Source organism: Candoia aspera, chromosome 3 (genome assembly GCF_035149785.1).
Source record: "Candoia aspera isolate rCanAsp1 chromosome 3, rCanAsp1.hap2, whole genome shotgun sequence".
In the NCBI taxonomy this organism is placed as follows: Eukaryota; Metazoa; Chordata; class Lepidosauria; order Squamata; family Boidae; genus Candoia; species Candoia aspera.
The window spans coordinates 40,312,189-40,545,756 of record NC_086155.1 but is presented as its reverse complement, the minus strand read 5'-3'; the positions used below and the strand labels follow the sequence as shown (position 1 = coordinate 40,545,756).

General features: G+C 40.9%; 2 protein-coding genes across 2 annotated transcripts; both read left to right on the top strand.

Moving 5' to 3' along the window:
- The first annotated feature begins 1,493 nt into the window (after positions 1–1,493).
- Positions 1,494–15,955, top strand: ATP5PB (ATP synthase peripheral stalk-membrane subunit b). Its single transcript, XM_063297438.1, has 7 exons — positions 1,494–1,618; positions 1,712–1,760; positions 5,923–6,068; positions 7,320–7,483; positions 10,793–10,918; positions 13,620–13,799; positions 15,816–15,955. The coding sequence occupies exons 1-7, from the start codon at positions 1,585–1,587 to the stop codon at positions 15,885–15,887; spliced, it is 771 nt and encodes a 256-aa protein (XP_063153508.1). The 5' UTR covers positions 1,494–1,584; the 3' UTR covers positions 15,888–15,955.
- A 97,317-nt stretch (positions 15,956–113,272) lies between these two features.
- On the top strand, positions 113,273–219,225 carry RAP1A (RAP1A, member of RAS oncogene family). The gene is made up of 9 exons (XM_063297434.1): positions 113,273–113,424; positions 171,064–171,134; positions 185,313–185,396; positions 191,684–191,752; positions 193,418–193,474; positions 194,371–194,511; positions 210,010–210,153; positions 216,846–216,961; positions 218,499–219,225. The coding sequence occupies exons 3-8, from the start codon at positions 185,340–185,342 to the stop codon at positions 216,930–216,932; spliced, it is 555 nt and encodes a 184-aa protein (XP_063153504.1). The 5' UTR covers positions 113,273–113,424; positions 171,064–171,134; positions 185,313–185,339; the 3' UTR covers positions 216,933–216,961; positions 218,499–219,225.
- The last annotated feature ends 14,343 nt before the right edge of the window (positions 219,226–233,568 follow it).

Sequence of the window (233,568 nt, the reverse complement as noted above, 5' to 3'; positions counted from 1 at the left end):
ACTTTGGAATGATGGAGAACAGGACTATAGGTGGCCATTACCAATCCTAATGATGTCAAAATGATGAAAGGTGTGTCATGATATCACAGTGCAAACTTGCCCTTTTTGTAGTCACATTACACTGCTGACTCATACTAACCACAATCACCTACTAATCCAAGATACCTTTCACAAGTACTTTTGCCAGGCCAGGTATCCCCGGCTCCAAGTTGCAAGTGAAAGTGTTAAACTGTATTCTGTCTGCAGCATTCCTCTTCAACCAATCAATGTAATTGTCACTTATCAGGTGTGATTATTATAAGAATAAATGGGTAGGTGGATTAGCTGTCTGTAATCATGTTGAATTTTAGAAGTTGGCCACACTACAATACTGTTGTAAATAGCTGTACGTTGGGACCTCCTGGTACATTACTTTACCAAGTATTCGTAAATAAAATTTCACCTTCCTGCTATGCAATGAATGAATAATAGCAGGGGAATATATTTTAATTTTACATAGCTGCTCATTTATTTTGATTTTGATTTTGATGGCTTTGGAGGTTCAGTTTAGAGGTGAAAGGTGATATGGGGATGTTTTGTAAATAAAGGAATAAAATAATGGTATTTGTCTTGAGCTGCTCTTAGCTACAGCCTGGAAAATGGGAACAGTGGTACATTTAAGTTGTGGAGTGATATCAACCACTGCCTTTTATAGTGTCAGTTTGCAATTGTTTCAAATGTTCTTATCAAGTTATTTTTCACTCAAAATTAAACCTGAAAAAGAACATGAGCTTTCATGTTTGGGCTTCCTTTGTTGCAGGCATGAATAATATCCAGTCCCACCCTTGCTAAAATTTGAATTAAAGTCATAGCATCCAGTACAAGCCAATTGCATTGTGTGCATCATAATGCCATTGCACAAAGGATGCAAATTGCATAATTATGCAATTATGCAATTTGCATCCTTGGTATAACACCATCATGATACACAACACATTCTCTCTCTCTCTCCCAGCCTATGATTTCTGCTGTTTTCCACGGCAATAGAATTCACTATCTAGTTCAAAGTTGGTTGAAAGCCATAATGAATGATGTTCCCAGGTATCATCTTGTTGTTGTGTCTAGCCAGGACACTGTATAGCTTCTTTAAACAGCAACCAACGGGTAGAGGGAAAGTGCCTGCTACACTAGCCCCAAAACAGCAAGGATGAATTCAGCATATTGTTTAATAACCATGCATAAACCTGGCTGCTTATGCCAATTTAAACAGTCCATAGTTAAGCAAGCCACAGCTTAGCTCAATGTGTAATATCGGGGTTTGAATGGTAGTTGGCAAGAGTCCAGAGGTACACCTGCAGCATCGATGGAACAGAGTCCTGCGTCCACTAATAGATTTCTCCTGAGACTCTGTCGAACTTTTTTGCCTCTACGGTTGTCTTCTATCCGTTACGTTGGCGTAGTTCTGTGGTGAGTCCCTGGGTCGGAGGCGGTGCGATAGGAGGAGAAGGCGAAACGGGTTTTCTCGCGAGACTCTCGTGACGGAGGCGGCCATTTTAGTGCTGTTGTCGGGGGGTCATAGGGACGTCGGGTAGTGCTGGGGAAGGCATGATGCTTTCTCGGTTGGCGTTGCGCGCCCTGGGTGAGTGAGGGAGGAGTGTCCCGGGAGGCTCGGGGCGTGGGGGGCGTGGGGGGGTTGCACTGTGACCTGACCCGCTCTTTTTGCTCTCTGCAGCCCCGGCCGGCGTGAAGAGCTCGGTGGTTCTGCCCTCCCTGTCTCCGGGGTGAGTTGCCTGGGACCTTATGGGAAGGGGAGTAAGACCTGCTGATGGCCTTGGGGAAAAGCAGTCGGGCATCGGGGTCTTCTCTATTAAGAATACTAGTTTGCCACTGCCTCAGTGACCTCTTTCTGACCCACACACCAAATGCATATTATTACCATTTGGTGGCAAGCCCAGTTTGGTTGAAAGCGTTAGATGAAATAGGGAAATATCAATGAACCCTGAAATTGGTCAGTGGCTCTTGACTATATTTCCTATGGTATATACATTGATGCAAAGTAAGAAATGGTCTCCAGGGTATTATTGCAAAATATGGGAAACAAAAATACTGCTTTCATTAATTCAATGGAATTGAGAAGTGTAGGGAATTGCTCAGGCTACAAGTAACTCAGCAACAAATGTACTGTGGAGGATACATTTATTCAAGTCTGGTCTCCATTAACTATAGGAACGGTGTTCTTTGTAATGAATTACATTATCTTTGTGCAAACGTAATTTTGCATAATAGTAGTGAATATTGATTAAAATGTATTTCTCTTTAAGATGGTATGTGTATTCATAACATTCATTATCCAAGTTTTTATCTTTTATCTTTGCTTTTGTTTATGTCCCTGTTTTTTTAAAAAAAACCTATTGGCTGGTTATTTTTTGTTGTTGTTTATTCGTTTAGTCGCTTCCGACTCTTCGTGACTTCATGGACCAGCCCACGCCAGAGCTTCCTGTCGGTCGTCAACACCCCCAGCTCCCCCAGGGACGAGTCCGTCACCTCTAGAATATCATCCATCCATCTTGCCCTTGGTCGGCCCCTCTTCCTTTTGCCTTCCACTCTCCCTAGCATCAGCATCTTCTCCAGGGTGTCCTGTCTTCTCATTATGTGGCCAAAGTACTTCAGTTTTGCCTTTAATATCATTCCCTCAAGTGAGCAGTCTGGCTTTATTTCCTGGAGGATGGACTGGTTGGATCTTCTTGCAGTCCAAGGCACTCTCAGAATTTTCCTCCAACACCACAGTTCAAAAGCATCGATCTTCCTTCCCTCAGCCTTCCTTATTGTCCAGCTCTCGCAGCCATATGTTACTACAGGGAACACCATTGCTTTAACTATGTGGGCCTTTGTTGTCAGTGTGATGTCTCTGCTCTTAACTATTTTATCGAGATTTGTCATTGCTCTTCTCCCAAGGATTAAGCGTCTTCTGATTTCCTGACTGCAGTCAGCATCTGCAGTAATCTTTGCACCTAGGAATACAAAGTCTTTCACTGCTTCTACATTTTCTCCCTCTATTTGCCAGTTATCAATCAAGCTGGTTGCCATAACCTTGGTTTTTTTGAGGTTTAGCTGCAAACCAGCTTTTGCACTTTCTTCTTTCACCTTCATCATAAGGCTCCTCAGTTCCTCTTCACTTTCAGCCATCAAAGTGGTATCTGCATATCTGAGATTGTTAATGTTTCTTCCAGAGATTTTAACTCCAGCCTTGGATTCCTCAAGCCCAGCTTGTTGCATGATGTGTTCTGCATACAAGTTGAATAGGTAGGGTGAGAGTATACAGCCCTGCCGTACTCCTTTCCCAATCTTAAACCAGTCCGTTGTTCCGTGGTCTGTTCTTACTGTTGCTACTTGGTCGTTATACAGATTCTTCAGGAGGCAGACAAGATGACTTGGTATCCCCATACCACTAAGAACTTGCCACAATTTGTTCTGGTCCACACAGTCAAAGGCTTTAGAATAGTCAATAAAACAGAAATAGATGTTTTTCTGAAACTCCCTGGCTTTTTCCATTATCCAGCGGATATTGGCAATTTGGTCTCTAGTTCCTCTGCCTTTTCTAAACCCAGCTTGTACATCTGGCAATTCTCGCTCCATGAACTGCTGAAGTCTACCTTGCAGGATCTTGAGCATTACCTTACTGGCATGTGAAATGAGTGCCACTGTTCGATAGTTTGAACATTCTTTAGTGTTTCCCTTTTTTGGTATGGGGATATAAGTTGATTTTTTCCAGTCTGATGGCCATTCTTGTGTTTTCCAAATTTGCTGGCATATAGCATGCATTACCTTGACAGCATCATCTCGCAAGATTTTGAACAGTTCAGCTGGGATGCCGTCGTCTCCTGCTGCCTTGTTATTAGCAATGCTTCTTAAGGCCCACTCAACCTCACTCTTCAGGATGTCTGGCTCTAGCTCACTGACCACACCGTCAAAGCTATCCCCGATATTGTTATCCTTCCTATACAGGTCTTCTGTATATTCTTGCCACCTTTTCTTGATCTCTTCTTCTTCTGTTAGGTCCTTGCCATCTTTGTTTTTGATCATACCCATTTTTGCCTGGAATTTACCTCCATTGTTTCTAATTTTCTGGAAGAGGTCTCTTGTCCTTCCTATTCTATTGTCTTCTTCCACTTCCGCGCATTGCTTGTTTAAAAATGATTCCTTATCTCTTCTGGCTAACCTCTGGAATTTTGCATTTAATTGGGCATATCTCCCCCTATCACTGTTGCCTTTTGCTTTCCTTCTTTCTTGGGCTACTTCTAGTGTCTCAGCAGACAGCCATTTTGCCTTCTTAGTTTTCTCTTTCTTTGGGATGTATTTTGTTGCTGCCTCCTGAACAATGCTGCCAACTTCTGTCCAGAGTTCTTCCGGGACCCTATCTACTAAGTCCAGTCCCTTAAATCTATTCTTCACCTCCACTGCATATTCCTTAGGAATATTAGTGAGCTCATATCTAGCTGATCTGTGGGTCTTCCCTAATCTCTTTAGTCTGATCCTAAATTGTGCAAGAAGAAGTTCGTGATCTGAACTACAGTCAGCTCCAGGCCTTGTTTTTACTGACTGTACAGATGTCCGCCACCTTTGGCCGCAAAGGATGTAATCAATCTGATTTCGGTGTTGTCCATCTGGTGAAGTCCATGTATAAAGCCGTCTCTTAGGTTGTTGGAAGAGAGTGTTTCTTATGCAGAGTGAATTGTCTTGGCAAAATTCTATCAGCCTATGTCCTGCTTCATTTTGTTCTCCCAGGCCATACTTACCTGTAATTCCAGGTGTCATTTGACTGCCCACCTTAGTATTCCAGTCTCCTGTGATGAAAATAACATCTCTTTTAGGCGTGTTGTCCAGTAGGTGCTGCAGATCCTCATAGAACTGCTCTACTTCAGCTTCTTCAGCATTTGTGGTTGGGGCGTATATTTGGATCACTGTGATATTAGATGGCTTGCCCTGAATTCGAATTGAGATCATTCTGTTGTTTTTTGGGTTGTATCCAAGCACTGCTTTAGCCACTTTACTATTAATTATGAAGGCTACTCCATTTCTTCTGTGGTCCTCTTGTCCACAGTAGTAGATCTGGTGGTCATTTGATGTGAAGTGGCCCATTCCAGTCCATTTCAGTTCACTGACGCCCAGAATGTCTATCTTTAATCTTGACATCTCACCAATAACCACATCCAATTTGCCCTGGCTCATAGATCTTACATTCCAGGTTCCAATGGTGTGTTGATCCTTAGAACATCGGATTCGCCGTTCACCACCAGCACCGTCGGCCGCTAGCCGTCCTTTTGGCTTTGAGCTAGCTGCGTCATCACGTCTGGGTCTAGTTGAACTCATCCTCTGTTCCTCCCCAGTAGCATTTTGACCATCTTCCGACCTGGGGGTCTCATCTTCCGATGGTATACCGACATATCTCTGGTTGTACTGATCCATTTAGTTTTCACGGCAAGAATACTGGGGTGGGTTGCCATTACCTTCCCCAGGGATCGCATTTAGTCTGACCTCTCTGTCATGACCTTCCTGTCTTGGGTGACCCTTCACAGTTTAGCTCATGGCATCATTGAGGTGCTCAAGCTCCAGCACCACAACAAGGTAACGATCCTTTGCTGAAGGGTTATTTTTAGTACTGTAAAAAAAACCCACGAAGTATTGAACATGAGACCAATACTGTGTTTCCTGTGTAAAAGATCAGTTGGGGTGAAGAATTTGGGAGGTTATATTTATGTTTGCATAACATGGCAAGGTGTAATACATCTTACAGGTGCTCAAGAAATATGCTGGCTTCTCCATGACAAAACGTGGCTATCAAATAATGACATAGTATACTGTACAAACCAGGAACCCAGATTTTCTTTTAGGAACAGATATATTTTTGAATACTGCAAAGTTAAATGGCTTTTTAAATTACAGCATAATTCAGGTATCAAGACCACTTTGCACAAGTCAGCAGCACTTGGCTCCAGTGCCGTCTCTTCCAGAGACAGGAGGAAAAGTCCGCCATGGAATAATCCCCGAAGAATTTTTCCAGTTTTTATATCCTAAAACAGGAGTCACAGGTATACCTTTGTGAGACTATTCTAGCATTTATTTAGTGGACTTAATCCCTGATTTTTCAAAATACTTCATATGTGCATTTAAGGGATTATAGAGGTGGTGTCATTATCGATGGAGGGATATAATGCCAGAATGTTTTATTATACCAATCATTGACAGTGAAATAAGGATAAATACTATGAATATATGGATTTATTTTTGCATTATGCATTTCAACTTACTTGTGTGTGGCAAATACAGACTTGTGCAATTAATTTTTGAAGGCATGTAATTATTGTTAGCAAATAACCTGACACCCACAATAACTCCCAGCGACCTGGGGCAACACTCTCCCACACATCAGTGTTCCACCTTGTTGGTCTCTACCCTTGTATAATACTTGGGGAACCACCAGCTCTTCAAGGCCTTCCAGATTTCTGGGGGAATGGTGTTCCACAGGGCAGGGGCAGGTATGGAGAAGCCGTGCTCCCTAGGTCCCACTAGATGACAACAATTAAAGGATGGGACCTGGGGCACACCCACCCTTTCTGACTTGGTGGGATGGGCAGATACCTCAAGGGAGGCAAATTTTTTTTAATCTACAAATATCTTTGTAGTTAGGTCCATGCATCTACCTGCTCCTTTCAAGCATAACATACCAGAGCCCTCCCCCTTCCTTTTATCATGTGGAAGAGCCGTATTACAAGTTGACTATATTATGATTAAAGAGCTGGTTTGGTGCAGTGGTTAAGCACCAGCCTAGAAAGGGGGAGTCTGTGAGTTCTAGTCCCATTTTAGGCACAAAGCCAGCTGGTTGACCTTAAGCCAGTCACTCACTCTCAGTCCTAGGAAGCAGGCAATGGCAAGCCACTTCTGAAATCTTGCCAAGAAAACTGCAGGGACTTGTCTAGGTAGTCGCCAGGAGTCAACACTAACTTATATGATTAGCATTTTAGAGAAGTTGATAAAATGATAAAGCTGCTGAAACACTACTTTATTTTTCTGTTAATTGAAAGGAATGTTAGGCTTATTAAAATAGCTAAATTGCTATACCTTGATGAAATTTTGAAAGAAGAAATGACAACTTGGTTAAGGTTTATTACTACTTGTTTCAAGTTTATGTGGCTTGGCTAAAAGGCAACAGTTTTTATCTCTAGCAACTCACATATGGGGGAAAGATAATGTACAGTATTTCTGAGGGTTTTTTTTAGCTCTTTTCCATTATATCAAATATTTCTGCACTCTGTATAATATTAAATTTTGCTTATTGCTAGGTCCGTATATGCTTGCAACTGGGCTGACGCTCTACCTCCTATCTAAGGAAATTTATGTAATTAATCATGAAACAATAAGTGGTGCTGTGGTTCTGAGTTTAGTAATCTATGGAATTAAGAAGTATGGCCCTGCTGTAGCAGCTTTTGCTGACAGACGAATGGCGGTGAGTATAATGCCCCAGTTGTATTATACTCATTTTGTTGTATAGCTTATTTTTTTGCCGATGTATTCCTAGGAATATTATAACTTCATATGTTCTGTGTAATGTGTAACATTTTAAATGGGTTTTTAGGATACAAAATACTCTGGTTTTTGCAAGCATTATTATTCTAGTGAGTGAAAAAACAAGGTGAAAGGTCCCCTGTGCAAGCACCGAGTCATGTCTGACCCTTTGGGGGGACGCCGCTTTCACAACATTTTCTTGGCAAATTGTAGCGGGGTGGTCCCATTTACTGGCCTTGGAAGGATGGAAGGCTTAGTTGACCTGAGCCAGCTACCCAAGGATCCAGCTTCTGCTGGGATTGAACTTGGGTCGTGGGGACAGTTTCAGTTGCAATACTGCCACCTACCACTCTGCACCACATGAGGCTCTTTTTATTTTAGTGAGTAGCTCCCAATTTAACTTTGGCCTTTCTGGTTCCTATTTTTTTATTTATTTATTTCTAAGATTTCTAGCTGCTCCATTCTAGGCTACCTCTGAATCATTTACAGGAAAATGCAATGCATTAAAAGCAATAGGAAAAAAACCAAAAGACAAAAACAATAGATTAATGAAGGTGATATCCACCATGGGCAGATCCAAAGTAACATCCTCCCAAAGTCTTATTAAATATCCAGGTTTTTACAGCCCCACAAAACTCAGATGTGTAAGGGCAAGCAGTTTGACAAAACTATCATATGTGTGTTTACAGACTAATTACATGATTTTTACTGGGGTTGTGTCCCAGATAACTATATATAGAATTGTAACACAATTGTAATATTTCATGTTATTCAGAATCCTCTTACAGGTAGTCCTTGGGTTATGACCTTAATTGGGACTAGAATTTCCATTGCTAAACAAAGCAGTTGTTGAGCAAAACATCATGTGACTGCACGGCTTAGTGATGGCAGTACCAGCAGTCCAGATTGCAGTCATTAGGCCAGGACCATATGGTTGTTAGGAGAGGATGTGATGCTTCTCCTGCCCTGCATGAACTGCCTCTGTTTAACTCCTCCCCACCCATCTGTCTCCTCCCCTTCTCTGCCTTTTGGCCACCCTGCACTCCGCTGCCTACCCCTGTTGCCACTCCTGCTGCCCACAGCTGACCTTCGCTGCCATCTTCCTCCTGCTGCTGGCCCAGGATCCAGGCGCTGTGTGAGGGCACAGCCCTGGGAGGTGTGCCATGAGTGCAGCGCAGCCTCATCTGCTGAATGGAGCTTGCCAATCCTGGCTAGGGAGGCAACAGGACAGAGCCAGTGGAGGAGCAGGGCAGCGGTGCGAGCAGAGGAGCCCCATCTTCCAGCACAAGGAGTGATAGCCTGCAGACCATGGAGAGCTCAGTGGGACAGGCCAGCAAGGCACAGCATGCTCCATTGCCAGGCGAAGCAGGAGGTGGCAGCTCCCTAGGCAAAGGTGGCGTCTGCACAGGAGGTGCTGTTTGGGTGGTGGTGGAACTGGAGGAAGTCGGTAGGCTCTGTCGGCGCTGAGCTCGCCTCCGCCCCTCGCTGAAGCCCACAGGTCAGTTCTCTAGGAGTGCTTCCAACACGAGCTGCAGAGCACACGCTGTGCCTCTGGGAAGCCCTCATCCTTTTGCTTCCTCCAGTGCTGCTGCCACCCCAAACAGCACCTCCTGCACAGCCATCACCACCATCACCCGGGGAGCTGCCACCACCTCTCCTGCTTTACTCTGTGACAGAGCACACTGCACTTCACCAGCCTGTCCTCCTGCACTCGTTATGGTCTGCAGGCTATTACTCCTTGCACTGGTGGCAGAAGACGGGGCTCCTCTGCCTGCACTGCTGCTCTGCCTCCTCCCTGGCTGGGGCTGGCCAGCTCCCCTTGACTCACGAGGCTCTGCTGCCCTGCCACTCTTGCCATGCATGTCCCAGGGCTGCGCCCTTGCCCAGTGCCTGGATCCCCCCCAGGCCAGCAGCAGGAGGAAGAAGACAATGAAGGTCAGCTGGTGGCAGGGGCGGCAGAGGTAGGCAGCAGAGTGCAGGGCGGCCAAAAGGGCAGAGGTTGTGGGGAGAGATGGAAGTGGCTGGCCCTTTGGCAGACAAGGCTCTGCTGCCCTGCTGTGCACATCCTGGGGCTTCGCCCTCACCCAGCACCTGGATCCCGGGCCAGCAGTGGAAGGAAGAAGATGGCGAAGGCTGGTGGGGTGGCAGGGGTAGGCAGCGGAGTGCATGGTGACCAAAAGAGCAGAGGTTGGGGGGAGATAGGTGGGTGGTGGCACTTTGCGCAGGGCAGGAGAACATGACTGGGGGGGATGCTGTGACTGGTCATAAATGCGGGCTGGTCACCAAGTGTCCAAATTTTGATCACGTGTCCGCAGGGGCACTACAATGGCCGGAACTTCGAGGACTGGTCATAATTACCATTTGTTCAGCACCATCATAACTTCAAACAGTTGCTGAACAAATGGTTGTAACTTGAGGACTACCTGTACTTCCTTCTTAGCCTGTAGTCTGACCCATGTGTATTCTCATGTGCTATTATATGTGAAATTCCAAGACTTTCAGGGAGGGAATATGAATTATTATGGTGCCCAATAAAACTTCTTTCGAATCTTAACATAATCTGAATATTCCAGTTCCATTAATCAATTCAGTATCAATAGAATGGTTGTCCAGACTTAAGAGATGCCATATAATGTAACTGGAATTTTTATCAACTGAACCAGCATGATAGGCCCAGATATTATTTAACTATTTAGATAGAGAAAACTAAATGCAAACTGATATAATTAGGCATCTCATTAATACAGAATTATGAACAACCAGTGCTGTTGATTATTGCTTAATTAATGGGAGAGGCAGTACTGTCTCTAGTCTCTGGCTTATTCAACATTATGTGAACTGGGAAGTCTGCCATGTTTGTCTCAATATAAAATGAGATAAACAGGTCTTATGATTCTAGTTTCTTCTAAGGAACAAAGAGTTCACAGTTTTGCATATAATATAAAGAAAACACAGAAGTAACCATCTCTATGTGCTTGGCTATTCTTGCTGGCAGGAGGAACCAAATGGGAGCAGTAACCACCTGTATTCTGCTTGTTAATGGTTAAAGAATAATTCATTCTGAATGCAGTCTCTGTTATGGTGTTAAATTGCTTGTGCTTGTCATCTTGTATCTGCATAATTTCCATTTTTTCAAAACAATTATACTGTATTTGCCAATAATACTGTATCAATGGGCATGTGGTAAAGGACTTTGAACATTTTGATTTCTTTCAAGATATTAAACTGGCTTTTCTCTTTCTCATTTTAGGAAGAACTTGCTAGTTACGAAGACTTAAAAAAAGCTTACATAGCCCGATGCCAGGAGGGAATTGAGAATGAGAAGAAACAGCAGTGGAGAATTGAGGGTCACCACTATCTCTTTGATGCCAAGCGGGTACAGTAGGAAATGGGATGGTATTAACAATACCAATTGCCTCCAAACAGCTCTCACAAGCCAGCTAGGGCTGATGGGAGTTGAAATCCAAAGTTCTGAATATTATCAAGTTGTCTCCCCTCACTCTAGAACATAGTCCTCTGGTAACTATTATAATAATGAATACATGGTTTCATTTTTATGATAGTACTTGTGATTTACGATAGTAGTACTCAGCTTGTTCATACCTTAGTCACCTTGTAGTTTGAGTGTTGTGACATGCTTTACCCAGGGCTGTCCCTGAAGACCACTAGAAAATTATAACTGGTCCAGAATGCACCAGTACAAATAGCTACAGGTGCATCTTGGTTCATCCAGGTAACCTCTCCTCTGTGAATTGCACTGGTTGCCAGTCAGCTTCTGGGTGGAGTTGAAGGTGCCAATTGTCATCTGTAAAGCTCTTCAAGGCTCAGGGCTTGGTTATCTGCAGGACAACCTCTCTCCAATTATGTCTGCCTGTCCTGTTAGTTTAGTGGAGCAGGCATGCTCCAGATCCCATCTCTAAAATGTCATCTTATGGGACTTCAGAGATGGGACTTTTCTGTGGCCACCCCTCCCCTGTGGGATAGTATCTCTCTGAAATCAAAATAGCCCTGACTCTTTTGTCATTTAGGAAACCCTTATTCTGGAATAATATAAAATGTTTTTGTATTAATCTAAAAGGTAATTATGCAGAGATGCAAATTATGTGTACCAAACATAGCTAGCAGGAAAAAGATAAGAGCACAAATAAAATTAACTCTTTCCACTGATAGAGTTCCTTTACCATGTAGTACTGAGAGACGATGATTTCCTTCATTGTAATCTTACATTTGTATCTCATTACCTGCTTTTTAAAATTCTATTCACGCTGCCAGAGGCTCCCTTTTCATCCACTGTCATAACAATCTCGTATTTCCATCAAAATCACTTTGCCTTTTCTCTGATTCTATTAATCTTAACAGTTCTTTGCTGTCTTTGACTACATTCTTTGCAGCTATTTTTCTTTTTTTTATGCACATTATATAGTGTCTTTCATGCTCACATTTTGTTGCAATCATTTCACCAAGCATTTTTTCATTTTGTTAGCGTAACTCCATACTTTTCTGTGGCATTCTGAAATAATAATTTTTCACTCTTTTCCAGGCAGCTTCCCCATCCTCTTTCCTTGCACCCACTCTCTTTTCATTCTGATGGGAGATTAATCAGTTTGTTAATACTTTTTCATACAGGATTCACATGTCTTGCTCTCCTATTTTCACACTCATTTCTTTCATTCACTTCTTTCCTTCTGTGCTTTTCCGTGCCTGCTTTTCACCCAGGAATCACTTTTGACATCACCAAAACATGGACTGTCATCAGTTGTGTTTCCTTCACTAATTCTATCAATATTTCATCATAAATAATTAAATCAGTTCTGCTTTTTGACTTATTTTTTCCTTTGCCATGTGTATTTAAATATACGTATGGTTCAGCCACATACTCAAAACAAAGAGGTCTTTTGCTTAGCATATGCTCACAAAACAATCACCATCTCATTCACTCTTGGATCTCCAAATGGCTCGATCATTTTTTCTGTGCTCTCTTCCCATCCTTCCATTCATGTCACCTAGTAGAATAATCTTTACTTTTGTATCTTCTTCATTCAGAACTAATAGGTACAAGCAGAACAATTTTCCACAAAACATGGATCTAGTTCTTCCTTTATCACCATTCGTTGGAGCATAACATGCAACTGTCCCCAGCCTTGGATTCATACTTTTGTACCCATCACAACAACCTAGATGACAGCATTTCATACATTTTAATTATAATAATTAATAATATATTAATTTTATATTCTGCCCGACTCCCAGTGACTAATTTTTGCCCTTTCATTTATAATGAGACCTACATCTTCACTTCCCTGCATGTATTCATCAACCCCGCAAGGTCAGGCCACATTAATTCAAATGTATTATATCTTTGCCCGTTCTCTTAGTCTCACAGACGTACAACATACACATTTTTTCTCATTCTGCCTGTTAATTCATGCTGTTTTCCATTTATTCCTCTTACATTACAAGTTGCAATCTTCCATATGCTGTGATTTCTCACCAGATGAATCCGTGAATAGTGTATTGACCTGCAGTGCCCGTCATGGCTTTGGTCAGTCAAGGTTTTCACAGAGCACTAGATAAGGCATAGATAATTTTGCCAGTCTTAGTTGCATGTGTGCTGCATGCAGCATTTCTGACTAGTGAAAGGATATTTTTGGCGAGTTTGGGCACATTTGTCACAAATGCACAGAACCAAAGCCCAGTTTTACACCAAACATGTTCACGCTATTATATGCGCATTTTGGACCTTCAGTATTGAGACTACATTTGCAAGGCAATAGATGTTGCCTGCATTCCACCAAGTAGAAGGTACAAGCAGTAAATTGGCATTCTGAATTACATATTATGTATTACATACTATTCAAAGAAGGGAACATGTCAGAAACAAAAATCTGCAGAAGACAATAGCAAATGTCTAAACTTGCCATTTATATCTCTCTTTGGGAATGTGGATTATTTTCAGACTGGTTGAATATGTGGCTTTTTATGCATATCTACACTTTCTGCTTATTTATGAACAGTGAATATATCATAGAAATATTGTCATCAAAAGAATAAGGAATCATGTTTTCTTGCGGATCTAGAATAATATTGCTGTGATCTTGGAGACCAACTATAGAGAAAGGCTTCTCACTGCATCCAGGGAGGTGAAGAAGAAGCTAGACTATCAAGTCGCATTACAGCAGCTCAAGCGGCATATGGAACGAGATCATATGATCAACTGGGTAGAGCAAAGTGTTTGGCGGAGCATTACAGCCCAACAGGTACTTAGCACATACTACCTTACAGATGGCGTGTGGCCATTTTACTACTGGGAAAGCCATTGACTTTCCCTTCCTGTACCTCCATAGTGAAGAAGATTATATCTAATCTGTTCGGAGATAGATGCATCTTCTTGATCTTAGAACTAATGTTTTGTTGTATTGATTTTATTCTGTATTGTTTTACTGATGAACCATATTAATCATAAACTTATTTATGTGTATTGTATTGTATTGTTTTAAATCATTCCATATTCTGTGGTATATACATGTAATAAGTATATGCTACATATTTTTAATGTTGCATATGCTTTAAAAAGGATTTAGAAGAGGTTTTCAGCATATATGCAGGTACAGCATCTCTTTAAAGCAGGAGTCCCCAAACTCTTCAGCTCATCGACCCCTTCATAAAGTTTCAGATTGTTCATTGACCCGCAAACATTTATTATATGAAAATAATTTAATAAATACTAATTTAACTAACTAATAGTACTACAAATAATAACATCAGTCCTTTGGATGGTCCCATTTACCCATGGGGGTTGATATTGACCACTTTGGGGGACCCTGCTTTAAAGCAACCATCTTTTTTCAGGCTTCCATATAAACTGAAAACAGACACTGCTGCTTTCATGGTCACACAGAAGCCTAAAAAAAGATATGGCTGCTCTAAAGAGATGCTGCAACCCTGGGTTCCACTGTAGTACTTCTGAATTAATTTCAAAGCATGCAGAACCCTTTTGTCCATCAGTTTTTTGAAGTAAACAAGACATGCAAAAATGTTTGGCTTCCTGGCCAGAAAATAAAGACAAACATAAGCTGAGATAGTCAATAGCATTTTCTAAAAGTAAAGGAAGCATGGGAAATAGCTTCCTTTCTAATAATGTGTGTGTTGTGATGACCATGCCCACCATGGCAGCTATTTTCTGAGAGCTCTAAATAATAAACCCTCAGAATTCCATGTCCTGTAGAGATTGGGAACTTCACTGTCATTCATTGTTACAATAATAGCTATTATATTTTAACTTGTTATTTGTTAAATCACTCAGTTGGGGCTAACCCCCCTGTTGGTCTAAACCAAACTCTGCTTTGTTTTGTATTGTTTTGTTTTGTTAGTTTGAGAAAACATGGCTTATAGGCTCAGCCAAGTGTGAGTTACTCAACAAACCATGGTTAAGCATACATAAAAGAGTGTGGAGGTCCATTGGAACTTGATGTGGGAAGTTTTTCTAAAAATTTCTGAATAAAATTAATAGAATGGAACTATTTCACTAGAGGCCCAAATTTTATAGATTTTACTTCAAATACATAGTTAGCAGTCATATCTAACTTTCTTTTCCTAAATGCTGATAGCAAATGTGGAGAGATGCATTGATATAATGGTAGCATTTTTCATAAGGTTAATCACTGTGTTTGGAGATAATTTTCCTTTGCAATTGTGGCAGAAAGGAATGATTAATTGCCTTTTTTTCCTCAGCTCCAGCACGGAGAAAACTGTGAAAATGTAATATGGTGCCACTCTTGTCCATGACAAAACTGCCATACCTTGTTTCATTCCATTCCATGCTATAAGACTGCTTCACGTAGTGACAGTGTGCTCTAACGATATATTTTTATTCTAAATACACGGCAGTGGGTCTAGTGTGGTCTTCATAAGTGTTATATCTCTACATTTTAAGATGGCAGAATATTTGACGGAGAGAATTGGATGAAGAGCAACCATTCTTCACAGTTATCACCTAGATTCTCTAGGAATGGGTTTCCTTAGGTTACATTTTCCCCTCATTGACCCGATTACTTTATTTAAGAACCATCTATGTTTCATTCTTGATTTTAAATTCTTAATTTCAGTTAGGACTGAATGATTTAAAGTGTGTGTGCATTTAATAGCATGTAATGTGCATTTGCTGCGTAGAATCCTAAAGCTGCAGGAGACTCCAAAAATAATCTGCTCCGCAGTTCTTGAGTATTTTCTGTAAGTTCTTCCAACTAAAGTATTAATTTGTTTTTGTATTATAGGAGAAGGAGAGCATTGCCAAATGCATTTTGGACCTGAAAGCACTGTCAAAGACTGCCCAAGCATCTCTCTAAGCTGAACATTAAATTGTAACTTCCAAAATTGTACAATTTCTGTTCTTAATTAAAACAAATGTATCTTAGTTTGTGTACTTGCTGATAGCTCCTTGAATGTGTTCCACTCCTGATATTTTAAGTTTCACATCACAATATTCAGAAAATATATACCTTTGCAAATGAAACCACAAAATGATGTAAATGAAATTGAGTATTTGTCTTGTCTAAGTATGGCTAATAGTGTTGCACACACTTAAAATGATTCAGAAGAAGTGTTTTGGACTGTACATGTTTTACAATTCTTCCCTGCTATTCATTAAATCAGCCTGACTTTTCCGGGGCTTCTTCACAAACTTGGAGAAAGGTTTTCTTGTTTTAAGAAAACCACTCATTGAAGTTAATGCAACTCTTAAAACAGTGGTACACCTGTGGCATAGGATCTGAGTTTATCAGTTTGAGATTTTATGAAACTTCAACAGCAGTTTGAGATTCAATAGGTCAGGAAATAATACTTTTAAAATTGAACTTTGCCTACTAAGGGCTGTTAACTGCTATTCTTTAAATGCAGTAAATGTCCAGTAGCAACCTTAGTACTTGGCAGCTTATGTTCACAGTAATCTAGCAGCATGTATACCTTGTGGCTAAACAAGAAGTATTCACGTGTTTTTAATACAGAGGTGAAAATGTCAAATATAGAATTTATTTCTGCACATGTTTATTTCAGCAGATACTGGTAACCCAAACTGGAAAGGTAGCTGAAAGTAATTACAACTGTCTACTGCATATTCACCAGGCATTCCTACTTATTTCTAAATCCATCTCTTAACATAATTTTCAGTTGTGTGCATATATAAATGGAGTTTCTAATGGTCTGATTATGAATAAATAGCTACACTATTAAATGTGTAGGGTTTTCATCGGTGTACAGTTTCCTGGAATTTTTTTATTCTGAAAGTATAGATGATGGGATTCATGACTGAACTGGAATGTGAAGATACACATATTTACAACAGGGTGGAATGTTTCAGAGGAAAAAAACATGTTTCTTTTTACCATTAGCCATAGAGTGGATATAAAAAGTCTACACATCCCTGTTAAAATGCCAGGTTTTTTTGAGATGTAAAAAAATCAGACCAAGATAAATCACTTCAGAATTTTTGACCCATTTGTTTGTTTTCTTGGCTGTCCATGGTATTCTCCGGAGTCCTCTGCAACACCAAAGTTCAAAAGTGACAATACTCTTTCTATCCTGCTTCTTCAAAGTCCAGTTTTCATTTCCATACAGTGTGACAGGGAATACTTGTGTGATCCTCATCTTTGTAGCTATAGAGACATCACGGCCTCTGAATATCTTTTCCAAGGCCTTCATGGCTGCTCCACCAAGTGCTACTCTGTTGTGTATTTCTTGACTACTTGTTCCTTTTCTGTGGATGGTTGATTCTAAACGGCAGAAGCTATCTACCACTTCAATATCTTCATTTCCAATTCTAAGGCTCCTCAAAATGACACCATACCACAGTGAAAAAGACATAAATGACCACAGGATGGCAATAGTGTCTCATAGGAAACCATTCTCCTGTGTACTTGCTGTGTTAAAGAAATCCTATGTGCTGATTTCTCACAAGTGGTGACAAGGGTGCGCCCAACCTATATCCTCCCACACCCTTTTTCTCGTGGCGGAAAAAATTATATCCTCTTTTGAGCTGCTTCTACGTGCTCTAAAAATATATACCATGATTGCTTGATCGTTGAGCTACTCTAGATTGCTTCACTACTGGATATCCAATAATATAATGACTTTGTTTTTATTTGTACACATAGAATCATTGAGCTAAAGAATTGTGGAATTGGAAGGGACTACAAGGATAATTGAATCCAACCCCCTGCAATGTGCAGGAAAACCTATTAAACCATCCTTGAAAGGTGACAATTTAGCCTCTTAAAATTTCCCTAGGTGGAGAACCCATAGCCTCCATAGGTAGACTGTTCTAGTGTTGAACAGATCTTACCATCAGGAAATCTTTCCTTCTATCTAAGCAAAATCTAGGAAGCTGCAACTTCATCCATTATTTCTGGACTTAGTTTCTGTGGTGATGGAAAATAATTCCTGATCATTTTCTCAATGGCATCCTTTTGTGCACCTGTCTCAAGTCTTCTCACAATCTTTTCTTCTGAAGTTTCTTCAGCCTGATCTCATAGGACATATTCTCATGTCACTATATTATCTTCATCACCCTGTTCTGGAACCTGTTCTAACCTGTTAATATCCTTCTGAAAATGTAGTGTCCAGAATTGTACAAAGCACTCCAGGTATGGTGTCATCAGTGCAGAGTAGAGGGAAGTGAAGGACTTCAAACGTCTTTGATATAATCCTAACACAACCCAGAACTGCACTAGCCCTTCTAGCAGCTCTCTCACTCTACTGATTCATGTTCAACATATTGCCAATGACCACACCCAAGTCCTTATCTGATGTTTTGCTTCCAAGTCATGAATCCCCCATTTGTATGGATTTCTAATTTTCCTTCTGAAATGTAATACTGTACAATTCTCTCTGTTGAAGGACATCTTGATCTTCTCAAACCAGTCTTCCAAGCTCTCCAGATTTGATTGCAATCTTATTTCTTTATTCCAAATACTTGATAAGCAGTCCATCAACCTCATTTTCCAGGTCAATAATAAAAATGTTGAACAATACTGTCCTCAAGAGACATCACTGATACCCCAGTGTCTATTGCTCTCCAACTTAATGTAGAATCATCCATGCTGACTCTGAGTATGGGCATCTGCATCCATAGAAATGTAATAGACTGTTAGCCCTATGTGTTTTATAATATTCATGTCTGTAATGTTTACACCCTGATGTACCCATTTGTGGTACAGGTTGCCCTCGCTTAACAACCATTTGTTCAGTGACTGTTTGAAGTTACAACGGTGCTGAAAAAAGTGATTTATGACCAGTCCTCACATTTACGAAGTGTGGTGGATTTCAGTAATGCTGCTGGTTCTCAGGAAGAAGGGAACACATTCCAAGGAGGAGGGCAAGATAAAAGGAGACATAGTCCGGGAGGGAAAACTAAGAGGTTCAGAAAAGCCCTGCCCTAGAGCTTTCCCAGGTTATTTCCCCTTAGGTTAGGTAGAGTTGCTTCAATCTGGCAAGATTCTGTCTAAATGGTGTAAGCAAATAAAGAGTTGAAGTTTGGCTGAACTGATTCTCTGAAGTTTTGGGGCTGGGCTTGACACGATGGTCGCAGCATCCCACGGTCATGTGATTGCCATTTGTGACCTTCCCAGCGGGCTTCTGACAAGCAAAGTTAATAGGGAAGCAAGTAGGAGGTTGCAAGTTGCAGTCATGTGATGTCTTACTTAACGACCATGGGTGATTTGCTTAATGACCACAATCAGGACTGCTGGAACTGCTGTCCCTAAGCAGAGCAGTCGTGATGTTTCGCTTAATGACTACTTTGCTTAACAAGCACTTTGCTTAGTGATGGGGTTGCTGGTCCCAGTTAGGGTCATTAAGCAAGGACTACCTGTGCTATATCACAATCTCTTGCATGCTAACAGTCTGTTTGTACGTGTTTAATCTCCACCTTACATTAACCAAACAGACCCTGTGAATGAACTCAACTATATCAGTTGTCAGAGTATTAAGTATTTTAGCCGCATGAGTTGTTTAACTCTGAGTTATGGCTTTGTATATGCTTGATCTGTCATACCTAATTTAGTCCTTTAGTCCTAACAGCCATGCTTGGAATTATGGAAGCTGAAGTTCCATATCTGAAGGATACCAGATTGCGGAAGGTTGGATGATTCTTTCGATGGGGGATTTTGTGTGTGTGTGTGGCATGTGTTTGAACGCTACCTCATGAAAGATTCTAGTTCACCTGGCTACATCTTATTTTTTCCAGTGCTTTAGATTCAAGGGTCCATTAACATTCTAGTTATTTTAGGGCACCAAGAAGTGATTTCACTGCCTTACATTGATAATAATAATCAAGCAAAGACAAACCACCTAGGTTCTATATCTATTGGATATATTGGAACTTGTTCTATTCCAGCCTTCCCAACGTTTTTCTTCTACATACAGGGAATTCAGTTCCCTTAGTTCCTAGCTAGCATAGCCAAACTCTCTGGGATTTGTGGGAACTTAGGTAGAACATATCTAGAGACCACCAAGTTGGGAGAAGGTCTATCTAACCAGTATTAAACAGGTGCTACATTCTATTGGGTGAATTGTTTCTGCCTTTCAGAAAGGGATGTTTCATAATATTCCTTAGCTTAGTACAGAAATAAATCTTATTTCCATCTCTGTTGAAACCCTCTTTAGTCCTTCCCTTCTTTGTATTGCATAGCAAGAAATGTCATCTCAAGACAGTGTCTTAGGAGATTCTCCCTGAGATTTGAATGGCCCCCACCCTGCTGGTGTTTTGAAGGGCCTGGAAGATCTGGCTCCTTGCCCAGGCCTTTGGAGAGCATGACTCAAGCCTCCTATTCTTTCCACTCAGTTTGTCTTCCTGCCATCTTTACCCTTCTTATTGTTTCTTGTTGTTTTTAATGTTTTGTTTTAATGTTTTAAACAATTTTCAAACCGCCCACAGTTGCTGGGAGTCGGCATTTAAATTTAAATTTTAATAATAATAATAATAATAATAATAATAATAATAATAATAATGCTAAACTGTGCTATGTAAGCAAGGAATAGACATTATACTACAGTATGAGAGGTTTAAAAAGGAAGCAAATTCCTGTTAGTACAGTCTACCTGGTAATTCAAAGTATAAGAGAAAAATGTATCTATTGTACTTTCCAGGCAACATAAAGAGTTCCAGCCAGACAAGGATATAATTGGCATCTTGGTCCAGGTGAAACAAGTCCACTGGCTCCTTGCCATATGACCCAAGCTGTCTGGCACAGATGTTTCCCCTCAGGCAATATCTGTTGCTTGCTCAAAGCCAAGCAATCTATTAATTGGACATATTACTCTTAGGTTGTGCAGCAAAGGAGGAGACATTATTTTCTTAAACCTTCAAGTGGACATCCCTGTTACTAAAACTGCACATTACAGAATACCCAGAACACAATCTCTCTGTGTGAACATGTCAATACATCCCTTTCCACCCCACAAGCCACACACTTCCTGTTTCAATAGGCACCCTTCCTTCTGGTTTCTAAAACAGTCTGCTTGCAGAAAGCGATTATAAAATAACCCTTCTCGTATTGAAGTCAGAGAGCAGACTTAATCCTTCTTCAGTTTGGCTGTCTCCTATATCTCTGTTTTCTTTTTTATTTACTCAAGCAGTTTGGCTCTTTAAATCATTCAGACATCTAAGAGTGGACTCTTTCTTCATTACCAGCTTTCAGTTTAATTAATGCTGGAACTCTTTAAGATTTAATTTAGTGATTGCGATAGATACCTCTCATTACCATCACATAAGTGAGCTGGCACAGGACAGAGGCCAAGTGCAGTCCTTGTTACTGAAATTCATTACACTGTAGTTGAAAATCTTTAGTTCACACTCATTCCTTCAACAAGGGAAATTGCTTTATATTGGAAAATGCTTTATATTGGGGTGGGGGGCTGTTTCCAGAGAGACAGCTGCTACCACAAAGAAGAACCCTGTGCAGCTATTTTATTTTTCATTTTCTAACAGTTTATGTTGTTGTAAGGAACAAATGGCTGAAAAATGGGAAAGACTGTAATCTGGATTACTTGCAAAATTCTGTGTTGGAAGTGTGGTAAATGCACAACAAAAGTTTCATTTGGGAGTAGCCCACCTAATATTGACTGGAGTAACTTTTTAAAAACTACATTTGAGGTCATACTTGAATTTTGGAAAACAAAATATTGGTTAGGAAAAGATTGGAAAGAAAGAATGTATGAGATGTTATGAAAAATAGAAGTTGTTTAAGCAGCTTCAAACAATTTGATTCTTACATTATGTTTAATTGTAAATATGGGAGCACAATATTTTGTGGTGGGTTGCTTTTAATGGAACTCTATTCAGCTTCATTACTAAAAAAATTGCTTGTTTTGGATTTCAACAATTAATCTATTTTTCATATGCCTCTGACACAGATAAGTATTGCACTTACATTACTGATTAGTCACTATCTTATGGTAGTGATGCTGTAAGAAAAAGACAATGACAGACCAGTTCCTTACTGCTGCCTAGAAAATTACATGGACATGTCCATGTAGTCACCAGGAGTTGCACTTGACATTTAGGAGATTTTATTTTAGGGTAGGTATATATGCACATATGCACATATATATGTATGGTTGCTGCTGTTATTGCTGTCATGAGTTTCCCAGTAAAGTTTCAGGACAAATTCAGGTTCAACCAGGGAATGGTCATATTTCAGTGTTCCTATGGACTACTTGACTTTGATTTTGAAAGAGCCTGAAAAGTTACTTGAAGTCTACAAAGAATTTTAAGCACTCAAATATTGGGACTATTTTTTTTAAAAAAGGCTTTCTTATCAATCTCTTCAAATATATTCAGATGGTTCTGTGCTACTTGTCTGAATATTTACATATGTAAAGACCCCATTCATAGAAGCCATCATCACCTTAGTCATGACCTCAGCTGTTACTCTGAATCCTCATGAGGGTCAGACACTCTTGTTGAAATTATTGTCTTCCTAGTAGAGGACAGTTATGCTACTGAAATACAGTATGTTTGCCTTTCTTTGCTTTTTCTTGATCCCAACAGTATTCTGAAACTGAGGCTTGCAAGGCCAACCTTCCCATAAGGTAAATTAAGCTGTAGTCTGGCCATTGTTTTAAAATTATTTATTTTGCTATGATTGTATTTGTATTGCCAAGGATGGGAAGAGGAATAGGTGGGATTTTCTGCTTTATGTCCTATAGTAAGTTGGTTTATTTTGGGCAAAGTATCTTGAGCTAGTCCTAGAATCTGGCAACAGAACAAGAGTTGTAGCTCCTTACCATATTAATTAAGAACCTCCATGGATCTGTCTCCCATATTGCTGGAATTTTGCCTTCTTAAAAGAGACTATCACTGCATTCTTTAATTTCTGCCACTTCTTTTATCAGCTCCTTAGTGTCTCGGAATAAGATTGATAATTCCTCAATCTTTAAAAAAACACTTTTGTGTAGCTTACACAGTAGAGGTCTCTGGCCTCACACAAATTATTCCTGTCAGGGAATCCAATTGGACACTAGATCCAGCATTTCCTTCCTTCCTGTTACATAACATCTCATTTACACTTAATTGAGAAAAGTCTCTGTAGCTTTTAGTTATTCCAGGTAGCATTTATCACTGTTTGTACCCTCAGTTCATCTAATCAGCATCAACTAACTAACTCAATACATCCTTTGCATTATTATATTTCATTTGTTTCAGTGAAGCTAGTCATGTTAAAAAAAGGGTTACCCAGAATAAATTATTCTGAAGAGAAAGGGATACTCTACTCAGATCTGCTTCAGCAAAGGATCGTTACCTTGTCGAGGTGCTGGAGCTTGAGCACCTCAATGATGCCATGAGCTAAACCATGAAGGGCCACCCAAGACGGGAAGGTCATGACAGAGAGGTCAGACTAAATGCGATCCCTGGGGAAGGTAATGGCAACCCACCCAAGTATTCTTGCCGGGAAAACTAAATGGATCAGTACAACCAGAGATATGTCAATATACCATCGGAAGATGAGACCCCCAGGTCGGAAGATGGTCAAAATGCTACTGGGGAGGAACAGAGGATGAGTTCAACTAGACCCAGACGTGATGACGCAGCTAGCTCAAAGCCGAAAGGATGGCTAGCGGCCGACGGTGCTGGTGGTGAACGATGAATCCGATGTTCTAAGGATCAACACACCATTGGGACCAGGAATCTAAGATCTATGAGCCAGGGCAAATTGGATGTGGTTATTGGTGAGATGTCAAGATTCAAGATAGACATTTTGGGTGTCAGTGAACTGAAATGGACTGGAATGGGCCACTTCACATCAAATGACCACCAAATCTACTACTGTGGACAAGACGACCACAGAAGAAATGGAGTAGCCTTCATAATTAATAGTAAAGTGGCTAAAGCAGTGCAAAAAATGATAGAATGATCTCAATTCAAATTCAGGGCAAGCCATCTAACATCACAATGATCCAAATATACGCCCCAACCACAGATGCTGAAGAAGCTGAAGTAGAGCAGTTCTATGAGGATCTGCAGCACCTACTGGACAACACGCCTAAAAGAGATGTTATTTTCATCATGGGAGACTGGAATGCTAAGGTGGGCAGTCAAATGACACCTGGAATTACAGGTAAGCATGGCCTGGGAGAACAAAATGAAGCAGGACATAGGCTGATAGAATTTTGCCAAGACAACTCACTCTGCATAACAAACACTCTCTTCCAACAACCTAAGAGACGGCTTTATACATGGACTTCACCAGATGGACAACACTGAAATCAGATTGACTACATCCTTTGCAGCCAAAGGTGGCGGACATCTATACAGTCGGTAAAAACAAGACCTGGAGCTGACTGTAGTTCAGATCACGAACTTCTTCTTGCACAATTTAGGATCAGACTAAAGAGATTAGGGAAGACCCACAGATCAGCTAGATATGAGCTCACTAATATTCCTAAGGAATATGCAGTGGAGGTGAAGAATCGATTTAAGGGACTGGACTTAGTGGATAGGGTCCCGGAAGAACTCTGGACAGAAGTCCGCAACATTGTTCAGGAGACGGCAACAAAATACATCCCAAAGAAAGAGAAAACCAAGAAGGCAAAATGGCTGTCTGCTGAGACACTAGAAGTAGCCCAAGAAAGAAGGAAAGCAAAAGGCAACAGTGATAGGGGGAGATATGCCCAATTAAATGCAAAATTCCAGAGGTTAGCCAGAAGAGATAAGGAATTATTTTTAAACAAGCAATGTGCGGAAGTGGAAGAAGACAATAGAATAGTTAGGACAAGAGACCTCTTCCAGAAAATTAGAAACATCAGAGGTAAATTCCAGGCCAAAATGGGTATGATCAAAAACAAAGATGGCAAGGACCTAACAGAAGAAGAAGAGATCAAGAAAAGGTGGCAAGAATATACAGAAGACCTGTATAGGAAGGATAACAATATCAGGGATGGCTTTGACGGTGTGGTCAGTGAGCTAGAGCCAGACATCCTGAAGAGTGAGGTTGAATGGGCCTTAAGAAGCATTGCTAATAACAAGGCAGCAGGAGACGATGGCATCCCAGCTGAACTGTTCAAAATCATGCAAGATGATGCTGTCAAGGTAATGCATGCTATATGCCAGCAAATTTGGAAAACACAAGAATGGCCATCAGACTGGAAAAAATCAACTTATATCCCCATACCAAAAAAGGGAAACACTACAGAATGTTCAAACTATCGAACAGTAGCACTCATTTCACATGCCAGTAAGGCAATGCTCAAGATCCTGCAAGGTAGACTTCAGCAATTCATGGAGCGAGAATTGCCAGATGTACAAGCTGGGTTTAGAAAAGGCAGAGGAACTAGGGACCAAATTGCCAATATCCGCTGGATAATGGAAAAAGCCAGGGAGTTTCAGAAAAACATCTGTTTCTGTTTTATTGACTATTCTAAAGCCTTTGACTGTGTGGACCATAACAAATTCTGGCAAGTTCTTAGTGGTATGGGGATACCAAGTCACCTTGTATGCCTCCTGAAGAATCTGTATAACGACCAAGTAGCAACAGTAAGAACAGACCACGGAACAACAGACTGGTTCAAGATTGGGAAAGGAGTACAGCAGGGCTGTATACTCTCACCCTACCTATTCAACTTGTACGCAGAACACATCATGCAACATGCTGGGCTTGAGGAATCCAAGGCTGAAGTTCAAATTGCTGGAAGAAACATTAACAATCTCAAATATGCAGATGATACCACTTTGATGGCTGAAAGTGAAGAGGAACTGAGGAGCCTTATGATGAAGGTAAAAGAAGAAAGTGCAAAAGCTGGCTTAGAGCTAAACCACAAAAAAACCAAGATTATGGCAACCAGCTTGATTGATAACTGGCAAATAGAAGGAGAAAACATAGAGGCAGTGAAAGACTTTGTATTTCTAGGTGCAAAGATTACTGCAGATGCTGACTCCAGTCAGGAAATATGAAGACGCTTAATCCTTGGGAGAAGAGCAATGACAAATCTCGATAAAATAGTTAAGAGCAGAGACATCACACTGACAACAAAGGTCCACATAGTTAAGCAATGGTGTTCCCCGTAGTAACATATGGCTGCGAGAGCTGGACCATAAGGAAGGCTGAGAGAAGGAAGATCGATGCTTTTGAACTGTGGTGTTGGAGGAAAATTCTGAGAGTTCCTTGGACTGCAAGAAGATCAAACCAGTCCATCCTCCAGGAAATAAAGCCAGACTGCTCACTTGAGGGAATGATATTAAAGGCAAAACTGAAATACGTTGGCCACATAATGAGAAGACAGGACACCCTGGAGAAGATGCTAGGGAGAGTGGAGGGCAAAAGGAAGAGGGGCCGACCAAGGGCAGGATGGATAGATGATATTCTAGAGGTGACGGACTCGTCCCTGGGGGAGCTGGGGGTGTTGACGACCGACAGGAAGCTCTGGCGTGGGCTGGTCCATGAAGTCACGAAGAGTTGGAAGCGACTAAACAAATAAACAACAACAACTCTGATCTGATTCTTTGGAAAGACTGACATGCTAATTCAGCAACAATTAGTCATGACATATATTGGAACTGACTACAGCTTTTTTTCACTGGGATTTAAACATGACTAATTCTGGCCTGGAGCCAGTTTATTTTCCAGAAATGTTTACATAGGTCCTCCCAAGGCTGGTAAATGCATTGGGACTGAAAGTTTGTAGTTATTGTGGAATCCTCAAGTGTTGATTAACAAGTATTCTCCACTCCTTGATAGGCAGCCTGGATTTTAACTAGGATTGGGTGATAGAAGAAACCAGTCAACTCCCAATCTTTGCCTGTAAAATGGCTGAACTCAGCATTAGAAACTAGCAGACATAGATTCAGTCATATGAAACACTCACCCTTTTCAGTCTAATTTTAACTGGTTGGCTAGCTGACTTGTCATTACATTCAACTATGCTTTTTCTTCCCCCTGCAAAGTCACTAAAACATACATATGATTCAAATCTTAGCTAGAAGAAAACAGACCCATTGATATACTTTACACTGTTGCCATCAGAGGAAGTTTTAAATATGCAAATAGTCAAAGGGACAGCCAGGTTCAAGTCCACCAAAGCTCAGGTACCAAAACTCACTGGGCACTCTCAGGCAGTTGTTTTATCTCAATCTACTTCACAGGGTTGCTGTGGGTAAAAATGGGAGGAGGGAGGATTATACTATAGGGCAAGAAGTACTGTAGAAAACTATGACAATTGATGAAGGGGCAAGTCCTCTTGTAAAAGGTTAGGATTAGGGTGTTTGGTTTAGCAATGCAGCTCTGATCTTAGCATCAGTCAGTCCGTGTTTGTAGTACCTCTAGACCAGCCCACAATTACAGAAGTTCTTCCTTAGTTCCACTCTACAACAATTCACTTATTATAATAGGCACAAAAGATTATCAGATGGGGAGACTTGCCACTTTAACCACTTGGCCATTAGTATTAGTGATCCATTCAGACTTTGGACTTTGACCACCATGATTTGTAGCCAGTACATTTAGAAGGCACCATCCTGGGAAAGGCTGCTTCATCAAGGAGGTTTAAAAAAAAATTAAAATGTTGGCCGCAATTGTGAGAATGGAGCTCCGTACATGTAATCAAAGCAATACATCTAAAAAAGAAGTGGGGCTTTGATTGTCATACTGGCATCTTGATTTGTTTGACGCTAAACTGCAGATGCTGACAGCATCAGCTAAAGCCTTTATAAGATTCTAAGAAGCCTGGGGAACAAACAATGTTTGAGCTTCCTCCTCCTTTCTTCTCACAGCAATTTTTCCATCCCAATTTTTTTCCCTCTGTTAAAGTCAAAGGTCAAGTAAACAGGAGTGTGTGTAACCTGATTCATTTTACTGCTGTGAAACGAAAGTATTGACCAACTGATCATTTCAAAAACTGAGCCATAGCCTGATGGAACCCCTTGAGTGTGTAGGGCCAGAACAATTGCTCCTGTTGTCTCAATCTAAAAAAAAAAAGTTGACTTCAACTCATGGTAGAACAATTGAAAGTCAACACTGATTATGTACCATCAAGTCATTTTTGACTCCTAGTGATCACATAGATACATTTTCTCCATGACAATCTATCCCTAACCTGTTCTTTCAGGATTCCCAGTGGTTCACTCATCACCACTGTAACTAAGTCCATCCACCTTGCTGCTGGTTGTCCTCTTCTTCTCTTTCCTTCTACCTTACCCAGCATTAGAACCTTCTCCAGAGAGGTAGGTCTTCACATAATCTGTCTGAAGCATGATAATCTGAGCTTGGTCATTTGTGCCTTGAGTGAAAATTCTTGGTTGATTTGTTTGATGTTTTCTTGGCTGTCCATGGTATTCTCAGGAGTCTTCTCCAGCACCAAAGTTCAAAGGTGTCAATATTTTTCCCATCTTGCTTCTTCAGATTCCAACTTTCAGTTCCATAGAATATATCACAGGGAATACCATGGCTTGCATGATTCTGCTATTTGAAGGTATAGACATAACATGGCATTTGATTACTTTTTCTAAGGCCTTCATGGCTGCTCTACTAAGTGCTAGTCTGCCGCTTAATTCCTGAATGCTTGTTCCTTTACTGTTGATGGTTGATCCTAAAAGGCAGAAGGTATCCACCACTTTGATATATTCATTGCCAATTCTAAGGCTGGTTGTTCTTCCTGTTATCATTAGTTTGGTCTTCTTTATATTTAATTTTACTCCCATTTTTTCACTGTGCTCTTTGACTTTTAGTACTAAGGCTTGCAGATCTTTTGCATTTTCTTGTATAGGGTGGTGTCATTAGCATAGTGCAGGTTCTTCCTTCAGTTTTAAAACCACACTCACCTTCTTCCAGTCCAGCTTCCTTTAATATATATATTGGGCATATAGGTTGAATAAATAAGAGAGGAGTACACAGCCTTGTTGCATTCCTTTGCCAACCTGAAGCCAGTCTGTTTAGCCATGTTCTGTCTGTACTGTGGCTTCCTGACCTATATATAAGTTTCTCATGAGGACAATGAGATGTTCTGGGATTCCCATCTTTTCTGAGCACTTTCCATAGCTTGACATGATCAATACAACTGAAGGCCTTTCCATAATTGTTGAAGCACATACTGGCTTCTTTTTGGTATTCTTTGGCTTTCTCAATTATTCAGCATGCATCAGCAATAATGTCTCATGTTCCTCAGCCTTTTCTAAAGCCATCTTGAACATCTGGCATCTCTTTTTCCATGTTGGGCTCTAATCTGCGTTGGATGATCCTAAGCACTATTTTGCTAGCATGTGAAATTAAGGCTATTGTACAATAGTTTGCACACTCTGTTAAGTCTCCTTTTTTGGTATTGGAAGGGGTCTTTTGGTAAGACCCCTTCCAATTGGTTGGTCACTATGTCCTTCTCCAGATTTGCCAGCATAGCTTGGTTATAACCTTGACTAATTCTTCTTCTGTTGCTTGCCATATTTCAGTGGGCATTCCATCAGTTCCTGTAGTCTTCTGACTTGGTAATGACTGGAATGCTGATCTAACTTAATCTTCTAGTACTAGAGGTCCTTGTAAATAGGGAATATCTTCTAAGGTATCTTGGATGTTGACATCTCTACTATACAATGTTTCAGTATACTCCTTCCATCTTCCTTTGATCTCCTTTGAATCGGTTACTAACTCTATTGGCATCCTTTAGCATACTAATTTGAGGTTGGAACCTCCTTTTGAATTCAGAGATCTTTTGAAATACTTTACTTGTTTTTCCATGTCTGTTTCCATCTTCAGTGTCTTTACAGATGTTGTAGTACTGCTTCGTGTCTCTTCTAACAACTCTCTGAAACTCTTTCTTAAATTCCTGAGATTTTTGTCTTTTTTGTCTTTGGCTTCTTTTCTCTTCTCTTCTTGGCAATTTCCATGGTTTGTTCTGACACCCAGTTTGTTTTCTTCTCTTATTTTTTTTGGCAGTCTCTTTTCACAATCATCCTTAATGACTTCTTAAAGTTCATTCCAAAATTCCTCTGGTTTACTATCGATGAGGTTCATGACTTCAAAGTGATTCCTGATGTTCTCCTTGAAAATGATGGGTATATGTTTCATACTGTGAAAGAAAGTCAGGAAGTTATATATATATATATATATATATATATATATAACTGAAATGCTGGTGGTTTTACCAGAAGATTGGCGAGGAGGATTTGGATACCTCCTTCCCTTACATGCATGGAAACTTTATATTCTCCTCTAATAGTTGAGTATGTAATACAAAATTAAGCAAGCATTTATTTTAGCCCCTAAAGGGTTATATTTCAGTCAGACTTGGTTTTGCATTGTCCTTGGGGGAGACACTTATTTAGAGTAGGATGATCTTTCTCATTGTTAATCCAAAAGATTTGAGAAAACAAATGCTCCTTACCTTTGAGGTGGTCTCATTACCTACTGCTATAAACTAATACACCTTAACCTAGATGGTCTCATCTTTGGCAGATATCCATAACCTTGAAACTCTTGGGTCTCATTCCTGGCAGGAGTAGGCAATGCATTCCAAGATAAAAACAAAACAAAACTCATCCTCCTTGTCCTTAATAAAATCCAGTGAAATTACACCATCAAAAGACAGTAATGCTGGTTCAGAGCTATATAAGCTGTTCAGAAACCCACCATGGGATGGAACTTCAGTGTAGGTCTAACTGGGAGAATGCTGCATATTTCCTGGCTTTAAAGAGGTCCACCTGCCATCACCTCTTTGGGATTCCATAATTGGTAGAAAGGGCATAACATCTTTTTCTTTCTTTCTTTCTTTCTTTCTTTTTTTCTTTCCTTCTTTCCTTCCTTCCTTTCTTTCTTTCTTTTTCTTGTGTTATTGTATTCTTGAATATTCTCTGATTGCTGTTTCATGTTGTCATTTTCTTATTTTCTCAACCTGCCTTGGAATAAAGCCTTAAGTACTCATACTGTGTGGTCATTGCTTCTGAATTCAAAAGAACCCATGATGTCACCCTGCTGGGCTGGGGACAAAGCAATACGCGACCTGACTAAAACAAGCTATAGCCAGGAGGTGCAGTAACTATATAAATAAGCTCCAGGGATCAACAGTAAAAGGTATGTCATCCAAACTGAGTTAACAGAAAATGTTGTCATTGCTTTTCCCTACCCTGAATTGGCATTTGGCCAAAATGCTTGAGCAGCAGGAAAGACTAAAACTCTACCTTTGAGTAAAAATCTGTTCTCTTGATAAACTAAGTCTTGGTGTGTACATAGGCACATGTGTGTAATGACAGCTTCTTCCTGGCATAACTCCAGTCTTAGTATATGTCAAGATAAACCATTTTGATGCAATAAGAGAGCATACCCTTCCCTTTTTGGAAAGTACAAGTTTACAGACTTGTCAAATATCATCCCACCCTGGAAAGATCTGACATTATAAACAATAGCAGTGCCTTTTGCAATGCATTGCTCTTTAGGAATTTTGCAGACCCAGGAAAGATGACTAGCATGAACACTTGACAGTTTTGAAAAAACATAGTCCTCACCTTTCGCATTGTCAGTGGGACAGAAAGGGAGTGAGAGAAACTAAAGTTTTATGGGAATTAATTTAGGCAGACAGCCTCCAGGAGAACTGCTGCCAGGCAAAAGCATTGCCTCCACTGTTAAGTGACTTAGCTCCATGTAAGTCCAGGGTAACTGCACATTCATTGCTGCTTCCATTTAGGGATATGCTATTCTTTCAAGGGGAGGAATTATCTCACTCCTAACCAAGGAGTGGCTGCTAGAAATCTTTCTCAGAAAGCATGAATAGATTACAGATAGCCCTTTTTCTCACTGACAGATGCAAAGGTCAGCACTGCTAAAGCCTGTTGCATTATCAGCAACAATAATACACTGAAGCACAGTGAATAATTCCACCTACGGTTGGTTTGTTTTTTAATGTCATTTTATGGTACGAACCAAGCTGCTTGCAGATTTACTCATGCAGCCACCACCAAACCTAAAATCCTGGTGGGAATAATAAATTAACACCCATGCACATGTAAAAGTATATGGGCCAGCATCTATTGTACTCATGTAGACCTATTTACAGACACAGTTACCCATCTTAGTAGTGACTGCAACTGCTTTTGCCTATTCAAAGCTGGTCTGAATAACTCTGAAGCTGGAATATTGATCACACTGGCCTAATAATCACAACTGGAGAGAGAAAGCAGATTAAACATTTATTCACTGTCTTTCAGGGATGCTACCCAGAAATACAACTCTATTGGCACATAACCATAACTCAAGTTTTTCTAATTTAATTTTGAACATAGCCAAGAATAGGCACTGCTGAAAGTTGATATACTTCATGGATTTTTCTCCCTTCTTGAAATTAGAATGGTTGCTCCAGAAATATCAAAATTGGTTGGACAGTTAAATGGGAAAGAAAGATTAAAGGAAGCTCAGCTATGAGACCTTTTACATTTACATGTTTTATATTTTCTATTTGGGGTTGGCATTACTATCTATTTTGTTTTGAGAAAAGCAGCAGCATGAATTTAGCCAGAAATGAAAAGCTTGAAAATGAATGACTGAATGACTGAATGAATGAATGAATGAATGAATGGCCTGGAATTGCCCCCATGAAATGCCTATCTGATATTCTCAATTCATCAACCCAACAACATTATCTAGAAGGCTGTCTTTAGATATGCTAATCCAAAACTTTGGTAAAAATTATGGTTGAATCCTAAAGTGCCCTTACCCCAAGACAGAGCAGGTGACTGAGACATCACCTGGGGATGTTTCATCATACCTCCCATTTTATATTTCTCTACTTGTCTCCCAGATAACCTTCTGATGTTTAATAAGTAGTTTTAACTCAGTCAGTTTGCTGTTCTCTTCTTGAGGCTTGCCTTTATTTTCAAAATCACATTGTTCTGCCCTATCCCCATCCTTTCAGCAGACTTTTTGCCTCTTGTTTCTTATTTTCCTTGACCAGGCACCAAAGGGGGGGATATAAGAAAGAGATCTATGGCTTAGGTCTCCATGTAACCCTCAAAGCTATGAGAGGGATCTTAAAGCTCCTTCAAGACTTGCTGATATTTTTTTTTGTATAATAGAAGAAGGAACCTATTCAATAAAAGGGAGAAAATCATATTCACTACATTTTATTAATTAAATCAAATTTATATTTAAATTCAATTTAGCTTTTCACTTAATCTCATTCTCAGGTGTGTAGCCCCCAGCCTAACTCTTAAAGGTCCTATCCCTGAACACAAATTGCATAATTGAAGTCTAAGGACAGTTTTTTGTTACAGGTGTTCTACTCTAAATTCTGCAGCTAATCAGTGCTTGTAGACCGCAAGGTTATCTGGAAGTTTCTAATTATCAGAGACCAGTTAGCAAATCAAATCCTTTGTGTTACTCTAGAACAAGATAAATATACTCCCTTTAATAGTATTTTGTTTGTTTTTTCTTCTGAAATACAGAGCAGTATTTTCTTGGAGAAGCAGCTCCAGAACTAGCTGATCTAATGAAAGTGACTGATTACAGGAGCTGAGCTGGTGGATTTCAGAGCAAAGCTAGCCCCCCCCTCCCCCCCAAATTGGAGCTCTGCAGAGCTTGTGAAAATCCATTTTCCTCCTGGTGGACCTCACCTCGGACCACTCCTCCCTCCCTCCCATGCCAAAGTTCCAGTGTCACATCCTTGGTGCCTGTTCATATTCTCTTCTTGGTCAGTGAAATTTGCATTTCAAGGTAGACAGAAATGAAGATGATCACAGGTTAGCTTCAAATTAATTGTGAGGAAATGGAAACAGCAATTTAAAAACAAACAAACTCAAAGTGTCCTGTATCTTGCTATTTCGATTTTCCTATTGCTTACCCTGCACCAACTATTCAAGCTCTTTATGTATGCCTTCTGAAATTTTGCCTCATTCTTAGCATCCTCTGGCAAATTTTAACACATGCACCTCCAGCTTTCTCTGTGTCCTGGTCCATGAGCTAGAGGATTAGCATGCTATGTAAATATCTTCCTCTTTTTCTCTTGAGAATTGACTTCAGGCTAGTTCCCCTCATTTTGAAGTAGCTCTTTGCCTGCTTGATTGCATTACAGTGCAAAATCTGCTCCATATCTCCCTTCATTCCCATAATCATGATTATAGGCAAACAAATGCAAATTGAAGTGCATGTGTGAGAGAGAATATACATAAAGAGAATGCTGTTTAACATAAACATTTTAAAACACACATATGCTTCTCACAGCAAAAAGCAAGATGGTTTGAATTAAAAGCTTTCAAATTAAATTCTTAATATTTAATCATTACTTGCAAATCATTAAGAAACAGAATTGGGGACCTGTTTCTCTTTTAACAGCCATATTCTTAACTTTATAGCTTAATAAAATGGCTAATTTGCTCTGTACATCTATCCATTCTTCTGTAATGTTATGAGTGCTGCAGTTTCACTACAGTGCCTCCACTGTGAATAAGATTTTTGGTAGGAAAGCCAATCTGGGCAGGGCTCCAATTTGTGACTTGTCTTGTCCAGCTTTTTTGAGGAACAGAGATCCTGCAAATTGGACACCTTGAACTTGATTCAAACTAGGGACTTTGTGGTGGAGAGGAGAGGCTATCCTCCCACTTCCACAATGTTGGTGAAATATATTTCTGTCTATAAATGCGTAAACTGGGATTATTCCTACATCTTCAAAATGGGAATAACATTTCCATTATTAGCAGAGTAACGACCAAGTAGCAACGGTCAGAACAACAGACTGGTTTAAGATTGGGGAAGGAGTGCGGCAGGGTTGTATACTCTCACCCTACCTATTCAACTTGTATGCAGAACACATCACGCGATGTGCTGGGCTTGAAGAATCCAAGTCTGGGGTTAAGATCGCTGGAAGAAACATTAACTATCTCAGATATGCAGATGACACCACTTTGATGGCTGAAAGTGAAGAGGAACTGAGGAGCCTCATGACGAAGGTGAAAGAAGAAAGTGCAAAAGCTGGCTTGCAGCTAAACCTCAAAAAAACCAAGATTATGGCAACCAGCTTGACTGATAATCGGCAAATAGAGGAAGAAAACGTAGAGGCAGTGACAGACTTTGTATTACTAGGTGCAAAGGTTACTGCAGACGCTGACTGCAGCGAGCAAATCAGAAGACGTTTAATCCTTGGAAGAAGAGCAATGACAAATCTCGATAAAATAGTTAAGAGCAGAGACATCAAACTGATAACAAAGGTCTGCATAGTTAAAGCAATGGTGTTCCCTGTAGTAACATATGGCTGCGAGAGCTGGACCATAAGGAAGGCTGAGCGAAGGAAGATCGATGCTTTTGAACTGTGGTGTTGGAGGAAAATTCTGAGAGTGCCTTGGACTGCAAGAAGATCCAACCAGTCCATCCTCCAGGAAATAAAGCCAGACTGCTCACTTGAGGGAATGATATTCAAGGCAAAACTGAAGTACTTTGGCCACATAATGAAAAGACAGGACACCCTGGAGAAGATGCTAGGGAGAGTGGAGGGCAAAAGGAAGAGGGGCCGACCAAGGGCAGGATGGATAGATTATATTCTAGAGGTGACGGACTCGTCCCTGGGGGAGCTGGGGGTGTTGACGACCGACAGGAAGCTCTGGCGTGGGCTGGTCCATGAAGTCACGAAGAGTTGGAAGTGACTGAATGAATAAACAACAAAATTTGCTTTGATATCAGAAAGGGTAAATTACCAGAGAAAACTGATAGGAAGAAAATGATGGTCCAATCTTTAAAGGATATCAGGTATCTCATCATGAGTTGTAGCTTAATCATCCAGTATTCAAAAAGAGGCAGGCATTTGAAAGGTATCCTGCCTAAAGAAAATAAATCTGTAAGATTCTTTTCTCCTTCTTACATTAACAAAATGATCTGCTACTAATGAGCTATCTGCAGTTTTTCAGAGAGTGTGATACTTTGCTATCAGAGAGACCTCATTAATCAACTTTGATTCTGTTTCAGCTAAGGTTGGGAGTTGAACTGGCAGATCAATGACTTATTTTGTTGTTGTTGTTGATGGGTTGTGAATTATGAGTACAGTTATTCAGTTTTTCTCAGGTTTCTTTTATTTGGTATTATTAAAATATGGTATGACCTTTCTTTTTAACAATAAGTGTTACCTGCTGTTTGTTAAACTCAAAGCTACTGTATTTCACACCTCTGTATGATTTGGGCAATATGCAAATGTAATTGAGCTATTAGATATCTGTTGAGGACAATTAATAAAAATACTTTTTAAATCTACCAACAGTCCAACTGATAATCTTTTAAGAATTCAGATGATCTCTCTAGTATAAGGTCTTTAAAAAAAGATCCAGAGCAATTAACTCATAAATCCTTGAGTCTAAGCATATTTTCTCCTAAAGATTCCACATCTTATTCATCTGTGGCCTGACCAATTGCAACATCCAACAAGCAAGAATTATCACATCACTAGCACATTTCCCTTCTCCCAGAGGGCTTGCTCTGACCTGAAGAGCAGAGCAGAATTGGTTCAGGAAGGCTGTATGCACTGATTCTGTGATGTTCCTCCCCACAACCCTTTCCTGCAGCTGTAGTAGATTAACTGAAGGGCATGCCAGTGATCAAGGATGCTGGTATTAACAGCACTGCAGCAATAGCCTGCCTGAATTCTGCTTATAATTTATGATGGGATTGTTTATCTTCTGCCTCATGTCAGCCATGTTTGGGGTGTTGTTTCCCCCTTCCTGCTTCCATAATTGTCAGACAGCTAACAATCATGAGAGCAGTAGTCTTAACAATCCTGGAGACCACCAGCTACAGGCAGGATGATCTCTTTTTTTTTTTGTAGTTTTAATGGCAGAGTTCTGATTCTACTCCTGTTTGAAGGGTAACTTGCTTTGAAAATCAAGCAACTCTCTGTAGCTGTGGTAATTTACATGGTACACCACCAAGGAAGCATGCAAAAATCATGGGAGTTTTCCTTAAGTCAATCTATCCAGAAAATCAGAAATGGTTAAAATAAAATCACCACAGGTGACAAAACCTGCATTAGTTTATCGTTCCTTTTCATTCTACTGCATCAAGAAAGACTCCAAGATTTTCACGCAGAATACTTCTATGGCAAATATAAAGTGTTGTGTAAATTTCAGTTTCAATTATTAAATATATCAGAGTGCCAAGGATATTAGATGTTGCCACAAAGATTGACATCCAGTCTGGACTCTGGTGTTGAGGTTTTTCTCCTCCTTGATGTTTCTACCAACATCACCTACCCAAATGTGCTGTGCTGTGCTGTGCTGTGCTGTGCTGTGCTGTGCTGTGCTGTGCTGTGCTGTGCTGTGCTTTCCTTCCTTCCTTCCTTCCTTCCATCCTTCCTTCCCATTCAATCATGTCCAATTCTTGGTGACTACCCTGGCAAGATTTCAGAAGTGGTTTGCCATTGCCTTCTTCCTAGGGCTGAGAAAGAGTGACTGCCCAAGGTCACCCAGCTGGTTTTGTGCCCAAAGTAGGACTAGAACTCATGGACTCCTGGTTTCTAGCCTGATGCCTTAACCACTATACCACACTTTCCTAATCCTTCATTCCATAAGGGTTTTCACTCCCTTCTCTTCTTTGTGGGTAGAAAGAAGACTCATCCCTGAGCTTTCAAATGGTGGCTCAGTATTCTCCTGTAGTAGCTCCTTTATCTTATAAATCTCAAGACTATCATTACTGTGTTAAGTGGTGACAAACAATATCAGAATCCACACCTCAAAGTAACCATCAGGACCAAGAGAAGACCTTTGCTTATCACTGTTGCTGCAACCTCTATTATGTCCACATGGAAAATCCAAAGAGCTTTTATTTCTTTTACTGTACCTGTCCTCTACTTTAATTTTGTATCCTCATAAAAATCCATCTGCCATTATGATAATTATTTGGAGTGAGTGGAGAAGCAAACTGAAATTTAGAAATTTCTTTTTCAAGTTTTTTTCTAATGCTTTTGGAACAGGATACTTTGCACTGTAGATTAACTCCTGTGTTTGCTGTTTATAAACTCTTAATGAATGTTCCTGTTATAAGAAACTTTCTTTTAATTTCTTTCCCCAGAATCCTTCCACTGACCTGCTATAATGTATCTGACAAGCAGCTACAGTAAATACTCCATGGGGGTCCTCAGAGCTGCCATTCACAAGGCAAAAGTTATTAAATATATTACTCTAGAGGCAGAAAAGGTTGTCCTTTCTGTTTACATGGAGGAACAGGTAGAGAAAAAATGTCAATGGGAGGCTGAAGGGATGTTTTCCTTCTTTACATTAGCCCATGAGAACAATAATTCATCCCAGTTCTACAAGCTATCTAAGTAAAACTCTATGTCAGGGCAGCCACGCTCAGAATAAGACTCAGACTCACTTAGAAGGTCTAAGGATTTCTGGCTTTATTAGAACGGAGTGCGTGCAAAGAGAAAGACGGGAATCCTTATGTGGTGACAGGGTGCCCTGTTTATACTTTGCTGGCAGACGTTGTGCTTCTCTACCCTCGGGCCAGTACCGGATGGGTGCTTGAGACCTCAATGCGTCAGCTGATGGGCGATCCTGGCAATCTCCTTTGTCTTCCTGTCTTCGTCCGGACCGGGTGCATCCCCTGAAGGTGTTTCCCCGATCTTCTGATAGGCGTTAACTACTGCCTGATGGGTGCTCCCATTATGTTGGGCATTGCTCTGTGGACATGCGTGCATGAGGGAGGTGTGAATGCATCCCCGGGGGGAAATGGGAAGGTGTTCCCCTTGCCTCTTAATGGGTGCTAAGTTTGGTCTGAAGGGCTTATCTATTGTGTTGGGGGTTCCCTTCTGGATATGGGTGCTTGAGTGATTTAGGGATTATGCTTATCCCTTCCTCTTACCTAATGTGCATGTTCCCTGTTGTGATGCACATATGCCTTGCAACGGGGAACATGACATGATGCCCCCCAAAGAAGATCTTAGGGTGCTGGTTTGGATGGGTATGCTTCATGGAAGTTCTTTACCAACCTTTTGGCTGAGACATGTTGGGCTTGGACCCACTCTGGGTGTGGGAAATGCCTCCATTTGACCAGGTATTTTAGCGTGCCCCTTTGCCTCCTGGAGTCAAGTATTTCTTGGATTTCAAAATGTTGTTGCCCATCTATCATGATGGGTGGAGGCGGGGGGGGGGGGAGTTCTGTGTGCCATTTCAAAGGGGTGGCTGGTTTCAGGAGGGCGCAGTGGAAAACTGGGTGTATGCGCCTTAGATTGTGGGGTAAGTCCAGTTTGAAAGTGACTGGGTTAATAATTTCTGTGATGGGGAATGGTCTGATAAATTTGGGTGCCAATTTCTTGGAGGGCTGTGGGGATTTGATGAACTTAGTGGAGTGGTAGACCCTATCTCCCACTTTGTAGTTCGGTTGCGCCGCCCTGTGATTGTCTGCAAACTTCTTGTATGTAGCTTGTGCATCGGCCAGGGCTAGCTGGATGATGGGCCAAACCGTACCCAGTTGAGCTGCCCAGTCATCTGGAGAACAGGGTGGGGTGTCTGGTTGGGGCAGTTCCGGGATTGGCACAAAGTCTCTGCCATAAACCACCTTGAAGGGGGTGTGACCTGTGCTTTGGTGTACCGCGTTGTTGTAGGCCACCTCTGCAAAAGGAAGCAGGTCCACCCAATTGTCCTGTTGGTAGTTAATAAACGCCCGCAGGAACTGCTCCAGGGTAGAGTTGAGGATCTCTGTAGAGCCGTCTGTGTGGGGGTGCCAAGCCATTGACAGTGCTTGCTTTGTGCCAATGAGGTTTAGGAACTCTTTCCAGAACCTGGAGGTAAATTGTGTGCCCCTATCTGTCACCAAACGGTAGGGGGCGCCGTGGATTTTGTAGATATGGGTGAGGAACAGGCGTGCCAGCTGCTGTGCAGAGGGGATGGATGCACAGGGTATGAAGTGTGCCTGCTTGGAAAAATAGTCTTTTACCACCCAGATTACGGTTTTCCTTTGGCTGGGTGGCAGGTCGACTATGAAGTCCATGGAGATCTCCTCCCAGGGACGGGAGGGGCTTGCTACTTTCTGCAGCAGTCCTTGGGGTTTCCCCACCTTCCATTTAGACCTTGCACATGTGGGGCAGGATGTTACGTAGTCCTTGACGTCTTTTCTTAGGGTGGGCCACCAGAATTACCTCCTGATTAAGTGTAAAGTTTTTACGAACCCAAAATGTCCAGCCGTTTTATCATCGTGGGAGCGGTTTAACACCTCCGCTCTCAATGGTTCTGGTACGTATAGGGCTTTTTGTTTCCATGCGAGCCCGTGCGTAATAGATACATGGTGTTGGTTGTTTTGCAACCATGTATCTTTTTTGAGGGCTTGGGCGAGTCTTTGTTGCCAGTCCTGTGAAATTGACCTGCACCTTCCCCCGTTTGCCGGTGGTTGCTCTGAGGCGCGTCGGGTTTTAGTCTGGCTGTGTGTGACAGCAGGGCAGCCCAGCTGTGTGTCTGTTCATACAGTCCCCACAATGTCCGGTGCTTGGCCAGCATCTTGAGGTTGTCGGGAAAGGGCATCCGCCAGGAAGTTTTTTCTCCCCGGGATGAACTTAAGTTTAAAATTGAATCTGCTAAAGAATTGCGCCCAGCGTACTTGCTTTGGACTGAGGTGTTTCGGGGTGCTGAAAGCCTCCAGGTTTTTGTGGTCAGTCCAGACCTCGAAAGGGCAGGAGGCCCCTTCTAGGAGGTGCCTTCACGTTTCCAGGGCTGCCTTGACCGCGAATGCCTCCTTCTCCCACACGTGCCATCTCCTTTCCGTTTCCGAGAACTTGTGGGAGAGGTACGCGCAGGGCTTCAGCTGATTGTCAAAATCGCGCTGAAGGAGGAGCACTCTGATAGAAAAGTCTGAGACATCTACCTGTATGACAAAGGGTCTGGCGGGGTTGGGATGCTGTAATACCGGCTCTGCCGTGAAGAGGCTTTTTAGGCGTTCGAAAGCCGTTTGACAATCAGCTGTCCAGTTTAACAGCGCCCCCGGGTTTTGTGATTTACGGGTGTTTCCCAGGCCCTTTGTCCAGAGGAGGTTAGTCAGCGGCAGCACAATTTCCGCTAGCCCCTGGATGAAACCCCTGTAGAAATTCGTGAACCCCAGGAAACTTTGAAGTCTTCTCATGCGCGGGCGCTCCCACGCTAGTATAGCCTGGCCCTTACTGGGGTCCATTTCGATCCCCCTTGCCGAGATCCGGTAGCCGAGGTAGTCGATTTTCTCCTTGTGAAATTCACACTTGGAGAGCTTTGCGTATAGCTCTGCCTTGTGGAGTTTCGTGAGCACTGACTTTACGAGGCATTCGTGCTCGGCTTCATTCTCAGAATAAATTAAAACATCGTCCAGGTAAACAAGCACCCCCTTAAACAAGTGGTCGTGCAAGACCTCATTGATTAGCTGCATGAACACGCCCGGTGCCCCAGCTAACCCAAACGGAAGAACCCGGTATTGGAATGACCCCAGTGGGCAATTGAAAGCCATTTTCCATTCGTCCCCCTCCTTTATTCGAATCCGGAAGTAGGCTTCCCTGAGGTCTAATTTTGTGAATATTTTGCCCTTTGTGAGGTGGGCTAGAATGTCCTTTATTATGGGCATGGGATATTTATTTGAAATGGATGCGGCATTGAGCCCGCGGTAATCTGTACAGAGCCTGAGGGACCCATCCTTCTTTTCCCGAAAAAGGACTGGGGCTCCGACTGGCGAGTTAGCTGGTTCGATAAACCCCCATGCCAAATTCTTGTCAATACAGTCCCTTAATGCCGCCAACTCCCTTTGAGTCATGGCATATATTTTTGGCTTTGGTAAGGTTGCCCCCGGGATCAGTTCAATGGTGCAGTCTGTTTTTCTAGGGGGGGGGGGAGTTTGTCAGCCTCCTTTTCCCCGAAAACGTCAGCAAAGTCTTTGTATCTGGCAGGCAGGCCCTCCGGGGTTTCTGCCTCCAGGTGCATTGAGGTCGTTGTTACCCTACCCATTGCGGTGCGGGGAACCTGATCTCCTGTGGGTGCTTTGTAACGCCTGTCCGAAAAGGTGATCTCTCTTGTCGCCCAATTTATTTGGGGGTTGTGATGCCCCAGCCACGGGATCCCTAGTATGAGTAGAGGTTGACCCACCGGTGCCATGATGAAGGGGAGGCTTTCCTCGTGGTTGCCGAGCCTCATCGCAACTCTGTGTATTGGGTGACCGGGCCCCCTCCCGCTTCTGATCCATCCAACTGCGTGAACACCAGTTGGTGCTGAAGTGGATAGCAGTGGAGGTTAAGCACGGCCACCAGGTCTGGGTGCATGAGGCATTTCGAACAACCTGAGACGATCAGTGCCCAAACCTTTTCTGTTTTCCCCCCGTGGGCCAGGGTGACTCTCACATATAGGGTAGGACAGTTGTCACTCACCCCAAAGTCGTTGCGCCCTTTGTTATCATCCACCTGACTTTTGGTGCTCTTCAAGGCAGGTGGCTGGCGTTTCCTGCTGGTTCGTCGCTTCCGCTTTCCTCGTCATTGGTGACGTCAGGGAATTCCCTTGCTGAGGTTTCCCCCTTCGCGGCTGGCCTTTTCTTTGGCATTGGGGCTGGTTTGTTGGGAACCTTTCCCTGGCTGTCTCTTGTCTTTGCTTTCGGGCAAGCCGTCGCCTTGTGGTTCGCCTCTCCACACTTGAAGCACTGCCCCTGGGCAAACCTGTGCTCTCGTTCCTCCCCCCAGGGTCAGGGCGCTGGTGTCGCTGGAGCACCGCTGGATTGGGGTCCTCTTGCTGTTGCTGTGGTTTGTAGGGACCTCTGGACATGCCGAAAGGTTTCTTGAGTGTTCTCCGCCTTTCCCGCCAGCCAAATCCATTTGCAGAGGGTGGTGGGGTCATCCCGGTTTAGCGCCCATCTTAAAATGTTTAAATTAAGCCCCTCTTTGAATTTTTCCATGAGGGTGGATTGTGACCAGTCCCGCACTTTGCCCGCAAGCGCTTGGAACTCACTTGCATAAGCCGCCATGGAGCGCTGTCCTTGCCTGATTTGCTGTAGTGCTCTCTTCGCTGTTTCGGTCTCAAGGGGGTCTCTGAAGTGGGAGTCCAGAGCAACCAGGAATGCGTCCACATGTTTGAGCTCTGGGACATCTGCCTGGCATAGATGGACGTACCAGTCAGCTGCCCTCCCCCTGAGTCTGTTGGCAATGGCATTGATCTTTCCCTGTTCTGTTCGGAAGCAGGGTCCATATTCAGCCATGTAGTTCCTCACGTTGATGAGGAAGAACGACAACGTGGCTGGGTCGCCGTTGAAACTTGCCGCGAGGTCTCTCATTCCCATCGTGGGTGGGCTCCAGGGCACCTCCGGACGCGTGGTCCTTCTCCCCTCCGTTAGGAAGCTGTTGTCCCGATGTGGGGATTCCCTCAACCAGGCTCCAGGTGGTGTCGGCTCAGCATCCACTCGCCTCCAGCCTCTTCCCAGCTGACGCCCTGTGGAAGAGGGGGGGGGGGAACCCTCTCCCAGGCAACCCAGTACGGTGTGCTCCAGTGTGGTTGGCTCCCTCCTCCTGTGCTGCACCCTGCCGCTGCAGCTGCCATGCTTCGGGGTCAAGCGTGGGTGGGGACGAGCTTCTGGCGCTCCGTTCGCACTCACCCCAGTCGCTGCCTCCGCGCTCCAGTGCTAGGTTCTGCAAGGAGCTGCTCGATCCATGCCAGGCGTGCTTCCGTGGCTCCGCAGCACGAGTTCTCCGTGGCGCCTCCCACGGCTTGCCCGCTCCGCTGATGATCTCCGCCTCTCTCTGTGGGTGCGTTCCATTGCTCCCACGCCACTTCGACCATCACGGGTAGGGATTCCCCCGTTGTGTCGAGGGTGACCCATTCTGCCTGCGACTCACCGGTGGTCGCCCCGGTCATGTTGCGGCTGGGTTCCTCCCCTGCTGGGCATCCTTACCCCGAGGTTGCGGGTGCTGTCGCCGGTTCCCGGGTGCTTCTTCATTGCTGCGTTGTTCCCTCACAGACAAGTCTGGAAAGGTGCTAGCGAAAAATTTTGGGGGGGGATTCCTGTCTTTATGTCAGGGCAGCCACGCTCATAATAAGACTCAGACTCACTTAGAAGGTCTAAGGATTTCTGGTTTTATTTGAATGGTGTGTGTGCAAAGAGAAAGACGGGAATCCTTATGTGGTGACAGGGTGCCCTGTTTATACTTTGCTGGTGGACGTTGTGCTTCTCTACCCTTGGGCCAGTACCGGGTGGGTGCTTGAGACCTCGATGCGTCAGCTGATGGGCGATCCCGGCGATCTCCTTTGTCTCCCTGTCTTCGTCCGGACCGGGTGCGTCCCCTGAAGGTGTTTCCCCGATCTTCTGATAGGCGTTAACTACTGCCTGATGGGTGCTCCCATTATGTTGGGCATTACTCTGTGGACATGCGTGCATGAGGGAGGTGTGAATGCATCCCCGGGGGGAAATGGGAAGGCGTTCCCTTTGCCTCTTGATGGGTGCTAAGTTTGGACTGAAGGGTTTATCTATTGTGTTGGGGGTTCCCTTCTGGATATGGGTGCTTGAGTGATTTAGGGATTATGCTTATCCCTTCCTCTTACCTAATGTGCATGTTCCCCGTTGTGATGCACATATGCCTTGCAATGGGGAACATGACACTCTATCATAGTGCCAAGTATCTGTGTTAATAAGTATGTTCTGTCCTCTCACACAAAGGATCATAGAACTGAAACAATGTAGGAGAACTATTTAACTACCCAGTGCTGATATCAAAATCTGGCATTTGTTGGTCCTGCCAATATTCTGGAAATTGGGCCTCCATAATTTTCCCTCTCTCCTAACATGCCAAGCAACCCTGGCCACAGAGGGTTAGAGCTGGACAATTTTTCTCACAATGCTTTCAAAATACATCTTACAGCAGCTTTCCTCAAACTGATGTCCTCTAGATGATTTGGATAATAACTTGCATCATCCCTTGGCTAGAATAACCAATCATTGAGATAAACTAGTCCTTCCCACTGTGGATGTCCTGTAGAAATGTGGACTTTAGCTGTCACAGTTTTCCGTGTTGTCTAAGGAATGTTTAGAATTGAAGCCCGCACTTCTTGATGGCAGCAGATAGCTATTCTCAGCATTGTAGGAATGGCTACAAGAGATTGCTGGTAGCTAGTAAACTTTTCAAGGCACAGAATAGGGAGCTTATCTTTTCTTACTTGGCCAGAGTCTCCTGAAACTGGGATCCAATACAGCAATTACTGGTACTCCAGAGGAAAAAGAAGGTGACTTATAATGAAAGAAGCCTTGTTTGTAGATATGTGTGCACATGAATGTAGTCATATAGCTTTTAAACAAACAAAGAGGAAAAAAAAATCACTTTTCAATATGTCAATGTCCTGAATTCAAAGAGAGTAAGTACTCTATCAGTTTAACAGAGGTACTACTGGTTGTCAGGCTTCACATCAGGTTTGGCTATAAATCTTGGCTCTTCAGATGGTTGCTGATTCAGTCTGAGATAATAGTAGAAGAAGCTTCAGAAACAACCAGGCCTAGAGATCATGAAGATTCTGGTACTTGTAGAAGCCAAACTATTTTTTGTTTGTTTGTTTCTAACTGACCCTTTTCTACATCAAAAGCTAGGCAAGGGTGAAAGCTTTGAAAATAAACTCCTTTCTGCAATAACCTACCAGCCTGCTTTGAACAAGCTTGTACAAAACACTTCCTTGAACGTCATTCAGATACCATGGTGACAGATATGGGGGCTGAGATCACCTTGATACAGGTGATGCCATGACTTTGTTCCTTTCTTTTTCTAAGCAGAAGACAGATTGAGATCTGTTTAGTGCTGTTGTGTTTCTTTAGAGAAGAGTTCTCTGGAGAATTTTGTTTTAAAAGCTGATTAAAATAAATGGAAATAAGTGTAACCTATATATCAGCCACAAAAGAGAATGAATGCAAACAGCAGAATCTATCAAGTTTGGGGCACACTGGTTAGCTTCCAGCAGAATTCTGCACCCAGAACTGAAAACAGCTACGGTAGTTCAAAATCACAGGACATTGAGCAATTCCAGATTGACTATTTCCTTTCAGGAATGGGATCAGTATGATGGTTCTTCTTTTATTAGACTCTTTCAGTATGATAAGTTTACAGTGGGAAAGTCTTTGGAAAGGAAATGTGCTATCTTATTTTAGATTGGACTTGTATGTTTTGGATCCTGCCTATTCCACAATGGAAGATAAAGTATGGTTTGGTAGTTTATTAGTTTTTTTTTTTAACATTCCTTTAACCAATAAATGGTTCAGTAGCAATTGTTTTCCTTTAAGTAGGAGAGTGCAATTTGTTTAGGGCTGAGAACAACACTCCAAAAAAATGTGAAGCATAAACACAGCATCTATTTGCTAGTCTGTAACAGCTACATCTGTTTCCAGGATCACATGGCTATAGTAGAAGCTTCTCCACAGCAGTTGCATAAGCTTGGAAAAAGATGTGACTGTTTTAATGAGTTTCAGAAGGGTGGTGCACAGATACTCCCATGAATTCTGAAGCACCTCTTCCCAACCAAATCCCATTATTGCACAACTATAACCACTATTAGGGTCATACTTTACTCATATATTTAATAATTTCTCACTTTTGTCATTTTTAAAGTGACAATTTGGAAACAATTTTTTGGGGGCCACACCTAAGGCTTTCAGAGGATGTGGGGAGCTTCAGGTTTTGCATTTTGGCTTTAAGGAAGATACCCCCTCAACTTTATCAAAAAGTGCCTGACCAATCAACCCACTACCACCCAACCAACAGAAGCTATGAAAAGGATAACACTGCCATACATCAGAAACATCTCAGAAACCACCAACAGACTGTTACAACCACATGGCACCACTACAGCACATAAACCAACTAAAACTCTTCAAACTATATTAAGTAACCCAAAAGACCCAGTAGCCCAAGAAGAAAAAACAGGAGTTATCTACAACATACAGTGTAAGGACTGTAGCAGCCACTATGTAGGACAGACAGGCAGAAGACTAGCAGAGCGCATCCACAAACACCTACTAGCAGTCAGAAGACATGATGAAAACTCCTTAATTTCACAACACATGGACAGACTTAACCATACTTTCAACTGGGAAACTGTGAGCATCCTAGACCAAGCCAAATCCAAAAATGTTAGGGAATTCCTGGAAGCCTGGCACTCAGACAAAGCAGCCATCAACAGACACACAGAGGTAAACAACATTTACATACCATTCAAAAGGGACAATAGAAAAGCCAAAAGACCAGAACACCTCCTTGCCAGCAATCAACACCCAGATATGCAAAGATTAATACCAGATGAACAATCAAACAGTACATTATACCTTAATTAAGGAACTATTAACTCAGTCAATCAACCAAGCAGCAAACAACAGCCCAATAAAGGAACTCCCAAGGAGAGAACAACATCCCCACCAACAGAAGTTGGACAAGCTACAATATATAAACTGAGAGCAAGGCCCACTCCCTTTTCACACTGAAGATGTTGCGTAGTTTGGCAATGAAACATCTGCAAGAAAACAACAAGGCTCAGAGAGCTCCAAGGACTCCACACTTCAAGCAAGAGCTGTGCTGACTTAGCACAAAGCTAAAAGCAACCTTTCCAAAGCTTGTGTCCTTCAGATACACTGAGACTCCAGCTGGCAGCAGGTGGAAGAAGGTTGTACTGAAGTCTTACGATGACAAGCAGTGTCTCCAAAGGAAGAAACAAGAGTTCAGCTCATGGGATTCTACTCAATTAATGAGTAGAATCATTAATTTTCCTTTGTCTCTTATATGCTATGCTGGTGCTATAGACTAAACTGTGTTTTATAGGCAGAAGTCTTTAGATAAAATAGCAAAGAAAGGGTAGCAAGAAACTATGTTGGAAGGAGGCTGCAACCAATTCAGCTAAGAGAAAAACAGAATAACTGGAAAAGGCCAGGATTATTTAAAGGAATTTTGCTGCCTAAGGTATCTCTATCCCTAACCATAAAAAACGCTATAACAATTTAAATAACTATTTTCAATAGCCCAAATCTGGTATCTGAAATGGCCACCTCACTTTTACTAGTGGTAGGGCCAGTCCTGAAGGGTTGAAAGGTAGCAAGGAGGATCAACAACTGAATATAGGCCTCCATAAATATTTGATGGGACTCAGTTGTATGAATAATGAGTAGTTTGCTCTATAGAGCTCTCTGGCTCTTTTTTGTTTTTTAAGTCAGCAGAAGCGAGATATCATTTTGCTTTCAGACCATATAAATAAATGGGAACCGTTCATAAATCAGCCACTTAAAGACCTAGTGTCATGTTCACTGTTTCAATGTAGTTTATACATCGTAATGTTTCACATGCCATGGCACTGATGCACGTTTCTGTTTGGGAGGGAGCTGCTGTGAAACCTTGTACCAAGCTCTGTATCTGTGTTCATTACAATGGAATGTGTTTGGGTTATGTGCTCTGCTCAAGGACTTTTCCCGCAGACCATCAGAAGCCGTTAGGAGCACCTGGGATTGTGAACTTGGGAAGATTCTACGGGGGGAGGGATTTCATTTGCACCAAGGGTTTTTAGTTTGAATTTGGCGCGCTTTTATCATTCTCAGCTTTCTCTGTGATCCTGCATACTATTCTTTAATAAATCAGATATCTTTGAATTCCTGCTCATGAGCCTGATAGTGTTTTAGAATAGGCAACCATTACATAAAGCTGAGAATCACCAAAGTTGTACCGTTAGCTCCTACCAAGATTAGTTTCTTGTGAGGGAAAATAGTTAACGATGGCCGAGTCCAAGCTCACAACTGGGGGACTTGAGGAGACGGCTGGTTTGATGCCCGAGTCGACGGTCAAGAGTGGAGAACTGAGCCTCACCCCAGAACCTTCAGATTTCCAGGAGGAATTGAGTTCCAGTCCTGAGGTAGAGGAATCTGATGATGGGGGAGAACCAGAGCAACCGGCACCCAGCGAATCGCCTACAGAGTTGATCACCTGGGATGAAGCGGGAGAACCCCAGCCAGGGACGTCTCAGGTGTCCTGGAAGTATCAGTTCCTGCTGACCCCAGACATAGAATCTACCATGGTATCAACAGAGAGACAGCCTAACACGCGAGGGAGGGAGGAATCTCAACCCCCTGAAAGGCTAAGAGTGATGGAGGCCAAAATAGAATCAATATTCTATTTTGTAGTATATGCTAAGAAACCTGTCTCTGTCATTGGGGGGGGCAGGGGAGGCACGGAGGAGATCCCAGCTTCACGCAAGCATCCCCCATCCTCCCATCTGGACCACCGGCGGAGCGGCGCCAGAGACGGCTCCGGGATGAATCTCCACCCTGCAGGGCTCGACCACCAGTGTCCCCACCCCAAAGAGGGAGAGCTACTGTAACCTGGGGCCCAAGCACTCAAGCAGCTGCCGATTCCACTCCAACAGGAGTGGGGGTGAGAGACTTTTGATGGGGATCCAACCAAGTTATCTTTCTAACTAATGCTAAAAGTTACATGAGGCAGTTTGGAGCATACTTCCCTTCCAAAGAGGCTAAGATAACTGCCATTGCCACCAAGTTGAAGGGTCGAGCAGCTGACTGGTATGTTCAGTTAAGTGAGGCTGACTCCCCTGCACTTGATTGTTTCGAGGACTTCATGTGGGCGTTAAAGCTACATTTTGAGGATCCTCTGGCCAAGGCAAGAGCTAAGAAGATGCTGAAGGATCTTACCCAGGGCCAACTGTCTGTAGCTGATTACGCTCTGGAGTTTAAGGCTCTAGCTGGGAAAATCCCCGACTGGTCTCAGTCAACCTTAATAGAACGGTTCAAAGAGGGACTCAACCGGGAAGTCCTACGATGGGCGTTGTGTAGGGACGACCCAGAGTCATTGTACGAATGGATCTGTCTGGCCGGCAAGGCTGAGCATGCTCAGCATACCTTCATGCAAACCAGAAGACCTGAAAAACCACCAGCCACCATGAGGGGACCCCGAAGTGCCGCGACTGCTGCTGGGTCAGGCTATAGAGCCTGGGAAGAGGAGAGAGAACGGCGCTATGCAAGGGGTCAGTGTCTCTGATGCGGAAAGGAAGGGCATCGAGCAGCTGATTGCCCAAAAGCCAAGGCTGGAGATCGAGTGGGCAAGCTGCCGGCTAAATCGCCCCCACCCCTCATGGCAGATGACAGCAGCCAAGGGTGCAGCCGATGCTGAGGAAGTATTCTACTTCCCGGGAGAGGCTGAAGACGACTCTAAGGAGCTGGCAGGAAATGCCACCCACCTGCCATGAAGAGTGCCTGTGGGCAGGTGGAGGAGGATGGCGCGAGGATGCTATGGTGAGTGCTGACTGTCCCACTTTAGCAGTAAAAGTGAAATTGGGCTCCCGCACAAAAACTACAGAGGTTTGGGCTTTGGTTGACTCTGGGTGTTCCAGGTGTTTAATTCACCCTGATCTGGTTGCTGCTTTGGACCTGCCTAGCTTCTCCCTCCAGCAGCCTTTGATCTTCACACAGTTGGATGGTTCAATGGTGGGGGGCGGTGGCAACCCATTTCACTGGAACTGTCGCAATGCAAATGGGCAGCCACCGTGAGTCTTTAAAATTCGTAGTAGCACCTGTTGGCAATCCCTTGGTAATTCTGGGGATCCCCTGGTTGACCTATCGAAGCCCATATATAAACTGGGAACACAGAACTGTGACTTTTAAAGATGGGTTTTACCAAGCTCCTACAGTGGAGAGAGCTGCATGTGCAGGGGTTGGAAGGGCTGTGGCCACCACGCTGCGCCCTAACTTGGCACATTTAGAAGGCTTGCCCGATTGATACCAAGACTTTGCAGACGTTTTTGGGGAAATGGAAGCAGATCAGCTACCCCCCCCCCCATCGGAAAACTGATTATGCAATAGAGTTGGTTCCCAATGCTCAATTGCCCAAGCCAAAAATTTATCCAATGACTCAGAAGGAGCTTGAGGCATTATGGGACTTTATTGACAAAAATCTATCAAGGGGGTTTATTGAACTTGCAAATTCCCCAGTTGGGGCCCCTGTGCTATTCCGGGAAAAGATGGCATGCTTCGACTCTGTACGGACTATCGAGGGTTAAATTCCATCTCAATTTTCAACAAGTACCCTCTTCCGCTCATGAAGGACATGTTAGCTCATTTGTCTAAGGGCAAGATTTTCTCCAAGCTCGGTCTTTGTGAAGCCTATTTCCGCATCCGCATATGAGCTGGAGATGAGTGGAAAACTGCTTTTAATTGCCTATTGGGTTCATTTCAGTACAAAGTCCTCCCTTTTGGGTTGGCAGGGGTGCCCAGAGTCTTCATGCAATTGATTAATGAAGTATTACATGATCATTTGTTTAAAGGGGTCCTGGTTTATTTAGATGATCTCATTTACACTGAAACCAAGGAGGAACACGAACGCCTCCTCAAACAGGTGTTATGCAAGCTTAGAAATGCCAAACTCTATGCCAAACTTTCCAAATGTGAATTCCACAAGACCCAACTTGACTATCTGGGCTATCGGGTGTCTGACAAGGGCATTGAAATGGACCCTGCAAAAATCCAGGTGATTTTAAGTTGGGAATGTCCCCGCACCCGGAGGCAATTGCAAAGTCTCCTTGGGTTCAGTAATTACTATCACCAATTTATCCAGGGGTTCGCTGAGATTGCTTTGCCCCTCTCTGATTTACTCTGTACCAAGGGCTTGGGGGAGACACGCAAAGTAAAAAACCCTGGGGCAGTGTTGAATTGGGCGCCTGAATGCCAGGCAGCATTTGAGAAATTAAAAACCCTTTTCACTGCTGAGCCTATTCTACAGCACCCCAATCCTGAACGCCCATTTGTGGTCCAAGTTGATGCTTCTGACTCCTCAGTTGGGGCTATATTGTTACAGAGAGATTCTGAAAATCACTTAAAACCATGCGCTTATCTGTCCAGAAAATTTTCTGAAACTGAACGCCGGTGGCATGTTTGGGAAAAGGAGGCATTTGCTGTAAAAGCCACTTTGGAAGCCTGGCGTCACCTCCTTGAAGGCGCTAAATGCCCTTTCGAGGTTTGGACTGATCACAGGAATTTGGAAGCCCTCCACACCCCCCGGGGTCTCAGTCCTAAACAAATTCGCTGGGCTCAGTTTTTTCAGACGTTTCAACTTCCAGTTAAAATTTATCCCAGGAAAGAAAAACTTTCTGGCCGATGCTTTGTCGCGTTTACCTCAGGATTTTGACCAGGGGGCAGATGTGGTTGGGACTGTTCTCACTGAACCACAACTGGGTTTGGCTGCTGTCACTCGGAGCCAGACCCGTGCGCAAGCAACCCTGCCCCCAGCCCAGTTTGGGAAGCAGAAGGTGCAAGTTCCTTGTCAGTTACAGAAAGACTCTCCAGGCACTGAAATCTGACACTTGGTTGCTAGCTAATAAACTGTTTCCTTCGACAATGGTCTGGCATGGGTGGAACACTGCCTTTATGTACCCAAAACTTTAAGAGCTGAGATTTTACAGCACTCCGATGATGATAAACTTGCTGGGCACTTTGGTTTTGTCAAAACATTACATTTGGTTTGTCAATTCTGGTGGCCTACCTTGAGACGTGATGTAAAGGACTATGTGGCTTCCTGTCCTGTTTGTGCAATGTCAAAACATAAGGGGGGGGGGGAAACCACAGGGGCTTCTACAGCCTGTGGCCAGCCTGTCCCATCCCTGGGATGAGATTTCTATGGATTTTATTGTGGATCTTCCTCCCAGTCAGAAAAAACTGTCATTTGGGTTGTAAAAGATTTTTTTCCCCCAACGAGCACATTTCATTCCATGTGCATCCATCCCGTCAGCCCTGCAATTGGCGTGCCTATTTCTCATCCACATCTACCGCCTCCACGGTAGCCCTTCCCGTTTGGTCAGTGACCGCAGGACACAGTTTACTTCCCAGTTTTGGAAATCACTTTTAAAATTGATTGGCACCAAACAAGTGCTATCCACATCTTCCCATCCTGAGACTGATGGTTCTACTGAGATTTTGAACTCCACTCTTGAACAATTTCTTAGAGCATACATTAACTACCATCAGGACGACTGGGCGAAGTTACTACCTTTTGCTGAAGTGGCTTACAACAATGCTGCCCATTAAAGTACTGGGCAAACCCCTTTCCATGTGGTTTCTGGTCACGACTTTGTTCCCATCCCTGAACTGCCACAACCCCCTTCCCAAACATGTTCTGCATCTGACTGGGCTGTTAAGTTGGCTGATTCCTGGCCGGTGATTCAACAAGCTTTGGCTGATGCCCAGGCTGCTTACAAGTTTCAAGCTGATAAGCATCATTCCTTGCAACACGACTTCCAGATTGGGGTCAGGTGTATCTATCTACCAAATTTATCAAGTCACCACAACCCTCTAAAAAACTTGCTCCCAAATTCATTGGTCCTTTCCCTATTGTTGGTCTTATCAATCCAGTTACTGTTAAATTGGACGTGCCTCACAATTTGAAATGCTTGCACCCTGTTTTCCATTGCAGCTTGCTCAAGCCTGTCCACCACTCCTCCTGCTGGCATCCCCAACCTCCTCCTCCTGCTCCGATCATGATTAACGGCAAACAGCACTTTGAGGTCAAGGAGGTTGTTGATTCTTGCAAGCTTCGAGGCACCCTCCAGTATCTGGTCCGATGGAAACATTTTTCTCATCCTGAATGGGTGTCTGCTCTCCATGTTAATGCTCCTGATTTAGTTCACCATTTCCACCTTGCTTATCCTTTGAAGCCTGCTGTTTAGTGTTTTCTTTCTTTGGGGGGGGCAGTATGTCATGTTCACTGTTTCAATGTGTAGTATACATCGTAACATTTCACATGCCATGGCGCTGACGTGCATTTCTGTTTGGGAGGGAGCTGCTGTGAAACCTTGTACCAAGCTCTGTATCTGTGTTCATTACAATGGAATGTGTTTGGGTTATGTTCTCTGTTCAAGGAGTTTTCCCGCAGACCATCAGAAACCGTTAGGAGCACCTGGGATTGTGAACTTGGGAAGATTCTACGGAGGGAGGGATCTCATTTACAACGAGGGTTTTTAGTTTGCATTTGGCGCGCTTTTATCATTCTCAGCTTTCTCTGTGATCCTGCATACTATTCTTTAATAAATCAGATATCTTTGAATTCCTGCTCATGAGTCTGATAGTGTTTTAGAATAGGCAACCATTACACCTAGATCATGTATCGACAATTATAATGAAACATGGCCATCCTTTATTGAAACTGTTCTGTAAAACTTCATAAACACATACATGTACCAGATAATACTGGTTGTAGACTAGACTTTTCTCTATTGCCTTGTTGCTGTGACTCCAGAGTCATTTTGTTTTTTGTTTTTTTCAATTTACTTAGCTTGCAACCTATGTAGAATAAAAGGTCTGCATAACATTTACCATACTCTATCTCTCTGCCTTTTATATTACTGTTTGCTGAATGCTGGCAAATGTTTGGTTTCCTTATCACATGGAAATCCAATTTATGGAATAAAATCACCCTCTTTTGCTTGACTGGCATTAGTGTGACTTCACAGACCTCATGCCTGTTTTTATAAAAGGATGCTCAATTGATTTTTATTGTAGCAAGGGAGTCACTCCCAGCATTTCAGGTTATTAAGTGACCTAATGCAAACTTTTTAAAATTGCAGCATAGTTATATCAAATGGTATTTATAGAAAATGGAACCTAGTCCTTAGTAATACCATCTGGTAACTGTGAAGTGGTAAGTGACGTAAAGTGGTAATGGTTGCAATCCTGCTCCCACAGTGTGTGCACACACAGAAAAGTTAGATTGCACAGTAACTCCAAACAGCAGCTAAACTGCATCTCCAAATCTTGTCTTTATGCCCATTGCACTGAATAAGTGCTATCTCACTACAGCCAGGTGCTTTACCATAGTCTCTCCTATATTCAGTCCCCAAATAAGATCCAATTATTACCTCTGTGGAAGGCAGCCTTGCAGGTTGGACAGAAAGATAAGTAGGCTGCTGTGTCCTGGAGAAGCGCTGCTGACACATGATCCCAGTTCCTCTTGTGGAGCAGTGGGAATAATGGAGAGGGGAGAGTTGCATTGTTTAACATTTCCGAGATGGAAAAAGAGGACAGGTAAAGATGCCTTGGATTGGATTTGATTCCTGCTGATTATATGGACAGGGCTGCAACTAGTGGGGGGCAACTGGGGCATGTGCCCCGGGCGCCGTGCTGGTGCGGCGCCAAAATGAGTGCTTGGAGGGGTGCCAAAATGGGCGCAGAATCCATGTTTGCCCCGGGTGACACAGACCCTAGTTGTGGCCCTGTATATGGACACAACCACGCAGGGTTTTGGCAAGAATACAGGAGTAGCTTTGCCACTGCCGCCTTCTGGGATGGTTTTCAGTTTCCCAGTCTCATCTACAAACCAGTATCGTCTGGTACATGTGTGTGTTTATAAAGTTTTCCAGAAAGTTTCAATAAAGGATGGCCGTGTTTCATTATAATTGTCCATACATGATCTAGGTCTTTAAGTGGCCGATTCATGAACAGTTCCCATTTATTTATACTGTCTGAAAGCAAAATGATATCTCGCTTCTGCTGACTTTAAAAAAAAAGAGCCGGAGAACTGCTTTTTCTTCTGGGCATTTTTAAATAAGTAATGTTATCTTTATTGGGTGAGTTTCCTTGCATTTTCCCATATCTTTTAAATATTTGTGATATAATTTAATGACACATCAATGGAAGAAGGAGAAATTATCAAGTCTGATAAAAAAGATTCTCTCTCAGAGGCACTTCTACACCATCACATTACCACCACTGTTTCCACTCTTCTTTCTCTCACAAACACCATGAACGTGACCCTGACCAATTTCAATTCTGCCAGTCTTAACAAGGACAATGGGAGAAAAAAATGAGCTTGGAGGCAGAACAAGCCAGAGTTTCCATTAATGAGAAAGCAGAGCCTCTACCAGCTTGGTAGGGCTGCAGTGATTCGAGAGAAAAAGCCATCTTTGCTGTAATTTCACATACCCTGTGAAACTGACTCAGCTCCCCAACTGCAGATGTGGAGCGATAAGGCACGTCTGGAGCCGATTCTGAAATGTTACAAATCCCCGATATGGAAGCATCCTCAGCCTCTGGCTTCACCTTCTTTGGAACAGCTATGTTAACAGTTACAGTGTGTGTTTTGGAGGGGAAACAGGACAGTGAAAAAACACTGTATAGCTAAGCACCTTTACCCTCATAATTAGATGGTGCACTTTTGCCTCTCTCTCCATTTTGAAAAGTTCCTTTTTGTCTATCCTTCTCTCAAGCTAAATTTCTCCCCTCGTTCTGTAAATATTAGTTTAGCTCCAGTGCATTATTTCCTTTGTGGTAATGGGGAATAATCCCTGTTGAGCTTTGCGCTCCTTTGGCTTGAGCATACAGCTTGCAAAGGGGAAATTAACTACAGATTCCCGCATGAGTGACCTGGGTTGCAGAATTGGCCATGAACATGCCTAGAATGCAAATGTCTCCTGCTGAGATTTGGAAAAAACTGAAATAAACACCACTCTTAAAATGAACTCCTAAAACGCACACACACACCTAAGCTAATGCTTCTCAGTAGTATACAGTGAAGTTTATCCAAAAAAATTTAAAATGGAAAAATTGCAATAGAATGCTACTATAACTGGGCAAAAGCCCTGGGGAATTTAATAGGATTTACTTCCAAGTGAACAATCAAAGGATTGAGCTATTAAATCCCTCTGCCTTTATACTTCTCTTTTCGAACAGTAGTCAGCTCCCCATGTTTGTTTGAGTAATGTACAGCACTTTAAAATGTTTGCAGAGCCACAGCTATGGAAATAAAATTACTACTGCTTTGGGGTTTGTTTTGCTCTGACCAAAAAATAAAATTAAAAATCCATATTCTCTAGTCCGGAATAAAACAACACAAAGGATCCTGCCTTTCTGGAACAAGCAACCCGCTCCAACAGTTTGTTGCTTGGGGAAGGAAGTTGTTCTACTCCATTCCAAACCATCTGTGTTATCTCTTCCAGGCATCCTAAGGGAAACAACAGTACATTTCTGATGAATCTTCTAGAAATAATTTAACAAGTACTACTGATCTAATGTATGCTGTGTAGGAGAAAGGGGTACCCACTGATAATGTCAGCATAAATTCTCAGTAGTAACCTACTAGTGCAAGCAACTCCTGATATACGTAGCATATTCAAATACTGGTGGATCCAAAGTAGCAATTGCACTAAGCTCTTCAGTTAGGAGAATGCCTGTAGTACACACAAAATGTTAGGGGGAGAGGTAATAGTTGCTAAAGGGTTAATGGGAGGAGTGGGACTGTGGCAGTGCAGTGGGATTGCAATAGTGGATACTGATCTAATTTGCAACCCAGATTAATTACAGATTTGAGCACATCTATGTTTACCATTTAAGTGCGCCTGTCCTGTGTGCATGCCGGCTTGACTCTAAGAAAATCCTGTCTGGACTAAAAAGCTTTGGCAACAGCTTTCAAGGCATTCAGTTCAGACTGCCAGGTACCACATCCTCCCATTGGCCAATTTCCCTGGTGCTCAACCCTCCCACCTCTCAATTCCAGGAATGCAATGGCAAATTACTTTCCTTCAGGTGAGCAGGGCTTCCTGGCCATTTATGAAAGAGAGAGAGAGAGAGAGAGAGAGAGATATTTCGTAACCCATGAAAAGGTTTCTATGTGTAGAGGAAGTCTGGAGTAGCCAACTTTAGGAATTATTTAGGAAATAAGGTGTGACTTGCACTATCAGCCACTCCCATTTGCTTGTTTTGGCTTTAATTTAGTCAGTAGAATTCATGTAGTTTAGTGTATATTGAAAAGCATAATAATAATTATTTTTTCATCTTTTTATTCAAACTATAAAATCTACTGTTCTTAGTTTTAGCTTTCTGATTAAGTGAAACCAATTCATTTGATAGTCAATAAGATTTGTAATAAAACTGCAGGAACTGTGAATTCACCCTCTTGCCCTCCTGCTGCCAGCAAAGCCAATAGAAGTATCAAGTGAACACACAATTTTCTCTATCCCTTTTCTGCTCTGCCTTCTTCCCATAACCACCTGGCCTGGAAAGGTCACCACCATAACATTCCCACCCACACGCTGATCACTATTCATAAACTGAGCTCTCACATTTGTGAGCTGTCCAGTTAAATCCTGCTTGCTTGCTGGACTAATCTTAGACATGAATGTCTCTCTGCTTTGCAAAAATTAGAAACAATGAGTCTTTCCCAGGGAGTGGCTAGCTGCGCCATTACCCAAGAGCCTGGAGCCTTCTTGTTGGCAAGCTGTCACCCCTGATGACCCAAAAATAACATCCTTGCACTGGGTAGCTTTGCTCTAGCTATATGATGGGTGGTTCCACCTTCTCGGCAGGCTCATCACTTCCTTCCCCCACAGCAATGGAAGCAGTCCCCCATCTATTTCCTGCCTGTGCTTTTCCTTAACATGTAACCCAACTTATTTATGAGTAATCTTGGAGCTGAGCTGAAACAGTGCCTAATAGGGGCTTAAGGGATGAATCAGTGGTCTAAGCTGGAATCATAAGACAAGGTTTCTTTAGTTTCTGACTCAGGAAGGGAATCAGGATCAACTTCAGGATTGAGAAAGCACTTTATGACTTCTGTCTCACAGTGGAAATAACCATGAAGTGAGTCAGGGATTATCATGGCTTTTACATAGTGTAAAACAGGAACACGTATGGTTTACTTAATGAACTCACATGTACTCATTTAATGAGTTTTTTTTTTAAAAAAATCTGGGACTATTACAAATTCGAAACACACACTGTCAATTAGCTAATATTTAGGTTCTTCAGGACTGAACCTGACTATATATGAACCTGACTGAAAATCACCTTCTGTAATCAAGAAAGTGTTCTTGTAAACTCTGGTACAGCTTGAAGATCTAAGAGATCCAAGATCCTGCAAATTGCTTTATATAACACCCAAGTTATATGCGATTTACAATCTAGAGGTTTGAAGGACAGGCTCAAAAGCAGAGTGGCTGAATGATTCATCTTTGGTAGATCAAAGATGGTTCTTTGGCCTCGTTGCTTATCTATGGACCCATGCCACAGGGGATTACTCTGCTGATGAGAAGATAGAATTAGAGGATTCGTACAACAATGGATGTATTACAAAAGTTTAGGAGAAAGATGATGAGGCAAATTTATTCATTAGTGTTGAGGCAAATGTCTTATTAGAGGAAGCTAGCTATAGATCTCAGAAACTTTGCAGACTGATTTTGCAACCTGGAAACTATGTTACTTGCCTGAAAAATGCAGATGTGGAATAACATGAACTCTTTAGTCAAGAGGAAAAAAGGAACGACGCTGCAGTGCCGAAGGATCATAGCACAAAAACACCTCAAGTTGTACTTGAACATACCACTTATTCTGTCCCTTCAACACAAATTGCCTATTGTCTAGTTTAAATTGCAATGACTGGCAAATATGGAAAACAGTAGCAGGTGCAACCCAGAATTTAGCTGTGCTGAAAGAACAAGAACTGAGTCGATGGTTTTCAGCATGCAAAGTTTTTGCTCTGCTGTCTAGCTTTGCTTCTATTCCCTGTCCCCTAGACTGCTTCAAGCACAGATTCTCATATAGGTGCAGCTGAGTAGAAAGTTAACAAAAATATGACGATTCTCAAAAGTTAGGAGAATAGGAAGAGAGAAATGTCATACCCACACTCATTGCAGTGGCAGAGACCCCCCAGACAGCAGTAAGCAGGCAGCAAGATTCCTGCATTTTTCAACCACAAATTTAAGAATAGCTTAAGTTGAAAGTGCCCTTGTGTGTAAATCATGACCCATTTCAAAACTCACCTGCCTCAAAGGGAATATGACAGTCTTGTGGCAGCTACTGTAGCAGAAAAAAGAAAACAAAAACCAAAGGACATGGCTTGACACTTCTGAGCAAATTAGAACAGAGCCAAACTATCATGGGAATGAAGAAGAGAGTTGTTCCAGTGTCACTGAAAGAATCCAGACTCTGAGATGTGAAAGATGCAGTTTGCTGTTGCTTGGCTCCGTTCACATACTCAAAGTAAATCATAGTCAGCTATAACTTAGACTGGGAAATTTAAGAGGTATTCTGCTGGTTGAATATAGTAAGAGAAGTAGATCAATGTTTATGATGAATACTTTGTTACTTCTGTGATGCGGGAAAATATCTGTTCAACTTTTCAAGAACTGTACCTCTTGGTGGATAAAAACATGAGCATTGGAATACATCTTTAGCATGCCATCCTATTCTTGTGAAAAGACTTGTGAGGGCGTGTAAAGTATGTGCTCAGAGAAAGAGTGAGAATAAATCACTTGTAACTGAATTAGGGATGAGCCATAACTATGGAAGAGGTGTAAATAATTCTGCCTCAGTTGTTTCTTCAGAACATATTCTAGAATATTCAATGAAGTTTTGGTGTAGCCTGCTACCCCTCACCCCAATGACATGGTCAGGTAGTTTTTGAATAATCCCTAATTAGAACTTTACTTCTCAAGCTTTCCTAGAAAATAATTTATTTACCTTCAGAGTAAGTGTCCACGTCCCCACTTCCACCTAACTCTGGCACAAACATGCTCTGGCAATGTCTTTTCTTCTGCTGTGTTCCCATCACATTGACTTTGTCTCTTAAAAATATTAAAAACAATATTGACTTCATCTCACTCCCAGCCCATGGTTGAGACAGGCTTAAATGGACATTAGCTTAAACCACTGTTAAATAGTGGTTTCCCTCTGACACCATCCAGTGGAAGCCTCAAGGTGCTTATTGTTGGTTCAGCCAGATGCAGCCATACCTGTCTGGTCTCTAGTCACTCTTTTCTGCTCCCATGCTCCTGCTGTGTCCCTCAAGAGCTGAAATGCATTTCAGTGGGGTTTCGTCCAGGACTTATGGAATGCTGCATTGGTTGCCTTACCAGGATGACCTGTGCCAGAAAGTAGATGAGGAACTATGAGCCTGCTAGTTTTCCTGGACCTCTTAGCAGCTTCTGATCCCATCAATTCTGGTATCATTCTGGGCTGTCTTTCTTGTTGGGATATGTCCAGAAGATGGTAATGGGGGACTATTATTTGGCAAGGGTGTTATCTAATTAGGTAACAACTGGTTTCCACAATAATTCATCATGTTAGTCCTGCAAAATGAGCAATATCGAAATAGTTAATAATCAGGACATAGCAACATAGAGCAGCGAGATGAAGGGGAGGAGGAAACAGCTGTGTTTCAGCAAAGGTTGAAAGTCACAACAAGGTCAGTAAGACAGGTTTTCCTAAATTTTGTGGTGTCATGCCCCTCTAACATTTGAAATAGGATTGACCTTTCTCATCACCTTGATATCACAGATTCAGGAATCCTGCTTTAAATAATGCAAATTAACTAACGTTAGATTGAAATCCTTGAGAAATGCAGGGATTTGGGAATGTAAGATTCACAGATTTTTTTTTCCATATTAAGAATTCCCTTTGAGCTGCATGGCATTTCTTGATATTAAAAGGTTAGAAAATTTGGACTTGGCTGCTTTACTCATATAGGATATAAAGAAAAATAACTTGCTGTTTATCCTGAGTGTGAATGGTGAATATATTAATGCTTAGAGAGAATTTTTTCCTTATTTAATTTCCTTAATATTGCTGATAAGGTACACAGTTAGATAATTAAAACAAATTTCAAGTCTTTACTAGTTAGGAAGCATCAGCTGCAATCCTAATATCACTGTCCTATTTCTACTTAGAACTGGGTTATAGTAGTCCAGAATCCTACTGAACTAAACTGGTATATGTACGGATGAACCATAATGTTGCATATCAAATTCTATTTAAATAATCATTAGAAGTTACACTATTTGTGGGGCCCCTAAGTCCTAGCATTTTCAATACAATGAAAGCTGTGATATAAACTTATAATTTCCTACCATGTCTAGACAACCTGATTGTCCCCAAAGCCTGGAATTCCATCTTGACAGAACTCTGGCTTTGTACATGAAAAGCCCTAACCATGTCAGATATATTCTGAGCTTTCCTTATTATGTCCAGGTGGAGCAGGAAAATTATTATTATTATTATTATTATTATTATTATTATTATTATTATTATTATTATTATGCAATGTATGTGACAATTTAACAACCAGTTCTCACAAATGGAACTGAATCAGCTGGATAACACTCAAGCTGTTTGGCACCTAGAAGATCAACCTATAGTGTTCCACAAGGTTCTATTGAGTCCCCTGTACTATTTAATATCTACATGAAAATGGGAGGAGTTTTCATGCTACAAATTGGAGTGATATTAGAATTCTGATGATGCCCTGCTGCTCCTTGCCATCTAACTTTAAAGGTTTTACCACACTGCAGCCTCAGGTTCTTCTCTTCTGTGTGTAAACCAGCTAGAAGTGAAGCTGCCTTAAGACAACCCTTTTTGGATTTCAGCTCTTTTCTTCACCTTGGCCACAGTGACAGACAATATAGAGCAGTGTTTCTCAGCCATGGCAATATGAAGATGCTGGCTGGGGAATTCTGGGAGTTGAAGTCCACACATCTTCAAATTGCCAAAGTTGAGAAACACTGATATAGACCTTGCTTACCACAACTCCTGTTTGGTGTACTCTCCTGTCATGAGTGCCGTTGAGCTGAAGACATCAGCGCAATGGCACACATGACAATAACAAGGAAACAGGGGAAGGGGCTCAAGATAAGTAGCCATCAACTGACAAAGACTAAAGAACAAGATACAATGGCTAAGTGGATCGCGAGGCACACCCAAGCTGTTAGCGCTGGTGCAACGGAGATCGCCCAGCTGACAGCAATCACCGGAGGAATAGGGAAACCGATGATGGGTGATCCCGGAGCGCCAGCGGGGCCTCGCAACCCCTCACCTACCGGCAAGACAGCATGTTGGACAAAGGGGGGGTGACGTAACCGCGAGTGAGGGGGCGCTGACTGGCGCGGGGTATTTAAACCCCACACCGGCGCGCTCCTGTCACTCAGCTTTTTTCTACTACTGTATCTACACTACGAATAAACCAGAGCCTGCTTCAACGGAATCAGTGTCTGTGTGTTACTCGGAGGTAGGCAGCGCATGACATAAAGCTGAGAGTCATAAACTCAGCCTCGCCGAGCCCCACCGGACGACAACGAGCCGTGGGAGGAGTAGACGGCGAGAAGACCAGGAACCATGAGGCCGGCGCGACGCGGACAAGGGGGGCGAGCCGCACGGCAAGAAGCAGAGGAGGACTGATCGAGGCCAGAGGCACTGCGGACTCCCGGAGCCATGGACGCCCACCCGGCCCAACCCGAGCCTCAGCTCCAACCCCAAGGGGAGATGGCGATGGAGGCAACCCGGCCACGGGAGGGAGCAACATACCTCCCGAGACCAGCGGAGAATCCCGCGCCCCACATCGCACCCCAGCCACGGGCGTGGAGCGGCAGCCCAACGGCAGTAAGCATGGGGGAGGACGAAGAAGCAACCCAGCCGACGGCAGAGGAAGCGGACCAACGGTCGGGAGGGCCTGAACCCCACCGGCGACCCACCCCTGCCGACACACCGATGGAACCGGCCCCAGCGGCGGCGCGGATCGCGGACGGGGACGCACAAGCTAGACTCGCGGCCATGGAGACCCAACTGAAGGAACTCCGGACCATGCTTCAGTCGTTGATGTCCCCCGCGCTGCCCAACGACGTCCCCGCACAGGTCCACACCCCGAGCGAGGCGCCGAACTCACACGGGCCAGATGACGGCCAACAAATGGCCCAGGCGGACGACGCCACAGGCCGGGAAGCGAGAGGAAGGGGCTCACAAAACGCCCGGGCCCCAAAGGACTTCCCCATCTTCTTTGATGGGAACCCTGCGAAACTGTCGTTCTTCATCACGAACGCCAGGGAGTTCATGGGGAGGCACGGACACTCCTATGACTCCGAAGCGGACAAGATCGCAGCCGTGGCGATCAAACTACAAGACCGGGCGGCGGACTGGTACGTCCAACTGTACGAGTCCAGCTCCCCCGCCCTCGCCAACTTCCCCGCCTTCATCAACGAGATGAAGAGCTACTTTGAGGACCCACTAGCCAAAGTGAGGGCGAAAAGCGCACTCCAAAGACTTAAACAGGGCGCACGCACTGTCCCGGACTACGCCCTCGAGTTCAAAGCCCTCGAGGGAAGGTCAACGACTGGTCCGAGACCACCCTGCTGGAAATGTTCAAAAGGGGGCTCAACCGCGACGTACTTCAATGGGCCCTCTACCACGACGACCCAGAGACTCTACACGGGTGGATCCACCTCGCGGGGAAAGCAGAACACGCGCACCGCACCTTCCTCATGACAACTACGGAAGACACGACCAACACCTGCCAAAAGGTACCCGCACCACATGTGGGGACGGCCGGTCCCACATACCCAAGGAAGAAATTTAATCGCGGGCCCTGCGGGAGGTGTGGAAAACTGGGGCACAAGACGGCAGATTGCTTCGCCAACCGACCGCCGGCCAGTGTGCCTAAACCCGCCCCGAAAACTAGCCTAAAACCACCTAACCCGCCGCCGCCCCCTCACCGCCGAATGACCGGAGCCACAGCGACACCAGAGGAAGGCTGGGACGCCTACTGGGGGGAAGAGGACGCCGTAGACCCAGACCAGCCGGCGGGAAACGCTCCCTGCCTGCCCTGAAACGCGTTGCGAGGCAAGCGGTGGGACAGCAGCGCGGACCACCTCGACGGAACGGCGAAAGCTCCGTTATAATGGCGGCAATCAAACTCTCTGCCGGCAACGGAGCCACCACGGCCGCGGCACTAGTGGACTCGGGGTGCTCGAAAAACCTCATCCACCCCGAGTTAGTCGCCAAACTCGACCTCCGCTGCTCCCCCCTCCCCACGCCGCTGGCATTCCACCAGCTGGACGGCTCAACAGCAGGAGGGAAACCAGCCACGATGCAGACCGAGCCAGTCACCCTGCAAATGGGCACTCACACCGAACGCACATCGTTCGTTGTCACCCACATCGGACGACCCATTGCAGTCTTGGGAATGCCATGGCTCGCGACAAACAACCCGCGCATCGACTGGGAGACCCGCACCTTCACATTTGGCGACGGCGAGTACCGGGCGCCAGTTCCGGCGGGCAGAGCCAACCCCACTGTGGGACGAGCAGAGGCGACTACACAGGACAACGCAGCTACCACAGCAGACCTACCGGAACAATACGCCGACTTCTCCGAGGTCTTCGGAGAGGCGGAAGCTGACCAACTACCCCCCCACCGCAAGACGGACTGTCGGATTGACCTGCTGCCCGACGTCCCCTTACCTAGACCGAAGATCTACTCGATGACCCCGAAGGAGATGGCAACCCTCCGGGAGTTCATCGATAAAAACCTAGAGAGGGGATTCATAGAGCCAGCATGCTCACCGGTCGGAGCCCCCGTCTTATTCCGGGAGAAGAAAGACGGTACCCTACGGCTCTGCACCGACTACCGGGGCCTAAACGCGGCTTCCCTGTCCAACAAATACCCCTTACCCCTGGTGAAAGATATGCTCGCCCACCTGTCCACGGGCAAGGTCTTCTCCAAGCTGGACCTTCGCGAGGCGTACTACCGCATCCAAATCAGGGAGGGGGACGAATGGAAGACTGCGTTCAACTGCCCCCTAGGCGCCTTCCAGTACAAAGTGCTGCCGTTCGGACTCGCGGGGGCCCCAGGGGTGTTTATGCAGCTCATCAATGAGGTCCTGCATGAACACCTGTTCAAAGGGGTCCTCGTCTACATAGACGACGTCCTTATCTACACTAAAACGCACGAGGAACATGTGACCCTAGTCAGACAAGTCCTCGATAAGCTCAGAAGGGCGCAGCTCTATGCCAAACCCGCAAAGTGCGAATTCCATAAAGCGCGCCTAGACTACCTGGGGTACCGAATCTCTGGAGACGGCATAGAAATGGACCCCGCAAAAGTCGAGGCAGTGCTGAACTGGGAACGCCCCCGCAACAGACGCCAACTCCAGAGCTTCCTCGGCTTCGCGAATTTTTACAGATCATTCGCCCGGGGGTTCGCAGAGATAGCCCTCCCCCTAACGGACCTCCTCAAAACCAAAGGTGTGGGGGACACCCGACGCGCCAAGAACCCGGGCACAGTATTGAATTGGACTCCCGCGTGCCAGACCGCATTCAATAAGTTGAAAGCGCTGTTCACCACAGAGCCAATCCCCGCGCACCCGGACCCAGAACGGCCGTTCGTGGTCCAAGCCGACGCCTCAGACTTCTCCGTGGGGGCCATCCTACTCCAAAAGGACCCCACAGGACTCCTGAAACCATGCGCCTACCTGTCGAGGAAATTCTCCAAGACAGAAAGGCGATGGCACGTCTGGGAGAAGGAAGCCTTCGCGGTAAAATCGGCGCTGGAAACATGGAGACACCTACTCGAAGGAGCCGCCCAACCATTCGAGGTCTGGACCGACCACCGGAACCTCGAGGCCCTCCGAACGCCCAGACGTCTCAGCCCAAAACAGGTCCGATGGGCCCAATTCTTCAGCCGCTTCAACTTCCAGCTGAAGTTCATGCCGGGTAAAAAGAACTTCCTGGCTGACGCCCTTTCCCGACTGCCCCAAGATGAAGAGCCCGCCCCAGACACCATTGGGACGGTCCTATCCGCTTCTCAACTGGGGATGGCCGTGACCACCCGGAGCGGCGCTCGGAGGCAGCTCGACTCTACGGCGCAGCCGACGGTGGGACAACCGGTGACCAGACGACGCCAACCGCAACTACCAGGGGGGATACACACGGACCTAGCCGCCGCCCTCAAAACCGACCCCTGGTTCCTGGCAAACCCCGACAAGGTAACGATGGCACAGGACCTGGCATGGGGGGAAGGCAGAATCTATGTCCCGGACTCGCAACGCCAAGCGATCTTGCATAGATCCCACGACACCAAGCAAGCGGGACACTTTGGGTTCCTCAAGACCCTGCACCTAACAAGGCGTCAATTCTGGTGGCCCGCGCTAAGACGGGACGTGAAAGCTTATGTAGCGTCCTGCCCAACGTGCGCCAGAGCCAAACGGGCACCAGGCAAACCCGCGGGGCTTTTACAACAGGTGGCAGAACCCTCCTGCCCATGGGAGGAAATCTCCATGGATTTTATAGTGGACCTCCCACCCAGCCAGAAGAAAATGGCCATTTGGGTGGTGAAAGACTATTTTTCGAAACAGGCCCACTTCATCCCCTGCACATCGGTCCCGTCCGCACAACAACTAGCCAAACTCTTCCTTATCCACGTGTACAGGTTACACGGATGTCCCGCACGTGTGGTGACCGACAGGGGCACACAATTCACTTCTAAATTCTGGCGGGCCTTCCTAAAGCTGACGGGGACCCAACAGGCCCTATCCACTGCCTGGCACCCCCAGACGGACGGAGCCACAGAGGTCAATGCCACCCTAGAACAATTCATACGCTCATACACCAACTACCATCAAGACGACTGGGCCGAACTGCTCCCGTTCGCCGAAGTCGCATACAACAACGCCGTTCACACGAGCACGGGGAAAACTCCGTTCGAGGTAGTCTTGGGGCGCGACTTCATTCCCATACCGGAGCTACCACAACCCCCGGAACCCCAGGTGGACGCTAGCGACTGGGGACGGAAGATTGCGGAATCGTGGCCAATAATCACGGCAGCGCTGAAGGAAGCACAGGCGGCCTACAAAGAGCAGGCCGACAAGCACCGGCGCCAACAACCGACGTTCCAGGCGGGGGATATGGTCTACCTATCCACCAAATTCCTAAAGTCGCCCCAACCCTCGAAAAAACTGGGGCCTAAGTACATCAGGCCGTTCCGAGTCACGCAGATAGTGAACCCGGTGGCAATACGCTTGGACCTGCCACACAACCTACGGAGACTCCACCCGGTATTCCACACCAGCCTCCTGAAACCGGCAACCACCTCTCGATGGCACCCAAGCACGCCACTGCCCTCACCGGTGATGATCGACGGCCAACATCACTTTGACGTAAGGGACATACTCGACTTCCGCAGGCAACGGGGAACTTTACACTATTTGGTCAGGTGGAAACACTTCCCCCACCCAGAATGGGTGGCGGCACACAACGTTAACGCGCCTGACCTGACCCGGGCTTTTCACCGGGCGTACCCCGACAAGCCTAAAGCAAGACTAGCAAACCGACACCTGCATAACCCCTCCCCTGCGGGGCCCCCCCGCCTACCGTGCCCCAAGGGAAAGGGTCCCCCCAAGCCCGCGACTTGGGTGGACCTCCCCCCCCCGGGACTCACCCCCCCCGCCCTGGGCCCACGAGGCAGTGACAAGCGGTCGCCAGCACCCTCCCCCCGCCCCGGGCCCACGGGGGAGTGGCAATCAAGTCAACAGTGCATCCTGGGGGCAACGCCCAGGAGCACACATAACAAAGGTGACGCACTTAGAATAAAAATAAGGGCCCTACCTGGAGCTGATAAGCACCCGACCAGCCACGCCTCTCTCCTCGTCGAACTGAGCCAAACAAACAGGGTGTGGTCAGAGCATGCGCACGCCCAGGGTGTGACCGGGGCATGCGCACTAAGAACACACCCTAGAGGGACACGTGGGAGAGGGCGGAACAAAGGGAGGGGCGAAAACACTCCGGTGGGAAATTCAAAAAAAAAAAAAAACCATTTTGACAGCTCTCCTGAAAAAAAAAACAAACAAACCAGAAAGCCGGGGGGGGGGCACTATTCGGACAGGGGGCAGTATGTCATGAGTGCCGTTGAGCTGAAGACATCAGCGCAATGGCACACATGACAATAACAAGGAAACAGGGGAAGGGGCTCAAGATAAGTAGCCATCAACTGACAAAGACTAAAGAACAAGATACAATGGCTAAGCGGATCGCGAGGCACACCCAAGCTGTTAGCGCTGGTGCAACGGAGATCGCCCAGCTGACAGCAATCACCGAAGGAATAGGGAAACCGATGATGGGCGATCCCGGAGCGCCAGCGGGGCCTCGCAACCCCTCACCTACCGGCAAGACAGCATGTTGGACAAAGGGGGGGTGACGTAACCGCGAGTGAGGGGGCGCTGACCGGCGCGGGGTATTTAAACCCCGCACCGGCGCGCTCCTGTCACTCTCAGCTTTTTTCTACTACTGTATCTACACTACGAATAAACCAGAGCCTGCTTCAACGGAATCAGTGTCTGTGTGTTACTCAGAGGTAGGCAGCGCATGACATCTCCTTCTTTTCTCTTCCTAGACTGATAAAAGAGGGGGGGGGGAACACCTCAATTTTACTATTTTTCCTGTGACTTGGGTTAGAAGGGGAAAGTGACAGAACTTTGGTCAATTTTCTCTTTAAAATAAACAAGAACATACGTTTATCCTTCACAGTTTCATCAGGGAAATTTGTAAAAATCAAAATAAAGTCAGGTCCATCTTATCTCTGTTCCATTGATGAACTTGAAAAAAATCCATTTTAACAACTTTGTTGTTCTTTATTCGTTTAGTCGCTTCCGACTCTTCATGACTTCATGGACCAGCCCACGCCAGAGCTTCCTGTCGGTCGTCAACACCCCCAGCTCCCCCAGGGACGAGTCCGTCACCTCTAGAATATATTTTAACAACTAGTGAACTTGTTTAAAAAACGGCTGTGGAAGGCACCATCAGTGACTGGAAGTGGGGGGCGTTCCTGTCACTGCATGAAAGCTAACTGGAGTGGAGGTCTTTGCTTCCAATGAAAACTCAGTTCAGCTCAGCAGGAGGACAGGATATCACTGCTTGAGCTGGCACAAGTTAGAAGACACTACTTTTGACACAAAGCAGAAAAAGATGGGTTGAGATTGCCTTCTTGGTGGGCTGGGTGTAAATGGAGGATGAAGTCATGTGTCCCTGCCCTCATGAAATGGTCAGTGGCCTCCCTGTACTGGGGCAAGCTGGTTTTGCAAATCAGCTTTAAGTTAGGACATGACAAGGAACAGAAAGCAAATGGTGAAGCAGGTTCTTTCCTTGTTTTTCTGTGGAAGTAGAGTTCACTCACCTATTACAGGAACTTCCTTTGTTTAGACGCTATGAGGGAAAGGTCTGCAGATGGACAGCAAAGACAATGTATTGGTTTGCTTGAAAGGCAGAAAGGTCAATCATTAATTGCTTTGCTTAGTCAACAAACATCCTAGCATTCCCTACTATTGAAATGGATTGAACGTAACATTCCAATTATCAGAACTGCTACAAAGCTACAGACATTCCTAATCTATTTATATTTAACTCTATGTTTGTAAGGCTTGGATGATGACATGAGCTATTCATCTGGGATCCTCTATGCAGGAATAAAAGCTCAGGCGGGAGAAGAAATTCTTTATCTGCCTCCCCAACTACCCACCTTCAGGTTTCTGCCTTTTCTGCTGTTGTTTGGTTGTGCTAGTCTTTTAAAAATACTTCGAGTGCCATTTATCATATTCAATTTACCATGTTCCTTCATACAAAGAAAATAAAAGTGAATGCAAAAATTACAGGGGGATTAATATATTAATTAATGGAAGGATAGAATAGTATGGAGGGGTATAGTGAAAGGTATTGGTGTAGACTAGATTTGATTACATTTTCCTTTCTTTTCTCTTACCTTTAGTCTTAATTTCTTTTGCCTACTACTTCTTATTTTTTCTGCACTCTGCTTGCCTCAAAAAAGAACAGTGTGGTGTGTGTGTGTGTCATGATATAGAGCACCAAGATGTTTGTGTGGCATCTGAACACAGATAGGAAAACTACTGCAAGAGATCTGAACAGCTGTTGAGTTTAGACGTTTAGAAATGTTTTTGTGTTTAATGCTTTGGTAAAGGTTTGGCAAATACATCCAGTCCTTATTTTAGAATCCATAACTCTAAGTTCCTAATATCTGGAGATTATTCTTTACTCCTAAATAAATGTGCATTGGATTTTCTCCATCTATTCCAGCATCCTGTAGCTGACAGTGGTACTTGCAGCACTGTATTTGACACAATCTTTAATGATCTATGGCAGCTCCCTGAAACTGAACACTGGGGGCAGTTAACTACATAGAGGAGGACCATCTGTTACATGTTTCATTTCATATTCTGCTGTTTTTATCATAACTTCCTTCTATCGTTAAACACTAGTTGTAGTCTATTTTAAATTTATCCACTCTCGTTCAAAGAAGCAGATACCTTTTCATGCACAGAGATGGTGAAAACTAATCGCTGAAGGGCTTTCCCAAAATATCGCTGACTCCTACTTTAAAAATTTGCTTGACACGTTTGCATAAGCAAAATACAAACATCTCTCTTCTGCGATATTGAAATATCAGAATAAGTGTGGCAAGCTTAGTTTAATTTAGTTTAGGGAGAAAGATTTACAATAAGCAAGATCCCATAAGCCTTATAATAAGGAGATGGGAGAAAGCTTAGGGATGTTAGCCCTTTGAGGTAGCCCAGACAAGAAGCACAACCATGAGTACTAACTCTATCTGTATTGTAAGGTTACATTAACAGAATCTTGCAAGTCTGAAAGCACCCTTCCTGTCCCTTACTTTTACTATCCTGAAAACTAGGGAGGGTCCCTTCGGAGATGCTTTCTCCAACCTCCCTCCTTCGGGCTCAGATTTTGTTTATCAGACAGTTGTCCAGGCTGCGGCTCTTCCTCCTGTCTCCCAGGGTCTTTCCCATTACAGGGCTTTAGAGAAATAAAACCAGAGAAAAGGCCAAGATGGCTCAGAAAGAGTTCTTGCATGGTTTGAAGTCTGCTACATTCTGATCAGCAGTAGCCTTCAGTGTTAGAGAATGCGGCAAGGCATCAATGCACAAGTTTGGTTGCACCAAGGACCCCATTAGCTTTTGACAGTGGTGAAGGCCATTAGCAAAAATGGGGAAAGAAGAGAACAAGCATATTGAGGGTCAGCAAGGCAAGAGGCAGCAAGGGAGGGAAGGAAAACAGTGACAGTACCAGTAATTCCCAGATATTATGGCCTGTGCACTGTGAATAATTTGAATATGCCTTGTGCAGCCAACATAACTGACCTCCTAATATCCCCCAGGGATATTGCCATCTGAATGATTATGCTGCCCAGCTAAACAAAAAGAACTGGAGGGGAACTCTTAGTATGTGTTTGCTGTTTGAAAACTGATTGAAAAGCTTATAGACCAATAGGTCAGTTTTTAGGCTGATTTTGTTTAAAAATGGAGAAACAGGATCTCCTGGAGCAGAGGTCCAAAATTCTGTGGCTAAGTTTGTACCTGCGATAGCAAAGCTGAGTAGGAGTTAGAGCTGCTTGCCAGGTGATCATAGTGGAACTCCTACAACTTTGAAATGATGAGCTCTCTCCTAATTCATAATTTGTTCCCTGATCTTCATGACAAGCCCACTTAGGCACTTCTCATTCTGCTGCATTTATCCCAAGATGATTCTTGCTTCTTCCTTAACTCACCCAGGTGTTCTTTCTTTTATGCCTGCAGTAAAGGAATATGATAAGACTGTACACTCCCGTTGCATTTTTCTTGAAAGCCTCCTGTGTTTGTACTGGAATATAGTAATTCTAAATTAGGAGACTTGAACCTTTCTGGTTTTATAAAAATATAGAATCTGATTCCCTTACATAGTACTTCTTCAATTCAAAGTGTGTATGTTAGGAACTTTCCACATACTTGGGGTTTGTTCTATAGGTATTGTTATATATCTGGCCTACAAAAAAACCAGACAACCAATACATAGCAATAATGAGTTAGAATCTTCTGTATCTCTGTGTTGCCATCTAATGGTTGTCCAGAGTTTTACAGCTGAAATCTGATAGTCCTTATTTTTATTATGTGAGAATCAAAAGTCTTTTATCAGGCATGTACTTCTGTTGTTTGGCTATTGCTTTTGGAAAGAATTTGTATCTCAGCAGTGTGTTTTGCTTAAAGTAACCACTGCAATCAAAATCAATTAAGTGTGTTTGTTTGTTTGTTTATATTTGTTCACCGCCCATCTTGTGTAGCATCAATTCTGGGCGGTTTACAAGTGTTAGATACACCACTTTTTCCAACTGCACACAACGTTTTGCAGCTGAGGACTGCACTTGGCTTCTGCCCTATATGTTGGGGGAGTGCATTCCACGAAGTGGTAATGGTAGCCAGTACAAAAATTAACTTAAAATATAAAGAATGTGTATCTCCAATAATATTTTTCCCTTTGGATACATTTAAAATTACAATTTGGCAATAACTTTTGGAGGTTTCTAGAGGTTACACCAAAGCTTGTCTGGGCCACATGGTCAGCCAGGCTTGACCTGATATTAAGCAGCATCCTATGTTTCTATCCTTGAATGAGAGTTTTGTTCCAAATCAAATGTGCAGTTGGTTCTACTCAGATTCAGTTATAGTAGAGTTGAGTATCACATTAATTGCACAGTGGCTGTGCTGTTACAATTATTCATTGACATAAGTATAACCCCATTCCAAATGTCTGCACTATTTGGGCTATGTATAGCTTTTTTCGCTCCTGAAAAATGAACACATAATTTTATGCTTACATTTTCCGGTTGTGCCCTTTTTGCTTGAAACCCAGTATTCCCTGTGAGAAATGCAATTTATTGTAGTTGTTGAGCTTCTCTTAAAGTTTGAACTAGTGGATACTAGGGACTTAGAGATACCTTAGTGGACACTAGGTAAGGGAATTCTAGTGACAGCATTACCATATCTACTACTACTCATCCAACATACCTATATAATGATTTATTTTAATTTCTTGAAAACAACACCTGGAAAACATCCATTGGAGAAGCAGACATTGCTAGCAGTTATTTCAAAGAGTGAATAAAACATTCCTATTGCTTTTTAAAAGCATTTGAAAGCATAATTTTTTCTTCCAGAAACTCAAATTCAGGAACTAAGTAACTGCAGAAGTTTCACAGACTAGATATTGATAAATAAGTTGCTTTATTGCATGCAAGAAACAAGGCATATATACACAGAAAATCAACTTACTGCAAAAACAAAAACAAAAAAAACCAGTCTCTCCAACATACACACACAATCACAGAATCACATACAAGTGCATGTGTGAGAGAGAGTGTGCACACCCAAGGGATTAGATTTTAAGCCATTCCCTTCTTCCTTCAGATCAAGCTTTGGCTTTCCCTGCCATGAGACTGAATGTACCTGTTCCATGTTTCCATGTTTCTCCAACATCTCTTCCAGTCTGAGCAGCGCTGATTTCCACTGGCTTCCGCCCTTACAATGAGGAACACAGCAATTAGTCAAAACAAAAGAAACAGAAGTTATACAACCAATGCATATTCTTGGAAGAGGGGTTCTAGGCTTCTGCTAACTCCTGCCAAAGCAATTCTGTACAGCAAATTGATGCTATGAAAAGTAAACCTGAACTCTGTGCCCAAGTTGTTGTAATGATCTGTATACCTACTTGGATTTCAGTGGTTTATCTCATAGTTCTATTCCTTTGTATGTCCTGGCTTCAGCAGCTCCAAGCATTTAAAAGATATTCTTTATGGTCTTTGTGATTTGTATTAATGATTTGTATGAAGTGTACCAATTGGGGGCATAAATGTGCATGTACATTTTTATGCAGGTGATGCTGTAGTGTTGTTGGCTGAGAATCTGAATGATTTACAGTGAATATTAGAAAGATTATATGATACAACAAGGGGTAGCAAAATGAATCTATCAATTATGGTGTTCGACAGGGAAAAATGAAGTCAACAACTGCATTTTATACATTAATGGCGAAAAATTAGAGCAAGTAGATGATTTGTTTTATCTTGGTAGAATATTTATTGAAGATGGGAAATATATTGTATGGAGAAATTTTAAAAACATGAAAATGCTGGTAGACTGGTAAGTGGTAAGGTACAGGCTTTTGCAAGGAGTTCATATTGAAAGAAGCAAAAAATACCCAAACCAAATAATCTTTGTTATATGAAAATAAAAGTTGGTTTTGCCCAGAGAAACATAAAAGTAAATTGAATATAATGAAGATGGGATATTTAAATGGTGTGTGATAAGCAAGAAGTGATAGGATCAAGAATGAGTGTTCAATGAATGCAGATGGAATACAAGAATGAATTTCAAGTAGGGAAGAAGCACAGTGAGGTGGTTTGGCCATGTAGAGAGAATGAACAAGGATTAGTTGGCAAAACAAAATATGAAGTAGTACTACTAGTAGTAATGTTTATTCAATCAATGACCAGCAGAATTTATAAAATATACAACATGAGAGTCAAATCAAATAAAGGAAGTAAAATGGGTTTACTAAAAGAAGGAGCAGTCAAATAGGCTATACCGAACATTAGGTACACCTAACATGGGCTATACCTAACCTGGCACTGGACAATTATCAACATTTCATGGTAATTTTGACAATCATCAAGTTCCTTTGATGACTTGTATGTCACCTAGCTAGCAGCTCTGAGATTTACAAACTTGGGCAGGGCTTGTGGGGAACTGAGAGATGAGCTGGCGAGACAAGGCAACCCAAATACTTTGGAAGAACGTTTCTAATGGTGCATGATAATAGATAGGTGGCTGGAAGAGCTGAGGCAACAGAGAAATGGCAAAGTAAAGAGGTTTTACAGCCTTCTTCTCCCATAGCCCCTTCCTGACTGCCTCCTTGAAATCCAGTGCAAATTGGAGAAGTCAAGAGATCCCTGTCACCAGGAAAGAAACAGAGGAGGGACCTGGGTTATGCTTTTATTGTGAAGCTGTCAGGCATACAGGTAGTCCTCATTTAGCAATCAACATTGGGACCAGAACATGGTCATTTAGCAAGGCAGTTGCACAGTAAAACCATGACTGTGTGTGTGATCTTACTTCAGCTTTCCTTTGCTTTACAGACCTGTGAAGGTTGTAAATACAAGGATTGATTGTAAAGTTACTTTTTAATCACCATTGTAACTGTGAATGGTCACTAAATGAGGCAGTCACTAAATGAGGGCTATCTGTATAGCTGAGTCATGCTCAGCTAAAATCCAAGCCTCTGACTCGGTGACAAAATGCAGAACCTGTGAACCTATGGAGCACAGGAAGATGAAGAACAGCTGCACAGCAGGAAGAAAGGGGAGGAAAGTCACCGCTCAGGGTACAGCTGCATTACAGTTTGTTCCCATGGCCCTAACATGGATTTTTCTGGCAACACTGGAGGTGATGTAGAGAGTAAAGAGGATGACCCTGGCAGGGAGAGGGATGATCCATTACCAATAATTTTTATTTATTTATTTATTATTCAAATTTTGTTACCGCCCATCTCCCCCAAAAGAGGGAGATGATATAATATATAATTATGCCCAGTATAATGAGCAAATAAAAATTGCAGAAGCCCAGACAAGTGGGAAGGGTTCAAAGGCATCTCAGACACCCCCTGAATTCACATGAAGATAAAAGAAAGAGGAGAAACACATTCAGAATTGGAAGATTCTTTACTACAGCCAATCTTAATTAAAAAAATAGTTTTAGGCTCACATGGCATCTGTTTCTTGGTCTGGTCTACCTTGTAGGATTGACACACTTCTTTTTGGACTCTTGGGGATTTCACCTTGCACTTAAGGTGATGTTGTGTATAACCTCTGCATCAGAAAAAGAAGGGGCCTATCAATAGTTGTGTTTTAATTTTATCCAAAGGGCATTTCTGAAATTGAGTCAAAAAGGCCACAAATCCTTTTTATGGGTGTATTTTTAGGAACTTGGTAGAGCACCAAAATGTGGTATATTGTTGACCTCACTTTTCTGACTTCTGCCTGACCATCTTGAATTACGTCCTTTGTCTTTATTCAGTCCTGGAGCTTGTGGTTTAAGTGTTTAGCATATAATTTGCTAACAACACTCAGGAGGCTGATAGGCCTGTAATTGCACAGATTGTTCTTATTGCTCTTTTTATCAATTTGCAAAACAGATATATGAAGGAATAATGAAAGGGTTGAGATGAAAGTTGTGGTTAGATGGAGTTAATGTGATCCTCAGAAAGAGAGGTGAAAAGTTTAAAGAACAAAAGGCGGTGTATGAATCAGTGTATGAATATGTTAGAAGCAAGGATGGTTTGCTAGGATATGGAGAATATAGTGAACAGAATGGAGAATATAGTAGTGGGCTAAATTATTTTAAGTAATTAGTTTTTCTCATTTTATCCTTTAATTTATTTGGGATCCTATTTCTTACTCATTTTCTGAATCATGCAGCTTATCCTGAAAGGTGGTAGTGTGATGGGTAGATATGCACATATGACTAATATGCAAAAGGAAGTGGGTTATGAGCAGAAATGTGTGCAAGGCTGCAGCTGCCTTTTAATCTCTGAATCAGAAAACACAGTTGGATCATGCAACCAAAAGGAAATAGCATTTACTAACTTAAGCTCAGTTTAAACAACTTTTATTTCTTTCAATGTTATGTCAAGCAAATTCTTCAAAGATTTTTCACTGGTGCCCAAGCTCGACTAGAAAGTTAGCTTCATAAATTTTAATGGCACTTCAGCTCCCAAAATACAGTATAATCTAAAAAGTTATTTCAGTAATGAATATGTTCTATGGCCTTGAATATAAAATATTAATGCCTTCAAAAGTACTGAACTGATCATATCAACTTCTAAATCATACTTTGGATGGGCTCCTGCCTGTCTCAGGTGCCACAGCATGGTCCAAATAGCAACTTTTCTCTTAATAGGAATGAGATGAGCTATTTCTGAGTGCCAAGAGCCCATATTTCACAATCTCCAGCTCACATGAAATTGCTGTAATTTATTTATTTGACTTATATGCCATCTTCATGTTCACAATTAATAGTCAAAGCAGCTTACAATTTTTACAGGAGTCGACCTCTTTCAGCTGAAGCTCAATTTTTGAGGGCATATCGTTAGTGAATTCTTTAAAAAGCTGCTGTGGGAGACTTGTCTATTCATTAAATGGCTGCCAGGTAAGGCTTTTATTTGTGTGTGTGTGCCTTCAAGTCAGTTTTTGACTCCTGGTGACTGCCTGGACAAGTCCCTGACGTTTTCAGAAGTTGTTTGCCTTTGCCTCCTTCCTACAGCTGAGAGAGAGTGACTGTCTCAAGATCACTCACTGGCTTTGAGCCTAAGGCAGGACTAGAGCTAGAACTCATGGTCTCCTGGTTTCTAGCCTGATGCCTTAACCACTATACCAGACTGGCTGTTCATACCATGTAAGCATGGTTACTTACAAAACACTGAAAAGAACTCCAAGCAGCTTGCTTAAGATGGCTTCTACCATTCCAATGGCATCTTTGTGGAGCAAAAGACATTCTTAAAAATGCTGTCAGCTGATGCTTTGTTTTGCAGTAGGCCAACTTTATTTATTTATTTGACAGTCCTCCTCTGTTATGGCCTCCAAGTTATGGAATGCCTTGTCCTCAGGTGTATACTCGGCATCCTCCCTATTACTCTTCAGCAAGCTGGTGAAGACTATTTTATGTCAAGGGCATTCAGGGATTAGATGGTGGCAGGTGATTGTGTGGGCATTCTCTCTGTTCTTATATTGTATGTCGACTCTTCAGGGTGGCCTAGATCAGAAAACTGTCACCAGGAGAATTACTAGAACTCTATTTCATTGCTATAGGATATAATAACAGAATCTTAAAGCCTGGTGAAGTTTCTTCCTCTTCTCTCTCATACTGAAGAGAATCAAGGTGGGACAAACTTGAGTCTTTCCCCCACCCCTCCAGGCTATCTGGGCTAAGCTGATCCTTATTTATCAGTTGCTGAATTCCTTCTTCAAGGCTATCTCCATACTTCCCTACATTATAGGTGGATGTTTGTGATATTACATTTGTTTTGAATTTGTGTTTTCTATTTTTTGTAAACCTCCAGGAGTCAATTTGAGCTGGGCAGTATAGAATTACTTGTAATAATAAATGAGCTGCCTGGGGGAACATTTGTGCATCCTGGCACAATGCTGTTAATCTTGATTTAAACAATACAAAATTTATAGAAACCACTAAAATAAAAAGGAATAACTACAACACTGCTTGCTTACCATGTTTATTTGAAAAGGAAAGAGAATGCTAAGAAATAATATGGACAACTGCACATAAGCAAACTCTTGAAAGAAAAATAAAACAAACAGTTCAGATCTCCAAAACTGCTGTCTTCCAGGTGAACAGTACTCTAATTTCCATTATCTGCAGCCAGTATACTCACTGGCCATGCTGGCTGGGATTGATTAGAGTTGCATGCTGCACATCTGGAGGGTGTCTGGTCAAGAACCCTGTTATACATGATCCTTCCCAAAGACCCTTTGCTTGGTCTCCCTGCCACCAGGGAGGTAGACTGGCACAGAGTTGTGTATCTTTTCAGCACAAGGCAATGACCTTTTTATTAAAAAAAAAAAATTCCCAGGCCATTTGAAGAGTCACTAGCATTATTTCTTCTAATGCTGACTGGGGTGTTCTCTGTATTTACTGTAGTTTTGCATTGTTGTTGTTGTTTATTCGTTCAGTCGCTTCCGACTCTTCGTGACTTCATGGACCAGCCCACGCCAGAGCTTCCTGTCGGTCGTCAACACCCCCACCTCCCCCAGGGATGAGTCCGTCACCTCTAGAATATCATCCATCCACCTTGCCCTTGGTCAGCCCCTCTTCCTTTTGCCCTCCACTCTCTCTAGCATCAGCATCTTCTCCAGGGTGTCCTGTCTTCTCATTATGTGGCCAAAGTATTTCAGTTTTGCCTTTAATACCATTCCCTCAAGTGAGCAGTCTGGCTTTATTTCCTGGAGTATGGACTGGTTTGATCTTCTTGCAGTCCAAGGCACTCTCAGCATTTTCCTCCAGCACCACAGTTCAAAAGCATCGATCTTCCTTTGCTCAGCCTTCCTTATGGTCCAGCTCTCACAGCCATATGTTACTACGGGGAACACCATTGCTTTAACTATGCGGACCTTTGTTGTCAGTGTGATATTTCTGCTCTTAACTATTTTATCGAGATTTGTCATTGCTCTTCTCCCAAGGGTTAAGCGTTTTCTGATTTCCTGACTGTAGTCAGCATCTGCAGTAATCTTCGCACCTAGAAATACGAAGTCTTTCACTGCTTCTACATTTTCTCACTCTATTTGCCAGTTATCAATCAAGCTGGTTGCCATAATCTTGGTTTTTTTGAGGTTTAGCTGCAAGCCAGCTTTTGCACTTTCTTCTTTCACCTTCATCATAAGGCTCCTCAGTTCCTCTTCGCTTTCAGCCATCAAAGCGGTATCATCTGCATATCTGAGATTGTTAATGTTTCTTCCAGCAATTTTAACCCCAGCCTTGGATTCCTCAAGCCCAGCTTGTCGCATGATGTGTTCTGCGTACAAGTTGAATAAGTAGGGTGAGAGTATACAGCCCTGCCGTACTCCTTTCCCAATCTTAAACCAGTCTGTTGTTCCGTGGTCTGTTCTTACTGTTGCTACTTGGTCATTATACAGATTCTTCAGTAGGCATACAAGATGACTTGGTATCCCCATACCGCTAAGAACTTGCCACAATTTGTTCTGGTCCACACAGTGAAAGGCTTTAGAATAGTCAATCAAACAGAAATAGATGTTTTTCTGAAACTCCCTGGCTATTTCCATTATCCAGCGGATATTGGCAATCTGGTCCCTAGTTCCTCTGCCTTTTCTAAATCTGGCTTGTACATCTGGCAATTCTCACTCCATGAATTGCTGAAGTCTACCTTGCAGGATCTTGAGCATTACCTTACTGGCATGTGAGATGAGTGCCACTGTTCGATAGTTTGAACATTCTTTAGTGATTCCCTTCTTTGGTATGGGGATATAAGTTGATTTTTTTCAATCTGATGGCCATTCCTGTGTTTTCCAAATTTGCTGGCATATAGCATGCATTACCTTGACAGCATCATCTTGCAAGATTTTGAACAGTTCAGCTGGGATGCCGTTGTCTCCTGCTGCCTTGTTATTAGCAATGCTTCTTAAGGCCCATTCAACCTCACTCTTCAGGATGTCTGGCTCTAGCTCACTGACCACACCGTCAAAGCTATCCCCAGTATTGTTAACCTTCCTATATAAGTCTTCTGTATATTCTTGCCACCTTTTCTTGATCTCTTCTTCTTCTGTTAGGTCCTTGCCATCTTTGTTTTTGATCATACCCATTTTGGCCTGGAATTTACCTCCGATGTTTCTAATTTTCTGGAAGAGGTCTCTTGTCCTAACTATTCTATTGTCTTCTTCCACTTCTGCACATTGCTTGTTTAAAAATAATTCCTTATCTCTTCTGGCTAATGGCTGGAATTTTGCATTTAATTGGGTATATCTCCCCCTATCACTGTTACCTTTTGCTTTCCTTCTTTCTTGGGCTACTTCTAGTGTCTAAGCAGACAGCCACTTTGCCTTCTTGGTTTTCTCTTTCTTTGGGATGTATTTTGTTGCCGCCTCCTGAACAATGTTGCGGACTTCTGTCCAGAGTTCTTCCGGAACCCTATCTACTAAGTCTAGTCCCTAAAATCGATTCTTCACCTCCACTGCATATTTCTTAGGGATATTAGTGAGCTCATATCTAGCTGATCTGTGGGTCTTCCCTAATCTCTTTAGTCTGATCCTAAATTGTGGAAGAAGAAGTTCGTGATCTGAACTACAGTCAGCTCCAGGTCTTGTTTTTACCGACTGTATAGATGTCCGCCACCTTTGGCTGCAAAGGATGTAGTCAATCTGATTTCGGTGTTGTCCATCTGGTGAAGTCCATGTATAAAGCCGTCGCTTAGGTTGTTGGAAGAGAGTGTTTGTTATGCAGAGTGAGTTGTCTTGGCAAAATTCTATCAGCCTATGTCCTGCTTCGTTTTGTTCTCCCAGGCCATGCTTACCTGTAATTCCAGGTGTCATTTGACTGCCCACCTTAGCATTCCAGTCTCCCGTGATGAAAATAACATCTCTTTTTGGCGTGCTGTCCAGTAGGTGCTGCAGATCCTCATAGAACTGCTCTACTTCAGCTTCTTCAGCATCTGTGGTTGGGGCATATAGTTGGATCACTGTGATGTTAGATGGCTTGCCCTGAATTCCAATTGAGATCATTCTATCATTTTTTGGATTGTATCCAAGCACTGCTTTAGCCACTTTACTATTAATTATGAAGGCTACTCCATTTCTTCTGTAGTCCTCTTGCCCACAGTAGTAGATCTGGTGGTCATTTGATGTGAAGTGGCCCATTCCAGTCCATTTCAGTTCACTGATGCCCAAATGTCTATCTTTAATCTTGACATCTCACCAATAACCACATCCAATTTGCTCTGGTACATAGATCTTACATTCCAGGTTGTAAGATGAGTCCATCTTTAGAACATCGGATTCGCCGTTCACCACCAGCACCGTCGGCCACTAGCTGTCCTTTCGGCTTTGAGCTAGCTGCGTCATCACGTCTGCGGCTAGTTGAACTCATCCTCTGTTCCTCCCCAGTAGCATTTTGACCATCTTCCCACCTGGGGGTCTCATCTTCCCATGGTATACCGACATACCTCTGGTTGTACTGATCCATTGAGTTTTCATGGCAAGAATACTGGGGTGGGTTGCCATTACCTTCCCCAGGGATCGCATTTAGTCTGACCTCTCTGTCATGACCTTCCCGTCTTGGGTGGCCCTTCACGGTTTAGCTCATGGCATCATTGAGGTGCTCAAGCTCCAGCACCACGACAAGGTAACGATCCTTTGCTGAAGAGTTTTGCATTAGCCTTCTTAAATATCATTATGAGATACACCCACACACACAGAGTTATCAGCTGAACAGTAGGCCCAGACGTATATTAAATAAATAACGGTATGGTAATAATACAGTGCAGATTTTCTCAACCAGGGTTCTGCGAGAGGTCACTAGGGGTTCCCTGGGAGATCACGATTTATTTAAAAAAATATTTCAAATTTGGGCAACTTCACATTAAAGAAGTAAGTTTCATTCTTTATTTGTAGTTTAAGAACACTGTTAACACATATATACAGGCCTACACATGAAATGAATATAATAATTGTGTAACTTCTGGCCTATATTTGAGCCTGAATGTGTAAGGGTTCCCCGAGGCCTGAAAAATATTTCAAGGGTTCTTCCAGGGTTAAAAGTTTGAGAAAGGCTGATATAGCGTGTACTGTACATCATAGCATCAGAACGATCAGATGGAGAACGTGGGCAAATTCAACATAATTTTTGGTATGAAAACTTAGCTTTTGTGGAGGGATTTGATAGATAGAAGTGTGAAGGCCTGGAAACATAGAAGACCTGTGGGAGGGAAGAACAAAATTTCACCCCCCAAACTCCACTCTAAAGAATTGGGACAAAATGTTTTTTCATAGGTCTTCACATTTCTATTTGAGTAAGATATTTAGCTTTCCTAATCTTTTATCATTAGCATCTGATGATAATATGATAGCCTAGGGTATCAGATCTGGGCTGCAAAAACTTTATTTATTTAAACAATTTATATAGTCACCCATTTCACAATACAGTGACTTTAGGTGGTAAACAAAAGGATTAAAACTAAAACAACAGCACAGTATAAGTAACAACCAGAACAACAAGATAAACATTAACGTACACACAAAATCAAAACACATTCCACTTCTAGTCCAAGGACTGGAACAAAACAAATTAACCAACAAGTCTTCCTTCCGCTCTGGACCCAAAAGGCATTAAAGATCTGGGGGAACAACCAGGTCTTTACATTAATGCCTTATGAAAGACCAAAAGCGTTAGGGTCATCTGGATGCTGTTCCAGGGGGCAGCACTGTCACAGAGAAGCCATAACTCCTCTGTCCCATAAGATGAACTACTTAATAGAGAGGACACTCACCTTTCCTGCAGAGACAGGTGGTCCCACAAATAACCTGGCCTTGTGCAATGACTGCTAGCTGGCAATAAGGTAATACTGAAAAATCTGCCATAATTATTTTGATTTTTGCAGCCTGGATCTAGCACCTCTATTGGAAGAATAGAAGGTACAAGTAAGTTCTAAGGTCAGAATAGCAAGGAAGAATGGGCAGAGTAGTTTAAAGGAATGAGAGGGTGGTAGAAATGTAGGTGCAGAGGTCACAGATAAGCTTACAAATGATTGACTTATAGAGACCAATAGGCTCCTATTTATGCTTTTCCCCTCAGTGATATCTGGATGTCTAGGAGGTGAAGGTTTGATTGGGTTCATATGTTGTGGCAAGTCATGATGTAATTTTTTTAAAAGTTGGGTTTCATGTGCTGTGCCAACATAGCCATTATACTTTATAATCCATAGTTTATGGTTGAGAGACCCCTGCCAATTATAGTCAACAAACCATGGTTAAGCAAACCACAATTTAAGAAGTGTAAGTTAGTCACTATTTGTAGATAGAAACCAAGGCTACTGATTCTTGTACTAAGAAACTAACACCTGGACATTTCTCTGAAAATATGAACAGAGAACTTGTGGTTGGTCTGCTACCCTAGAAATGCATGCTGTAATGTCTTCTGTGTTCTTGTTGAATCATTAATAATCATCTTTCCTAGGCACACACCAGCACTTCATCAGGAGATTGCACAATTCTGCTTGCCTGGAGTAATCTACTTTCCTTCCTTATGTGGTGAGTAGACTATCACTCATTTTTGTCATTGTCTCATTGTCAGGAATGGGTGGATACCTTTGCTTCTTGTCTCTCCCCACCAAAGTTTTCCATAATGTGGAACTAGAGTATTGTGTCTTTTTAAACTTTTACTGAAAGACTTGTGGCAGTAATATATTCATTCACGTACCAATGTTCTTAAAAATGCTGTTCTTCCTGCCAAAGGATACACATACACTAAATAAAATACAAATAAAATAATGCCAGTCTTAAGCCAATTCTTCATCATCATCATCATCATCATCATCATCATCATCATCATCATCATCATCATCATTGCACTGGATGATTTAAAGCTAGCAAAAAGCTGACAGATCAGAACACAAGCCTAATACAATATTTGCAGCATGGCCTTAATTTTTATGCCTTTATTTATAGCACCAATCTACTAGGTATGGATTGGCAAAAAAAAAAAAAAATCACTCTGCATTGCTCTCAAGATTCACTATTGCCATTTCTGCTGTTGGGACCATTATTATTTTTTTTTTAACTTAAAAATTTAAATTAAATTTCTGCAGTTTAGCTGTTTGGAAAAGGAAGCAGGTAACTAGCTTCAGTTCCACCCTGAAAATCCAATTTAATAATACATTGGCCAATATGCAAAGGATTGTTCTACATACTATGTGATATTCTGGAAAATGAGAGGATAAAGGTGTAATGCCCTTCAGTTGTGACTGTTTCACACATATACTTGTCATATATGTATATTTTTCATCTATGCTCGAGCCTGGGGCTCCAGGTGTGTGATAGAGCCTGTTTCCTGAGTGTGTTGATTGTATGATGTTTTTATAATTTTTTTCTTGGCTGCTGGGTGCTTTATGTGATATTTTATATGTGGTTTTATTTTTTTTTTAAATATTATTAGCTGCCCAGAGTCATGTATTTGAGATGGGTGGCCATATAAATCCAATAAATAAATAAATATCCTTATGTACATATACATCGTTGTTCTTCTGTCTTATGCTTGTTGTGTTTGTGGTGTTGTTTTCTATTGGTCTTTGTTTTTAGATGTTTTAACAATTAAGTCACCCAGAGTCTTTGGGATTTGGGCGGCATATACAATTAATAAATAATAATTATTATTATCATATTAGACAGTGTATATTCCTGTACTGCAGCATATAAAAGTCTTCATCCCTAAATATTCCTTCTTCTTTGGATAAACTAGTACAAGATGATGGTTAAGAGTGCTTGGAAAGTGACTACAAATATAGAAATAAAATGTGTATCTTGGTTAGGAATCAGAAAACAAGAGCGGCTCAATGAGAGTCAAGAGTCCTCCCTTAAGGTCAGCCACACTTCCATTAGCAGCAGGTTGTGGCTACTGAAAGGGCTAAACTTGCCTCACATTAGGCAGTGCATCTTTTAGCTGGAGTCGGGTAATAATAAGACTAGTCTATTCAGTTCCTAGAGACTAAATGTTTTCCCCTCAGAGGAGGTCTGCTTGAGGAAGCTCTGCCAGCCAACTCTGCTGTCCTTTGGAAGATCAAGTTAGATAATGCTGTCACTGGAGGCTTTGTCACGTCTTTACAACTCCTCCCATGCTACTTGTTTTTCTTCACAATCCAGAGGCTCAAGACACACAGAAGTGTCCTGTTCAGACTATGAGACGGCCATGCAGAATTACCAATAAAATTCTTTATTAAAATAACTATTTACAGTAGTAGAAATCCTTGTAATAGATTAGGCAGTACAAATCAATCAACTCCACTCAGGCTGCAAAGGACATTCAGGCAATACTGCAGGTTCAGACTGTGGCAAGACAGCAAGGCAGAACTCAGCTAATTCTCTGATTGAAGCTGCAAAACTTGAAGGAGTGAGAGTGCGTGGCAAAGGGGATGCTTGACATATAAATCTGCAAATGGGCACGCAGGTTGGAGCAGGCTGGAACACAGAGGCTAGACAAAGCTGGACTGGAGCATCTAGGCAAGGCTTGGATCTGGAGACAAGGCTGGATTTCGGCTGGAGCATCTAGGCAAGACTTGGATCTGGAGACAAGGCTGGAGTGGGCTGGAGTGTCTAGGCAAGGCTCAGCTCTGGAGGCAAGGTTGGACTGGACTGGAACGGCTTGATGAGGCTTGGGACTGGAGGCAAGACTGAATCGTGCTGGAGCGATGAGGCAAGGCTTGGAACTGCAGGCGAGGCTGTGCTTGGCAGGAACATGAAGGAGTGACTCGACTAGAGCAGCTGGTGCAGGAAGCAGGTCTGCAATGGCAGAAGGCACTGGCTCTGGTTCCACGCTGGCTACAGGCAAGGCTTCCGACTGGTGCAAGGACTCTTCCACAGGTGCTGTGAGCTTGAAGGATCAGTTGTCTCTGGCAGCTTGCTCTTGGTGTGCCTGCCTTTTTAAGCGATCCTTTCTGTGCCTTTTCTCACAGGCAACCAATTGGGCTGCCTTTTGATTTGCATGCTTCTGTGCTCATCTTTCTTGAGCGCTGATTGGAGGATTTAATTCTCTCTCCAAAGTTTGACCAATCAGCATCTCTGATTTCCCTGCTCTGCTGAGTCACTTCTGAGTTTTATTTCTTCAAGTCCTTCCTGATAAGTTTCGTTTTCCCCTTCTGACTCTGGATAAGTTTCGTTTTCAGAGTAAGTAGCAGGCTCAAACCTCACAAGAAGCAACTATAGGTTTATCATTTTTTACTCCTTATTTTTGGAACTAAAAATTCCATTCAAAGATGGAAGACTACAGAAATACCCATAATGGAGGAATGGATTGTGAAGATGGCTGGGTTTGCAGAAACTGTTTCAATTTCATTCAGAAGTTTTTAATTAACTCATTAACTCCTATCTCCGTGAGTCAAGTATCTAGGGGGCGCCATAATCTACTGCCTGAAATATGGACAATTTCAAGGAGGCTCTTTCAGAGTTCCTTTGTGAGTTTAAGCAGACCTTCAAAGAGATTTTTTTTGGATTGCTGTAAGACTATTCTGCAGAATATTCAGGACACTGGGGAAGATATTTCTAAAGTGGGTCATCTGGCTGAAGATGTTATGGAAGAAGATGAAGATTTTGACAAGGATGGAGATCTTTCCACTGATAGCGAAACTAAAGTAATGCCAGGCAAAGACTACATTTTGGTGCTGAAAGGTTTAAAGCAGCAGTCTGAGCTGCAGATTACAAGGAGAGTTATTTTTCTGAGGTAATGTTATGGGAGAGAAGAGAATCTGCTTTGTGGGAGTTTTTTGCTGAGCAGTTTGAGTTTTTAAGGGGAGCAGTTGGGCTGTTTGATTTTTGCAAGAAAAATGCCTTGGGTGTGATAGGGAGATATGTAAATGTCTTGGTATATTTTGAAGTGGGGTAAAAATTTAAGAATGTATAATTGGATTGATAATGAGGCTATTATGATTTCATTTCTTTTTAATGATTTGGATTAAGACTTACTGGACTTTTTTAAAGGTTTGTTTCAATTTGTAAGATTTATAAGGTATCTATAAGGTATAATAATAATTGCTTGGGTTTTTTTAGGTTTAATAGGGTTAAGATTGCTGTAGCATTATTAATTATGAAAGTAGACAATTTATATGTTTATATAATTTGATTTTTATTATAGTGGACAGAAATATATAGAATAGTGGTAGGAAGGAGATAACTAAATAAATGCTGTTTTGGGGGGGAGAGAAGTTGATTTAGAAACTTATACAGTATATTTTTCTTTTCTTTTATATAAGGGCAAGGAGCAATTGCATTAGTGATTTGTATATGTACAAATGGAAGGATTTATAGAAATAATGTGACCTTGGTTTGATATAGGGTAAGTGATTGATTATGGAAATTGCTATATATTCTTGTAGTTGAAAGTCAGAAGTCACTTCTTTATGTAATCTTCAATATTGGTTTTTTTTGTGTTTCACACTTTTTTAGTTTTTCTTTTTTTCTTTTTTTTCTTTTTTTTTCTTTTTTTTAGTTTTTATCTGTTTCAAATTTAATAAAAATCTTTTTTTTTAAAAAAAGAGGAGGTCTGTCATTAGTGGTATGGTGCTGTGTGCACTGTTTTTCAGAGGCTGAAATGAGTGAGGCTGCATCATCATGTAGATTTGACAGAGCTTGTTTTAAAACCTCTAATCTTTTATCATAATGGCTTTTTCATTTCTTGGTAGTTGAATAAAGGGTTTTGTTCTTTTTTAACAGTAGCTTCTTCTGGAAGAATATTTGGCATTGAGAGAGTTAAAAATTATATAGTTAATCTTCACTGCCATTGCTCAAGGCTGATTCATCTGGGGCATTGGCGCTGGTGAATATTAGTTTCCCTTTGGGGTTTGGGGTCTTAGCTGCACACCTTTGATTCATATTAGGTAGTAATTCTTAATGTTCCTGTCACAAAAAACACAACTTCAGAATATTTCAAAGAATTCCAAGTTGTTTTCTGTTTTACAAAGAATGAACAGGATAATTAAGGTTTTAAATTTAATTATTTTACTGTCTTCAGGGGAGCTAGAAAGCCATTCTGTTGTCTCTAGGTCAATTTGAGAAACTGGAAATTTTATTTTATTTATTTATTTATCTATCAAATTTGTCACCGCCCATTTCCTCCAAACGGAGGGACTCAAAGTAATTAGCTCAGAGAAAGAGTAATTGTCTTATGGGAAGCCCATTTGTTCTTCTTGGTGGGGTTGTTTCTGATAGCAAATATTATTAGTATATACACAAGAGGATTCAGCCAGCATATAGGATATCAAGCTCCTATCTGAGTCAGTATTTTACATTCTTTATGCGGCAGTAAGTTATTCCTCTCCCCAGCAGCAAAGGGTTACCTTTGGCAGACACACAGGCAGACAGAAAATGATGCTGTGTGTCAAGTCTGTCATTAATGGAGGCAAGATGTAGATGGGTTGAGGATGCTGTGTCTGCTGAAGGAAAGCATTGGCTTGACAGCAGATCAGAAAGGGAGCAGGATGCAGTGGGGATTCATGTGTGGCTCATCTCTACAGGGTGGTTATTATATTTTGTTATTAGGAAATAAGACCACATCCAGAAAGTGAGGAAGGCTCATTGCATTATTTCTTACAATAGCTTCAATTCTGTTAGATCTAAATCATCAAATTGATTGTTTAGTGTGAATAGATCATTTCCGTTTACCAAGGTGCAGTCCACCACGGGAATTAATTCATCAATCTTCAGTTGTTTTGAGGCTTTCTTGGGGCTTGGGAGTCTGGAGTTTGTTTGTCCCTTCTTCTCTCCCTGGCATCTTGTAGTTGATAGTAGGCTTCCAAAAAAAAACTAGTAACTAAGAAATAGCAGGTAATTAAAAAATAAAAGGAAAGGAAAAAAATTAAACATGCTAAAGTCTACATAAAAATATCACGAATAAAGCAGAGGGTGCATCATTACCTTGACTATATATATAAGCTAAATATGTGGCATAAAACTACATGTTTCCACCATACCATTGCATTATACAATAGTTGGCGTTACACACTAATGATCATATCCTTGCGTTAACAGCCTTTCCTTCCTACTTTCCACTGTCCACACAAAGTCCCATGAATGGGTGTCTAACAGAAAGACCCAATCAATTTTCTGATACCCAGAAGATGGAACAGTTTCCTTTTCTTCGCTTTCAGGGTAGAACTGGGTAGAAGTGGCAGAGAAGCACATTTTGATTAAATGTTAGATGGACCCTCTGAAATGTCTTAGTGACAATTATTTAATGCAACCATCTGCCTCCCTCTACAGATATTTAAGCAAGTGCTGGAAGATGGTCTTTTAGGAATACTATACTCTGCATGTACATTGTATATGCTGCATCACGTGAGAAGTTGAGGTTGCATTTATGGTCATTTGCATGGCATACACAAAGTATAGTCTTACTACTCAGCTTCCCTCTTTCCTGAAAAGAAAGATATCACTGGTTCCAGTTAAAATGTCCATAGTGGAATACAATAAAAACAATGTTAATGCATCAAAGACATGCTCAACTGCTCAAAGCAAAGCTAGATTTAACCTCTTAACATAAAAATATTGCAGTGCGGAATGTTTCAGTTTAGCATTCAAACCATCCAGCCAGTAAAGTTCTTTCCCAGGATGCTCAAGTCCAGCTGCACCCCCACCCTACCCCATTTAATTAATGTATGTATGTATGTATGCATGTATTAAATTTCTATGCTGCCCATCTCACTGTATAAATGACTCTAAGCAGCTTACAGGTAAAAAAAAATATTCCAGTTCAACTCCTGGGCTGCAACCACTTAGCATTCTGTAAACACTTAGCATATTAAAGTTCTCATTGAGCTACATTTTCCCTAAAGATGTTTCAGCACTCTGTATTCTCTTGCCTGCTGATACTTTCATCCTGAAGACAGTCTTGTTCACATAAGATTGCATTCAGGCTGGCATATGTTATCCTCAAAATCATTGGTTTGGATCCCAGTGTTCAAAATCTTCTGTCGTCCAAAGTGTGATCTGCTATTTCAGGGTCCTCAGACCATCAAGTCAGACAAATAGTCAGGTTTGTATTTGAATTAGCAGAATTAGCAGAGGGTGCAGTTTGAGGATACAGAGGAAAGGATGCCCTTCAAGTCTCTGCTTGCTGAAGTACTTTGGAGCTGATTTCAGGTTCACAGAAAGGTTTCTGTGCCTTCAATCAATGTCTTGTATAGCCTAAATTCTAGCTGTAGAGAAGCTTGTGTTTCCTTTTCTCTGCTTTTGGTGCATTGCATCTAACTGCTGCATTGCCCTGTGACATTAGCCTTCAGAAATTAATGATGCCTGCACTCACTTGTCATGTATGAAGAGATTGCTCTAATGCTATAAAATGTTACAGCCATTATTAGACCTCTTTAATATGGATGAACCTGATGACACAGTACAGCAAGCATATAGAATTTGGAGGAAAATTTTTGCACCTATATATTAGATTCCTATGGCTATTTTATGCTACTGAGCTTTTTACATATTGCATATTCATTATAACTACAGGACTGGGGTGGTGTGGGGGAACTGCTTGCCCATAGTTTAAAAAGCAGACAAATTTGGAACATAATTCAGGGAAATGCAGTACCATCTGTAATTCCTGATACCAATGTCCCACACATAATAGTATTGAATACATTTTCATTTAAACAGAGGACTGATCTGTTCTGAACTTGACCTCCTCTGCTCTCCAGGGTTGTGATCCTATCATATAAGCATCTGTGCTCATTATGAACATGCAACTTGTTTTGGAATGTCATTAAATTGCCAAATGTGTATTAATGAAGCATTTGTGCTAGAATTGTAATAATGTATTCAATTGGGCAATAGCAATTTTGAATCAGAGAAAGATCTTATAGCGATTACGGGGGGGGAGGGGTTGGCATGCACAGACACACATATTTGATCTCATATTTCAAGAAATCCAGAGTGCTCTGTCATGTATTTCAGTGACTTAACACTTGTTCATGATGTCATGTTGTGAAAATAATCCTCCTCCTAATACTAAGAAAAATAAAGAAATGCCACTGATCTCATGTTATACACTAGCTAAGGGTTCCTTCAAATATTTCTCTGGCAATACTCCACCTATGATTACAAGGTCAAATGGTGAACTCATGAACTCAGTCGGAAATTAGCAACATGTTCATCTCCCAACAATTGTGTTTACCTCACTCCATGGCATATGGCCGCCATATTTCAGCTCAAGGATTTCATAGTTAAACAGGAATTGAACACTGAGCCTATTATAGCCTAAATTCTAGCTGTAGAGAAGCTTGGCCAATTCCCTCATCATATTATCTATTAAGCAAATAAGCTACACAATATATTTTTTCATTATGATAAAATGTTACAAACAATACTTCATTGCAACTTTATATTTTCATTCCTCCTTGCACAACACAACATCTAAGTACTGACCTGAGTCTTAGGGACATTCTTAGTGATTTCTTTTTTCTGAGTCCATATTTTAAAAAAAGACATGTTAACTCACTTTCAAAGAAAATCATCAGAAAGGTCATCTGAGTTAATATTTCACCCACTACTGACATTTCCCAAGATTTGTCCAAGTGTTCTTTACAGATGGCAGGTAACTTTCTAAAATAAGATTTGGCCAGGGAGTATAATCATACCTTTGGGCCTGTACACCTTTATCTTAATCCCAAATGTATATTGTTAATGTGATTATATCGTCTTCCATTTGGAAAGAAACATCTGTGCAGCCAAGGAAGGTGTTTCTATTTGCAGGCTGTATGTAACTCATTATGACTTAGACAGTTTAATAAACAAACTATGAACAACTGAAGCACTAAATAAAACATTTCAGAGCAATCAAATAGAAGGTCACTAGAGACAGTAGCCAGATCCTGGGGTTGTCCCCCATAGATAATAAAAATGATGTAAAAAAAAGTGCTCTGAGCAGTGTCAGATTCGGGGCTGCACACAAGCTACAAATCTGATCCCAGAGGTTTTCATATATTTTTCAACAGAGCCTTCTACCAATACCACCTTTACTCTGTTTTTATCTGAAACAAGTTTTGATTTACTTACCCTCAGCTATCTATAGCAGTCATTAATGGAGGTCATATTCTACCTGGATCTGATGAAAAGCAGAAACAGAGCTGAGTTTACTGCTGTGTCAACTTCCCATATCAATTCTCCATTCAATAGATCAACCTGGGCTTTAAAAGGCAGGCTTGTCAGGTCAGGATGAGGTGAGATTAGAAGACAACTGCAGCTTACTACTGTTTTATTAGCCTTCAGTCTTCTGTCTTTGCTATAATAGAGCCTTTCTTATCTCCTCCAAATGAATGGATTGTCAAATAACAAGGACTTGGCTCTGGATTTCCCCATTTCATTTAAGAAACATTTGGTCTAGTTACTCATAGTGAAACATTTGATTCAGCAATTAACTGGGTCTGTTTTTTGCACCTTTCTGCAGAAAAGCTTGCTCTCAAATGTAACAAGATATAATATGGGTTTCCATGCCAAATCAAACGCACAGCCCCTATCTAGAGATGGATAATATGATCTTCACAACTGTTAGGTATGGAAGAAATAACAGATAAGTGTATCATGACTCATTGGTCACAAAGGTCAAAGTGCTAAATAGGAAAATGAGAGATGAATAGATAATAGAAGCAAAGTTTTAGTTTCAAATGCTGGCTCACATTCAAATCTATACTGAGGGAACAAAAAAAATTTCTCTGCCAAGCCACCTCTAGCTTTTCTGATAAAATGACAGATTTCAAAACCTCAGAGGCTGTAGAATATAAAAAATATTTATAATCCATCAGTTTATTCATTATCAATGCTAGAGCTCATGTGTTCCAACTAGGCCTTTCTATACTGAAGTCAGGTGCCCAGTACTATATTTTTATCCCAGTATGATAGCCAACTTTTGAACTTGCCCCTGTAGCTGGCCCTTTTTTCTTGTTATCAAGTCTAAACTATTCAGAGCTACTCAGCAACTACGTCTTTTCTTCCTAATTCTTCTTCTCTTTCAGTCTTTTGCTGCCCCTTCTAACCTTTTGTTGTTGTTTATTCATTTAGTCGCTTCCGACTCTTTGTGACTTCATGGACCAACCCACGCCAGAGCTTCCTGTCGGTCGTCAACACCCCCAGCTTCCCCAGGGACGAGTCCATCACCTCTAGAATATCATCTATCCATCCTGCCCTTGGTCGGCCCCTCTTCCTTTTGCCCTCCACTCTCCCTAGCATCAGCATCTTCTCCAGGGTGTCCTGGCTTCTCATTATGTGGCCAAAGTATTTCAGTTTTGCCTTTAATATCATTCCCTCAAGTGAGCAGTCTGGCTTTATTTCCTGGAGGATGGACTGGTTTGATCTTCTTGCAGTCCAAGGCACTCTCAGCATTTTCCTCCAACACCACAGTTCAAAAGCATCGATCTTCCTTCTCTCAGCATTCCTTATGGTCCAGCTCTCGCAGCCATATGTTACTATGGGGAACACCATCAACCATGCGGACCTTTGTTGTCAGTGTGATGTCTCCGTTCTTAACTATTTTATCGAGATTTGTCATTGCTCTTCTCCCAAGGATTAAGCATCTTCTGATTTCCTGACTGCAGTCAGCATCTGCAGTAATCTTCGCACCTAGAAATACAAAGTCTTTCACTGCTTCTACATTTTCTCCCTCTATTTGCCAGTTATCAATCAAGCTGGTTGCCATAATCTTGGTTTTTTTGAGGTTTAGCTGCAAGCCAGCTTTTGCACTTTCTTCTTTCACCTTCATCATAAGGCTCCTCAGTTCCTCTTCGCTTTCAGCCATCAAAGTGGTATCATCTGCATATCTGAGATTCTTAATGTTTCCTCCAGCGATTTTAACTCCAGCCTTGGATTCCTCAAGCCCAGCATGTCACATGATGTGTTCAGCATACAAGTTGAATAGGTACGGTGTGAGTATACAGCCCTGCCATACTCCTTTCACAATCTTAAACCAGTCCGTTGTTCCGTGGTCTGTTCTTACTGTTGCTACTTGGTCATTATACAGATTCTTCAGGAGGCAGACAAGATGACTTGGTATCCCCATACCGCTAAGAACTTGCCACAATTTGTTATGGTCCACACAGTCAAAGGCTTTAGAATAGTCAATAAAACAGAAATAGATGTTTTTCTGAAACTCCCTGGCTTTTTCCATTATCCATCGGATATTGGCAATTTGGTCCCTAGTTCCTCTGCCTTTTCTAAACCCAGCTTGTACATCTGGCAATTCTTGCTCCATGAATTGCAGAAGTCTACCTTGCAGGATCTTGAGCATTACCTTACTGGCATGTGAAATAAGTGCCACTGTTCGATAGTTTGAACATTCTTTAGTGATTCCCTTCTTTGGTATGGGGATATAAGTTGATTTTTTCCAATCTGATGGCCATTCTTGTGTTTTCCAAATTTGCTGGCATATAGCATGCATTACCTTGACAGCATCATCTTGCAAGATTTTGAACAGTTCAGCTGGGATGCCGTTGTCTCCTGCTGCCTTGTTATTAGCAATGCTTCTTAAGGCCCATTCAACCTCACTCTTCAGGATGTCTGGCTCTAGCTCACTGACCACACCGTCAAAGCTATCCCCAGTATTGTTATCCTTGCTATACAGGTCTTCCGTATATTCTTGCCACCTTTTCTTGATCTCTTCTTCTGTTAGGTCCTTGCCATCTTTGTTTTTGATCATACCCACTTTGGCCTGGAATTTACCTCCAATGTTTCTAATTTTCTGGAAGAGGTCTTTTGTCCTTCCTATTCTATTGTCTTCTTCCACTTCCGCGCATTGCTTGTTTAAAAATTATTCCTTATCTCTTCTGGCTAACCTCTGGAATTTTGCATTTAATTGGGCATATCTCCCCCTATCACTGTCGCCTTTTGCTTTCCTTCTTTCTTGGGCTACTTCTAGTGTCTCAGCAGACAGCCATTTTGCCTTCTTGGTTTTCTCTTTCTTTGGGATGTATTTTGTTGCCACCTCCTTAACAATGTCGCAAACTTCTGTCCAGAGTTCTTCCGGAACCCTATCAACTAAGTCCAGTCCCTTAAATTGATTCTTCACCTCCACTGCATATTCCTAAGGAATATTAGTGAGCTCATATCTAGCTGATCTGTGGGTCTTCCCTAATCTCTTTAGTCTGATCCTAAATTGTGCAATAAGAAGTTCGTGATCTGAACTACAGTCAGCTCCAGGTCTTGTTTTTACTGACTGTATAGATGTCCACCACCTTTGGCTGCAAAGGATGTAGTCAATCTGATTTTGGTGTTGTCCATCTGGTGAAGTCCATGTATAAAGCCATCTCTTAGGTTGTTGGAAGAGAGTGTTTGTTATGCAGAGTGAGTTGTCTTGGCAAAATTCTATCAGCCTATGTCCTGCTTCGTTTTGTTCTCCCAGGCCATGCTTACCTGTAATTCCAGGTGTCATTTGACTGCCCACCTTAGCATTCCAGTCTCCTGTGATGAAAATAACATCTCTTTTAGGCGTGCTGTCCAGTAGGTGCTGCAGATCCTCATAGAACTGCTCTACTTCAGCTTCTTCAGCATCTGTGGTTGGGGCGTATGTTTGGATCACTGTGATGTTAGATGGCTTGCCCTGAATTCCAATTGAGATCATTCTATTGTTTTTTGGATTGTATCCAAGCACTGCTTTAGCCACTTTACTATTAATTATGAAGGCTACTCCATTTCTTCTGTGGTCCTCTTGTCCACAGTAGTAGATCTGGTGGTCATTTGATGTGAAGTGGCCCATTCCAGTCCATTTCAGTTCACTGACACCCAAAATGTCTATCTTTAATCTTGACATCTCACCAATAACCACATCCAATTTGCCCTGGCTCATAGATCTTACATTCCAGGTTCCAATGGTGTGTTGATCCTTAGAACATTGGATTCGCCGTTCACTACCAGCACCGTCGGCCGCTGGCTGTCCTTTCAGCTTTGAGCTAGCTGCGTCATCACGTCTGGGGCTAGTTGAGCTCATCCTCTGTTCCTCCCCAGTAGCATTTTGACCATCTTCCGACCTGGGGGTCTCATCTTCCGATGGTATACCGACATATCTCTGGTTGTACTGATCCATTGAGTTTTCACGGCAAGAATACTGAGGTGGGTTGCCATTACCTTCCCCAGGGATCGCATTTAGTCTGACCTCTCTGTCATGACCTTCCCATCTTGGGTGGCCCTTCACGGTTTAGCTCATGGCATCATTGAGGTGCTCAAGCTCCAGCACCACGACAAGGTAACGATCCTTTGCTGAAGATATCTGATATTATATCTGATATCATATATTATATATATATAAGTGTCCTGACTCCCAGGAAACACTCTGAGACAAGGAACTGTTCTCTAATGTTTATTGCTAGTACATAACAGTAATCCTAACAAACTGAACAAGCGTGGGAAAAACCCAGCCATATAAACCCTGCAGGTTAAGGCGGTCCCAATCTGTGCCTCTTGGAATGGCTCACCAATTCCTCAGTGCTGTGCATGCGCTTAACAGTCTGGAAGGGAGCCCCCTGCTCGCCATCCTTACTCATGACAATAAGATATATAAGATATTATATCTGGTCTAACCTTTTAGACCAGATATAATGATTATTTATTACCTCTTAGATTTATATCCTATTTTTTCTCCCGAAGCTCAAAGCAGGGTTGCTAGAATTTCCTCCTACATTTTTTATACACACCAATGTGAACTGAGCTGTGTTAAGTACCAGTGACTGCAACAGTCATTCTGGGGTTTCATGACTGAAGGTGGGTCTTGGTCTAGTATCTTTATTACATCAGAAATGTTTGTTTTTGTATAGGGCTGCCTGGGCTGCCTATTTTTCTTCTTCACTTGGGCCACTTTTGTAACCAGAAGTTCTCTACACTTGGGTTCAGCATCATTGTATCATCCTCTTCAACCTTATTGAAAGTCACAAAGGCTGGAAAGCATGAACACCTGCTTGCAACCCAATTGTGAAATTAGGAAATCAAGGCCATTGTTGGATCCCAGCTTCTTCTAGGATCCAGAATCAAGTTAGATCTGAAACCTAAGAACCAAATGCAGATGTTAGCTTGGTGTCACTGTTTCTGCACTAAAGAACTTTACCATGAAGAATGGCTCAAGTACAGAAACTGCCTCAGCCATGATTCTCTGCTCCTGTGATTGAAGAAACACACACCTCTGGAACAAGAGGTAGATGGTTTTCCATGGGGTGGGACATCCTGAATGGGCAGGTGTTGGGGTATATGGAGTTTGACCTGCTGATGGTTCAGGATCCAACTCTACCTTCAGACTTCAATGAAAGTAACCAATAATCTTAAAGCACTTCTCTGTTGGAACATGGGTGGAACCTTGGTGCCAGCTAGGATGATACTAATTCCGCTCCCTTCCCTTTCAAGTCAACCCTGAAGAATCAGATGCACTTTGTAAGCTGATGCCAACAAATTGCACCTGAAGGGATGCCCTTTGCAAGTTGAGCCCATTGTCTGTGACCATATTTGGCTTTCTGGGCAACCAGATCAAAACCATATGCTTCATGGCTGTACTCACCTCACATGCCGGGTGAGTCATGTTCAGCACTCCAGCATGAAGCAACAGCTATCCTGCATTCTGGAAAGTGCTGGGGCATATAACTGCAGACATGTCCCTCATTCAAATCCACCCCTACCTGTTCTTAGTGAGGGCAAGATAAGAAACATGCACTCCACCTCAGCTGAGGTGGAATGGATGTAAGCATACTTGCAGCTGCACCAGCATTTCCTCCCTGCATTGGTGATATAGAAAGTACCACTTGCCTGCTGAAAATGGGGCATGATGGGGTAGTATGGGAAACTAAATGAAGGTGCCAGAATCAGGCATCCTCTACCAGCCAAATGTCTGGAGGCATTTGGCATCCTCTACCAATAGCATTTGTCAGATCTGATGTCTTTGAAGCACCCTGCCAGATGCTGTCTAGTACCTGTTTCCACTATTGTGCAGACATCTTGCTGTACTCAGGAACTGATGCCCTGCTGCAGGATAGCATCATGGGCTGCCTAGTGCTGCCAGAAGTGGGAAGGGCTTCTAGATGACTAAGCAGGTGCTGAAACATCCCCTAGAGCAAAAGACACCTGGTGTCCTTCCCTTGCTCAGCTATGTCTTGCAATAGTTGCAGATGGTATGACATGGGTTTTCAAGCACAAACTTGAAGGGCTTCCATATCATGCTACCTTCCAAATTGCTGTGCCCGTTTGGGTCCACTGTCATCATGTGCCGTGGACTCAAATTTGGAAGGGACAATTCCTCCTACTCTTGACTTCATCTTCAGCTCCTGGATTGCTAATTGAGAAGAGCAGGTTCTCTGCCTGAAGTGTCAATCTCATCACATCCTCTGGTTCTCCGGGGGAAGAGGAACTCTTCCCCAACCATTTCCAATCAAAATAATTATGTTTTGGTTTATATCTAAAAGAAAACAGCCTTGTTTTACTTTGTACTTTTGTGCATTTGGTTTCATTTGTGAACATCATATTCAACGTTCTGGGCTTCAAATGGGTTGTATTCAGAGTTTTGAACATCCATAGGGACTAACCATTGCTTATGGGATATTGGGTTGTTGTTCTTTTTTTCATCCTAGCAATCTTAGGCAGAATTTGAGTTGTAGTCTGGAACATCACTGAATCATTATTACAATCTGCTTCTACATTTCCTGCAGCAGACTATACAGCATCAACACCCGCTACTTCCCTCCACCTCACACTCATGCACAGTTCTGAAGAACTCAAAATATCTCTGTTGGGTCATAGTGGTGTACACAGCCTCCTCCCTATTTTACTCACACAACAACTGTGAGGTAGATTATAGGCACAAGAGCTTTTGAGGGCTTTAAAAAAATATTCACCCCCCAAAAATCTCAACCTATTGCAATGTATCTGAAGCAAGTGGGATAATCTCAAAATGAACTAAGAGAAAAATCATAAATATTGGAGCTGGAAAGTGATGAGCTGTTGTTTCTTGTCCAATTATGTTGAGCTAGGGAGAAGACCAATTTCAGCAGTAATTACTACTACTTAATTTAACACCAGTTGTCAATGATGTGCTGAGCTGGCTTTTTTCCCCACATTGAGCTCTGAAATCAAATTGGTTATACTCATATATACCAACTGAGACTAAGGCCCATATCTCTACTGACAGGTAAGTGGGCAATGATTAGAGATGGCTTAGTCATTTCAGCAATAAAGGGTAGCACAGTCTTCTTACTACGAAGCAGGAATGAAACAGCTGATCACTAGAGTCTGGGAGCTGCCCTGAAAAACCCGGAGGTGGAGAGAATGGAGAGGATTTTGTGAAGTTTTGTTTTGATGCTATAAACATCTAATTTGGGCTTTCTGAATGAACATTTTGTGAACTAAAACACAATTAAACTTTGATATTTGCTCTCTTCTGAATTTTGCAATGCAGCAGTGCAATTTAAAAAAAAAGCATGGTTTACGGAAAGTTTTGAAAAAAAATACATAGATTTCCAAAAATAATGTGTAAAAGTTCACTCTACTAGAGAAAAATGTCCTGCAAAAATAGAGCATTAGGTAAAACTGTGTAGAAAAACAACTTTAACAAAATATGTACAAAAATTGTAGGAACAATGCAGCTTTTTTTAAAAAAATCACAAACATGTGCAAAGATGATGCAATAAATATAAGGTTGGAAAAAGAAAGGTAAATTGAAATGGACAGATTATTTTGTCCTTATCTAGAGAATTTCCTGATGCCAGAGTTAATTTTTATATTGTGGTTTTGACTGCTCTATTTCCTGCCTTCTCTCCTTGCCTGAATGTAGTCTTTGGGCTTTGGTAAGAGTTTAGAAGAAAACATGTTGGTGTCACACATGACTCTAAGCCATCATGTTTTACTTCTTGCTCAGCATGTTGTTTAAATCCAGCCCTTGTGGTTTGTATACCATGGTTTGTTGCTTAACACCAAGTATAAACTCACTGCTTCTGGCTGATTCAACAAACCATGTTTAAACAATACATGGCTTAGTGCAATGTGGGAAAGCTGTCCTTAAGTGATGCAATCTGAGCTGATGCCTTTAGCATTTAACTTGCATATAAGGGAACTACTACTTGCTTACAACTGCAGTCCTAATCTGATGGTAAGCATGACAGAAACTGCACTGCATCAAATTCAGGGATGTTCACTAATATAAGACTGTAGCATAAAAACATTGCCTGCAAAGTATTATTGTTAATCTGTAAAAGTAATAGAATTTCTGTTCTTTTGTTTTACTGATGTATGAGGTGCTGGTATGAATGCAAGTCGTAACTATGGCATAAAATATGTGGGACTCCATTCTATCCCCTTGTAAAGGATAGATACTCTTACAGTATCCCAAGTCTCACTTGTGTAGTCTAACTTTAAATATCCCTAGAGATATGCTGTTGTGGTCCTTGCTCTGTCCCTTGGCAATTGATTATGGAAGTCTGCTTGCAAACAAATGCCAACCCTCTCTAAATGCTGCAAAGCAATATTCAGGGAATATAAATCATGTCAGCTATCTGCAGTGGTTTGCCAAGTTATATTATATGAGGGGACATATATTTATTTAATATCTTTCTTAGCCACTTCTCAACTCTAAGATTTTCCCAGTGTACCTCATGACATATAAATAACACAATTCAATACCAATTTAAACTCAAGCAATTTAAAAGTAAGTTAAAATGAAATATAATTTCAAATGTCTAACAGCTGCAGGTTACTGCAAAATAGGAGTGCTGAACCGATGGCTCCAGGGGCACATAGGCACCCCCTCCCTGTAATCCCTAGATTTCTTTTAAAAGCTGTAGCCAAACTATAATTTCCAACAGGTTGGAAGGTGGAATTTATTAAATATTTAGGGAAGTGGGAAGTAGTCACCGTACACTAAAATAATTGAATTTCAAGTAAATAACATTAAGTATTTTTTGGTTTTGTCCCATACATTTTTGGGTGCATAAAAAATGTTGGCTGGAAGGGGGTTCAGGATAAGAATGGGGCTTAGGAAATGGTTAAGGCAAAGAACCACATGTCTAGTAATAGGATGACTGAACTGCATAAAACAGTAAGGAACCCAAGGAGGATAGTAGAGAAACACTTGGATGGAAGCAGATGAGAACTTGAGAAATGACGTGTCCTAGAAGGATGGTCTTGGGAACCCTGTAGTGGCTGGTTCACGTCTTGGGCTAAGCACCTTACGTTTTAATCATGTTTTCTTGTATAGGTCACAGTGGCTGGGCTTATACAACATGCAAATCAAATTAAAGCAAAACCCATGATTGTTTGACATGACTTGTGAAACCAGGATAGGTATTACTATAGAAAAAAGTCACATGAAAATTAAAACTGCTGCTGAGGGAAGTGAAATCTGGATCACGTGATCAAGAAGATAAAGTGCTAGTAGGAATGGTCGCTATTTCACCTGCACTGGGTTTGTATAAGCATGGTTTGTTCAACAAACCAAATCTGACTAGGGTTTCTACAATATACTAAGCCAAAATCATTAAACCTCATTACTCCTTAGCGTAAAGCGCGAACCCACCCAGTGAAAGATGTATTCATGTATACACCATCATTTTGGCAGAAGCTATTTTATATTCTGATTCCCAAAAAGGCATGATAAGTTTGTTAGAAAACATGCATTGAATTCCATGTCTGGCACTGAATTTATGGTGTACATTGAACATATACCTTCCTCCTATATCTCAGTTCATGGCAACATTCACTCTCTCTCCAGTCTGCTTTGCTTTAAGTTTGTCCCTTAAGTAACTAGTATCTCAAAAAAGATTCAAGACACCCAAACGGATCACAAGGAACCTTCTCCTGTTTCTGAGTATTTACTGTAAGTGCATATGACAGTTCAACGTCATAGTGAAAAATTAAAACAAGTTCTTGTTCTTGAAAAAGGTTTTTCTCAACTTCAACTGCCCTCTGAAGCATTCAGATATATATAAAAATAGAAGCAATTATTGTTCCAGCCCAAAAGAGCTGAGACACAAGAGCCAGTGTGCTACAAATGGCAGATTCTGTTTATTTATTTATTTAATCGCATTTGTATAGCTGCCCATCTCACATAGTGACTCTGGGCAACATACATAATAATAATCAAAAATATATAAAAACCATTAAAAGAACCAGTTGGAATTAAAGATAATAACAAGATAAAAACAAATAAAAAACAAAGTAGTGGCAAAACGTACAGAGGGTGCATTCCATTAACTGTCATACAGCCATCTAGCAGGCTACAATCTATCATGGTGGAGCTATAGACTTGACTTCAAACCCCTTCACAACTACAACACTCACTCACTGACTTTGAATCAGTCACTACCCCATCCTTGCCTCTTTCAGACAGTTGGCTGTTGTGAAGTAAAATGGATGCACGCTATTTTAAGCACCTTAAAATGATGCTAAGAGATAATTACAGTAAACAAATAACAAATCCTAAATAGGTTGTGTTACAATTCCACTTGTGTGTATTCCCACTGTTTGTCATAGAATATGCATGGAAAATGTTGATTTCTTGCAGAGTGTAAGTGAGGTCATAAGTTTTTGGAGCCTCCTGCTATTTCAGTCGAGATCTTAAAAGCATATTTATTCATGCACATATTTGCTGTTTAGTGATAAATGCTTTTCAAAGACTTTTATAAGGTGTGATGGCCTTTCCTATGGAAGAAGCACATGAAAATTCCCCCTTCTCCCATCATAAAGCATAAAAAGAATTAGGCTAAATTATCTCTGGCAAAGATAGCCACTCTGTGTTGATGCTTGGCTAGACCTCTTCTTTGCCTTCTTCTGTTTCTGTTTCTTTTGCTTCTTCCCTTAGTCTTGCCCCAACCCTTTTTGTTCTTGGGCTTCCTCCATTCTTTTTTGCCTAATTCTCCTGGGGCTTCCTATCATCTTTTCTCCAAGTCATCCTTGCCAGAATGTGAACCTCTGCCTTTTGACTCCTTCCCAACATCTGTATTTGCATCTGTCCAACTCCTTAGCACCTTTTGCTTGCTCTCAGCTGCTTGCTACTGTCTTCCATTCTTCAGTTTTCTTTCCCTTTCCAGGTTTTTCCTTCCTTCCTTCACCATTTAATTAACCCAGCTAAGATTGAAGTTGAAATCTGAAGGCCCATCCTAATATCATCATTAGGCAGCAAACCTATATGCAACCTTTGATATATATTGAGCCACCCAGCGTCTCATTGAGAATTGGGCAGCATACAAGTTTAATAAATTATTATTATTGATGCAATGGGAATAAAAGCAGTAGACCTTAGCTGATTAAAAGTTTCTCCTTAAATTATAACAAGTTGCAGCAATAATTTCTTTCCTGAAATTGAGGAAAATCCATAGCCATAATAAATGAGCAGAGTGGGAACCTGATCTTCAGATTTATTTCTAAAATTTGCTTTTTATTAATAAGTCAGACACAGATAGATGAAATAGTCCAGCCACATTTACATTAATCCAACTTGCTCTTTAAATCTGTATTCCATCTCTCCTTTCTTTGTCAACACATACTGAATAACAGTGATGACTACTAAATCCCTACTGTAGACAACAGCTGGAAAGCATTCACACCTCAGTTGGTGCTGCTGATGTGACAAAATGGGTCATTACATTGGTGAAATGCAGCAGGCACTTTGAAAATGGAACCTACTACTGAATGTATTACTCCTCAATGTGCAACATGAATCTTCTAGAGAAACATAGTGAAATTATTTTGTTGTACTACTTCAATTTAATTTCTGATCCTAATTTTTATGATTCTTCAAAGAAGTGAAATGTGACATGTATGGAAAAAGGGCTAGCCTGCAGCATCCTCAGGAATCTCCTTATCTAGTGTTGCTCCTGACCTAGAGTCTCCATGTAGCACCTGAAGGTGCCAGTGCACCCACTGACATCTCCCTTGGTATCTCCTGACTTTTATATTACATTTAAAAAAAAAAAAATAGGCTAGTGCTGCACAGCAAACATCAGCCACCATCATAATCTTCATTTACAAGCCTCAGATGAATCCCATAAGCTTCCTTAGAAAATAAAAATGGTGGTTGCAGTACAATGCTTTGTTTGGAAATCTGATTGCCTTCCCAGAAAAACAACAAAGAAAGCATAGGAAAGAAGAAATGTCCTATGAGAAGGGAAGTCATGGCAGAAGAGATGACAGATTACATTCTGATCAATTCATACTTTGCAACAGGTTACTACCCCAATCACAGCCATTTTGTGAAAGTGCCCACAGCAGGTGCTCAAAAGGTTTAGAGATCCTTACTCTAGAGTGCTATATCAAAGATGTGGTGGGCAATTAGAGAGGTAGATCAAAATACACATTATCCCCAGTAGGAAGGACCCAGCAGATTTTCTGCTGAGATATCACTCAAATGTGGAGTTTACCCAAAAGGACTGGAACAGGGTTGCTGGACAACTATCTGCAGATGCTGTAAGAGTGGAGAAATAAGTCCATTTCATCGCCCTTAATGCTGCACGGTAGTCCTTAATACACGCTCTTACCTGTGCTCAGTCAGACTTGCCCAGATACTGCTTAATTTAAGTAATTTCTCATCTGTTCTTTTCAACCAATTTTCTTATTCAAGTCTTTTAAATAACTGCAGTCTTGTGAACATGGCACCTTTTAGTCTTGTTGCAGCATCTGAATAACTTCATGACTGCTTGTCTTCTAGTACAGGATAGATTTTTCCATCAAGTTACTAATAAAAGTTTTGCTTTGACAACACAATACCAAAAGCCTTGAAAGAGGATAAAGAGTAAAGGGAAGGTATTATCCCATGAAAGGGAACTGACAGATTTCATGGCCAGCCGCAGATGCTCAGTGGCTTGAAAGCTGCAACACAACCGAACCTGTAGTTACCACATGAGGAGGCCGGCAGTGCTTGGCTTAACATACCACACTAAGGACTTTTCCACATTGCAGCCTTAAGCTGCTGAACTCTTGTGCACAAAGGTCTGAAAATGAATCTGGATTAAGAAATCTCTTTCTGGATTTCAACCTCTTCCTTTGCTTTGGCCACAGTAATCACCTGATTTTCTGTCTGGACTATGTTTGCTACAATCCTTGGTTGGTAGATTCCCTTCCTGGACTGGTTACAAAAAGGTCAGAAAACCTCAGTTTCCCCATTTTCCCTGTCTCTTGGGCTAGAAGGGGAATCTGGTAGAGCACTTCTCAATTTCACCTAAAAAGAAAAAAGGACTATCTTTCACTGCTGCACCAATGGATTGGAGGAGGAGTAGAGTTAGTGAAGGAGGCGGCAGCAGTGGAGGAGTATACCTTTTTATTGTTTCACTGGAATTGTAAAAAGAATAGCCATGAAAGGCAGCAAGCAGTGAGTGGAGAAGAGGGGGTGTTCCTGCCAACTGGAGTGGAAGTCTTTGCCTACAACGAAATGAAGTGAAGCAGGCAAACTGGACAAAAAACCCATGATTTTTGACGGATGGCAGAAAAGGCAGGTGGAGGTTGCCTCCCTGGTGGGCTGGGAACGAATAGAGGATGACATCATATATTTGAGAAATAGTCAGGGGGACATGTTCACACTGAACTCTAAGTTTTAAATGTGGCTTATTTACTTTGGGCTTAGTGTGTTGTATGAACCTAGCTGCATGTGGTTATTCAAGAAAACATGCTTAAAACAAACTTCGGCTTAGCCTGATGTGTCAATGTAGCCTAGGTTTTCAATTCAGAATAGATGAAATAATTTAGCCTTACATTTACCAATCATGCCAAAATCATTAACGTTCTCTACTTTCCCTTACATTGCTATGAATATGCCACACCACCCTGTGCTGTTAACACTTAAAAGCACACTTTCTGCACTGATAAGGAAAGAGAGAACAAGTTATCTTGGTTATTTGCTCTCTTCCTTTGCTGTGGCTTGTTCTTCCTTGCTGCCCCACGCTTCCTATCATCTTTTGTAAACTGCAAACCAGTATATACTGTCTATTACTGTGATCCTGTCAAAGAAAATTTTGCTGAAATTGCAGTGACGGCATATGGTATTTTCTATTAACATCCCCATTTACCTTTGTATCTGCAAGAACTCTAAAAGACATACATATTAATGTTTTATTGAAGGGCTCTGGCCTTTGAGGGGCATGCTAGTGGCTACCCTCCAAAAAGTGGATAAGTGCCAGGTGAAAAACTAAAAACAAACATAGGTAGCAAATAATTTGGGATAGAAAAGCTTGCTTTCGGAAACACGTCGTGTCTAACTATTTTTTAACTTGTGCATTCCTTGCATAAAAATCATCATAACATCTGATTATAATTTTCCCCAAACCCAGACTTTTCAAGGTGTGTTTCCTCTTTTCCTTCTGGGACAACAGAAGGTGGATTGTTTTTACTGAAGTTTTAGAAGGTTGCATGACTGCATTTGAACTCTACAGGCTTCCTCTTTGTTTATTTTGGGCCTAAAATACAAGGCCTCATGTACTACTGGCAATAAGGCTAGCATTCTAAGCATTCTTGGGAGTATGTTCAGTGAAACCTGGTGAAGACCAAATAACATGCGTAAGTCAGTATATGGACCTGGCCACTCTGGGGGAAAAACTCCCACAGGGCCATACAGACAATGTGTTCTTGAGCTGGATGGGTGCCCCCCCCCCGTTTTTCTTCTGGGCTAAAAGTCATCTCAGCTTAGCTGTTATCTCATGTGGTTACAAGGGCTGGTAGGGAGAAGGGTTGTTTTTCCTTTTTTTCAAGCAGGAAGCAGGTGACCTAGATTGGGGCGCCTCCGTTGGTTTTTCTTCAGAATAAAAGCAGACCGGTTAACTCAACTTGTTTTTAAAACACACTTTTGACTGATAGAACATTTACAACAAGAACATGCAGATGCAAGTGCTGCAAATATTACTAAAACTAGCCAAGTCATAGTTCGACATTTCACAGAAGGTTCGTTGCCTAGAGCAGTGTTTTTCAACCGCACCGACTTTAAGATGTGTGGACTTCAACTCTCAGAATGCTGGCTGGGGAATGCTGGGAATTGAAGTCCAAACATCTTAAAGTTGGTGAGGTTAAGAAACACTGGCCTAGACACACAGGGCGAAACTCAACATAAGGTTCACCATGTAGATTATACCTGAAGTAGTAGTTAGCATGGGGAGCTCCAAGAAATGTAGAGAAAAGTGCTTTATTCGTTGGCTTCCATTACAACCCATTTAGAACGGCCCCTTCCTCCACTTGTTTTTCACAACTGAAGTTTCCATTGCTGTCAGAGGGAGATTTATGCTCATTATGGATAGCAGGTGATTAGGGCATAGTATGACCCCTATTTGTGGCCTCTACATTCATCTATCTGATGCATTCTGCTACAGGGAAAAGATCAGCCCTGCTGATTCTGCTTTTTGCCGCCAATACAGTATCCTATAAAATTGAGATACGTGCAATAACTGATCCAAGTTGAGTCTGATGCATGTTGAGTGGCAGCATTTAGATTTCGTGTGACAGGCTCAACTTAGAATTGGTCCCAAATGGTTGTGTAAAATGAATTTGGGGACTCCTAACTCCTCACTCTGTAAATAACATCTAAGTGGACTGTCAAAACTAGAGATACATAGAAGCTGAATTACTGTGGTGGAACTAGATGTACTCCTGCACCATCATGCAGTGTAAGTGTAACACAGTAAGTACTGTACTATTTTGATCCTTTGTGGAACGCCCCATAAAAGGAATCATTTTATGTAGAAGCATGTAGGAACAAAGATTCTAAACCAGATTTCTCCCTACTGTGGCAATTTTTTCTCTCCAGGAATTGACTGAGTTACACACACAGTACATACAGGAGCCTGACACTCGTATTTGCACTTTGTAATGGTGCAGACGTGAGAGCCAGTTCGGTGCAGTGGTTAAGGCACCAGGTTAGAAACCATTGAGACCATGAGTTCTAGTCCTGCCTTAGGCACAAAGCCAGCTGGGTGACCATGGGCCAGGCACTTTCTCTCAGCCCTAGGAAGGAGGCAATGGCAAACCACTTCTGAAAAACCTTGCCAAGAAAACTGCAGGGGCTTGTCCAGGCAGTCTCCAAGAATCAGACACGATTGAACGGATTAAAAAAAATGGTGCAGGCAACCCTTCGCTGCAGGCATAGTCGTGCTTGGTGTTGGGGATTGGGACCAAAAAACTCAGCATTCCCCATCATGTTATCTAGAGAGGGAAAGTACAGGAAAAGCTGGTAACTCTTCATCTAGGCAACAATAACTAACTGCTTTGGTTCCTACCTTGCTTTGTTGAGGCCTAATTTCCTTGATTGCTGGGGGATGGTAAGTGAGCCAGCAAAAGCAAGGAACAGTCCAATCAAAGAACTCCCAAGAAGAAAATAACACCCACACCAACACAAGCAGGGCAAGCCACTGTATATAAACAGAGAGCAAGGCCCTCTCCCTGTTCGCATGGAAGATGTTGCCTAGTCTAGCAATGAAATGTCTGCAAGAAAACAAGGCTCAGAGAGCACCAAGGACTCCACAAAGCAAGGAATGCTCCTGCCTCTTTTTAGTTATTGGTGGGCATTCCTCTCCAACTCAATGGGCTCCAGATGTGTTGGACTTCTGACCCTCAAAAGCTATACTGGCTAGCAGTTACAGGAGCTAAAATCCAACCTATCTGCTAGCCAGTATAGCTTTTGAGAGAAGTCCAACACATCTGGAGCCCACTGAGTTGGAAAATTAAGGGCATCAGGTCAGGGAAAGAAGCAAAGCATTTTGGGGGTTACAGGTCACACTTTAGATCAGTGTTTCTCAAACTTGGCAACTTTAAGGTGGCTGGGGAATTCTGGGAGTTGAAGTCCATTTGTTGTTTATTCGTTTAGTCACTTCCGACTCGTGACTTCATGGACCAACCCACTCCAGAGCTTCCTGTCGGTCGTCAACACCCTCAGCTCCCCCAGGGACGAGTCCGTCACCTCTAGAATATCATCCATTCATCTTGCCCTTGGTCGGCCCCTCTTCCTTTTGCCCTCCACTCTCCCTAGCATCAGCATCTTCTCCAGGGTGTCCTGTCTTCTCATTATGTGGCCAAAGTATTTCAGTTTTGCCTTTAATATCATTCCCTCAAGTGAGCAGTCTGGCTTTATTTCCTGGAGGATGGACTGGTTGGATCTTCTTGCAGTCCAAGGCACTCTCAGAATTTTCCTCCAACACCACAGTTCAAAAGCATCTATCTTCCTTCTCTCAGCATTCCTTATGGTCCAGCTCTCGCAGCCATATGTTACTACCGGGAACACCATTGCTTTAACTATGCGGACCTTTGTTGTCAGTGTGATGTCTCTGCTCTTAACTTTTATCAAGATTTGTCATTGCTCTTCTCCCAAGGATTAAGCGTCTTCTGATTTCCTGACTGCAGTCAGCATTTGCAGTAATCTACGCACCTAGAAATACAAAGTCTTTCACTGCTTCTACATTTTCTCCCTCTATTTGCCAGTTATCAATCAAGCTGGTTGCCATAATCTTGGTTTTTTTGAGGTTTAGCTGCAATCCAGCTTTTGCACTTTCTTCTTTCACCTTCATCATAAGCCTCCTCAGTACCTCTTCGCTTTCAGCCATCAAAGTGGTATCATCTGCATATCTGAGATTGTTAATGTTTCCTCCAGCGATTTTAACTCCAGTCTTGGATTCCTCAAGCCCAGCATGTCGCATGATGTGTTCAGCATACAAGTTGAATAGGTAGGGTGAGAGTATACAGCCCTGCCATACTCCTTTCCCAATCTTAAAGAAGTCCGTTGTTCCGTGGTCTGTTCTTACTGTTGCTACTTGGTCGTTATACAGATTCTTCAGGAGGCATACAAGATGACTTGGTATCCCCATACCACTAAGAAGGGCTTGCAGGATCTTGAGCATTACCTTACTGGCATGTGAAATGAGTGCCACTGTTCAATAGTTTGAACATTCTTTAGTGTTTCCCTTCTTTGGTATGGGGATATAAGTTGATTTTTTCCAATCTGATGGCCATTCTTGTGCTTTCCAAATTTGCTGGCATATAGCATGCATTAGCTTGACAGCATCATCTTGCAAGATTTTGAACAGTTCAGCTGGGATGCCGTCGTCTCCTGTTGCCTTGTTATTAGCAATGCTTCTTAAGGCCCACTCAACCTCACTCTTCAGGATGTCTGGCTCTAGCTCACTGACCACACCATCAAAGCTATCCCCAATATTGTTATCCTTCCTATACAGGTCTTCTGTATATTCTTGCCACCTTTTCTTGATCTCTTCTTCTTCTGATAGATCCTTGCCATCTTTGTTTTTGATCATGCCCATTTTTGCCTGGAATTTACCTCCAATGTTTCCAATTTTCTGGAAGAGGTCTCTTGTCCTTCGTATTCTATTGTCTTCTTCCACTTCCGCGCATTGCTTGTTTAAAAATAATTCCTTATCTCTTCTGGCTAATATCTGGAATTTTGCATTTAATTGGGCATATCTCCCCCTATCACTGTTGCCTTTTGCTTTCCTTCTTTCTTGGGCTACTTCTAGTGTCTCAGCAGACAGCCATTTTGCCTTCTTGGTTTTCTCTTTCTTTGGGATGTATTTTGTTGCCGCCTCCTGAACAATGTTGCGGACTTCTGTCCAGAGTTCTTCCGGAACCCTATCTACTAAGTCCAGTCCCTTAAATCGATTCTTCACCTCCACTGCATATTCCTTAGGAATATTAGTGAGCTCATATCTAGCTGATCTGTGGGTCTTCCCTAATCTCTTTAGTCTAATCCTAAATTGTGGAAGAAGTAGTTCGTGATCTGAACTACAGTGAGCTCCAGGTCTTGTTTTTACCGACTGTATAGATGTCCGCCACCTTTGGCTGCAAAGGATGTAGTCAATCTGATTTCAGTGTTGTCCATCTGGTGAAGTCCATGTATAAAGCCGTCTCTGAGGTTGTTGGAAGAGAGTGTTTGTTATGCAGAGTGAGTTGTCTTGGAAAAATTCTATCAGCCTATGTCCTGCTTTGTTTTGTTCTCCCAGGCCATGCTTACCTGTAATTCCAGGTGTCATTTGACTGCCCACCTTAGCATTCCAGTCTCCCGTGAAGAAAATAACATCTCTTTTAGGCGTGCTGTCCAGTAGGTGCTGCAGATCCTCATAGAACTGCTCTACTTCAGCTTCTTCAGCATCTGTGGTTGGGGCGTATATTTGGATCACTGAATGGCTTGCCCTGAATTCGAATTGAGATCATTCTGTCATTTTTTGGATTGTATCCAAGCACTGCTTTAGCCACTTTACTATTAATTATGAAGGCTACTCCATTTCTTCTGTGGTCCTCTTGTCCACAGTAGTAGATCTGATGTTCATTTGATGTGAAGTGGCCCATTCCAGTCCATTTCAGTTCACTGACGCCCAAAATGTCTATCTTTTGAGGTGCTCAAGCTCCAGCACCACGACAAGGTAACAATCCTTTGCTGAAGAGTTGAAGTCCACATGTCTTATATTTGCCAAGTTTGAGAAACACTACTTTAGATGTGTTAAATTTGATTCACTCTCACAAGAAAGCAGTCAGGACAAAGACCAAAACTATTTTTAAGTAATATAATTAAAACTGAAGTTTTAATTCAATTTTTTTGTTGAAATGATGTGTGAGGAGGGTCAACCCATTCAATGAATGATTGCCACTCAAAACAATCACAGGATTGGGAAACTTGCTTCCCCATTCTGTAGTTGGCAGTAGTTGAGGGAGACAGGTCTGCTGTTTAAAATTTAAACATGGCATTATATTAGTATTTTTAAAGAATGTTTTTCTTTCTTGCTTGGGTTTCTTAACAGACAGGTGGTAAAAAAGTATTAAAAACCACCATTTAGAGCAACTATCTTCCATGATGGACGTTGCACCTGCGCTGTCCACCGAGAGGCGGCGCTTAAGTGCGCGCCGAAGGCTGCGCGGGAGCACTTTTCGCTCCTGCAGTGCGATACTACAATAGGACTTCCAGACCTGGCCTGCAAGTTGCCCGGACGGCCCCGAGAAGGGAGCAAAGACACAGATACCACTGTAACTTTTTGCTGCTCTCTAGCTGACATCTGGATTCTTCCGGCTCAGATCTGGTAGCAGTAGGAGACAGGGACAGCTGGCTGCTTCCCCCATAAGTGGAGGAGGTGCTGCAGAGATCGTGTGTGCCTGCTGCTTGCGTGGGTGGGTCGGGGGGGATCGTTCCAGGAGGCTTCCAACCCGCGAGTGGCCCCGGGCCCCGCTCTGTTGAGGCCAGGCAACTTAACTGCTGCTCGATACCGCTCCTCCCCAGCGAGAGCTGCCGGCCGGACGTCATCTATGCAAAAAGAGAGCAGCGGCTCGAAGCACCCTTGAAAAACCTGCGTGCCGAATCCAAGGCGCAGCTCGACCGTGCCCCTGCCGCCTCGCTGCTGCTCCGCCGGGCCGCCCCGGACTTTCCGCGCTGCTCCTTTTCCTTTCGTGCGCCCGTCGCTCTCGCTCCTCCCTCGCCGGCTCTGGAGCCCCGCCCAATCCCAGGGAGGAAAGGGGGGGCGGAGCGCATGAGCTGCCGCCGCCACCGCGCACTGGAGCCACCGAGCCTCGAGCGAAGGCGAGCAGGCAGGTAGCGAGAAGCCGGAGGAAGGAACCCGGCGAAGCAGCGGGCGGCGGACGGGCGGCTGGGCTCGCCCTGGCAGGCAGCGGCGACGGGGTGAGCGGGGCGATGGGGAGGGGAAGCGGTGGCGGCTTGATCGGTCTCTCCTCCCTGGCCCTGTGCGGGGCCCGGTCGCCTCCCTCTCGCAGCCAGGCCGAGGGGCCCTGCAGCTTCGTGTTGGCTCGGAGCCCAGGAGGGAACGAAGCCGGCAGCGTGCTCTCCTTCCGGAGAAAAGGAAGGGGTACCGCTCCCGCCCCCCGAAGCGAAGGTACAGGGTGAGCGGCTGTGAGATTGCTGCACCCCGGCAGCAAAAGGACGGCTCCGGAGGGAGAGGCTCTGACAGCCAGGCTGGAGCCGGGCCAAAGAGTGGCTGCCCGGATCGCACGTAAATTGTGCGTGTTTGCGGTCGGTCGAGGTTGCGAGGTGGGGGTTGCTGAGTGATGGGGAGTCGTGGATGATCGCGGGGCTAGAGTGGAGGAGTTCTCCAACATTTCTTTGAAGGGAGAAGAAAGGGTGGGAGTGCCAGTGGGAAGGTTATTTTGATGAATTTGACAGCCCAGCTACCTTTCCCCAGTAGTTAGAAGGTTGCTGCCAGTTCTGTTCCTTGAGGACAGGATGGATATTTCCCCCTCTTTCTGCAAATAGGAGTGCCCAGAGATGGTGCCGCTGCCCACCCTCTTTAGCCAAAGGGTCCCTGTGCGGGGCTGAAGGGGGTGGTCCCTCCCTCAGAAGGACCAGAGCTGGGATGGGATTTTTCTCTATGGGACAGGGAAGCCCAGGGACTAAAGGGAGCGGCTCCTTCTTTGGCAGCCATGGTGTGGGTGCCAAGCCGAGGCATTTTCAGGCTATTTGTGGTAACGATACAATGTGGCTGGCATTGGCATGGTTGCTACTCCTTCTCATGTATATATGGTTTTCTGAACATAATGGTATGAATAACAACAGGATTTTAATTCTTATTAGTTATACTGTGATTTCCATTCTATCTAAAGATGTTCTGCTTCTATTTGTATCTCCAGCAGCCACCAGTGACAAGTTGCTTTGATGTGCGGGAGGATCCAAACTTATTATGTTGAAGTCATTGGCATGCTGGGTCCTTAATGCCAAATACTTGAATTACTGCCAGAAATTACTGCTCCACTTCCTCTCATCCCCTTCCCTTAAATTTCTGCTTCTAGTTGGTTCCATTAAGGAGGAAGTAAAATATAGAATTTCCCCATGTTTCCCATGTAACAGAATGTAAGGAAAAGAAACTGGACTCTTGACTTCTCTGTTTTGAACTTTTGTGGTTGGGGGAAGATCGCTGTCACTTTGCTGCCATCCTGTTTCAACTTTAGCACAGCTTTAGGCCTTTTGCAATAGCTGTTTTGCTAAGGATCCCCATTTGGGTCAAAAGACATTCCTTAACTTCAGTTGCTTTTGTCTGCCTTAGATGAATGGCTCTCTCCTTGAAAGAACCAATAAGTTCCTGCCAGCTGTAAACTTTGTAGCAAGCCTCCTTTTGAATATTGCAGGGGCTGAAAGCAGCACTAAACTGAATTCCATGTAAAGCAGGGATGTTCAGTGTCTGCTGTTGCTATAATGGATATCATCCAGTGTGGGGTTGGTGCACGGGCTCATTCTCTGTGTTGAGCTGTACATACAGTGAATTAGAAATTATTCTGCTTATAATAATACCTGCTTTGGGGATCCTGAGCAGCTGCTTGCATTTCTAGTTAATTGTCATTTTCCCCATAGAAAATGTATGTGATGTGACATCACCTGGCTGGTTCAGCCATGGCTCTGCAGTAAGTGAAAAGGTCTGTAGCCTTGGATTCCAAGTGCACATTAGATTCATTTGATGGGGAGCTGACAGCCTCTTAATTTGCTCTCCCTACAGAATGGAAATAAAAATGAGCAGTTCATAAAAATGAAGATGCCTTGTGACCCCTGAAAGCCAGCTATTTTAGCAAATAAGTTAGGCATGCATGAGGATTTTTTTTTTAATTTTACTTCTTGGAGTGCCAAGATTGAAAGACAAAAATTCAGTGGGAACCCACTCTCAAATGTATATTTAGCACTTTAAGTTATTATTATTTTAGTGCCTTTGAGTCAGTGTTGACTGTTAGTGACTGCCTGGAAAGTCCCTGCAGTTTTCTTTGCAAGATTTCAGAAGTGGTTTGCCATTGCCTTCTTCCTAGGGCTGAGAGAAAGTGACTGGCCCAAAGTCACCCACCTGGCTTTGAGTCTAAGGCAAGACTAGACCTCACAGTCTCCTGGTTTCTAGTCTGCTGCCTTGCTCCCTTTAAGTTATTGGAAGCTAGAATTATTGCTGATTTGTCAAGCTGATAATATTTCAACATATTCAATTTGGACTGTCTTTTTTTCAGAATGATAGGAGTGACCGGGCTTTTAATGTGAAAAATAAGCTTATCTGGTCATTAATACAGTTTCTTGGCTATAGGAGTTCCTATTTTGAAATAGCAACAACATCTCCAAAAAGGGGAATGCAATATACTATTTGCAGTATGTCACAAGATAGGAGAGCAGTCACATTGTCTACACTTCATGACAGCCTTCTATTTTAATATGATGTGGGAAGTATAATTCTTCTCCACGTACACCATTTCCTTCCTGAACAGTACCCTCGTGTCATTCCACCATGTGTGTACATAAAGAATGGTTCGGAATGGGGAAATCTTGTTTGTGTAGATTTCAAAGGAGTTATCTTTAAATTATCCTGATAAATATAGGTCTGTAGATTGCTTCATATATATCACACTGCAGTTCCAGACCATCTTAACAACCTGCATGTATTGGCCAATGGCGAGATTATATTCTCTCTGATTGTAAAACTTTCAGAATAATTGACTTGCTATAGTAGTAATCCATGAGGTATTATTTGTGTGCCAATAATTGTTGTTTGTAGAAAGACTGGAAATTGTCCAGATACCTGAGATGCTTAAAATCAGACAAAACTGTCAATGAAAACTAAATGTTACGAAGTCAAAAATTATATATGGTTTTTTTAAAAACTTGACATGAACAATTCATGTTTATAAAACTATGCTGTCCATAGTTATATGTTTACAACACTTTAAATTTAGATTTCAGAGCATAGTAATGTTCTGTCAAGAACTGGAAGCCTTCATGGCATTTACTTGTTGTGACTCTAGTTAGTATTTGCAGTTGAACTTAACTGTAGCAGCAGTTTGAATGTCAGGATTTATAATTCAGTACACAATGTCTTGGTTTTAATTATTTCGTGTTACTTAATGAAACAGTTTAAAATGGCATGTGTAATGGATTTCCAGCTTCACTGGCCTTTTAGTTAACCCAGAACCCACTGAAGTGCTATTTTTCAAACTGGTGAACTGTTTTGATATGTTGAATCCTGATAAGTTGTATTCTAAAATACTGAAAATACATTCCAGTGCGAGCTTCATCAGTGCAAATTCTACTGGAATAAAGTAGTGTGAAAACGGTCCCACTACTTGCAGAGACTTTCATAGAATATATGTGCTAGTTTTTAAGACTCTTGCTGTTTCTGCCATAACAGTTGAGCGTGACCTCTCTTTTGGAATCTTACTGCAGTGAACCTGAAAATGCTGATTGAATTGTGCCCATTAGCACTCAATACTTGCAAAAGCAGTGCAAAATCCAGTACTGTTACTCATATGACTATAATTTTATTAGAACAGCTTGACAGTACCAGCCATTGTATCCTACTGCCATGGATTCCCCCCCCCCCAAATACTAAATGCTTCAAATGTGATTTACAATTTTGGCAGTTATTAATACCTGTACGTTATTGCCCTCAACAATCAAAAGGTTTGGTAATTCTGTTATTGGACACCTTGGATATTATATTCTACTGCAGATCTGAAGATTTTTTTTTTTTTTTTGCAATTGGTGAAAAGATGTATTTATGTCAGTAGAACATGTGTAGTTTTTAAGGTGGAGCTGAACTAAAACAGGAAGTCCTGTGTTCAGCTAATTCTGTAAACAGATCTATTTTCATGCATGCTATTTTCTCCAAAGCTTGCCACTTCAGCAGAACAGTGGTTGCTGTTTCAAAAAGTCATAAGGCTCATCCCTGGTATCCAGTACAGGTTATGATTTCAAAACAAAACAATTATATAGTGTTCAATAAATATGGAACTGGCAAAGGCTTTCTTCCCCACATAGATTGTATGACCTTGATCAGAATAATTAAGGAAATACTCTGTAGTTCTGAATGGTAGTGAAAGTGATCAGTGGAAAGTTAATTGTCGTTACTTGAGTTTGAATAAGTTTTCTTTGGAGTCTTGTGTTGCAAATACCTTATGGGCTGCACATAAAACTAAATGATTTTTACATTAGAATTTACAGCATAAATTCATGTGTATGTTCATTACCAGATGCATGTATACATGTATTTTACCCACAAACAACTTTTTGCATTGTAGAAGGAAGCAGTACTGTAGTGCTGGATTTTTGCAGAAAAGTTGGTGTTTACTCTTACTTCAGAGTTCATATGATTGTTGTGTAATAATATGAGCCTAAGTATTTTTTATCAAAAATACTTTTGGGTTCAAGGATATCTATTTCCTAATAAATAGGCTTTTTAGTTTATATTTCAGTGCGGCTATTGGAGTGGCTGAGTTTACTTCTGCAGGGTATTTATAGTTTTGTGTGCTACTTTGTATAAAGAGTGTCAGAACTGCGGCCATGCACTGAAAAAGTTTACGCTCTGATATGCCAAGTGATACAGATTTCATGCCCCACCCACACCCAGGGGGGCATCGTTGGCATAAAGTAGAACTGAACTTGGCAGTTATAGTACCTGAATAACAATAACAAAATAGCTTTGTTTCTTTGAGTCTTTAGAAATGTGTTTTTGTACAAAATTATTCATTTCTAATTGACTTGCACAGTTTTGTACTGAAGAAGCTCTGACAATTGTTGACCCCAAATTTATGGCTCTACTTACTAGTTCTATCAATGTGTTGTTGCAGGAAAATATTAAAGTGAAATACACTTCATATGTACAAACATTATGATTTCAGGAAGCTTTGGGACAAAGAATAATTGTTTACTGATAAGCTATGGAATCTTTGCTTTAAAAAATCTAGTGACCCATACATCCAACAGACAACTCTTTGGTTTTGGTGAGAACTAGCTAAAATATGGAGGAACACCCAGAATTTCAAATGTGAGAAATGTTTCAATATCTATGGAGTGGTGGTGTTCTGTGGATGTTTTGAAGTAGAGCGCATTCCCTTATGGACATCCAGCAAGCCTAGTTAAACAAATCATCACTCTCTATATAGTGCATCTAAGCTTTGCTTTCTCCATGTTTACTTGTTTGTCTTCCTGTCCCATTTATGAAGAATGTTGCAATTTTGCTTATTAAGAACAGGGAAAATGAAATTCTCACCAATCTCAAGTTTAGTAGATTTATTTATTTATTTATTCAATGTTTATAGCCACCTATCTCAACAAGAGTCTTTGGGAGATGATGAATGATTTTCCCATGTTGGAAATACGTGTTTTATGTGTCATGTAGCTTTGAAAGAAGACAAGTCAGAAGATAGAAAGGTTTACAGATACAAGGTTAATAAAAGGTTAAGATTTCAAGCATTGAAACTAAGACTGACGAGCTAAGCACACATTTGATTTAAAGATCTGAAGGTGATTTTTTATTTTTTTTATCATGCCTTTATTATTTTTATAATTTAATCAGAATCAGTTGTAAATCTTATTTGGAAAAACAAAAAGACTTATGAGTCTATCTGGAATTTAGAGATCAAGAAAGTGGGTAGAGTTCTCTGTTTAATGAGCCCCGCCACCTCTGGGCTGGATTCAGGAGGTAATTAATACGTATCTCAGGAAGACAGTTTTCTCCCCTCTTGAGAAAACCATTTTTTGATCATCTGTATTAGACAACATCTGCTCTGTCTGCAATCCTTCTTTTTGGGGAAGATTTTCGGATCCCCTCTAGTCAAGATTCAGGCTTGGGTGTGGGACAGAAATAGCATTGGTCTCCCTGGTGAATGATTTATGTTGGGACCCGGATGGAGGGAATGCTCCCCTCTGTTTGCATTAGATCTCTCAGCAGTGTTTAAAATAATAAATGATGGTGTCCTTTATCCTTTACCCCTGTAGTCCCTGCTGGGAATGGGAAACACCTTGTGATTCTGCTTCTTCCTGAGCAGGTCATTCCAGTTGGTGTACATGAGAGAGGATGTTCGAGCCCTTGATTATACCAGTGAAGGTATCACAAGATTTGGCTGTCTCCCCATGTTATTTAATATATACCAGAAACTGAAACTGTTTGAATAAATAAATTTCAACCACATCCAATTTGTATATCCCTATTAAGCCAGATTTCCACCTGATTGGATAACTCTATCCATTTTGTGTTCTTCATCCTTTTCATCCAAATACTCTCTGCCTTGTTCATGAATACTTTTATGGTAAAAGGGGTGTGTGTGTGAGAGAGAGGAAAGAGAGCAGGAACACACATACCCCAACAAAATTCTCTCCTATCATGAAGCATATCACTTTTTTTTTTAATACTTTTGGTTGGTAAGGGACGCAGGGCTCAGTTTGGTGATGTCATGAGAAGAGGTAGAGCTGAATTTTCATCCCTTTTTTAAAAACTGATTTTGGGTAACCCTCCCCCCAATATAGATACGTGAAACCTATTGAAGGCTTAATACACCTAATTATATAAATTATTTTTTAAGAATTGAAGAATTCATTTATTTCTCAGACTTATATGCACTTCAGTCACAGCTGTCTTTCATGCCACTAGGTGTGATGGTTTCATAATTTCACAGCACAGACTTAATGTGCTTTGGATGCCTTGTGAAACATATGGATTGCCCACCACTGAAGAAGGGAATGAATTATGCCATCCAAATATCCATGGGCATGCTCTTGGAATCTTAAATGGACAAATATCCTCAATATGTACACAATAAATTAAATGTATGGCTTTGATAGGGAACAATGCATAATATTTGGCTGTACTGAGGTTTTAACTTATCTTTTATAAAGGGTGTGTATGAGATAGCTGCCTTGATTCAGTCACTGCAGAAGAAAGACGTTACATGCCATGTTACCTCACAGCTATTGATTTCTCTTAAAATTCATGCAGTAGTTACTGTATTTTTCTCAAATGCTAATGCCTAAACTGGCTTTGAATGAGTAGATATCAGAGTTTTTTGTGGAATAATCTTCCTTGTTGATACTCCCTTTTCTCTGTATTCATGAAACTGATTAGTGACATTTATTTGGTATTATAAGATATAATAAAAAGGGAAGCACAGCATTTATTTCCTTGTGAAGTTATTTAACAGGATGCAAAATAAGAAGGTTGATGTTCTTCTTTGGAAGTGTTTCTTATTCTTTAATGAAAAGTAACACAATTTAAATTTATGTATAACTTGTAGTCTCTATACTTAACTACTTCTACAATTATACATATGTCCTTTTACAAGAATGATTCCCAGATTTGATAAATCCCTATGGATTGCAGACAAATCCAGAACTGAATCTATCTAATTTCCTTGTTTGAAAACTTGGTATATAATTAACATACATAAAATTAAAAATCCTCCCCCCTTCTCTGAGTATTGCTTAGCAATTGAAAACTATTTGTATTTAATGCTAAGTTTTAAGTGTTCCAGTCAAATTTAAAATAGTAAGGTTAACGTCTGAAGTGAGTTCCTTCTGTGAATGATTGACTCTATGAGATTTTTTTAAAAAAATAAAACTATATTTGCAAAATGCAGTTCAGTCCATCCTCCCCTGGAATTAGGTAGAAATTTACCTGTGTTCTCCTTAGAAAAAACTTGTTCAATAGAGCACAACATTCTAAAATGAAATTGGTTACTGTCAGTTACATTATAAATACATTAAAGCCAAAATCCCCATGACTTTGACTGGATTGGCTCATATGCAAAAATAAAATTATACATTATAAACTTGGTGGCAAATAGCATTTGCATCACATTGACTGACTGAGTAGTTTCGAAGACTAGTTGTAGACCTAGATCAAAGGTGAGGCCTCCTTCAAGTCAAATTCATGCATGGTGACTTTCTGAACTTCTTCATATTGTTTTGTTGGCATTAATATGGAAATGTTTAGCCATCACATTCTTCCAGGTTGTTTTCTTGATTTTCATTATTCTAGGTCCAATTCTGCTTAGCTTTTCGTAACTAGTAAAATAAGGCTGTGCCGCCTCACTGGGCAGAGTAGGAGAGCAAGAGCGCAGCATTTAGTTAGAATATATATTTTATTTCCCCCATTTGAAGTCACATTCCTAAGAAGTAGAGTGTTGGGGCCCTTATCCAAGCCGGAAAAGGGTTGGGCTATAGCCCAAAGTGAGTGAGATTACTCACTTTCCCACCCCTTTTTTACCCCTGTTTCTTTTTCCTGGCATCCCTTTTCTTTCTGTTTTATACTATTTTATCTGTCTCTTCTTTTCCACTCTTCTTTCCTTCCAGGGAAGGGGCAAATGGCTTTTTGAAAATTCATTTGTAGTTCCTATTTCAGTCGCTACAGGTGGACCTTGTTATTTATTTTCCCAGGTCAACCACATATGATGAAAATGTGGATATTGAGACCTTGAGCCTATGGGAATGGGAGGAGGGAGGTTAGTTTGAGAGTCCCATAAAATGATTGAAATGTCCACAGAATTCTCCAAAAATACAAGCAGAAATAAAAACACCGTACCAAGGTCATATCATAACTTCCACTTTCCTACTCTGTTTTATTATGAATAAAGGCTAGGCAAACACATGCTAAAGAGATAAAGAATAACTATTTTTGAACATTATAACTATTTTTTTAAAGGCTCTAGAATACAGGTAGTTCTCATTTAGTGACTGCCTCGTTTAGTGACCATTCAAAGTTTTTTTGTTTTTTTATTTATATTTTTTATTTTATTTTTATATTTATCCCCCTTTATTATTTTTATAAATAACTCAAGACAGCAAACATACCTAATACTCTTTCTTCCTCCTTTTTTCCCTACAACAACAACCCTGTGAGGTGAGTTGGGCTGAGAGGGAGTGACTGGCCCAAGGTCACCCAGCCGGCTTTCATGCCTAAGGTGGGACTAGAACTCACAGACTCCTAGTTTCTAGCCCAGCACCTTAACCGCTTGACCAAACTGGTTATGGTGATGAAAAAGTAACTTTATGACCAATCCTTGCATTTATGACCACCTCAGGTCTGTAAAGCAAAGGAAAGCTGAAGTAAGACCATAAGCACAGTCACAGTTTCACTTAGTGACCACTTCACTTAATGATGGAGTTGCCAGTCCCAACTGTGGTCGCTAAACGAAGAGTACTTGTACAGAAGAAATAAGCAGTGGAGTTCCTTTGCTCCATTGCTGGAGTTAGCTGCCTTCCCTCCAGCATTTACAGTGGTATCACTTTTCTTGTTCTGTCTAGTTTTGTTATTTTTCTCATCCCAGTGTTTTAAAACTACAGTAGATGCATTTCTTGAGTAGTACTTCAAAAGTGGGTGAGATTGCAATCTTCCTTCTGGGAAATGCCCGAAGTTTCTGAGAGGCTGGTGCCTCTTCTGGCAAGGCCTTTACTTCCTAAGTAGGCCTAGCACAGCAGCAGCAAATGAAAGAAATAAGGAAAAAAATTCAGCTGTGAGAGGAAGCTTCCTGTGTTTCTTAGAGATACAAAAGTTTTAAGTATCTTATGTAGGATCCCTTTAAAGAAACCTTATTCTACAGCTCCTAGGTCTTCTGGCATGGTATGTGCATTTGAGTTAAAATGAGGACTTGTCTAATCAGTGTTAGCATTACAGTGATTTTTTTCCTCCGAAACCATCTGGTATATAGGAAGAATGGTATAAATATGATTTCATTTTTGGATTCAGTTTTATCGGCCCATCAAATGGTCATAAAACAAAGGATAAAGCATTCCATAAATGTATTTATTTCTCATAGTGCTGCCTCCTTGAATCATTTCAGCAATCATTTTCTACGCTTTGTTATAGTTTCTTTAACACAATTGCAGCCCTGGAGATTTTCATGCCACTGATGTTGACCATGAGAAGCTATTTTGGGAACTCCTGTAGTTTGGATTTGTGTGCATACCCGGAGAACCAGAGCATGCAGACTCTTCCACATAAACAAAAAGGTACCAGTTTGTTCCCAAGGTAGTAAGTTAATACAGTAAAGAAAATAGAATGAATCTAAGCCTAATTTTTAATCCTTCTTCAGGAAAAAAAAGATTTGAAAGTTTTACTGTACTTTTTATTCCATATTCTCTTTCTATATGTGCCCTTTAAAGAATGATTTTTATGGACTAGATTCCAAACGTTTGCAAGATTTACAAAGACTATTCATAGGCTGTCCCTTTCTCCAGTAGCATTAATAGGTCAAGTTTTATGGTGCAGCGTTTGGGGAAGACTGGAGCTTTTCGTAATTTTCCAAAGAAAGACTTGCTCTTTTACACTACTCTGTTGAAATACTACCACTGATAACTAATGGACTGATTAGTAATTCTCAGGTGATAATTCTGGTAGAGGTTTTTGCATATTTGCTCTAGTCCTAAGGTTTTAGCTTTACTATTTTTTTAAAAAAAATATTGAACTTGGCTGTTATTTGTCCAGCCTTTATCCTCAGTACTTAGTGTTCAACATGCAACAGTGAAGCAGGGAAGGATGCTTGAAAGTCTACCATCTGTGTTGTTTAGATGGATAAGCCCACTTCTTCTAGCAGGCAGGCTGCACGATGGTAGCCCCAGAAACGGATCATGACCCACAGTTCATTGAAAGATCAGAAGATAAATTTAAGCTTTTGTCAGCTTTGAAGGGTAGGTTATAATTCTGCAACTCCTAGGTTCTGTTTTCCTGAAACCTTTGTGGAAGACAGCTGAAAAAATTAGATGCATTCAGGGTGCGTCCTATTTATTTTTTTAAAGATATTTGCAGCCAAAGGTGTCGGACATCTGTACAGTCGGTAAAAACAAGACCTGGAGCTGACTGTAGTTCAAATAACGAACGTCTTCTTCCACAATTTAGGATCAGACTAAAGAGATTAGGGAAGACCCACAGATCAGCTAGATATGAGCTCACTAATATTCCTAAGGAATATGCAGTGGAGGTGAAGAATAGATTTAAGGGACTGGACTTAGTAGATAGGGTTCCGGAAGAACTCTGGACAGAAGTCCGCAACATTGTTCAGGAGGTGGCAACAAAATACATCCCAAAGAAAGAGAAAACCAAGAAGGCAAAATGGCTGTCTGCTGAGACACTAGAAGTAGCCCAAGAAAGAAGGAAAGCAAAAGGCAACAGTGATAGGGGGAGATATGACCAATTAAATGCAAAATTCCAGAGGTTAGCCAGAAGAGATAAGGAATTATTTTTAAACAAGCAATGCACGGAAGTGGAAGAAGACAACAGAATAGGAAGGACAAGAGACCTCTTCCAAAAAATTAGAAACATTGGAGGTAAATTCCAGGCAAAAATGGACATGATCAAAAACAAAGATGGCAAGGACCTAACAGAAGAAGAAGAGATCAAGAAAAGGTGGCAAGAATATACAGAAGACCTGTATAGGAAGGATAACAATATTGGGGATAGCTTTGACAGTGTGGTCAGTGAGCTAGAGCCAGACATCCTGAAGAGTGAGGTTGAATGGGCCTTAAGAAGCATTGCTAATAACAACGCAGCAGGAGACGACGGCATCCCAGCTGAACTGTTCAAAATCTTGCAAGATGATGCTGTCAAGGTAATGCATGCTATATGCCAGCAAATTTGGAAAACACAAGAATGGCCATCAGATTTGAAAAAATCAACTTATATCCCCATACCAAAGAAGGGAAACACTAAAGAATGTTCAAACTATCGAACAGTGGCACTCATTTCACATGCCAGTAAGGTAATGCTCAAGATCCTGCAAGCCCTTCTTAGTGGTATGGGGATACCAAGTCATCTTGTATGCCTCCTGAAGAATCTGTATAACGACCAAGTAGCAACAGTAAGATAAGACCACGGAACAACGGACTGGTTTAAGATTGGGAAAGGAGTATGGCAGGGCTGTATACTCTCACCCTACCTATTCAACTTGTATGCTGAATACATCATGCGACAAGCTGGGCTTGAGGAATCCAAGGCTGGAGTTAAAATTGCTGGAGGAAACATTAACAATCTCAGATATGCAGATGATACCACTTTGATGGCTGAAAGCGAAGGAGAAGCCTTATGATGAAGGTGAAAGAAGAAAGTGCAAAAGCTGGCTTGCAGCTAAACCTCAAAAAAACCAAGATTATGGCAACCAGCTTGATTGATAACTGGCAAATAGAGGGAGAAAATGTAGAAGCAGTGAAAGACTTTGTATTTCTAGGTGCGTAGATTACTGCAGATGCTGACTGCAGTCAGGAAATCAGAAGACGTTTAATCCTTGGGAGAAGAGCAATGACAAATCTTGATAAAATAGTTAAGAGCAGAGACATCACACTGACAACAAAGGTCCGCATGGTTAAAGCAATGGTGTTCCCCGTAGTAACATATGGCTGCGAGAGCTGGACCATAAGGAATGCTGAGAGAAGGAAGATAGATGCTTTTGAACTGTGGTGTTGGAGGAAAATGCTGAGAGTGCCTTGGACTGCAAGAAGATCAAACCAGTCCATCCTCCAGGAAATAAAGCCAGACTGCTCACTTGAGGGAATGATATTAAAGGCCAAACTGAAATACGTTGGCCACATAATGAGAAGACAGGACACCCTGGAGAAGATGCTGATGCTAGGGAGAGTGGAGGGCAAAAGGAAGAGGGGCCGACCAAGGGCAAGGTGGATGGATGATATTATAGAGGTGACGGACTCGTCCCTGGGGGAGCTGAGGGTGTTGACGACCGACAGGAAGCTCTGGCGTGGGTTGGTCCATGAAGTCACGAAGAGTCGGAAGCGACTAAATGAATAAACAACAACAACAACATATGTGTTAATAACTTAATTACAGTAATCAATCACTTTACTGTACTGCAGTACCATTACATAGGAGGGATTGTGAACACTTGAGCACACCATTAGAGCAAAGAATATCCTGGAGCTGGAAACCATGCAGAGAAGGGGAAGCATTTGAAGCATCTTCTCTGATGCATTACATTTCTGAATTTAGGAAAACGGAGTTTGTGTCAAGGTGAGTTGCACAACTTGCATTCCCTAAAGACTTTCCAAGGGCTTTTACTGAACTGTAATTCCTAATGTGACAGAAAGGGGGGACTTATGTGGGAAATAATGATATTAAGTGTATTTAATTAAATTTATTTTTATCACATTTAAATTAACTTTAGCTCTTGTCTTACCACCTTTCTTCTTGGCCTGGCTCCCTCACTTTTTCAAGTGTGGTGCTCAACACACATTCAAATCCAAGCCTCAAATCCCTTGGCTTCAAAAAGTATATTAAAAGTAGAGATTTATAGTAAGATGAGTTGTAATGTTCCTTTTTTTATTATTATCCCACCTTTATTTTGCTTCACTCAACATCATAGCTAATGTTCCTGCCTCCTATTTCCTCTCCAACAACAATTCTGTGAGGTGGGTTGGGCTGAGAGAAAGCGACTGGCCCAAAGTCACCTAGCCTGGTTTCATGCCTGAGGGAGGCCTAGATCCTAGCCTAGCACCTTAGCCGCTGCACCAAACTGGTTCTCTTTTTGTCTCTCCCTGGCTTTCTTTCCACCTTTCTTTCATAATGGAGAAAATCTGGTTCACACAATGAAATGTACTGGCAAGTGATTCGTAATGGAAAAGAAAGGCCTTTTTCACAAAGCACATACAGGGTTTTGTGGCTTCAGTGAGATTTCCTCCCAATCACTTGGTAGTTCTTGAGCTCATCTAAAAGCTGATGATATGATCCCAGTTCTGCATCTGTGGTGTATTATTTCTTAATGTGAAATCTTGCAATACATGACTATAATCTATTAACTGAGAATGCTGAAATAGCCAACCATATGGCTCAGGATGCTTGGTACTGTAGTATTTTCATCAAGTTTACCATTTTCTAGGGGTTAAAGTCTATGTTAACTGGCAAATTCTTAGAGAGCTGTTTTAGCAAACTAATTAAACATGCCTATAGTGCTGCCTTATTAATTAATATGTAATTTTAATTCATGTTTCTCTCTAGTGCCTTTCAAGGCCATATTTCGTTTGCTTATTTAATGTATAGCTTCCCATGCAATCACATTCCATGGTGGTTTACAAAAATATTAAAATACAGTTAAATAATATAAAAATATACTAATGCATACTTGAAGCACTTCTATATGCTGCTTGTTGCTGCTTGGTGTCATAATGCTTTGTCTCACTGATGCTGCTTTGATAATGCCTGATGTTTAGACTTGAGATAAGTGACGTCCAAACTGAATTACCTACTCAAAATGATCTGGGATGCAAACTGTATAAATAGGTACAGTGTCTGAATGCATGCATGCATGGACACTGGGTTGGTTTGGAACTGATCCCTTGGTCTTTGTTTGTAAGCAGAATTTAAATTCCCTTCACAAATAGATCTATTTTTAGTGCCTTTTAAGTTATTCTTGTTATGTGATATTCACTAATATTAACATTTTAAAAGTATTTTTCTTGAGGTATATAACTTGGTCAGATTTTTACCCGATTTCCTTATTCTGCCACTGCTATGAGAATTCATAATTAATGCATGTAATCCTCCATTAGCCAACGTGTTTTTATTATAGAAGTATACCTCTAAAAATCACAGGTAGAGAACACATGTAAAAGAGAATGTTTAAATTACTTTTCAATATTACTCAAGATTCTTGATTTCTCAGAGACAAAGACTGTAGAAGAATGGAATAAAACCATGTGTGTCATTTCCATTTTTAAGGTGTATTTAGGGCAGATAGTATTCTACAGAGCTTCAGCATACTATATATACAGTAATTGGTGACTAGAACTCTTCAAGTTCAATCATCACATTAGACCATAATGTAGTTGGTTTGATTTTGGCTTACTAACTAAGCTTTTATGGCTTAATGCTATATATGAACTCAGAATTATAATTTATTCAGTAAACTAAGGTTAAACTATACTAGGTGTAACTACTGTATGGTGCTATTTTTCTTACTTTGATATTAAATCTAATTCATAGTGAGTCTATAATAATGTAATGTGGCAAAATAAAAACTGTTATAGCTCAGAACAACATGACTGTGATAGTTTTTTACTAGCATATCAGGTTATTCAAAAAAATACCTATTTTGTACCAGATTGAAAGCTTTTTTCCCATAATCTTTTAAACTGCTCCTAATAGCATCAGCTAGGGATACACTGTTTTGTTATTAACATTTATTATTTCTCTTGCTTGAAATAACATCACTTGGCTGTTGATACTAAACATTATAATTAAACTAAAAAATTGAAAGCTAGAAAATATAACCTAAAAGAGGGAAACTTTTTATATGTGTAACATACAGTAATGACTCTTGAAGAAAGAGAAGATTCTGAAGTAAAATATCTTGAAGTAATATTTTGTTTTAAATTAGCCATGTGAATATTTTAAAGAAATTACTAGTTTATAGAACCTGACCTGTAGGTTCTCAGGCTAGTGCTAAATATAAGACTGGTTGTAGCTGTGTAACAGGCTGCAATATTTAACATTAGGTAATTGCAGTTATTCAGTACTGTGATTCCAATCGCTTGCAAGTAGGAAACTTGTCTCACTTAATTGACTAGGATAGTGCTTTTTCTTACAACTTACCAAAAATTCAGTACAGAATCCTTGACTGTTCATTAACATTTTATTGTAAGCCGCCTAGAGTCCCACTTTTGGGAGATATGGGTGGCAATTAAATTTGAATAATTAATAAATAAATAAATAAAAAACATTAGGATAGAAGGCAGTTTATCTATGATTTATTATCCTGATTTGTGGAAGGAATAGAACAGGGTGGTTCTTAAGATCTTCCTAGGGGAGAAACAGAGTGTCCAAGTATGAAATTGCAGAGGTTGCCTGATTTTAAAATGAAGATTCCTGTGATTGGTTATTAAGCTCTAAAGAGGGGTAATGGAAATTTGATTTGCTGAACAGAGTCTCTAGAGAAATATTTTAAAGTAGTGGTGATGTGGTTGTCCAATTGTTTTGACTTTCTGGAAATCAGTAATACAAGGATTTCTGTTACTGTAAACTAGTACTATTTTTGCAAAAAATCTGGTGCCCCATATTTTGTTTATTCAGTAATTTTAACATGACATGTTAAATTGTACGGACCACAATTGTAAGGACTACAATTCCTTACTTTCACCCCAGTGTAACTAAACTATAATTTGTGTCCTCTTTTCTTTCCCGCATCCTTTGTGGCTCCTTAACCCAGGCCTGTGACCCTTCTAGAGCTAAGTATGCCATGTAGATCTGGAATGGCCTGTCTTTCCTTTAGCACAAATTGAAGTTTGAAACCAACATGCATATCAGAATAGTAAAAAAACAGGTTTCTCAGAGAGTATCATGCATGGTATGAGATGGCAACAAAAATCCAAAGTTTCCTTACAATAAATTCTTCCTATATAAATATATGGAGAGTATGTAAAAAATAAAATCATCTGCAGGCACTTCTGTCTGTGGAGTCCTTGGTGCTCTCTGAGCTTGGTTGTTTGCTTGCAGATGTTTCATTCCCCAATTAGGTAACATCATCAGTGCTAGGACTCCGCAGTTCAACCTTGAGCTACATATATTCTCTTCTATTGGCACTTCTGTCTCTCAGCATTCAGTTACTTGTGAAGTGATTAAAACTGCTTTCTAATGGTAAAGCATTCCTATGTCTGCACAGAAAAGCTTGATCCTTCATCACAGACTGACTGTTTTGTGTCCTGCTATGCTAAACTATAAGAAGCCTTTCTCATTTCTCCTTCACCACCTTTCTTCACTGAGGATAGGTGCCAAATTGATTTTCCTAAGAGGTTTATGGGTGGCCTGCCAGAATCCTTCCGTCCATTTACAACAGGCAGCTTCAGAAAGACCCCAGTCTTTGAGAAACGTTGGCAAATGTTATAAACAGTAAAAAAGTTGGTGCCCTTCTTTGACTACTGAGGCCTAGTTTGGCATCTCCACTATAGTGGGGTGCCACACTGCTGACTCAGAAATGAAGAAAATAGCTACCAGGTTAGCTATGCCAGTGGGAAATTCTTATCCTCCATTATTCCAAGCCTAGTTTGCATGTGCATATTTCAAAGAAGTTGGATAAATTCTTGGATTTGTTTTCACTGCTAAGGATGAAAAGCAAATAGTGGATCTAATACCGGCAGATGTTGACTTATTTATTTATTCAAGTTACATGCTGCTGCAACACAAGGCTCTTGATGGCTAACAAGGTGTAAAAATACAATAAATATAAAAAGTAAGGCAAATGAAATGCAGACAAAATATGTGGCGTCAGGCCCCAAAAGCCCTTCAGGAAAATTCTGTCTTCATCCTTTTCCGGAAGGCAAACAATGTTGGAAACAGACTGTGGTTTAGATAAGCTATGATTAGCTACTTTGGTGCATTGATTAAAGAACAGAAAGTGGAGAATAGATATATAACTGGCCAGTACCCAAAATAAGAGGTGTAATTAAGATGTCCCCTAAGACCTGTAGTGGACTGATGATTTTTAACTGACTTGTAAATAACTAAGAGTTAGAGATAAATTTTAGAGATAAGAGTTAGAGAGCCAGCAATGGACTAGAAAGCAGGAGACTGAGAGTTCCAGTCCCGCCTTAGGCATGAAAGCCAGCTGGGTGACCTTGGGCCGGTCACTCTCAGCCCAACTCACCTCACAGGGCTGTTGTTGTGGGGAAAATAGGAGGAGGAAGGAGTATTAGGTATGTTTGCCACCTTGAGTTACTAATAAAAATAATAAAGGCAGGATAGAAAATAAATAAATAAGCAGTGAGACTGTTAAGTTTGTATAGAAATGGTGATTAAAATGTATAACCCTGACTTCACCTATTTGTTGATTGAGCCATAGTAGGCTTAGTTCAATCAGCTCCATTCTGTTTTTCGTTCTGCTTTTAGGTACAGGTTTCTGATCTGTCAAATTTGGAGTAGATATGGGTTGCACTTTAGAAACTTTATGAGATAGTTTCTTCATTTTTAAACAAGTTTTAAAAGCCCTGTAAGCTAATAATATTACTAGGTTCTCTGAAGAATTCATCTTTTGAGGGGCACATCTTTGTAATGGCCATGTGAACTAAGAAAGGGATGTTGAGGTTTTTGGTAGGCATCTTAATGAAAAAGTTGATCCAGCTAAAAAAGGTACATTCTATGTTTGGGATTATTAAGATAGTAAAATTGCCAAAATATCACAATGCACTTAACATTTGGATTACAGTATGCACACCTAAAAAGGATAGTGTAGAGCTTTCTCTGTTGTTGTAAACATTATTCCACTCTCAGAAGTTATGACATTTGGGTCTTCTTAATTTGGAAAAAAGCTGGATGGGGTGTGGGGTGTATAACATGGAGAAACTAGATAGAGAAATGTTTTTATCCCTCATTTAAAATCGTAGAATCTGGTTTCTTCTATTGAAACTAAGATGGCAAATTCAGGACTGATAAAGAAAGCACTTCATTTCAAATTTACTAAATCTTCAGGAATTGTTTAATTTGCATTCATGGATTGAGTACTGGACTGGCTGGCCTAAATGGCGTTTTCCAATTTGGTAATTTTTTATCCCACAAGTCATAGTAACGGTCTCAAATTTAGATGGCTTTAAAAGGGAGTTAGAAAAATTCCTAGTAGCTACAGTGTTTGTATGTTGCAGACAGGGGAGAGGGGCATGCTGTTGTATTTATATCTACTTCTGGGAGGTATTGATTGGGTAGTACTGGAACATATTGCTGAACTAAATAGGTTCTTGGTCAGGTGCAGTATATCTGTTAGATCAGGGTTTCTCAACTGTGGCAACTTTAAGATGTGTGGACTTCAACTCCCAGAATTCCCCAGTCCACACATCTTAAAGTTGCCAAGATCGAGAAGCACCGTGTTAGATAACAGATTGATGTGGTAGAATAGATTAGGTAATCATGTTTGTGAATGCTGACTATGAACTGAAAACCAGCCCAACAAGCAAACAGGGAGGAAGCTTTTCTCCCATTTACTAATTTGATATGTTCAGGGACTTGTAGTATGTATTTTGCTTGTTTGTTCTTAATCTAACTATGTGTTGAAGTTTAAGAAAAAATAAGAAGTGGGGCTCTTTTACTGTAGCTTTAAGTGGTACATTCCATTCTGCTCACTCATTCTGCTGCATGAGTAAACTCTCCTCTCTGTGCAAACGGCAGAACCAAAGACATTACAATTCTTCCTGAAGTCCTCTAAAAGCCACATATGGGTCTGGATTGTGGGAGCTTGCTGTGCAAAACAGGGGACCAACCTGTTCAGATACAAGAAATATAATGTAAAGTATGAAAAAGGTCCATGTTGCAGTGGATAAAATAAACTCCAACTTCTATTTTCAAATGCTTTTTGAGTAGCATTAAGGATTGTGTGCTTGATAAAATGAACATCCTCACCCCCCCCCACAACTTGTCTTGCTAATATTAAACAGCTGTATGTTTGAGTTAGGAAATATTGCCACAAAAGAATGCCGGGTAGCTTTGATTCTCTTCCTTAGGGAGCTTATGCACAGTGGATAGTTTGGAAGCTGTGAGCTGTATGGTCAGAGATATTTCCACTAACCTAGTGCCTCAGACATGGAAAATTAATCAAACGTTTTGGTAGAATATATAAAAAAGGTGTGGAAAACCAGTTGTGTGTTGTGCGATCATTAAATATGCACCTATCTGGTCTAACTTTTATGTAAAAATGTGCTGTTTGTTTTGGAGCCTCAAAGAATTTGCTGAAGGGTAAACAAATAATTATAGGGCTTGGTGAGAGGTGTTGTGTGTAGGGAAATGAACTGGTACCTTTTGACATATTCAAGAACAGCCTTTCTCAACCTTTTGACCCTGGAGGAACCCTTGAAATATTTTTCAGGCCTCGGAGAACCCCTGCACATTCAGGCTCAAACATAGGCCGGAAGTTACAAAATTTTATTCGTTTCATGGGTAGGCCTGTATATTTGCATTAACAGTGTTCTTAAACTAAAAATAATGAATGAAACATCTCTTCAATGCGAAGTTGCCCGAATTTAAACATTTTTTTTTAAATAAATCGTGATCTCCCAGGGAACCCCTAGTGACCTCTCGCGGAACCCTAGGTTTCCGCGGAACCCTGGCTAAGAAACCCTGCTCAAGAATGTTGTTCTCACTGTATTTCATTTGCATCTGAAAGTGTGCCAGGTACAGCTGACCTAAGATTGGTGATGTGTTTTGTGAAAAAAAACAGGCTCTTGATTAACTTCCCAAAATGTTGTTGTGATTTAAAATTTAGACTGAATTCAAGACTGAGTTTTCTAATGTCAGTACAATTATTGCCTGACTATTGACAGTCTGTGTTTGGACTGAAATACTGTAGGGTGGGAATTGGCCCATAAAAAGCTAGAGCAGAGTTCCATAAGCGAACCAGCATATATTGTAACTTAGTTGCCCTTAGCCATGGATCCTTTCAGTTCATCCTTGGCAGTGCAATCCTGCCCCCAATTAAATTTAAAGAGATACCAGGAAAACGTCAAATAGCAAAAATCTTTCCTCTGTAGAAGGAAAAGATTTAATATTTTTCAATCTATCACTTACTTATTCAGCTATATTTAGTCTACATTTAAAATAAATACTTAAAATATTTATTTTAAATATAGACTTAGCTTGGCATCAATGATCCATCCAATCATAAAGATACAAATGTGACTGATTCTCAAAGTGTTTGTAGTGGGGGAAAAATGAAAGTTGCTTATTTGCAACTGAAGTTATTTTTTCCCAGTTTGGTTACTCTAATGGATGCATATCATTTTGTAGGATTTAGCCCAAATGCACTCCCTGTGAATGTATCAGAAGCTACATCAGAAGCCTTGAAGGGGAAAGGTACTGGTATGAAAAATCCGGTACCAGTTTTCTCAGAAGTGGCATCCTCTGAAAGTGTTAGGCTACAGTTCTTATGTCCAGCCAGCATGCTCATCTGAAAGGCCCTGGGTAGGAAAAAACAAAACAAAGAAAACCCTGTCCTACATGATTTTGGCAATCCTAGGATACCAGATGTTACTGGAATTGCATATGTGTAGTCATACTCAAGAGACTGGGCACCTAAGCCCTTAAAGCAAGACTTGCGCAATACTGTCTTTAACAGTTAATCATTGAAATGTTTGTGCGGATGATAAGAAACACTTTTACATTTATTTAAAGTGTTCTGTATTTTCCCTAAAATAACTTCAACAAGCCATGATTGCACAAAGTGTATGGTTTATTAGATTTGAATAGAATATATATTCAGTTCAAACTGATTCTCCCAAAGAGATGAAGTGGCATGATTTTAAATTAATGATTATATGTGTTATTTGTGTATTATTTAGCGCATCTTAGGAGACACCTTTAAGTCTCACAAGATATGGACAACAAAGCTATATGCCAGGCTTTATATTCCTAGTACTTTACCTGGGGGATGGAATCATCAAATGAAGCTAAACGGTGGGAAATGCAGAGCAAACAGAAGGGTATACTATTTTATACATGCTTGTTGAAGTATACGTTTTCTATTATTCAAGAAAATTAGACATTAGAGGAAAACTCTAGTTATTGCTAGTCATAGTATTATCAGTTTTTGAAAACTAAGAATGAAAGGTTAGTATTTTCCTCACATCTGCTTTTTGTAGGCTACCCAACAAGAGTAGAGATAATTAGACAGCCACTGTGGGAAATGGGTAGCCACAGTGGAAGGACCTTCAGTCAGATGCAGCAGGGCTCTTAAGTTGCTAAAAAGTACTTTTCAGGCAATTCAACTAATGGGCTAGTAGTATAGTTCCAATGTACATATTAAGATATCTGATGGTTGAAGCAAGGGCTGGTTCATTAGTCTTACTGCTTGAAATTTTGCTTTCCTAACCAATATCTAGCTGCCTGGCATTAGAGGTAATAAACATTTTCCACAAACTGTTTTTATTGACACATTCCATTTGGCAGTATATTTTAGTCATTTCTTTCTCTGCAATATGAAGTTATAACTGCCAGTATGTTGGAGGAGGGGAGGTAACTGCACTGTCTTTTGTTTGTAGTTTCCTTTGTATTTCAGATTCCCACCAGTCTTCTCCCCAATTCAGTCAGGTCTGTTTCCAAATGTTAGAAAACAGATGAGAAACATGCAACCAAGAAGTACCTGAAAGTGGTATGTGAACCTGGAGCAGAGGCAGTACTAAAATCAACATACGTCCTGTAAATGCCCTCCCAATGTAATGCCTCTATATATGTTTTGAATATTGAAAGCCAATATGATGTAGCTGTTAAGGTGTTGGATCTGAGCTAAGGAGATCCAGAATCCAGTTCCTACCTGACCATGGGACTCACTGGGAAACTTTAGCAAGGCTTTCTCTTTGAGCTGAACTTAACTTGCATGATTATTGTACTAGGTATAACATGAGGTAAAATCTTAATGAGCGCCATCTTGATCCATAAGGGAAAAGGCAGGCTAAACGTATGGTAATAAAAACCCAGCATCTCCTATCCACAGGGGGCATGGTGGCTCAGTGGTCAAGATGCCAGGCTTGTTGACCGGAAGGTTGCAAGTTCAGTGGTTTAATACCCGAGTGCCGTGTGACGGAGTGAGCTCCCGCACTCGCCCCAGCTCTTGCCAACCTAGCAATTCGAAAGCATGCAAATGCGAGTAGATGAATAGGTACTGCTTTGGCAGGAAGGTAACAGCGTTCTGTGACTGTCATGCTGGCCACATGACTGCGGAAGTGTCTTCGGACAACTCTGGCTCTTCGGCCATGACACGGAGATGAGCACTGCCCCCTAGTGTCAGACATGACTAAACAGGAACCTTTACCTTTTTTTTAATCTCCTATCCACATGTCTGAAGGACACTAACTTAAGGAAGACTGAGTTGTAAGTATCCTTTATCTTTCATCACCCAAGCTCTAATTTAGTAGGGAAATTGCTTCTATCATCCTTAGACTGTACCCCTGTCACGAGTACTGATGGTGAGCAGGAGGGGGCCCCTATCCAGGGGGAAAAACACATGCATAGTTTAGAGACTTTGAACTTCCCTTCGAAGAAACTCAGGGCAGACCTGCCTTGATTTTGGGGTATAAGCTGTGAGGGTTTCCAATGGCCTTTCAGTTTGTCAGGATTTTCTGTCTAGTAGACCAATAAACACTAGAGACTGAAGCTACCGTCTCAGCGTGGTTCTTCGCTCTAAGATAGGACAACCCTATTGAATATTCATACATTATAGAATAGTCACTTCATTTAAGCTCCTCTGCTCTTTATTTCAGTAATGTCATATTTAGCTATGGTAAAGTCTCACTGTACCTCTTTAGGTAGTATCAACATAATTTATGATTTGATTACAAATACTACCTTTATTCTTTAGTATTCTCCTAAATTCTAAGCCCCTGGGATTGCATGATAATTTGGAAGTCCTAAACTTTAGGTAATTTTGGTGTCTGCACCATTATGATTTAAAACCTGCTGCTAGAAAGTGATAAATGTGGCTTTATTTCTCTTTTGCTTCTATAACACTTATCTAAGATATTGGATATTAAAGAGGTGTTTTGAAGGAAGTATGCTTGAAGTCGTTTTGATTTTAAATTTTAGGAATATTGGAGAGAATTATGCTGGAAAATATCTACTGACCTTTATAAATGTAAAATCCAATTACTGCACTTGCATGCTCCCTGACTTCTATTTATTTCAGCCTAGCCAGTTTCATATTCTATCTTAGATAGCATTGAACTTTACAAGTGTGTAGTGTGTCAGCTCCCAGTGAGATTTAAATTGGAAGGGAATTGAGGCAGCTCAGTTTATATAGATGGCTAGAAAGTTTGGAAAATAAGTGTCAGAGCACTTTGGAGAATTAACTAAGGGTCATCTAGCATTATTTATTTATTTTGTGTATCTTGTCTAAATATGATCTGCAAAGGTCTAATTCTCAGCCATGCATATCTTAGTATTTCTCTTCTTTGTTTACATGTTCAAAAATTGAGATAATGGCTGACACAGTGTGTAATTCTGTAACTTTTTGGTATGTACATGTTCAAAGAAATCAAACAAGTTGTGTTCCTCCTTTTAGATAACTTCCTTTGCGTTCATTGATCAGTTTATTTTAGACTGTCATTCTTGAGGAAGACACAAATATGCTAATATTTATTTATTTATTTATTTATAAATTTATTCACCACCCATCTCTCCCCAACGGGGGGACTCTGGGCAGCTTACAATAAAACAAGATTAAAATATAAAACCATTACAATTAAAAATACAATAAAATATAAATATAATAAAATCTACATGGCGAAGAGATCTTAATCAGACCTTCAGTGTGGTAGGTCCCTCCGGATCACTTCATGGTGCTAGCCATCCCCAGGTGTAATTATTTGCCCTCCCATTCCAACCCTGCCTACAAAACCAGGTCTTTAATCTTTTGCGGAAGTCCAGGAGCGAGGGGGCTTGTCTCACCTCTGGGGGAAGGATGTATACCACATTTGTTTTTTAATCTGTTCAATTGTGTCTGATTCTTGGCACAGACTGAACAAGTCCCTGCGGTTTTCTTGGCAAGGTTTTTCAGAAGTGGTTTGCCATTGCCTCCTTCCTAGGGCTGACAGAAAGTGCCTGGCCCATGGTCACCCAGCTGGCTTTGTGCCTAAGGCAGGACTAGAACTCATGGTCTCAATGGTTTCTAGCCTGGTGCCTTAACCACTACACCGAACTGGCTCTCACGTCTGCACCATTACAAAGTGCAAATACAAGTATCAGGCTCCTGTATGTACTGTGTGTATAACTCAGTCAATTCCTGGAGAGAACAACCCTGTGAGATGGGTTGGGCTGAGAAAGAGTGACTGGCCCAAGGACACCCAGCTGGCTTTGTGCCTAAGGCAGGACTAGAACTCACAGTCTTCCGGTTTCTAGCCTGATGCCTTAACCACAACACCAAACTTGCTGTCATATATTCCACATACATATATACCACCTATACACATGTAAAATATTCAAACAAAGAGTTGGAGATCACTTCACATCTCTATTTTACTAGGTCAGCAGTAAGGAACTTATGGCTCTTCAGATGTTGCTAAACTACAGCTCCAAGCATCTCTTTCAACTGGCAGTTGGTTGATCTGCAGGAATTTATTTTATTTATTTTTTTATTTTCTATCCCACCTTTATTATTTTTATAAGTAACTCAAGGCGGCAGACATACCTAATACTCCTTCCTCCTCCTATTTTCCTCACAACAACAACCCTGTGAGGTGAGTTGGGCTGAGAGAGAGTGACTGGCCCAAGGTCACCCAGCCAGCTAGTTCAGCAGGATCTGGAGGACCAAAAGGTCCCCATCCTTGCCCTAAATAAATTGTTCTTAGGCCAGGGTGCCTAAGAGCAAAGGAACAATAAGTTTTGGAGGACTGAAGATGGTAGTACTTTGTATTTTTGATCAAATTAATCTTTAAAGTATTGTGCTGGATCAAATTAAAGGCCTATTTAGCATTCTGTTTCCACAATAGACAGTCAGATACCAAAATAAGTCAATAAGCAGGCATGAGTGCACTAATACTTTCCATCTCAAATTCCTTTCGAAATGATGTTGAGAACCGCACAACCTCTAATTCTGGAGGCAGTATAAAATGGTTATAATGGCTATCTATTGTATTTGTCTAGTCTTCTTTTAAAAGTGCCCAAGTTAGAGGCCATCTCTATAAGCCAGGGTTTACATGTGAAAGAGCAGCATGCTGGTGTATATTGCTTAGATAGTACCTCATCATTCCTTCCATAATCAGATACAAATAAGAAACTATGAGTAATTTCATCCATTGATTATAATGCAGTCTGAGAGTCAATTAATAGAAGTACTCAGAAGAAAAGGAGGACCTCGTGGGTGCCCAAGTCAGCTCGAGATGAAGGTGCTTCAGGACTGAATCATGTTTCCTATTGTTTTGTTTAAGGTATCCTTTAGGAATCCTCTAACTTTGCTTGGTTGTCATGAATGCATTTTCAGTGGTGTGTTCTTGAGGCTAGATTGCATGCAACAGGACTTCTTTTTTTCCCTAAGGTGTCTGTTCTTCCAAAGATGTGTATATGTTTGTTTATACTTTTTAAATAGGGAAACACTGTATACAAATGCTAAAAAAAAATGCAGTGCTTTTAGAAAGTAATTATTTTAACCATATATGGGCAAAGTTTTGATTTCTATGCTTGGTTGTTTTGAGTTAGCTAAATAGTTTGTTTTCTTGTGTGGGTTGTTCTTACTAGGTCAATATTTATTTGTATTTTGGTTTAAATATGTAATTACTATAGTGTTTGGAAAGCTATACAAATGTGAGACCTAATTGAATGGTCTATCCCTGGGGACAAATGGATTCAAATGAGTTTCTAAAAGATTCTCAGGGATTTTCCAGCTGGTGTGATTATTATAATGGCCTGATCAATCTTGGCTAAGTTCACACATCAAACTAAACTACAATGTGGTTTCTTTCAATTAAATTTAGCATTATGTATAAACAAAATAATTGTAGTTTGTAAGCGTGTGAACCAAACTATCTTAGCTAGTTTAGCAAATCATAAATCAGGCACAAAATGTGAACCCATCCAGAATTCTAGTCCCGCCTTAGGCTGGGTGACCTTGGGCCAATCACTCTCTCTCAGCCGAACTCACCTCACAGGGTTGCTGTTGTGGGGAAAATAGGAGGAGGAAGGAGTATTTGGTATGTTCGCCGCCTTGAGTTATTTATGAAAATAATAAAGGCGGGATATAAAATAAATAAATACTGTACTTCAGGCTAAGGGCATTGGAGCAAGTAGAATGATAGCTTGAACATATGTGGAGAAATACCTTTGCTACAGCTAATCAAATGGAGATTCAAACTCATTATTTGTACAGGTATCTTCTGGCAGCATTGTCTCCCTGTGTAATCCAGAAAAAACTGTTTAATGTGATGAAAGGTTTAATAGAATTTGACCGTGAAAGAGAATTGGACAAATCTATAAAATGTTTGTGAAAAAATTGGAAATACTTGGGAGGCAAAATTGCCTGCTTTCAACATGATTTAGACTCAAGATGCTGAGCTTCAAAGGTAGAATCAACATTCAGTTATTAAAGCTTGCATATAGAGACATGATCCTTGGACGAATGCTAGCAGTCATTATATGCTTGATCCCATCCTGAGATCATTGCATCTAATAAGCAATAATTGTAAGATAGATCCAGGAGATTTTACATTCTTCTTTGAAAGTTACGGAATGACACAAATCTCTTGTAAAGAGTAATCAGGTCATTCATCAGGCCACTTCTGAAAAAAGACTTCATGTAGATTCGGAAGCAAGGAATATCTATATACCAGCAGCTATCTCTTGTTGGGCAAGATGTTTGAGTGAATGGCTGCTGACCAGGTTCAGGCACTTAGGATGTAGTGAATCTAACTCAGATCATATCCCATAGCCAGATGCTAGAGATTATAGAAACTTCTAGTGTCATCGAAATATTCTTGTGCCAAAATACTGTAACAGTAATGCAGGTGGGATTTATATCACTTCAGTGATAGCTGGGCAACACTACCAAAGATGCTGTAAGTCAACTTTAAACTTTACATTTGGTTTTAGTACAAATATCCTCTTAATCATTCTGTGTGGAGATCTTTGCTAAGAAAGAGGTATTGTCCTGCATGTCTCAGCAGCTTCATTATTACCAACCATGGCATCCTCCTGGATCAGTTGTCAGAACTGGGAATTAATGGAACTATTTCCAGAATGTAGTACTATTGGATTACTTTGCTCTATGGCAGATACACAATGTTTGTAAAGGCATTTATTTTATGCTACCTTTTTTCTAACATTGCTATTGAACTTCTGGAAGAAGTTATGAATAGAGTAATGCACTGGTTGAAGAGCTGGTAAAGCTTAGTCTGGATAAGACAACATTACTAGTTGTAGGTAGAAGGATGATTTGTTTTCTCAGATCAATAGTATTTAGTCTGTTCTGCAGAGAAATGTAATCACCTAAAGGATCTAATGCACAATTTGGAGCTGTTCTTGGACCTGTTATGTTATTGGTGACTTGGATAATCTTATTGTTTGGAATTGACCTTTATCTGATCATGTCCAGTGGTCTTACCTGGACAGCAATAGTCTGGTATTCACAGTGATACCTTCTGATTGGATTACAGCAATTCGTTATATGTAGGGTCTTCTTTAATAATGATTCAGAAGCTTCAGCTGTTGAAACTAATTAGGCTAGCTTAGTACACTCATGTAATGTCTGTGCTTGCTTCCTTGCTTGCTTGATCATATGACAGCAAATCAGTGTTGACTGTTAGCAACCACACTCCATGATGATCTGTCCCTAACCCAGTCTTTTAGGTCTTTCAATGGTGCACCCATTGCCACCGTAACTGAGTCCATCAGCTTAGCTGCTGGTCATCTCTTTCCTTCTACCTTTCCCAACATTAGAGTCTTCTCCAGAGAACTAGGTGTTCTCTGTCACATAATGTGCCTCAAGTGAGAACTCTGGGTTGATTTGTTCAATGATCCATTTCTTTGCTTTTTTGACTGTCCGTGATAGTCTCAGGAGTTTTCTCCAACACCAAATTTCAAAAGTGTCAATAGTCTTTCTATCCTGCTTCTTCAAAGTCCAAATCTCAGTGCTTAAGTGATGCAAAATTACTAATCTGATCTTGGGGTATGTTCAGGCAATTTATGTATATGAGAGACTTTCTGAAGGAATGTTCATTGATTGAAAGGCAGTTTTGAAAACACTTGTAAAACAGAATACTTCAGCTTTATTTTTCTATGCCTATTGTCATTTTTAAAGAGTATTCATTATAGCTCATATTAGGTAGGTTAGTATATTTCTTTCCTGAAGGGATGTTTATGAAGAAGAAAAGCAGAATACTTGTTCTGTTGCCTTTCAGGATATGGTTTCTACAGCTAATATTGTCCCACTGCAAATTTTAAGTATTCGACAATCTATTTAAGGAAATAAATAGTTTTGAATATTCATTCTAGCTGTATTACAAGTATAGTTGTGCTCACCTTCTTGTGGAACTTCCATTCTTAAATCACTTTAAAAGCTTTACTGAGAAATGAATAATACTGGTTGAATTGAATTATGGAATCTGGAAACTAAGGACATTTATCAAAATATTATATTTTTAAAGGTACCATATATACTTGCAGCTAAGCTGACAATTTTAGGTGCCAAAATGCACCCCCCAAAATTGGGTTCAGCTTATCTGCAGATGGCTTATCTGTGAGTTTATACAGTATATTACATGATGTGTGTTCCCTTACACTGTGGGAACTAGAGTTGAAATGGTTGTCACAGGAAATTGGTCGCACTATTTATTTATTTATTTATTTATCGGAGTTTTCCACCACCCATCTCAACAATGACTCTAGGGCAGTTTACAAGCGAATTTAAAACAGTAAAAACAACAAATATCAATAATATTTCAACAATATTTTTATTCTTTTAATTCCAGTCATTTATTTTTATTAGAAGGGCTATCGTCTTGGTCTATTTAATATCTGATGTTCATAGTCTCTGAACTGATGTTTGTATTGAAGGTACGGAAACTGAAAGATCTCTGACCCTCCTTTGTCTGCTACAAATGGAAGAGGAAAAGCCAATTGGGCTTTTTTCCACCTTGTGATGCATCCTGTGTGGAAAATGCTTTACAGTGCTGGGCTACGAGAGGCCCTGTGTTAACTATATGTTTTGGCAGTCGAGAATGACATTTAATCCTGTGGTTGTTGAAAATAAGTCCCCCCTCCCTGTATGTATATGTGTGTGTATGTACACAGACAGACAGAAGTGATTTTCTGTTTTCAGGGTGTTCATACACAATTGTGTCCCTGTGTCAAAGTAGCTTTACTATCTCTCTCTTTTAAATCAGCATAAGAAAAGGCCCTACCACCCTCATTTGCAAAAACAAAATATGCCCAGCTTAGGTAGACTTCTATCCTTCCTGTCCCACAGACACATTCAGTGCTGTGAACTTCGTGCGAGTACTGCAGTCCATTTAGAGAAGAGTCTGCTGCCAATAAAGTTGTGTTTTGTTCTAAGTAAAGGGTGTGACATGCTATTTTCAAGCTCTGCCACGGGCCTTCCTTCTGTCTGCTTTGCATCCCTTTAAAGTTCCTGCAAATGTCACTTAGCAGAATTAAAGCTAAAGTTTCCCAGTGGAATGGTAGAAGACTTAGGTCATGTGTGTGTGTGTGTGTGTGTGTGTGTAGCAGGCTGAAGTTAGACTGAATAACATCCAGGAAAGAGTGTATAACTTGTGCATCAAATCACGTAGCCATGACTGGAGGAGAATGGATGGAAAAACCGTAAACAATTCATTTTTTCTTGTATATGGCTATTGATATGTTCCCCTCAACACATGTTTTGCATTTTCTTTGTTTCGTGGTAATTTAGTAAAAAAATCCAAAAATAAGCTTCCCCTCCTGCAGCAAAAACAACCTTTGTTTGCCTATGTGTGGCATAGAACAATAAAATAGGCTAGTTTCATATATCCCTCAAGTATTAACGTGAGTTGTTTTATGAACCCACTTATTGTAGCTTATATATCATGTTTTACAAATCAGCATGATGTATGAACTCAGTTATTGTGGTTAAAACATGGCTCAGTTCAGTTTCATGGGCCCCTGAAATTGCTGTTTGAAGTGGAAACAGTATATGATGTCCAACAACAAACATTTTGTGATGGAATGCAGAAGCCTATGCAGGTCCAAACGATGTTGAGTGATAGGGAGAAAAAAATTGGATTCTCTGGGAGAACAAATATTTATGTTGGCATATAATCCTGACTAGTCACCAGGGAAGAGAGTGAAACAGCGTTGCATCTCTATGTTGGGAATAGTTACTAAGAGCTGGTGTTCAATTGATAAAGTAGAAAGCTTTTAGTAAAATGCTAAGAAAGTCCATTACACAGAGGAGAACACATGTTTTGGTACCAGGTGCAAATTCTTTTCATGTTGTTTGGTTGGGGCTGGGAAAACTCACACCTGAAACTTCACTACTACATGAACAGAAAATTGGGCTCAGTAGTCTAAATGACCACTTCCAGATTCTATGCTGACAGTATTGAATTACATATGGGTAATGTTGCTGGCAATAAGACTTCCTATTTAGTGCAGTATCTTAATAGAAGATAACCTCCAGTGTTCCTAACCATATATACCCAAACTAGTTTATTTCCTTCATAGCAATTTACCTCTTCTGTACTACAGGGCAAATTGCATTTGAGAAGAAAGTTTGGAACCAAGTGAGTTTCAGCTTCAGAAGCAGCTCTTCTCTCTTCCCCCACCCACCCTCCCACCCAGAAGGAAAATAATATTTTTTTCCCTTCACAGTGCCTTTTATTTTTGGTCCTTATTGTAGTCAAGTGGGGAATAGCTTATCTGACTTTTTTTTAATGTCCATTTTAGGATTGGTTTGTTATGGTTAGGTTTGGTCTTGTTTTGGTCTTTGAGTCAGTCAAGTTCCATGCAGTTTTTTAGGCAATATTTTGGAAGTGGTTTGCTGTTGCCTTCTTCCTATGGCTGAGACAGAGAGGGTGGTCCAAAGTCACCCAATGGCTTCCATACTTAAGGCAGGACTGGAACTCAGGTTTCCCCACTCCTAATTCAGCACCTTATACACAAGCCCAAATTGTCTCTCAGGTTGTCTTTAGGAATTAAATAACCTTTGCCAAGAATAGAGTTTGGTAATTTAGGAACTGGTTAAAATGTTAAAAAAAAAATATGCCTCATGGGTGTGTCAGTATGCTGCATGCACTTCCTTCTTGGTGAGATGGGGGCAAAAATATATGGGTTTGCCAGGTGATGTCTAGATTAGAGACCCTAGCTTGCATAGAATAGCATGAGCATCCATAAGGTAGAAATGGCTTTGGTTGTACACGTGGTATATTGGCTGAAATGTGCTGTAGCTGACTGCTACTGTCCTTACTAGCAGGGAATGCTACATGTGAAATGAATGCAGTTAAGCCTGGTAGGCTAGTCTACTGCTTTTCTACTATATACAAAGCCATAATGAATGGCAAAGGTGAGTCTCTGTGAGCCTGTCTCGTGTTGCACATTGCTTACCCTAAAAAATAAGATGTTAGATGAGTATGTATTCATACATGTTGTACAATTAAACCTTGTTTCATCAGAACATGATACAACAAATTTCATGTAGGATCCCCCTGTAGTTGATGCCCCACCACTTTCTCTGAAGAGAAGATTGGAGACTGGGCAGAAGTTGTCTTATATGGCTGGACTGAGAAGTGGCCTCTTTAGGAGAGGGTACATCATTGTTTCCTTCAAGGCAAATGACATCTCTCTGTTTCTCAAAGAGGTATTAATAACTCCCCAAGTTCAGATGCACACCTCTCCCCAGCTACCCAAAGGACCATGCTAGGCAGGTTCATAGGTCCAATTCACAGGTGGTAGAGCTCATTACTGCAGAGAATGCTGTTCTGTCCTTGGACTTCATAAGATCAGAATGCTAGAAAACATTGAAAGTGTTTCCCTAGTCTGTTCACAAAGAATCTTGCAGAGATAGGTGACAGTAATCTGCAAGAGAATTGCCTTCTTGCTGTTCCCCAAAAGGGAGCACCTCACCCTGAATGCAGCCACTGGATAAGAATCTGTAGACACATTAAGTATAGAGAAGTGCAAACACTTCATTTTTATCATAATATTGGCCTGAATATAAGCACATAACTGTGCTTGGTAATACTTACTTATAGTCTTCCACCATTGTTTCCTATTATTCATTTCCTGAAATTCTTTGGCATACCAGGATCAGTGACCAGAGAGAGATTGAGGTATTGATATCTGCAGATTAACCAGACCATGGCAAACAATTGATGACAGTGTCCTCCACCTTGACATGTGCCATCTCCTCCAAGGTATTAAGTATGAAATTGAGATAACTTCTGTAGCTAAAATATTGTTTGTTTGTATGTATTTCAGCTTTATACCCTACCCACAAAAATTATTTCCATCTTCTGCTTTAGTGCAGCCATTTGTTTCTAAAAGTAACCTTGAAAACAATTTGCTACTGGTAAACGGAGAGTGAAATTTGTTGCTTATAGTGCCAGGCAGGTATCCAAGGAACTTGATAAGCTAATGCCATGCCATGTTTGCTTTAATAGAACTGTGTTGTCTTTTCCTTGCCTGTATAATAGTGAACAACTTCTTATAGGAAATGGCTAGAGATAGTGTATAGTAAAGGTAAAGGTTTCCCTTGACATTAAGTCCAGTCGTGTCCGACTCTAGGGGGCGGTGCTCATCTCCGTTTCAAAGCCGAAGAGCTGGCGTTTGTCCGTAGACACTTCCGTGGTCATGTGGCCAGCATGACAGTCACAGAACGCCGTTACCTGTCCGCCGAAGCGGTACCTATTAATCTACTCACATTTACATGTTTTCGAACTGCTAGGTTGGCAGGAGCTGGGACTAGCAACGGGAGCTCACCCCGTCATGCGGATTCAAACCGCCGACCTTCCGATCGGCAAGCTCTCTTTGACTCAAAACTCCTTCCTATTTTCAGTTTTTACTTGTTTGTTTGTTTGTCAAATTCATATGGCCGTCTATCTCACAAGAAGTGATTCTGGACGGCATACAATAAAACCAGGAATTAAAATAGTTTACAAATCCATTAAAACAATAAAAATAAACAAGACCATGAGAAGAAAGATGTTACAAAGACAACAGTGTGCAGACTCCCTATTACCAGAGTTTGTAATGACATTGTGGATCTATTTGACAAAGGTGGAAAAAAGAATCTAAAGAATATCTTTTTCACTTCCTTAACAATACACTTCAACATGGTTAATAATAGAAGAATTACAATCAAATGGCTTACTCCCACAACTGTTTTGTTTGTGAGAATAGTCTGTATTATATAGTACAGTACAGTGATAATGTAGTTCATGGTCTTGAGTTACAAAATTGGCAAGTCTACTGGTGCAATTTGGTTGTCAACCAATCAGTTGGATATGGAGGGCCTAGAGGAGCATTAGATTATGGCAGCCTTTCTCAACTTTTTAACCCTGGAGGAACCCTTGAAATATTTTTTAGGCCTCAGGAAACCCCTGTACATTTGGGCTCAAATATAGGCCCTAAGTTACAAAATTATTATTATTTAATTATTTGTTTGTTTGTTTGTTTGATTGATATTACTGCCCCTCTCCCCCAGTTTGTTTCATGTGTAGACTGGTGTATATACATTAACAGTGTTCTTAAACTGAAAATAAAGAATGAAGCTTACTTCTTTAATGTGAAGTTGCCTGAATTTGAAATAATTTTTTAAATAATTCATGATCTCCTAGGGAACCCCTAGTGACTTCTTGTGGAACCCTAGGGTTCCATGGAACCCTGGTTGAGAAACCCTGGATTATAGCAAACTAGTGACCTATGTCATCTGAAGATTTAAAGTAGACCTCTCAAACATCAGCAACAACAGCAAAAATGTGGGGATTTTCCTGATGAATTCCAAGGTGTAGGTAATTGCATGAATTGTATTATTTGAATTGTCCTATATCTTAAAAGGCAAAGTGAGAAAATGATCCTTTTTTGTAACAGCTCAGTTAATTCAACTCATATTTTAACATGCAGACAAGTTCTATTGAATCCTGATTAGCCTGAGAACTAACCTTTACAGTAGGCTAGACTGGTAAATTAAAAACAAAAAAACAAAAGTCCTGGAAAAAGGCAGTGGAAAACTATTCTCATATTGTTGCGAGGAATTCTATGTGGATATGTCTGGATGTTTGCAGCCCAGTTATGGTAGGCCTGGGCAAAATGGGGAAAAAGCTGATGGTGCGGAGAGAATTAGAATTAGAAATAGTTCATGTAGCTGAGTGAATGAACTGTCTAGGTAATTGGAAGAGTACTAAAGGCTTTGTATATTTTAACAGAACACCCAGAAGGTTTCACAAGAAGACTGCATTTTCTTTACGGCTGAACATTTGTCTTCTAATAGAAATGCAGTAAGGGTTACACAGCTCATATGAGTCCACAACAGCAGATTAAGGAAAATTTAGAAGAGAAGGGTTAAATTGGATGCAATGCAAATAGATTGCAAGAAGGAATTTTAACTGTACATTTGTTTGGTGCAAATCCTGCTTTAAGGCTTGTAGCTATAATGGAATACTTCGACCATCTTCAATTTTTTGATAGGATGGATGGAAGTTAATTGATTGAGGCAACAGGAGATTAGTAGCTTTTCTTCTGATATATGCAACAGATTCCTCATTAATCACTTCTTTAAATTTTAGTTGAAAGCTTAATTGGGGAAAGGTGAGACAAAGTGGGGTAATCTTTTAGGCTAAGCATAAACCAATGCTCTTCTGAGAGATTGGCGCAGCCTTTGAGAGGCTGTGAAAGATGGTATGGAAACCCAGTCCCCCTACTCCATTAGTTTCTGCCAAAGTTGCACAAAATCCTACAGTATATCCTGTATAGTAAGGGTTTACCTACACAGCTTCCTTCACTTAACTCTGAGATTGCCCATTGACTGCTGAGGACGTGTCCTCATGACAGAGCCTCCATCTTGTTGCTAGCCTGCTGCTAAGGCAAGTTGAAGCTGAGTCAAGGTGATCCAGCAGGAATGTGGTGTTTTTTGTGGGAAAATGGAAGAAGACCTCCTATGACAGCATTTTGTGTTGCTTGAAGGAGGAGTCTTCAGAAGGTTGACAACCTGCTGGGTTCCAATTGGAATGATAAGGAAGGCCCCTTCCGATCCAGTTATGGGCTTCATGCCTCTGTGGCCATCTCTACTGTGGCTGCTACAGAGAGCCAACACTTCTCTTGCACAGCTATCCCTTTTCCGTTTCATATTTGGTGAGGGGAATATCAAGCTAATGGAAGACTAAAACCTGGATCTTCACAAGATTGATATTCTCGTTGGTAAGCAGAGAGCTGGATTTCTCCAGGAACTTAACCTAGAGTTTATTGGTTTATTATGTAAATACTAGTATAACATGCTTAGGATTTCATTTCTCTCTGTTTCTCATCTACTCATACAACTCAAAAAATAAAGGTACTACAGTATATTGGCTATAATAAAAATTCCTAAATGTACATTAGGATAACATCTTTATTAAACAAACTCAAAGTCAGCAAATAGTATAGCACAGAGTGAGCTGTCCAGTACCAAGACTTATCCAACAATCAGCCAGAAGAATTTGAGGGTCTGGCATGGAGTTCCCTACTTCACTGTCTGGCATGGATGGAAAATGAAAAGCAGCCATGGCAAACCGTACCACATAGGGGGAAGAGAAGCTGGGCTTTGGCAAGCAGAACTGAAGAGGAACTGGGAGAATTCTTTTCCGTACTGCTTTTGTTGCAGCAGTGACTCAAACGCAGAGCCCTGCTTGAATCACTGCCACCACCACTTCCTCTTTGGTCCCTCACCCTGGCGGCCTGCTGGAGACCATCACCCCTATCCTTGATGGCAGCAGCAAATGTTACTCTTTTGTGCGGACAGGAACTCTGCCTTCCTGGGGCATGGTAGAAGGTTCACTGTGGGGGCAGTGGTTTTAAAAGCAGCATGCTTTCCTCTCCTCTCAGTAATAGGAGCAAAACACATCAATGGGAATGTGTGGATACCCCCTAAGGTACATATTGGAGAAGCAACCACTGTCCTTAATGCTGCCTCATATGACCAATATATAATTTAAAACAAGGCCAGTGCTCTTATATGGCGGAACCTCACTAGTAAGTAATTAAAAGCAATTATTATTTAATTAATTATTCTGCTGCTGCAAGGAGATTGTGGAGATTCACATGGGATTTTAAAATAATTTTGGGTTTTGTGAATGCTTATCAGTCTGTAGGTTGCTTAGTTTTTATCTTCTGTAACCTTCTCAAACAGATCTCAATTGATGGGGTGGTTATAAATAATTCAAGGGAATTTTGCTTTGCCAAGCCAGAGAGATGATGCTGAACTTTCTAGTGATTCTGGTTGGATTTATTCTCTGCTTATGGCAGTTCTTCTACCATTTGGGAAGTTTCCAAAGGGGAAAAACTTGTACTTAAGAATGGAAAATGTGTTGTACATATAAAAACATACATAAGGAAGCTGCTCTGGTCTAGATTTCTGTCTTTGTCACTGGAGTTTGCTGAGTCATTAAATTCTGATTTTGGCTTCTGGTAATCCTCTGATTCAGTAACAACTTTTCTGTGTAATTTTGTTCATTATATCTGTTGACAGAATCTTGATAGCTAAATAATACTAAGTTTGTATGGTGATTCATGTTCATAGGATTGTTTTCTGACCTAAGAGAATTTCTTTTTTGTTATTTGAAAAATTGAGAAGCTAAAAGTAATTACAGAAGTAGAATTGTAATGTGCCTGTTATAAAGCTTGCATCATGCTACTTAAGTTAGAAAAAAAGAGAAAGAGAGAAAGAGGGAGAGATTAATATGGGTACATATTAACGTATCTAGCACATTACAGTAATATCTTAAGAACCTCACAGGAGGCTTTTCTCAAAGTATTTTTGTTTGTTATGTGAAGATAAGGAAAGTGTCTTTCTGTTATACCTCCCCATGGAGCTTGACTTGCAGTTTTTTGACTCCAGGTCAAAACTTTTTTAGTGTTGGTATTTTTGTACCTTATAGTATTCACTCTATCTTATTGCTGTTTTATTATTGTGCTTTTATTGCTTTTCATGACTATGCGTGTGTTTATGTGTATATACATACTGTATAATATAGCAGGTGATATATTAATAAGTATAATGGTGGATTTGTGCCTTCAGTGAAGAATATGGAAACATGCATTTAATGTCATTTTTTTAACTGAATCTTTTTAGATAGTGCTAGTGTTAATCCTTGGTCTGCCATGCTTCTTAAAGCAGAGTTTTACTTCATTGCCAGAATAATATAATTTGTATATTAAGTATATATCCATATTGCAGAGCACACTGATTAGCCAAAGCTTGAGAAGGAATTTTCTTTGGCTCTATTTTGTTTTCCAAACTTTATGAATTTAGTGCAGTGCCACACAAAAATACCAACTATAATAATGGCATTTCCTCCATTAGCTATCTTTTGACTAGGTATTAATTAGCGTAATCCATCACCAATTAATTATACTTTTCAAAAGAGTTGACAGAGTTACTAGTCTATATGTATTTGAACTTGTAATTGCAATATAAAATTAGAAAAATAGACACTTTTTAAGAACTTCCCTTAGGTTCTGTTGGGAACAGACAAAAGCCTGTTTGTTAGTAAACCAAGAATTCATAAAGTTGATAATCTCCAAGTGAATCTCCATACTTTTTAAATAAAGTTCATGAGCTCAATGGTACTTCACAATTTAATTTGTCCAGCGTAAGCAGTTGCTAAACAAGCTGGGAAGAAGATAGCATGTCTCCCTGATAGCTACTTTTAGCTTATATGCATCACGTAAGTTTGGGTAATTAACCCAGCATGAATTCTAGAATCTCTCAGTTTCCTGATGGAAATGAAAAATACAGGTATCAAATTGTTGCAGGAGCTTATTTGTTGACATTTCAAATCAAGATAAGGGTCAATTGCAATATAGTTCTAATGGCTGCACAGGATGAAGATGCTGTCAGTGGGGGGATCTGAGGCCAGAAGTAGTCTACTACCTTATCCAAAGGCCTGCTGGACTCTGGTTGGTAGGGTGAAGAGGAATAGCATTTTTGTTCTTTTCTGGCCTCTCTTCATTTTCTTTTTTTCCTCCTCTCCCTTTGGTTTCAAGCACAGCAGTCTAGAACTATTTTGGAGGAGGTGCAGATCCACTGTCTCTCCTGGCATGCCCCACAAATGACTCCTTTCTCTAGGATGCAGAGTAGAGTTCTGACATTCGAGAAGCCCCAGCAGAGCATTGGTTTCCTAGTGGATGGGTAGGAGTGTAAGGGAGGTTCAAAGAACCAAGATCTCTGCCCTTTGGGGAGGAGGGGGGAGAGGTATGTATGTATGTATGTATGTATATGTGTGTATGTATGTATGTATGTATGTATTTCCAAGCAGAAAAATTGTGAAATGTCCAAAAGCTAAAAGAAGGAACCATAACTCAATGGAAAATGCACACTTTACATGTAGAATAATCCATTGCATCTCCCTGTAAAGATTGCAAAGGAGGGCTAAAAAAAAAAAGCTTTCCCAGATGGCCCTGGGTTAGATAGATCAATGGTTATCTGACCAAGTCAATGTATATTGCATTAGCTTAAATATAACTGGGCTGAAAATTCGTGTTTATGTGTCATGTTTTTATTGAATTGTTCAAGAGCTAAGTTGCTCAATACTGGTGCCAGTTCTTGGTTTAAAGGATATTAAGGAGATAAGGATATTAATTTTCTTTTGTGTGGCTGCCAATCTGCTTCTCCCTTCACTGCCAATTTTAAGCTGTGCTTAATCTTGCTGCTGCTTTTCATGACAGCTTTACTTTCACCCTCATCCACCTCCCTGCGGTCTTTCTGGGAGAATTCCAACACCTTAGCCTTCCCCAGTCTGGGTGCCCTCCAGTTGTTTAGACTACAACTCCCAGAATTTTCCAGCTCACATAGTTATTGCTAAGAATCCTGGGAGTTGAAGTCCACAGTTTTGGAGAGCTCTCAGGGTAGGGAAGGATGCTTAACTTCCCCATTCAGTACATCCACCGTGTTTCAGCTGCTCTAGTTGAAGCACTTCGGGTCACTGCCACCAGCTCTTTACTGCTCCAGTTGCAATTGCTTTCTCCATTTGTCCGTTTGCCATCAGTCTTGTACTTCCCATCCCCTTAGAGGTGGGCAAAGGGCCATATTGCTAAAATGTATATATATTCAAACAGTGGATAACGAGTATGCAATATCCACTTTAAAAAGATTATTCCTCAGTTACCTTTATTAGGGTTGATCAGTTGTTATGGCATCCAATTAAAACCTGTTTTTTTAATCCTAGAAGCAATAGCAGCAAAAAACAAAAGTTAATGATAGCTTGAGGTCAATGTCTGATGTCCCTTCTGATCATAATTTTTTAAGCCAGCAGGGATGGTAATGGTTGCCTAACATGACCTCTCACATAGCAGCATGAACTATCAAGACAGACAGTACTCACTGTTGAGTCCTCAATTCCAGTAATTGAAATGCAGCCTTTTATCCAGAGCAGTCAATCATGTGGCAGCCTCTGTCTCTTCGCCTAGGAGTTACTTTGATCCTTGAATCTCAGTGTGTATAGAATGAACCTGAAATCTTTTAATCTGCAACACAGTCTGTTTCTCTCTTACCCCTTCTCTTTATGGCTTTAGTCTCAGCTCATCTGTGCATAAGCCAGTATTACAGGGAAGTTACTGAATTCTTGATGTTTACTGTATCTAGAACAGTTTGCATGTCTTAACTTAGCAAGGCTGGCCTGTTAATTCTTTTCTTTTCTTTTCTTTTCTTTTCTTTTCTTTTCTTTTCTTTTCTTTTCTTTTCTTTTCTTTTCTTTTCTTTTCTTTTCTTCCTTCCTTCCTTCCTTCCTTCCTTCCTTCCTTCCTTCCTTCCTTCCTTCCTTCCTTCCTTCCTTTCTTTCTTTCTTTCAAATGACTACAGGTTGTTTGAACTGTGATTTCATTTTTGGTCAGTTGAATATGTGTGGCTTCTAAGCACAGTATGTTTAAATATTTTGAGAAGTAATGCTTGCTCAGATTTCTGTTTCCTAAACCTGGAAGAGTTTAGGAAAAATGAAACAGCTTTCCATTCTATTTCTGAATACTGTCAGATTCCAGTTGGTGGTTTCTGTAGATAATACTTTGAGCTGAATGTAGCCTTTTTTTTTTTTTTAAAGAGCTAAATAGAACAATTGAGAGCTTTGTGTGGTTCTCTCTGACTGATGGGTAGGAAGTATAATGCCTATGAAGCACTGATGTGTTTGCGGACACTTCCCTTAGTTCCTGTCAGATTCTCTGTATCACCTGACTTAATGTTTTAAAAGATTATTATAATTGAAAATTCAAAATAGGCCTGCTAGTCCAAAAATGCTGCTGATGCCTTCTGTGTTGACATACACCATAGACACAATACCACACACATGGTTTCTTTTGCACATTTTTGTGCAACCTGACATTCTGACATCATCTTTTTCTTCTGTATCTCTAAAACTGTACTTTCAGGCCTGGTGAAGTGTTCTGTGGTCTCTTGAGAGCCATTGTTTGTTCTGTGTGGATTATCTTATCTGGATAATGCTAAAAAGAGTTGAAAAGGCTCATTCAAGAGTTCTGGTGTGAGCCATTTCTTCCAACCCTGACTGATTCTTGCTGTTTTTGCACTTCATAAAATTTGCTTCTTTTCTTTTTGCATATGACTTACTGTTACTGGGTATAATCTTGCTGATTAGGTGTTTTGCAGTTCTTCTTTGGGGTGGGGGTGTCTGTGAACAGATACTGACCAAGTAAAAACTAAACTGTAGAACTTCCCATTTAGACCTCCCACCGTTTTTTAAATCTTACCTTCATCAATTTACATTTATAATCAGCCGTACTGATAAAAGGGGAAAATCTATATTCTTTAGTATTATTCTTTAAATTATAGCTTTTATTTTATTCCATGCACTTTTTAATTCTGTTCTTGCTTCTAGACTCGGGAACTAGGGCTCAGAAATTGGTCAGTAGGGTACAGTCTATCGCTAAACAGAGAAATTAAATGCCTCATAAATAGAAGGCGACACATCCACATAGACTCCTCATGTGGTGGGACTTTTGCCTCTATCTGTAGCCTTTTGAAACTTTAAATCCCTAAAATAGTTTTTTAGGGCCCCTTGGGAAGATTTGCCTTCTCTGGTTTTGCCATGTAAAGCAGCCCTGTCAGCAGAGAAACTGCTGAGCTGGTGTTATATAGATTGAAAATTCTCATTTAGATCATTTTTCTGATTTTTTCCCCCTGAGTTTTCTTTTGGAAGCTGTTGAACCATTGAATTTCATACTCCCACCTACATCCTGATAATAATTGGCAAAACAGCCTTCTAGCTTTCAGGTGGAGAAGTTCTGGTGCAACTATTGTAGGAGGAAAGCCATATTAGTCTAGGGTAGCAAAAAAATCAGAAGGAGTACATCTGATGAAGTGATCTACAGCTCAAGAAAGCTTATGACTGTTCATAAAATTTATTAGTCAGAAAAGGTGATTTGATGCAATTATGTATTCACCTTGAATAATTTTCTAAAATATATTTAAAATGCACGGATATACATTTTTTTGCATTTCCCAGATTGCATCACTCAGCTTCTCAAATGTTGCTACCAAATGTGTGGTAAGAGGGAAACTGTTTTGAATTCTTGGATGACAAGACTCTTGGCAATTACAGTACATAGTTGCTTATCTTGAGAATTGCCTGATGAGCTTACAGCTCCTACTACCGCGTATTGGTAGAAGGCGATGGTATGAAATGAGATAGTTACTATGTAAATACAAGGGAGTTCCCATTTGAGATAAATAATAGTTTGTACAAGAAGACAGAATTTTGAGGGTGGGAGAGATGAATCAAGATTTCTCTTCCTTTTGAGATATTACATATGCATTATGAATGAACTCAGCTTTTTTTGTCTGCCTGATAAAAGAGATTCATGGAAAGTTATAGTGGGTAGATATAATTCTTTTGCATCTTCCCCATCGCTTAAGGGATTTGTCCCAGAGAGCTGATTGGATTTCATGTTTGGGAAGGATTCTGAGCCCTGATTTTTTGCAATGGGGCATGATTGCTCTTTGCCTCACCACAGTGGTTCATGGAATGATTGCATAAAATCTATTTCCACTAAATAGAATTATGATATTTCACCTCTAGGAGCAGAATAGCAATGTTGGACCATTTTTTCAGTAAAAGCATCCAGATGGAAGAAGTTCTTTAGACACATTTTGCTGTGATTTTTGGTCTGTTAACATAGTGATTTCTTTATAGTAAGTCTTAGAGATATTAAATACATACGGATTTTGCCAATCGTGGCTGTAACAGTAGTGAAGCCCAAGAGACTAAGATGATGACTTTTTCTTTATTTCTTGAGATGGGCAGACAAAATCGAAGTTTTTGGAGCAATTTATGCCTCCTATCATTTGGAAAATTAACCAGGAATGAATCGTCTACTTGGTTTGACTTTTTTTTTTGTCTTTAATGTCTAAAATTGTCATGAATACCGATGGCGAGCAGGAGGGGGCCTCTATCCAGGCGGGAAAACGCATGCGTAGTACTGAGGAATTAAGCAGCCATTCAAAGAGACACAGATCAGACCCGCCTTAACTTTTGGGGTTTATCTGTCTGGGTTTTCCCACGCTTCTTCAGTTTGTTAGGATTCTGTCTTATGTAACAGTAATAAACACTAGAGACCTACTCCTCGTCTCAGCGTGATTCCTGACTGTTAGGACAAAAACGGCTTTCTTAAATTAAGAAGGTGTTTTCTGTGACTATTTGTGATTCTAACATAATGTACCAAGTTTGTGTTGCTCCCTTCAACCAGACCCAGTGGTTTGGTTGATATGAGATATAGTACTGTAATCTGATAAAGAGCTCTGAAAGTGTAAAGGTAAAGGTTAAGGTTTCCCTTGACATTAAGTCCAGTCGTGTCCAACTCTAGGGGGCGGTGCTCATCTCCGTTTCAAAGCCGAAGAGCCGGCGTTTGTCCGTAGACAGTTCCGTGGTCATGTGGCTGGCATGACTACATGGAACGCCGTTACCTGCCTGCCAAAGCGGTACCTATTAATCTACTCACATTTGCATGTTTTCAAACTGCTAGGTTGGCAGGAGCTGGGACTAGCAACGGGAGCTCACCCCATCACACGGATTCGAACTGCCGACCTTCTGATCGGCAAGCTCAGCAGCTCAGTGGTTTAACCCGCAGTGCCACCGCGTCCCTGAACGTGTAAGTGAACTGAAAGTATACAGTGCTGCTAAAAAGTTGAACTTACGACTTTCAGCTGCTATGTGATCAGCAGCTTGTTTCCAGCAAGGAATGGCATGAATACAGTTTGAGAGAGCTTTATCCTGATAATTTTGCCTAGTGTGTCTTTTGGTCCACCTCCCCAATTAAATTATTCTGAGATTGAGGCTGGTGATGCCCTTGATAGTTCATTGCTGCAAATAATTTCAGTTGGTTGGTGTGCATAGGAGAAAAGTGGTTGAGCTCTTGGCTTGTTCAGCATAGGTTGCCATAGGCTCTGACTCTGTCCCTCTTGCTTTTTAATATCTGTGTGAGGAGAGATCATCACTATTGAGGTATCTTTACTACACTTAGAATTTTCAATTATACATCACAATATCAGGCCAGGGTGGAGGTCCTGACTAGGTGCCTGGAGGCTGTAAGAGGCTGGGTTGGTCAAAATGAGTTCAAATTAAATCCCTGCAAGATGGAGTTAGAGTTTATGGCTTGATCCAGATTCCTGAGTTGGCTGTCGGTGGAGTTGCACTCCTCCTTGAAAGATAAATCCACCATGTAAAGGGCCCCTTGGACTCTTGGCTATTGCTTGAGGAACAGGCTGAGGCTATGGGGACTTTTATCCAGCTTCAGCTGGTGCTCTAGTTGCAGGCTTTTTTGGACCAGGATGTCCATGCAACAGTACGGTAATTCATGCCCTCATCCCCTCCCAGGTAGACTACTATAGAACCTTTTACAAGGGGCTGCCCTTGAAGACAACTCAGAAGTTGCAATTGGTTCAGAATGCAGCAGACCAACTGCTGCTAATAGAAAAAGGAAGATAGGGAGTGTTAAATTTATGCTGAGGTTGCTGTGTTTGGGCAGCTTTTGGACCCAGTTGAAAAAGTTGATTTAACCTTTAAAGCTCTATGTGGCTTGGCACCTGTGCATTTGCAGGATTATCTTTCCCAGCCAGAATCAGCCTGCTCTGTGTGTTCCCCAAGAGGGGTTCTCTAGGTTCCCACCCAATGTGTGGCTAGGGTGGGTAGGGACCTGGAGGTGTGCCTTCTTGGTGGCAGCCCCCACATCATGGAATATCTTGCTCTCTGCAGAATAGGTAGCTTCCACCTTGCTTGCATTTCCTTTGGAACAGTAGTGTTTATTATGTTACATTGTTTTATTTTTCTGTTGTGTAAAATGCTTTGTATTATTAGAAGTAGGACAGTATAAAATGTTTAAATAACAAAATTGCTGATCTTGTGTGCATTGCTGAAATCTGGCCAGTCAAGAATCTGAGTTGAAAGGAGCAGCCCCATGCCTAATTAATTACAAAGTAAATGATGATTTTAAAAGTTTAGAATTTACTGCATAGATTTTATTATTAATCATCATCATTATAATAATGTTAAAACCTTCCATCAGCCAAAAATATGAGGGCAGGGTACAAAGGAAGACCACAAAATGGACCTACAGTCCTAAAACACAAGCAAGATAAAATAAGATCATGTCCAAGAAGGCAGTAAAATAGAAAAGGACAAACTAATTAATTAAAATGCTTTCTCAAAATGTTGGCATGCTGACAAAATAAATAAAAATAGTTGAGTCAGTGCCTGTTTCTTTTCTGCATATCAGTCATGCCTGTATTTTTCATGTAACTTTTCCATATTGGAGAGCTGTTAAGTGCCTTGACACAATACTGTAGTTGAATTTATACATAATGCTAGGCTAAGGATTTTGTAACCATGGTCTGTTAAATAGGATGTAGTAGCTTAGTTAACTCATAAAACTATAACATCTGGTTCATATATCACAGTAGCCCGGAAAGAGATAAGACATATTATGGCTTAGATTGTCTGTAAATCAGGGCAGTGAGGTCTTCAGAGTTAGAGAATAAGCCCATTTTACTGTCCAGTTTGTAGTTTGTGCAGCAGCATCTGTGTGTGTGTGTGTCTCTCTGTGTGTCAAAACAGGCAAGATGGCAGTTGCAGCAGCGGACTGAAGCCCTGACCCTTTTGTACATGTATGGATGTCACATGCATGTACAAAGGGGAGGGACTTTGATTGTGCTGCTGCAAGCTCCATCTTGTCTGTTTTGACCTCTCCTCCTGTGGACATTGGTGATTCTGTGGGTAATGTTACCCATTTTGATGCATTCCAGGTATGCAAAACAGTATGTCCCAAAATCTGAAGGACTGTTATATAGAAGACAGGGCAGAATGGTTCAGAGTTGTTCCAGAAAATAGGTTAAGAAACAATGGGTTTCTAATACAAGCAGATTTTGGGTAGACACAAGAACAACACCCCTGATGAGTGAGGAGTAGTGGACTCTCCTTCATTGAAGGTGTTTAAATAGATGTTGGCCTTCACCAGATGCTGTAGTAGTGGATTCCTGCACTGGGCAGAGGATGGAGATAATCTCTTTGACCTGTTCCAAGTCTTACATATATGCTTCTATCCCCAACCAGCTGATGTCAGCACAGTCAAAAGCAAGCCAACAGAGGATATTATTTGCTTGTTCAAGTTTTATCTTATATACCCCCAAATGAACAAAATTTATTTCTAGTTTTAAAACTCTCACTTCTTTGAGTTTTTTTGGTTTGGTCGGCCTACCATAAATAGAAGTCTTTATTAAAGCAGGCATTTTATATGGGGATCTTTGAAAGTATTTAACTCTAAATCAGTGAGGTGATAAAATACTGCCAGGGTTTTCTTTGCTGACTCACCCTAATAATTACTGTGTACTGGGGGCTGACTTTTGCAATAGTACTTGTTTTGCCTTATCTTGGGTACATTTTGGAACTAATTGTAGAAGTAGCTTTGTATTCAACCTTGAGCTATTCTGGTTGATTGGTTAAGCATTTATATATAACCTTTAATGGCGAATCAAACAAGGTTTCTGCATTGACCTGTCCTTAATAGCTAATGAGCACCCATTCTTGGATAATATCTTCTTCTGCCACTAATCCTCATTATTCAGCAGGCTGGTGAACACAGCCACTCACATCTGGTTCCTTCCAAATTGAGTAGACTGAAGTTTCTATTGACCTTATTTTAACCATGTTTTCTGGAAATGATGGTCCCCGTGATCCCAACAGATCTGAAGGGGGCAGGCTAGGAAAGACTAGGTGAAAGTATCAGTCATACATTTCTGTCATGACTCTCTGTTATGTCAGTAGTGAACTTCAGGAGTGAATTATGGCCCTGCATGTTGAGATTTTAAAGTAGTTCAACTTGGAGGCTATACGGGCTGCAGGGAAATTTTGTGTGAGCCTTTAGTGGATCACACCTTATATGCATAAAATAGAGGGAAATATATTGGATCATAACAAACCAAGGAGAAATTGTGATTATTCAGCTTGCAGAATATCCTTATTTTTCCTCTGAAGAATGAAAAGTAGAAAAGCATATGTTGATATTTTGTCTGATATTTTAGAAGGCTGATGCTAGTCAGTGTTCAGTACAGAGCTAGATGAATGAATCACTTGACTTGGAATAAGGTAGCTTTCTTAAGTCCCTTCTAATAAGTGTAATGCAATTCAGAGAGTTTTTCCCTCTTTTTTTTGGATTGTTCTGCTTGCTGAATTATTTCATGGCAGTTAAATTTAAAAAATAAAATCTGATTTTATAAACCACGCAAGGAGCCCTAGTGTATTTTACAAATATGAAAAATATACAAATGGAATAATTGCAACCTGGAGTAGCCAAACTATTAAACTGGGAGAACAGATAGATTTTGTAATTGTTGGAGGCCTTCCATTTAAAAGATCAGAATAGCTTGATAAAATAGACTGATGTCAGCTAAGCTTGTTTTCTTTGTTTTCTCTTGGTAGAGTTAGGGACGGGTGTTCTCGTTTTTTGCCTTGCACTGAGTGCAGCATGACCTCATGCATGCACATAAGTTAACTGACTTTGCCACTGCCACTTTCTTGTTTGTGTTTCTGCATAATTAGCCCGGATCTCAGGGCCTGCTTTCTGAGAATGTTATATATTCAACAGATCCTCTGACAGTGATTCTCTTTTCTTGCTTGAGGGTTGATCATCACTGACTGACCAATCTTTTTTTAATCTCTCCATCCATGATCTGTGCCTTGTGTTGATGTGAAAGTCCTAATCCTAGTCCTAACAGATAGATACACACATATATGCATCTCACACCTTCTTTGTTGTTTCCTGTTCATGGGCACATGATAGTTTTGACTGTCATCACAGGATGCTTTTACATCCTTTCATCTTTGCTGCCTTTCTTTTTAAATAATCCTACGAAGAACTCCAAGCTCAGTGATACGTAGAACTGCATAAAGCGAAGTGACAGGATAGCAGATGAGAACGGAAGCCACTCATAAAAGCACAATTCATGAAGGCTGCTAGTTACGCTTTAGCTGAGCAAAGTCCTCTTGGATAAGAAGGCCTTTTCATGAGGACAGTTTTAAAGTAATTGATAATTGAGCAGGCTCTTTCACTTAGCCACTTGTGTGTTGTTTTTGCTAACAGATCATAGGTAACCTTGAAATTTGAACACCAGTTTAACAGCCACGCAATGTCTGTCTGTTTGTTTGTTTGTTTGTTAAGAAGTATGAGTGTAGCATTTTAATTGATGAAAAGTATCTTATTGGCCAACTGTATCTAAGTGCACTTTTTTCTTATCCCTACCAAATGTTCTGCAATACTTGAGGCTGGCCAAATTCTTTAAATTTGGGTCTGACCATTTCCTTTTCACTAAACATTCTGTATCAGGGAAATCTCTATTCAGAAGATCTGCCTGCAGGCAGGAACACAGCACAGTGTGTAGAGGGCCAGGACTACATGTGCTAACCCACCCCTTGACCTTGGGCATTTGTTATGAAGATCTGAATGGTGATTTTTAGTGCATTTAGCAGACAGTGTTTAGAAGCTTCACTGAAATGTGAAATCCTGTATTAGCAGAGGTTCTAACTGGTAGGTATTTTCTGCTCATGCTAAATTCACACACACACCTCTCTTTAATATTTCTTAGTAAACACAAAAAAAATTGCTCAGAAGAGGATTAACTTAAATTTATGAGATTGTTGGAGATCATTGCATACCTCTGTCTCCAGATTTGGGGGCCTCATGCACTCAGTTTTAACACCTAAGTAAGATTAGTGCAGGGCCTTCATGGCAATATGGTCATTAAATGGGAATTACCTAGTGCCGATAACATTTAAAAACAAATGTGCAAAACAGTGGGTCTTGCTGAAATGTTAGTGATGCTTAAGACACTTTCTCCTCTAGAAGTAGATGCTGCTGCAATTGTGAAAAGCCTTTTCATGGTGATCCATCATTAAGTTTTTAATATGTATTCTTTGATTCTAAAACACTGATACTTTTTTTCCCAGTAAAAATATATGGGTGAGGTTTATAAACAGAAGGGAGTGGTACTAGTATTACTATTTTTTTTTTAAAAAGCTCTCTCTATAATTCTGTAACTGAATGTTCTCAAATTTCTTAACTTTTGAAAAATCTGTTTTTACATCTGAGCGAAACACATCCTGATGAAGTTTTCTAATTGGGCCAAGCAGACTTTGTTATATAATGTTTATACATTTCTGAGTTCTTCAAGATGATATAAGTGCATGATTTATGATTTAATGTGATGGTAAATCCAGATGTAAGGCTCAACTCACAGAAAGTTGCATATGAATTATTTCTACATTGCACATTCTACCTTGTTCAAGTATTCAGTAGTTTTCTGACTTTTAATTTTGCAGGGTTTTTTTTTAACCATTAAAGGATGTAGGATAATTGTGCTTTATAAAACAACATATAACGGAACTCTGCAACAACATATAACGGAACTCTGAATTTCATGTAGACAAGTATCTTGATTCTTCCATCTAACCCCATTGACCTGATGAAGTACATTGCATACAGTCTTCTTATTGCCAACATAAGTTTATGAAAGTTTACAGATTTGTTGTTTTTAATTGTGTTTCCACAAACACAACTCATCAAATGAAAATCCTGGCCTTATTTTACCAGCAGCAGAATTGACGCAGCTGAAACTTTTGTAGACTATGTTGACCTGATATATCTCTTCGCACAAATTAAAGATTATTAAAGGTTATAACTTGGGCTACCACCCCATGCACATTTACCTAGAATTAAATCTTACTGAATTAAATGGGACCTGCAGTGATTCTCACTTGAAAAATGTATGTAAACAGTGGGGAAGCTGGTAAAACTTGAATATGTACCTGCGGAAGAGAGCTGGCAAAATTAGACAACAAATTCTGCACCACTTAAAAAGAAGACTGGAGAGAATGGCCCTGTACAGATACAAAACTGAGATTGAACAGATGATTATTTAAAGAACATCAACTCTAGGTTTCTAAAAAAGAAATGTACTTAAATGTTTCTTTATTAAGGAACTGATCAGAGAACTTTTGTTGGTAGTAATAAGGATATGTAATAAACAATATACAAACAAATAATATCCTGAGATAAGGTCTGTGTTGAGCCCCCCCTTTTTCCATTTGTGGCACAATTACAAAGAATTGGCAGCCTAATTTCTCACAATGTTGAGGCAGGAATTACACAAAGACTCAACCTTATGCCTTAAAATAGGCATAGCATAATGTAAAATATATTAAAATAACAAGAGCCCAAGCATAATTTGCTCGGTTAGTGAAGGAAGGAGTTGCCTTGCTTATGCCACCCAGTTCTTGCTGGTTTCTCTGCTTCACATGGCTTTTTCACAATCTCCCAGGAGCAATGTTTCTCAACCTTAGCAACTTGTGGACGCGTTGGACGTGTGGACTTAATTCTTGACTGGCCTGGGAATTCTGGGGTTTGAAGTCCACAAGTCTTAAAGTTGCCAGGGTTGAGCAACACTGCCCTGGAGGGTGCTTTCAGTTTCCATGTTGGATGCTAATAGTACCCACAAACTGCTTTTGTTGGCTTGCTGCATTCTATAGATTTCCAGAATAGTCTTGCTTTTTGGCATAGGGTTTTTGATTTTTTAAAATTTTCCATAAGAAAATAAATCTGTTGAGGTAACTGTAGAAGAATTAACCTGTAGAAGAATCCACAAAGAATATTCTTGCACAGTCCTTTGTACTGTAGATAATCTTTCAGGTAAACATTTGCAAACTAACCTTGTATAGTAAATCTATTGCAGTTTTGCAGACTTGCTTCTAGATAATATAGGAAACAGAATTTTATTATCTTTAAAGGAATGAGAACATTAAAAAAAATAAACAGTGCAAGCTGAGCCTTTTTGGAAATTAAAGGAAGGTTAAGGAAATGATACTTCTGGTGGAAGGAAATAAGAGAAGTTGAGGGCTTTTTATCAAGAGCTGTTTGATTAGAGAGAAAAGTTAAGCATCAGCAAGTAGAGGCATCCCCCACTTTGGGCCCAGAATAACTGAATAGCAGAGGAGGAGCTGGCAATCCATTAGGCATTAATCTTGGAATGATGCGTAGGCAGAGAGAATAGTAGCAGTTTCCCCTTAATTCCTAATTCTTTTGCTGACTGTTGTTTGCCTGTGTCTTAAAAGGGAAAGCTGATCTGCTATACTTTTATTATGACAAAATAGCAATAATAAAAAGGATGTAGCTTTACAAAGTAACATTAATAGTTAAACTAGTAAATGTAACTGTTTTTCATTTTTTCCAAGCATAATAAAATGTTAAGGAAGCAATACTGAAAAGAAAACAACGTGCATGCTGGCTGGGGAACTCTGGGAGTTGATGTCTACACATCTTAAAGTTGCGAAGGTTGAGAAACACTGATCTAGACCAGGCCTGCACAACTAACAGCCCTTCTGCAGCCTGCCACATTTTTAAAAAAATAACCAATTCACTGCCACCAAATGTTGCTGCCTCTAGGCCTCATGGGCACTGCCAGCTCCATCACTGCCACCACTCCCCGTGATTATTTTTAGGTATCAGTCTGGCTCATTGCCCTCTCTGATTTGTGCAGGTCTGATCTAGACCAAAGCTCTGTGATGTGCAGGAGAACCAATGAAACCATACTGTACTCAAGAGATGGCTGACAAGCCTCTTTTTAAAGACCTCCAGAGATGGGGGCTCCCTAAGTTCTGTAAGTAGACTGTTCCACTGTTGTACAAATCTTACTATGAGGAATTTTTTCCTTACAGTTAAGTGAAACCTAGAGAGCTACACCTTGTTCAATTATTTCTAATTCTCTTTCTGTGGTAGTGGAAAATAGTTTCGGACTATCTTCCCTATGGCATCCTTTAATGTACCTGAACAGTGATCTCATCCCAGAAGTGAGGTTAGCTCCATCCCTGTTAATGTTCTGGAAGTGTGATGAAATGTGCCTATGAAAGGGGAGGTGATGTGATGGACTACAGTAACACCGCTGGTTCTCGGGAAGGAGGGAACACATTCCAAGGAGGGGGGCAGGACAACAGACAACACAGCCTGGAACTGGACCGTGGGAAGGCAGATTCAGAATAGCAATGTCCTAGAGTTTCCCAAGTTATATCCTTTATATTAGAGTAGTATACCGTAGGTTTAGTTTGGCAAGATTCTGTCTATATGATGTAAGCAAATAACTGACATTTGGCTGGATTGCTTCCTTGTCATTCTTGGGCTAGGCCTGACAGGAAGTCCCTCAAGACCTGACTATGTCATCAGGCCTGGACGTCCCAGGAGACTGGTAAGATTTTGAGGTGGCTCCCTTAATGTGGTTAACATTTATCATGTTATGAGTACGGATGGTGAACTGTTAATGTTCTAGAAGTGTGATGAAATGTGCCTATGAAGGGGGAGGTGATATGAGGGGGCCTTTATCCAGGGGGGGAAATGCATGCGTAGTTTAGAGGCTTTGAACTGTCATTCAAAGAAACCCAGAACAGACCCGCCTTGAGTTTGGGGGTTTATCTGTCTGGGTTTTCTCATGCTCCTTCAGTTCAGTAGGATTTTCTGTTACTATAGCAGTTAAATAAACACTAGAGACATTCTTCTCGTCTCAGTGTGGTCTTTGCTTAAGCCAGGACATATCCTCTCATGTGCCTTCTGCATTTTTATGTTTTTAATTATGATTGTTTTTTTATATATATATATATATATATATATATATATATATATATATATATATATATATATATATAAATTTAGTGTTGTATGCCACCCAGTGCCCTTTTGAGATTGGCAGCCATATAAATTAAATAAATACATAAATAAATATGTTTCCCCCCAGTCTTCTTTTTTTCTAGACTGAACACCCTAAGTTCCTTCAGCTTGTCCTCAAATCCCTGCACCTATTTTGTTGATGTCCTATGGACCTATTCTGCACTGTCAATATCATCCTGAAAATGTGCCTAGAACTGCAAATAGTAGTCTTGGTGTGACCTCACCAGTGTAGAATAAATGGCGAAAGGGACTTCATGTCCTGTATCTTTGATATACTGCTTCTTATAATGAAGCCCGGAATTGCATTAGCCCTGTTAGTGACTGTATCACACTTCAGTCTCATGTTCACCTTGATGTCAGTGACCACACTCAAGTTTTTCTCAAATATAGTGCTTCCACTAGTCATGAATCCCCCATTTTGTATGTGTGCCTTACATTTTTCCTTTCAAAATGTAATACCTTACAATTACAGTATCCTGCTGAGGAAAACCTTGTACCTCTCAACCTAGTTTTTCAACCTGTCCAGGTTAAATTGCAATCTCTTTCTGAAATCCTGTTGCCCAGATCTCTCAATTTTGTGTCATCTGCAGATTTGGCAAGCAGCCCATCAACCTGTTAACCAAATAAAATAATAATACTGGCCTGAAGACAGTTCCCTGTGGCACCCCATTTGCTATTGCTCTCCAATTCAATATTGTCAGCCCCATCATAAAGACCAAACCAAGAAATCAACTCCACATGAAGGCTAAAAGGTAGATTGCTTCTTTGCAGGAAGTGAATCAGACCCAGTGAGTGTCCCCTTGAGCCACTTCCAATATTGTTCTAGAGAATTTCCCAAATTTTCAGAGGAGATTTTCATGGAATGGAAGATTGGAAGAAGAATATATGAACATTACTTGCTTTGCTTTGTCCTCCAAAGTCTCCAGTTGACAAAGATCTACTCCATAACAGTTCTGGATTTAACTCAAAATGACTTAGTCTTGTTAATACTGAACTCTGACCTTGATGGCAAATGTTAAAATATTATGAACCTCAGAGCCAAGCTGGATGCAATTACAGTAGGTCCATATTGTGAACATGAATTTGCATAGAGGAGATGTCAGTATGAATGGCAAAAGGGGAATATGGATGTATGGAAGATCATTCTGAAAGAGGAGTGTTTTTTGGACATCCCCTTTCTTCCAACTTGCCCCGTCTGTTACTTTGCTAGGAGAACGCTTTGGTAAATGTAAAGCCTGTCATTTTCTCCGAGAGTGCTAACCAGTATGGGTTTCTTTATCAAATTGCTACGCGAGTATTTGGGAGAGTTGGGGGGGAAAAGTATATTTTTTCCAGAAATGCACAACTGGAGAATTGAGCTAGAAAAGGATTTCTTAGTATACATCTGTCAGTGCTCTTTTTGCCAATGTTGGCAAACATTAGCTTCAGCCAAACTGAATTCTTTGCTGCATTTCCATTGTAACCTAGTATTGATGCAACAGCAAGCCTTTGTCAGTTTCAGTGGTTTTGAGCATAGTTCCAGTTCCAGAGCTTTGGGGGGTGCATACATGGGTATTCTGCTTACATATAATACTTGACCATAGCTGTATGTATGAATGCAGTTCTGTTTCATGATAGCCATTGAAAACATGCCAAAGAAGGATCCCTTTAAATTTAATCAATTTTGGACATGTGTTCTGTCCAGTTAAAATTTTCTTCTCTGCACTGGTGCTGATAGTCTATAAGGTAAAGAATGAGTGGATGTCCTGTAGTTTTAAATTGAAGGGTGCTTTATTTTAGCCCTAAGCAAGCTGGATTGAATTTGGTCTTTAACTTGGTTGCATATCACTCTGTGATGCAGAATAAAGCAGCTGCCTTCACTCTCCCACATTCTACATCTGTAGAGGAATAAGTGGCCCACTGATGCTGTGGTATGCAGTTGTTCCATACCATAATCAATTGCTAGGACAAACATTTGTTACATATTATATACCTGAAGTAGATGAATGGTTCATTGTGCTGAACTGGCATGCACTGCTGGAATTGCTAGCGGAATGAAAGCCAAGTATTAAAGTGAGATGCCTTGCTTTTCTGAAGGTCTTGTTTTACCAAATAAAGGACAAAGAGACTGAATGGAGCAGGAAGTGAACCTCATTCTTGCCCCTGTGCTTACTATAATGCCACTTATGTTGGACGAAGCATAATATTTCCATCCCCATTTTTCACTGTCCTTCTCTTATCCAGCTCACAAGAATGGTAAGCTTTGTAAATCAAGGGATGCTGGTTCCTTAAAGCATAGCCAGAGTTTTGCACCTATACATTCAGATAACCTGCATTCCCAGGCAGTAGATTTTTGAAGGGCAATATTCAATCCCGGGAATAGCCCAATAAAGAATTGTAAAAACAGTCCAAAACATACATTCTAAGGAATGATTTCTAGCCTTCTGTTCGGCCAAGGTCAAGCCAGCTGGCCTGTGGCTACTTAAGACAAAGCCTACTCACGATGAACTCTCTCCTCAGTAACCTTGTCCCTAAAAGACTCCCTTGGGCCTTGAGCCAGATCTCTCACAGCTCCTCTAATGGGCTGTCATCTCTCAATGGAGACATTCTGTGCCGCTTTTCAGGCTGTGAGTAAAACTTACTAATTTTAACTCATAAGCATTTCTGTGATATTGTGGGATAAAGAATGTTGAAACATTAATTGTCTTGGAGGTTGGCATGGAAAAGTAGAACGTGTTGCATTTGAAATAAGAAGAACCTCTTTGGAAGTACAGAAGAAGGGGGATGTCTTTGCCTAAATTCAGGATGCAGGTCTTCAGAACTAAGGCAGAAGGTTGAAAGTATTTAAATCTTAGGAGATCTCCTTATATGGGTATAAATATAAATATATGCAAGTGTATATTTATGTTACTGACACTCTCTTAACTAGTGTTTAGCACTGCCAAATAATGAGGTATAGAGGATTCATTTTAAGAACTGAGCAATTGCTTTCTTTGCAACTGATGAAATGCTAAATGTAATACATGCTTTTACATATATGATCCAGTCACACCAGCAAGTTCTTAAGTTAATGTGCATCCTTTCTAATTGACTCCACTAAGAATACTAGCAATTTTGTGTGTGTTGTGTCTACAGTGAAACCATTACTAAGATAGTTTCCTCTGGCTTCCTGTTGAGAATCTTCTGCCCCATTCTGCCTTAGGAAAAGGCCTAAACTGTAGAACTACTCCGATAGCAAATTACAAGGAGTTTGTTAGAGCTGCACATATCCTTTGAAAGAGGTTCTTGAGATCACCAGGAACATGTATTAAGTGCCTCTCTTTAAATGTTAAAGCAGCTGCATTTTTTTCAGACTCATGCATCTACTTCAGAAGTTGCCCCAGCTGTATCCACTTGTGTCCCAGCTAAGCAGCTGTGTATGAACATGCATGTGGAAACAGCCAGTAGTATTTTCCAAAGTAACCCTGTGAGTTTTTAAACAACGTGGCTGCTTGAATGATTTGCTCTGCATATGCTGTTGCATGCTTTTGAATCATCACTTTTGTAGAGAGAGAATTTTTGAAAAGGTAGAATTTGCATAATAGGAACAACTTGGAGACCTCTACACTTCAACAGAAATAGCTGAATAGTTTGTATTTCATGTAAGAAGCATACTTAATGTTTAAAATACAATTTTAAATGTAAATTACTGGTGGGGGGGATGTAGTCTTTCCCTCAGGAAAATACAATTTCTTAAAATGTTTTAAAAATGGATTTCTTAGAAAATTAATACAAACTTATCAAACAGTCTATGCATAGATTTTACCTTCTTCTGGTACTGGGTATCCAGTAGAATGTGATGCTTTATAGGCAATGTTATCCTGTTTAGCAGCCTGCGTAATGTAAGAATGTCACAGTGGGAAGAGATAGGCTTCTGTAGATAGGATCAAATTGTTTAGACTGACTTTGCCATTCATTACTCTGCCCTGTAATTTGGAGAAATGTAATGCATTTGGAATAAGCAAAACAAAACTTTTCATTCTGGAATTTGTGTACCATTTTATTGGCTGCTATAACATCAAATATGCAAATATTATGACAGCAATAATTTATGTTCAGGTGCATTTTTATTGGAGTTACACAATCATATTGCTCTTTTAAGTCTTACTTCAATAATATGATTTCCAGTTTCCAAATAGTTGTTGAGTTTCCTTCAAGTCATCTCCCAGTGACTACATGGATTCATCCATGTAATTTCCTTGGCAACAATTTGGAAGTGGTTTGCCATTGCCCTACCCATTTCTGTTATTCACAAGTTCTCAATCTAGCCTACAGCCCTGATAATTCCTGATGGTCTCCCATCCAAGTACTAACCAAGTCTGAGTTTGTTTTATTTTTCAGAATTATCCATGATCCACTAGGTGCTGCCATCTAGTGGGGCACTAAGTTTAATAAATATTAGGAGCCAAAATGTGTGGTCATTTTAAGTTTTCTATTTATGTAAATTTAGTTCCCTGAGATCTGTATATTTTGTATTGGGACACATATAAATTGTATCTTTATTCGTGTGGGGAATGGGAAGGATAAATAGTATCAGAGTTTTTGGATGAGACTCTATAGTCACAACCTTTAAAGCCACCATTTGAATTGCTTGTTACATTAAGGACATTTTGGTATATATAAATGTTGGTTTATGTTTACATTTACATTTTTGAAAATGAATGCCATTTTTTTCTTTTCAGTCCCATAGTGGGAGTTTGGGAAGACCTCTAGCAGGTGCTGTTCACACGGATGAGAGATCTTATATGCCAAGGTTTGAACTATTTTATGTTATATTTTCTTTTGTATTTTCCTTATACTGAGACAGACTCTTGCTTAATCTACACATGTCACAGCAGTTCTGTTTATCTTGTCCTTATTGTTAATTGTGGCAGGCGTTCAGACAGTTCCCCCCCCCCCAATCCATCTGAAAATACCAGGGAATGAACTAGGACTGTTTGCATTCAAATTATGTGCTCTCCCGATGTGCTACATTCTTTCTCTAGTCCAGTTGTGTCTACTGTGACTGTTGGTAGCCCTGGATGGGTCAGCCAAAGATTTCTCCTGTCCCTGGTGCCAGAAAATTTCTAGCTATAGATGCCTAGGCTTTGACCTGGATGTTTTCATTCAGTGTATGTACTAAACTCTGTCCTTGAACTCTTGTCACATTTGATGAATTGGTGAATATTCTCTGATTAAAATCTAAGAATTAAACATGTGCTGCTTGGTATTTATTTGACAGCAACAAACTGAATGAATCTTACCCACATCATCTCCCATTGCTTCTTGCCTTAAATGAGTAGATATATCTCTTTGGTAATAAGAGGGGTCTACTAGCTCTATGCAAGTTGTGGCAACTCAGGATAGTTTAGCAGATTATTATATTTTACTAAAATGCTATCTACAGAGTTACTGACCTAAAGATAAGACCATCTGATAAGGTACTGCTGTTTATAAAGCCCTACATTCTTAGAACCAAAATATCTGAAAATTTCCCTTCACCATAGGAACTTTCCTATACATTATATTAATATTTTTCTGAGTTGCTTTTGAATGTTCCACCACAGAAGAAATTCAGGTCAAACGAACTAGTATTATTGCTTTAGCAGAGCCTAGTTAATGGAATTCCTTCTGAAGGAAAGTAGATTAGATCTACTTCTGATAACTGCTAGATGTCCAACAAAACATTTTGTTTCCACCTGGATTTTCATGGTTCGGGGTTTCAAATTAAATTTGCTTGGTGGCGGCGGCATGTTTTGTTTCACATTTTATTTTGGGAACCTAACATCTTCCATATCAACTTTTCTAGCCTCCAAATTTTGTATTTTAATGATTATATTGTAGTCTTTGAAATTTTATGGGCTATCGTACATTCACTATATTCACATGTGTATGTATAGTACTTATTGATCATATTTATAACCTGATTACTCCCAATTATTATTATTAATTTAAATTTATTGGCCAACTCAATGAACTCTGTTCAATCAGCATGTGGTAATTAATAATGTAAATAACAAACATCAATAAAACACAGCAATTATGTAAGATATACTAAAACCAATACAATGTAAATCCTTAATTAACAGTATTCAGGCAATACAACATTGTGTCTTTTATTATTGACTTCATATTAATTTTCTTTTTTTACCCTAAATTAATCAATTTAGTAATAAAATTTGAAATCAAGCTTGCTTTTGACTAATATACTGTATTTCTGAAGCTTCAGTGCAAGCTCTACTAGTATGCCTTTAAACAACCACTGTTTTGTGCATTTATTTATTTAGTACAAAGTATCTTATAGCCCAGGATAGATGACCCAATGAGTGGTCTAAAGACATTTGGAGTTAACATTACAATTTTGTTGAAACTGAGTATAAGGATTTTGTTATACAGCTGAGTCTTAGTATAATAATGTGTTATACTTTGGCTGGTCTTTCTATCCTGAACATTCATGTTGCTTGTTGCATTTAGGAAGAGTATTAAATTAATTTGTTGATCCTCATCAGAAAATATCACATTATTTAAGCTAAGCAGATCTTCTACTTGTTGTTAGGATTTTTGAGCTGTAAAGCAGTAATTGTTTTATGAGCTGAACAGTTCATCCACAATAAGTCTGTTTAAAACTGACTTACACACTGAAACTGGCATCTGCTTTCTAACCAAAATTTATTGTACATGACTTTAAAACTTGTATTGGTTAATGTGGTGAATGCATCTTTATATCATGGAGTAGCACCAATTAGAGGTAAATGGCATGGTGAAGAGGGCCAATAATATGAAATTAAATCCTGGCAAGTTGGAGATCTGGTGGATCATTGGTTCCTATGTACAAGATTTGGGGAATTTGCCTGTTATCGGTGGGATTGAAGAGGTAGCTAGTGGGTGTTTTGTTGAGGGGGGGGGGGTGTCCAAGAGTCTGTGGTCTGAAGCTTTGTCTGGTATGCTATCCTCGTCCTTTCCTATACATAGATAGCTTAATTACTTACTTGTATGTGTGGATATAGTATTTATATATTTGATAATCTGACAATTGTTCATCCAGTGATACCCTCAATGGTTCAAGTCAGACTCTATGAAACCATAGTTTGTACTTGCAAATGTACAAGTTTAGAAGTAGTTGCCTTATTTCTTCTATCTGCTCAATATTTCAGTTACTAGATGTTATAGCCTCTCATAGGGAGGCAACTATGAATTGTAAATCCAATCATGATGCTGTTCCATGAAGTTATTACAATTTATTCAGTCAATTTCAATCTCAAATCATGATTTACCAATGTAAGTATTACATGACACCATAGATAAATATTTCTTAACCATGACATGGGATTATGTCTGATAACCCGGGCATCTGAGAAATCTCCTTCTCCCAATGTTTCTGCCCATCCAGTAAAATCTGACAGAATGGTTGTGGTGATAGGGAGCCATGGAATTACCCTTGAAGAAGGCGTCCAGAAAGTGTTGGGACAGCAACAAGTGCGGAAAAAACATGTGTTAAGTCCAGGAGTGTGGGAAAGTATTAGAAAGATACTCAGACTGGCTTCCCCTCTGACTCCTTGAGGTATTGGGGTGGGGGGGAGGAAAAACACAGGCAGAATTGCAAGATTCTCTTACTATAGCTTATCTCAATAAAGTATAGTTCTAGTCAGCCTGTGGGGTCAGTTTCCTGGTAAGGCTCACTGTTGTCAGCCCTACAAGATAGACAGTGGTCCATGTCCTATCTTTAAAAGGACATGGGACCCAGGTAACGTATCTTCTCTGTCATGGTGCCCGCCTTATGAAACAGTATATCCCCATGGTTTGAGTTGCCCCGACCCTGCTGCCTTTTAAACAGGCCTTGAAGACCCGGCTTTTTCCTCATATGCTAGGTTAGGGAGTATGCAATCTGTGTGAATTTTATTAATGTATCTGGTATATTAATCTCCAGGTTATCTCCTTCTCTGAATTACATTGTATTGGATTGTTTTTATCTTGTATGTTGCCCAAAACCATTATTAGTTGGGTGGCCTATAAATTTGATTTGTAAATAAGTGAATATAAATATATGTTTGATGTATGTGATAAAACCTAAAATTGCATTATTTTACGTATGTCAGCCAACAATTACTATAAGACACTTATGACCAAGCTGATTCATTTGCTGCTTGGCTAAAATAAACATTGTGGATGTACAAAAATCAAGGCAGATTTTGTGATTCTAAGATCTTTCCCTACCTCTGAAGCAAGAGGAAGAGTCATGACTCAGTGTGTATCTTATGATTTGATTATTGTGCCATTTTTATAGTAGGTTTGTGGGTAAGAATTTTCATAGTTGTTTCTGAACAAACAAGAGTTGAGTGTGTCAAACCCCTGTTTATGAAGCCCCCTCACGGCTTCAAGTAACATAGTTAGAGCCTACTTTTCTTTTGTTGCCTTATCCTTAAAGATTTACAGTGAAACCATAGCATAGATAATGTATAAAAATTAAGTAGCAAGGCTTTTTATCTGTATAAGAAGAGAGGCTGAGGAATAAAAATAAGCTTTGATAAGGGAGAAAACTCATATCCAATGATCAGTTCCATATTTTATCACAACATTTATAATATAGTAATAAGCAATGTACTTTGGCTTTATATTTTAAGTTAGGCTATCAATCATTTTAAGTTAGGCTAACCTGAAAACATGACATTGCAAAATAGACTAGCTTTTGCTTGGATATTTGGCTTGGATTTGGCAAACCCAAGGTCTTCATTTTTTGTTTGTTTAGCTTTCTTCTGTTGTCTCTTGCCTTCAGAATTTTCTTTTCAGATGTGGATGTAGACATTTTGGTATCAGGCAATTTCCCCAGAAAAGGATTTGAGAAATTGTGCACCATAGGTTGTTCTGGCTGTTCATCAGTACAGTATCTTTGTCCCAAAACAGTCTTTCCTTTCTGGTGTTGGACTTCAACTCCCATCATCTCAAGCAACATGACAGAGAATGGGCAAAGCAGCCCTATTGTGTGAATGAAGAAGCTTTTCCAAAAATATTCCCAAAGTTCAGACAACTGTTCAAGCGGGCTCTAGTCTGACGAAAGCTTGTACCACAATATATATGGTTTGTGCAACAGTTTGTACCTTACAAGCCATATATTGCTTGTAATATAGCACAGGGGTCCAAAAAGCTCGATTTGGAATTTGTTATGCCATTGCTTTAGTTTCAGTTTCAGAAAAGGCACTTTGTTGTTTTGCTATGCTTGCTTAGATACTTTTTTTCTTTCTTTGAATTGCCCAGCCCTTTGACCTTTTGTCCACACAACTGTAGTATTTCCTGTTTAGATGGATATATATACAGATTTATGGGAACTATTCTGAACTTTATGAGAGATAATGAGGTGCAGATTCGGTAGCATGGCTTTTCCCAAATGTGCTATATTCAAGTATATTATGTTATTGGGGAAAGGAAAACCCACATGTGCTGTATTCAAATCAAGCAAGAACTGGGCTTTATTGCATCCTCACAATCCCATCTAAGATCCCACAGGCAAAGTGACAAGTTTTTTGTTTTTTGTTTTTCCTATCATACTTGGTGCTGTCCTGACTCCCAGGAAACACTCTGAGACAGGGAACTGGTCTCTAATGTTTTATTGCTAATACATAACAGTAATCCTAACAAACTGAACAAACGTGGGAAAACCCAGCCATATAAACCCCGCAGGTTAAGGCGGTCCCAATCTGTGCCTCTTGGAATGGCTCACCAATTCCTCAGTGCTACGCATGCGCTTAACAGTCTGGAAGGGAGCCCCCTGCTCGCCCTCCTTACTCATGACAGGTGCAAGTTGTTGGGTGTTGTGGTATTGTAGAACAAAGCATTGTGTGTTCATTCACTTGATGCTTTCTCACTAATCTGACTAGCTCTACTAGGGTTGGGTGGATGAAAGAGCCTTTGCATTCCCCTTTAAAGTAAAATAAGAAGAGAGACAAGCTTACAGAACTTGAGAAGACTTCGGAAGTAAGTGAGTTAATGCTGTGAAATTCTTCTGGCAGGCTCCTGGCAGTTCTGCTAAAATGTTGGGGGTTAGCTTGATCATTTTGCACCTGCTCTTCTAATTATGTTTGTCATGTCTGCCAAAAGCGTTATAGCAATTACCTAATTAAGCTTCCCAATGGCACTGTGAGGAAATGAGACCAGGTGGAACTATTCCACACGTAGCGAAACGAGTCGAGGACTGTGAGTCAGTGATGAAAAGGTATCTCTCAGATCAAAGGCTCGTTTAGATATTTTGGGGAAAAGCTTATGCAATATCATACAAAGCACATACCTTGGCACTATGTTGTTTCTTTTATACTCCTATTCCCTCTTAAATTAAAGGGATTGTAAAATATTATGATATTTATTTTTATTTTATTTAAATTTGTTATGCCAACCACTCCAGTAGACTCTGGGCAGCTTACAGAATCTAAATAAGCAGTTATAATAGTTAAAAACACAAAACAGTTAAATGGTTCATGAGTAAAAGGTGTGTCTCCTAACTGTTGATTTTATACTTGATCCTGTCTTGAACAGTTTGGTGGGCAAGACACAAATATTGAATGTCCAATTCAAGTCCATGCTGAGATTTAAAACATATTTTTAGCAAGACCCAGGTTAAGAAAGAGTTTGGACAAAGCTCACCAGCTGTTGAAATTCTCCCTAAGTTTAAAAAACATTTTTTTTTTTTTTGGTGCAATGTGGAGTTAAAGGACAACGGATGGCTAATTGAAAACACAATCCCAAAGTGTACAGAACTAGCTGTAGATTTTTTTGGATCCTGTTTTTGACTTCATTCCCTTATTAATTCTCAGAAATATTATGTCTGGAAATGTCCTTAGGGAGAAAGGTTTTTTTTAAACATAAATTGCTTTTGTCACTTCTCATTTCCACAAATAGGTTTTGTCGCATAGATTAGAATAGTAAAGCTTGGATTTAAACTCGTTATGCATGGATTTTTTCCAGGCTTGCATAGCAATAAAAATCATACATAATAGCTGAACACTTTTCAGTTTGCTCTGGCATTGTCTTTTTTTTTTTTTTAACTCAGGATCAGACTCCATTAATAGTTGCATGACACATTTTCACCCAAGTTATTTTACTGGCTAGGAATGGGCCTCCTAATGTCCTGGTATACCACAATGTCACATTAGACAGACAGCTATTCAGAAGATTCTTTTGCAAGCCATTTTTTCAAGAAGAACCAATGTAGTCATTGTTCAGAACTTCACTGCTCTTTCCATAGCTGCCAGCCAGCAGAATAATTGGCAGAACAGTTGACTTGATGCTTGCACAAGCAGAGAATTGTTATCTTCCTTATGACCCACTAACTAAGTGACATACATACTAGAACCAACGAAACATTTGAGGAATTGCATTTCTGGCCATTATCAGTCTGCACGCATCTGTATGTGCAACTCAAAAAAACTGCTACCACAAACAAATTAGATTTGACCAACTAGATACTGGTATTAAAGTCGCCTCACTTTTTCCCATGGGTACAGATCTAACCCCTAGTCCCTTTTCTGTGACATTCTCTCCCCACTCCTGTTTAACATCAACATGAAACTGCTGGTGAAGTCCTTTGTCAGTACAGCTCAGGTATGATCAATAAACTAATGACACCCAGCTATACATCTCTGCCCTAGGCTGATCAAATGATAATGTCCAGGTTCTTTCCTGGTATCTGGAGGCTGTGGTGATCTGGGATGAGGAAGAACAGGCTTCAGCTCAACCTAAGCAAAACCAAATGATTTTGGGTTTTGAGATTGATTCTCCTTCTTTAGTTCTGGATAGGGCTTTAGTCCCCCTGCCAGAATTAGTGTACAATTTAGGGGTCCTCTTGGACTCTTGCTTCCTGCTGAAAATACAGGGGGGAGCTGTGGCCAGGAGGGCCTGTGCACAGATCCATCTTGGGTACCAATTTTGCCATCCTAGATTGGGGGGATCAGTGATCAGTGACAGACTTCCTAGGTGCAAAAATTACTGCAGACGCTGGCTGCAGCCAGGAAATCAGAAGACGTTTAATTCTTGGGAGGAGAGCAATGACAAATCTTGATAAAATAGTTAAGAGCAGAGACATCACACTGAGAACAAAGATCCACATAGTTAAAGCAATGGTGTTCCCATAGTAACATGGCTGTGAGAGCTGGACCATAGGGAAGGCTGAGCGAAGGAAGATAGATGCTTTGGAACTGTGGTGTTGGAGGAAAATTCTGAGAGTGCCTTGGACTGCAAGAAGATCAAACCAGTCCATCCTCCAGGAAATAAAGCCAGACTGCTCACTTGAGGGAATGATATTAAAGGCCAAACTGAAATACTTTGGCCACATAATGAGAAGACAGGACACCCTGGAGAAGATGCTGATGCTAGGGAGAGTGGAAGGCAAAAGGAAGAGGGGCCGACCAAGGGCAAGATGGATGGATGATATTCTAGAGGTGATGGACTCGACCTTGGGGGAGATGGGGGTGGCAACAACCGACAGGAAGCTCTGGTGGCTTGTCCATGAAGTCAACAATAGTCGGAAGTGACTGAACAAATAAAAAACAACAAGATTGGGGGGGCCGTGTCACAATCATTTATTGGATCATGCTCTACATTGGGCTGCCCTTGAGAACCACCCAGAAACTACTATTGGTTCAGAATGCAGAAACACAAGTAGGTATGGATGTATTTTGGTGCCCCAATGTAACACTACTGCTGCATGGGCTCCCTATAGATTACAATTCAAGGTATGGAAGCATTCAGGCACCAGTTGTCAGATACCTTTCTTGAGATAGTAGAGCTCATAGCTCAGGTTCTCTCACTTAGTGCTGGATTCACCAGCAGTATTATAAAGGTACAGGCATGTTTATTACTGCTCCCTTTGAACAACCATTGTGTACATGTTAGATAGTTTGCATCCAGTATTTGCTTGCATACCTCTCTTTCATTCTTCATAAGACTGGCAACTTTCTTGTACTCCAAAACGGTACTGATTGTAGTGAAAGGTATGCAATACAATGTCAGTGAAAATTTGAAAGGATTTCTTTTTATCAAAAAGATAATTGCATTTTATGTCACACAGACTGTTTTTCTGCATTATTTTATGATCCTAGACTAATGTATATTTTCTTCTCTGATGTGAATATTTGTTTCATCTTTACCTGCTTTGAAATGAATGGTCAATGAGTAAAGCTGATGTTTAGCCTTCTCTAGATGCATACAGTTGGATAGCGGCATGGTTAGATACCATCAGAAATAGTTAAGTCCTTAAAACATACAACATTATGTTATTTGAAGAAATAATTGTCTTACTTAGAAAATGAAAGAGTCCAGTCTTTTCTGGAAACTTTATAGTGCCCATGCCATGGTATGCAGGCAGTTCTTTCCACAAGAAATGCAATAGTAGTCTTGATTCTTGCCATCTTTTCGTATATAATATCTGTTGAGAGTTTCTGAGCATATGCAGATTATCTTTTCTTTGAGAATGGAATATTTTCTTTTTCGCTAGTGGTTGGGACCCGTTTTCCCTTCTCCTGATGTACCTGTGGGTCGATGGAATTCCATAAGATGGCAAGGAGTCATTAGATTCAAAAGGGGAAAAGTTTGAGCTAATTTTCTGGCATATTGGTGGATAAAAGCAAGAGAAAGATTTGCAAATCTACCTTGTGAAAGTGCTGGATGGATGCAAATTATTTTGTCTTTTGATTGTTTTTATTAAATCCAATTATTACATCTACTTTTAAAAAGTTGTATTGTTTCTCTGAAAAAAATAAGTTGGATGGAGATACTGTATATTAGCCCTAAACAGAATTAATGCTTCTACCACATAAATCAAGTTAAAATAAGTTTTTCTTTATGAATAAAGAACAAGGTCAATTTGATTATTTGGTTTACAAAATAACCAGATATAAGCATTTCATTTTAACATTTGGAAATAAAATGCTCTAGCCAGCTGAATAACTGGCATATCCTATGTCTACTCTACCAACATTTCATTATTGTCTGCTACGTTGTTTTTCTGAGAATAGGGTTCAGCAAAGGCAGAATGAAGAAGACAAGTTTGTGCAGTGTGCCGAATTCTCTTTTCCTATATTTAATTTCAGAAGCTGTTGTGATTGGCAGTTATGAGAAAGACCCTGTATGGGAATTTTTTTAAACATAGGTGGAAAAAAGAAAAAGTATGCAAGATATATAGATCTTTGCAAAGCCTGCTTCTAAGGAAAAAATAATTGCCACTAATAAAACTTATTAATTAACTTGTAAACTAATAATACTGAATGATTTGATTTGCTCTGTAGTTTAAGAAATGAATACATGGTTTAAAACTCTAATTGTAAACTCCCTGTTGTTTGTGATGATTTTAAATCACTGGCTATGCTGATATGTAAAGAAAATAATTTTGGTTTGCAGGTCTAAGTAGATCATTTACTCTCTGCCCTCCTCCCCTCCTGTAATGAGCAGGAAAATAAACCAGATTTATTTTTTTCAAAACCCTGGTTTGTCCCTATAAATTAGGGATTCTAATTTAAAATAAATGCTAATACTGAACATCCCCCCAACCCCACCCCAAAATACACAGGTTTCCAATGAAGCATGATTATTGTTTTAAACAATCTCATGTTTGCATGTAATATGAAAGCAGGATTTGTGTAAGATAAGCTAAAGGTGAACAAAATCTTATGAGAGGAAAGAGGGATAAAAAATATAGCAGTTAACCATGGCTTCACCACTGTATGCATACAGAGCAATTCAAACCCTTGCTTTTTGAATACCTAAAACTTCTAGTTGTGGAACATTAATTGGAAGTAAAAGCTGAATTAGATGCAGCTTTCATGGGAAGCAATCTTGCAATACACTTATGAAGCATCTCCTTACAATTCATTGAAACAGCTGTGTCTTTTTTCAGGCTTGTGTAGCTGTTTTGCAAGTTGTTTCTATAAAGGGCATAGGGAAGAAGGACAAGAAGAGCTGCTACCAAGGCAATGATCAGACAAGTGGGGCTTGAGTCCTTTCCAAGAAACTAGTTTGAGAATACATATCAGACATCCCCCCCCCCATTCAAATGAAGATAAAGTACAAGATTCTGTCATACAGCTGATCCAATAAAAGTAGTTTTAGACCTATATGGCATTGGTTCCTTGGCTTGGTCCACCTTATAGGGCTGACAGTTCTTAGCTGATTTCACATATGTGTGCAAGTACAGCTATTTTGCTTTGTGTTTCCCCCAGCAAAGTGGTGTGGCTAATGCAGACACATGCATGCACAGCCAGCCAGTCAGGAGGAGCCAGTGAAGTAACTACATGAAACTGAAAAATAGAGTTGCTTTCATAGTTTGAAGAGTGGTATTCAGATGTTCTCCTGCGTGTTGCAAAGCACTCCCTTCACAGATTTGCACAGTCCCACTGGCCACTGTGGGAACAGAATGCTGAACTAGATAGGCTTTGTGGCTGATCAGGACAGTTCATCATAGCCAGTGTTTTAACAAAGTTGGATTACCGTCTCTCTAATGAGGTTTTTGCTGTTTCTGAATCCTTAGTTGGGAGGGCTGAAAAGATAATTAGTAATTGATGTCATGGCTTGGCTGGGATCAGTTGTTGGGGCAGCGAAGGCTGGTTTATAATGTAAATATTTTTAAAATGTTTATCACTGGGTTTGCCATTTTCCTTATTTGTCGAGTAGTCTTGAAGAGAATGAAAGGTTTTCTGGTACAGCATAGAGACTAGAGAGATTTCCATAAAAAGGCACAGAGATTGCTTTGAGGAACAGAAAGATTTCTGAGTTGGCAGTGGCAAGTGAGGCCTGACGTTGTACAGAAAGAAAAAATTGACCTAACTCATTTCCTATTGGGAATATGAAAGCAATCCTAGTTGCTTGCAGCTCGCTACTATAATTTTATTGCTTAATTGCACATACTGAGTGTGGAAACATAAATTATGTAAGTAAATGTTAATGCGTTTGAAGGTAGAATGTTGCGGTCTTGGAGTTCATATCTAGCTGCCTTACGCATCATTTCTGTAACATTTTAATGCATCAGAACTGTGTTCATACTATTTGTCTTCAAATAATAGAGAATATAGTATCTCTGTATCAATGATGCCTAGAAATTTTAGGAAAAAACAGATCTATAATTTGTTCTTTTCATAATTACATATTGCTCTTTAATCTTAAGCCTGTTCAAATCTGTAAGTAGCTCCATCTTGCTGCATGTGCCTATGATTTTGTAACCTAACAGTCTTTCAGTGTTCTTGCTCAGATAGAGACCAATGCCCACAGGATGTGTTTGTCTAGACAAATGTCCTCCCTGTACAGATGGGTACCTGCTAAACTGGCAACATCCATCAGAGCTGTGAAGTTCATGGAGAGTGGGATATGTCCTGAGGCCTTTCATTGCTTGCAGATTGCTTTATTCATGCCTTAGGATATTGATTAGGCCTATTGGCCCTGAACCTTTTACTACTTGTTTCTGCCTGCCTCAGATTTTTTTTCTCCCCTCTGCTTCTTTGGAAACAGTCATTATCAATTTCTTCACCAGTGTCACCCTGTCCAAATTTTAGAGCCTGGAAGTAAGGGATAATTGAAAGTTAGTGTTTGTAATATTTTGAGACAGGTATTGTGATTACTGGCCCAATTAAATCGTGATTTATCTGCTCAGGAATGCGCATACCTTATTTCCTAAATAAGAAGTAAGTCTTAAATAAGTCTTCATTTCTTAAATCACAATTTCTGTTGCACGTAAACTTGGAAACTGTAATTTGAAGATGTCCTCCAGGATAAAATCAGGACTTCATACCTACTTGGGGGATGCAAACAGGTGCCAGTTGGTCTGAAATTTCCCCTGCATATATGTGTGTGTGCATGTGTAAATATGTGTAATACAAAAGATGTGTATTCAGCCCAGCCATAGTTTAGCAGGTTTGGGGGTTCTTATATTTTGGGAGGGGAGACCCACCCCTCCAGAAATGCATCACTGAAAATCATTTCAACATTTTGTCATCAAAGTAGTTTGAACCTGGGGGTTTGGGGGGTATTGTAGAAATGAGACTAGGTCGACATTAAACTCTTTTCATGCCTTATTAACATTTTACTCAGAATCATCTGGAATCAAGGCACATGTTTATACCTTTTCTGTTGTGCAGTTAAGCAGACCAGAAATACTGAAAACTTGACAAAGGAGTTTAAAACTATTTCTGAATGGAACCTAGGAACATCTTGCTGATAGGAGATAGAAATTAACTAATGGAAAACATTTTAAAATCTGCCTTGATCTGAACAGATGAATCATGAGGCTGCTACCAAATGTTAAGTCCTGCTCTGTTCCACTTGTCTTGTCCCTTTTCTCCTTACATTGATTCCCTCCCAGATTTTCTTCACAGTTTGCTGTTAATTATGGATTATGTTTGCCCTATAGACTGTAATGAAAAACCTACTTCAAACTTGCTCTGAATCAAGAAGGCAAGGAGGGGATTGAAACCTACAAAAGAGCAGAGGAAACCTTAGACCTAAAAAACACAGTTCACAATAATATTAATAGTTATAAGGATCAGACTTTTTATTTATATATAATGCATCCACTTTTCATCATTAAAAACAATGCCAGAGCAGGACCACACACAGCTACTATGGTTAGTTTGGTCCAAAAGCTATATATGTTGCCCATCATTGATACTGTCTTGACCTTATGTGAGAGAGTTTATTAATACTCCTTTTAGCTTGGTGTCTTCAAGTTATTGTACCTTAGTTGCAAATAATCATTGAACAAGTGCTTTCCAATTATTGGAAAGTTGTCTAAATTTATTTGTTTATTTATTTCACAGGAGTTATATGATACCCAAGGCAAAAACACAGAGTGGCACACAGCCATGAAATACAGAAACTTAAAATACATAGAATTGCCATATAAAACCAGAAAACCATAAATTAAATACATAGCACCAGATAAAATCACCAAGCATAGTAACTGATACTCCAAAAGCTGAAGAGAAGGGCATTAACATCATCTCTATTCTGAAAGACTGTGAGGCCAGGGCAGCCACTAATAAAGGCTGCTTCTGAACCATCACCCCCCACCCCCAAACAATGGGGATGGAATCAGAAATATAGTCTTCCAGGCTGAATATACATAAAATGAACTAAATAGTCATGGTGGGATGGGTGTATTTTGTTTTGTTCATTCTATTTCCATTACTTTGATTCTCTTATTTGACTGTATTAAAACAGCTGCATGTTCACAAACTGTCAAGTACTATGAGGTAGGGAAACTCAGGAAACAAGAACCACTTGGATTTCTAGAAAGATCTTTATTGCTAGTAGAGTATTTTAACAGAATCTTGAAAGCCTATCAAAGCAAGTCTCCCACTCAACTTATACCTGGCATAATTAAGGCAAAGTTGCTCTGCGTCTCTTTGTCATATTTACTCCTTTCCTAGACTAAGGAATATTTTCTGTAATGATTCAGCTCTCTCCTTTAATGGTTTAGCTTCATCTTCCATGCTCCTAGAGTCCAACCGACATTCCATCATTTAAACTTAACTGGTTGGAAACCTAGATTGTCCTGTGTTTATAATATTAGTGTGCCATTGTTACTTACATGAAAATCAATAACATAGATTGGAACAAAGATTCAGACAATTTAATTTGCAACATAGCTATTCAAAATAAACAGGGAGAAATGTTGAATATAGTCAGTTTTTTCATTGTCAACTCTATACTAGTTGCATAAGTAATACACTTTTTCGAAGTAAATACATTAGTCAAAATATCTTGGGTCTTTACAAACTTTAACTGAATCCTTCATTCTATTGTGAATTTTAGAAGATTTAGATGAAAAGTAGAAATAGGACTTCCTGTTAATTATAATGCTTGCCAAATGGAGTAGTCATGTTCTTGTTTATAACTGAACAAATGGATATACCTGAGTAACTGGAAGTCTTTACAAATGCAGCAGAAAACTCTTTGTTAATTATTTCTTTATCTTTTACAGCTTCTCAGTATTTGAATAGACCACATCATGCGTGAGTACAAGCTAGTGGTCCTTGGCTCAGGTGGTGTAGGCAAGTCTGCTTTGGTAAGTTGAATTCTCAATAAAAAAAGTTTCTCTCTTCAAGATTTTGACTTTTCAAAATGTGTTTTTGGAATACTCAAGTTTGATGATTAAGCCATAGTTAATAGTCAAGATGTTAGCATTTGAAATATTCAGAAAAGAAACAAGTGTTGCTTAAGTAGGTGCTTAAGTATTCAGATTGCAAAATTCTGAATTAACCTTAACCAGAAAACTTTTCTTTTATACTTAGAATATTTATATCAAGGTTATTTGATTTCCATTTTCATGGGAGCTGCTATATCCTCCATAATGGCCTGGCAACTGAAATTTATTTAGTGAACATATTACCCTCATAAAGTTGGTGCATGTAACAGTGACTTCTTAATTCATTATATACATATGCTCACCAGTAGCATTTTATATATATAAAAATATTGTAATATATATAAGATCAACAGATTGAACATCTTTAAATATATATGAAGTCAAAATATACATTTTTTTCTTTATAAGTGAACCTTTGACCAAACTTTGTAGTGTGTATTGATTAAAAATTTGGAAGGGGCACTAGCACCAAATAAAATAAGACTAGGGACCACAACAGATCTAGAGAAACAAGTTGCCACCCATAATTTAGGCCAATGGCACATGTCTGCGTTTTTGTTGAAACATATAGGAAAAGTATATTTCATAAAATACTAAGCTTGGAAATAAGGGCAATAGGTTATAACCGGAAAGCCACAAGGGAGGCTTGGGATTTGTGCTAGATCCTTTCTTGGCACTTGGTTACCTCTCTTGGAATGACTTTGATTTTTTAATATATTGCAAGGCATATAAATAAATGCCAATCTCCAGAATTGTAAAGGGCTTAAGAGCATTTTTAAAAGTTTACCGTTTAATGTAGTTAAAACTTTACAGTGTACTCTTAGTTAACTGAAACCGAATTGATGGAGCTGAATATTGTTGGAAGCTTAAAAATACCACCTTTTAGATGCTAGCAAACACAGATGCTTACTTTAAATTATAAGCCTTAAATTACTATGCCTCCATGTTTATTTTACTGCCCTTTTAAGTATCATGTATATAGCTTTGAATAAAAAAATAATGTGTATGGTGTTGTTCTACTAAAGGCAGTGAATTAGATGGTGTAGGCTTTTGTAACATTCTGTGACTGATGGTTTGTCATGTTGAAATAGATATGGAGACTAAAAACTGCAGTGGTAGACTGAGGAATCTCTTTTTAGTGGTTGTCCACATTATGCTTGAAAGTAATAGAATTAGAAAGAGAGAACAACTGATGCCCAAACCACCATTTTCCCTAAAAGGTTGTGATCACAAAGCAAGTGAATTTAAATTGTTGTGTTATACAGTAGGACGGATCTGTTTTAAATCATGATAGAAATCATTAATTAGGAAGACTCAGTTTAATTATATGGATCCTGATTTATTCACTAGTCTGGAAGGTTCTAAAATTGTTTCTAGTAAAGTGGATTCGTTTGTGTGTGTGTGTGTGTGTGTATAAAAGATGTATATGAAAAATTACCTTTTAAAAAAGATTTATTTTATTAGCAATAAAGTCACTGAACACAAGGTTCTCTCTTAAAAACATGAGAAATTTATGTGCGTTACATTTTTCATACCAACACCCTACACTTTGGCCAGACAGCTCTTTTTTTCTTTCTTTCGCCTAGTCATCCTTCTTGATTGTTCTTTTTTTTAGCACCTAAAAAAAAAAGAGTCCCTCCTTGATCGTTCTGTTTTTGTTATAATTTATTTAGTGGTGACAAAGTCAGTCAGTACTGATATTGTTAGAGCTGGACTTGCTGGATGATCCTGGGAAAAGAAGCTCTATTTCACTATTACGGAATAACATTGACTTATTTAACTATGATAAGATGATAGAAAGAAACTACCAGTAGCCCAGAACTTCGTTGGCCACTCTACTGAAAGCTAGGCTTGCCTGGTCTGGGTACCTTCTAGACATGTAGATTTCAAACTACAGAATTTCCCAGCTCTCACAACCATTGCTGAGAATTCTGGGAGTTGAAGTTCATTATCTGGAGGATACCCTGATTGTAGAAGACCACTGTGTAATGATTGCCTATCCTAAAACACCATCAGACTCATGAACAGATTCATAAAGATATCTGATTTATTAAAGAATAGTATGCAGGATCACAAAGAAAGCTGAGAATGGAAAAAGCACGCCAAATGCAAACTAAAAAACCCTCGGTACAAACGAGATCCCTCCCCCCGTAGAATCTTCTCAGGCTCACAATCCCAGGTGCTCCTAACGGCTCCTGATGGTCTGTGAGAAAAGTCCTTGAGTAGACCACATAACCCAAACACATTCCACAGATACAGAGCTTGGCACAATGTTTCACAGCAGCTCCCTCCCACCATAAACACGCGTCAGCACCATGGCATGTGAAACATTGCAATGTACAGTGCACATTGAAACAGTGAACATGACACACTGTAAATAAAGATAATATCATCTATCTTTCTGTTGTACTTAGCTTGACTGTGTAGCTTTTTTCAAGATTCAGTATAGACCCATACTCAGGGAAAAAAGTGGAATTTAGTATCCTGGCCTCACAAATGATAACATTTATCTGGCTTTATGTTGTAATAAATCCATTAGACTTTTTGTGAAGTTGTAAATTCAGTTCAGTTTTCATACATGTATACAAAACTTCCAACATGTATAAGCAGACTCATCAGGTAGACAGTATTTAAAGGGGTAGTAAAAGAGAGTCCAGAAATAAGCCAGAAAGAAAGTCTTTTATGGATTAGTATTACTCCAGTAACCTTACTGAGCTCTGATTGCTCCCTACATGCCAGCAGCCTTTGACCTCACCCAGGTGTATCCTGTTTCCTCTTGTATGTTCCATTTTGGATCTTGAGATTATCTTTGAGGGGTCATTTTTTAGTTTACTTATTGTATTTATTTTTAAAATACAATAAGGTAATAAAGAAGAAGAGGAACTTCTAAGCTTCTATTTTGGCCGAATCTTCTTTGAGAAGAGGATACATGTTCCACCAATTGTTATGAAGAGCAGGTTGAACAGACAGGACTGAAACTGTGAATATGGTATATCTTGATTTCACCAAAACATTTAAAAATGTGTCTCATGGCATTTTGATTAGCAAAAAATTAATCCAATCAGGACTGGATAGCATGACAATAAAGTGGATACATAAAATGTTCAGTAGCCACCTGTGCAACTCAAGAGTTGTGTAACCTGAAAAAAGACTGCTGGAGAAGATCCCAATTGATAGTGAGGTTCACACTGATTACTTAAATGTTCCAGGTTCCTACATATGAAGGCATGTGCAGCTGAAGTAAATAAATTATTCCTATTGCTACTTTCTTCCCCCTTCTTTGTTTCCTCTGTCAAGTTTTAGAATGCATCTCCTCTGGGAAGGGATCAGATTTCCTATATTCTGCGTAGTACTAAATGTGCTAATGGTGATAAATAATAACAGGCAATTGCTTACAAAAAATCATTCTACAGTAGGCTAACTTTAAGGTATAGTACCATAAGTCTTTGCCTTTCCCATTGTGCAATTATGCTCTTGAATAGCATATAAAAATCCGATATAATTGATAAATTGCATGCTTTAAATAATTAAAGTAATATTGATATGTAATCTTCCTTGGCAGTACGAAGGAAGGCAATTCAGCATATAAATTTACAGAGTGGCTGCAGCTTCCTGTATTTAGAATACTGGCTCTTTTGCAAATCGCTTAGGCAAGAGAGAATTTTCTATACTACCGAAGAACAAAAATTCTGTGTTTCTTTGGCCATAAATAACTGACTTTATGTTTGAATCATTTACCTTATTTATACACTGTACTTTGATCTAATTATTTAGGTCAGCCTTTCCATTACAAGATTTTTTTTTATTTAACAGGAGTTACATAAAAAGAACTTGAACTGTTTTTTCAATTTGATGATATATTGGGAGATCTTTTTGTAGAAGGAAGTATAGGTTGAGCTAGACTGGCAGTATGAATTGTCAGTAGTAAACTCTCCTTTTGCACAATTGCAAGAAAGCACCTGTGAGCATGAAGGCTATAAAATTGGTTTTTCCCTTGTTAGAAATTTACTGAAGTATTTGTCAGTCACTTGAATACAATGATGCCTTTTGCAGATAACCAGACTTTCAAATCTGAACCCATTCAATAGCACTTGGATTACTTGTCCTCAAGAGAAATTTTGTAACTAGACAAAATGGGGTTGTTGTTTAAGGATGCTTGCAATTTCTGTGTCGTAGTGGTCACTGCAGAAAAGACTCATGATATATAAAGGAGACACACCCAGTTCCTATGCTTTTGAATTCTTTTCATTTTATTCCAGAAAGCAAAGGATTTGCTTGTTCAAAAGTGAGAGAAGGCCTGTTCTGAAAGCTTGCTGGTTGGCCTTGAATGAATTTGTAAAGTGATAATGTTAATAGCATAGCTCATAGAGAGTAGTAAAGCTACTTGAAAATAGGAAGGCTCATACAAGAGGTAGTTGCATTCATTGGAGCTTAGGGCCAAATTTCTCGTAGGTTCTAGAAGTTTAGATTTTCATTTTATTTATTTTATTTATTTGTCATATTTATTGTCCATCTCACGTATGACTCTGGGTGGTTTACAGACAATAAAACAGCATCACTAAAATAATATAGAATAAATATGAGTATAAATTTATATAAATATAAATATGAATATAAATATAACAATACAAAATATACAATTTAAAATTCAAGATGGCAAGTAAAGATCTTCTCATTGGCCCCATTAAGGAGCCAATCACCCCCATGAATGGCTATCCCCCCTCCCACCCCAAGCAAGGTGGCACAACCAGGTTTTCAACCCCTTCCAGAAGGCTGGGAGAGGCGGGGTCTGCCTTACCTCCAGGGGTAGCTTATTCCAAAAGGCAGGTGCCATGGCAGAGAAGGCCTTCCTCCTGGACCCTGCCAGTTGGCAATCCCTCATGGACAGGGTCCGTAACATATCCTCTTTGCCTGACTGGGTGGGACGGGTTGATGTAACGGGGGTGAGGTGGTCCCTCAGGTAACCTGGACCCATGCCTTGCAGGGCTTTAAAGGTGATAACCAACACCTTGAATTGGACCTGGAAGCAAACTGGCACCCAATGCAGCTCGCACAGCAACAGTGTTATATGTGCCTTCGTTGGGGCTCCCAAAACAGCTCATGCGACTGCATTCTGAACCAGCTGTAGCTTCCGGATACTCTTCAAGGGTAGCCCCATGTAGAGCGCATTGCAGTAGTCTATATGGGAGATAACTAGGGCATGAGTGACTGACTGGAGGGACTCCCAGTCCAGGAAAGGGCGTAGCTGGCACACAACATGAAGCTGCGCAAAGGCTCTCCTGGCCACGGCTGCCACCTGCTCTTCAAGCAGGAGTTGTGAATCCAGGAGAACCCCCAGGTTCTTTTGGTCCTGACTTCTGGTTTCTTTTTTCACGTCCACTTAGTTATGAGTCACGATTGTCAACATAGTGCCTTGATTCTAATGCCTTGGTTCTTTAATATATTATCTCAAAATGCTTCCTATGACTCAGGCCTGGCTTAGTTTAGAATATACCCTTTGTGTGTAACAGAATACCATGCTTAATAAATTAGAGCACCCATAGTGGAAGAAGGTCAAGGTAAAAGGGAGCAACAATACATCCCTAACCCTATGAGGTGCATTCAGAATATGTGTCCTTTGCTACTAGAGCTGTTCTTAGTGTATCAGCCTAGTGTGTGTGTGTGTGTGTTTATTGCACTTATTTAGAAATATTGAGATGGTGTGTGGGATTAATCCGTGAGCAAGTCACAAGGTAACCTTGAGAGAACTGGTCAGAGATATATTTCTAACATTATTAAAGAAACTATCGTGTTAAGAGCCTTATCCAAATTGATGCCCTTGGTTTCACTGGTTATCAACTGCTATCATTACCAACCAATAAAAGTTCATAAAGGCTTTTGAATTATGAGAAATGAAGTCCAGTAGATTTGGGGGAACCAGTTTAGGAGGAGTGTGGACTAGTTTCACATATACTTGGAAAAGTAATCCCATTCATACGTTTTGTTGAACTCATGAAAGGTTGAAACTCAGTAAAGAACATGCCCTAAACTGTATAGATAAATGTGTATTATAAATATATATATTTTTACTCCTCTAGGCCTTGGAGCATGGAAATGGGATTGGAGGAATCAAACTTAAAACTGTATGCTTACCTGAGTAGTCTGTTGTAGATTTTTAGCTTCAGGCAACTAACTGAGTCCATTTTGCTCCTTTCCTTCTTTTCCAGACTGTGCAGTTTGTTCAGGGAATTTTTGTTGAAAAATATGACCCCACAATAGAAGACTCTTACAGAAAGGTAAAATATGGGATTTTCAAATTTTGTGTCAGAACAAACCCTTTATTCTAGTTGATGAGCAGATGTAAATTTTATGTCTTATTTGAGATAAAATTACCTCACAATGACCAATAGTTTCCCTGCAATAAAGGTCCTGATTGTGGTCATTGGTTCTTATATTGTACAGAGATAAACATGAGATCATGTAGTTTAATTTTCCCTTTTTTTCCCTGCAAAATGATAAAGACCTGATCTGGACTGGAATCATGGCCCTCTGGGAAAAAGCCTTGATCCCTCTCCCATGCCATTTCCCTGCCAAAAAGTAGACAAAAACTGATATTTGCCCCAAAGGTGGTTGTGGAGTAAAACATACCTATAAGACAAACAGTTTTAGCCGTGATTTGTGGGCAAGGGGTGGGGAAAGGCCTTTGAAAGAAGGGCTAGACCAAGTTTTGCAGTTCTTTGTGAACTGGTTTTTCCTACATTTGTAGTTTCTAAAATAACCAGTCATCTCACCAAAGCCATGACAGCTAATCATGTAGAAGTCTGTTGCAGGCCACGTATGTTATCCCAACCATTATATGGAATGAGATTACAAGTAATGCAGGCTTGTTTTACAATATCAGACAAAAATGTGTAAATTATCATTTATAATAACTCTTTATTTGCAGTATCTTAATACATCGTGTTTATGTGAAAGGAAGATGATATTTAAGATGGCTCTTGCCATAAAAGTACAATTAGAGGTTTTTAGAGTCTCCATGTAGAGTCCCCATCCCTGTAGTCTCAGCAAAGAACTCTAAAACCTTTTCAATTTAAGGTTGACTTATTTGGGGAAAACACCAAGTCTTTTTTTTCAGTATGTGAATTTCCTACTTATTGGAAAAGTAATACAAGCTAACTTTAATTACATGAAAGACTTTTTAAACAATCATTTGGCATGCAACTTTCATTCCCCAATTATCGTTATTACAGTAATTTGTAATTAGAAGCCACAACTTTTTGGAAAACCCGCAAAGTACTTTATAATTTCATTTCAGCTATTTTTACTCTTGATCATAAGAAATGTCAACACTGTCTAATAAAAACTTCCAAAATGACTATTACTATCCATTTGGATATGTATTCCAAAGCTTGGCATAGGGAATGGTCAAGCACATGCTTTAGTATGTTTAATTTCAAATTGGCAACTTGTGGTGGAGCTGAAAAAAAAAAAAACCCAACCTCTTTGTTTTACAAAATATGTTGCCAAGCTGTTTAGATACCTATGAATGAGATGGATCAATGGTCTGAGTAGCTTTCTGTCAACACTTAAAGGAGTTTTGCAGACAAAGGTTGGGTTCATCCATCACATTAAACTGAAATATGGTTTGTTTGGGTTCGGTTTAGCATAATCACCCTTTGTAATTGGGAAGTTATGGCTAATAGTGTATTGTGCAAACTTTGCCAGTTCTATTGAATTCAGTAGAACATAGCTAAGCAAACTGTGGTTTAGAGTGATACACAAAGCATACTGCTGAAAAAATTTCCTACTGTTATTCTACAGGTTGGGTTGGGTGGTCTTATATTGATTAATCTCTGCATATTTGTAAACACTTGTGATCATGAAATGACTCACCATAGTTGTATGGGAAAGTATTGGCATTTTAATGCTTCAGTGGTGTGTCTTCTCCCTTTGCTTTTCAGCAAGTGGAAGTAGACTGCCAACAATGTATGCTTGAAATTCTCGATACAGCAGGGACAGTAAGTACAATCTATAATACATTTTGAAATACTTAATATTTGAAGATGACAGCAAGATCACAAGATTCAATGTTTATTTAGAAGAGACCCATCTTCCTGTCTAATCATGCTTATGATATATTCAAGAGTAGCTCAGGTCATACTGTTACATATTGAAGATTGCTTTTATCAGAATTTAAATCAGAATTTCATGATCTTGGATTTGGATTCCAAATACAGAATTAAAAAATATATTTTTAAATACTTACAGAATTCTGGAATAATTTAGCTTTGCTTAACTATGACTTAATTGTGTCTCTCTTGCTGGACTCTCATCAGACAAAGCCATTATGGTCATTGGCCAGGACTAATGTCAATTGCAAAACCAGGAATATATGGAGCTTATAGTAGTTTTTAATATTGTCCTTAAATTTTCCTGTATTTTAATGCTGCGTTACTCTTTATAGCAGATGTTTCTGTTACAGATTTTATATAAAGTCATGTGTTTCCATAGCATATGGTCTGACTGCAGTTTTCTGAGACTAGCCAGTTATTTCAGCTGTGCTGTGTATGTTTGTGTGAGAGGGAAGAAAGAAGGGTATAGATAGAATATTATACAGATGTCTTTCACTGGAGAAATTGAGGCACATTTCTGTTGTAAAGTAAGAGCAACTCTTAAATTAAGGTTGGAGAATGTTATTTTAGGATATTTCTTTTCATTTCTAACATTTGAAAAAATCAGAAATATTGAAATAATTGGTATCTTTAAAAATACATTTGCATGCTTCATTGGGTTTCTGGAAGAGCAGAGTGGAAATTTCAAATTAACCATGGCACTTTTGTCTCTGGTTCAACATGTAAGTCTCACAGCTAATTCTATTTAATAGTTAATTTTTAAATATATATCTTGATTACAGGAGCAATTTACCGCAATGAGGGATCTGTATATGAAGAATGGTCAAGGATTTGCACTAGTTTATTCTATTACAGCACAGTCCACATTCAATGACTTACAGGACCTGAGGGAACAGATCTTACGGGTCAAGGACACTGAAGATGTAAGTAAATCGGGTTTTTTGCCTTGTGAACCAAAGAATCTTTAAACAAAGCAGCATCTGTTTTTTGTGCAGTGTCTATGTGACTGAAGAACACTGTTCTAAATATTTTGTATGATACAATAACATTCTCAATTGATAGATCATTTCTTTATTTATATGGACATTACTGGAGAGTTAGTCACCAGTGTCCAGCATCTTGAACGGGCACTGAACTCTGGAAAATTGTGTAAGAAAGGGATCATTGCAGATGTATTGCCACTTACAAGTTGACAGTCAAGCTAGATGCCCCATCCTCTCCTCCCAAAGCATCAGCTTCTACTGAACTATGTTGCCAGTGTTCTCAAAGGCTCATTTATTTCCATTATTATTTTTTAGCTAGAGATGTATTTTTCACTCTTCATAAGAGATGTTGTTTCTAGTTACCTTTACAAGTATTAAATAATAGTTGTATAAATGTCTTCACAAGGTTGTGGCTTTTTTTTTTTTTTTTACTCTGTGAAGTTACTGGTAAATTAAAAAATCAAAAGTACTACCAAACATAATTGCATTACATTTTAAAATGTTGCACATAAACAGTTCTTCAACAACTATGGCAACACAATCTTTTTCATTCTAATACCCTTAATCTGAGAAAGTAACTCTTCTAAAATATGATTTAATGACATAGTGTCCAATTCCATTTTGTGAGAAGGAAACTCATTGTGTACTGTCTTAATTCATTCCTAAAAGAATTGCCTAATTCTTTCCAAATGAATTTTCTTCAGATACTTGATGCATATAATATAGGATGTTGTCTGGCCATTTTGCTGAATTTGCTTTATAACCGATTTAGGAAGCAGTCCTATGACTTTTGGCAGTACAAAAGTCCTGTTCTGTTACTGGGAAAGTCTGCCAACAAGATAGTGTACCTCTTGACAGAATGATCCCCGTTGCAGTAGTAAAAACTCAGCTGGATGGAACCAGAGGGATGTTGTAGGATTCTAAGGCATTCTGTTCCTCTGTCAGCTCCCCAGACCAGAAGCTCATTTTCTTCCCCTTGCAGTGGGGAAATAAGAAACATAAGGGAGAAAATTAGAAATTGTGTCCCCCCACCAAACCATCTATTTGAGGCACAATGAGTCTTAGATTCAATAGTCACTATACTTCAGAATATAAATTTTCAGTCCCTCCTCCTGTTCCATTTATGTTTTCTACTACAGACTTTGCCCATAACTCTCCTATGCTGTTTCCTAAATATATTCCTGAATCCAGGTTGTGCTTTTTCCTACATATATTCTTCTGCATTATCTCTTAAGCTACTGCTTAAATAAAAATATTGGTGTACTGTTAGCAGATTGCTAGGAAAGCCTTTGGCCCAGGAGGGATCAGAAAAGTCACACACCAGGCATTTCTATAAATATAATTTTATTTACAGAAAGCAAACATATTTACAGGCTCTCAGTGAGAGCTGCTTAACTCTCTACATGCCGACACAGAAGGGAAACTGAAACTAAAACAAGTCCAGGCAAGTTCTTCCCCCCAGGTGCAAAAATTAACATCGGAAAAGAGGACAATTAAATTCAACCTCTTCACCCGGCCAAAATGATTAGTTACCAGAGTATCCTTAATCTGTAGTAGAAAACATATTAACATGTACGTTTTCATTTTCATTAATATTAATAGCTGTTATTAAGAATCCTGAACTTATTAAGTGCTTATCAAAGAGATAATTATGTATTCTGTGAGATTTCAGAAAGTGGTATTGGCTAAGTGTGTTTCATACAGCTGCTTTCTGTCATACCCTTTATTTATGTATTTATTTTACTGGAGTTTCTATGCTACTCCAAGCAACTTGCTCTGAGCAGCTTACAATCCTGTGTTTAGTTGTAGGATTAAAACCAATAGTTCACTTGTCCTCTGCCTGCAACAGCCAACAGACAGAACTGTTCTGCTTCCATCCTATTAGAATGCTTACCTCTTGGATGTTGTTCCACCTTCCATCCTGTCTCAAAAGGCCCACTGAAAAAGCCTGGTCTTCAGAAACATAATAAAGGTCTCTCCTTGTAGCTGGTAAAGGCTGTTCCAGAGACATGGGGCTTGCCCTGAGAAGGCTCAACAGCAGGGTCTCTAATGATGACATTATTTCAGTGACTAGACCTGTGATGTACCTTCTCTCCCTGAGTGTGTTTGTTTATTTATTTATTTATTAATCAAATTTATCACCGCCCATCTCCCAAAAGGGACTCTGGGCAGTTTACAATAAAACATAAATAAAAATATAGAACTGTAAAACACTATAATACATAATAAAATAAATATAATAAAAACCTCAATGGCTGGAAGTTCTTTATGATTTGCAGGCAGAGCAGGGTCCTTCTAAGAAACTAACCATCCCCAGGAATGGCTACTCTCTCTCTCGTCCCAGGCATAATTACAGAACCAGGTCTTTAGCTGTTTCCGAAAGTCCAGGAAGGAGGGAGCCAATCTCACTTCTGGGGGAAGGATATTCCAAAGGGTAGGGGCTATTGCAGAGAAGGCCAGCCTCCTGGACCCCGCCAGATGGAATTCTCTTGCAGACAGGGTCCGTAGCATGCCCTCTCTGCACGACCGGGTGGGACGGGTCGATGTGATGGGGAGGAGACGGTCCCTTAGGTAACCTGGACCCGTGACATATAGGGCTTTAAAGGTGATAACCAACACCTTGAATTGGACCCGGAAGCATACTGGCAACCAATGCAGCTCGCGGAGCAAAGGGGTGACATGTGCTGATCTTGGGAAACCCAAGATTGCCTGCGTGGCTGCATTTTGCATGAGCTGTAGCTTCCGGATACTCTTCAAGAGTAGCCCCATGTAGAGCGCATTGCAGTAGTCTAAATGGGAGATAACCAGGGCATGAGTTACCGTTCAAAGGGCCTCTCACTCCAGGAAGGGGCATAACTGGCACACAACTGGCACAAAGGCCCCCCCTAGCCATGGCTGCCACCTGCTCTTCAAGCAGGAGCCGTGAGTCCAGGAGGACCCCCAAGTTATGCACAGGGTCTGTCTGGGGCAGTGCAACCTCATCCAGAACTAAAGATGACAATTTCCCAGAAATCGAGGAGCCGTTAATCCACAGCCACTCCGTCATCCCCGGGTTCAGCCGCAACCTGTTGTCCCCCATCCAGGCCCCCACAGCCCCCAGGCACTCGGAAAGGGTGGCCACAGCATCACTTACTTCACCTGGGATGGAGATGTATAATTGGGTATCATCTGCATATTGAAGATACCTCACCCTGTAGTGATGGATGATCTCGCCCAGTGGTTTCATGTAGATGTTAAAAAGAAGCGGAGAGAGTACCGGACCCTGCAGCACCTATCAACACCAACTGGGACTGACCCTGGAGGAAGGAGGTGAACCAGCGCAGAACCACGCCACCCACCCCCAATCCCTAAGTCAGTCCAGAAGGATACCATGGTCGATGGTATCGAAAGCCGCTGAGAGGTCAAGAAGAGCAAGGATGGATGCACTGCCTCCATCTCGCTCCTGCCAGAGGTCATCCATAAGTGCGACCAATGCTGTTTCCATCCCATAACTGGGCCTGAAACCTGACTGAAAGGGGTCTAGATAACCTGTTTCATCCAGAATCGTCTGGAGCTGCAAAGCCACCACTTTCTCAACACCTTCCCCAAAAAGGGGAGGTGGGAGACTGGGCAAAAATTGTCCAGTATAGTAGGGTCTAGCGATGGTTTCTTGAGGAGGGGGCGCACCAGCGCTTCCTTAAAGGCTGCTGGGAACACCCCATCTCTCAAGGATGTGTTTCCCATCGCCTGGACCCAGCCACATGTCACCTCCCGCGCTGCTTTCACCAGTCAGGAGGGGCATGGGTATAATTGGCACGTGGTAGCATTTACTGTCCGAAGGATCCTTTCCACTTTCTCGGGTTTAACAGGATCGAACTGGTCCCAGATAACCTGGTAAGTACGCTCCCTGGGTATCTCCTCCGACTCTGTCTCACCCTTGGAGTCAAACTTGGTCTGGATATGAGCAATTTTATCCTGCAGGTGCCCCAAAAAGTCCTCTGCACGGCCCTGTAGATGGATTTCTGACACCCCTTTCCCTAAAAGGAATCGGGTAATCTTAAACAGGGCCGCTGGGTGGCATTCTGCGGATGCAATAAGAGCGGAGAAGTATTGGCGCTTTGCCGCTCTTACTGCCACAAGGTAGGCCTTAATCGCAGCTCTAGCTTGTGTTCGGTCAGGTTCAGTTTTTGTCTTCCTCCAGCAGTGCTCTAGGTGTCTCTTAACCCTCTTCAAAACCCTCAGCTCCTCCGTAAACCACGGGGAGTGCCGGGTTTGGGTGGGCAAGAGAGGCCGCACAGGTGCGATCCTGTCCAAGGCTCTGGCCGCCTCCCTATTCCAGGCAGCAGCCAGGGCCTCTGCTGGACTGTGCAGAAGAAACTCAGGTATAACCCCCAGCTCCCTCTGAAACCCAGCCAGGTCCATCAGTCGCCGGGGGCGGACCAATCGAATGGGTCCTGCCTCTCTGCGGAGGGGGGCGGCATGAGAGAATCTCAAGGGCACCAGGGCATGATCTGACCATGACAAAGGGGAAAGATGTAATTCTCCCTCAGATCATCTTGCCACTGCTCCGACAAGAAAACTAGGTCCGAGGTGAGGCCATTGTCTCTAGTCGGGTCCTGAATAATCTGGAACAGGCCCATGGCTGCCATGGTAGCCGTGAACTCCTGGGCTGCTTCTGAGGCCCGCCCCAAGGAAGGCAGATTGAAGTCCCCCAGAACCATAAGGCTGGGGAGCTCCACTGCCAAACCTGAGACGGCCTCCAGCAGCTCAGGCAGGGAGGTTGCTATGCAGCAGGGAGGCTGGTACAGTAGCAACACTCCCAACTGTTCTCAGGAACCCAGCTTGAAGAACAGGGTCTCACACCTGGCCACTTGTGCAGCAGGACCCCTGATGGCCACTGGGGATTCTCGGATGACAATAGCCACCCCTCCTCCCCTGTCCTGAGGTCTCAGCTGATGCCAGACTTGAAACCCAGCCGAAAGAGCAACACCTCCTTCCACGCCCAGCCAGGTTTCAGTAATACACACCAGGTCTGCCCCCTCTTCTGTGATCAAGTCACATATGAGGGGGGCCTTGTTGTTTATTGACCTGGCATTACAGAGCAGCAGCCGAAAATCAGGACAACCACGAGTCTGCTGTCCAGGACCCAGGTTCAAGCACAGAGGGCCGGAACACGCCACAGGTAACAAGCACCGGGGGCCTCTTCCTCTATGATGACCCGCCCTCTGGCTCCCGTCATATCGTCCCCTACCTGTCACCACCTCAGTCACCTGCCCCACCCTACAACCCCCAGGATCTTCAGGTCCATTAGAACTCCCAAGGAGAGAACAACACCCCCTACCAACACAAGCAGGGCAAGCCACGGTATATAAACTGAGAGCAAGGCCCACTCCCTCTTCGCACTGAAGATGTTGCCTAGTCTGGCAATGAAATGTCTGCAAGAAAACAACAAGGCTCAGAGAGCACCAAGGACTCCACTGTGAACATTGTGTTACAAAGAATCCAAAAAGAGGATGTATTTGTTTTACTGCAGGTTTTTCCATTGTTCTAAGTCTAGAAAGTGGAAGACTACATAGTTCCATTGCAGATGGAAATAATTTTTAATAGCAAACGTATCAAGAATTCAGTGGTGGATGATAGAAGTATTGATTTACACAAAATAGCCATTATTTTGGCAGTAACATTTTAGCATTTGATCTAATCTATTCTTTCTCAGGCATTCTAGAGTTGAACTACAAATGAGAAGTGGGGATCTAACTTCCCCTTGTCTGCAATGAAACCACAACATTGTCTGAATACAGTTACAATCCTCTCTTCTAAAGACATGAATGAAGTTCATGAATGAATGAAGGTTCACTTCAAATCTTCTCTGTCAGCATAGGGAGATCAAGGTGGAGACATGGAACTAGAGGACATGTCCCAATCTCTGCCTAACAAATTAGATGCCATAAGGCCAAGGAGGCTTTATTTTGGAACCAGAAATATGTATTACCTTTCCCACTGTATTTAAATAGCTATTCATGAAGAATAACCTCCTAAAATACAGTAAGTGGTTAGAGGGATCTTAGTTGACTTAAATAGTGGCTTAGTTGCATTTTTCTACTTTTCTAATGTTATACCAATCATTATTTCATTTTCTTTTCTCTAAGCTTTTGCTACACATTCTGGCTTAAGTAGCTACATTTTTTTTAAAAAACCCTCCTAAGACTAATCTTCTTTAAAAAAGGGATTATTTTTTCTTGCAGAGCCTTTGGAACCCGATTATTTTTTTAGCATATAGGTCTTCACAAGCCTAGATTTACACTCATGGAATGAGACTTTTATCAGGCAATATATCAAATGAATCAGACTGAAGACTAGTCCCATAATTCTGGTTGTTTCTGATTTTCCCTTTTTGTAGTTATGCATTACTTGTCAGACTTTAATATGCTGAAATGGTCTCATGACCCTAAATTTGTACTGTTGTGAATGGCATTGCCAAGGATCATGAATGACTAGCTCTAAAATATAGTATAATTTGTTTTAATCAAAATGCTTTCTCTTTTGTTTGGAATATTACATTTTCAAAACAGTAAGTTAATAGGCAGCTTGAAGTAAATTAAATGCTAACAGTTGAGAATATGTAACACCACAATGTTCAGACTTCACTTCAGAATTCAGAACATACTCAATTTTAATCATTAGGCTATAATTTGAAGCAGAGGTATACAAGCCAAAATGATGGATTTGCACAAAGCATAATAAGCTTGCTGAGAGGCAGTACATTTCCCACTTGGTCCTATTCAATCTCGTTAATGCAACAGCTTTTGACATAATTCAAATGAATTTTTTCTTTCTCTCCCCACCCCCCCAAACATTGGAGAAGTTAAAATATTTTTAAATTAGAATGATTTTATGCTAAGCATTTTCTCCTAAGCTTTCATATCTCTTTTGGTAGAATAGCTTCAGCTTGCAAGAGATTATTTGCAAAATCCCAGGCTAACATTTTCTCCCTGAAACTGAGCACACTTTGATCACTCTGAATTAAATGAGGCTTTCAGAACTTTCAGCAAATTGTTAAAACCTACTTCTGATTTTTCCTTGTTTTGATTATTAAATTTACATTACTGTGATTATATATTAAAGGATTTCATTATCAATTACAGATTGTTGAACAAGGAGGTTCTATTTTCTTCCTGTGCCAGCCAACAGTAGATCTCTTTTCCTCTACTTGCCTCACTTCCTTTTAAAGCTCAGGCAACATTAAATTAGTAGCTAGATATATTAAGGCTCTCTCTCTCCAGTGGAGCCTGGATCTAGGAGTATGAACTGCCTCTCCTGTTCTTGCCTATGCAAAGAAGGGCCTGGAGCTTTATTTAAATGTACCAACAAATACCAAATTATCTTTAATTTTGCAGGCAGCCTGATTTGGGATTCTAGTCTTCATCTCTTTCCAGAAAAGTTCAAATGTAGTTTATAGTTCGAAAATTATCTTAACATATGGCAAGCATCAACCAGGTGTGGGGATTTTTCTCCATCTTCATCACTTACCTATCCCTCTCCCAAAAAAGCAAATTTGGCCAATGTGTGACAATGATCTCTATATCTGTGTAGCCGCCCAAGGTTGGAAAGTCCACCACATTATCATTCTCCACAGGCAGACATGGATTTTCCCATGCCCTGCCCAGTTTAGCCAGGCTTAAAAAAAAAAAATGCTGATAGGGCCATTATTTATAGAGGTCATCTCCTTTTTCTTCCCACTCTCCTGTTCTGTAGGTCAGGTTTTAATTGTAATAACCAGGCCAGTCTTATGTATGTTGCATCTCATTTATCTAATAATCCAGTAATGGAGAATAGTTTTTGCATTTGCCCCTGAATGTAATAGAGGAAACAACTCACTTAGATGTTCATTTTATAGACTTGCTAGCAGGTACATAATTGTTCTTGCTCTCAGATTCAACCTCATTTAGGTTTTTGTTCATGAACTTTAAATTGTCTGCACTCACGCCAACTCTCAGAGATAAGTTCTTTTGTAATATCCTTTACCTTTTAATTCCAGCTCCCAGTTCTACAATAAAGAAATGTCTAGGTTACATTTCATAGATTGCATTCTCATCAAACTGTAGGACAAATGTCATGGAAGGAAATCCTTTGTAATTTCCTCCTTTCCCACCCTAAACACCCATAATTTGGCAGGGTCTTTATCAGGGTCTACCATTCTAATATATGAATGGTATATCAAACTGGGGGTGGGGATTAGAATCTCATTTTGACTGTCTCAAAACTGGTGTCAAAGATTGTCTCCTTTTCATAAACTCATCTGAATTTATAAATCCCCTTTTGAGGTTATCTCTTTGGATTGAACTGCAGAGCATGCAAATGTAATCTAATTCAAACAAAATGTAATTCAGTTTCAGATTGAAGCTAAAATTCTGACTGAAATCAGAATATCAAGGACTCTAGCACTGAACGTACCAGAAATCTTACAGAACACATCTCCTCAGAAAGTCATACTATTCTTACAAATTTCATTCTATTGTGTATTTGTGTGTCTGTGGGTTTTGTGTTTTTTTTGGCAGGGGGTATTTGTTTCATTTTTTTAAATAGCCATTTGTGGATTGTTTACTGTAGTCATTGGCTTCCAGAATTGTGTTTTGAATTTTGCACCCTCCAAAATAGCTTGATTTTGATCAGTCAATATTTCAACACTTTCTTTTAAAATACATTGTTTGCTTGTGTAAGATTTTCCTTTTGATCTTCTCTCAGGAAGTGGTCTAGTAGAGGAACAAAAGATTTCTGCTGGTGGACAGAATTAATAGTAATGGATTTTAATGTGCTCTGTCCCACATTTCGTTTCTGCAAACATGATTTGTCAGTAATAGTGATTCTATTATAGAATTGCAGAACAAATAGCTAGAGATGTCCACCTTTTATAGGATCTCTTTTTTGGGAAAGAGGGATATATTAATATCTATCTAACTTTTCCCCCGGGAGCTTAAAACAGGGCAGTCTTTTTAATTTTATGCCCACAACAGCAATCCTGTGAGGTAAGCTTGAGTGAAAGAGCGTGATTGGCCCAAAATCACTTGATGTGTTGAGAGGGAACTTAAATATCCTTGGTTCCAAATTCATCACCTCAGTCAGTATGCTACCAGACTTCAGTACAAACTCCTTTGGGACCTTATATCTCAATTCAGTGAAGACTAAAATTGAGGGGACTTGTCATGTTCACTGTTTCAATGTGCTTGGTACATCGTAACGTTTCGCATGTCATTAGCCTGATACGTGTTTGATCTTAGAAGGGAGGAAGATTCCTCTTCAGGGAGTTCTTATCTGTTGGCTGCTGGGTTGGAATGTATTTGGGTTATCTCATGTATTCAAGGTTGCTTTCCCAGGATGTGTAGAAAATGGTTACCAGCACCTGGGAGGGGGGTGGTTGCTATGGCTGGTAGGGGGGAGGGATTACGTTTGGAGCCGAGGGTTTTTAGTTTGTATTTGGCGCGCTTTTAGTCATTCTCAGCTTTCTCTGTAACTGTCATCATTTCCCTAATAAATCAGATTTCATTTAAGTAACCTCTTGTGAGTCTGAGTGTTTGGGATAGGCAACCATTACATAAAGCTGAGAATCAAAAACTTCAACTCCTGCTGGCCCCTATCCAGGAAAAGACAAGTTCGTCCGATCCTGTGAGGGAGAGTGCTGGCGATGACCGATCCAGATGTGCTACTCATGGAGAGTGAGGGGTCGAGTGAGGGAGAGCCAGATTCCACTATGATGCGCCCCGACAGAGCCCCCCTGGGAGAACTCTCAGCGATCCAGGAGGAGGCGAGTTCGGGGTCTGAAGGGGAAGCTACAGGCATGAAGACCGCGCCAGAGACCACGGTCACGACCCCGGGCGAACTGGTCACCTGGGACGACAGTCGGGGGGACTTCTTGGAGGCGAGGGGCTCGTCCTGGAGGCAGAGATACCCGCTGTTGCCAACGGTGGTACAGGTGCCGCCGAGGGGGGACTCCCCCACTCCAGACCGGATCCGGGTGCTAGAGTCGAAGATGGACTCCCTGGAGCTCATTCTGCAGAAAATGAGCATGGACCTGAGTTCGCTGAAAGAGGTGCGGGAGGGGTCAAGTCAGCAGCACTCCACCCCGTCCTCCCAGACACAGTCCCCAGAACGGAGAAGGGGAGCTCGCCCAAAAGAGGGGGAACGGGCTCCCAGGATGGAACTAGCGTCGCCGCCCGTCCCTGAGCGGAGGCGGGCGGGACCTGTCAGAGCAGCTGAGCCGCCAGTGGGGGGACGCAGCCCGTCGGGCGGAGGATTGAGGGACTTCTCTGTCAAATTCGACGAAGACCCTACAAAACTCTCGTTCTTCCTGATGAATGCCAAGGTGTACATGGAAGAGTGGGGGTCGCTTTAATGATCGGAAAAAGCGAAAATTATTACCATTGCCACCAAGCTGAAGGGGCGGGCAGCAGACTGGTATGTACAGATGTGCCAGTCGGAAGCCCCTGAACTGGAGAAATTCGACGAATTTCTCTGGGCTCTGCAGCATCATTTTGAGGATCCCCTAGCGAAGGAGCGGGTGAAGCGTGCCTTGAAAGAGCTCAAGCAGGGATCGAGAACTGTGGCTGACTACGCGCTGGAATTTAAAGCACTAGCGGGGAAAATGGAGGATTGGTCGCAGGCAACTGTCATAGAGCTGTTCAAAGTTGGTTTAAACACCGAAGTGCTGTGCTGGTCGCTGGGGCGAGATGACCCTGACAGTTTGTACGGGTGGATCCAGCTCGCTGGAAAGGCTGAGCATGCCCACGAGGTGTTTGCACAGAGACGAGCAACGAAGTCGGGGCGAGATGGCAAGCCCACCTGCCCCTCGGGCTCCTTTGCCCCTCGGGCTCCTGATCCGGTCAACGTTCCTGGGAAGAGGAGAAGGAGCGACGTTACGTGAAGGGGCAGTGCCTGCGTTGTGGCAAGGAGGGGCACCGCGCGACGGCGTGCCCACGGGCGAAGGGTGAGGATCGGCAGGTGAAATCGACTGCGAAGTCCCCTTCCCTACCGAGGAAAATGAAAGCAGCTGTGGCCGACAGTGAGCTGGAAAGCGTGCTGTTCTACGGGGACGAGGGTGAACCAGAATTGCTACAGCCGGCAGGAAACGCCAGCCACCTGCTCTAAAGGGCGCCGCAGGGCAGGTGGTAGAAGAGGGGCACGAGCCGGTGTCGGTGAGTGGCAGCTATCGCATTCTCACTGTGAAAGTAAAATTGGGATCCCGTTCGAAGACGATAGAAGTGTGGGCGATGATTGATTCTGGGTGCTCACGGTGCTTAATGCATCCCGACGTAGCCGCCTTGGAGTTACCCACCTTTCCATTGCAACGACCCATTGCTTTCACCCAATTGGATGGGTCCATGGCCGGGGGCAAACCGGTCACGCATTTTACCGGTTTGGTAGCCTTGCAGATGGGTAGCCACCGGGAAGGGTTGTCGTTTGTAGTGGCTCTGGTGGGAGGTCCTTTGGTGGTCTTGGGTGTCCCATGGTTGGTCCAGCAGAATCCGCAGATAAATTGGGTCTATCGAACTGTAACCTTTAGGGACGGATTTTACCAAGCACCAGAGGGAACTGAAACCCCGGAGGAGGTGGTGGGGGTAGCGGCAGCTGCGACTCCGCAGTACCCAACCCCTCCTCTTGAAGGTCTACCGGAGGAGTACCAGGTCTTTGCTGATGTATTTGGGGAGAAAGAAGCAGATCAACTGCCTCCGCATCGGAAAACTGATTGTGCCATTGAGCTGGTGCCTAACACCCAATTGCCTAAGCCCAAGATTTACTCAGTGACTCAGAAGGAACTAACTTTGTTAAGGGAGTTTGTGGACAAAAACTTGGCAAGAGGGTTCATTGAACCAGCTAACTCGCCAGTGGGGGCACCGGTCCTTTTCCGCCCGAAGAAAGATGGGACATTAAGACTCTGTACCAATTTCCGTGGGCTCAATGCAGTCTCAATATCAAATAAATATCCCCTGCCTTTGATAAAAGATATGTTATCACATCTGGCAAAGGGGAAAATCTTCTCAAAACTGGATCTAAGGGAAGCCTATTACCGTGTGAGGATCCGGGAGGGGGATGAATGGAAAATGGCATTCAATTGCCCATTGGGAGCTTTTCAATATAAGGTTTTACCTTTTGGTTTGGCTGGGGCCCCTGGGGTGTTTATGCAATTGATCAATGAAGTACCACATGAACATCTGTTTAAAGGGGTATTGGTCTACTTAGATGATGTACTGATTTATACTGAAACTCTGGAAGAACATGTACAGTTGGTTAAGCAGGTGCTTCGCAAACTAAGGAAAGCTGAGTTGTATGCCAAACTGTCAAAATGTGCCTTCCATCAAACACAAATTGATTATCTGGGGTACCAGATCTCCGATAAAGGCATCGAAATGGATCCTGCCAAAATCCAAGCTATCTTAGAATGGGAAAGACCCCGCACCCGGAGGCAACTTCAAAGTTTCCTCGGGTTCAGCAACTACTACAGGTTATTCATAAAGGGGTTCACTGAAATAACCTTGCCCCTCACTGATTTACTTTGGACAAAGGGGGTGGGAGAAACCCGCCAGGTAAAAAACCCAGGCACGCTGCTTAGATGGACTCCGGCTTGTCAGGCAGCGTTCGACAAGCTGAAGGAGTCGTTTACACAGGAACCTATTTTACAACATCCTGACCCCTCCAAGCCTTTTGTTGTTCAGGTGGATGCCTCTGATTATTCTATTGGAGCCTTGTTGTTGCAAGCCGATGGGGCAGGGTGCTTAAAACCATGTGCCTACCTGTCCCGAAAATTCTCTGAGACAGAGAGACGTTGGCATGTGTGGGAAAAGGAGGCTTTTGCAGCTAAAGCGGCTTTGGACTCTTGGCATTTGTTGGAAGGGGCTAATCATCCATTTGAGGTGTGGACTGACCATAACTTGGAAGCCCTTAGTACCCCTCGCAAGCTGAGCTCTAAACAAGTCCGCTGGGCTCAGTTGTTTAACCGTTTCAACTTCAAACTGAAGTTTATCCCAGGAAAAAAGAACTTTTTAGCAGACGCGCTGTCCTGGCAACCCCAGGACTCCAGCGCAGCGCCAGAGGTGGTCAGCACACTGTGGATGCAGCCACAACTAGGCATGCCTGCTGTGACCCGCAGCCAAGCCCGTGCGCAACAGCCAGCCGGCTGTGATTCAGCGCCGCAAGGCACCTTGTCCATTTCCTCTCAATTGCAACAAAAGTTTCTAAAGGAGCAGAAAACTGATACTTGGTTGCTAGCCAATAGAGAGAATGTTACTTTTGATCGGGGATTTGCTTGGAAATCCAACCGTCTCTATGTCCCTGACAGCTTGCGAAAGGAGGTTTTACTCCGTTCGCACGACGATAAGCTTGCTGAGCATTTTGGTTTTGTAAAAACATTGCACCTCATCCGCAGGCAGTTTTGGTGGCCCACATTGCGCAACGATGTGAAGGATTATGTGGCGTCTTGTTCTGTGTGTGCAATGTCTAAACGTAAGGTGGGAAAGCCTCAAGGCTTGTTGCAACCAGTGGCCAGTCCTGCTTGCCCCTGGGAGGAGGTGTCTATGGATTTTATAGTAGAGTTACCTCCTAGCCAACGAAAAACTGTGATTTGGGTCGTAAAAGACTATTTCTCCAAGCAAGCGCATTTTATTCCATGTGTCTCCATTCCTTCAGCACGACAATTGGCCCGCCTATTCCTTGTACATGTGTACAGGTTGCACGGATGTCCATCTCACTTGATTTCGGACAGGGGCACACAATTCACCTCTCAATTTTGGCGGGCGTTCTTAAAGCTTTTGGGTACTAAACAGGCATTGTCCACGGCGTGGCATCCTGAGACTGACGGGGCCACAGAGGCGTTAAATTCAACACGAGCAATATCTGCGTGCTTTTGTGAATTATCAACAGGACGACTGGGTTGACCTCCTTCCCTTTGCTGAGGTTGCCTACAACAACGCTGTTCATCAAAGCACCGGGCAAACCCCTTTTCGCACCATACATGGAAGGGATTTTGTCCCTATCCCTGACTTGCCACAGCCGTCCATCCCGCCTGCCTCGCCATCTGAATGGGCAACACAGCTGGCGGACTCTTGGCCGGTCATCCAGCAGGCACTAGCGGATGCCCAGTTTGCTTACAAACAGCACGCTGATAAAAAGCGTGCCCCTCACCCTGCGTTTCAAGTTGGTGACATGGTATATCTATCTACTAAGTTCATCAAGTCCTCTCAACCTTTGAAAAAATTAGCTCCTAAGTTTGTGGGTCCATTTCCTATTGTCGCACAAATCAACCCTGTGACTTTTAAACTTGATTTGCCGCATAACTTGAAACGCTTACACCCTGTCTTTCATTGCAGTTTGCTCAAACCCCTTACTCGCTCTGAACGCTGGCATGACCAACCTCCGCCGCCTCCTCCCATCATGATTGACAGGCAACAACACTTTGAAGTAAAAGAAATTCTTGACTCTCGCCGGCTTCGCAACACGCTGCAGTACCTAGTTCGCTGGAAACTCTTCCCCCACCCTGAGTGGGTGGCTGCTCACGATGTTGCTTCCCCTCTCCTTGTTGCTCGACTCCATAATGCTTACCCCTCCAAACCGGGTCCTTAGGGTTTTTTTGTTGGGGGGGCAGTATGTCATGTTCACCGTTTCAATGTGCTTGGTACATCGTAACGTTTCGCATGTCATTAGCCTGATACGTGTTTGATCTTAGAAGGGAGGAAGATTCCTCTTCAGGGAGTTCTTATCTGTTGGCTGCTGGGTTGGAATGTATTTGGGTTATCTCATGTATTCAAGGTTGCTTTCCCAGGATGTGTAGAAAACGGTTACCAGCACCTGGGAGGGGGGTGGTTGCTATGGCTGGTAGGGGGGAGGGATTACGTTTGGAGCCGAGGGTTTTTAGTTTGTATTTGGCGCGCTTTTAGTCATTCTCAGCTTTCTCTGTAACTGTCATCATTTCCCTAATAAATCAGATTTCATTTAAGTAACCTCTTGTGAGTCTGAGTGTTTGGGATAGGCAACCATTACAGGACTTGTCTGTTTATTTGTCTACCTATGTATTGTGTTTTAATTGAATTTTGTACCTTGGGGTGGTGGGAGGGAAGCTATATGGTAGTAATTATAATTTATAGCTGAACAGACACAAAACCCCTATATTCCCTGGAAATTAAATGTTTGAAGTATATCTTGTGAATTAAAGATTGGATTATGTATTAAGCACCAGCAAGAAAGTCAGCAAACATTATCTTTCGATATTATCCTGACTACATTGCCCTGATAATAATGAAGTGTCTTGGCAACTATCAAATAAAAGGTATGAAAGTTTGGAAAGTTCATTGATATTTTTACTTTCTCATGGCAGGAGACTAGCCAGGAATTATTTTTTCAGGCCAGTCCAAGGTAAGGAACTTCAAGCTTTTATTTCATTGTCAGTTACACATCTCTTTTCTCTTTGTACAGGTTCCCATGATTCTGGTTGGCAATAAATGTGATCTGGAAGATGAACGAGTAGTTGGCAAAGAACAGGGACAGAATTTAGCAAGACAGTGGTGTAACTGTGCCTTTCTAGAGTCATCTGCAAAGTCTAAAATCAATGTTAACGAGGTAACAATTGGTTGATTTTTCAGAAGGCATTGTATCAACTGGCTTGTAAACATGAGAAAGAGTATGTGTGTATACGTATATCTCCTATTTGTATAGTCCTATTGCATTTTGCCATCAGAATCTGTCAGAAATGTTCCCTTTAGGGCATCCAGTCTGAAGGAAGCTTTTTCAGATAATCACCAGAGATGCTTTTGTTACAAAAATTCCATTAATCAAAAGTGAGACTTGTCCCATCAAAGCATGTGAGCCCACACTGCTGCATGTTAATATTTGCTTCTCTGATGCATCAGTATTGAATTCATTCTACTGTTGTATTAATGAGACAGAACAAATGTCTTAGCAGAAATTTCTTGACTCATGATGAGGAGATTGAGGTATTCTTACTAAATTATCTATACCCAGGTGTTTTAAAGGCAGTAATATTTTTTTTTATTTTTAGTTTTGGCTTATAGAAACCATTAGGTGCCTCAATGAATTGTTAATTTTATAGGATTTCTTCCTTTTACGTATATATGAGTATGTTGTTATGTATGTATGTATTAATGTGCTGTTTTTTAAATTCTGTGACTTGGTCTTGGACTGTAAATAAATCAGTATAAAGAGAGCTGTGTAAATACATGTACCATACACAAAAATTATTTGTTTGTTTATTTAGCTAATTTATATGCCACCCAATTCCAATGGCTCTAGATAGCACTAATAATGATAATTTGACATGCCTACACACATCGCATGGGCATCCATGAGCACAGTTTTAACATTTTTAAAATAGTGCTTCTAGGGTGTGCCATATATGTTAAAACTATTTTTAAAAATGTTAAAACTGTGCTCATGGATGCCCATGCGATGTGTGTAGGCATGTCAAATTATCATTATTAGTGCTTCTAGGGTATGCCATATATGTTAAAACTACTTGTCACCCATGCTGCTGCATTCTGGGCCAGCTGTGGTTTCCCATCCATCACTGATAGCTATCCTGCAAGAAGAGAATTGTAGTAGTCCAATTTTCAGATTGCCATAGCCTGGTTTATCAGCCAAAGATGATAAATGTGCCCCTTTGGCACCAATGTTATGCCACTGTCTAGCATCGGTGCCAGATTGAGGAGGACTCCCAAGTTGTGAACCTGATCCTTAAAGTTGAGTGCAGCCCTGTTCAAGTCAAGTAATTTTTCCAGTTCCTAAGGACTTCACAACAGAGCAGTTAGATACTAAATAAATGCCTGAATCATAAAATATATATATGCCAGCTTTGCCTAAGTTGCTGTGCTGGTTGGAGATAATGGAGTTGGAATCCAGTGCAACTGGAAAGTATCAAGTTATGCAAGATTGGTAATAAGGTGTCATGATAAGACCAGAAATACAAGATTTAGGATTTCCAAAAGCATTCTGTATTAAGTTAGCAATCTATCCCAGCAGAGCGTAATATAGACATTTATAAATTACATAGCCGTTCTCATCTAGTGAATGAGTTTTTATGTATGTGTCTCATACAATCTATTTTGAAGATGAAAATATGTACTCCCTCTTTTTTCTTTTTTTTTTCCTTGTTGCTGTTCTTACTCCCATCCCTTGCCTTGTTCTTTCTCTTTTTGAGGAGACTAGTCAAGTTTCTGTACTGACCTTTAATATTCTTAGGACTCTGCCAAGGCTGTGCAACTATTAAAGACTGCATTATTATTTTATGTTTCGGAAGCAAGAAGTGACTTCCTCTTGTAATTTCCATTTTTCAGAATCCAAAAAGGGTTTTATCCAAAAGAGCTGTTGTCATATTTGCTTTGATTTTCTCAAACAAGAGCCAGTATGGAAAGCATACTTTGCCAATCTAGTTCTGAACAGTAGAATGAAAGACGCGTCAGCCTTCCTTGTGGTTATTTATTCCTTTAGTCGCTTCCGACTCTTCGTGACTTCATGGACCAGCCCACGCCAGAGCTTCCTGTCGGTCGACAACACCCCAAGATCCCCCAGGGACGAATCCATCACCTCTAGAATATCATCTATCCATCTTGCCCTTGGTCGGCCCCTCTTCCTTTTGCCTTCCACTCTCCCTAGCATCAGCATCTTCTCCAGGGTGTCCTGTGTTCTCATTATGTGGCCAAAGTATTTCAGTTTTGCCTTTAATATCATTCCCTCAAGTGAGCAGTCTGGCTTTATTTCCTGGAGGATGGACTGGTCTGAACTTCTTGCAGTCCAAGGCACTCTCAGAATTTTCCTCCAACACCACAGTTCAAAAGCATCGATCTTCCTTCATCATAAGGCTCCTCAGTTCCTCTTTGCTTTCAGCCATCGAAGTGGTATCATCTGCCTATCTGAGATGGTTAACGTTTCTTCCAGAGATCTTAACTCCAGCTTTGGATTCCTCAAGCCCAGCTTGTTGCATGATGTGTTCTGTGTACAAGTTGAATAGGTAGGGTGAGAGTATACAGCCCTGCCGTACACCTTTCCCAATCTTAAACCAGTCCGTTGTTCCGTGGTCTGTTCTTACTGTTGCTACTTGGTCGTTACACAAATTCTTCAGGAGGCAGACAAGATGACTTGGTATCCCCATACCACTAAGAACTTGCCACAATTTGTTATGGTCCACACAGTCAAAGGCTTTAGAATAGTCAATAAAACAGAAATAGATGTTTTTCTGAAACTCCCTGGCTTTTTCCATTATCCATCGGATATTGGCAATTTGGTCCCTAGTTCCTCTGCCTTTTCTAAACCCAGCTTGTACATCTGGCAATTCTCGCTCCATGAATTGCTGAAGTCTACCTTGCAGGATCTTGAGCATTACCTTACTGGCATGTGAAATGAGTGCCACCGTTTGATAGTTTGAACATTCTTTAGTGTTTCCCTTCTTTGGTGTGGGGATATAAGTTGATTTTTTTCCAGTCTGATGGCCTTTCTTGTGTTTTCCAAATTTGCTGGCATATAGCATGCATTACCTTGACAGCATCATCTTGCAAGATTTTGAACAGTTCAGCTGGGATGCCGTCGTCTCCTGCTGCCTTGTTATTAGCAATGCTTCTTAAGGCCCATTCAACCTCACTCTTCAGGATGTCTGGCTCTAGCTTACTGACCACACCGTCAAAGCTATCCCCAATATTGTTATCCTTCCTATACAGGTCTTCCGTATATTCTTGCCACCTTTTCTTGATTTCTTCTTCTTCTGTTAGGTCCTTGCTATCTTTGTTTTTGATCATACCCATTTTTGCCTGGAATTTACCTCTGATGTTTCTAATTTTCTGGAAGAGGTCTCTTGTCCTTCCTATTCTATTGTCTTCTTCCATTTCCACGCATTGCTTGTTTAAATATAATTCCTTATCTCTTCTGGCTAACCTCTGGAATTTTGAATTTAATTGGTCATATCTCCCCCTATCACTGTTGCCTTTTGTTGTCCTTCTTTCTTGGGCTACTTCTAGTGTCTCAGCAGACAGCCATTTTGCCTTCTTGGTTTTCTCTTTCTTTGGGATGTATTTTGTTGCCAACTCCTGAACAATGTTGCGAACTTCTGTCCATAGCTCTTCCGGGACCCTATCTACTAAGTCCAGTCCCTTAAATCTATTCTTCACCTCCACTGCATATTCCTTAGGAATATTAGTGTGCTCATATCTAGCTGATCTGTGGGTCTTCCCTAATCTCTTTAGTCTGATCCTAAAATGTGCAATAAGAAGTTCGTGATCTGAACTACAGTCAGCTCCAGGTCTTGTTTTTACCGACTGTATAGATGTCCGCCACCTTTGGCTGCAAAGGATGTAGTCAATCTGATTTTGGTGTTGTCCATCTGGTGAAGTCCATGTATAAACCCGTCGCTTAGGTTGTTGGAAGAGAGTGTTTGTTATGCAGAGTGAGTTGTCTTGGCAAAATTCTATCAGCCTATGTCCTGCTTCATTTTGTTCTCCCAGGCCATGCTTACCTGTAATTCCAGGTGTCATTTGACTGCCCACCTTAGCATTCCAGTCTCCTGTGTTGAAAATAACATCTCTTTTAGGCGTGTTGTCCAGTAGGTGTTGCAGATCCTCATAGAACTGCTGCTTCAGCTTCTTCAGCATCTGTGGTTGGGGCGTATATTTGGATCACTGTGATGTTAGATGGCTTGCCCTGAATTCCAACTGAGATCATTCTATCGATTTTTGGATTGTATCCAAGCACTGCTTTAGCCACTTTACTATTAATTATGAAGGCTACTCCATTTCTTCTGTGGTCCTCTTGTCCACAGTAGCAGATCTGGTGGTCATTTGATGTGAAGTGGCCCATTCCAGTCCATTTCAGTTCACTGACGCCCAAAATGTCTATCTTGAATCTTGACATCTCACCAATAACCACATCCAATTTGCCCTGGCTCATAGATCTTACATTCTAGGTTCCAATGGTGTGTCGATCCTTAGAACATCGGATTCGCCGTTCACCACCAGCACCGTCGGCCGCTAGCCGTCCTTTCGGCTTTGAGCTAGCTGCGTCATCACGTCTGGGGCTACTTGAACTCATCCTCTGTTCCTCCCCAGTAGCATTTTGACCACCTTCCGACCTGGGGGTCTCATCTTCCGATGGTATACCGACATATCTCTGGTTGTACTGATCCATTGAGTTTTCACAGCAAGAATACTGGGGTGGGTTGCCATTACCTTCCCCAGGGATCGCATTTAGTCTGACCTCTCTGTCATGACCTTCCCGTCTTGGGTGGCCCTTCACGGTTTAGCTCATGGCATCATTGAGGTGCTCAAGCTCCAGCACCACAACAAGGTAACGATCCTTTGCCGAAGCAGCCTTCCTTAGGAAAGGAAATTTTGACTTCCAGGTCCCATAATTCCTAAGCAGAATAGTTAAAGAAAATTCACAGCTGAATGGGAATTATAAGACTTATAGTCCAACATATCTAGAGGATAGCATATCTAAAAACTCATTTTTCTCTTGTTGGACTCAATATTTTTTAACAAGTCTAAATGTTCTGAATGTCGTATTCTATCATTTGAGAGTATGAAGTTAAGGCTAAAATCTTCTGCCTGCTTTACTTGATAATATTGAAGCATTTCAACCTCCCAGGACACTCTCTTGGTGGTCATTTTGAATAAGTGAGAGTACCATTGAGTGAGAGATTGCCTGAAAAATGTTGATGTATGTGACTTTAGCAATCTCAAAAGGTCTCAACAAACCCAATGGGTTTTAACACATTGCAGTTGTTAATTGATAAGGTACTTGTAATCTTATCAAGATTAGGTACTTGCTATTTGTAATCTTATCAAGATAAGGTACTTGCTATTTGTAATCTTCTCCTTCAAAAGAATCATTAATCTTTGCTCCACAAAAGCTACATCATCAGTAGTTTTCTTGATGTCTCTTGATTTGAATTTTTAGCAAAGTAATAAAATCTGTCTTAATTAGGTTGCTTTTAATACCCTGCATTGTATGTTCGGTGCCAGTGTTTTCATTAAACTGTTTCTAATACTTTGGACATCAAATGCCTAGAATACTAGTCCCCTTCCATTTCTTGACCACAGATACCCTTGTTGCCACAAACCTATATATGATTATGTCTTTCTTTTTAATAGTCTCACTGTCTCCTTCAGCTAGTGATAGAATTCATAATTGGTGTTCTGCAGATCTTATTTATCTCCCTAAAAACTGATTTCTACCAATCTTGGTAGATTGGGTAATGAAACTTCTGCAAGCAAACAACCAAGCTCAGAGAGCACCAAGGATTCCACAGTAAATGAGGTTTCCTTGAAGGTCGCATTACTACAGAGCTCACTTTACTTACCGCAACTGTGTCTGCAGTCTCTGGGACCAGAAGGTACCTTTACACCCCAGACTATACCCACACCAACAAAATATGAAATTTGTGTTTATATGATAGCTCCATATACAAGATGATCTATCTCAGAGAGCAGTTCTTTGCACGTGAAACACTTTGGCATTAATGATTTGACAGAGCTCTCTCAAGTTTTCTTAGCATAGTTCTTGTTAGATTGACTATTCTCAGAAAGTCTTCATATGTCCTGCAAGAATTAACTCTCTTATAAGACAGAGGGTGAAAGGGAGGCAAACAATGTCTGGCATCATGGTGTTACACTATACAGAACTTACACATGGACAGTTGCTCATAATGTTTACAACAGTCAGGTTATAATGAGAACTGAAATGCTGTATAGAAATAATGCTTAATATAGTATAAATTGCAGTAAGAGATTGATATCAATTTACGTCGAAGTCACTTTGTAGTAGTTTGTTTTGTATTTTCACACCTTTCTAGTTCTTTCTTTTTTCTTTGTAGGTTGTTTTGTTTCATCCTTTTTAGTTTTTATGTATATCTTGAAAAAAATTAATAAAGCTTTTAATAAAAAATGTTTACAATAGTCAGTAGGACAGTACTGTTTTTATAGGCATTTCTAGGATATGATATTGTCTTTGTTGAAGCAATACTCATATCAAGTAATGGGGATGTTTTTAAGAGCACTTTTTGTTTTGTGTTGCATTCACATAGTTTCCATGGTTAGGAAAGTCCCAGTAGGAAATCAGCTAAACCACCATTTTAACTGAATTGTCTTCTGCTGTTGTGACAAGCTCTTCTGTCTCACATCAGACTCCCTTTCCATCTCTTCCTTTCTTGATGTGTCCCAAAGCTTATGGGATCAAAGTTTGTAAGAAGTTTCCATCCTATAATACCCATTTCTCTAATCGCTTTCTGTGCTTTTTGTGTCTTTCTTTTCCAGATCTTTTATGATCTTGTCAGACAGATAAATAGAAAAACACCAGTGGAAAAGAAGAAACCTAAAAAGAAGTCATGTCTGCTGCTTTAGACCCACAGCATGCAGCAGCTCTGAGCCAGGTAAGCAAACCCATCCCCTTTAGGTTCAGCCTTCTCAAAACTTGGGGTCTTCCAGAAGGGTTAGACTTCCATTCCCCAAGTTCTCTGTCAGTATGGCTGAACAGTCAAATCCGATTACTTTCCTGAGACATGTTGCTACTGACTCTACCCCGAAGCTGCTCTGTTATGTAAGGGCAATTGCAGACCATGGAACAGAGGCTGCAAAGGAATTGAAAGCTATTCTCTGTAAAGTTTTGGCAAGCATTCTTTCCAATCCAGTACTTCATATAAAGTTCATCCTTGTTCTTGAGTTTCAGGAGATCTGGACACACAGTGTTTGCACTGTAAGCATGACATATGCAACATTTGGTGTAGTACCTTCTTCTGATAAATCCTCCTTCTTTTATATGCCGTCTTTAGCCAGTATCCTGCCACAAGTGCTTTCTTCCACTATAGACAAGTGCTTCATCATTATGTCCTAGGATGTTCTTTTCCTCCCCGTCCCATGTCTTGTTTTATTTATTATTTATTAGATTTCTATCTCACTTTTCTGTCCATCTCTTCAAGCATTTCTTAGAAGGCTTGATTGCAGCATTCATCTATAAGGTCTAAAAGGAGTTTCTGCTCAGGTGATTTAAGTAGTACCTTTCAGAACTTCCTGCTCAGTACAAGAACTGAAACTTGAGGGTGGAGGTGTACACAGTAAGGGCAACATCTATTGTCCTATTTCTCTTTTTATTTAGTACTCTCATGCATTTGGGGGAAAATGAGGTCCTAAACTGAGGCCTTTTGAGAAGTCAGAAGCTAACTTTTTAGTTGATTTAATGAAAAAATAAAGTTGAGTTATAGTATTTATATCCCACCCTTCCAATGAACAATATGTTTCATGATGAATATGTATTGTCATTGGCAAAAAAGATGCAGTCAATAACACAAGGATAAAATGGCAGCTGCAGAAATCATACACCAATCCTCTTCACACCCATCCCTCAACTGCTGTCTCATGTCCCATGCCATTCCAGAAGGGCCCCTCACCCTCGGGACTGACAGCTGTTGAAAGAAGCTGGGAATCCCCTTCTGTGTATATGTCTGCTTGTACTCAAGTTCACAATGATTAATTCATTGACAAATCAGAGCAAATTAGAACTATTTGAACCAGTGCTTACAGCTCAACTGAGTCTGTATCAATCAAACACCTTTAGGGAGGAAGTTTCCCAGTTGGAGTACTGATACAGAAAGGGTAGGTTCTTCAGTAGGTATCTGCACTTACTTCTGAAAACCGAAGCATTTGCATGTACTCTTGAAAGTCAAAAAGGTAGCTTTCCCAGTTTGCTTGACTCCAGATGTATTGGACAACAACTCCCAGAATTCCCTGCCACTATGGCTGGTTGAGGATGACTGATAGAGACCTTAATGCTCTTCTTTTATCTGTCTGCCTGCCTGCCTGCCTGCCTGCTGCTATAATGAAAAAAGACTCTTGGTGGCTCACATTAAAAGTTTTTGTCTAAAAAGTCTGTTTTGAGTTGGATGCTAACTTTTCTCTTTGACTTCTTCCCAGGATCACAGGAATGAAGAACTGTTGCCTAATTTGGAAAGTGCCAGCATTCCAGAAATTCAAAAAAGCTACACCACAAATTGACACCATATCTGAAGAGCTTCTGTTTTTATATATTATGTGAAGAATTTAGATCTTACAATGGTTTGCACAAAGGTCCCTGAGGGAAAAAAAATAAAATAAAATTGCTCTGTGTATATCTTTTGGAATTAAAGACAATAGTACTCCTCTTTTGCAATAGCAGTTAACAAATGTGATAATAAATATAATTGACTCTAGTTGTATGATTATACAAGAGCATGGATGCATTTCAAATGTTAGATATTGCTACTATAATTTCATATTGACCTCTTCCCATAATCCCGTGCCCATCGAGCACTAAAAATGATCAGTCATTAATACTTGATATCCATCATGATAGATACAACTATACAAATTTTACTGTTCATACTCACTGCAGCGATAACTGTCCAAGTCATTGACTTCATTTTATATTTAAAAAGTTATGGACTATCATTATTTTCATTCTGCCCTATATTCTAATTAAAATTGTGCATTATGCTTTGGAAAAAATGGGTCTTTTATAGGAAAATAAACTGGGATAACTGATTTCTATGGCTTTGAAAGCTAAAATATATAATATACTAAACCAATTCTAATATTGCTTCTTGTGTTTTACTGTCACAGATTAAATTACAGCTTTTATGATTGATTAAATTTTAGTACATTTCCACTTTGTTTGTGTGTTTCTCTTTTAGGTTGCAGGTCTCAATTTTTAATTGAAAAGGTGAAAAGCATTTGTAACAGTAAATACAAGTACACCAGTAACTCCCAGTTGGGTTGTACAAGAAAGTCCCTAACTGGATATGGCTGCATAGATCTGGTGGTGATTTTTCTTAGCCAGCCTAAGTGGATTTGTGATGTGCAGGCAGAAGTGATTTGAAATTGCAGTTAAAAGTTTATGTATAAGTAAACAATTCATTAAAGAATGCCCATCATTGTATTAGATAAATACAGTAAGAAAGAAGTAATAGTAGATTGAATAGATAGGATGCACCAGTAGATTATAATTATGAATGTAGGTGCCTTTTCAGTTTAATTCTGGAAACTAGTACTAATCTGTTCTCTAGTTTGCTTATATGTTGGATCCTTTAATACAGATCTTTTGAAAAACAAACTCTGCTTTGGAGCGGTGGCTATAAATGCAGTGGGAGTGGGAAGAACTGAATTTAACACCATCAGACTTGTATTTTTGCCTACAGTTCAGGTTTGTATGTGTCCCCAGGAATGAGTTGTATTTAATGTTCCAATAAACAGTGTTCACATGCCACCTGGTGGACATAAAAATATAGTAAGCGTTTCCCCATTAGAAACTTTGCTCATAATATTGAAAAATGTTAGTAATTCACTGAAATGTTCTAAATATTCCCTATTATTGTTGGAGAGAAGTAGAAGTTCTAGTTTCTGACCAGGAGTTTTAGTAATCACATTAAGCACACAAATTAAGTAAAATAATGTTTTTTCTAATCACATCTGTTCAGGGTTGCAGCAGTACAGTCACTTAATTGCTAAGACCAGGGCCAAGCCACCAGCCACTAGTGGATAGAAAAGTGGTATAGATAACAAATATGGTATGTTATCACTAATTATCTATTGTGTAGCTCCTCTCTTTCCTCTGCCAAGCTGAGAGTGGACATATCTAGGTCAGGGGCAGTCAAAGAAGTCACAGCACTTACGAAAAAAGGGTCAGTTATGGACACCATTTTAACCTTGTTGAACTTCCTGCAGAAGCCGCTGATGTTGACTCACTTCTCAGTAATTAAAGCAGAGAAATTGGATGTAGCAGGCAAGATTACCCAGAAAGTTTGGTCCCTAGGAGGCCCCCTGCCCTTAAATTCACAGGCAAATTTCATCAGTGGTTCCCAAGCTTCTCCATTATATTAGCAGTGAAAGCTTTTGTGGACCATCGTACCAGCCAAAGGTTGGCAATACAATGCCTGTCGGTACCATAATACATATCAAGAGGCCTTTCTCTTCTTGATACCTTCAGGGCCTTGGCATTCAATAACAATTAAAAAAAAAGTCCAAGCTTTTACCAGACCACCAGATCAGATGAGGTAATTTCCCCAGTAGCAGTGAGTGAAAATGCCAACATCTCATGAGGTCTAGTGATGTGAGATTATTTCAGCCATCGTCATTTCTTTTTTATTGTGGCACCCAGGACACTGATCACTTGCAATATCCTCACAGGTCCAAATTGCCTTTGGAGGTCTACATTCTTTCTCTTTTTAAGACTGAACTGCTTTTAGCTGTCACTGAAAGCAGCAGAGTTCCAGGGTCCACCCACCACTCTTTTTCTCCCTTCTGGGGCCATTGGGACCTGGAGCTGCAGGCAGCTCTAAGTTTGGCTTTGAATCTGCTTACCTCCCAGACCTACTCCTGGGTAAGCTTGGGTGAAGAGAGGCAAAAGGAGAGACCTAGAGGTCAGCAAGCATGCAATCAAATGAAGAAGAATGACATCATGCAGCCTGTAAAACAAGCCCCAATTGACATGATTCTTGGTTTGCATTGTTTGCACTGTGTACAGTCAACCCCCCACCCTCCAAAAAGCTTAGCTTTTTTCATGACCCAGAGGACTATATGTATAGGAAATTAGAGCCAGAGGGAAAAAGAGAGGTGCATATGTTCCCTGGAGATGATTTTAAGAGAATCAGGGACATCATTCAAAAAATAATTTAGAAGTGACCTGAGAAGCACTAGATGTTCTACTATGAAGCAGATATTTTGTTGGAGCAAGAAATGGGCTGAATTGAGTATGCTTGTATTCTAGTCTCATTTGGATGGATTTTTTCCCTAGTTTTTGTGATTTTGCTTACCTCTGGCAGCCACCAGATTTTCTCAAGAATCCACAGGCCTCCAAAGTTTAGAGATGCCCTAATCTGCTCCTAAACCCCAATGGATTTCCCTGGGTAGTTGAAGTGACTTTTCATCTCTACTTTGACACAACTCTTATGTTACATAGTGGAGAACATTTTCATTAACTGGAAAGGCAGAATGGAAGATATATGAAATTTTTCCATTTAAACTGAAACATTTCGACTAATCTCAGAGCAAATTGGGCTTTCTAGTAACTACTGATAACTGTTGTCAGTGTTTTATACATCTCAGGACTAGGTGAAACCAATAGAGTGGGAAGGTTCACTTAATAGGCTACAGTGAATTGAATATTAGGTAAATTTGGTTCTTAATGTGTTTATTGTATAGGCATATTTCTTTCCCAGTGGGAAGCAGCCTGCAGAAATTTATTATATTGGTATTTATCTCTACCAGGTGGCATGTGAAGGCAATTTTAGTGAAGTGACTACAATTTCTTTCAGGAAAAGAATGCTCTGTAGTTTTTGAATGGGATAAACTTTAACCCAAACTAGGTCTTTGAACACCTTCAAAGAATAATAGCTTATTTTAGCAACAGCTTATGCTGTAATAAATTTGTTAGTCTTTAAGATTCCACAAGACTCTTTATTGTTTTGTCACCACACACTAATGCAACTGAGTTTTTCCATCCAGGATTACTCTCTATGACCACAACTATGCATGAGCAGCAGCAACTGAATCTGTCAAGACCAAACAACAGGGACAGTGCAAAGCCCTTAGATTGGTACACAGATAGGGAGGAACCTTTATCGAGAAAACGGTGTTTTGCTCCAGTGTGGTCAACTTGTAAAAAGTAGCCCCAAGACTACAAGCCCCAAGAAAGTAGCCCCCTCCAACTACAATTTCTGCACATACATTATATATTAATTTTTATTGTGTTTATTAAATGTATTGGCTGCCCGACTCCATTGCAGCTCTGGCCATATAAATTTGACGAATAAATAAATACATGTAGAATATATGAAACTTAATGCAGTCCACACACATAAAAGGTAATGTTCCCCACCCCCCAAAACCCCCCCAACCATAATCTCACAGATCAGACAACCCACAAGGACCATGCCACCCACTGTAGCCCAAGGCCTGAGGGAAAAAAAAAAAAACAGGTCTTAAGGACTTGTCTAAATAAGGTTAGGGTGAGATCATTCCAGAGGGCAGGTGCTATGACAAAGAAGGGTCACATCAGATGGCATTGTTTGATCATGGGATCTGGAGTGTGCTGACTCTGCCAGATCGTATAGGACAGACAGAAACTATGGAAGGCAGGAGATCCCTTAAATAACCAGGCCTTATGCCAAGAAGGACTTCATATGTTATAACCAGCACTTTACATCTGCATCTGGAAGCCTACCGTTCACCAGTCCAGCTCACAAAGCAGAGGTGTTACTGCTGTGCCACCACACTGTGGAGCAGCCATTCTAAGACGTCGTCAGTTCCCTTCCAAGTGAAGACAGGAAACACAAACCGTAATGTAACTCCTAAATTAGGCTTAATGTAGTTCTAAAAACAAAGAGGTTGACTTATCTCCAAAAGCTGGGGAGAAGAAAATGCATCAAGACCCCTATGCATGACAAAGACCCATTCACATCATTATCCCATCCATGGCAGCTTTCAGCCCATCCATGGCCTGTTTATTTTTCTGTTTTTAAAACATAATTGATGTTTTAACAGTAATAGACTACTGCAAATGAAGAAGAATGTGAGGAAAAATGCTGTAAGATAACCAAGAAAATGGTCGATACATCTTCCTCACTGACATTTCCTTGATGCAAAGAACATTTCTCTCCAACAAGCCAGTAGATGGCACTTCAGTAGTACATGTGACAGCAGAGAATGGAAGTTGATAAAAGCAAGAGGCATAGCTCTCCCTGTATCTAGCTCTCAAGCAAAATAGTAAGCAAAAAGATCTGTAGAGCATCTCCATTTTTAAAATTGTTCTTGGTCAATGTGATTTTTAAAAAAATGAAATTCTCATGAAGATGCAGCATTTTTGCACTAATTGTAGATATGATAGAAGATGTGTGTAAACATCCCACATGATGATGACAACTTTTGGGAAACTAAAGAGATACCGTGGTGCAATCTTGTTACACAGGAAAGGTAAACAGGCATTGAAATCAAAGGTGTTCAGTTCTCTTTTCACACTCAGGCAAATACCTAAATCCAGCTATGTTTTGCAGGAAGTTTTAATCTCCCACACATTCACTTATCCTTTATCCGGCAAGTACAAATATTCTTAATGTTTATGTCTCTCAGAAAGAGCAGCTGTGCAGTTTGTGGTTGCTTTTGGATCCTAAACTCTTTCTAGTTTCCCAGATTAAAGCAGTGGCCAGGAGTACCTTTCTTCATTCTCGGGTGATGTACCAATTGAAGCAGACTGGAAGAAACTCATCTTGAAACAAGTGCCTATGCATTCCCCAGGTTTGACTGGGAACCACAACTCGTACAGAACTTAGCAGCCAGGTTGGTCTCTGAAGAAGTTCAGAGAGAGGACATTACTTTTACCTAAAGAGTTGTGCTGGCTGCTAATTTTTTTGTGGATAAAATACAAGATGCTGCTTATGATTTTGGAAGCCCCATGCAGCTCACTTGAAAATCCCTCTTTCTATATAACCCCCAAACTCACACATTCCCTGAACTCATTTGAGGGGATTCAGCTGCAGTTGTCATGGGTTTAGTGACTTAGCACTGAACTTTCTCTACAGCTGCCTTAGATTTTTTTTAAATAAAAAACACTCCCTGCTGAGATTAGCAACCTAACTTCATTATTGGCTTTTTAAAATAGAAGTCCTAAAACCACACCTTATAAAGAAGAATTTTAATTGTTGATTTTAATTATTTCATTGCTGCTTTAAGCTGTCGTACTATTTCAAGTCTTAATGAAATTAAAGTTTTATGTTCCAATGTTATATCTTCTTGTCACTAGGAGACCCAAGGAGCTGGTAATGAGGGAGGGAGGGAGGGAGGGAGGATTGACATACATGGGAGGTACATGAAAGATTCTGAAGACCAATTTTTCCCTACATGTCTTCTGCATGGTGGTATACATGAATAAAGTGTCCACATGTAAATGGGTGAACAAGAATGTCCCTAGACATTAGCTATTGTATTGTTAAGGAAATATTGCATTGATGAGTAAGAGCCATGCTCAGTTCAATGTCAATGGTACCTTGTCTTGTTCTTCTATAGTTCTTGGCTTGTTCTTCTATGGCCAATTACTTTTTTAATCAGCACCTGATAGTTGGTACCATCTCCTTTGTGATAATACAAAAAGTTGCTTCTCTAGCCAACTGTGAGTTATCTGTCTTTTAAAATTATTGGTTCCTTGCGCCGTGTTTTAAATTGTTGCATGAAAAACTGATTTTCAACCAGAGACTGACATTTCTAGGGCTTCAGTCCCCTACAGGTTCTACAGGTTGCAGAATGGCCATGCCTGGAACAACTCACCACCACTGTGCATCCATACCGTATCTGTGTCTCTGTGTTCAACTCTCTGCCAACTCTGTGCACAGAAAACATCACCAGAAGAACGAAGTATCTCAAGACAGTTTGAAACCTCCTCACGTATACTTGCATTATCTCAATCTCCCCTGCTTATTCACACTCAAGTTTTATTCTCAAGTGTCTTATGGTAGTATGTACTTTTAAAATCTATGCTACAGGAAGCTATGTGCTTTGAAATCAACCTTTCAAGCCCTGTGCTAAATTTTCACATCTCTCAAGTTTACACAAAGGGTCCAGCTCCTCCCTATGATACCAAAAGAATTGGCTACTTCAAATAATGACAATTCGTGTTCAGTTCTGAAATGCAAAGGGATGGGCAAGTGTTAATTCACAGTGGCAGCCATTCCATCTTGCTAGGGTTGTATTTAGAGTTGTTGCAGATCCCTTCAACTTATGTTGATTTCTGCCAGACGAAGTTTAAACACCCTTCCCCAATTCTGCAAAACAATAGAATATAGCTCTGTTGTCAAAAAGTCCTGAATTTAAAAAGTGGATACCTGGATGGTTAGGACAATTGCCAAGTCTGGTTCTAGGAGAGTGATAGATGATGTTTACATCAAGAGTTGTTATTTTAATTGTAAATGCAAGGTACCTGCTATAAACCTGGCTGAATTTCAGTCTCCATATATGCATCTGCTGCTATTTGCTTCTAGGTTCATATTTTCTCTATGACAAAGATAGAGAAAGGCAATTTTTTCTTGTTCCCTTCCTTCCCCCAATCTGAAATATGCTAATTTCCAGCTGCAGCTAAAAAAAAAATTATGTGCAAATTTAAGCTATGACTGAGTGACTGGTGTATAATTTCTGGAGCTAAAATCCAGAAACTTTAAATAAGAAAATAGGTGTATTTTTAGGCTCAGTTAATAGAGCCAGCCTATATTACTGGAAGAGATGGATCATGCTGTGGGATGGATCTTTTATTTCCCTCTAGTAGTTATTTCAAATTTCATAGTGAGAAATATTATGATAGAATTCCTCACCTGAAACTTCCCTATCATTAAAACTAAATTCTGACCTCCCAGTAATAAGCTACTCCTATGCTTGTGACATTTTAGAAACTAGCTGATGCATTAAATTCCACCAAGCAGACACAGATATTTCTGTTCTGTACCATCCTTCAGTGGATCTAATTTTTCCACAATTAAAAAGCTCCTGCACATGAAAAAAGCTAACTTTTCCTGGTTCCTATTGTTTAATATCCAGGAGTTTTCAAAAAGGAAAACTATCCCAGTATTTGATCCCTCCATCTGCAGTTTGATGTGGTACAATCCAACTAAATTTGGGTGACTGCTCTTGGACCAAATGCACTGAAATATATATCCAGCAGGTCTTAACATGTTCTATAAGAGTCAAATGGCAGAAATTAATTTCATAGAAATAGTGGCCTGCCATGCCTGCACATTCAGTACCTATTACACATCTTGTATCGGTCAGGGGCTGTTTGCATGGATGTAACATTGATGTTGTAAATCACAGCTCAGTCTCTTCATGAAAGGCATTGAGGGACTTCCGCTGGATGCTTTCCAGGCTGTTCAAAAGGCTCCAACTTCCGTCTGTTCAGTAGTTCCCTCTGGCCCCTGAGATTTCAAACAAGAGTCTCAAATAAACTCCTGGCAGCAGTAAAAGTATCTGAGCCAGAGCAATTCATGATACCCAGAAGAAGGTGGCAAAACTGCAGCAGCTGCAGGAAGCTATTTTTCTAAATGCTGTGCTTGAATGCAAAGCATGCATACAAAAAACAAAAAAAAGTGGGGGGGAGGTGGAAGAGCCAGAAATGTATTGTGTGTTGTCAATGGCATGTTGTAGGTGTTTGCCTTTGCAGCTGTACTGTTCTTTAAAAAAAACAAAAACCCATTCATTTTGCAGAGTTGTGAATTGATCTTGTAAAGAAGGTAACCCAGCTTCATGACAATTCCATCAACAAGTCAGATGAGAGAGAATGGTGATGGAGAGCCATTACCCTGAGACATTTCTTTCATAGATTCTCCTCCCTTGTTGTTCCTGTATAGTTTAAACACTTCCTTCAAACAAGTACTGTATGTTCAGGTTGTGAATACTAACTCTGATAGAGCAGCTGAAGTCACAGAGGAGTCTGGCTGGAAATGTGACCACCATTTATTTAGCTTGTCATGCTCCCAGAGAGGTGGCACAGTGAGATGGCACATGACATACTAAACTCTAAACCTGGGTTTACAAATCACAAGTGTTGTGATCATGAACCATATTATTTCCAAGCAAATACTATATTATGGCTTAACATAATGTTACAGCTGGTTCACACAAAGAGGGAGGAGGGTCCCATGAGACATTGAACCATCAGTGATTCAACCCTATTTTAGACAAATGAGTGTATGGTGTAAAGTCGACTGTTACATCAATATTTTGAGGTTTTGACAATAAATAATAAAAAGTCAAACAGGGTCAGAATTGTTTAGCCCTTTTCAGCTATGGATATCTTTCGATGGGCAGATGGATGAGAGAGAACAAGAAAGTGGGGACAGATAAATACAGCCTAGTAAGACAATGGATGGACTTCATTGGAAAGTGTAATGAAAATTGAGTTAGGAAGGGTAATAAGGAGGGCTGTGGATTGATAGCATTTTTGGACCAACCCATGCATGACTTTCTCTGGGCATGGTACAAGTATGGTTAAACTAAGATGGAATTAAATAGTGGTAGGAGAGAAATCTAGTTGTATGCTAATGAAAATTGAATGGCCTTGGACAGACAGACACACAACACAAAGGCTGAGGTGGGAGCATTTAAAACTGCTTCTGCCATAATACTCTAAAAGTGGCAATGGGCAACGTTTTAATAGCTGGGGGCCACAGTCAACAGTTTGGGGGTAAGGCCATGGGCTACAATATGGTAATAATTTGAGGAGGTAAAACCATGGAAAGCACCAAGCAAGGTCAGAATTTTTATTGTTTTGAGGACTTCAGTTTTGGTTCTTCAGATTATTTTCTTAGTTTAAACAACGTTAGGCCTATTTTTTGGTTGATGCTTTAGTTTTCCTGTTTCCCACATCCAAAAATCAAGAAATCATGCCAGCAATTTTTAGTTAAGAGTCATCAGAGAGAAAGCCAGTATGGCAGAGTGGCTAAGATGCTAGACCAGAAGGAATTTTAGTCCTCCCTTAGGCATGGATGCCAGCTGGGTGACCTTGGGCCAGTCACTGCCTCTCAGCTCTAATTGGTATCAGGCTCTGTGACAAGCCATTGAAAACTAAAACTCCCCATTGCAGCATGCACTGATTGATTCTCTATGAATCAGGTGAGCACAGGGCAGAACAAATGGACTCTGTAACCAAGTGGGAGAAATGCTAAGAAGAAGGGGAACAACAAGTAATCAGAGGAGAGACATGGAAGATACAAAGCTGAGGCTCAGGCTATGGATGCAACCATGGGGCCTCAGGTTGCCCACCTCAGCTCTTTGTTAATCATCCACACACAGTGACACTTGTTGGGGATCAAGAAGTACTCAGAAAGGGGGTGTGAATGACCAAAACCTGGACCTTAAAAACCTTGGAGTTAGCTCTATTTTTTATGCTTATTAAAATTTAGCCAAGCAGGCTAAGTTCTGTTCATGATTGTAGGCTTGCACAAGACTTTCATTAAACCAAATAATCTATCTTTCAGACTGGCTGTCTGAAGTATTGTTTGGAGTAAAGCCAACAATTTTTTGGCCAAGTCTATCATGCGATCTCAGAGGAATTTCTCTTCAAGCTGAAGGATGGTATAGCTAAAGCATTTTATATTAACCTACAGGAATGGTTTCATGGATGAACAAAGTGTTTCATCTTGCGTTGCTGATTGCAATCCATTAAAAGCATCTCTGCCTGCTTTATTTATTTTTAGGTCCATTGCCCCTCTGTGGACTGGAAAACTAACAAGACAAGCTAGACAAGGGAACAGAAGTACTCTCCACGCGCTTTATTCCTAAGCTTTCCCTACATAGGGTTGATCTCTTACTTGAGTGTTTGCTGGAGGCTCTTAGTAAGATTCGAAACTTTATCATTTCAAATCACTTCCCATAAGACCTTATTTTATGTTACAGTTGCCTGAAAGGATCTCTCCCCACTTCCCCAGTCTGCTAGAAAGTTTAAATAACCCCTACTTTTAAAATTTTTCGTTCAGCTCCTGCTGTGTTTCTGAAAAGTGGTGCTCAGATTACATTATTCATAAACAAAGCCCAGAAAGCTAAACCTTAGGACATACAATGTTTGTATCACCTACCTCCATCTCTCTCTCTCTTTCTAAGAGAGGGAGATGAAGAAGCTCATGTGCAAGGGCAGGGTGCAACCTATTAAGCCTTTAATTCCAGTCCCACATCTCTCCTCTCTTCCCCTCTCCTCTGCAATTCTCTTTTGCCACTGTAGTCTAAGCTCCAAGCTTCTGAACCACCCATTTGCCTGTGGGTTTTTCACTCTTCAGGAAAATAAATGTGGTGACAGTATGTGAGAAAGAATGACGTAGAGGGAGGGAGAGAATGAGAATAATTGTGGGAATATGAGGTGGTCTTATCATACATAATCGCTGAGAATGTGACTCTTGGGGTAAAAAAATAGTGTTTCTTATCCCTGACATATATTGAAATATGCAGTAGTTATGAACTGAGGACTGCAGAATCTTTCCACCTCCTCCTCCATTCTCCTTTGCATCATTAGAAGGACAAATCAGAATAATTCATAGCTATAGGAATCCACCAAATCAGAAGAATTCTTGAGTCATCTACCAAGTATATCACTTTCCAAAATTAAATTAATCTAAGTTCGATATTCCAGAGAAAGGCAATAAACTTCTATGCTGGTTTATGACCATAATAAAGATTTGACTTGATTTAGAACCAATAGGGCATTCTTTCAAGATAAGTTGTCCTTCTGATTTCCTGTATAAGGGAATAATAATTATTTTTATTTCTGTGTCTCTTCTCTTCCATATCATTTTTGGAGCAATCTCAACTGACAGAGTTCTGAAGTGAAAAAAGGAAGAAATACAGTTGGTAGGCTAAGATTCTGAACATTCAAAAAGGCAAAGAGATGTTTGACAGAGTGGGTAAAGAAGTGAACCTGTACCTCAAAATCATAGCTGGAAGAGTCAGAACAATAGAACTGGAGAAAGACCTAACATTGCATAAACCAACATGCAATATGTTCTTAAGCCCAACTTGTTGAAACAGTTTCACTCCATTTTAAAGTTACATTAACTACCAGGAGGTACCATTTTAGTGTTTTTATACTTACTGGGAATTGCCAGATGTTCCCAATAAGGCTAGGCGGGCTGGAGAGTTGAAGTCCAAAATATCTGTAAGAGCAAATCATGGAAGTCTTGGAGATCAATGGCTATTAGCCTTGATGGCAGTGTGACTGCCTCTGAAGGTCATCTGTGGGGAGACTAGTGGGCTTCCTTGTGGAGCTGGTTGGCAGCTGTGAGAACAGACTGCTGGACTAGATGGGCCAGGATCTGATCTAGCAGGGCCCTACTTATGTTTTTATGTTATGTTCTATCCAATGAATTTTCCTTAAAAGAAATGGTTAATAAAGACCGTTTTTCTTCCTAACTTACTGTAAGCTCCACCAAAGCACAGATGCATGATGAGAATATTAGTAATTGACAGCACAAGACTTTGAGGGTTTCTGTCCTAACAAGCAGGAACCACGCCGAGACAAGGAATAGGTCTCTAGTGTTTTATTACTGCTACAGTAGACAGAAAATCCTAACAAACTGAAGAAGCATGGGAAAACCCATACAGATAAACCCCAAAAGTCAAGGCAGGTCTGTTCTGTGTCTCTCTGAATGACAGCTCAACTCCTCGCTACTACGCATGCGTTTTCCCCCCTGGATAGGGCCCCCCTCCTGCTCACCATGGTTAATAAAGACCATGGTTAATAAAAAAACTGCTCATGACAGTTTCCCCATCTGCCTTACTCTGTGTGGAGTTCCAAGTGATTATTCAGTCCCTCTTTCACATATATAGTGTATTTATACACACGTGGCTTTTATTAAACCAATTAAGTATATTAAGGATCGAGTTGAGCATTCTCTGCAATAACAAAAAGAGGAATATTCCAGCATTTTCATTATCAGAAAAAAATATATTGAGTTTCAGGGAGCTAGGAAAGACTCCTGATACGCTTTCACATCTTTTTATCATAGTACCCTATATATCAGTATTTCTCAACCATAGCATCTTTAAGATGTGTGGACTTCAACTCCAAGAATTCCCCAGCCAGCATTCCCCAGACTCCTTTTTTGTGACCCCTGGGAATTCCCTTTCCCAGGTAATGCAGCTGAAATTTGCTGGAGGCATTTTCAGGTTTAAAGACAGAATAAGCATCTATTAAGCCCTGTGAGGCTAGCAAACTCAGAAAACAAGAACCATTGGAAAGATCTTAATTACTAGTAGAGTAATATAACAGACCTTAAAAGCTACCAAATTAATTCTCCTGCATAACTTATACCTAGTGTAATTAAGGTGGAGTTATTCCGAGTCTCTGGTTTGAAGTGTGGGTTGCTTGTGTACACAGGTTTAGTGTTCTTCTGGAAGAGCACAAGACCTGTTTGTAAGCTCATGTTTAGCAGTCTTTTGAAATAAAGTGAGACCTCCCCCTCAGGAGAGAAATGCAGCCAAGGGACTCTATCAATGGCTATTAAAATGGGCTGCATTAAACCTGTAAGGATACCCCCAGCCCACAGCTTCTTCACTGAGGCAAAATAGAGCCAGAATAGGTAGCATAGGTAAGCACTTAGATCATAAATAACAAAACTAAGCAAAAATCACAGTGTTCAAGGAATAATAATTTATACTCTCTGCATCCACCCATCTATAAAGTGGTGTGTGATCATAGTCATCTCCATAATAATCCCAGATCAGCTTTCTGGATGCCTAAATCTTTTACAAAAAGCACACTGGCCATGCACAAGGAGGATGCACCTGTAAAAACCTGTTATGATAGCAGTAGAATCCTTCAAATGAAGGTGAGGAGGAGGAGCAAGAGGAGGAGGAATGGCTTAAACCTTGAACAAAAGCACTCAGTGGTTTATTCTTCCATTCAAAAGTAGGAATTTTCAGATACTGCAATCCTATGCCTCATTTCCAGAGGAAACAATCTCGTGAATTCAGAGAGGCTTTTGAGTTGATAGGAATAAAATTACATCCTAAGGCACTCAGAAAACTGTTAATGCGAATTAATCTTCTGTCTCTCTAATACAGCAGCCATCAGAGAGAATTGTGAGAGTTGGTCCACAAATTGCCAAAGTTGGAGAACGTTGCCGTAATGCAGAACGCCTGGGTCTCTAGAGCGTTCTGAACGAGAACTCCTCACATTCCTTGCTGGCTGGTCATAGCTACTGAGAGTTACGATTTAGCTCCATTTAGGACGTCAGTGGTTTCCCCATCTTCTCCTCTCAAGAAACACGAGTTGCTGCTTCTGCTGTGTTCCTCTTTGAACCACTTCCGTTCTTAACAGGAGGGAAGTATTTTAATGGCAATGACTTACAGAGTAGCTCTGTCTTTGAAATCCTAATCAGAGGGAAAAGCCCCTGTTGCTGAATACAGAGCTTAAAACAACCCTGCTATGTTTAAGCTTTGCAAGGAAGCAAAGCTGCGGTGGCAGCCAACCCTAAGATTTGGCTGAACTCCAGGCATTATGTGCCCAATAAGAAATGCACTCAGTCATACAGTGTCCAACTGGTCCTTTCCACTACAGCAGCTGAAACAGCAGCCACAAAGGATAACTTCATAAGTGAACAGTAGAGCACTTTGTAATCTGAGCCCACAGCCTGCGCTGTGGAGGCTGAGAGCCAGATGCTGTCCTCCTACATCCTAGCATTTTCACCACCACACCGTTGCAGGGAATGTTAAGGCTGGTCTTATCATTATCAGTGGCCTAAAAGTATGGTGTGCAGATGGGTCCCCACTGGCACACCTATGTGTTGGTAGTGGGAGGTGGCTGCTGCCCTATCACACTGGGGTGCTGGTTTGTGTGAAATGATCTAGAGCAGTGTTTCTCAATCTTGGCAACTTTAAGATGTGTGGACTTCAATTCCCAGAATTCCCCGGCCAGCCATGATCTAGAGGCAGCTTCTGATCTGAGCATTGCACTTTATTGTATTGATTGATTGATGTCAGATGCTCAACAGCACAAATCAGTTTAGAAATCAGTCCTGTGGAGTTCAGTAGGACTTATCCCTAGGAAAATGTGTATAGAATGTTAGAATTACAACAGTCACTTTATTTAGGAATTCTGGGGACTGTAATCCCAACATATCTGGAAGATATAGCAGTTTGGAAAATAAAGTATATAGGATAGCACTCCAAAATATTTTAAAAAGCAAAATATATTTGCATGATATTAACAGCCATGGGAAACCAGAGTGCTAGAAATGAAAGCCTCTGAATAATTTCCCTTCAAAACCCCACATCATTTAAAAACAAGCTTCTAGTTGTTTTACTTGAATTTACTTGATTTTAATACAGTTGTTTTCAATTTTGTTTGTTTCTGTTGTAAACCACTGACAAACTTAGGTAGTCAGCAATATAACAAATTCAATCAATCAAGGCTCAGGCAAGGAAGATTCAAGAAATACTGAAATGGAAGAATCTGTTTGCCTCCAAACTGTATCTCTCCGTCTTG

Coding starts and splice junctions, on each gene's coding strand:
- ATP5PB (XM_063297438.1), top strand. CDS start 1,585: ATGATGCTTTCTCGGTTGGCGTTGCGCGCCCTGG. Junction 1,619..1,711: donor GTTGGCGTTGCGCGCCCTGG/GTGAGTGAGGGA, acceptor TGCTCTCTGCAG/CCCCGGCCGGCGTGAAGAGC. Junction 6,069..7,319: donor TCCTAAAACAGGAGTCACAG/GTATACCTTTGT, acceptor GCTTATTGCTAG/GTCCGTATATGCTTGCAACT.
- RAP1A (XM_063297434.1), top strand. CDS start 185,340: ATGCGTGAGTACAAGCTAGTGGTCCTTGGCTCAGGTGGTGTAGGCAAG. Junction 191,753..193,417: donor TAGAAGACTCTTACAGAAAG/GTAAAATATGGG, acceptor TTTGCTTTTCAG/CAAGTGGAAGTAGACTGCCA. Junction 193,475..194,370: donor TTCTCGATACAGCAGGGACA/GTAAGTACAATC, acceptor TCTTGATTACAG/GAGCAATTTACCGCAATGAG.